Source organism: Homo sapiens, chromosome 12 (assembly GCF_000001405.40).
Source record: "Homo sapiens chromosome 12, GRCh38.p14 Primary Assembly".
Lineage (NCBI taxonomy): Eukaryota > Metazoa > Chordata > Mammalia > Primates > Hominidae > Homo > Homo sapiens.
Window position 1 is genome coordinate 4,053,850 of NC_000012.12, and position 284,784 is coordinate 4,338,633.

Below are 284,784 nucleotides of genomic sequence, written 5' to 3' on the forward strand. Positions count from 1 at the left end.
ACGTGCATTTCTTTACCCACAGGCAATCTGCAGACCTCCACTGAACCAGACAAGGTAGATTCTCATGGTATTAGGCATTATGGGAGACACGAAAATCTCAGAAATGGGAAGAGAAAACATCTCCAGAAAAAGAGATATGGCACTGGTGTCTGATGACACCATTAGCCTGGAAAGCTTCCTTTTTACCTGGCCTGATTGTTGGGGGCTGTAAGACCCCGAGGCCAGGACCCCTCTCTATCGAGGTGGCCATATCTTCCTATTCATTCTCAACTCATTTACTTACATGGCACTTATAATAATGTGCTATCCAATTCTATTTGGTTCTAGAGCTGTAGCAACAGGTTGGATGGTAACTTTGTGTAATTTGTGTAGAGGGGAGTCCCATTATTTTAATGTGTTTGGTTTCTACATTTCAGGTAGCAAATAGTGAGAATTCAGATAGCAAGGTATTATCCAAACATTTATCTGAATTTACTAAGTTCCTGAGTTTAGATAGCAAAGTTTACTTATTTCCATAAAACTGACAGTGGATTTCTTGAGGATAAGCCCCATGCTTCTCTTTGTTTCTGCCTGGTACATGATGCACTGCCTAAATGCTCAATGAATAAATCAAATTATATCAAAAGGATAGAAAACACAGGTTAGCCATTGGAGTGGATGGAACAGTTGGGATTGGGCTCTAGAATATGAAAAGCATATGAAAAATAATACAAATGAATATTAAAAAAAGTTCTCAACCTTGGCTCTCTCTAAGAATTGTCCAGAAAGCTTTTAAAACACACTGGTGTTCAGGCCTCATTCTGAGCCAATCAACTCAGAATGGAACTATTGAAAGCTCCTCAGATGACCCCAGTGGGAATCCAGGGTTGAGAACTACCAGGCTAACATAATTTACTGTTTCTATTGGAAAGCTATATGGTATGCATGTCCTACTGGTAGTAGGTTTGGCCTCTACCAGCTGACACATGTTAGAAAAACCGTATTTGCATGCAGCCAGATGGGCAACACCCAGGTTTGATTAACCATCTGGGCCATTGAGAACATCAATATAACTTTATTACTTTCTTCATTTCATGAAGATTTACTAAGCCCAGCAGCATGCTAGATGCTGGGAGGGTTATGAAAGGGCCTAAGGCAAGGCACCTTGTTTCCAGGTGAGAGACAAGGCGAAGGCCAGCACACTTGAGTCTCTGTGATGCAGTACCTCAGCAATTACATGCCAAAGTGCATAGTGGGATCAACGTGGTGGTAGGAGTGCAGAGGAGGTGGCATATTACACAGGGAAGTCAGTCTTGAGCTGGATTTCAAAGGATGAGTGGGACTTGAAGAGATGGAGGGGAAAGAAAAGGACAATTCCAATTCCAGACACAAGTAGTAGAGGGTCTGACAGTGGCAGATTTCTCTGACCCTCCGCTGGCCCTTTGATTGCAATCAGGTCTCCTGGTGCTAGGTGGAAGTCAGATGGGGACAGCAACATCTTTCTGGTGTATGCACAGACTCCCTTTCCCTTTCCTCTCACCAGCTTCCCCCTGCTCTCCCTTTCTGGCCTCCACATGTGGACTAGAAACTCAGGATTAGAAACCCAACTTCTACCACCTACTCCAGCTCTCTTGACTTGGTGATAGAGCTGGACTTCCTTCTTGATCTTACAGTCCCCTGAGTTCTGCCCACTCTTGATTTTAGCACCTCTGGGAACTTTCGGGGAAGGACAGTCTACTTCATGTGGCTCCTGGGCCTTTCTCCAGCTGGGCTAGCCCAACCTCCTCTCCTTCCCTCTGGCATGTACCCCAGAATTCTAATACATTGTCTCATCCAGGGCAACGAAGAAGATAGTCATGATGCCTGTTCCTACAAGAGTGCTTCTCTGCCTTTTTCTCATCATAGAATACATAAGAAAAATGAAAACATTCATATGGTAAATAGAACTAACTGTTCTCTGCCATGGTGCTGAAGTGACTGGCCCTGAGAGCTGAGGAGATCAAGATCTACCTACCTGTAACCAAGGTGTTACACCCCAGAGGAAAAGCTGTGTCCTGAACAATGCTGCCAGCAGATACCCTAAACTTGTGCCAACCTCTAGGTAAGCAGAACTGTTCCAGTTAGGGTACCCCCATCTTTAAAAAAGAGAAATATTTTAGTGGAGATACAGATGTTAAAGTCAAAATTGAGACATTTTGGTTTTAAAAACTAGGTTTTGATAGCTCGGTAAAACCTAGGGAACTGGTTCTGACTTGGGCAAGAATATGTCTCTTCTTCATAGTTCTTGGCAAGGGGGAAAATCCTAAAGGTGCTAAAGAGTTTTGCATCACCCAGTTGGGGCAGGGCCTTCGTTTGCCAATGGGACATGTTGTCCAGCCACAGCCAAAACTAGCCCCTATCAGCAGCCATGGAGGATCTCTGATCTGGAAGTAGAATCCCATGTCTTAGTTGCAGCAAGATCGGATGGGGGCAAGGCAGCACCACGGCTGTGAAGTTCAACCGAAGAGCAAATAAGTGTTCAAGGATATGTACAAAGATCTGCTGGGGTCCAGGCAGGCAGTTGGGAAGTTGTCTAGTACGAAACAGTAGAATGTTCCAATAGGTGGACACAATGCACCAATAGGTGATGGAGAAAGGCAACAAGCAACTCTTGAAACTTAATGTCTAGACAGGTGGATGTCTAGATACCTGAAACTCCAGGGCTGGAGCGAACAAGGCAGGTGGATACTGGAACTGCTGGGTCTTCTCTTCAGTATGACAACACCAGGGAGGGCCCAACAGGTCAGGGATCCCAGAGTCAAGCTGAGAAATCTGACTACTAGTCAAGTATTCTGTGTGAGCCAAGCAAGGGAGAAGGAGACAAGCCTGGAGTTAGGGAGGACAAGTGAAGCTAGGATGCCCCAAAGAGGGTCAGAGCTAAAGCAAATAAGCGGCCAAGAGTAATGTGTGCTCTTCAGAGTTATGGATTATGGCTTATGTATGTCTGTGTTCCTATACCTACCATAGAGCTGCCATGTGGTTGAATGAATTTTTTTTTGAATGAATGAGTGAACGAATATAGGAGCGAGGCCAAAGTCATAAGGATCAAGTGGTTCAAGCTACAGAGCCAAGGCCTGCAGAGGGTGAGAAATCAAATCCAGGTAACTTGACAAGTGTTAGCAGATGCGTCTGAAGTTCCCCTGGAAGTGTGCTGGGCTACTGGCATGGGGGGCATTACAGTCTAGACAGAACCAAGGCACAGGGCAAGTAACAGCAACAATGCCGTAGTGTTTTCAGGTTTACAAAGGGTGCTCACATACCTTATCTAGTGCATCTCAGCAACCTCCTGAGGATATGCAAGAGTGGATTAGATGTGCTCCCTGTCCTCAGACCGTGCTTTTCCTCCTTGAGTGCCAATCAGATGGAGTGGAAGCCAGTGGATTGTTTACCTATAGCACATGTGCAGTGGGAAGTCAGAAGGCCAAGAGGAGAAACTTTGGCTCCATTCAAAAGCCAGCTGTGCAAGGCTCCCTGGTGGATGAGGGACCGAGGAGCCAGAATAAATATTTAACTTTCATTTTGAAACACTGTCCTTGTGTGGCTGTCACCATTGTGTTGGACAAGATGTGGAGCTAAATATTTACACTTTCTAATTGTTCCCCAAACTGCTGGATGCCCCCAATCTACTGTAAGCTGTCTGTCTGTCTGTCTGTCTGTCTGTTTATTCATTCACTCATTTGTTCACTTACTTTCCTAATTTTAAAATGTATATGTTAGTTTGGGAAGGAGGTTGAGGGGGAGGAGAGGAGGTGCAGAGGTTGACTCAAGATTCTCTTCCATTTCAGAGAAAGGAAATAAAACCACGAGATGGAAAGTAGAGGCTGAGAAAATGCTGACTGGCTTCTGGATCTGTTACACACATTTGGTTTTTTTTTTTTTTTTTTACTTTTTATTTTGGAATAATTTTAGATTTACCAAAATGTTACAAAGATAGTAAAGAAAGTTCCCGTATATCTTTCACCCAGCTTCCCCTCATGTCAGCATCTTACGTAACGATGGTACCTTTGTCAAAACGTAGAAATTAACATTGGTACAATACGATTAACTAAGCTCCACAGTTACTGAGTGTCACCAGTGTTCTCACTACTGTCCCTTTTCTGTTCCAGGATCCAATCCTGGATACCACGTTTCATTTAGTCATCATGTCTCTTTGGTCTCATGGGATCTGTTAGCTTCTCAGTTTTTTATAACCTTAATAGTTTTAAAAGGTAGTGACTGGTTATTTTGTAGAATGTCTGTCAATTTGGGTTTTTCTGATGTTTTTCTCAGGATTAGACTAGGTGTTATGAGTTTTAGGAGAGAATACCACAGAGGTGAAGTCCTCTTAATAATCCTATCGGGATGCATGCTATCAGCATGACTTAAGCACTGGTAAGGTTGACCTTGTTTCTCTGCTGTAAAGTTACCATTTTCCTCTTTCTATATTCTATTCTTTGGATGTAAGTTACTAAGTCCAGCCCACACTCAAAGGGAGAGGAATCAAGCTCCGTGTTCTGGAGGAGAGATTATCTACAGATATTTGAAATTATTCTCTAAGGGAGATTCGTCCCTTTTCCCCTTCTCCTCCTTTTATTTATTCAATGATTTGTGTATATCTTCGTATCAGTTTCCTAGGGCCGTTGTAACAAATTGCCACAAACTGGGTGGCTTAAAACAACAGAATGTTACTCTTTCATAATTTAGGATCAAGGAAGTCTGAAATCAAGGTGTTGCCAGGGTGAATTCCTTCTGGGGGCTCTGAGGGAGAATCTGTCCCATGCCTCTCTCCTGGCTTCTGATGGTTGCTCTGGGGGCTCTGAGGGAGAATCTGTCCCATGCCTCTCTCCTGGCTTCTGATGGTTGCTGGCAACCTTGGTGGACCTTGGCTTGTAGACACATCATCTTGGTCTCTGCCTGAGGTTCACACCGGCTTCTTCTCTGTTTGTGTCTCTGGGTCCTTTCCTCTTCTTATGAGAACACCGGTCATCGGATTTAAGATCACCCCTAAATCCAGGATGATTTCATATCAAGATCCTTAACTAATTACATTGGTAAAGATGCTATTTCTAAGTAAGGTCCCACTGCAAGGTTCCAGTGAACATGAATTTTGAGGACACAATTCAACTCTTTATGGATGGTATGGACTCATGTATATTTATCTTTTGGATTAGAATCAAATTATTTATTTATTTCCTCAGATTGTTTCAGCTTTGGCCATTGGGAGTTCTTCCAGAATGGCTTCAGTATCCTCTGACGTGTCTCCGTCTTTTCTTCTCTCTCTCTCTCTCTCTCTCCTGTGTGTTTTAGTACTTCCTTACTTCTAGATGCTAAAAGATACTTGGGGCTGCTCTTGTATTTTCCTTGTCCCAGCCCTAGCATCAGCCATTTCTCCACAGAGCCCTGGTTGGTTTTCTTTTATTGGAGTATGGTATTCCCTAGCACCACTGGAGATCCAAGTGCTGGTTCTGTTTGTTGCTGCTGGGCTTTCTCTGCTTCTGGGTCCTCTGTGCAGACAGAACTAGGAAATCTGTGTATTGTAATCTAACCCATCCATAAAGACATATCCCTATTCATTTCTGTATCTACATAGCTGTTACATATTAAAATAAAGATGAGCTCTTACTGATCTCTCCTACTCTAATCCAGGACCCAGGGGGCACTTCCTGGCCCCTCCAGCTTCATTGTCACTTCTTTCTTTGACAGAGAGAAACCTGGCTCCCATTATTCACAATTTATTTACTTATTTCTTCTTCCCTGATATCATGTAAAGTAGTTTCAGAATCGTTAACCTGGACCTCTGTGAGAAACAGACTTACCAACTAGAGTACAGTGTCTTTGTATAGTTCTTTTTGTCATTAGCCTTATAGTTTCCAGTCAAAACACCATTTCCCAAAGTTACTTAGATCATCTTCTTTTTTCCACACTCCCCCTCAGTGGGGTTATGCCATACATTTTGCAATACAGTTAGATTCATTTGTCAAAGTGTGCACTCCATTCTGGGTCCCCCTAAACATCTTGGTTGATTTTTTTGCAATTTGCATACAGTGAAGTTCAGTTCTAGGGGTTTTGAAAAGTGCACAGAGTCGGGTAACTATACCACCCAATTCCATGCAGCACCATTCCATCACCGCCAAATTTCGCTGAGCACACTATATTGTTGTCGATGAGATACTGATCATTTCTTACAGGATCCTACTCTGAGTGGGTAACATCTACAAAGAGCAGTTTCCCATCCACTACAGAAGACACAGTCTGCTATGAGATGCACATTCATTTCGTTGCTTACAGCACATGTGGGGTGGCACTTCAAAAGGATGCAGAAAAGGAAGAAACTCTTAGGAGGCTGAATAGTATTTTGTGGCAAAATAGAGGTTTTTGAAAGCTATTTCAAACTAATAATTTGTTAATTTAATGTAACAATAAACAATATTATTTATTGACTTCCTATGTATTCATCTGGTGTTAGGCAATTTGGGAAAGACAGGAAACACATTAGCATGAGAAGGGTGGGGTTGGCAGGAGGCAATTCTAGTTAAATGTGGTGAATTGAGTGCACACATTGATATCCATGCCTTCAACCCCAGTAGCAAGATAGGACAGAATAAAAATATATCCTACGAGGACAAAAAGAGGAGCCCATACAGACAAAACACTTCAGCTAGATGAGGCTATCCCTACATATATCCGCATGGCTAACTGCCTGACTTCTCTCAGGCCTTTGCTCAAATGTCCTTTTTAATGAACCTACCTCATCCACCCCATTAAAATTACAACCCAACACACCCCTCCCACACTTCCGATTACCTTATCCTGCTCTAATACCACACATTATGTACTTATGTATTATGCTTACTGCCTGTTTTGTTCACTGATACATCCCAGCCCCCTAGAATAATATTCTTCACATTGTAGGCACTTAATAAGTTAAGAACAAATTATTATTGTGGTCAATGGAAAGTTGATAAATGAATGGGAACGGACTTGGCAGAGCAGAGAAATTCATAGATACTTAAGGTAGAGGGACTAATGTGAAACCAGTCCCCTAAGGCCCAGGAGTAGGAGGCACCGAGTGCCTTGAAAGGTGGCACTATAAACCTGGGATTGTTAACAGATTATGGGAGAACCCTTTCTCCCCACCCAGGCGACCAGGACACAGCTTTTTTCCTTACTCTAGCAGAGGATCAAAGAGGTTAAACCAGAGAGAAAGATTCCTCTTTTAGGAAATTGCCTGGCTCAAGATAAAGACTCATAGGCAGTGGCATTAGGGATCAATAAGCAATGTCTAAAAGTGAAAAATCAGGAAATAGCAGGATATTTTATTATAAGCTTTGCAATACTGTTTGACTGTCATGCACACATACTAACCTGAATAAAATAAAATTAGACTAGAAAAAGAAACAACCTAGGGACACCTATTTTGTTTGGCACCATCAAAGGAGTAAGTTGATTTCCCAGAAAATTGAAGGTTTTCTCCGAAAACCATACTTTTGTTAATAGAAATATTAAATTTTAAATGTACTTAAATATATTTTATTAAATTTATTTTATTATGGAAACATGTAAATGGACATAAAAGGAAAGAGAACAGTATACTCATCACCTAGTTTCAACAGTTATTTTTAAAATAGTTTCATCTATTTGTCTACCTATTTATGTATTTTACTAGAGATTTTTAAAACAAATTTCAGACATCACACAATTTTTCCACCAAATACTTCTGTATGTATCTTGGCAAATAAAAAAAATTAGATCACTTGTCTTATAAGATTTCTCTAACTTTGTATTTGTCAGATTATTTATTTTCTTGTGCACTTAAAGTCTTTTTCCTTTTATTTACTGTAAATTTGTAGAGCTAAGATCCAAATTAGTTTCAAGTCTATAGTGCATCATATCAGGGGACATATAATACCTGGTTGTCCCATTCTTTGTGATATGAAGTTTATTCAGTGAGTTAAGGGACTCATCCATTACTATGTTTCCATCAGCCTTTCAATTCGTGGTCTTACCATCCATTGACATCACGAGTTCATTAGACATTGCAAAATGCCATTCCTTTTGCATATATTAATTAGCGTTCTATAAAATAGAACTTTGAACTACAGCCGTGTGTCACTTAATGACAGAGATATGTTCTGAAAAATGTTGTCGTTAAGTGATTTCATCGTGTGAACATCACAGAGTGCGCAAATACTACATGCCTAGGCATATGGGCCAGCCTTTTAGGCTACAAAACTTATAGCATGTTACTATACTGAATACTGTAGGCAGTTACAAAACAATGGTAAGTATTTGTATATGTAAACATAGCTAAGCATAGAAATGATATAGTAAAAAATATGGCATAATTTTGAGGTGGGTGGATCACTTGAGGTCAGGAGCTCGGGAACAGCCTGGCCAACATGGTGGTGTTGCACACCTGTAGTCCCAGCAACTCGGGAGGCTGAGGCAGAAGGATTGCTAGGAGGCAGAGGTTGCAGTGAGCTGAGATCGTAACACTGCACTCCAGCCTGGGTGACAGAGAGAGGCTCTGTCTGAAACAAAAACAAAAACAAAAGAGCATAATCTATAACCTTATGGGACTACCATCATATTGTTATGTGGTGCATAACTGTATTGGATATCCTGGGAAAAGTAGGATAATTGCTTAATAGTGTTTCTTTATTCATTTTTGGAATAATGCATTGATGCCCTAGCAATTTTCAAAGGTGTCCAATGAGCATTGTTTGTTGCTCTGTTTTGAGGAATCATTAAGGATTCAGGATTTTTAAATCAAACTTATTGGGGCATAATTTACATAAAGTACAATGCACACATTTTGACAAATGTATAACCTACCATATAACTACTGCCACAATCAAGACAGAACATTTCCATGACCCCAAAGATTTTCTTTTACCCCTTTGCAGACAGTCATTCCCTCCATTTTCATCCCCAGGCAATCACACGTCTGCTTTCTTTCACTATTGATTAGTTTGCTTGTTCTAGACTTTCTTATAAGTAGACTTACACGGTAAATACTCTTTGTTTCTGACTTCTTTCACATGGCATAATGTTTTTGAGATTCCTTCATGTTACTTGTATTAATAGTTTTTATTACTGAGTAGTATTCCATTTTATGAATATACACCAACTTGTTTATATGTTCATCTGTTAATAGATATTTAGGGTGGTGTTAGTTTTTGGCTATTAAAAATAAAACTGCTATGAGCATTTGTATACTAGCCTTTATGGGAACAAATGCTTTCATTTCTCTTGGGTAAATACTTAGGAATAGAATTTTGAATTGTGTGGTAGATGGATATTTGTGAGTAATCACTAAACTTTTTCAAAGTGGTTGCACCCTTGTCTTCCTACCAGCAATATATGAGAGTTCCACTTGTTCTATACCTTTGCAACACTTGGTCTTGTTGGTCTTTTAAAGTTTATTAATCAGTTGCTCTAGAGGGTGTGAAATGGTATCTCATTGTGATTTTAGTTTGTTCTTCCTGATAATTAATAAACCTTTCAGCATCCTTTCATGGACTTATAGGCCGTTCATACATCTTCTTTTGTAAGTGCCTGTTCAAATCTTTTGCTCATTTTTAATACACTTTATTTTCTGGAGGAATTTTAGGTTCATGGCAAAATTGAGAGGAAGAAACAGAGATATCCCATAAACCCATTGCCCACACACACACATAGCCTCTTCCATTATCAATATTCTCCACCAAAGTGATAAATTTCTTACAACTGATAAACCTACATTGGCACATCATTATCCCCCAAAGACCATAGTTTATAGTAGGGTTCAATCTTGGTGGTGTACATTTTATGGGTTTGGACAAATATGTGACTTATATCTACCATATAGTTTTATACAGAGTAGTTTCCTAAGATCTTCTAAAAATTCTCTGTGGCCTGCCTTTTCATTCTTTTCTCCTCTACTACCCCTGGCGACCACTGGTCTTTTGCTACCTCCATAGTTCTGCCTTTTCCAGAATATCATATAGTTGGAATTAATTGTACAGTATGTAGCCTTTTCAGATTAGCTTCTTTCGTTTAGTAATATGCACTTAAGGCTCCTCCATGTCTTCTCACAGTTTGACAGTTCATTTCTTTTTAGCACTGAATAACATTTCATTGTCTGGATGTACTACGGTTTATTTATCCATTCACTGACAGAAAGACATCTTGGTTGCTTCCAAGTCTTGGCAGTTTTGAATAAAGCTGCTATAAACATCTGTATGCAGGTTTTTGTGTGGACGCAAATTTTCAGTTTCTTTGGGTAAATACTGAAGAGTTTTGACGTTGCTAATCAGTTGCCAATCATACTGCAAGAGTATGTTTCGTTTTACAATAAACTGCCAAACTATCTTACAAAGTGACTGTATCATTTTGCATTCCCACCAGCGGTGAATGAGAATTTCCATTGCTCTACATCATAACCAGAATTTGTTTTTTTCAGTGTTCTGGATTTTGGTCATTCTAATATGTGTGTAATGGTATCTCATTTTTTGTTTTAATTGCATTTCCCTGACGATATATGATACTGGACATCTTTTCATATGCTTATTTGCCATCTGTATGTATTTTTTTCACAGATGTCTGTTAAGGTCTTTTCCCCTTAATACTTTAATCATATTTTTCTCTTCTTATTGTTTAGTTTTAAAACTTTTGTATTTAAAAAAACAATTTTATTGTGTTTATTTGAAGTATACAGCGTGGTGTTATGAGTCTTTGTATGTTTTGGATAACAATCTTTTATCAGATATGTCTTTTGCAAATATTTTCTCCCAGTCTGTGGCTTGCCTTTTCATTCTCTTGACAGTGTCTTTTGCAGAGCAGAAATTTTTAATTTTAATGAGGTCCAGCTTATGAGTTCTTTCTTTCAAGGCTCATGCCGTCAACGTCCTATCTAAACAGTCATTGCCGAGCTGGTCATCTAAGTTTTCTCCTATGTTGTCTTCCATAAGTTTTATAGTTCTGCCTTGTGCATTTAAGTCTGTGATACATTTTGAGTTAATTTTTGTGAAGAGTGTAAGTTCTGTGTCCAGATTCATATTTTTAAATGTTCAATGTAGTGATTCCACATCATTTGTTGAAAAGACTCATTTCTTTACTGTATTGCCTTTTTCCCTTTGTCAAAGATCAGTTGACTCTATTGATGTGCCTATTTTGGGACTCTATTCTGTTCCATGGATCTACTTGTCTATTCCTTTGACAATATTACACTGTGTTGATTACTGTAGCTTTATATGAAGGAAGTCTTGAAGTTGGCTTAGTGTCAATCCTCTGACTCTCTTCTTCCCCTTTAACATTGTTAACTATTTTGTATCTTTTGCCTCACCATATAAATTTTAGAATCAGTTTTCTGCCATCCACAAAATAGCTTGCTCAGATTTTGACTGGGATGCATCAAATCAATAGATCAAATTGGGAAGAACTTGACAGTATTGAATCCTCCTATCCACAAACATGGAATATCTTTCTATTTTCCATTTATTTAATTCTTTGATTTGTTTCATTAGAGTTTTCCAGTTGTCTTCATATAGATCTTGTATACATATTATTAGATTTCTACCTACTTAATTTTTAGATGCTAATGTAAATGGTATTGTTTCTAATTTTAAATTCCACTTGTTCATTACTAATATATAGGAAAGTGGCTGACTTTTTTATATTACCCTTGTGTTCTACAACCTTGCTATAATACTTATTAGTCCCAGGAGTTTTCGTCAATTATTTTAGATTTCTACATAGACAATTATGTCAGATGCAAACAAAGACATTTTTATTTCTTCCTTCACAATCAGTAAATCTTTTATTTCCTTTCCTTCTCTTATTGCATTAACTAGGACTTTTGGTATAATGTTGAAAAAGACGATGAGAGGGGACATCCTTGCCTTCTTTTTGATCTGAGTAGGAATGCTTCTAGTTTCTCACCATTAAGTATAATGTTTGTTGTAGGGGTTTGATAGACATTCTTTATCAAGTTGGGCACATTCCCTTCTATGCCTTGTTTGCCAAGAGTTTTATTCTTTTTAATCATGAACGAGTGTTGGATTTTGTCAAATGCTCTTTCTATGTCTATTGATAAGATCATGTAATTTTTCTTATTTAGCCTGGTGATATTATGGATTATATAAATTGATATTCAAATGTTGAGCCAGCCTGGCATACCTGGAATAAATCTTACTTGGCCGTGATACAGAATTCTTTTTATACATTGTCGGATTCAATTTACTAATATTTTGGTTGTGTATGTGCGTGTATGTGTATGTCTGTGTGTGTTTGAGACAGGGTCTCACTCTGTCGCTCAGGCTGGAGTGCCGTGGTACAGTCTTAGCTCACTGCAGCCTCAACCTTCTGGACTCAAGCGATCCTCCCTCTTTAGCCTCCCAAGTAGCTGGGACTACAGGCATGCACCACTACGCTTTGCTAATTTTTGTATTTTTTTGTAGAGAGGGGTTTTCACCATGTTGCCTGGGCTAGTCTTGAACTCCTGAGCTTGAGCAATCCACCTGCCTCGGCTTCCCAAAGTGCTGACGTGACAGGTGTGAGCCACTGCACCTGTCCCTTTAATAATATTTTGTTGAGGGTCTTTGCATCTATGTTCACAAGAGATCATGATCTGTAGTTTTCTCTTGTAATGTCTTTGTCTGGTTTGGGTATCAGAGTAGTGCTGGTCTCAAAGAATACAAAGTATTTCCTCTTCTCCTGTCCTCTGAAAGAGATTGTAGAGAATTTGTATAATTTCTTCCCTAAATGTTTGCTATAATTCACCAATGAAACCATCTGGGCTGGCCTCATACTTTCTGTTTTGGAAGGTTACTCATTGATTCCATTTCTTTAATAGATACAGGTCTATTTCAATGGTCTATTTCTTCTTGGGTGAGTTTTGGCAGATTGTTTCTTTCAAGGATATGATCCATTCATCTAGGCTATCAAATTTGTTCATAATCTTCCTGCATTATCTTGTTAATTTCCATGGAGTCTTTAGTGATGCCCCCTCTTTCATTTCTGATGTTGGTAATTTGTGTCTTCCCTTTTATTTTTTCTTAATTAGCCTGACTGGAGGCTTATTCATTTTATTGATCTTTTCAAAGGACCAGTTTTTAGCTCCATTGATCTTGATTGATTTCCATTTTTATATTTTATCGATTTCTGCTCTAATTTTTTATTTCTTTTTTCTGTTTACTACAGATTTAATTTGCATTTCTTTTTCTACTTTACTGCATTGAAAACTTTGATTATGTTTAGTTTTTCTTTTTAAAATATGCATTCACTGCTATAAATTTCCCTTTAAGCATTGCTTTTGCTACATTCTACAGTTTTTCATAAGTTGTGTTTTCATTTTAATTCAGTTGAAAATATTGTTAAATTTCTTTTGATATTTTCTCTTTAACTCGTGCTATTTGGATATGTGTTCTTTAATCTCCAAGTATTTGGGAATTTTCATTTATCTTTCTGTCATTGATTTCTAGTTTATTACAGTCTGAAACAAGACATTGTGTGATTGTTATCTTATAAATGTGTCAAGGTGTTTTATGGCTCAGAATGTGATCTATTCTGATGAATATACCATATGAGCTTGAGAAGAATGTGCATTCTGCTACTGTTGAATGAAATAGTCTATAGCCTACAGAAACCTCACACATTTTGATATTCTGTTATTAGGCACATACATCTTAAGAATTGTTATGATTTCTTGAACTGATCCCTTTATCACTATGTAATGCCCCTCTTTAACCCTGTTAACTTTTCTTGCCCTGATGTCTGCTATGTCTGAAATATAGCTACCTCTGCTTTCCTTTGATTACTGTTAACATGATATATCTTTTTCCATCCATTTGCTTCTAATCTATATGTGTATCTGTATTTAAAGTTCTGTCTTTTACATGGTACATTTAGACCACTGATGTTCAAAGTGATTATTGATCTAGTTGGATTAAAATCTACCATATTTATCACTATTTTCTATTTGTTTTCCTGTTCTTTGTTCTTATTTTTGTCTCCCACTTGTTTTCTGCCTTTTGTGGTTTTAATAGAGCATTTTGTATGATTTCCTTCTCTCTTCTTTCTTAATGTATCAGTCATACTTCTTTTTTCCTTTTGTTTTTAGTGGTTTCCCTAGAGTTTGCAATATGCATTTATAAGTAATCCAAGTCCACTTTGAAATAACACTATACTGCTCCATAGGTATGTGAGTACCTTATAATAAGAAAACTTTCCCAATTCCTCCCTCTCCTCTTGTATTATTGCTGTTGTTCATTTCTTTTATACATAGTATATATACATATATTTTATATAATCGAATGCTATTGTGGCTGTTATCATGATGAAGTTATTTGTTAGATCAATTAAGAATAAGATAAATAAAAGTTTTTATTCTACCTTTACTTAATCCTTTTTAAGAGTGCTTCCTTTCTTCATGTAGATCCAAGTTTCTGACCTATATCATTTTCCTTTGCTTTTAGCATTTCTTGCAAGGCAGGTCTACTGGCAACATGTTATCTCAATTTTTGTTTGAGAGTCTTCATTTCTCCTTCACTTTTGAAGGATAATTTCACAGGGTACAGAATTTAAGATTGGTGGGTTTCTTTCTCTTGGCACTTTAAATATTTTACTCTACTCTCTTCTTTCTTGCATGGTTTCTGAGAAGTCAGATGCAATTTTTATCTTTGCTCTTCTATAGATAAGTCATTTTTCCCTCTTTTCTTTCAAGATTTTTTCTTTACCTTTGATTATCTTAAGTTTGAATATGACACACTTAGGTGTGATTGTTTTTTGTTTGCTTGTTTATTTTTGGCATTTACCTTGGTTGGTGTTTTCTGAGCTTCCTGGAGGCGTATTTTGGTATCTGATATTAATTTGAGAAATTTATTAGTCATTATTGTTTCAAATATTCTTTCTTCTAGAATCTCATTACATGTATGTTATACCTTTTATAGCTGTCTTGCAGTTCTTATATATTCTGTTCTGTTTTTTTCTTCCCAGTCTTTTTTTCTGTTTGCTTTTCAGTTTTATAGGTTTCTATTGAGACATTCTCAAGCTCAGAGATTCTTTCCTCAGCTATGTCCAGTCTCCAGTAAGCCTATCAAAGGCATTCTTCATTTCTGTTCTGATGTTTTTGATCTCTAGCATTTCTTTTTAGTTCTTTCTTAGAATTTCCATATCTCTGTTTCTATTGCCCATCTGTTCTTGCAGGCTGTCTACTTTACCCATGAGAGGCCTTAGCATATTAATCACAGCTGCTTTAAATTCCTGGTCTGATAAGTCCAATATCCCTGCCATATCTAAATCTAGTTGTGATGCTTGCTCTTCCTCTTCAAACGGTGTTATTTGCCTTTTAGTATGTTTTGTAATTTTTCTTGATAGCCAGACATGATGTGTCAGGCAAAAGGAACTGCTGTAAGTAGGCCGTTGGTATGTGATGGTGAGATGTGGAGGGAGGGGAAGCATTCTGTAGTCACATGATTAGGTCTCAGTCTTTTAGTGAGCCTGTGCCTCTGGGCTGTGAACTTCTTCACAAGTGCTTCTTAGTTCTTTTCTCCTCCTAGGTGGGACATGATGGCTACAGTGAGCTGAAGTTGGGTGTTTCCTTTCCCCCAAGTCAGTTAGACTCTGATAAAACCCCAGTGTGTTTGGCTCAGGTTAAACAGCTTCTCCTGAGGGCAGGCCTTGTGAAGAAGACTAAGGTGCTCTGGTGTATTTCAGAATGGTTCCTCCTCCCTCCCCCTGCCAAAAGCAGGAGGGTATTTCTCTCCACTATTCATTGTGAGAACCAAGTCCAGCTCCTGGAGATAAAATTTGGGAAAGTAGGGGGCTCCTCCTATAACTGAGTCCCCCTGGAGTTTTCAGCTCTCAGAGTTGTCCACATAGGGCCTCCAGCAATTGGTCAATTCCATTTCAGGTTTTCCTGCCCCAGCACTGGTTTCTGCAGAGGTTTTTGTTTGTGGGTTTCTATTCTGTGAAGTCACCTGTCTGTTTTCTCTATTTTGGTTCGCAACAGTTTGCCCTGTGGCCTTACTTCTCTTACTGACCTAAGAAGAGTTGCTGACTTTTCATTTTGTTTGGCTTTTTACTTGTTAGGATGAAGTGGTGACTTCTGGGCTTCTTACCTGCTGGATTGGAAGTCATAAGTCTTTCGTTCATCTTTTATTGGGCTGTTTGTGTTCTTAGCGTTGAGTTGTATATTCTAAATATAAGTCCTTTTTCAGATATGTGGATTGCAAATGTGTTCTCTCAACTCATGAGTTTTTATATATTGAATGGGTGTCAGCCAATTGCAGTTATTATTCTTTTTAATGCTCTAATTGTTCTATTTTTTAAGGCAAAGTTTTTTAAAGCACATATTTCAGCTGTTTTGTATGAAAAATGTCAGAAATGTATCTGTCAAAAGCAAAATCTATGGGACCCACAATTTAGATTACCTTAAGTAAATCATGAGTGTCATCATAAATACAATTCCTTTTGGGCCTGAGGAGAGAGAAGATGCTGACCACCTGTTTAATAAATGATTCCCTCCATCACATATGATGCTAAGGAAATAAAATCGGTTTTATAACAAACATGCCAGAACATTTTTTTTTTTTTTTTTTTTTTTGAGAGTGAGTCTCGCCCAGTCGCCCAGGCTGGAGTGCAGTGGTGAGATCTCAGCTCACTGCAAGCTCCGCCTCCCGGGTTCACGTCATTCTCTCGCCTCAGCCTCCCAAGTAGCTGGGACTACAGGCGCCCGCCACCATGTCCAGCTAGTTTTGTTTTTGTGCTTTTAGTAGAGACGGGGTTTCACCGTGTTAGCCAGTATGGTCTGGATCTCCTGACCTTGTGCTCCGCCTGCCTCTATCTCCCAAAGTGCTGGGATTACAGGCGTGAGCCTCCACACCCGGCCCAGAAGTAGAACTTCTTAAACAAAATGTGACTTGTTCTTCACACAGCTTAGGAGACTATCCGTGTATTCCAAAGTAGTTAATTGATGCAACTCAGCACATTTTTGAACTCTTCTTTGGGTGGCCTTCAGATTTCATTGAGGCGTCTTACAAGAAAATCAACTTGTGTCCTTCAACCATATTTAAAAGCAAGCGTTTAGTAAAACTTGACTCTGGGCCAGGCACCAAACTAGATGCCTTCATATCCATTATCACACTTAATCTTACACAAATCCTAAGAGATTGGCATAATTAGCTCTACTCTACAGATCGTGGCACCGACAGTGATAAAGATTAAGTTACATGCCTGGGGTCATGCAGTCACTAAGTAGCGAGACTGCACTTAAGCCTGGTTCTCACAGACCCCAAAGGCTGCGCTCATCACAGTATACCATAATGCCTCCCATCGTTTTTAGTGGTTTCAGAAAAATGAAATTCACTTCTGATGGCAGAAGGTTTGCAAGCTTTTTATACACTGTGGACTCCAAGGTTCATTTGGAAGAGCTTTCAAAACTGTTCTTAACAATGGCAGCTCCCAGAATAAGTGACCATTCTCCCAGAGTGATTGCTTCAGAGAAGACTTAGTGTTTCTCAGGGCAAATACCTTATTGTTTTTTTCACACCCTTTCTGCCTCTTTCGTTCTTTTTTGTTGCCTGTCCATTTTTACTCCTGTGAATATTTCCTGGTTTCTAATGTTCCTAATGTAATGTTTTTGTTTGCATTTGGTGGAGCGAGGGGAGCGGGAGTTGAGAGGGTTTGAGCCACTGCAGGTATTCAGATCTCAGTGATTTCTTTTGACTGCTAAGAGACCTTCCATGTAGTCTGTGGCCTAATTTTGAAAGTGTCTCAGTTTGGGACTTTTGACTTTTTTTGAAGTTAAACTTTTTATTTTGAGAATATTGTAGATTCACGTACCATGGTAAAAAATAATACAGAGAAATCCTAAGTACCCCTTACCTAGTATCCCCGAGTGGTGACATCTTTCAACGTTATAATACAATAGTACTACGGTAGAATATTACAACCAGGATATTGACATTGATACAGTAAAGATGCAAAACATCACCACTTTGCAGTCTGTCAATGAAACAAAATAACACTTGTACCCCATAAATTTATACAAATACAAATAAACAATTTTTAAAAACAAACAGAACATTTCTGTGACCATAAGGATCCTTTGTGTTGCCCTTTTATTTTATTTTTCTGAGACAGCGTCTCACTCTGTTGCCCGGGCTGAAGTACAGTAGCGCAGTCATAGCTCACTGCAGCCTTCACCTCCTAGGCTCAAGTGATCCTCCACCTCAGCTTCCCAAGTAGCTGGGTCTGTAAGTGCGTGCCACCATGCCCAGCTAATTTTTTTTTTTTTAAAAGAGTCTCGCTTTGTTGCCCAGGATGGAGTGCAGTGGTGCGATCTCAGCTCATGCAAACTCCGCCTCTCAGGTTCAAGTGATTCTCCTGCTTCAGCCTCCTGAGTAGCTGGGATTACAGGAGCACACCACCACGCCCAGTAATTTTTTGTATGTTTAGTAGAGATAGGGTTTCGCCATGTTGCCTGGGCTGGTCTTGACCTCCCGAGCTGAGGTGATCCGCCTGCCTCAGCCTCCCAAAGTGCTGGGATTATGGGCATGAGACACTGCACCCGACTCTAATTTTTAATTTCTTGTAGAAATGGGGTCTCGCTATGTTGCCCAGGCTGGTCTTGAAGTCCTGGGCTCAAGCGACCCTCCCACCTTGGCATCCCAAATTGCTGGGATTATAGGCATGAGCCACCATGCCCAACAGTGTCGTCTTTTTATAGCCACATCCACTTCCCTTCTTCAACTCTCCATCTTTAACCCCTGGCAACCACTGATCTCTTCTCTGCTTCTATAATTTTGTCACTTCAAAATGTTAGTACATGGAATTATACAATATGTAACACTTTGGGATTGGCTTTTTTCACTCAACATAATTCTCTGGAAGTTGATCTAGGTCATTTTAGAGACAATAGTTGATTTCTTTTTATTGCCACTGAATAGGATTCCATGGTATGGAAATTACCACAGTCTGTTTAACCATTCACTTGTTAAAGGACATCAGTCTTACTCTGAGAGCAAAACCAGACCAAGACAGTACCTACCAAACCAAACAAAAACTAGTTATTTCTAGCTTTGGACTGATATAAATAAAACTGCTATAAACATTAGTCTACAGATTTTCACATGAACATAAGTTTTCAATTCTCTGAGATAAATATCCAGGAGTTCAATTGCTGGGTCATATAATAGTTGCTTGTTTTGTTTTGTTTTAACTGCCAAACTGTTTTCTAGAGTGGTTGTACCATTTTACATTTCCACCAAAAATGTATGAGTGATCCAATTTCCCTGCATATTCACCACCAGCATTTGATGTTATTGTTTTGTTTATAAATTTTTTATTTTTTAATTTTTATTTTATTATTATTATCATTTTGAGATGGAGTCTCACTTTGTCATCCAGGCTGGAGTGCAGTGGCGCAATCTTGGCTCACTGCAAGCTCCCGGGTTCACACCATTCTCCTGCCTCAGCCTCCCGAGTAGCTGGGACTATAGGTGCCCGCCACCATGCCCTGCTAGTTTTTTTATTTTTTATTTTTAGTAGAGACAGCATTTCACTATGTTAGCCAGGATGGTCTCGATCTCCTGACCTCCTGATCCACCTGCCTCAGCCTCCCAGAGCACTGGGATTACAGGCATGAGCCACTGTGCCTGGCCTGTTTTATTTATAAATTATTTTTAATCAGACTTTAAATTTAAAATGGTTTTAGATATACAGAAAAGTTGCAAAGATAATACTGAGAGCTCCATATACCTTTTGCTATAGATTGAATTACGTCCCCCTCTACAAATTCATATGTTGAAGCTCTAGCCCTCAGTGTGATGGTATTTAGTGATGGGGTCTTTGGGTGATAATTAGGTTTAGATGAGATCATGAAGGTGGGGTCCTCTTGACGGGATTAGTCCTCAGATAAGACCAGAAGAATGATCTCTCTCTCTCTCTCTCTCTCTCTCTTTCTCTCCGTTTTCCTCTCCACCGTGTGAGCACTTAGCAAGGAGACAGCTGCTCTCTCTCTCTCTCTCTCTCTCTCTCTCTCTCTCTTTCTCTCCGTTTTCCTCTCCACCGTGTGAGCACTTAACAAGGAGACAGCTGTCTGCAAGGTGGGAAGAGAGCCCTCACCAGGAACACAACCATGCTGGCACCCTGATCTCAGACTTCCCAGCCTTGAGAAATAAATATCTGTTGTTTAGGCCACCCAGTCCATGATATTTTGTTATAACAGTCCAAACTAAGATGCCTTCACCCAGTTCCCCCTATTGTTGACATCTTAGATTTGTATGGTTCTTTCGTCACAATGATGGGACCAGCACTGGCACATTATTACTAACTAAACTTCACAGTTTATTCATATTTCACTATTTTGCTCCAATGTCCTTTTTCTGTTTGAGGATCCCATCCAGGATACCACGTTACTTTTACTTGTCATGTTTTCTTAGCCTTTTCTGGTCTGTGAGTGACTGTTTGTCATACTTTCCTTATTTTTGATGACCTCGACCGTTTTTGAGGAGCGTTGGCCAGATAGTTTATAGAATGTCCCTCAGTTGGGTTTGTTTGGTGTTTTTCTCATGACTAGAGTCAGGTAATGAATTTTGGAAGGATTACTACAAAGAGGAAGTGCCATGCCCACCACATTGTATTAAAGATACATACATGCAGTTGATATGACTGATGGTGTTGACCTGATCACCTGGGTAAGGATGTTTGCCAGGTCTCTCCAGTACCCAGTTACCTTTTGCTTGCCCTCTCTTTCAGACTCTACTCTTTGGAAGCAAGTCCCTAGCACAGCCCAAACTCACCGGTGTTAAGCTCCATCTCATTGAGAGGCAAGTAGCTATATAAATTATTTGGAACTCTTCTGTACTATTGTTTACTTTAGCCACTCTGATAGGTATATAATGATATTTCATCGTGGTCTCAATTTGTATTTCCCTAATGGCTAATGATGTTGAACATCTATTCATGTGCTTATTTGCCATCTGTACCTATGCTTCAATGAAATATCTCTTCATATTTTTTGTGCATTTTCTGCTTGGATTATTTGTTTTTACTATTGAGTTTAAAGAGTTTTTACATGTATTCCAGATATTAGATGATTTTCAGATCCATCATATGCAAATATTTCCTCCCAGTCTGTAACTTGTCTTTTCATCGTGTTAATAGGGTATTTCATGGATCAAAAATTTGTAATTTTTATGAAATCTAATTTATCAATTTTTCCTTTTGTGGATCACACTTTTGGTGTCAAGTCAAAGAATATTTTTCCTAGCCCCCTAGATTATGAAGATTTCCTCTGAGGCATTTATATAAAAGTTTGTGATTGATTTTGAGTTAATTTTGTATAAGGTATAAGACATAAGTCAAGGTTCATTTTTCTGTCTATAAATACCCACTTACTCCAGCGCCTTTGAAAATGCTGTCTTTCCTCCATTGCATTGCTTTTGCACCTTTGTCAAAAAGCAGTTGGAAAATCTTTTATTTCTTGGTTCTTCATTCTGCTTTATTGATCTCTATGTCTCTCTTTTTGCCAATAACATACAGTCTTAATTACCTTAGCTATATAAGTCTTGAAATTGGATAAACTGATTCCTTCCACTTCATTCTTCTTTTTCAAAATTGTTTTAGCTATTCTAGTTCCTTTGCCTTTCATATACATTTTAGAATAATCTTGTGTATATCTACCAAAAATTCTGCTGGGATTTTTGTAGGAATTTTGTTAAACCTGTATATCAATTTGGGAAGAATATCTTTACTGTATTGAATCCTCTAGCTCATGAACATGGTATGCCTCTCCATTTACTTAGGTCTTCCTTGATTTCTTTCATAAACATTTTGTAGTTTTTGGCACAGAAGTCTTCTACATATTTTGTTAGACTTATACCTAAGTACTTGGGTTTTTTAAAGCAAATGTAAATGGTATTTTTACCATTTTGCATTTTTAATTTCTGATGTCCACATGTTTGTTGCTATTATTTAGAAATATAATTGATTTAATATGTTTATCTTATAAACTCTACTATTAGTTTAGAATTTTTTGTAGATTACTTGTGGTTTTAGCTATAGACAGACAATTGTGTCATCAGGACAGTTTTATATCTTTCCTTCCAACATGTCTTTTATTTCCTTTTCTTGCCTCATTGCACTGGCTAGAACTTCTAGCACTATATTGAAAAAGGGCAGTGAGAGTGGACATCCTTGCCTTGTTTTTGATCTTAGGGAAGAAACATTCAGTTTTTCACCATTAAGTATAGTGTTAGCTGTAGGCTATTTGTAGATGCTCTTTATCAAATTGAGGAAGTTTCCTTTTCTTATTTTTTTCTGAGTTTTTAACATAAATGGCTATTGAGTTTTGTCAAATGCGTTTTCTACATTGATTGATTTGATCATGTGATTGTTCTTCATTTACTTGTTAATATTGTGGATTGACTGATTTTTAAGTATTGAGTCATTGCATCTCTAGAATATACCCCAGTTGGTAATGATATATAATTTTTTATATATATTGCTGAATTATTTTTGCTAATATTTTGTTTAAATTGTGTGTTTAAAAAATCATTAAGGATATTTGTCTAGTTTTTTATGGTTTTTTAAAATACTGTTTTTGCCACTCCTATTCAACATAGAATAGAAGTTCTGGCCAGGGCAATCAGGCAAGAAAAAGAAATAAAGGGTATTCACATAGGAAGAGAGAAAGTCAAATTTTCTCTGTTTGCAGATGATGCGATCCTATATCTAGAAAACCCCATCATCCCAACCCAAAACTCCTTAAGCTGATAAGCAACTTCAGCAAAGTCTCAGGATACAAAACCAATGTACAAAAATCATAAGCATTACTATACACCAACAACAGACAAGCAGAGAGCCAAATTATGAATGAACTCCCATTCACAATTGCCACAAAGAGAATAACATACTTAGGAATACAGCTAACAAGGGAAGTGAAGGACCTCTTCAAGGAGAACTACAAACCACTGCTCGAGGAAATAAGAGAGGACACAAACAAATGGAAAAACATTCCATGCTCATGGATAGGAAGAATAAATATTGTGAAAATGGCCATATTGCCCAAAGTAATTTATAGATTCAGTGCTATTCCCATTAAACTACCATTGACATTATTCACAGAATTAGAAAAAAAATGCTTAAGCCAAGTGCAGTAGTGGATGCCTGTAATTCCAGCGTTTTGGGAGGCTGAGGTGGGCGGATCACTTGAGGTCAGGAGTTTGAGACCAGCCTGGCCAACGTGGTGAAACCCTGTCTCTACAAAAAATACAAAAAAAAAAAAAAAATTAGCCAGGCATGGTGGGCGGCTGTAATCTCAGCTACTCAGGAGGCTAGGGCAGGAGAATCACTTGAACCTGGGAGGCAGAGGTTGTAGTGGCTGAGATCATGCCACTGCACTCCAGCCTGGGCAACAGAGCAAGACTCTGTCTCAAACACACACACACACACACACACACACACACACACACAAAACAAACAAACAAACAAAACCCTTAAAAATTCATATGGAACCAAAAAAGGGCCTGTATAGCCAAGACAATTCTAATCAGAAAGAACAAAGCTAGAGGCATCACGCTATCCAACTTCAAGCTATATTATAAGGCTACAGTAACCAAAATAGCATGGTATTGGTACAAAAACAGACACATAGACCAATGGAACAAAATAGAGATCTCAGAAATAAGACCACACATCTACAACCATCTGATCTTCAAAAAACCTGACAAAAGCAAGCAATGGGGAAAGGATTCCCTGTTTAATAAATGGTGCTGTGGGAACTGGCTAGCCATATGCAGAAAATTGAAACTGCACCCCTTCCTTACACCTTATACAAAAAATAACTCGAGATGGATTAAACTCTTACATGTAAAACACAGAACTATAAAAACCCTAGAAGAAAATCTAGGCAATACCTTTCAGGACATAGGCACAGTCAAAGATTTCATGACAGAAACATCAAAAGCAATTGGAACAAAACCAAAAATTGACAAATGGGATCTAATTAAATGGAGGAGCTTCTGCACAGTGAAAGAAACTATCATCAGAGTGAACAGACAACCTACAGAATGGGAGAAAATTTTTGCAATCTATCTACCTAACAAAGGTCTAATATCCAGAATCCACAAAGAACTTAAACAAATTTACAGGAAAAAAACAAACGACTCCAATGAAAAGTGGGCAAAGGACATGAACAGACACTTCTCAGAAGACATTTATGCTGCCAAAAAACATTTTAAAAAGGTCAACATTACTGATCATCAGAGATATGCAAATCAAAACCACAATGAGACACCATCTCATGCCAGTCAGAGTGGTGATTATTAAAAAGTCACAAAACAACAGACACTGGCGAGGCTGTGGAGAAACAGGAAACTTTTACACTGTTGGTGGGAATATAAATTAGTTCAACCATTGTGGAAGATAGTGTGGCGGTTCCTCAACAACCTAGAAGCAGAAACACCATTTGACCCAGCAATCCCATTATTGGGTATATACCCAAATGAATATAAATCATTCTGTTATAAAGATACATGCATGCATATGTTCATTGCAGCACTATTCACAATAGCAAAGACATAGAGTCAACCCAAATGCCCATCAATGATAGACTGATAAAGCAAATGTGGTACATATACACCATGAAGTACTATGCAGCCCATAAAAAGGAATGAAATCATGTTCTTTGCAGGGACATGGATGGAGCTGGAAGCCATTATCCTCAGCAAACTAACAGAGGAACAGAGAATCAAATACCACATGTTCTTACTTATAAGTGGAGCTGAACAATGAGAACACATGGACACAGGGAGGGGAACAAGACACACTGGGGCCTGTCGGGGAAGAGGTCATGGGGAAGGGGAGCATCAGGATAAATAGCTAATGCATGTGGGGCTTAATACCTAGGTGATGGGTTGATAGGTGCAGCAAATGACCATGGCACATGTTTACCTATGTAACAAACTTGCACATCCTGCACATGTATCCCAGAACATAAAATTAAATTAAATTAAAATACTGTCTTTGTTTTTGCTATCAGGTTATAATACTAGCTTCATAAAATGGATTGAAAAGTGTTTCTGCCTCTTTTATTTTCTAGAAGATATTGTATAGAATTTTAGTGTTCATTCTTTTGCAATTTTCTGTAGAACTCTCCAGTGAAATCATGTGGGCCTGATTATTCTTTTTGGGAATTCTAAATTTATGAATAAAATTCTTATAATAGTTACAGGGCTATCCAAATTTTGTATTTAATTTGGATGAGTTTGGTAGTTTATGCTTTTCAAGGAAGTAGTTCATTTCATTTAAGTTTTCAAATTGGTATGCGTAAAGTTGTTCATAGTGTTCTTTTTGATGTTTGTAGGGTCTGTGGTAGTATCTCTTGTTTCATTCCTAGCACCTTGTTACAGTCTTGCAAGAGTGCAAGTTTAGGTTTCCCGCTCAGCCTTTGCTAGTATGGGTGGAGATGGGGCCAGAGTTTTTTCTGTCGTTTTGGCTAGAGTAGAACAGTGGTTATCTAAAAGTTTTCTATATGTTAGAAAGTTACTATTCTGGTTCTTTAGCTTTAGAGAAGAGGCTTTTCTTGGGGCTTTGCTTATGTTTGCTGGCATTTCCGGGTTGTCAAGTTCTTCAGCTCCAAGTTTGGGATATATGAAGCAAATAATAATAATAATGACAACCCAGGGAACTCATCACTGTGTTTTTCCTGGGGTCTGAGGTCCCTAGTAGGTCTGTTTTCTTCTCTCCACCTGTCAGTCTTCTTATGTTTGTTTTATATATAATGTCCAGGTCTTTTCATTACACTTAGTGGTAGAAATAGAGAAACGTACATACGCTCCATCTTTCTGGAAGCAGAAGTCAAACTTTTCACTTGTAAGTAACTTAATGGATATTTCTTAGGATCCCTTACATTTAAGCAGTTTACAGTTAAATTGAGAGGGACACAAGTAACACACATAAACTAGAGATCAATATAAAGCATAATTTAATTTAGGGCTAAATTTTGCAGCATCAGAAGATCAGGACAGCAGGGATTAAGAGAAGAAAGACAGGGCAACACCTGCATGTCCATGTATATTTTAAGACGTTTTGATTTGGGCAGTCAGAAAAGTACTCTTGCTTCAACACTGAGCATTTTGAGTAAGACTGGTAGTTTGAAAAATTAACTGATAATTATATAAGCTATTTTGTTCTTTTTATCTGGCCATATTTCAATGATATCACCACTGTACTCAATTCTGTCAATTCATTTAGTGGGTTTGTTCAGAGACTAAAATCACAGTGAGCCATATTCCATAAATGATCCATTACAAGTCTAGTATTCCCATGTGGACTGAGGCTCTAAAGGTATAATGCCAAACTCTAGATATGTAAAGATACCTATTTTAAGAAAGAAAAATTCACCAGTCTTCTGGGTGTTTCCAGAGGAATATTTGATGTCCTCTGGACACCCAGAGGTCTAGGATTTTGCATTTTTATTCAAGTATCCTGGCATTGGGCTCAATGCAGCCTCAGTCTTACAGAGCTTTGAAGGATAAAGGTATGTGTGCACTGTTGGCGCAATGTGGGGTGTGGCTTTAATCAGGGTGTGTGAAAGTGTGTGTTTGGCTGAGTACTCCACAGGGCTCCTTGGCTTCTTGCTCACCTCTCTGCTGTCTCTCTTTCCACTCTTCCTCTCTCTGCTGCTTAATGAGAAGGGAAGACATTTGAGGGCTTTCAGATTATTAGGCCTTTCTCTGGGTGTGATCTTCTTCCTTGAGAAAGTGGCAAGATCTAATCTAGAAACCTAGTTGCTCTGATTTACTGTTTCAGACTGCAAAGTGGTAATTGTAGTGCCTCGTAGCCTTGCCCCACTCAAAAAATATTCCTAGGAGGATTTATAAAGGTGTTTGCTTTGGTTGAGAATGTAGAGTTGACCCAGAAATTAAAACACATGCTTTCTTTTGACTTTCTTCAGCTCACACTATTCCTTAGGCGTCAGCTTGCCTATTGGTAACTCTTGTGTTCTAGGAACTATCTTGCAGGATTAAGAGAGTCATTATTGGTAAAATGCACTTAGCCCCTAAGATAATAATCATGTGGACTTAACATATAAAGATGATAGTATAGAGTAAGATTGTATCCAGTTAGAAATTGCATTTCATTGTAATAGATATCTTGGGAAAAAATCAACTTGAATAAATAGGTTTATTTTTTCTTAGATAAAGGAGCCTAGCGATAGACAGTCTAAGGTCACATTGGCAATTCAATAACATCATTAATATAATCAGGCACCTTTGCCATTCTGCTTCACTAGCCTTGATATATTCTCTCATGGTCACAAAATGGGTATTGGAACTCCAGCCACCACTTTTGCATTCCCAACATTAAGAAGAGTAGAAGCCCTAGGCATCTGCCAGCTCAGTTAGTCCCTCCTCTGTAGGAACTTTCCTCAAGCCTAACCAAGAAATTCTACTCACATCTCACTGGTCCAAAGTTGGCCATGTCACCTGCCCTATTTGCAGATGAGGGTGGGAAATGGCATTTGTTTTGCTTGAGCCCACTGCCACTCCCATACTCAAATAGGATTCTGTTAGTAAGGAAGAAGGGAAAATGGATATTTGGTGGTCAATTAAGACTTTGCTACAAAAATACTATAAATTAACTTATACTTTTTTTTTGCTATAATTAGGGATTTCCAGTATTGACAAATCTGAGAGTAAGGGCTTATATCCATGATCAAATTATTTCATTCAAAGCAAAAAGGGAAAAATGCATATTTCGTGGGCAATTAAGACTTTGCTATAAAAATACTATAAATTAACTTATACTTGTTTCCCTATAATTAGGGATTTCCAATATTTACAAATTTGGGAGTAAGGGCTCATATCCATGATCAAATTATTTCATTCAAAGCAAGAAGGTTCTCAAGATGGCAAGCAACAGGGAAAGTCCTGGGATGCAAGTGGCTGAGTTGAAGGTCAGGAAATATTTCTTCACAAGTTCCCCTCTGTCTTCTGAGCTGGTTCAACTCTAAAAATAATTTATAGTAGTAATTAGCTTATATACATTGTATAGCAGCCTACCATACAAGCACTAACATAGTCATGGCTCTGTTTACTCCTCTTTGTACCCGAGTGAGGTGGGATGAACAGTATCATCCCCGTTTTTCAGGTGAAGAAGATGAGACTCAGTTAAAATGACTGGCCCATGGTCACCCTGTGGTATGGCTGGGACTTTAGATCAACTGACTCCAAGCCCAAAGTCCTTCCTTGACACTATCTGTCTAATAGTAGTGTATATCCGTGTATGTTTTCATTCTTATTTATTTATTTTGAGACAGGGTGTTGCTTTGTTTTCCAGGCTGGAATGCAGTGGCACTATCTCTGCTCACTGCAACTTCAACCTCCCGGGCTCAAGGGATCCTCTCACCTTAGCCCCCCACATAGCTGGGACTACAAGGGCATGCCACCGTGCCCCACTAATTTTTTGTCTTTTTGTAGAGATAGGGTTTCATTATGTTGCCCAGGCTGCTCTCATTTCTTTTTTAATAGACAGGGTCTCACTCTGTCACTCAGGCTGGAGTGCAGTGGTGCGGTCACAACTCACTGAAACCTCGACCTCCAGGGCTCAAGAGATCCTCCCTCCTCAGCCTCCCCAGTAGCTGGGACTACAGGCGTGAGCCACCAAGTCCAGCTAATTTTTAAATTTTTGTAGAGACTGTGTCTTGCGCCATTGCCCAGGCTGGTCAAGCTCCTGGGCTCAAGCAAGTCTCCCACCTCGGCCTCCCAAAGTTTTAGGATTACAGGCGCGAGCCACCATGCCTGGCCCCATATCCATTTTCTAATGTGATAAACACATTTATCTCTCCCACTTCATTTGATCCTCATAATAGCCATGTGAGGCAGGCAGAACTGTTCTCAACAATACCATTTTATAGCTGTGGAAACTATAGTGGTAGTTTTTAACAGTGATTAAGTAACAGGACCAGGACTTGAACCCAGCACTTTAAAACCATAACAAGGCCCTTTCTACCGAGATGAGCCCTTCAAAATAATGGGTGTAGCTCATGAGGAGGCCCTTCTCACATGTTCACATTCAGTGTGGCAGTGGGCCTCCTGGGGCCACTCCAGAGCAGACATGGGACAGAGGCTGGCTGGGCTCAGAGCGTCTGGGAGGGCCGGGTGGAGGTTGCCTCTCTCGCCTCCCCACCTCCCCTGCAAGGCCATGAACCACTGCACACTCCCCGGTGGGACCCCAGGGTTCCCCCAGCAGCCTCAACGTAAATCACATGAAGGAAGAAAAAAATGTTCCCCGGGGATTGCCCGGAGAAATGTTTTCTTTTCCCAGGAGATATATTTGACACAAGATAAAGGGGCTGTGTGGAAAACAAACTTTCCAATGTTATGCTTGGTATTACTGCTTGCTTTTCCCCTCGCTTCCCCCGTCACACACACACTCATGCATTTGAAGACACCACATGGTAAAATGAACTGCCTTCTACGGGGATTTGCTTTCTGCAAAGCGTTCCTCTCAGGGACCACTGTCTTGGTTACCGTCTTGATTTGGCATCCCCAGGCCCCACTGCCCCTCCAAATGGACAAGGGCCCCAAACCTTGCTCACAAGCATTTCCAGGAAAGGATAAATATTGAGGTAGGCTTGCTTTGAAGTTTGACCCAGATACCTGAGAACTCGGTGAAAATTCTTAACTTCTGGCCCAATTGTCAGCAGCACCATGGGCAGCAGATTTGGTTTCCTCAACCTCCTCTTAGCCTGGCTAGAGTGAGCTCACCTGGCTGGCTTCCCAGAGCCCCTGGATTCTAGCAGAGTTGAGCAAAGCCACCATCCATTCTGCTCCTTTTCACCCCAGAGAGGTGTGCAAGTGTCAGAAGATGAACAACCGGTTCCTGGAGGAGTCCAGCGCTACCTGCACTCAGCAGGGACGCTCTATAACCAACTTGAGGTTTCTGCAGCAGGCAGGACGAGAGAGTCCATTTCTGCCTCTTCGAAGGAGTCCTCCCTGATCTGCCCAGCCAGGAGTAGTGAACTCTCCTGTTTAAATTTGGAATACTCCTTGTCTGTTTCACTCCAGCTGCCTTGTTCTGTAGGTGAAGTCTCCTGATACATGGTGTTAGCCATCTCGCCCCAAGCACACCACCTGCCCACTACCCACTCCCCCTTTCCTTAATAACTCCAGTGCAGGGTCCTTGGAAGCACCAAATGTGTCTTATCACTTGGGGTGTCCCCCATAGTGCCCGAAACATTTGCCTCTTGATACTTATTTTCCTAACTCAGGAAGCTACCACCTGTCTGTCAATGTGCTGGGTGTTTTGTATATCTGCTTTCATTCTACCTTCCCAGGCTTTGGAGAGGTATTAATTATCACCGCTTAACAGATGAGCAAAATTGTTTCATGATAATTTAGTAACTTCCCAATGTCACACAGAACCAGAATCTGAACCCAGGTCTATCTGACGGAAGCTCGTGGGAAACAACCCATAGGCAGACAATCAACTGCCAGCCGGTGCCTTGTTCTAGAGCACAACTCCAGCTTGCCACATCTCAGTGAGTCTCCTCCTTCTGCTTCAGTTTCCCAAATCTGTGGAGGCCCTTCTGCCATACATAGGAATGACTCTTGGTCTATGAATCTTGCAACGAGAAGAATGTCCAATAGTAGAGGGAGCTGTAATGAGCCCCATTCTGGCTCTGTCACAGAGCTCTTCCTTCCCTGTGTCCCTCTTTCACCTCCTCTAGGCAGTCCCTTCCACCTCCAGGCTGGGACAGCTGGTGAAATGGGACTTCCTTCAATTGATTAAAAAGGGCCTCCACTGACTCCTAGCAGAGACCCAGAATGGTCATCCAAGAGGGCTTACAAAACACTCTCTGGATCCCTCACGCGCTGAGAAATCCAGACCAGCTGGATGACATTTTCCTCTGAATACTTGTAGGGCTACAACAATTAGGAGGAAAGGGCTTGGCACCACGGTGTTGGGGTGGAGTCCAGCGCAGAGCTCTGGAGGAGCTGTCCAAGGCCGGGGTTGACCTCCTTTCTCTGCCCCGCAGTGAGCCCCTGCCCCAGTGGTGCCTCCCGGGCTCTCCAGTGCAGTGCCAAAATGCTGTGGGTCACTGGTCAGGACTCTGGCTGGTTTTGGCGTCTCTTCCTGCAATTTTGCAAAGGAGGCAGTAGAATTAGATGGGGAAAATTGGAGATCCAGAGAAGCAGGCAGATTTAAGCTGGAGTGAGTGGATGGTTTCATTGATTTCAGAGTCTGTGGGCGTCTCAATTTCCATAGCTGTAAAACAGGAAGAAAAGCTCGGCTTCTCTAGCTTCTCAGGGCATGTTACAGGTGAAGGAAATGATAGGGTAATGGTAATACTTCCTTGAATTTCCTGAACCCGTGAGCGCCAACATGCAGAGCCTTCCTAAACAGCCCAACATCCCCTGCACTTCTCACTCCATCAGTGGAAGTGTGCTTAGGAAATGGAATTATAAAGTTACTCTGATTAAACCATAATCAGGAAGACAAATCTGCTGTGAAGACATACAGGATTTCAGTCCAGAAAGGAACCTTAGAGTTCATTTATTCTAAGGATATCAAAGCTAAATAGAAATCATATTTAGAGCATCTACTGTCTGAAGTTTTCCATTCCTGTAGCATGAGGAATCAGGAATTGATCAGGTAGTGGCACCATCCTCTCTCTGAAGACCACCATTTACTTCATAAGGATCATAATATTGTTCACTGAGACCCGTATGGAGTAAAAGGAAGGCAGGGACTGTTATCCTGATTCTTGCAGACTTGCAAATGGAAATATAAAGACGTTAATCAACTTTGCCAAAGTCACACAGTAAGCTGAGAGGGGAACCGAAACATAAGTCAGGCCTCTGCTCCTGACATAGGGCCTCATGCATAAGTCGCAGTAAACTTCAAATTATAACAGTCCCCATCTCTAAATAAAATACAAAAGCTCTTCATCACAAAGCATGGTAAGAAGAGGAAAAGGGCCACTAAAAATACTAAAAATACATTCTGCAATTTTATGGTAAACAGTGAAAAACATGAAAAATTATACTACAAATTATGAAAATATGTGCTTGAGAAAATAAAATGTGGGTTATAGTTTCTGCTATGTGCAAAATAAGTAATTAAGAACTGATGTGTTTGGGTGTAAATTTTCTCCTACAATTTTACGATGGCACCATAAGGCATCTTTCAATTAATTTTTGCCTTTCGAAGTGCAGTTATGGAAAGGATCACTTTATGCATTATGCTAAGGGCTCTTCCTTAATTCTTTGATGCTAAAATCTGTCTCTTTGAAGCCCAACACCCTCTTTGTTAATTTCCCCTTTGGCGTCCATTCCCTTGCTAACTCCAGTTCATGGCTCTGCATGTGATTTGAGGAATTCCCCAACATCTCTTTAATCAACCTGATAAGATTCGATGTCTTCTGCAAGATTGGCAGTTTTATTTTGCAAGGATACACCTGTGCTAAAAAGGGATAGTTGAAGGTGTACTAATTTTAGGTCAGTTCATTAATGAGTATTTTTGTGTTGGTATGACATTTCCTCCCCTGGTTTATTTCATAACTCAAAGTTTGGGACAATGAATTTTCAGATGACAAGTGTTGTTCCTCCACATGCCCCTTTATTCCTAGCCCACCTCAGGGAGGATCAAGTTATGTTGGATTATTTTTCAAGCAAGGCATCTGAGCTTGTCCCTCCAGTCCTTGTTCATACTTGATTCTCTTTGGGGTCTGAACAGTTGGGGAAGACTTCACACCAAGAGCAGTCTCTGAACTCCCACTGTTCTTTGCCTATGACATCGTTTCCAGACTGAAAGTCTGAAAAAAGCAATAGTGCAACTTCTGGTTTTCATAGTTATCCCTTTCAGGCCTCACTGCAAGGCTGGGCCTAGTGCTGCACAGCTGGGGAGAGGGAAGGCAGAGTCCTATAATTCCAGACCAGATGTTACTGCTTCCTTTCTACCACTCCAGTCATTCAATGAATACTGATTGAGTGACCTGGAAGAAGGCACTTTCCTCACAGGTCAGGTAACACTTCATTCATTCACTTTTTCAAGTAGTTATCTATCCAAGGGGCATGTATTGAATAACTAGTAAGTGACAGACATAATTCGAAGTGTCATGAAGGTAGAAACGGGTATGACATAGTCACTGCCTCCAAAGAACTTAAAACATAGTTGTAGAAAAAAGATATATACATGAGACATTTATTAATTGTTGTTAGTAGTTTCAAGTAGTTATATTTTAAAATATATTATTATTTATAATTACAACTCCTTTTATCTCTTAAACTTTCTTTGAGGTGAATTGGATTAGTATTATCACTGCCTACTTTATGGGCTAGAAAACTGAGGTTCTTCTAGGAGGCAGAGCTCGCAGTGAGCCGAGATCACGCCACTGCACTTCAAACTGGGCAACAGAGCGAGACTCCGTCTCAGAAAAAAAAAAAAAGAAAAAGAAAACTGAGGTTCAGAGTAACTGGCATTTGGTAGAGTCAGGTTTCTCCATATTAAATTCAGTGATCTTTCTAGAACATCCATTTGTTAACCTTTATAAAAATGTCAGAGATATTAGTCAGCCACAGAAAAGGAATGAAGTATTGGTCCATGCTACATGTATGATCCTTGAAAACGTTTTGCCAAGTGAAAGAAGCCAGACACACGAGGTCACATATTACATGATTCCATTTGTATGAAAAATCCAGAATGTGCAGTTCCGTAGGAACAGAAAGGAGACTGGTGTTTGGAAAGAGCTGAGAACAGGGAGGGATGGGGAGTAACTGCTTCATGGGTTTTATTTTGGGGTGATGAACATGTTTTGGAACTAGATAGAGGTGGAATTGTACAACATCGTGAACCTACTAAATGCCACTCAATTGTTCACTTTAAAATGGCTAATTTTATGTCATGTAAATTTCAGTTCAACTTAGAAAATGTTAAAGAGATACTAGTTAATTTTGCTGTGAACCTGCAACTGCTCTTAAAAAAAAATAACGTCTTAAAAGAAAATACCAGAGTCAAATAACTGTAGAAGAGATGATAGGAGCCCAGGTGTGATTAGGGCTAAGGACCACATGCAGGGCACCCACCGGAAAGGTTGCACTGACTTTGCTTTACTGACGGGCTTCCCCTGTGGACTGAGAAATAGAGAGGTTGGCTGGGCCATGCTTGCCTCTGACCTGCTGTCATGGTCCCCTGGCATTCTCCTTTGGAACCCTTCCTACAGTTGCTTCTGCATGTGTGACTAGCTGTTCGTTTTCTGACTTCACCATTAGCCTCTTAGCTTCCTGAGGGCTGGCCGTTCTTTTTCTTTTTTTCTTTTTTTTTGAGACAAAGTTTCGCTCCTGTTGCCCAGGCTGGAGTGCAATGGCGCAATCTTGGCTCACTGCAACCTCCACCTTCCGGGTTCAAGGGATTCTCCTGCCTCAGCCTCCTGAGTAGCTGGGATTACAGGCATGTGCCACTATGCCCGGCTAATTTTGTATTTTTAGTAAAGACAGGGTTTCTCCATGTTGATCAAGCTGGTCTCACACTCCTGACCTCAGGTGATCTGACCGCCTCAGCCTCCCGAAGTGCTGGGATTACAGGCGTGAGCCACCATGCCTGGCCGTTCTTTTTCATAACCATCTCCACTAACTGCTAAGCACAGAGCAGGAGCCCAGTAAATAAAAAGCGCACTAGTCCTAGTCCTCTTCCACCCCTTAATTGATGTGCTGCCTGGAGCAAGTGATTGAACCTCTCTGGGCCTCAATGCCTTGGCTTCAGATCTTCACTCAGTTGTCTTCCTTAGCTCTGCTGACATAACGCGAATGAAAAACCTGGCTCAAGCGCGTTGCTGCTGAGTTATTCTCTAACATGATGTTGTTACCTCTGTGTATTTCTTCATTGCTGTCAGAAGCCTCGATTTGTTCTGAGTGAATGATACCAACGCAATATTTTTGTGAAACCAGTGGGGATTTTCTGTTTCGCGATATATTGCCACTTCCCATTGTAGTCTATAAGGAAAGAAGGCACAGTGAGAATAGGCCGTTGTTTCAATGAGTAAAAGGTTTAAAAAATCTTAAACCTCTTCAACAACCTGATGGGAGAATGCTGTCCGGCCTTTTGTGCACGGCCCCTTCTTGGGCACACAGCTCTTTTCCGTTTTGTATTATGCCTTAACCTCAGAGCAGCAAGGCAGGTACCAATCTTCCGCATTCTATAGATTGGAAAACGGGCCAAGATAAATAACTTGTTCAATCCCCACGGTGGGTCAGTGGCCGGGCCGAAATTAGACCTAAAGTCCATGAGCACAGTCTCCTCTGGAATGAGCTGCTGAGTCAGGCTTCAAGGGTTTCTCCTAGAGATCTTCAGCAGACAGGAGGACAGTCACCATCTGGAAAGGGTTAGTTTCACTCCTGCCAGGAGGCCAGAGGATGGACTAAATGACCCCTGCAAGTCCCTTTCTGCCCTAGGCCTCTCCAATTACCTTCTCTAATTTCCAGCAAACATGCTTTCTCTAGGGAAAAATGAATCCGGGGCTCTTGGGTCCCTTGGGAGTCTGCAAAGATTTCACTTTCCAGTTTGGGGAATCTGAGCTCCATGAGAGAAAATGCTCAGCGCGCTGTCAGAAGGAAACATTGCAGCCACACACTATATATTTAGATTCTTCCTAGCAACAAAGCCTCCTGGCGGATGCAGACCAAGCTGGGAGGCAGGAAGCTTGACTCCTCCTCCTGGATCCCCTACCCTCCCACCCCCGCAAGGCCCTTGACTGGGTAACTTCTCTGCCCAAGGCCTGGGCCCACTCCCTGCCTGGCATGGTCCGTTGAGGTTAATGGGGCTGTCTCTGCACAGAGTCCCAGCTTTATCCTTGGGGACTTCAGAGTCTTATACACCTCTGAGAACGTGGGCCATTTGTTTCACATCTTGTCCTGAGTTTTACTTCTCTGAGTTTCTATTTTCTGAACCTAACTTAGGACACATGGCCTGACAAAGGATTTCTCTGATACTTTGGGGTTTAAGGTTAATGATGACAGTAGCCTCCATTTAAATGATTTGACAGATGTCTACTTTGCTGGGCATTTTACATGCATTATTTCATTTAATCCCATACCAACCACATAAAGAAGTGAGGTTCAGAGAGGTTTCATCCAAGACCGTCTAGCTAGTAAATAGCAAAGCAAGGATTGCAACCCCGTCCCGTCTGACTCCACAGCTCATACACTTTACCATAGCACTCAGCTCTGAGATGTAAGTCTGGGCTTTGTAAAGAGTCACATATCATTTTGACACCAAAACACTGGTATTTCCCAGACCTTCTTTTAAAAGCTTTTTATAATGAAAGTTTTCAAACATTCAGAAAAGTTATAGGAATAGGAAATGAACCCCCATCCCCCAGGTCTGGCAATTACCAGTGTGCATCTATCCATTTCTCCTTTTTCTTTTTTTCCTGCAGTACTTTAAAGAAAATTCCTGACATTGTGTGTCATTTTGCTCCTAAATACTTCCATATGTAGCTCTAAAAAGAGGGGAGAAGGGAGGTAGGAAGGAGGGGCTTCTTATATAACTACAAAACCAAATACCTAACAAAAATAATAATTTCTTATCACCTAATACCCAGTTCAATTCAAATTTCTCCTAGTGTCTTAAAAACTGCTGTTTTATATTTGCCTTGCTCAAATAAGCATCCAGCAAATTCATATATTGCATTTGGTTATGTCTCCTAAGCCTTTTAATTAAAATTTTATCTGTTTTTTCCCTTTTCTGTGTCATTGATTGCTAAAGAAACTGTGCCCATCATCCTGCAGAATATGCCACATTCTGGATTTGGTTGGATTGCTTCCCCATGGTGGTATTTAACTTGTTCTTCTATCGCCTGTATTTTCTGCAAAGGTATAGATCTAAAGGCTTGATGAGGTTCACTTTTCAGCAAGAATACCACATAGATGGTACAGGGTACTTCCTATTGTATCATTCAGGAAGCATATACTACCTGGTTGTCCCAATTTTAGTGCAGAGAAAGGTTAATGTGTTCAGATTGGTTTCCAGGTATTTTGATGGCTCATGGAGACCAAAGATAGAACATTTAAATTCCACATTATCTTAGATTACCTGGACTACCTACCATATTCCCTTGGATGCCAGGTTTGAAGGCTGCTCTGAGTTACATTTAAAAACCACAGTTTTGCAGCTTTAATGGGGCTGCGGCCTTTGCCTAAAGCCTTCTTTGCTTAGGAGAGAAGAGTCTCATCTAAAATGTGGTAGAAGAGCTGTCACCCATTTATAAGTGTAGGCAATTTTTCCTTTACATGGTATCCTGTGGGTGTGGTCCACATTCATGAGCTAGTAATCCAGAAATTAGAAAGTGCCTGGTGGACTCCCTCCAGAGGGGGTTCCCAGAGACAGGAAGCGTGAAGCAATCAAGGAAGAGCCTGGTGCAGGTCCTGCCTGCTGAGGGAGGTAGCTTGAGAAATCGTGGGGTAGAGAACCTGGAGAAATGCAGCTACTCTCAGAAGAAGGGAACTGGAGGAGGCAATAAGTTGGCAGAACCTGGACTGAGGAAGAGACTAGTTAGACAGGCTGTAGGCAAGGAACTTGATTCAGAGTGAGAAACCCTAGCAAAACACAGAAAGAGTGCTTGGGACTTGAGAATTATCTGTGGAACTCAGCCAGAGGGGACTTAGCAGCATACAGTCCTCAGCAGGAAGAGCTCTTATAAATAATCTATCCCACGCCTCTCTTTTGCAGATGAAGATACTGCAGCTCAGAAAAGGGAAGTCTCATTTAAAGTGACATAGGACTGGGCATGGTGGCTGACATCTGTAATCCCAGCTGCTCAGGAGGCTGAGAAAGTAGGGTGGCTTGAGCCCAGGTGGTCAAGGCTGCAGTGAGCTATGATCCTGCCACCGCACTCCAGCCTGGGTGACAGAGTGAGACCCTGTCTCAAAAAAATAAATAAAAAGTGACACAGGGCTGCAGCTAGTACAAGAGCCTAGTTCACCTGGTTCACACCAAGCCCTTCCCACTCTACCACACTGCACGTCTTTCTTCCTCAAGAACCAGTGGCTGCCGCAGGGAGAAGTCTGGCGGGCCTGAGGTGAAGAAGTTCCGAGCCGAGAAGCCAGACTTCTTCTGTGGTAAACCAGATCCAGCCGAACTTCTGTGCCAAAGCTGGTTGCCTATAATTTGCTTAAGTCAGTATAGCTTGTGCCCTGTTATTCCTGTTACTGTGTGAACAAATTCACACAGACAATGATGTGCTGTGGACTAGAGTAACTATAGAAGGTGAGGTGCAGGGTGGGGCCATACACACCTTGGTCTAGGTCTAAAGAATGTCACCTCCACACATCCTCAGGCACCGACCCATTACAGCCATCAAGGCCGCAGGGCAGGAATAGACCCAGGTACTCCACAGAATGGTGATGTTGCTCATGGCTTCTTGGCAAGAGATCCTCTCCTGGAGGGCTGGGACCTTCCATTAGTCACCTATATATTCCTAGCCCTTAACAAAGGAAGTGGCACATGATAAAAAATGTTACTTAATAAATACAGGTGGTTGAGTGGGTGAGTGAATGAATGAAGAAATACCCAAGGAGGTAGAGCATCTTGATCATGACTTCATAGTCTCCTTAATCTTCACCTCCTTTCTGATCTTGGCTTTGTATCCAGAACAGGGAGCTTCCCATGGTGGTGCTGACTTGACTCCCTCGCCCCAAAATGTGACAAATCATATATTCCCTCATTTATTTTTTTGTAAGTCAACATCCAAAAGCTTACATAAAAAGTTTTACTATGTAGTTAAAATAGAAACTTTTCAGATTATTATAAATATTAAAATTTTTAAATAAAATTATTCAGTCACATGTTTACATCCTATAGCCAATGGTAAATAGTTGCCATAAATATTTGATACGCAATATCTCACATTAAAAAAATTATAAACAAAACATATTCTTCTGTTTGTTCTTGTTGTTGTTGTTGTTTGAGACAGGGTCCTGCTCTATCACCCAGGCTGGAGTGCAGTGATGTGATTATGGCTCACTGCAGCCTCAACCTTTCTGGGCTTAGGTGATCCTCCCATCTCAGCCTCCCGAGTAGCTGAGACTACAGGTGTGCACCACCATGCCTGGCTAATTTTTGTACTTTTAGTAGAGATGAAGTTTCACCATTTGTCCAGCCTTGTTTTGAACTCCTGGGCTCAAGCCATCTGTCCACCTCAGCCTTCCAAAGTGTTGGGATTGCAGGCGTGAGCCACCATGCCCAGCCCAAATTCTTCTGTATAGTTAGAATTCCTATATTGTTTCCTTTTCATTTTAAAATTATACTTGTATTTCACTTCACCTGCCAAAATTTTCTTCAACAAAAATGTGTTCAAAAACATAGTATTTTCAAGTTCCTATAACTATTATGTTCTAGTTGTTGAGATTGTTCTGTATTAGGTTATAATGATGGTTATTTTTAGTATATAATTGATAAAAATATATTACACATTCTGATACCACTTAAAAAAAAAAAACCAAGTACCAACATAGACAGTATCTTGGTTCATAAAACAACCTAAATGAATTTAAAAGAATTGGAATAATACAGCGTGTTCTCCAACCACAGTGGAATCAAAGAGAAATAAATAACAGAAAGATAACAGAAAAATATAAAAACACTTCTAAATAATCCATGGGAAGAGAGGAAGTCTCAAGGGAAATCCAAAAATACATTGAACTGGAAAAAAAAAATGAAAGTACTGCATATCAAATGTTATGGAACAGAGCTGGGCAGTGCTGAAAGGAAAGTATGTAGCCACAAATACTTATATTAGAAAAGAGGAACAGTCTCAAATCAAAAACCAAATATCCCACCTCAAGAACCTGGAAAATAAAGGGCAAAATTAACCCAAGGGCAAACAGAGGAAAAAAATACTAAAGATAAGAACAGAAATCAATAAAATTTAAAAACAGAAAAGCAATAGATAAAAATCTGAAACAAAGAGCTGGTTATTTGAGAAGATCAATAAAATCGGCATATCTCCAGCAAGACTGACCAAGAGAAAAGACACAAATGACCAATATCCGGAATGAAACAGGAGATATCACTACAGACCCTGAAGGTGTCTAAATGATGATAAACGAATGCTACAAAAAACTCTACTCTCATACATTTAACAACTTAGATGAGATGGACCAATTTCTCAAAAAACACACACTATCACAGTTCACCCAAAATGAAATAGATCATCAGAATAACTCTATAACCATTTATAAAATTAAATCCACAATTTTAAAACTACCAAAACACAAATCTGCAGTCTAGATGAGTTTCACTGGAGAACTCTACCACCCTTTAGAGAGAAATTAATGCCAATTTTATACAATCTCCTGCAGAAAACTGAAGAAGAAGAGTTTGGCAGAGTTTATGAAGCTTCATGTTACCCTGATATTAAAACCAGAAAGAGACACTACAAAAAAGGAAGGAAGGAAGGGAGGGAGGGAGGGAAGGAAGGAGGGAGAAAGGGAGGGAGAAAGGGAAGAAAAGAAAGAAAAGGAAGCTGCAGACCAATAAATCTCATAAATGTAGACACAAAAATCATTGATAAAATATTAGCAAAAATGTAGACACAAAAATCATTGATAAAATATTAGCAAATAGAATTCAGCAATGTGTAAAAAGAATTATACACCATGCCAATGGGATTTATTTCAGGGAAGTAAGGCTGGCTCAATATTTTAAAACCTCTCAATGTAATCAATCATATTAACAACCTAAAAAAGAAAAATTACATGAGCATATCAACCAATGGGAAAAAAAAGCTTCTGACAAAATTCACCATCCATTTATGATAAAAAAAAAATCTCAGAAAAAAACAGGAATAGAGAGGAACTTCCTCAACCTGATGAATATCTACAAAAATCTGTAGCTAACGTTATACTTAAAGGTAAAAGACCAAATATTTTCCCTCTAAGTTTGGGAACCTGACAAGGATGTCTGTTCTCAATACTCTTAGTCAACATAGTGCTGAAAGTTCTAGCTAGGGCAAAAAGGCAAAAAAGGAAATAAAAAGCATACAGATTAGAAAAAAAAAAAAAGAAAACTATATTGCAGGTGCCATGATTCTTTATGAAGAAAATTCCAAGGAATCTTCAAAAAAACTTCTAGGTCTAATAAGTAAGTTTAGCAAGTTTGAAGGATATGAGGTAAACATACAAAAGTCAATCAATTGTATTCCTATATTCTGGCACCAAGTATGTGGACACTAAAATTAATTACAATACCATGTACAATTGTTCAAAAAAATACTTAAATCTAACAAAGCATGTATAGGATTTTTTTTTTTACACCAAAAACCACACAATGCTGATGAAAGAAATCAATCAGATCTGTATAAATGAAGAGATATGCTGTGTTTATGTATTGAAAGATTTAACTGATGAGTGTGGTAGCTCACTCCTGTAATCCTAGCACCTTGGGAGACTGAGGTTGCGGGATTGCTTGAAGTCAGGAGTTGGAGACCAGCTGGGGCAACAGTGAGACCCTCTCTTATGCACCTGTAGCACTAGCTACTTAGGAGCCTGAGGTGGGGGGATTGCTTAAGCCCAAGAGGTTGAAGTTGCAGTGAGCTATGATTGATGGCATCATTGCATTCCAGCCTGGGCAACAGAATGAAACCATGTCTCTAAATTTTAAAAATAAACAAAAAATATTTAACATAGGCTGGGCACGATGGCTCACGCCTGTAATCTCAGCACTTTGGGAGGCTGAGGCGGGCAGATCACGAGGTCAGGAGATCGAGACCATCCTGGCTAACACGGTGAAACCCCGTCTCTACTAAAAACACAAAAAATTAGCTGGGCGTGGTGGCGGGCGCCTGTAGTCCTAGCTGCTCAGGAGGCTGAGGCAGGAGAATGGCGAGAACCTGGGAGGCGGAGCTTGCAGTGAGCCGAGATTGCTTCACTGCGCTCCAGCCTGGGCGACAGAGGGAGAATCCGTCTCAAGAAAAAAAAAAAAAAAAAAAAAAAGATTTTACATAATAAATATGTCAGTTCTCCCTAAATTGATATACATATACAGCACAGTTCTTATTAAAAATCCCAGCAAGTTTTTTGGTAAATATACAGCAGAGTATTTTAAATTTTATATTTTAAAGCAGAGGAGCTAGAACTGCCACAACAATTTGAAAGATAAATTGGGAGAAATTAGTCTACATGATTTCAAGACTTATCTTACAGCTACAATAAAACCAAATCGTGTGGTGGAAGAAAAGACATACGGACCAATAAAACAGAATAGAGAACCTGGAAATAGCTCCACACAAATGACCCCAACTGCTTCTTGACAAAGGTGCCAAAGGAATTCAGTGGAGGAAAGATAGCCTTTTCCTTCCTTCCTTCCTTCCTTCCTTCCTTCCTTCCTTCTTTCTTTCGAGACAGAGTTTTGCTCTCGTTACCCAGGCTGGAGTGCAGTGACGCGATCTCATCTCACCTCAACCTCCGCCTCCCGGGTTCAAGCGATTCTCCTGCCTCACCCTCCCGAGTAGCTGGGATTATGGGTACATGCCACCACGCCCAGCTAATTTTGTATTTTTAGTAGAGATAGGGCTTCTTCATGTTGATCAGGCTGGTCTCGAACTCCCGACCTCAGGTGATCTGCCCGCCTCGGCCTTCCAAAGTGCTGGGATTACAGGCGTGAGCCACTGCGCCCGGCTGAAAGATAGCCTTTTCTATAAATGGTTTTGAAGCAATTAGACATCCACAGACAAAAAAATACAGAAGAATTTTTTTAAAAACCCTCAAGTCTCATACCTTATGCCAAAGTTAACTCAAAATGGGTCAAGATTTAAATGTAAAAGGTAAAGCTATAAAATTTTTAGAAGAAAATCATCAGGGCTGAGCACGGTGGCTCATGCCTGTAATTCCAGCACTTCAGGAGGACAGCGCGGGCAGATCTTGAGGTCAGGAGATTGAGACCATCCTGGCTAACACAGTGAAACCCCATCTCTACTAAAAATACAAAAATTAGCCGGACGTGGTGGCCCGCGCCTGTAGTCCCAGCTATGTGGGAGGCTGAGGCAGGAGAATCACTTGAACCCGGGAGGCGGAGGTTGCAGTGAGCCAAGATCGGGCCACTGCGCTCCAGCCAGGGCAATAGAGCAAGACTCCGTCTCAAAAAAAAAAAAAAAAAGAAAGAAAAGAAAAAAAAAATCATCAGGATTTAGGCATAAGCAAAGAGTTCTTAGCCTTGACACCAAAAGCTTTTACTCTGCAAAAGACTCTGTTAAGAGGATAAGAAGTCAAGCTACAGACAGAGAGAAAATATTTACAAGTCACATATCTGATAAAATACTCATATCTGGATTATATAAGGAACTCTCAAAACTCAGAAGGAAAAAAGTCAATCCAATTAGAAAATAAGCAAAAGACATGAAAAAATTCATTAAAGAGAATCTACAGATAGCAAATAAGTACATGAAAAAATATTCAATATCATTAGTCATTAGGGAAATGCAAAAAATCATAAGACAGAATTACATGCCTATCAGAATAGCTGAAATAAAAATATTGAATTAGCTCATTGAACTCACCTGCAGCTCTTGGGGTTCCTGTGTCTTTCTTCGTTGTTGGAGCCAGGCCTACGTGCCAGCCACCATGTCGAAGGGACCTGCAGTTGGTATTGATCCCTGCACCAGCTAGTCTTGTGTGGGTGTTTTCCAGCGTGGAAAAGTAGAGTTAATTGCCAGTGATCAGGGAAACTGAACCACTCTCAGCTATGTCGCCTCTACGGACACTGAACGAATGACTGGTGATGCCGCAAAGAATCAAGTTGCAATGAACCCCACCAACATGGTTTTTGATGCCAAACGTCTGATTGCACACAGATTTGATGATGCTGTTGTCCAGTCTGAGATGAAGCATTGGCCCTTCATGGTGGTGAATGATGCTGGCAGGCCCAAGGTCCAAGTGGAATACAAGGGAGAGAGCAAAAGCTTCTATCCAGAGAAGGTATCCTCTATGGTTCTGACAAATATGAAGGAAATTGCAGAAGCCTACCTTGGGAAGACTGTTACCCATGCTGTGGTCGCAGTGCCAGCTTACTTTAATGACTCTCAGCGTCAGGCTACCAAAGATGCTGGAACTATTGTTGGTCTCAATGTACTTAGAATTATTAATGAGCCAACTGCTGCTGCTTATGGCTTAGACAAAAGGTTGGAACAGAAAGAAATGTACTGATCTTTGACCTGGGAGGTGGCACTTTTGATGTGTCAATCCCTTGGTATTGAAACGGCTGGTGGAGTCATGACCGTCCTCATCAAGTATAATACTACCATTCTTACCAAGCAGACACAGATCCTCACTACCTATTCTGACAGCCAGCCTGGTGTGCTGGTTCAGGTTTATGAAGGTGAGCGTGCCGTTTTGAGGATGGAATCTCTGAGGTCAAATCTACAGCCAGAGACACCCACTCGGGTGGAGATTTTGACAACTGAATGGTCAACCATTTTATTGCTGAGTTCAAGCACAAGCATAAGGAGGACATCAGTGAGAATAAGAGAGCTGTAAGATGCCTCCGTACTGCTTGTGAACATGCTAAGCATACTCTCTCTTCCAGCACCCAGGCCATATTGAGATCGATTGTCTCTATGAAGGAATCAACTTCTGTACCTCCATTACCCATGCCCGATTTGAAGAACTGAATGCTGACCTGTTCCGTGGCACCCTGGACCCCGTAGAGAAAGCCCTTCGAGATGCCAAATTTGACAAGTCACAGATTCATGATATTGTCCTGGCTGGTGGTTCTACTCGTATCCCCAAGATTCAGAAGCTTCTCCAAGACTTCTTCAATGGGAAAGAACTGAATAAGGGCATCAACGCTGATGAAGCTGTTGCATATGGTATAGCTGTCCAGGCAGCCATTCTGTCTGGAGACAAGTCTGAAAATGTTCAAGATTTGCTGCTCTTTGATGTTACTCCTCTTTCCCTTGGTATTGAAACTGCTGGTGGAGTCACATGACCGTCCTCATCAAGTATAATACTACCATTCTTACCAAGCAGACACAGATCCTCACTACCTATTCTGACAGCCAGCCTGGTGTGCTTATTCAGGCTTATGAAGGTAAGCATGCCATGACCAAGGATAACAACCTGCTTGGCAAGTTTGAACTCATGGGCATACCTCCTGCACCCCGAGGTGTTCCTCAGACTGAAGTCACTTTTGACAGTGATGCCAATGGCATCCTCAATGTCTCTGCTGTGGACAAGAGTACAGGAAAAGAGAACAAGATTACTATCACTAATGACAAGGGCTGTTTGAGCAAGGAAGACATTGAACGTATGGTCCAGGAAGCTGAGAAGTACAAAGCTGAAGATGAAAAGCAGAGGGACAAAGTGTCATCCAAGAATTCACTTGAGTCCTATGCATTCAACATGAAAGCAACTGTCGAAGATGAGAAACTTCAAGGCAAGATTAACGATGAGGACAAAGAGAAGATTCTGGACAAGTGTAATGAAATTATCATCTGGCTCAATGAGAATGAGACTGCCAAGAAGGAAGAATTTGAACATCAGCAGAAAGAGCTGGAGAAAGTCTGCAACCCCATCATCACCAAGCTGTACCAGAGTGCAGGAGGCATGCCGGGACGAATGCCTGGGGGATTCCCTGGTGGTGGAGCTCCTCCCTCTGGTGGTGCTTCCTCAGGGCCCACCATTGAAGAGGTTGATTAAGCCGACCCAAGTATAGATGTAGCATTGTTCCACACATATAAAACATTGAAGGATCTAAATTTGTAGCAAATTCTGTGGCAGTTTAAAAAAGTTCAGCTGCTATAGTAAGTTATGGGGCATTCTCAATACTTGAATATGGAATATAAGCACAGGGGAAGGAAATAACATTGCGCTTCATAAACACTGTATTGTAAGTGGAAAATTCAATGTCTTAAATACAACTATTTAAAATTGGCACCATAAAAATATTCGAATTAATAGTGCAAGAATGTTTCTTCTCACCACTCCAATTTGTCATTATACTGTAAATCCTAGCTAGTACATTAAGAAAAGAAAAGGAAATAAAGGGTATAGAAATTGAGAAGAAAGAAAGAAAACTTTATTTGCAGATTACATGATTGTCTATGTAGAAAATTAAAAAAATTCACATACACAAAAACTTGATCTAATAAATGATTATACGAGGTTGCAGGATACAAGGTTAATATACAAGTCAGTTGCTTTCCTATATACCAGCAGTGAACAATTGGAATTTATAATTAAAAACGTATCACCATTTACATTAGCACCCCCAAAAATGAAATACTTAGGTATAAATCTAACAAAATGTGCGCAAGGAAACTACATGAGAAAAACTATAAAACTCTGATGAAAGAAATCAACAATCTAAGTAAGTGAAGAGAAAGTCTACCTTCACGAACAGGTAGACTCAATATGGTTAAGATGTCAGTTCTTTCCAAATAATCCGTCAGTTCAATGCAATCACAGTCAAAATCCCAGCAAGTTATTTTGTGGATATTAACAAACTGATTCTAAAGTATATATGGGAAGGCGAAAGACCCGGGATACCCAACAAATATTGAAGTAGATAAGCACAAAGTTGGAAAACTGACACTACCCAATGTCAAGACATGCTATAAAGCTACAGCAATCAAGACTGTGGTGCTAGCAAAAGAATAGACAAATAGATCCATGGAACAGAAGAGAGAGCCCAGAAATAGACCCATATAAATATAGTCAAATGATCTTTGACAAAGGACCAAAAGCAATCCAATGGAGAAAGGACAGTATTTCCAACAAACATTGCTGAGAACAATCGTACATACAAAAAAAAAAAAAAAAAAAAAAGATACAGACCTTACCCTTTTCACACACAAAAAAATTAATAGTGGATCCTAAACCTAAATGTAAAATACTAAACTGTAAAACTTTTAGAAGATAATATAGGAGAAAATCTAGATGATCTTGGGTTTGGTGACGACTTTTTAGATACAACACTAAAAATACAATCTATGAAAGAAAAATGTAATAACTTATATTTTATTAAAATGAAAACTTCTGTGAAAGATATTGTTAAGGGAAGGAAAAGACAAGCCACAGACTGGGAGAAAATCTTTGCAAAACACATATCCGATAAAGAATTTGTACACAAAATATACAAAGAACTCTTAACACTCAACAATAAGAAAACAAACAGTCCAATTAAAAAGTGGGCAAGCGGCCAGGCGCAGTGGCTCATGCCTGTAATCCCAGCACTTCGGGAGGCTGAGGCGGGTGGACCACGAGGTCAGGAGATCGAGACCATCCTGGCTAACACGGTGAAACTCTGTCTCTACAAAAATTCAAAAAATTAGCCGGGCGTGGTGGCGGGCCCCTCTGGTCCCGGGTACTCGGGAGGCTGAGGCAGGAGAATGGCGTGAACCCGGGAGGCGGAGTGAGCCAATATCACGCCACTGCACTCCAGCCTGGGCGACAGAGCAAGATTCCATCCCAAAAATAAATAAATAAATAAATAAAAGTGGGCAAAAGATCTGAACAGGCATCTCACCAAAGGAGATATACACATGACAAATAAGCATATGAAAATACGCTTAATATCACACATCATTAGGGAATGCACATTAAAATAGTAAGATACCACGGCATATTCATCAGAATAATAGCAAAAATTCATAATACTGACACACCAAATGGTGAGGAGGAGGTAGAATAATAGCAACTCTCATTCATTGATGGTGGGAATGCAAAATGATATCGCCACTTGGAAGAATGTCTGTTTTTTTTAATAGTTTTTGGGGGGAGCGAGTGGTGTTTAGTTACATGGATAAGTACTTGAGTGGTGATTTCTGAGATCCTGGTGCATCCATCACCCGAGTGGTGTACGCTGTACCCAATGTGTAGGATTTTGTCTGTTTCTTAACGTTGTCTTACCACATGACCCAGCAGCTGCACTCCTTGGTATTTACCCAAGTAGTTGGAAACATATCCACACAAAAATCTGCACATGAATGTTTATAGAGGATTTATTCTTAATTGCCACAACTGGGAAGCAACCAAGATATCCTTCAGTAGATGAACAGATAAACAAACTGTGATACGTGGATTCAATGAAGTATTATTCAGGCTGAAAAGAAGTGAGCTATCAAGCCATGAAAAGACATAGAGGAACCTTAAAAGCTTATGGCTATGTGAAAAATATCAATCTAAAAAAATCACATGCCGTATGATTCTAACTATATGAGATTCTAGAAAAGGTGAAATTATAGACACAGTAAAGATAGTAGTTGCCAAAGGTTGAGGGGGATGGAAGGATGAATAGGCAGAGCACAGAGGATTTTTAAGGCAGTGAAGGTATTTTGTAGAGTGTATTTGGGTACTGTGTACATATCTTGGGATTGTATGGGGGATGCATGACACATTATGCATTTGATAAAATCCAGAGAACTATATAACAGGAAGAGAACCCTAGTGTAAACTGTGGACTTCAGTTAATAATATATCAATATCTAGATTATAATTAAGTTAATAATGTATCAAATTAGTTAATGAAAACTGTAACTAATAATTTAGCGAATAATATATCAATATTGATTTGTTTATTGTAACAAATGTACTACATTAATGGGAGATGTTGCTAATGGAAACTGCTGAGGTGGCAGGGGAAGAGAGGGAGAGGAAGCCTGTGGAGACTCTGCACTCTGTTCAATTTGTCTGAAAAAATATAACTGCTCTAAAATACATCTATTAACTCTTAAAAATAGTTAAATCTTCCATAAAGGAGAATTTTTTTTTTGAGATGGAGTCTCACTCTGTCGCCCAGGCTGGAGTGCAGTGGCGCAATCTCGGCTCACTGCAAGCTCCGTGTCCTGGGTTCAAGCGATTCTCCTGCCTCAGCCTCCCGAGAAGCTGGGATTACAGGCACCTGTCACCATGCCTGGCTAATTTTTTGTATTTTTAGTAGAGACAGGGTTTCACTGTCTTGGCTAGGCTGGTCTTGAACTCCTAACCTCGTGATCCACCCTCCTCGGCCTCCCAAAGTGTTGGGATTACAGGCGTGAGCCCGGCCCAGAAAGGAGAATTCTAATAATTCTAAACAGTTTATGCAGATATTTCTCCCTCAAGGAGATGGGGCTTAACTCTTAACCATTTGAGTACTGGTTGGCACTCAGTAACTTGCCTTTGGACCGTAAAGTGTGGAAAAGGAGGAAAAGATTAACTTTATAGGAGAGAGACCTGGCAAAAGCCCTTACCCAGGTGATAAGGTCGACGTCATCTGTCATGTCAATTTCATGTATGTCCCTTTAATACCATGTGATGGGAATGGCCCTGCCCCTTTGTGGTAATCCTCCCAAAATCCATTACCCCAGTCTTGCCATGAGAAAAACATCAAACAAACCCAAATTGAGGGATATTCTACACAGTACCCGGCCAGCATTCCTCAAAACTGTCAAGGTCATCCAAAACAAGGAAAGTCTGAGAAACTCTCACAGACAAGAAAGGCTGGCAAAGAAAAGTAATGTGGTATCCAGAGCCAGAAGGACAGTGGGGCAAACTAGTAACATGCAAATCAACTGCAGAGTTTAGTTAGTACCAGTGCGCTGGTGCCGGCTCCTTAGTTGTGACAAAGGTTCCATAAAATGAAGAGATGTTAACAGTAGGGGAAACTGGGTGAGGGGTATATGAGAAGTCTGTACGATCTTCACAACTTTTCTGTAAATCTAGAACTATCTTAAAATTAAAGTTTGATTTAAAATAATGTGGGAAAAAATAGTGACAGACCAAATGCTGGTGAGGATGTAGAGAGGCTAGATCACTAATACAATGTGGAGGGAATGTAAAATGGTACCACCACTCTGGAAGAGTTTGGCAATTTCTTTTTTTTTGGCAATTTCTTTAAAATTTTAAACACACAATGACCACACCACTCAACAATTGCATTTCTGGATATTTATCCCAGAGAAATGAAAACCTATGCTCACAAAAAACTTGCACATGAATGTTTACAGAAGCTTTATGTGCAATAATCCCATGCTGGAAACAACCTAGGTGTGTTTTAATGGATGAATGGTTAAACAAACTGTGATATATTCACAGCAGGGAGTACTACTCAGCACGAAAAAGGAAGGAGCTATTCATATACTCCACAACATGGATGGCTCTCCAGAGACTTATGCCGAGAAGAAAAAGCCAATGTCAGAAAGTTATATATGTATGAGTCCATTTATTTAACATTCTTGAAATGACAAAATCATAGAAATGGAGATGAAATGAATGGTTGCCAGAGATTAAGTTTGAGAGACTGAGAGGAAAGTAGTTGTGATTATAAGAAGCCAACTTCAGGAATTCTGGTGGTGATAGAAATGTTTTGTATCTTGACTGTATCAATATCAATATCCTGGTTTGCCCAACAGTGCAAGACCCTGTCTCAAAAAAAAAAAAAAAAATAGTAATGTATCTCTTTTATTTTATTTGAGACGGAGTTTCACTCTTTGTTGCCCAGGCTGGAGTGCAATGGTGCGATCTCTGCTCACCGCAACACCCCCCTCCCGGGTTCAAGCGATTCTCCTGCCTCAGCCTCTGGAGTAGCTGGGATTACAGGCGTGCACCACCAAGCCTGGCTAATTTTGTATTTTTAGTAGAGACAGGGTTTCTCCATGTTGGTCAGGCTGGTCTTGAACTCTCGATCTCAGGTGATCCGCCCGCCTCATATCTTTTAATGAAATGAATAAGGCTTACTTATTTATTTATTTATTTATTGAGACGGAGTCTCGTTCTGTCGCCCAGGCTGGAGGGGAGTGGCGTGATCTCGACTCACTGCAATCTCCACCTCCCAGGTTCACGCCATTCTCCTGCCTCAGCCTCCCGAGTGGCTGGGACTACAGGCGCCCGCCACCACACCCGGCTAATTTTTTGTATTTTTAGTAGAGACAGGTTTTCACCGTGTTAGCCAGGATGGCCTCGAGCTCCTGACCTTGTGATCCGCCTGCCTCGGCCTCCCAAAGTGCTGGCATTACAGGCACGGGCCACCGCGCCCAGCCGAATAAGGCTTTTATCTTTAATTAATTCATGCACTCATGCATGACATTACTTGTTATTAGAGTTAGACAAGGAATAGCATCCATTCTATTCATACTTTTCATTTTTATAGAAGTAATGCTGGGAAACCTTGTTCACGTAAATAAGTTTGGATGGAGTTTTATTATAGCAATATGATTTGGCTCTCTGAACTCTTTCCAAGTTCTAAGCCAAAAATAACATACTGCTCTATCATCAAGAATTATTTTTAATAATCTATCAGCTGACAACTCCATTAGGTCCTCTTCTGATATTGTTGAAAGCAAAGAATTGGAAAACATCTGACTTGCAAATATTTATTACCTAGTCTTTGTGGTCATTAAGTCCTCTTTTTCTGGGAAATCACCTAAAATACTTTATCAAGACTTATTAAATGATTGTTAATTATGCTTGTTATTCTTTCTCATAAAGACACCTTCTAATTTGATATACTTAAAAAGGGTTGGAGAAATTGAAATATCTTTCATTTCAATATAAGTTTACCAAAACTTTTTTGTACATTGATTTTATATTATCATATACTTTATTTTTATTGTGGAAATTTTAAGAGCTGAAAATTTAGCACATTCAGTTTATGGCACTTTAAGGTAATTGTTGAAGTGGGTCATAAAATTAATCACCCAGAGTAGACTTATTCTTTGTCCCCCACCAAAACACTTAGTTTTCATTTTTTTTTTCTTTTCTTTTTTTTTGAGACGGAGTCTCTCTCTGTTGCCAGGCTGGAGTGCAATGGCACTATCTCGGCTCACTGCAACCTCTGCCTCCCAGGTTCAAGTGAGTCTTCTGCCTCAACCTCCTGAGTAGCTGGGACTACAGGCATAAGCAATCACATCCAGCTAATTTTTGTATTTTTAGTAGAGACAGGGTTTCACCATGTTGGCCAGGATGGTCTTCATCTCTTGACCTCATGATCTGCCCGCCTCGGCCCCCCAAAATGCTGGGATTACAGGCATAAGTCACCGTGCTCGTCCAGTTTTCATTTTTCAAGCCAAATCAATGAGTTAATATATGTCCCCAAGACAAACATTCTGCATTCTAATTCTAAGATAGTAGACATACTAGATTAGATAGATAGATAGATGATAGATAGATAGACAGACAGACAGATAGATAGATAGATATTGATAGAGCATGAAGCTGTACCATGAATTTATCACCGGGATGAAATAATGTGCCACCACCCTCAATACTTCCTACCTTCACTAACCTTATTTTATTTTCATGAGATTTGCATGATGGCAATATGTTCTTTGATAATCCTTGGGGGAAGGATGAGGGGACTCATTAGACAAATATTGGTATCATATTTTTGCCTTACCACACAACCTATCTTGCCCTGTGTCTAATTCCATGCTTTGCCCGTCACAGACGTATGTATAAGACAGAGAGAGACACAAAACCTTAGAGATTTATGTTGCCTTCATTAATATTTTCAGTTGTCCTTTTTTGGATGCCATGGAAGTTTGTACACTTGGCCTAATGCACCATAGTAAGTAAGATTTGGGATGAGAGAGAGTTAACAGAATTTTTTCCTTTTGTAAAGTGGGAAAAGCGCTATTGAGAAAGGGCAGGCAGGACCAGAGAACCAGCCCGACCCCCCAGCTGCAGGTGCACTGTCTGCTAGATCAGTTCAGGGAAGGGCAGATACGGCATTCAGCATCTGGAAATGGAGTGCCTTGAAACAATTCATGCCCAAATACCCCCTGGGAAGTCTTCCTGTCTCTTCAGGGACACTCACACTCCAGGTTGTAAACGGTGGTTCTAATACCCCCTCCTTGCAAACCACACCTATAAATAGGTGTGTAGAGACATAGAACATGTTATGAGCTTCACCAAGACCTTCCGAGCCACCATTTCCCCACTGCTCGAACCCTGACCACGGAACATCTCACAATGTGCAGGCAGCACATACCGTGATCAGTGCCACAACTTAGACTTAGTGCAATGGTGAAATACTGAGAAAGAAAAACCAAAGTGCCTCCAGGAAGTAAACAGCCCATGACAAGAGGCCAGACAGACCACACATGAAACAGACGCACCACACATGAAATGTGCATAAGAATACAGTGGAGATATTTACGCTTCTTGTTAAAAAAGATGGGGCAGACAGCTAGAGGGGTGAAGGAACTGGAAATACGGGATCTCAGAGACTAGGGAGACTTCCTGGAGTTGCATTTGTTTTAGAGACTCCGAGAAGGGCACACATGAGATTTGATGGAGTAAGGAAGGCCAGTGTGCTGATACCGTTTTAAAACTTCCACAGCTGTCTTCTGGTAAATGAAAATGTCCTGAAGTCCTTTCCTCTCCAGAGCTAAGATGTGTTTTTGAGCCTGACTTCTATATTCAGTGATAGGAGAAAGAGAGGAAGAAAGGGAGAAAAAAGGGGACAAACTGGAATTTCTCAACTTCTGGACTAGTGGTAGTCAATTGAGTTAATTTATACTAAAGTGTTAATGACACACAACAGTTATACCCTCCAAAGATCCCCTGTAGCATAAAGGCTCTGTGAAATACTGTATATGTTGAGGAATCAAAGTAACAAAGCAATAATGTAAAAGGGAAATTAGGCAAAAGGAATGGGGGAGAGGACTGGTTCTCAGCATTCAAGCAACCCAATCGGGAAACCCCCTGCAATGACAAAACTTATCTAGCGCACCAATGGGGCCAGTAGATATCATCTGCCAGTAGATGGCGGTCTTCATACTAATTGACTCTTCACTGGAACAGCCCTTCTTTCTACCAGATATTTGTAGGGTTGGTTGGCTTATTGCAGAGGTGGAAAAGGAAGCTACCTCCGCAGTGTAAATTGGAGAGCCCTGCGTGAGAGCTCCCCCTGCTCAAAATTTACTCCCTCACAGACTCGGTCACTTATGTCTAAAAGTCCTATTTATTCAACCCTTTATGGAGGAGGGCAGATTGCTGACAAGAAGTGAAACTGGGGTTAGTCATTAACACTTTAGCAGGAACTAATTTGGTATATTAATTCAGGAAAGAAAGGAACTTTCCAGGCACTGGACACTTAATAGCCTTCTTTAAAAGAAAAAAAAAAAAAAAAAGAAGGTGCCCAGACACAGTGGCTCACACCTGTAATCCCAACACTTTGGGAGGCCAAGGCAGGAGGATCGCTTGAGCCCAGGAGCTCCAGACCAGCCCGGGTAACATAGCAAGACCCTGTCTCTACAAAAAGAAAATAAATTAGCTGGGTGTGGTGGCATGTGCCTGTGGTCCCAAGCTACTCGGGAGGCTGAGGCAGGAGGATCACTTGAACCCAGGAGATTGAGGCTGCAGTGAGCTATAATTGTGCCACTGCACTCCAGCCTGGACAACAGAGCAAGACCTGGTCTCAACAACAACAGAAAAAGTAAATAGAAGAAGTAGGCAGAAAAGAAATGGTAGGTTGCAATAGATGGGTTTTGGCTTGGGCCAGACCTGAACACTGTTTCCTTCAACTCCCATCCCACAATGGAGGACCGGGTCCCCTCAGGTTTGCCGAACAGACCATAAAGCTTGTTAACCTTGGCTGGGCGCCGAGGCAGGATAATCCTAATTTCTTGGCACTCCCTACACGGATGCCCATGGATCTCTTTGGCCCAGTACTTTCTTCATCCCTAGGATGGCCTGAGCAGTAAGGGGACATCGCAAAAGAGGAGTTATTCAGAAAGAGGCCAAGATGGTGAGAAGACCTGAAACTGGTGCAGTAGCTATCTGTCCCATGGTAAACTAGAGAAGAGAAGACACATATTCATCAAGGCACTGGCCTCTGACACCAATGGTTGTCATGTGGAACCTGCAAACCCAAAGAGAGAATCAGAAGTTAGAGAGAAATTGATCACTATGCAATGTAAGAACAACTTCACCTTCTGTCATCACCATCTGAAGACAGGCTGATGATGGTTACGGTAAAATAATAATCATCATGACAATAAATCACATTTATTTAACCATCCCTTGTGGCTAGGCGCTGTGTTCCACATGCCTGATTTCATTTGACAATTGCAACATTGCTGTGGAGTGGGTATTACTATGACCACCTTTTTACAGATGAGGAAACAGGCTGAGAAGAATTAAATAACATATTCAGTATGACCCTGAGCATTTAACCATGCCGCGAGGCTGCCTCCTTAGACAGAACGGGCTGCCCTGGGAGTCTACAAGTTCACAGTACAGAGGCATTGGAGCAGAGGCTAGGGACATCTGGCTGGGGTGCTGCAAAGGAGACTCATGGGATTCAATCATCTTAAAGGTCCTCCCAACTCCTAGGGCATACAGATCCACACACTCATTCAGCAAATATGCACAGAGTGCCAGGCTGTGTCCTAGGAACTAAGAAGATGATGTTATCGAAAGAAGGAGGAGGAAGAGAAGGGCACAGAGGAGGAGAGAGGAAAGAAAGGGGGAAGAGAGAAAGGAGGAAGAGGAGGAGAATGGGAACAGCAACTAAAAATTTTTAAAAACAATTTTTTTAAAAAATTCACATCACTATTAATATAATAGGGGCTACTTTACAGAAGTGAAAAAAATGCTATGAAAAAAATATAGTGGGGCATATAACCTAATCTGAAGAACCCAGGAAACTTTCTTCAAACTAGAAGGGAAGTGACATTTTTCTTTTTTTTTCAGCATCCAATTTTTTTTTTTTTAATTTTTAGTAGAGACATAGAGACGAGGTCTTGCTATGTTGCCCAGGCTGATCTCAAACTTCTGACCTCAAGTGATACTCTCACCCCAGCATACCAAAGTGCTGAGATTACTGGAATGAACCATTGCCTCTGGTCCTAAAATATTTAAATAAGAGAGGATGACCCAGGGTTAGTTTTTTTTTAGCTGGGGCTGGCCCTTGGGGTGGACATAGGGTTTGGTGTGGCTGTGTGGGGTTCCCCAGGCCTGGCCGAAATGCCTGTACACCTTGGCCCTTGTAAGTATGGGAGAGCAGGCTGAAGCCACAGGCCTTGGGAAGGCCAGGGCCAGCTGGGCAAAGGTGAGGGTTTTGCCCAGGCTTGAGGATGCGGCTGTAGATCTGCTGCTCACATGCAATGCACACACCTTGAGTTTGGGCACCTCCAGCACGGGCACAACATCCATTATGATCCCCACAACCACAGCTGTTTTGTTCTTCCAGCCAGAAAGCTTCATCTTCCCCATCATATGGGAGAGAGACAGAGGTGGCCAGTTTCTGTGACTCATTAACAATGTCTTCAGCACAACCTGGTTGAAGGTGGAGTTGGTTCATCTGGCCGGAAACCTGAACAGCTTGACCAACAGCCTTTGGTGGATGTCCTGGCTCTTGGGCTCCTGATGCCGAACCTTTTGGTCCTTGTCATGGCAAACATCAACTCCCTCGATGGCACCTTCTGCCCTGCCAGGTCCAGAAGGGAAATGACATTTAAGCTGAGACCTGAAAGCTGAAGAAGAGATACCTAAGCAAATAAGTCTAGGAAACAGCCTTTATAAAAGCCCCATGGATGCTGGGAGCATGGCTCATGCCTATAATCCTAGCACTTTGGGAGGCCAAGGTGGGAGGGGAGCATTGCTTGAGGCCAGGAGTTTGAAACCAGCCTGAGCAAAATAGTGGGGCCCCCGTCTCTACAAAAATTTTTTCTAAAAAAAATTAGCCAGGCATGGTGGCATACGCCTGTAGCCCCAGCTTCTTGGGATGCTGAGATGGGAGCATCGCTTGAGCCCAGGAGTTCAAGGCTGCAGTGAGCTGTGATCGTGTCACTGCACTCCAGCCTGGGCAGCAGAGTGAAATCTTGACTCAAAAAAAAAAAAAAGCCTATGGCGGGAGACTTTGGCTCTTTGAGGATCAGAAGGAAGTGTGGGAGGAGTCAGGCAAGAGGAGCTGACCTGGGCTGCTGCTAGAGAATTAAGCAGGGGTTAGAAGCCATGTTGAGACTATCCTTAGAGTGAGGGTGGGACTTTGAAGTATTTTAAGCAGGGTAGAGACACGAGATCTATGTCTTCAACGACTGCTGTGATTGCTGTATGGTGCCTGCAAGGGAAGAGGGTGGAACCCAGGGGAGTCATGGCAAGGAGATCCCTGTGGAGGTTGGTACAGAATAGGAAATTGCCGTCTTTTGAATGGTTCGTGTGGCACTGCCCATCCACACTGGCCCTGCACATCTTCTTGAAGGGAAGAAAACCCAGGTGGAGAAAGTAGAAGCTAGACTTGGGAGCTGGGGTAGATCTCCACCAGCCTGACCCACCCAGCAACTGTCCTTTCTGGTCTTCACTCTTGCTGTGGTTTTCAAATCTGCATTCAGCAACTGAGGCAAAGCGCGTGTGCTTGGGGATCTTACACACCCTTCCATAATCAGTGACAGCTGCAACCCCGAGTGTTCGCCTCCCACCCTGCCCGTGCTTATGGTTCCTTCCCTGCCACCCAAGAAGAAGATGTAGGAAGCTGGAAGTGAAGAAAAAGAAGGCTAGGCAGTGGCTAGGGAGTCAAAGAGAAGGAAGGTTCAGACATTTTTTGAATAAAAATTCTAAGCCAGATATTTATTCTAATGCACAAAAGAGTTAAGGATGAATGCAGTTCTTGTAGATCTGGCAAATGATGCTACCAACCCTGAGTTAGGAGAGCTCTGTCCATTCCTGGTTTCTGCCCCAACTTCCTTTTTCTCTCAGTTTCCTCACTCTCGAACAGAGTTAATAGCCGGCATCACTTTTATTTTGCAAACTCAAGCTGGAAGGAAGAGTGTTTGGATAGTTAAAATCTTGATAGAGAAGTGAGGCCGTGGTGTTGCCAGGACTGTCATCAGATGGCAGAGGTGGGAAAGAGCCAACTTTTGCTTCCAACCGTCCGTCATATCATTCCATGCTTTTCATTGGAATTAAATCCTCTGTGTTCTAGAACTTCTTTAGAGTCTCATTCTGCAGGGCTCCTCCTCAAAGTGTTTTTTCCACCAGCAATCCCTACCTGTCCCTGTTCCATAAGCCCCCAATTCTTAAGATCTTTGTGAGGGAGACACTGCAGACACATCTTCAATCAAGTCAGAGAGCACCCTTACCCACCCTCTGCTAAATTCAGTCAAGAAATCCCTCAAATATACAAGTTCAGCATCCCTAATCCAAAAATCCAAAATCTGAAATGCTTCAGATCCAAATTTTTGAGTGTGGACATGATGCCACAAGTGAGAATTTTTATACATTAAGTACTTAACACAAACCCTGTTTCATGCACAAAATTACTTAAAATATTTTCTAAAATTACCTTCAGGCTATGTATATAAGGCGTATACGAAAAATAAATTAGTTTTGTGTTTAGACTTGGATCCCATCCCCAAGATATTCATTATGTGCAAAATATTCCAAAGTCTGAAAATATAAAAAATCCAGAGCACTGCTGTTCCCAAGCATTTTGGACGAGTGATACTCAACCTATAGTAGTTGGCTGGTATATTTGGGTTTCTGGAGCACTCAAACTGAGATACAGTTCCTGACCTCAAGGAGCTTACCCTCGTGCCATCCAAGAAAGCAGGCAAACCAGGGCTCCAGAAACATTTACACAGGAGACGCGTTTAACAACCTGCAACAGGAAAACCAGTGACATAACCATGCGGTCAATGGAAGTTTTCTTTGTGCTTAGTATTCTCTAGAAATGACTGAAGCCTGGCTCCCTCTGTCAAAGCAGCACATTCTCCCACTGTGCTTCACCCCTGCTACATTCATTTCCCTCAAACACCATCACGAAACTCTTTTACTCATTTGTTCATATGGTTACTGTCTGGTTCTCCACTAGAAGTAAAGCTTTTTAAGTTGAGAAACTACGTGTGTCTTGTTTAACGCTGTATCCCTAATACCTAAAACTGTGTCTGGCACTACTAGGTGCTCAGTAAATATTTGATCAACTGAATGCCTGTTGTCTTTTTTTTTTTAATTGTAATTGTCAATTGTCAGTCTCTACCCACCAGACTATAAAATTCAAGGGCAGGGATTTTGTCTGTGTTGTTCATTATGGTGTCTTCAATATCTGGAACGCACAGCACTGAAAAGTGTTTGCTGAGTGAGTGAATGAATGAATGAATGAATGAATGAATGACAGAGATTAATATAGGCTGAGGCATCCAGGAACTGACATTTACTGAGTACCTGTTCTATGTGAGACACTCTTTTAGGCACTTTATTACTGTGTTTTATGTTGCAGAGAACATGTTTGGACTAGTTTATAAGTCAACTTGAAATAATTTCCTGCATTAAGAAAAATTGGTTTTGACACATTCTTGTCATAGAAGTCAGCCTTTGTTCCCATGATGCTCTGAACAGCTGCAGTCCTGAGGAAGCCAGGGGAAGCTCCCCCTGCCTGCTGCTTAAACAGCTGGCCGGTGAACAGAGACCACCCCAGACCATTCAGCTCTCAGCACAGCTGTGTGAGCAGATGGAAACTCTGCCACCCAGAGAATCCAGCAGCTGAGAATAGAGTGGGTGGACTTGGCCACTGGTATGACCTGTGCATGTCAACCCTAATGTGGAGAAAGGTTTTTCATCTCTACAGGTCAACCCATTAGTATGGTTTGACCTAGAAGTCTTCAAAAGTTGTAGCAAGAGCCTTTCTGTATTGTCCCTGCAGCCAGGCACCATGAACACCACTCCAGCTGCTGGGGTGCAAGAGGTCTATGGGCTTGACTTTGCTGTAACCCTCAGTTTCCACACTTTTTTCAGCCCCTTGCCAGGTTACAAAGCCGAATTCCTAGACTTGTCGAATGTTAGAACTAGAAGGCGCCACAGAGATCCTTAGACTCTAGATACTTAGACTGAGGCCTCACTTGAGGGATGAGGACCCTGAAGCTCAGAGGGGCATCCTCTTGGCCCAAGCTGCATGGCTGGTGGATGGCAGCCAAAGGGCCAACCTCTTAGCTCTATGGCCGGTGGTCTTGTGTGAGTTTTGTGGTTTGGAGTATTGTCATCATTAGCAGTTCTATTGTTTTTACCCTTTGTCAAACAGCAGTAATTAGTGTGTTATTAATAATAGTATTGATTATTAATAACATTGATCAAGCAAGTCTGTGTCAGACAAGGTGCTAGAGGTTGTGTTTAATCCAATCAAAACCCCTAAGAGTGGGAAGGAAGCTGGTCCTAACCTGGAGGGACACAAGGAAGTTTTCAGGGCATGGAAAATGTCTCTACCTTGGCCTGGGTGGTGAGTACACTGATAAATACATATGTAAAATCCATCCAGCTGTATACTTGGTACTTATGCTCTTCAAGTAGGTGATGTCTCCATTTTAAACAATGAATGCAACTTATATATGCATAAATCTGCCACAATAAATTTCTAAGAAATAAGGGAAAAACCAGCTACTCGGGAGACTGAGGCAGGAGAATGGCGTGAACCTGGGAGGCGGAGCTTGCAGTGAGCCGAGATCGCGCCACTGCACTCCAGCCTGGGTGACAGAGCGAGACTCCGTCTCATAAAAAAAAAAAAAAAAAAGAAATAAGGGAAAAAAAGCCCAGGCCGGGCGTGGTGGCTCACGTCTGTAATCCCAGCACTTTGGGAGGCCGAGGCGGGCGGATCATGAAGTCAAGAGATCAAGACCATCCTGGCCAACATGGTGAAACCCCGTCTCTACTAAAAATACAACAAATTAGCTGGGCGAGGTGGCACGCGCCTATAGTCCCAGCTACTTGGGAAGCGGAGGCAGGAGAATCGCTTGAACCCGGGAGGTGGAGGTTGCAGTGAGCCGAGATTGTGCCGCTGAACTCCAGCCTGATGACAGAGCGAGACTCCGTCTCAAAAAAAAAAAAAAAAAAAAAAAAAAGCCCTGAGAGGTATCTTTATTATCCCCACTTTATAGATGAGGAAACTAAAAAAGTAATATTAACATAATTAATCATCGTATTAGCTCCTATGTGCCAGGCATGAAGATAAGGGTTTAGGTACAATACCTCATTTAACCCAATTTAAAATCCCATGAGGTTATTTTGTTCATTGTTTCTTTTTGCCATTTTAGCCACTTTTTATTATGGTAAAACATACATGACAAAATTTACCGTTTTCACCATTTTAAAGGATTCAGTGGCATTAAGTACATTCACATCGTTGTGCAACCATCACCACCGTTCATCTCCAGATTTTTTTTCATCTTCCCAGACTGATGTGTGTTCTGATCTGGATTCTATCACCTTCTAAATGTGTGACCTCAGGCAAGTTGCTTAATGTTTCTGAGCTTCAAGTGCCTGCTCTTTAAATTGGAGGACCTGAGGTGAGCCGCTGCTATCGGGGGGATCCTGGCCACACGCAGGAAATGAATGGTGGGCAAGTGAGTGAAGCTTCATCTGTATTTATAGCCACTCCCCATTGCTCACATCACCACCTGAGCTCCACCCCCTGTCAGATTGGCGACTGCATAAGATTCTCATAGGAGCACAAACCCTACTGTGAACTGCGCTTGCGAGGGATCTAGGCTGCGTGCTCCTTGTGAAACCCTAATGCCTGATGATCTCTCACTGTCTCCCATCACCCTCACATGGGACTGTCTAGTTGCAGGAAAACAAGCTCAGGGCTTCCACTGATTCTACATTATGGTGAGTTGTATAATGATTTCATAATATATTATAATGTAGTAATAATAGAAATAAAGTGCACAATAAATGTCATGTGCTTCAGTCATCCTGAAACCACCCTTTCCTCCCCTGCCCCATTCATGGAAAAATTGTCGCCCACGAAACCCATCTCTGGTGCCAAAAAGGTTGCAGACCACTGCCTTACAGAATGTGGGCAGCCTAAAAGCTAAGCTGGTGAGACTGGGACCAACAGGTATCTCCAGATTTGGGTTGTCACTAACCCATCAGGGACTCTCTCAGACACCCTCAGCAGGAATGGAGAGTGAGGTGGCCCAGGCGCTTAGAGACACAGAGAGCGAGCCAGAGGAGCCGTTAGGGAACAGGGACGTGGCACAGGGAAGAAGAGTAAAGGAACCTCAGTCATGCGGTAGCGGCTTGAAGACAGGGCGATGAGTAGGTGCAGGCATTTGCAGAGAGGGGGCAGTAATAGAGGTCACGAGGCTGGAAAAGCCTCCAGTGGGCAGAAACCAGGAGGCAGACGGGAGAAAAATACCACAGCCACGGGAGAAGCAGGGTGAGAGCAAACTGAAAGGTCTGTCTGCAGCATGGACAGTTCCAGGGTTGATTTTTGTCCCTTCAGCTGCAGTGGCCTCCATATCATCCATGGGCAGCCGCCGCCCACCATCTCAGCATGTTTTGGCAGGTGCATTTTAAAACGAGTTCCTGGCATCTTATAGAGATAAATAGGGTAGAAAATAAAAGAAAATAAAAAATAAGACATAGCCTTTACCCTCAGGGAGCTTAATCTCCGGTTCTCATAAAAGCCGAGCTACTACAGTACACACAAAAATCGGAGTCCAGTGACTAAACTCGCGTGTTTTGTAATTGAGCAGAAATGGACTTAATTCCCAGCTCTGCCATTTGCTAACTACGTGATCTTAAAAGCATTTCCTGACCTAAGGCTCCACTTCCTCATGTGTAAAAAGGTCACAAGGACAGCACCTGCACAACCAGGGTGCTGGAAGGATTGAGGGAGGCAGAGCCTGCAGGGCTGGGCACGCACCTGGCATGTGAGGCTTCGGCAGACGGCAACCTTTATTACCCAAGCTCCTTAGACCAACAGGCATTTCCTCTGTCCACCTGCATTACTATTGTGTGAATTCGGATTCCTCAGGTGCTGCTGTCCTGCAGGAATTTGGCTCTTGAAGCAGGAGAGGGAGAGGAGACCAGGGAAATGGGGACAGCTACTCCCGGAAGTTATCACAGGGGAGAAGGGCTCAGAGCCCAACTTAATAAAAAGAGCATTGCATCAGTGCTTCCTGGGGCCCACTGGCATCCCCTGTAAGCTGCACATTCCCTCCCCAGCCAGGCCTCTGCTAGCAGCCTCTCTGTGCTAGAGGAAACCTAGGGACAGGGACCGCTCCAGCTGCAGGCAAGTTCCTAGAAAGTCCAGTGGAATGGATATCATTCCTGTACTGTGAGTAATCGGCCCAAACAAAGCCCACTGGTATTTCCGAGTCCATTCCCAGTGCCCAGAGCTGGACCCAGTAGCTCAGCAGCTGCAAGGAGTGGAATGCAGTTCTCTAGCATGCTGCCCTAGATTCAGCCTTGGAGAAAGACTCCTTGCCCCAAGCGGGGAAGGTGCTCTGAAGGTCATCTCGTCTATGCTCCTGCCTCTGGGCCCAAACATTGTAAGACACAGGGCTTGGAAACCCCCTGTAGCCCAAGTGTGGGGACCAGGGAGCCTGCATGAGGATTCTAAGGATACAAGGTGGAGTCAGGAAAAGGATGTCCCTTTCTCCGTTGCCTCCTTGAGCTTCCATTAGAAGGACTTGCAGGAGAGGGGAAAGAAATCAGGAAAAGAAAAGCTGAGCCTCCGTGGTGTCTCTACCCCGACTTCTCTCCTGCTCCTCCTTTGGTCTTGGGGCAGGCCAGCCCTGTCTGCCTCCCATCGCTTTCCTCGCTTCTGGGCCACTAGTCTGTCACAGTCACCATTTCTGGAAGTTCAGAGATAAAGCTATCCTTATCCTTTCGGAACAGTGGCACCTGCTTTGTCAGCTCTAGGTGGTAGGGGTTTCCCTAACTGGGTTGCCGATGAGCCCGGGTCATTCACACTGGGGAGTCAGGTCTTTGGCCTTAGCTCACTGGGTCACCCCAGTGGTTGTCCCAGGGAGGTCTTATTGCCACCTCTTGACAAATGAGGAAGCTGGGGCACAGCAACATGAAGTGACTTTTGCTCAAGACCCTTCACCGGTCCTTCCACTGCCTGGACACACCCTGCCAGGCATCTCGAGGCTGATTTTCAAGGGAACAGAAACTTCCACCGCTGCCTGTGCCTCGCCTAGCTCCCACCCAATACGAAAGAATGGCACACTTATAGGTCACACGCCCCAGTTCATTGCTCCCTAGCTCCCATGGGAAAAGGCATAAAGTGTCCTTTCCAAAATGGTGACTGTCATTTCCCCCAGCCTAATTTAAGGCAGGCGTGAACGTTCCCCAGAGAGTTCACCTGGGCTGTCCTCCTGTGCAGTTGCTGTGCAGAAATGTTTCCTCCGTGTGCATTGCCTGCTGTCATTTCTTGGCTTTTCCAGAGTGTAAGCTGTGGTCCTGGGTGAATAGGGCAGTAGGTAGGGTTGGGGGTTCAAGGGTCAGTGGCCCTCAAACCTGGTACCCTGTGAACACCCTGGTCATTTTGAATTTACCGGCTCAGGAAAGAAGATTCCTTGCAAGCACACAGTTGCCTGTGGTCAGAGGGATGATCTCAAAGTGCTCTTAGTTCCTGGGCCAGCAGCCAGCTGCCTTGGATGGTCAGAAGGTGAAATTTGAATGCTGGTGAATGGGAGAGCGGAAGTTCAGCAAGGCTGAGTTAAGCCCATTCATGAAAAAGATCTAGTCTCACTTCCTTATTGCCAGGAGTTGTGTGTGAAGAGTGTGTGTGTGTGTGTGTGTGAGCACGCGCATGCACATGCACGTGAGCTTGATTACTTTCTGCCTCGCTTCTTCCTCCACCCCTACTCTTTTCTTTTTTTTCTCTCTCTCTCAAAATCTTAAGTTCATCTTCAGGAAACTGCCCAAGAATGTGTAGCCGGTCTGTGGTTTGCTGAAAAAAAGAAAGAAAAAGAAAGAGACAGATTCATACAAAAGCAATTCTCTCTCTTTCACCCTCTCTCTCTCTGTTTCTCTCTCTCTCACACACACACAGTCTCTCACACACACTCACACTCACACACACACACTTTCCAGGTTGTGCTGCATGCACCTCCCCAGCTGTTCTCCCATTCAGTCCTGTCTGGCTTAGGGAGGTGAAGTCATCTCTGGGTGGGAGATCATCCCGGTCAAAGGCGGGGTGGGGGAGCCGTCATGGCTGACCCACAGGGAAAAAATTCACTGTTACCCAGTTAGCTCCCACCTCAGTGGACCACATGGTGCTTCTGGCAGGTTGTGCCTATGGCTAGTGGCGTGATTCCCAAGTTAGTAGAAGGCTGCTGTGTGGCAGGTACCCTCCCCTGTTATCTGTGAGATGGAGGTGATCATGATATGGGCTCCTCATGGGTTGTTGCAGTGATGAAGGTGAGGCACACAAGGTCCTTAGCACAGCATGTAGTCACAGGTGATCTCACTGAACATCTCCGGGGCAGGGGGCTCACCACCTCCAGGGCAGCCTGTTCCATTTTCAGCAACACAGCAAAGAAGCCACCAACCCTGCTGGGCTTGTCAAGTCTTGGGAGGAATCGAGGCACTTCTTTTGACTTTAGAAATAGAAACCGAGATGCTGACCAAGAAAAAGTATGCACCCAATGCAGTTTGACCTACCCAGATACACAGGGGCCTCACGGACATGTGCCTGAGAAAGAAGACGTAACTCAGGGAAGGATATGACACCAAAGCCCTCAAAATGATTAACTGGAGCAGGTGATTTTGAGCCCTCAGTACTTTCAGTTGTTACTCTCAGACTCTGACCAAGAAGTGCTTACTGGGCACCCACAATGATTTCAGAGTATTCTGGAAGGAGTGCACCTGTCCTTCCAGCTGAGCCTCCTCCGTGGGTGCGGCAGGTAGAAGGGCATATAGGTGCTTTCCCCGCCTGTAGCCAACATCCCCTGAGCTGTTGATGCCCTGTGAAATCTCTGTGAAATCTCTTTCTCGCTGATCCTACACATTTGGAAAGTGCTGTCATGACAATTATTACTCACAAAGTTCTCTTGCTGAGGGAGGATGGTCACTTGGCATGTATTATTCTCCCCATTTTACAGACATGGAAACTGAGACCCACAGAGATCCTGGTGGTGTAGTTTGAAGCTGCTGGAATTCTCCAAGCTGCTCTCCCTGCCTTTTAGGCTGTTTCTCCTAGTGGTGCCGGTGACACAAAGAGCTGTTCTTATCCTCTCCTGTCCTGAGTTATTATGCAGTGAGTTGAGTGGAAGTTTCTAACCACCCCTCAAGTTCCCTACCAAGGAACTTAGGGAGGTGAAGTCATTTCTGGGTGGGAGATCATCCCTGTCAAGGGTGGGTGGGAGATCATCCCGGTCAAGGGTGCGTGGGAGATCATCCCGGTCAAGGGTGGGTTGGGAGATCATCCCGGTCAAGGGTGGGTTGGGAGATCATCCCGGTCAAGGGTGGGTTGGGAGATCATCCCGGTCAAGGGTGGGTTGGGAGATCATCCCGGTCAAGGGTGGGTGGGAGATCATCCCAGTCAAGGGAGGGTTGGGAGATCATCCAGGTCAAGGGTGGGTGGGAGATCATCCAGGTCAAGGCTGACCCACGGGGAAAAAATTCACTGTTACCCAGTTAGGTCCCACCTCAGTGGACCACATGGTGCCTCTGGCAGGCCGTGCCTATGGCTAGTGACGTAATTTCCAAGCTACCAGGAGGCTGCTGTGCAGCAGGTACCTCCAGGTAATGGGCCATCCCACATCCATGCCCTTGGTTTGCCTTGACCCTGGCTTTGGCAATGTGATTAACATCCATTGGGTGCCTACTAGAACTTCAGGGAGTGGACACGGAGGCTGCAGACCCCAGGTGGAGAAGGATGGGCTCCCAAATAAGGATTCTCTCTCACTGCCTTCATTTCCTTCCCCCTCCCTTCCCCTGTGTCCTCAAACCATCCATCGATAGTGAAAGAGAGGAAACATCTGGTCTGGGTTCCGCACCTCCACCCTGTGTTGGGGGGCTTGTAGGAAGAGATGGTTGGAGGTCTTGGAACCTTGAAATAAACCAACGGTTCAGCTGCCATCCTCCCCACCCACCATCCTGTCTTCCTCACCCCACCTTAATATCAGCCATCCTCCTAGCAACAGCCTGCACCATGCCACCACCCAGCAGACAGCTGCTGCTGCCAGTTCCAGAAACTAGAGAGATCCATGACCAAAGTGAGGCTCCAGAATGTCTCTGTCAAGACAATGGAGATACTGATGGTCACAGGGCCAGAGGGCAGTGACGGGGGATGGGACCTGGGGGACAGCTCTGCACATACTTCCAAAACTCCATAAAAGAAGTCTTCCTCCAAACATCCTCTTCTTCCTTCCCTCACTGATCATAATGAACTATTTTTTATGGAATATTCCCTCCATACCAGGCACTTAAACAAATTATCTTGTTTAATCATCATAATGGCCCTACAGGGTCGGTATTCATTCTCTTCTTACAGATGGAGTCGAAGCACAGAGAGGTTAGTAATTTGGCCAAGTTCATACAACTCAAGTGGCAGAGCTTGGATTCAAATCTTATCAAATTTCAAAGTTCAGGCTCTCAGCATCAACAACAAACTGTCTTTCTGATGCCTCCTCAATCCTTTGTCTCCCAGATAGGCATACCAGGATTTAAGCACCATCTCCTAACTACTGGTTTCATTCAGCTGTCCTCTTCTTCCTTCATTCATTCACTTCAATCACTCATTCATATACCAAGTAAAAGACTTACTATCTACCATGTGTGCTAAACATTGAGAAAGAACAAAATATTGTAAACTCCGTTCTTCTGCTAGAGATGTGATCATTTGGGAAGCATGATCAATGACACAGCGGAGAGAGTAAATATTCCCAGACCTGAGAGCAAGAGGGATCACCTCATCAGCTCTGACCTCTTCTCGCCTCCCTGCCTCCCAGTTCGCCCTGTGGCTTTGAAAGATGAATACCCAGTAAGCCTCAAGAGTGAGGGATGTGACGTGGTGGTTGTTCAGAGAAAGACAAGGTCTAGGGGCTGTCTAGCCTTGCTGTAGTGGTGGGACTCCCGCAGAACCTTGAGTGATGGCTGGTGACCCTCTTCAGCCAAAAGCATAGGAGCAAATGTTTGATGCCAGTTGAAGGAGCAGTAAATCCAAGAGACACTGAGAAAGACAGACCGTGTGCAGGAGAAGCTGTGGTTTATGGGCAGAGAGGAGATTATAAAGGAGTGTTGGGGTCTTGCTGGGTGGGGCCCCAAGTGGCTGTGAGTGGCTGGCTTTACTCCTGCATGCCATGGAGAGGTCACGCTTCCTATCGTGTGTCAGGAGGTCATCTCTGGAAGAGCAGAGGGAGGAGTGTGGGCTTAATGGCTGTCCTGTGGCTGCAGCCCCCCTGAGACTGCAGATGCCATTGTTTCTGGGTATGATAGAGAGTTGATGAGGAGCCTGGGGTTGGCAAAACGAGGTTTGAATCCAAGCCTCACTGTTACTAGTAGTGGTGAGCTTGAGCAGGTTTTTTAACACCTCCAAGCCTCGCTCTGTTACCTACGAAATGAGCCTACTATTACCTACTCTACAAGGTTGTTGTAAGAGTTCAATGAATATGGGTGTCAAGAATGTATTAATAACATAGTGCCTGGTATAGCAAACACTCCTGCATAGGCAACTATCAGCCCAGATTGTCTTCCTGTCCTGGTGTCTGGGTGATTGGCCGGTTTACTAATTGGTTAAAAAGTATGAAAATGTCCAGCAACTAGTGTGACTGAATTCTTATAGACTCTCCCTCCATTCTTTTTGTTTTGTTTTGTTTTTTGAGACAGAGTTTCGCTCTTGTTGCTCAGGCTGGAATGCAATGGCGTGATCTCGGCTCCCTGCAACCTCCGTCTCCCGGGTTCAAGCAATTCTCCTGCCTCAGCCTCCCGAGTAGCTGGGATTACAGGCTCCCGCCACCATGCCCAGCTGATTTTTGTATTTTCAGTAGAGACGGGGTTTCACCCTGTTGGCCAGGCTGGTCTCAAACTCCTGACCTCAGGTGATCCACTTGCCACGGCCTCCCAAAGTGCTGGGATTACAGGCGTGAGCCACCGTGCCCACTCTCCCTCCATTCTTTTTTTTTTTTTCTTTTTTGAGACGGAGTCTCACTCTGTCGCCCAGGCTGGAGTGCAGTGGCGCGATCGTGATCTCGGCTCACTGCAAGCTCTGCCTCCTGGATTCACGCCATTCTCCTGCCTCAGCCTCCTGAGTAGCTGGGACTACAGGCACCCACCACCACGCCCGGCTAATTTTTTTGTATTTTTTAGTAGAGACGGGGTTTCACCGTGTAAGCCAGGATGGTTCGATCTCCTGACCTCGTGATTCACCTGCCTCAGCCTCCTAAAGTGCTGGGATTACAGGCGTGAGCCACCGCGCCCAGCCCTCTCCCTCCATTCTTAAGAGATCACCCAGGAAAATGCCTCCATATTCTGTGATATTGTGTTTTGGCTGGGGGTGAAGTGGACTTCTCTCCACCAACAGAAAACCCTCAAGCAGCATAATGGACGGTCAACATCTTGCTAGAACCCTGCGCAATCGTATGCGCGTGCACACACACACACACACACACAGCCTCAAAAAATAGCTTGCATGATGAATGAAGCCTTAACATACGTAGAAAGAGAATATTTCTCAAAGACATACCATGGATGTACATACGGGTGGATGGTGCATACATTGTACACTGAAATACACCCTTTTCCCCTCTACTGTGCCCCAGATATTTGGAAATGAAGGAAAGGAAACTGCTCTTGGAAACCCTGAAATGAACACACAATGCATCAGAGCCAAGCCTGCAATCACTCAAGAAAGAATGATTCTCGAGGCATCGAGTCCCCCCTGGAAGTTAATTGAAAGGCTGTCTACAGAAAAGATGGTCAGTCCTAAGGGAGAGGTAGGTCAGTAACGAAAACACAGAAAAGGAGAGTCCTAGAGAAAACCCAGAGCCCTGACCTGGAGGAAGAGGACCTTGGTCCTAAAGGTGCCTGTGTATTTTTTGTGGAGATGGGCACTCAAATTATCATCACCTGATATGATTATGCATTTTAATTTTCCAACTAACCTCGGTGTTTTCACTCTGTACTCAGCGAGCAGCCATGTGACTGTAAGCTGGCTTCCCAAGTACTTGGTCCTCAAGGAGAGAATGGGTGTTATCCCCTCAGCAGTTCCATTCTGATGTCCACAGCTGGCTGGTAGGGTGAGTCAGCATCCCCCCCAGCAGTCCCATTCACCCTGGGCCACTGCTGGGACCCAGCATTTGAACAGTAGGACAGAGGGCTGCAGGCTGGCCTAAGTCACACCACAGTGAGCTGGTCTTCCCAGGAAGCTCCCAGCCTTCCCGTTCTATGGCACTGTCAGACTGTACCTCTTTATTTCAAAACACATCAGAATACATCAAAGCCCTGACTGTTAGGTAAGTATTACTATGCCCACTTTTATAAGCAAGGAAATAGAGATTGCAAAGGGGTAATTAACTTGCCCAAAGGCGCTTAACTTCATAAACCAGCCTGGATTCCGCACCTATTCTGACTCTAAAGCCTGTGTTCTTTCCCTTGACTTCATGCGGCCCCTGCCTTCAAGGACTTTCCTCTCCAGTGTATCTTTAAGTAAGAAAGCGTGTGTGGGAGGTGAGGTGCGGGAGAGGGACGAGAATGCTCCCCTGCCTGAAGCTCCCCTCTGTGACTAAGAACCCAGTTTGTAATCTCTTCTTCACTTTTTTTTTTCTTTTGAGACGGCGTCTCGCTCTGTCGCCCAGGCTGGAGTGCAGTGGCGCGATCTCGGCTCACTGCGACCTCCGCCTCCCGGGTTCAGGCAATTCTGCCTCAGCCTCCCGAGTAGCTGGGATTACAGGCATGCGCCACCACACCCGGCTCATTTTTGTATTTTTAGTAGAGACGGGGTTTCACCGTGTTGGTCAGGCTGGTCTCGGACTCCTGACCTCGTGATCCGCCCGCCTCAGCCTCCCAAAGTGCTGGGATTACAGGCGTGAGCCGCCGCGCCCGGCCTCTTTTCTTCTCATACAAGGGTAGGATGGGGAGAGCACTAAGGGCTACCTCTGTCTCCAGCTACATTCTCAAGTGCTCCACAAGGAGGAGTGGAGAATGATGTTCGGGGGACAGTGAACAGTGCCTGTCCCTCCTTTTGTTGCTCAAACTTCCACACCTGCGGTCACCCTCACTTCCCCCTAGGCGCTTCCAGGCGGGTGGATGACTGATGACCCTGACTCCAAGCCAGGAGGACGGGGCTAGGGCTTCATCCCTTCCTCCCGAATAATACCATCCTGTTTTAACAGCTGATTTCCATTCAGCTTCCACCTTAAAACACAGGACACCACCAAACCATTGAGGCCACCTGTGTCTCTCTTCAGAATCCTGCGGAACTCCCTCACTCTCAGATATTTCTGAAATACCTACTTATAAAAATAGTTTTGGCCGGGCACGGTGGCTCATGCCTGTAGTCCCAGCACTTTGGGAGGCCGAGGCGGGCAGATCGCCTGAGGTCAGGAGTCCGAGACCAGCCTGACCAACAAGCTGAAACCCCATCTCTACTAAAAATACAAAAATTAGCCGGGCGTGGTGGCAGGAGCCTGTAATCCCAACTACTCGGGAGTCTGAGGCATGAGAATCACTTGAACGTGGGAGGCAGAGGCTGCAGGGAGCCGAGATTGCACCATTGCACTCCAACCTGGGTGACAAGAACAAAATTCCATCTCAAAAAAAAAAATAAAATTAAATAAATAAATAAATCATAAATAGATGTTTTAATTTGCATATTCTAATGACTAATGATGTTGAACACCTTTTCATGCAGTTTTTTGTAATTTGTATCTCTTCTCTTGGGAAGTTTCTGTTGGAATCTTTGTGCCTCTTTTTTATTGGATTGTTTACTTTCTGATTATCGTGTTGTGCATGTTCTTTATATATTCTGGATACCAGTGCTTTATCAGATATATATATAGCAAATATTTTCTCTTATTCTGTGACTTGTCTTTCTAGTCACCTAACCTTAGCTTTCAAAGAGTAGAAGTTTTTAGTTTTGATGAAGCCCATTTTATTCCTTTTTTCTTTTACAGTTAATGCTTTCAGTGTCCTCTAAGACATCTTTGAATAGCCTAAAGTCACAAAGATTTTCCCCTGTTTATGTTAGCAGTTTTATAGTTTTAGGTTTTACATTTAGGTCTCTGATCCATTTTGAGTTACTCTTTATATATGGTGTGAGGTCTGAATCAAGGTTTATTCTTTTTCATTTGGGTGTCTAAATGCTCCAGCACCGTGTTTGTTGAAAAGTCTGTACTTTCTCACTAAATTGCCTTGATACTTTTGTCAAAAGTGAGTTGACCACATATGTGTGATTGATTTCTGGATTCCCTATTCTTTTCCATTTATCTGTGTCTCTATTACACCATAGACCAATACTACAATGTCTTGATTGTTGTAGCTTTCTAGTAAGCCTTGAAATTAGGATACTGTTCATTTTTTGACGTTTATATAAGTGGCATCATACTTTACATATCCTTCGTTTACTTTTTTCACAACATTAATTTTGAGATCTATCTGCATTGGTGATAAATCTATCCGTCTATCCAGTTGATGCATACCTCCAATCTCTTCATTTTCATAATTGTATAGTGTTCCTTTGTGTTTGTACACCATAATTTTGTATCATTCTACTGTTGGTTGACACGTAGATTGCTTATAGGTTTCAGCTGTCCCACACTATGCTGTGTGAACATTTGTGTACATGTTTAATAATAGCGTACACGTTTGGCCGGGCGCGGTGGCTCACACCTGTAATCCCAGCACTTTGGGAGGCCGAGGCGGGCAGATCACGAGGTCAGGAGATCAAGACCATCCTGGCTAATACGGTGAAACCCCATCTCTACTAAAAATACGAAAAAATTAGCCAGGCATGGTGGTGGGTGCCTGTAGTCCCAGCTACTCGGGAGGCTGAGGCAGGAGAATGGCGTGAACCCGGGAGGCAGAGCTTGCAGTGAGCCGAGATCGTGCCACTGCACTCCAGCCTGGGGGACAGAGCGAGACTCCATCTCAAAAAAAGAAAAAAATCGTGTACATGTTCAAAGTTTCTCCAGGGTTTGAACCTAGGTATGGAGTTACTGGGTCCCCAGGTAGCAAGATTCATATGCCAAGAACCTTCATCTGCGCTAGAGAAGACCAAACCATTTTCCAGAGTCTCATACCAATCTTCACACCCGGCAGCAGCGCACAAAAGTTTTCAGTGTTCCTCGTTATCTACGCTTGGTGCTGGTAGACTTTTTAACTTAAAAATCACACTTTGTGGTTTCAGTTTGCACATCCCTGGATATTAGAGAGGTTAAACATCCTTTCTCAGACTCTTTGGCCACTCAGCTTTCCTTTTATGTAAAACGCCTGTTTGTGTCTTTTGCTCACTTTTCTATTAAGTTGTGTTTTTCTTACTGATTAGATGAATTCTTTATACATGCTGAATACCAATACATTTCTCAGTCTGTACCTTTTTGTTCCTTTAATGGCGACTTGATGACCAGAAGTTCTTCATTTTAACATGATCAAAATTATCAATCCATTCTCTTCTGTTATTTTACATATTGTGCTCTGTTTATAAAATCCTGCCATATCTTAAATTCATAAAGATCCTTGCCAGCGTTTTCTGCTAAAAGGTCTAAAGTTTGGACTTTTATATTTAAATTTTAATTCATCTTAAGTTTTTAAAAATTACATATACTGTGTGAGGTATAGATGCAATTTCACATGGAAAACCAGCTGTCCCAGCACCATGTATCGAATAATCTATATTTTCCCCACTGATCTTCAGTGGCCATTCTGTATTATATTATATCAAGTTTCTAAATATGTATGAATTGGTTTCTGAACTGTATCTTGTCCCATTGATCTGTTTGTTCTTTTATCATTACCAACTGTCTTAACTACCATAGCTTTTGAATAAGTCTTGATGTTGAGTAGGATAATCTCCTCACCTTGACTTCTTTAGGAGTTTCTCAGCTATTCCTGGTCTTTTGTGCTTCAATTAAATTTTGAAATCAGACTGCCACATGGTACCAAAACCAAAAAACAACCCAACTGCTGGTATTTTTGTTACAATTTAACTGAACCTAAAAAAAAATCAAAATCAGAAGAATTTGCAGTTGTTCATGAGTGAGTCTTCCTACCCAAGCCATGGCTTATCTCTTCATTTTATGTAGTCATTCCAAATGAGGTTTGAGAACATTTTGTATTTTTCCTCATAAAAGACTGGCACATCTGTAAAATATTCCTTGGTATCTTACTTTTTGTTACCCTCATGTTATCCTTTTTTTAAAGTGAATTCCCTGGTGGTGCATAAAAATTAACTTTTGTATTGTGATCTTTTATCTGACAGCTTTGATAAACTTTCCTATTCATCTTAGTAATTTTTTTGTTTTTTGAGACAGGGTCTCACTCTGTTACCCAGGCTGGAGTGCAGTGGCAGGATCTCGGCTCACTGCAGCCTCAACATCCTGGGCTCAAGCAATCCTCCCACCTCAGCCCTGAAAGTAGCTGGGACTGCAGGTACACACCATTGCACCTGGCTAATTTTTGTATTATTTGTAGAGATGAGATATCGTTATGTTGCCCAGGCTGATCTCGAACTCCTGAGCTCAGGCAGTCCACCCACCCTGGCCTCCCAAAGTGCTGGGATTACAGGTAGGAACTACCATGCCCAGCCTCATCCTACTAATTTAACTTAAAATTTAACCTAAAAATACTTTAGGTTATCTCTTTCTTTCCTTTCCATTTCTTTCCGTTTCCTTTTCTTTCGTAGTGTACTGGCCAGAATTTCCAGCAACATTGAACGAACCAATGAAAATAATAGCCTTGGCCGGCTATTGATCCCAAAGAGAAATTTTAAAATATTTTACTGTTGAATATGTAGTTACTACAACCGCATGTGTGTGTGTATGTGTGTGTGTGTGTCTGTGAGCATGTGCACATGCATGCATGCATCCACACACGTAAAACTCATAACAGGTTAAATCACCTTTGATTCCTCGTTGGTCAAGAATGGTTATCATAAAGAAATATTGAATGTTATTAAACACTTTCTTCCTCTATTGAGATGATCATATGGCTTTTCTCCTTTTAAGGAATGATCAAGTGATGAACTACATTTAGAAATTTTCTGATGCTGACCTGCTTTGCATTTGTGGAATGAATTAAACTTGGTCTTCATTGATTATCTTTTAAATACATGGTTAGTGTTAATATGTTAATACCGTGTTAAGGAGTTTTGCATCTATGTTTGTTAGTGAAATGGTTCTGTGATTTTTTTTCCTACAACTATATCTAATTTTAGTATCAAGCATCTGCTGGCCTCATAAAAATGACTAGGGGAATGTTTCCTTTTCTTCTACTCTATAGAAGAATTTAAATAATATTGGAATTATCTTTTTCTTTAATGTCGGACCTATCTTGCCTATAAAATCATCTGGGATTGATATTTTCTTTTCTGTTTTTTGTTTGTTTGTTTGTTTGAGACGGAGTTTCACTCTTACTGCCCAGGCTGGAGTGCAAGGGCACGATCTTGGCTCACCACAACCTCCGCCTCCTGGATTCCAGTGATTCTCCTGCCTCAGCTTCCTGAGTAACTGGGATTACAGGCATGTGCCACCATGCCCGGCTAATTGTGTATTTTTAGTAGAGACGGAGTTTCTCCATGTTGGTCAGGCTGTTCTTGAACTCCCAACCTCAGGTGATCCACCCGCCTCGGCCTCCCAAAGTGCTGGGAGTACAGGCATGAGCCACCGTGCCCGGCCTCCGGCCCTGATATTTTCTTTGTAGTGAGGTTGTTAAGTGTTCATTACCTCAATTTAATGGTTTTAAATAGTTATATTCAGGATTTTTACTTCCTCTTGAACCTTTTGGCAATTAATATTTTACTAGCCATTTGTCCCTTTTTTAATTTTCAAATTTATTGGCAATAAATGTCATATTATTTTCTCATTGTATTTTAATTCCCATTGCATCTGTAGTGTATTAATTTCCTAGGATTGCTTTAACAAAGTACCAGAAACTGGGCAGCTTAATACAATAGAATGTGTTATCTCATAGTTCTGGAAGCTAGGAATTCAAGATGAAGGTGTTGAAAGAGTTGGTTCCCTCTGAGCGCTGTGCTCTGTTCCATGCCTCTCTCCCAGTTCTGCTGATGGCTGGGGTCTTTGGCATTCCTTGGCTTGTGAATCCATCACTCCAATATTCACTTTATCTTCACATGGTATTCTCCCTGTGTCTGCGTCAGCCTCTTCTCCTCTTCTTACAAGGACATCAGTTATAAGGGATTAGAGCTCACCTTATTGACCTCATCTTAGCTTGATGACAGCTGCAAAGACCCTGTTTTTTGTTTTGTTTTGTTTTGTTTTTTTGTTTTTTTAGATGGAGTCTCGCTCTGTTGCCCAGGCTGGAGTGCAGTGACGTGATCTCAGCTCACTGCAGCCTCTGCTTCCCAGGTTCAAGTGATTCTCCTGCCTCAGCCTCCTGAGTAGCTGGGACTACAGGTGTATGCCGCCACACTTGGCTAAATTTTTTTGTATTTTTAGTAGAGATGGGGTTTTACCATATTGTCCAGGCTGGTCTCGAACTCTGGACTTCAAGTGATCTGTCCGCCTCGGCCTCCCAAAGTGCTGGGATTACAGGCGTGAGCCTCCGCGCCCTGTTTTTTTAATAAGATGACATTCACAGGTATTGGGAGTTAGGAACTCTACATAGCTTTTGAGAGGATACAGTTCAGCCCATGATAAGTAGTGAAATCCTCTTTCTCATTACTAATCTTGCCATTTTTTTGCCGTTTCTCTTGATCTCTTAGTTACCTTTGCTGGCAGTTTTCAATTGCATGCATATTTTTAAAAAAGCATTTTTCAGCTTTGTTAATTCTATTTTATTTTTTGCTCCTATTTCAGTAAATCTCCTCTTTATTAATTCATCCCTTCTATTTTTAAAAAGATTATTCTTTTGCTTATTCTAATTTCTTAATTTGGATGTTTACCTTGCTGCTATTCAGACATTCTTCTTTCCTAATATATTAGCATACATGCTATATATTTTCCTCTAACCATGTCAAAACACTTTATTCCCTAAATTTAAAAGTGAAACATTATCTTTATCAATCAATATTAAGTATTTCCTCATTTCCATTATGATTTCTTTTTTGACCCTGAAGTTATTTAGAAGTGTGTCTTTAAATTTCCAAACACAGGATTTTTTTTTTTGTCCTCTTTTTGTTATTCATTTCTTAAATTCTTTGGAGTCAAAGTATGTAAACTGTAAGATACTGGCTGAAATTTGTTGAGACTTGCTTTATGGCATACTATATAGACGATTCTGAAATGTTCCAAATGTACTTGAAAAGAATGTGTCTTTTTTATTTCTTGGGTACAAAATTCAATATACATCCATTAGATCAAGCTTATTAACTGCATGTTCAGATCTTCTAAAATCTCTGATTTTTCTGTTGCTTGATCTATCAAATAATGAGAGAGGATATTAAAACCTCTCACTATGATGTAGATTTGTCAGTTTTTCCTCATGGTTCTTGCAATTTTGTTTTATATATTTTGAAGCTATGTTACTGATTACATACCAGTTTAATACTATTATATTCTTCTGGTGATATGAACTTTTTACTATTCGGTAGTATCTCTCTTTATGTCTAATAAGGCTATTTGCCTTACAGTGAAATTTGTCTGATATTAATATGATTATTTAGCTTCCTGTTTTATTACTCTTTATCAGATATCTCTTTTTCTGTATTTTACTTTCTTTCTTTTTCTTTTTTCTGAAACAAGTTCTCTCTCTGTTGCCCAGGCTGAGTGCCATGGTGTGGTCACAGCTTACTGCAGCTCGACCTACCTGTCTCAAGTGACCCTCCCACCTGAGCCTCCCGAGTAGCTGGGACTGTAGGTGCTGACCACCATGCCGACCTAATTTTTTATTTGTTGTAGAGACCAGGTTTTGCTATGTTGCCCAACTGGTCTTGAACTCCTGGATGCAAGCAATCCTCCTGCCTTGGCCTCCCAAAGTGCTGGGGTTATAGGCCACTGCACCTGGCCATTTTTGTTTTCAAAATTTCAGTGTCTTTATGTTTTAGTGTATGACTCTAGAGAACAGGAAAAATTAGATTTTCAGATCTAGTCTATCCATATTTGCCCTTTCACAGAAGACTTTTATCAATAATTACTACATTCTTATAAATAGAAGTTTTGTCCATTTACATTTATAGTGGTTACTGCCATAACAAGTTATTTCTACCATATTGTTCTTTGTTTCTTCCCCTTCCTTTTTGCTTTTGTTTGTTTGTTTAAAACATTTTTATTCTAGTTTTCCTTCTACTGTTTTGGAGGTTATACACTCTATTTCTATTATTTAAGTGAGTATTTAACTTAAAACCTAAAATTAGTATTTTTACTCATCTCACGAATGGAAGGACCTTAGCAAGTTTCATCCATATTTGTACCCCACTCCAAATTTTATGCTTCTTAAATCTATTTCAGTTCTGTTTCTTAACTCCCCTGAGTTATTCATTATTATTACCACTTTGTCTAGATTTACTCATGTGTTGGTCTTTTTCTCTGTCACCTCTCCTTCTTGCATCTCAATTCTTCCTTCTGGAATCATTTTTTCTTCCTGAAATATACCCATCTGGAAATTCCTTTACTGAGGATCCAGTAGTAAACTCAGCTAGCTTTTGTTTGTTGAAAATATCTTAACCTTATCCTCATTCTTGAAAGATTGCTTTGCTGGGTATATACATCTAAATTGAGGGATAATATTTTCTATTATCTAAGGCTGTTCACTATGTAAAAATCCTTAAAAAGTCCAGAATGAAAGGCTGTCTGTGCCTTTCTTCACAAGACACGCAGAAACATGAGAGACCCATGGAAAATTGTCTGCTAATCACTTCAAAATGAAAAGTTTAAAAAAAACGAATGAAAACAAATGGAAGTCCTACGAAAGATGCTTCTACGTCTGTGTTAAAAATGAGAAGCTGAATTACAGAAAAGGTAAGAGACTTGCCTACATCCTACTATTAGTGAGAAGAATCAAAATGAAAACATGTAAGTCGCCTAAAGCCCCAGCCTCATCCCTGGACTGTTTGCCCACAAAGGCCCATCACCAAATTGTCTGTGCCTCCACGTCATACAAACCCCTGGACCGGAGAGGGTCTCCCTGACGCGGGGTTCCCAGTTCTACTACTGAACTGATGATCTAACCCAAGTCTCTCCTGCTGTATTATCTGTTATCCTGTGTTCAGAGCATAGAAACTCTCTTCCTTGCGCTGTGTCTTCTAGGCTTGAAATTCTTCAAACCACATGTCTGAGAAAAACTCTGAAAACTTTTGCCAAAGGGGGAAAAAAAAGGAAATGCTGAAAATGATCAAGTGAAAGAAGGAACAGGGAGTAAAATGAGCCACGATTGATCACCCTTATTCTCAGAAGGCCAAGCAAAGGGTCATAAGGGCCCAGGTCACTCCCCCTGAAAAGGGGAGTTACACCCAGGCCTGCTGCGGGTAAATACTCCACTGCCTTCTGTGGTGACATCCTTGAAACAGGAACCTTGGAGCTGGAAAATGGAGCTCAAGCTTACGTGGCCCAGAGGACTGTCCTCCAGCAAGGAAGGCCCAGTGAGGTCACTTGTCTAGGGCCATGCTTTCAAACGTTAGTGAGCATGGGAATCACCTGTGGGCAGGGGTGGGAGGAATGCAGATCTCCGGGCACCACCACTCCCAGTGTCTCTGATTCAGCCGGCTGAGGTGGGGCCTGAGAGTCTGCATTTCTAAGAAGTTCCTAAATAATGTTACTGATGAGTAGGGGATCACACTGAGGGCATGAGTTCTGGAGGTAGCATAGATTAGGGACAGAGCACACTTACCTTCACAAGCTCTGATTCCAACACTTGCCAGATGCTTGGTGAATGTTTGGTGAGTGCTTGAGTTGGGAGCTACTTTATTTTACCTCCTGTAATCTCAGTTTCCTCATCTGGATAAGAGTCCACCATTTAAAGGAAGTATTAAGGGAAGAGTCTGAGTATATCCAGTACTCAGACCAAGGAGTATGCCCAGAGGACAGGGGACAGATGGCCTCTTTCCAGTGTGCTGTTCGATTTTCCCACTGCCTTTCAGGTCTGCCTAGCCCTGAACGAAAGGAGAACTAAGAAATGAAGGAGAAGTGAAGAAGAAACAGGAGGGCAACTGGAAGTGGCGAGTCACCAACATTAGAAACGTTAAAGAGAGAAACGAGAAGCAAGCCTGGAAGCTGAGCGGAGGCCATAGTGATAGAGCAGGCAGAGTGGCAGAGTCCAGTCAAGGCTAAGGAGGAGGGAAGGACAGGAGAGTTAAGGCCCAGGTTTCACAAGCAGGAGAGAAAGCTGAGGCTGGCCAGCTACAAGCTAGAGCCCCACAGCCCAGCCAGATGGTAGCACCCAGCCTGGCTCTCCTTGTCTATCCTACAGTCGGCAGCTCCCTTGCCATCAGGCTCTTCCCAGCTTGCAGCTGCTCCCAGACACTGTCTCCTGGGGAAACAGCTGCTGCTTCCCCTTCCTGAATGGAGCTGCTCATGCTTTCCACCAGCCTGCTACTGGTCCAGTCCTGTGGGGAGACACACGCACGCACACACACGTATATGCACACCCACGCGAGCATCCATAGCTGCATGTCATCCCGGAGTTCTCTCTCTTCCTTCTTTCTCCCTCCAACCACCCTCACCCCAAGCAATGGCCCCAGCTGGTCAGCCACCAGCCCCTGCCAGCCTCTCTCTCCCATCCCCAGCACCCTACTTTCAAAACCTAAGACTTTGTGTTTCACGGGGCTGTCCCTAGGAAGAGGACCCAGGTTGACCTAACTAACACGAACGCCCCGTCCCCATGATGGTGGGTGGGAGGTGGGGGAGGGGATGGTAACTCTGCAGACTGCAGTTGATTTGCTGCTCCTGAGAGGACCCAAAACTTTTTCTTAAAGGGAAAAATGCAGAAAGGCCCCAATTCCTGATTGGCTATCAGCTGGACTCTGGAATGCCTCCATTACCGTATATGCTCACATATGAGATGCTGCAGCAAAAGAAAAGTATCCTATTTTCCAAGCCAAGGTGGAGTAAAAATAGAAAAATAGCACATTTATTTCCCCATGAAGGTCCTGTCTCTCTTCCCAGTCTCCACCCCCACAAGCATGACGACTGCCCTAGGAATCGTGATTTTGCAGGGGCCCTATCTTGGCTGGAAAGGAAAACTGAAATATACAATTGACAAGAAGGAGGACTTCTCTGATGATTTTCCTTGAGGCTCATCATTTAAACACACTACTATTTTTCCCGGGGCTTCTCATAGGCAAGGATATACGGTATTTCGCGTGAGGAATGTGCTATTCACAATCTCCCACCTTTCTGGATAGCGGAAGGGATTAAAATGATCTTATAGCTAATCGATTCTCAGGTCCCTGGAGCACCCCTCCCCCACAACCTCCGTGCCCCCAACCAGAAACCTTCCTGCATCCTCTCGGCCTTTCCAGCCAACCTCACATTCTTCCACCCCCACCCCTGGCCAGGAGGGCCAAACAGAGGAGCAGGGAAAGGGGGCAGGGAAGGAAGGAAGTTTGTGAGTGTCTGAATGTGTGCTCTGGTTACATTCCAAAGGCAAACAAAGTAAAATAGAAAACATTAAAGTTAGCTCACCATTGTTTTGTATTATCCATGCCCCGCAAATCTTCATTCATGTAGATAGCAACCAGTGAACAACATTCTCATCACAGAAGGTCAGAAATGGAGGGCCTCGGAGACTGTCATTATCTGCCCTGTTCATTTTACAGCAGACAGCTCTAAGAATCAGAGAGGCTGGGTAACCTGACTAAGGTCACACAGCCAGTTCCTAGCGCCTCCAGGGCTAGAACTTAGTTCTCCTGAGGTTTAGGCCAGGGCTCTGCTCTTTCCACATTCCATACTTGTTTTATTTGTTTTGTTTTGTTTTGTTTTTGAGAGAGAGTCTTGCTCTGTCGCCCAGGCTGGAGTACAGTGGCGCGATCTCGGCTCACTGCAAGCTCCTCCTCCCAGGTTCACGCCATTCTCCTGCCTCAGCCTCCCGAGTAGCTGTGGCTACGGGTGCCCACCACCACGCCCTGCTAATTTTTTTGTATTTTTAGTAGAGATGGGGTTTCACCACGTTAGCCAGGATAGTCTCGATCTCCTGACCTCGTGATCTACCTGCCTCGGCCTCCCAAAGCGCTGGGATTACAGGCGTGAGCCACCTGCCCGGCCCACATTCCATACTTGTTTTTTATTCACATACAAAAGTGCTTCTTGGTTGCCTCTGCCTTCAGTCAGCCTCGTGGTCTAAACCAGTTGATAGGGTAACAACATGGGGACCTTTGATGTTTGGGCTGCCCTTCATGACAGGAAAAAGGAACTACTAATTGCCCCGGTCTAGGTGCAGACTGAGCCACGTGCTGGGCCCTTTGAGGACGTGGGCGGCAGAAGTCTCACAATGACACTTGGTTGCACAAACCCAGAGCAATTGAGGGGAACTGAAATTTGATCTTTTTCCTTCTTTCTTTCTTTTTTTCTCCAACAATGTATGAAAGAGCCAGTGAAAACCCCAGCCAGACACACTGAATCATTGAGAAACACAGAAGCGGGAGGCGCCCATCCCTTCTTGGTGATGGGGGAGCTGGAGGGCAATGACTTCATCAGCTGTTGTTGCTGTCACAGTCCCAGTGTCGTGAGGCGTTCCCTGTTCACCTCTGTGTATCCACAGTTATGTGAATGGTTGTGTGCATGAATTTGTGGACAGGGGGCTTGGGCCTGTTTCTGTGTATGCGTGTGTGTGTGTGTGTGCGTGGTGTGTGTGTGTGTTCTTTCAAACACACTCACTTCCTCTTCTGCCGCTCACTGCCATAATGCTCCAAGAACCCAGCACAAGGTTTCCATTAGTGAAGCACATTTTTGTGCTATGGATGTTGAACCAGCGGGGAAAGAAAGCAGACTGTTGTCTGTGATGGATGGGTTTTCTAGAGAACTTCCCAGGGTGGTCCTTAAGGGGGCTGGGACGGAGGCATGCCGGACGCACAGCCTCAAAACATTCCCTTGTTTGGGTTTGACATGTGTGCTGGGGGTCTGTCTGCTCTGCCGCTGGGCCCTGCAATTCCATTCATCCCTGGGCCCTCCTTTCTGCCTCGATCCTTCCCTTCCCCCCAACATCCCTCACTTCCAGTTTACCTGAGTTCAGAAATCCCTTTTTCTCTTTCTAGAATAAAAAGTAGTTTGTCCCGTGTGCTTGCTTTTGGTTGTGTATATGGCTGCCCCTAAGAGGAAGGGAAGGTTGGGGGACCGGAGCTGATGTGATGTCACCCGTTACTCCTTCATGTGAACAGTCTCTGTGTATCTCTTCAGAGTGCTGAGCTTCTCACAGACGTTATAAGAATGATTTTCCAGGATCATCACCCTATGGGCGAATAGAGACAAGGAGAGATGAGGTGGATGACCCAGAAGCAACATCTCCCACAATGCCTGGAATACAATTAGCATGTGTCGGATAAATGACTAATAAAAATAACTAGGATTCTATGGAAACTGAGTTTATAAATCACTTTCCCTCTGCTCAGTTAGCCCCACTGTTTTAAAGCAGAAGGAAATAAGCCTCCAGGAGCTTGAGTGATTTGTCACGTGACCATTAAGTGGCAGAGTGGGGAAGCAAATCCAGTTCCCAGACTTGAGGTTCCCCCAAGATGTTTACATCTTATCACCGTGTTAGGGGAGCCTGGAACCACTATCCGAAGAAGGGCCACTGCCCTCAAGGTGCTTTCAACCCAGCTGGGGAGACAGAAGCTGCAGAGGAAATAATACAGAACAATTCAGGGAAATATCATACAGAAACACTTTGGGGACTCCAAAGGCCCCGGGAAGACAGGACTGCATTGGGGACCATTATCCCAGTTCAATGAGGAGAAAATGGAAGGGCCATAAAGAAATGGAGCAGTTCACCCAAGGTCAAATCACTGAGAACAAAGGCAAGTTAATGAAAGCCTTAATCCAGTTGAAGGGTTTTCAAAGAGCTTTTAGGAACAGGTGGGTGGCAGACTAGAGGCTCAGACCTCCCAGGAAGGGCATATCGCCCAGTCCCCCACCCACAGTCTTTTCTTCACTTCAACATAGGAAAGTTCTTTCCATCACTGGAGCAGAATATCCCAGAGTAAGTTGCGCGATATACTGTTAACTCAAAAAGTTTGATGAGGCCAGGCGCAGGGGCTCACACCTGTAATCCCAGCACTTTTGGAGGCTGAGGCAGGAGGATTGCTTGAGTCCAGTTCAAGACCAGCTTGAGCAACGTAGTGGGACCCCATCTCTACCAAAAAAAATTAAAAAATTAGCCTGTGGTCCCAGCTACTCAGAAGGCTGAGGCAGGTGGATTGCTTGAGAACGGGAAGTCGAGGCTGCAGTGAGCTGTGATCACATCACTGTGCTCCAGCCTGGGTGACAGAGTGAGACCCTATCTCAAAAAAAAAAAAAAAAAAAGCTATAAGGTAAAGCAAGTTTCAGAGTTACCTCATACTATCCAAGTCTTAGGAATGGACATATTAACAGCTCTGAGAAATCCTGCAGACAAAACCAAAAGTAAACAAAAAAATACCCAAAATAGGAAACTCCTCCCACGACCAAAAAAATAATAATAATAAGGAAAAAAACTTTATTTAACCCAATGTTATTTTTCCAGGGCACTCTTTTTTCCCCATCCTAAGGAATGCCTATTAACAACACCAGGAACTAAATACCCTGAGGAACACACTTTGGGAAACAATATCCACAGCCTTTTTTTTTTTTTAATTATACTTTAAGTTCTAGGGTACATGTGCACAACGTGCAGGTTTGTTACATATGTATACATGTGCCATGTTGCTTTGCTACACCCATTAACTCGTCATTTACATTAGGTATATCTCCTAATGCTATCCCTCCCCCGTTCCCCCACCCCATGGCAGGCCCTGGTGTGTGATGTTCCCCACCCTGTGTCCAAGTGTTCTCATTATTGAATTCCCATCTATGAGTGAAAACACGTGGTGTTTGGTTTTCTGTCCTTGCGATAGTTTGCTCAGAATGATGGTTTCCAGCTTCTTCCATGTCCCTACAAAGGACATGAACTCATCCTTTTTCATGGCTGCATAGTATTCCATGGTGTATATGTGCCACATTTTCTTAATCCAGTCTATCATTGTTGGACATTTGGGTTGCTTCCAAGTCTTTGCTATTGTGAATAGTGCTGCAATAAACATATGTGTGCATGTGTCTTTATAGCAGCATGATTTATAATCCTTTGGGTATATATCCAGTAATGGGATGGCTGGGTCAAATGGTATTTCTAGTTCTAGATCCTTGAGGAATTGCCACACTGACTTCCACAATGGTTGAACTAGTTTACAGTCCCACCAACAGTGTAAAATTATTCCTATTTCTCCACATCCTCTCCAGCACCTGTTGTTTCCTGACTTTTTAATGATTGCCATTCTAACTGGTGTGAGATGGTATCTCACTGTGGTTTTGATTTGCATTTCTCTGATGGCCAGTGATGATGAGCATTTTTTCCTGTGTCTGTTGGCTGCATAAATGTCTTCTTTTGAAAAGTGTCTGTTCATATCCTTCACCCACTTTTTGATGGAGTTGTTTGATTTTTTCTTGTAAATTTGTTTAAGTTCTTTGTAGATTCTGGATATTAGCATTTACCATTGCAGCGAGGGGTTTTTGTAGGTAGCTAGCTTCCTTGCCCCGGGGGTGGCATGCAAATATTGCATGCCTTCAGCTGAGTAGGAGATTACTGCCTTGGAGAGAGGATGGAAGGAGATGGCCTCTTAAGCCTCCTCCTACTTGGGTTTCCTGATCTGACCAGTAGAGCCAATGTCTCGTCTCCTACCCTGTGCCTGGGATCAGCTGGAGTACTGCCCTCTCTGAGGCATCTGCTAGCATATAAGAAGGAATCTTTCATCTGGATGTTTTTTAGGGACCATCCTACAAGCTGGCTTTCTAAGGATCTTCCAGCTCTTAGATCCCCTAACTCATACATAAAAACGAATATGTATTTTCTTATCCTTCTGGAAGGAGTCTCAGTGCCCACAGCCCATCACACATATGCACACACACACAGCCTACTGAACACACTGCACATCCTCCCCAGAATGTTGCCAGAGATTTTATCTCATTCACCTGTGATGTGCCCAGCACCTACTATGGAGCTTGGCATATAAAAAGTAGGTGCATAAATAGTATAAGCTAGGCTGAGCATGGGGGCTCATGCCTGTAGTCCTAGAACTTTAGGAGGTCAAGGCGGGAGGATTGCTTGAGCCCAGGGGTTCAAGACCAACCTGGGCAAGATGGTGAGACCCTGTCGCTACAAAAAGAAAAAAAAATTTTTTAATTAGCTAGGCATGATGGCACATGCCTGTGGCCCCAGCTACTTGGAGGCTGAGCTGGGAGGATCTTCTGAGCTGAAGAAGTCAAGGAGGCAGTGAGCTATGATGGTACCACTGCACTACAGCTTGGGCCACAAAGGGAGACCCTGTCTATAAGAATAAATAAGTAACTTTTAAAAGGATGAACTAAATTGAATGCACAGTGCCTGTGGGTTGCTGTAACACTTTCTTTCTCTCTTTACCCAATGAACCCCCTCGCAGAGACTGTCTAGAGTCCCCCAAAGAGCTGGGTTTTGAGGGGTTGAGGTCCTACTGTAAGAGTCAACTGTGCTAAGCACAGTTCACTGTAACTTCCTCCCCACCCTCAACCCTGCCCCCACCCCTTGATCTCCTATAGGCCCATGATGAAACCCCTACCCTAAAATCTGTTTCCTTAAGTTGATGCTGGTGGATCTGGCAGCATCACTCTCCCCTTTCTCCTGTTCTCCCACTTTTCTCGTCTTCATCCTTTCCTTTCCACACTGTTTTCCTTTCCTCTCTCCTTTCACTCTGTTCCTTGTCCTCTCCTCGCTTCTCTCTTCTCTTTCTCCCCCTCTCTCTCCAACTAGAGGGGAAAAAGAAAAGTGTCAGTTTTGCTCCAGCCAAGCAGCTGGGCCCTCAGCCAGTGCCTTCCCTCCAGCTGCCTGATGTAGGATGATCTAAATAAGAAATGTGGGGGTGGGGGTAGTGTCTTCCAGGGACTCCCTTCACTAGCCTCCTGGGTTAAAAAGCACACTGGGGAATCTCTGCCTTTGGCTGGGGCAGCGCCTCTGGCCAGTTTGGGCAACACCCTCCGCCATCATGACTACCGTCTCTGCTGCCCTGAAGGGGACGCATGTTTCCAGGTGACAGGTTTGGAGGCTGCCTTAACTCTTTTTTAGGGAGAACGGGTTCTGCTCCAGGTCCCTAAAATGGTTTGGTTGCCGCAAAAGCCCCAGGCATGGCTGGGAAAGTCCAGATGTGTGTTAGAGGTGAAGTAGAGAGAAGACAAGGGCTTACTTTCTGCATCTACCCAAAACTCCTCAGGGGAGACCCCAGAAAAGAAAGAGCTCAGGGGCCTGTGGGTGGGTGGGAGTGAATGCTAAAGAGGAGACCTGGAGGCCCAGGGAAAAGGTCATGACCCACTAAATACACAGGCAAAAGGGGCCCCACAGCCTGGGTCCCCAGGTGAAAGAGCAGGAAACGGGAATGTCTCCCGGGTCTTGACATGTGGTTGTAATGATCACAGACCCCTTAGGCTCAAAGGGACCTCAGAGGTCATCTCCATCCTCCTGCTTCCTGGTGGGGCTGGATGTAAATTAGTCAAGATGTGCAGGCAGCTCTGTTCTTAAAGGTCCCTGGAGAAGGAAAACCGGGCTCCTTTTCACTGCATATTAGGCTCAGGATCCTGGTGTTGACTTTTTCCAGATCATCCAGAAAGGTCACAGTTTACAAAGGCTACATCCGAAATTGCCCTGTGACTTGGCTGGCTGTCTGGACTCCTGGGCCTTCGGTCAATAGTGCATTGTCATCACAAGTTTCCCACGCAAGAGTTCTTGCTGTCCAGCTCAATTCCTCTGGCTGCTGTTGAGGGTCTGTGCTCATCTCCATGACATATGCAAAGTGCTTAGAATGGTGCTTGGCACATAGTGAGCACTACGTAAGTGTTAGATATTATCATAATTGCTGCTATGGTTGCAGCTTTCAGTGGAGATGGAAATCAGTTACTCATCAGTGTCCTTCTTGAGAGTACCCATTGCCTATAATGCTGTCCTAAAGGCAGAGAGGGGATTTGAGAATCATACATAGCTAAGGTGTCTCCCCTGACCTACCTCCCCAGCCAGGTTATGCCCCCTTTATCCTGTGTGTTCCCAGAACCACATTAGCTGACCTTTTTGAAGGGGCAGTAGTATGGTATAGTCATGGCTAGGGGCTCTGAATAGGGAAGACATAAAATGTATTATCCAATCCAGGATGCTTTTGCAAGTGGGGAAAATGGCTACTGTTAATGAGGTATGCCAACAGGCATAAACCAGAATTTTCCCAGGCAAAGTGGGACACCCATCACCCTAGCTCTGGGTTTGAATCAAGTCTCTACGATTGGTTCTTTGGCAGATCCTGAGCAGTGTAGTTTGTGTCTTGAGCTCAGGTTTTTCTTTTCCTTTTGAGATGGGGTCTCACTCTGTCACCCAGGCTGTAGTACAGTGATGTGATCACAGCTCACTGCAGCCTCAACCTCCCTGGGCTCAGGTGATCCTCCCACCTCAGCCTCCTAAGTAGCTGGAACTATGGGCCCACATCACCACACTGGGCTAATTTTTTTGTATTTTCTAGAGACGAGGTTTTGCCATGCTGCTCAGGTTGGTCTCAAACTCCTGGGCTCAAGCAATCCTCCTGCCTCAGCCTCCCAAAGTGCTGGGATGAAGGTGGGAGCACCTGCTCCACCATTGAGCTCAGGTTGCTTATTAGTATAACATACCAAGGTAAAATTTCTACCCCCTAGGACAGAGGATCTCAGCCTTTGAAGTACGTGAGAGTTTATCAAAAAGCAAGATGCTCAACTCCACTCCTGGAAACTGGTCCAATGGGTCAGGGGGTGACCTAGGAGTCTGCATTTGGACAATCACCTCAAGGGATTCTGGGAGGGGATCTGCAGGTCAACATTTCAGAAACATTGCCTTTGGGTCACAGTAAAGACCATGAAAATAACTTGAGGGGACACCTGGAAGAGCGCGGACCACATTTCTGGAGTAGAGAGGTGCAATGTCTTGCCCATATTCACCCGAATCTAGCAGTAGAGCTGATCCCAGCCCAGGTGTGACAATTTGCAGATATGCGGATGACGGACAGCTCCCAGGTCCAGGCCAGGCACTGCAGAACGTTCTATTCCTGCTGCTCACCTTCCCCCGCCCGCCCGCAAGCTCCACCTGGAGGACCTGGGTGGGGTGGAGCACAGGTTTGCTGAGAAATCTGGCTGAGAGATCTGACCGTTAAATGGGTTTCATCCTGAAATGACTTTGAGTGAAAACTGAAAGTAAAACTTGAAACCACCCACTTCCCGCTGCTTCCTTCCCTCGAGCGCTGAGTGCAGCTAAGCCACTCCTGTCTTGTAGGGCTTGCTCCTGCCTCGCCCTTCCCAGACCAAGCCCTGAACCCCACTGACGGTCGTGCCTGAGCCCCACCCTTGGCACCACCTCAAGGACTCTGTTCCTCCCCTCCCACTGCCCAGGCGGAAGTCAAAACCGTGCGTACTGCAGAGGAGGCACATCCTTCGAGAACAGCGAACACCCCAGCCTTCTTATCAACCCTGACTCCTATTCATATCCTCACCCTATTTATTAAATAAGAACCAGTTCTTTCATTTAAAAAATGGATCAAAGACGGCTGGGCGCAGCGTCTCACATCTGTAATCTCAGCACTTTGGGAGGCCAAGGCGGGAGGATCACCTGAGGTCAGGAGTTCGAGACCAGCCTGGCCAACGTGGTGAAACCCCGTCTCTACTAAAAATACAAAAAATTAGTCAGGCGTGGTGGCAGGCACCTGTAATCCCAGCTATTCGGGAGGCTGAGGCAGGAGAATTGCTTGAACTGGCAGGTGGAGGTTGCAGTGAACCGAGATAGCGCCATTGCACTCCAGCCCGGGTGACAGAGCAAGACTCCATCTCAAATAATAATAATAAAATAAAATAAATAAAAAGTTATCAAAGACATGTGTAATGACCACAGCCTCCGAGCTGCATATTAAGCATAATGCAATACTGAGTGGGCATCATTTAAGTCAAAAACACAAAATCATAACATTTAAAATACACATTTTACTGTGAAAGCAAGGTACATGCTCACAGCAAAAACTCAAACAGCACAGAAATGGAAGACATAGTTTCAAGAATCTCATCCTCCAAAAGCCGCCTCTTTTAATAGTTCAGCATTTTTTAAAATCCTATATTGTAGTGAGTCTGTGCAGCAGAATTCCTATTGAATGCACACTGTTACCTGAAGCTCTGAGAGGTTAAGTTAACTTGCCCAACATCACTAGGCTAGGACGTGGTAGTGCCACTTGGTGATATCGTGAGACAGAGAGAAAAACAAAAAAACAAAAAAAACGACCTGCTACTAGGGAAAGAGACAGGTGGGATACAACACACTGAGAAGTGGGGGCATTGCCCAGTCTGTTCACACTTGCCTAGGAGACAGGAATGACCTCGGCAGATGCACACATTAGCCAGGAGCCCAGCCTAATGCGTGGAATTAAATATTGAAAGCTGAAATGCAGTTTAGGGATCATGGAGTGGCACCTCTTAATTTTATAGAAAGGAAAACTGAGACCCAGAAAACCAGTGCCAAATAGGCCAGTGATCTTCAAACACTTCCCAAGAAATATGCCAGCCCGGGCAGCTTCAAGGCATCCCTTTCCTGACTTCAGCTTCCACAGTGCTCATTTCTGTCTAGATCTGCCTACTGTCCCGCCTCACAATTGTTCTCCTCTCACTTTACAGAAAAAAATGCACCTCTCACCCATCCTGCATCTTACTACATCCCGGGTATAAATGGTCTGGGGCCTCAAACAAGGGAACAAACAAAACCTTGGCATCAGTAAAGAGCAGCCTTCTTTACTTAAGGCTCTTCTTGCCTTACACATATTTATTCTAAGGTCGAAGCTCCATGGTGGAAATGGGAGTGTTTTGTCTGCCATGGGATACACTGAATTCAGATACAGTGTAGAGCAGGGGCAAGAATGCTGATAATTTCTATTTAACCACCTTACTTCTTCTTTCCTCCTGCAAAAGTCAAAAGAGACCTTGCCTCAAGGAGAGACCTGTGAGAGCACAGCAAGCGGCTATCAGTGTGAACTATCAGGTTGTCACCTGATTTCTTCCAGGAGATAAGCACAGGGCAAGTCCATGCCTTTCCTATCAATCTATCTGAAAATCAGAATTCAGAAAAGAGACGGTTATCCCTAAGGCATATGTGAATTCTTCTTGGCCTGGCTCATGCTCCATCATTTCTCCATGATTTCAGCTCCTAGCCCACTGTCACTCTCTCCAGTCCTATCTTTTGTCTTGGAGATTTTAAAATACAGTAAGCACGCTTCTTGGGACACCTCTTTTCCCCTGCCACACTGTATCCACCTCCCCCATGGTCCACACACTAGACCTTGTTATTATCAATAATTTCAATCCCACTGTAACCTCAATTTCCGGCTCTTTTTTTTTTTTTAGACGGAGTTTTGCTCTGTCGCCAGGCTGGAGTGCAGTGGTGCGATCTCAGCTCACTGCAACCCCTGCCTCCTGGGTTCAAGCTATTCTCCTGCCTCAGCCTCCTGAGCAGCTGGGATTATAGGCGCCCGCCACCATGCCCAGCTAATTTTTTTGCATTTTTAGTAGAGACAGGGTTTCACCATGTTGGTCAGGCTCGTCTCGAACTCCTGACCTCGTGATCCACTAGCCTCCCAAAGTACTGGGATTACAGGCGTGAGCCACCTCACCTGGCCAGGCATGCCACTCTTTAATCCCACCTCCTGCCTTTCCAGCTGACCCCTCTAGAACCTCAATTCCACTCAGCCTTGGACCCCACCAGATCCTGCCATCCATTGATATTATCTCTTCTTCACTGGCCTCACTCCCTCTCCCCTTCTTACTACCCACCTTCAATTTCATGGCCAGTCATTGTGATCACCCCCTTGCACACCTCCTCAATTCCTTACCTTTTCTTGCTTTACCACAGCAAGATATGAGCTGAGGAGCATAAGGCAGCTGGCAGAGGTATCAAGACCACCATAATGTGTGAGCATTCCTGGGTGCTCCTTGGAAACGCTGGGGGTCCCTAGAGCTACAGGGGATAGGGAATGCCAGTTGATGTTACTAGGACACGAAAACAAAGCATGCTCCCTGAAGGCTGAAGAAATGGGGGAGTCTTGGGTTACATGAGGATTTATGAGGACCCTAAACTATCCCTGGAGGAGACCCAGCAACTGTGCTTAGTGGTTCCCCTGAAGTTAGTACTTTGCAGTTCAGCCTGCCTAGAAACCCACCACCATCGCTCATCCTTTCTCGGGGCACAGCTCCAAGCGATAGTGACTCACTTCTCAGTGTACATCTTGTACTCACACTTTCCAAGAGAAAGTGTCCGATGGAGTCACCGTGTCACTGTCTCATGGGGAAGACCCCTATGGAACAGAGTGTTTTGCCAAGCCACCTCGAAGGAGTCAGACTACTTTCTGGCTTGGGTGCCAATCCCTTGGTCAGCTTTCTGCAACCTGAGTGGCAGAACTCATAGCACAGGACATGACCACTGGCTGTGGAAGGTGCTGCCTGTGACAAGTGAGTTGTGGTCCTCAGAGCATCCTAGATCACACTGGCTCACGCTCAATTCTGAGAACCAGCTCTTAGTTTCATCTTTCATTAATCCAGGAACTCTGTACATTCACCTTCAAGGGGAATTTCGCTGGCAGTCCCCAGGCTCAGAGGCTGACTCGTGATGTCTCGATCAGACACAAAAAAAGGTACCTGTTCCACTCGCCTCCCCACACAGTGATTTCATGTGCAAAACCTGTGAGGAGAGTGTGATGGGAAACTTCATGTTCTGTTTCCAGTTCTGAGCTTTATTGTGAAGAAAGCAGATGGATGTGGGTTCAAATTCTGGTTTTATCTCGTCAGCTGTCAGACCCTGCGCAGTTTACTTAGGCTATCTGAACCTCCATCTCCTCATCTGTATGGGGAGAATGATGTTTACCTTTCTGAATCTTAGGGAGGTTTCAATGACTTGTATTTAGCACCCTGCCTGGCAAGTTAATACCAACACTTGTCTGTTGACCCCAACTCCCTCTGCATATGCGTATGCAGAGACACAAACGAATCCACAGAAAAGATTCTGTTGCTATTTGCCGAAGCTAAAAACCTTGAGAACCTCTATTGCTACTTGTCCTAGAGAGAAGCTCTGGGTTCAAGTGTCAGCCTTGTACTAAGCAGTGCTGACCCTTGATGGTATCACTCTCATTCTCCAGCCCTCCATGTTCCTCTCTGTAATATTGGACATGGAGTAACATTGAAGGGGAAGTTCCATATTTTTGCAGCCTAGCATCCCAGGATTCAAAGAATCTGATTAATCCAACACGCCTCTTTTAAAGTTGAGAAAACTGGTTATGTAACACCCAGAGTGGAAATAGGAAGTGAGAGGGGCAGCATGTAGGAAATGCAAATGATGATAGTGGACCGGGAGTAAGGGAGAGTGCCCCTGAATGGGGTTCAAGGAATGAAGCACTGACTGCTTCTCTACCCCTGCAGGGGGGCTGCTGTCTGTCAGCCTTCCTCAGTCCCATGCCTGCCACAAGCACCTGCCCATGCGAGAGGTTCCAGGCGTCTCTGCCAACCTGACCCCACAGCCAGTGCAGAATGGCCTTCACGCCAGGGAAGCATGACCACAAAGAGGTCAAGTCAGAAAATTATAAGACCCGAATTCTAGACACGTTCTGCCATCATAGGTGTGACCCTAAACAGGTCAGCTCCAGTTTCCTCATTTGCAAAACAAGGATGGCAAAGCATCCACTGCCCCGCACCAGGCTGTTGTGCAGAGGAAGTGGGCTAAGAAGGAAGATATCTCCTTGTAAACTTCCATGCCCTACACAAAGGTTATTGTTCCTTGCTGACATTGTCTTCCCAATTTGTTTCTGAGCTTCTTCAAGACAGGGAGCTGAAATCTTATATGTCTCATAACTAATTAGCTTCTACTCAGCGAATCTTTATTAAGCTCCAGGCATTGTGCTCAGCTTTTTATATATTATTTTCTCATTTAATTTTCACTTACAACATTATGGGACGATTATCTTCATTTTCTAGATGAGGAACTAAAATCAGAACTTCTATCACTGGCCCAAACACGAGTAGTTAGTAAATGGCTGAGCCAGGGCTTTTTGTAACTTGATTTTCATAATTTTATTGGTTCAAAATTCATGTACAAAAGTTTATACAATGAAAAACCTCTCTCCCATCCCTTTCCCCCAGCACGGCCACCTTACCTCAAGGCTACCAGGATACATCAGACGTATCACTCCAAAAATTATTCTTTACATATACATTCTTTCTTTTTCTTTTTGTACAGAAGGGGTCTCACTCTGTCATGATCATAGCTCACTGCAGCCTCAAGCTCCTGGACTCAAGCAATCCTCCCACCTCAGCCTCCCAAGCTGCTGGGACTAAGGCACACACCACCTTGCCCAGATCTGCATATACATACTAATATGTATAAATATTTTTTGTATACCCTTTTACCCCAAATGGTAACATATTATTGTTTTGCACTTTGCTTTTATACTTCATAAATCATTTGAAGTCTGTTTCCCTCTCTTTCTCTACATGTGCAAGACTTTGAAACTGGATTTTTAAAGTCCTGTGCTTTTATCAGAGCCCATCGCTGGATGACAGCCTTTAGTTAAGGTGGGTGAAGCTGGGGCCAGGGGATGTTAATGCTAGAAGAAGACTTAGAGATCATGGGATCAGCCTCTTCCACTGCAGGTGAACACACGGATGCCTACAGAAGGGAGGTGATCTCATTAAACTACTGCTGCCAGCACTACCCCCAAGAATAGTTGGGTGAGCCCACAGACGGTGGCAGATCTTGGCAGCCAGCCCAGAGTGCCTCAGCCCAGTGCCCTGGGCCACAGCCTATTAGGGAGAACCCCAGGCCTGGCTTCAGTTCCTCTTAACAGAGAGAAATCTGGGTGTGTGCCCTTGGCCCATAGAGACCAAGTTCATGTTGAGAGGCACCTGAGCCTCGGCTCCAGCTTCTCCCCTGGCCTCCCATTTGTGAAGGTAAAGTTCCCATAAAGCCAGTCCAGGGAGAGCAAAAGAGAGCCTCAGAGAACTGGGGGCTAGTGAGCGAGACTCCGCAGTAGACCCAGGGGTCCACTCCCTTCTCTGGGTCTTGATCCTCCAAATTTCCCCCATTTACATGGTAAAAAATTCATAGTTATACTTGAAAGGAGCTTCCATAGCATGAAATTCAAAGAAGATTTAAAGTAACCTTTCTTTCTGAAATAGAACTACATTTAGAGAGAACATCCTATATAGATTTAACCTTGAGGCTGGAAGATTGAAGGACAGGATTTCCCCTTGGGAAGCCCTGAAGGAGTTCAGGATCTGAGGGATAGATGAGACACCATTTTTCCAGGATGGTTTAGGGACCATTTTGCTTGAAGATCAGAGATGGCCCGAAACTCAGTGGTTTCGAGACTTTTGCCATTTGGTAGATCAGCAAAACTCGACACACACAACAAATTTAAGGACCAACAAAAGGCTGGCAACTTTGTATTTTGCCAAATAAGGATCTATGTATGGAGAGAGAGAGATAAAGAAATACTATTTGCTTTCACTGTTGTTTCACAAAGAAAGACGTTTTATTTATGTATGTATATATTTATTTATTTATTATTTTATTTTTTATTTTTGAGACGGAGTCTCGCTGTTGCCCAGGCTGGAGTGCAGTGGCACGGTCTCGGCTCACTGCAGGCTCCGCCCCCCTGGGGTTCACGCCATTCTCCTGTCTCAGCCTCCGGAGTAGCTGGGACTACAGGCGCCCGCCACCACGCCCGGCTAATTTTTTGTATTTTTAGTAGAGACGGAGTTTCACCGTGTTAGCCAGGATGGTCTCGATCTCCTGAACTCGTGATCCGCCCGCCTTGGCCTCCCAAAGTGCTGGGATTACAGGCGTGAGCCACCGCGCCTGGCCGTATATATTTATTTTTAACTTCTTTTTTAGGTTTGGGGGTACATGTGAAGGTCTGTTATATAGGTAAACTCATGTCACAGGGGTTTGTTGTAGAAATTATTTTATCACCCAGATATTAAACCTAGTATCCAATAATTATTTTTTCTGCTCCTCTCCCTTCTCCCACCCTCCACCCTCAAGTAGACCCCAGCATCTATGTCCTTCTTTGTATTCATGAGTTCTCATCATTTAGCTTCCACTTACAAGTGAGAACATGCGGTATTTGGTTTTCTGTTCCTGCATTAGTTTGCTAAGGATAATGGCCTCCAGCTCCTCCGTGTTCTTGCAAAGGACATGATCTCATTCTTTTTTATGGCTGCATAGTATTGCATGATGTATATGTACCACATTTTCTTTATTCAATCTGTCATTGACGGGCATTTAGGTTGATTCCATGTCTTTGCTATGGTGAATAGTGCTGCAGTGAACATACACATGCATGTGTCTTTATGGTGGAATGGTTTATATTCCTCTGGGCATATACCCAGTAATGAGATTACTGGGTCATTTGGTAGTTCTGTTTTTAGCTCTTCGAGGAACCTCCACAGTGCTTTTCACAATGGTTGAACTAATTTACAGTCCCACCAACAGTGTATAAGTGTTTCCTTTTCTCCACAACCTCACCAGCACCTGTTATTTTTTGACTTTTTTTTTTTTTAAACAGAGTTTCACTCTTGTTGCCCAGGCTGGAGAGCAATGGCGCGATCTCGGCTCACTACAACCTCCGCCTCCCGGGTTCAAACGATTCTCCTGCCTCAGCCTCCAAGTAGCTGGGATTACAGACATGTGCCACCACACCTGGCTAATCTTGTATTTTTAGTAGAGACAGGGTTTCTCCATGTTGGTAAGGCTGGTCTCGAACTCCCGACCTCAAGGGATCCACCCGCCTTGGCCTCCCAAAGTGCTGGGATGACAGGCATGAGCCACCGCGCCTGGCCTGACTTTTTAGTAATGGCCATTCTGACTGGTGTGAGATGGTATCTCATTGTGGTTTTTGATTTGCATTTCTCTAATGATCAGTGATGTTGAGATTTTTTTTCATATGTTTGTTGGCTGCATGTATGTCTTCTTTTGAAAAATGTCTGTTCATGTCCTTTGCCCATTTTTTGATGGGGTTGTTTTTCTCTTGTAAATTTGTTTAAGTTCTTATGGATGCTGGATATTAGACAAAAGGACATTTTCATAACAAAAAGCAAACTATAATCTCAGAATAAAGATATCCTTCAACAAACGTTTTCCACCCACATGCATAGTCTTTATTTTTTCTCAGACCAGCAAATATGTCATTGAGAGCCTTCAGCGATCTACCATGGCCTCTCATTTAGGAGTGACTGAACTTGAAGATGTCAAGTAGGCACTCTTAACCAATTGTCTATTTTCTTAAATTATTCTTACTCTTGGCTGGGCGCAATGGCTCACACCTGTAATCCCAGCATTTTGGGAGTCTGAGGCAGCTGGATCACCTGAGGTCAGGAGTTCAAGACCAGCCTGACCAACATGGTGAAACCCCGTCTCTACTAAAAATACAAAAAATTAGCTGGGCATGGTGGCGCACACCTATAATCCCAGCTACTCAGGAGGCTGAGGCAGGAGAATCACTTGAACCCGGGAGGCGGAGGTTGCAGTGAGCAGAGATCGTGCTACTGCACTCCAGCCTGGGCAACAAGAGTGAAACTCCATCCCAAAAAAAAGAAAATTATTCTTAGTCTTTCCCTCCTTTCCTCTTTCTTTCTTTCCTTTCTTCCTTCTCTTCTTCCTTCCTTCCTCCCTCCTTCCCTCTTTTCTTTCTCTTTCTCCTTTTTCCTTCCTTTCCTCTTTTCCTATACAAATATTTACTGAGCATATACTATGTTCTAGTCTACCATCTATTCTTCTACAACACATGTTCCTATAAGAACTCATCCACAGCTAATAAATAGGGAAATTAAGTGCTTATAAAGTGAAAGTTGGGTGGGTTCATATGGATTTTTTCCTAGCAAGAAGAGCTAAAGTAGCAGGAGTAGAATTCTAACCTTCAACAAGAAAGGGAAAAGCCCTCAACTTGGCTTTTGCTTAGGTAAGAGCCCTTTCAGCTCTATTTTAAGAAAATTGCAAATGCATGCCTGCACCTGGGTTTGCTTCCCAGAAAGGCTCATCCTAGGAAGCAGGTTGCACTTCCTCCTATGCCCACCTGGCCCAGAGTCCACTTCCATCTGCACCATCTCAGCACCTGCAACCAGCAGTACCACTCTATAGTTTTGTGCAAGTTTTAATATCCCCAGAGGCAACTTTCCAAAGTAGAATTGTTGCCTGGGCTGTCTAGGTTTTCTCTGAAGGCACCAATTACTGTTTTTATTAGTGCTCTATTACCGAGTTGCATAGATTTCTCAGGCCTGCCCAATCCTATTATTTTTAGCCTGTTATTTTTAGTGTGCAGTTTTACAGAATACAAAGTTTTTCAGGAATGTATGTATTATGTTACAGCACCTAACCTGTACTAAACCAATAGTGCTTATCTTTAACTGAACTAGAGTGTAATCACACCCACAGGATACTAAGCCATAGTTGAAAACAAAAACATAGAGCTACGTGGAAAAATCCCCACTGCAGAGTTAAGTGAACAAAAGCAAGCTGAAGCACAATACATACAGTATGATCTTATTCATGCAGTGAAGGGAAATAACCTTTGTAACAATGCTTTTCATTCTCTATGCATAAAGACACTGTATTCCATATGTCAGTAAATTAAAGGGAAACCTGGTAACAGCTTCGAGTTTAGTGAGAGAGGGGAGAAGGATCCCAGCAACATTGCCCTTAAATCCAGGTCAATGATGTCCTACTCTGGTCCCCTCTGGATCCTTCCCTTGGGACAAAAAGTTCTGCATTTAGTGGCACTTCCCTTTCCAGATCACAGTCCCTGGAAACTGGGACGCCAGAATTCTCTTGCGAGAGACTCCCGAGCCTGCTACATTTCTGGATCCATTTTCCTGACAATTGTTGCCTTTGTGCGCACCCTTAGGTCCAGGGAAGGGGCAGCGGGAAGAGAAGATGGGAAAGCAAGAGACCTCCACTGGTCCTGTTTTACAGGCAGGCCTGGTTACCAGGAGATAGAGTAGGTGCTGTCTGATCCTGCAGGAGGTTTTTTTTGTTTGTTTGTTTTTAGACAGGGTATTCCTCTGTCACCCAGACCGGAGTGCAGTGGCGCGATCTGAGCTCACTGCAACCTCCACCTACCGGGTTCAAGTGATTCTCCTGCCTCAGCCTCCCGAGTAGCTGGGATTAGAGGTGCCTGCCATCATGCCCGGCTAATTTTTGTACTTTTAGTAGAGACAGGGTTTCACCATGTTGGCCAGGCTGGTCTTGGACTCCTCACCTCAGGTGATGCACCCGCCTCAGCCTCCTAAAGTGCTGGGATTACAGGTGTGAGCCACTGCGCCCGGCCTGGTCCTATGGGACTTTATGTGTAAGGTCCAAGTTTTACAGGGAGAATCAGTTTTACGTTGTTTAGATACTTAACAATTAATTAAAACATAACAAAAAATTGCGATACTTTCTACTCATCTGGAAACTGGAACTAACAGGGTCTTTCATGATAATTCTTGATTATGGTTCCTGAGTTCGATGGGGAAAGAAATGGGGAAAATTAAGACATAGAGGGTGACAGGTGTCAGTGACTTCCTACTTTTAAAGAAAGCAGGCTTACTGTGATGGCTGCAGAGGGCTATGGGGTGAGAGTGGAATTCCCCAGAAGCAAAAGCCATAGCAATTAGTAGAATTTCCACCCCACTTCCACCCACTGTCTCACGTCCAGCCCATGGCCTGGCCCCAAGAAGCACCCAGGAAACAGTCCTGAGCAGGCCTTGTATCACACACTTCAGGGCAGTTGGTCAAATCTGTCATCAGAGGCGCCACAGACCAGGGGATTTCCTGTGGGTGGAGTCCTCAGCAAGGTCTTGGCACTATTCTGGGGTGTTCCCCAGCTCCCCCACACTGATTCCAGGAAGCCTGCCTGGGATTATCAGAACTTTGCTATCTTGTCCTCAGCTGCTTTCAACAAAACTGGGTGGGGGCTGGGGATAGGCCACCTGGTGAATGAGCCAAAGGAGAACAGAACCAGGAAGCAGCAGGCCAGCCATCTAGGTGTGTCTACTTATGAGCTTGGGCAAGCCATTTAACTCTGCGCCCCGCCGGTCCCCCTGCTACCTATAAAATTGGGATAATATTCCATCTCAGGGCAACTTCAGAAGGCTGTTGTGAAAATTAAATGAGATAAACAATCGATCTGATTTTTAAAAAAGACCAAAGACTTTGCATAGGCTGGGTGTGGTGATTCACCTGTAGTCCCAGCGCTTTGGGAGGCTGAGGCGGGAGGGTTGCTTGAGCCCAGGAGTTTGAGACCAGCCTGGGCAACATAGCAAGACACCGCCTCTAAAAAAAAAAAAAAAAAGACTGAATATATCTCACCAAAGAAGATACACAGATGGCAAATAAGCACATGAAAAGATGTTCAACATCATATGTCATCAGGGAAATGCAAATTAATACAATGATAAGACACCATTACACGCTATTAGAATGGCCAGCTCCAGAACATAGAAAACACCAAATGCTGGACAGAATGTGAAGCAACAGGAACTTTCATTCATTGCTAGCAGGGATGCAAAATGGTACAGTCACTTTGGAAGACAAGTTTGGCAGTTTTTCACAAAACTAAATGCACTTTTACCACACAAGCCAACAACTGATTGAACTCCTTGGTATTTATGTCCACACAAAAACCTGCACACAGATATTTATAGCAGCTTGTTGTTTTGTTTTCTTTTGTTTTGTTTTGAGATGGAGTCTTGCTCTATCGCCCAGGCTGGAGAGCAACGGCACGACCTTGGCTCACTACAACCTCTGCTTCCTGGGTTCAAGCGATTCTCCTGCCTCAGCTGCCCGAGTAGCTGGGATTACAGGTGCCCACCACCATGCCCGGCTAGTTTTTGCATTTTTAGCAGGGGTTTCGCCATGTTGGCCAGGCTGGTCTTGAACTCTTGACCTCAGGTGATGCACCTGCCTCGGCCTCCCAGAGTGCTGGGATTACAGGTGAGGGCCACCGTGCCCAGCCAGCAGCTTTATTCTTAATTGCCAAACCTTGGAAATAACCAAGATATCCTTCAGCAGGTGAATGGAGCAACCAACAATGGTGCATCCACATAATGGAGTATTATTCAACTCTGAAAAGAAATGAGCTGTCAAACCACGAAAAGACAGGAAGGAACCTCAAATGCATGCTGTGAAATGAAAGAAGCTAATCTGAAAGTTTACATACTGTATGGTTCCAGCTGTAGGACATTCAGGAAAAGGCAAAACTACAGTTAAAAGATTTTCTGGGGATTTGTGGGGAGGGGTGAGAGATGAATAGAGGGCATAGGGGATTTTGAAGGCAGTGAAACTATGCCGTTAGATACTGTAATGGTGTATATGTCACCATACATTTGTCAAAAATCATAAAATGAACAACAGGAGTGAACCCTGATGTAAACCACCGATTTTAGTTAACAATAATGCAGCAATATTAGCTCATCAATTATAAGAAATGTGCCAAACCAGTGCAAGATGTTAATAATAGGGGAAATTGGGAGGGATGGCATATGGGAACTCTCTGTACTTTCCACTCAATTTTTCTGTAAATCTAAAACTGATTAAAAATTTTGTCAATTAATTTTTTTAAATACTTCTACCTTCTTGGGTAATTACTTAACCTTTCTAGATCTTCATTTCAATTTCCTTAGCTATGAAATGAGGGGGTTTGACACGTGCTCATGTGGCTAGTGGCTACCATCTTGGATGGTGCAGATCTGGAAGATTTCCACAGTCTTTCTTTTCCTCTTATGACTTTTTTTTTTTTTTTTTTTTTTGAGACGGAGTCTTGCTCTGTCGCCCAGGCTGGAGTGTGGTGGCACGATCTTGGCTCACTGCAACCTCCACCTTCCACATTCAAGCTATTCTCCTGCCTCAGCTGGCCACGTATCTGGGACTACAGGCATGCGCTACCACGCCCAGCTAATTTTTTTGTATTTTTAGTAGAGACGGGGTTTCACCATGTTGTCCAGGATGGTCTTGATCTCTTAATCTTGTGATCTGCCTGCCTCAGCCTCCCAAAGTGCTGGGATTACAGGCGTGAGCCACCACACCCGGCCTGACTTTTTTTTGAGTACAGTCTTCCCTCCTTTTTTGTGAGTTGTTCCTTGTTTGGGTTTTCCGATGCCTTTTCACGATCAGGTCAGGGTGTTCTGAGTGTCTGGGTAGAGTTAGGTTCCTTCAGTGGCCGCAGTCTGGCCTTTCTCTGGTGGAAATGAGTGCGGTTTCTTTTGTACTTTGTAAGTGCTGGTGGCCAAGTCTCTCATAAACCTCACCTTAAAAGCATCCAAACAGCTAACGAGTTGAACCCAAGAGAGTAACGCTTTGTCAGCTCCACACTCAACAAATCCCTAGCTCTTGGAGCAGTTCTGACTATCAAAACTGTATTCCCAAACCCTTATAGGAGTACTGCCAACCATAGGAGAGACCCAGAGGATGTCAGAGAAAGACATTGATCAAGAAAATCATTTCCATTCTGCCAGGATGCCAGTTAGACTGGGTTCTGGAGTCTCCCTAAACCCAGTAAGGTCAGAGCTCCCCTTGAGATTACTTTGCCGTTATGCAAGTGCGTGTTGGGAGGTGTGGGGAGGTCTGCACATATGGTTTCCTCTCAGTGGCATTTAAGACTTCACCACCTTCAGGCTAACTTTAGCAAATTTCAACAAAGGCAGCTTCAGCCACCAGGACTTCTTGCTTGAGGTGCCTTTCTTTCTTTTGCAATTAGAATAGTCAAACCTCTTTATATCCATTTCCTTTTGAGCCCCAGGGCAGCATCTTTGGTATCATTCCATTGCCTTTTGCTGTGGAGGTGCTTAGGCCTGTGAAAACTGTCTCCATGAGAAAGATTTCCCCTTCATCCCCCATTTGCTCCAACTAGGGGATCCCTTTGGCAGAATCCTGAACTAAAGCTGTATGTGTGCTTCTGAAATCTGTGGCCCTAGGGGCCTGGTAAGGACCAATCTCTCTGCATTTACTTCTCAAGACACTGTCATAGATTTTGAAAAGTGCCAATCCCTTGAATACTATTTATTCTTGTGACATCTTTTTCTGCAATTGTGGAATATTGTTCTAGTGTTTTATTTCTCTTGACTTTCCCCTATTTCTTTCAGGAAGGCCCAGTTTTGTGTCAGTTTAACCTTTCGTTCAAGTCAGTCCATTTATTTCATATAAAACCAGTTTTATTTTCCAATAATTGTTTTTTCTTAACATAATCCTCTAGATTTTTTTCTGATGGGATTTCCCATAATGAGAGATATAAAATCATTAATTCTGTGTCTGTTCAAAGCAATCGCTGTTCAGCCAAGCCTTGCCCATCTTCACCTTGTTGAGCTGGAAACTCCCACCAGGAGGTCTTCCATCTGTCTAGCACTGATCCCAGGCCTGGACTTGTTCTGTTTTTGTCCTCTCTGGCTACACTTTAATATATCTCGTCTTTCCTGTGCTTGCCTTTAGAGACCAAATTCCATGAATTTCTCAGGTATTCCCTTAGGCACAGGCATTTCCTGGGTCACAAGAAAGTTCACACAATGATTTTTTTTTCTAGTATTTTACACTGATCTTTCTGGTCTTTCATTCTAAATCTGTCTACACTTTTGTAAGCACTTTAGTTATCATCCCATTGTGAGACTGAGCAGGATCCGAAGTTTGAATATATTCAAACTTCAGCTTAATTTTAAAACTTCAGATTTTGGACTTTGATTTTAGATTTTCATATCTTTGATCTCTCACCTCTGAAAGGATTTAAATTTGGGGATTTTGGACTTTAACTGATAAGGGCAAGAGAATTTCATTTTAGATTTTCATTTCTTTGAAATTTATCTTATAAAAGGTTTTATACGGCCGGGCGTGGTGGCTCACACCTGTAATCCCAGCACTTTGGGAGGCCGAGGTGTGGGGATCACCTGAGGTCGGGAGTTCGAGACCAGCCTGACCAACATGGAGAAACCCCGTCTCTACTAAAAATACAAAAATTCACTGAGCGTGGTGGCGCATGCCTGTAATCCCAGCTACTCAGGAGTCTGAGACAGGAGAATAGCTTGAACCCGGGAGGCGGAGGTTGCAGTGAGCCAAGATCGCACCATTACACTCCAGCTTGGGTAACGAGAGTGAAACTCCATCTCAAAAAAAAAAAAAAGGATTTACTCTTGGCCAGGTGAGGTGGCTCATGCCTGTAATCCCAGCACTTTGGGAGGCGGTGGACGGCAGATCACCGGAGGTCAGGAGTTTGAGACCAGCCTGACCAACATGGTGAAACCCCCTCTCTACTAAAAATACAAATATTAGCCAGGCGTGGTGGCAGGTGCCTATAATTCCAGCTACTGGGGCTGGAGAATCGCTTGAACCTGGGAGGCAGAGGTGAGCAGTGAGTGGAGATTGTGCCATTGCACTCCAGCCTGGGTGACAACAGTGAAACTCTGTCTCAAAAAAAAAAAAAAAAGGATTTATTCTTTGGAATATTCAGGTGCCATCCCATAGTTTTTACAATGTTCTTACTGAGCAGCCCTGCTCTAGGCAGATCTAGGAGGACTTCTCAAATTTTCCTGGATGCTGGCTACTCCTAAAAAAACTCATTCTGTTTTTTTTTTTTTTTTTTTTTTTGAAATCTAGCTTCTCTTCCTCTATTGGACCTCACTGGAATTCAGACACTGTTTCTGTTATAGACTTCTCTGAAATGTGTTCCTCATCTTTATTCCCCTCTGTAAGAACAATTAGTCTTGGGTTTTTGATAATATAGATCTCTCTACCACAAACTGAGAAGGTGCCATTCTCTCTGTGATGAGAAACGTCGTTCTTTTTTACTTGTTTTCTTCATAATAAAACCTACTATCCTTTTGTGGGTGAAGCCACAATGTGGGTCCTCAACATTTAGAAAAATAGTTAAGAGTTTATATCAGTAACAATTCCAGAACCATTTGAAGTCACATGGTGGGCGTTTCTTTTGAAACTGTGGGCAAGTTACAGGAATTAACTTAGTTCTTCTATAGTTCCCTCTCTCTGCCCTGAAGATAATTTATAGCAACACAAAAGAAGAGCAGAACTTGGGGATAGTTTATCTTATACCACTTAGAGACACCTGCCACTAACACTCACTGCTATTCTGAAAAATATGCAGAGCCTCGGTTTAAAGTCCTGACCTCCTGGCTTGAAAACAAGGAACACAGTAAAATTGTGCTGCTCCCTAATACTTAAGAAGCTTATACTGTATACTGAAATGTTCTCATTCATCTTTTTTTATTTGAGACAGGGTCTTGCTCTGTTGCCCAGGGCTGAGGTGCAATGTTGCAACCATAGCTCACTGCAGCCTAGAATTCCTGGGCTCAAGCCTCAGCCTCCTGAGTAGCTGGGACTATAGCTGCATGCCACCATACCCAGCAATATAAGATTGAGTGAAAGAATTCAGACACAGAGAAGTTTATACTGTATGATTACATTTATATAAATTATAAAAGCAAGCAAAAACAAATCCTATGCTATTAGAACTCAGGCTATTAGTTGGCAGGTTGTGACTGGCACGGAAGGCTTCTGGGATGCTGGTAACGTTCTATTTCTTGATTTGGGTGCTGGTTACATAAGTGTTCTGTTTGTAAAAATGCATCAAACTAGACTGGGCATGGTCGTTCACGCCTGTAATCCCAGCACATTGGGAGGCTGAGGCAGGCGGATCACGAGGTCACGAGATCGAGACCATCCTGGCCAACATGGTGAAACCCCGTCTCTACTAAAAATACAGAAATTAGCTGGGCATGGTGGCATGCGCCTGTAGTCCCAGCTACTCGGGAGGCTGAGGCAGGAGACTCGTTTAAACTGGGGAGGCGGAGGTTGCGGTGAGCCAAGATCATGCCACTGCACTCCAGCTTGGGCAATAGAGTGAGACTCTGTCTCAAAAAAAACAAAAAACAAACAAACAAAAAACAACTTATCAAACTATCCACCTATGATATGTGTAAGTCAATAAAAAGATAATTTTTTTCACTCCTGTAATCCCAGCACTTTGGGGGCCAAGGCAGGAAGACTGCTTGAGGCCAAGAGTTTGAGACCAGCCCGGGCAACATAGTGAGACCCCCATCTCCACAAAAACAAAAAAAGATAATTTTTTTTAAAAAGCACAGCAGTCAAAACAAGTTACACAGCATGATGCAAGCACTGCTACCAACTGCCAAGGTCAAAGCCCTGAGTGTCCCAATTGCAAATGCCTAGCAGCCTACATTCTGGACACATCCAAAGCCTCAATGTACACATGTCATGTGCTTCACAAATGACAGTCATTATGCATTTCTCAGTAGTCTCTGCTCATTAATGAGATGTTTGAGTCTAGGGAGTGTAATGGGCTGGATGGTGTCTCCCAGAAAAATATGTCCGAACCTCAACCCTGATCTTATTTGGAAATAGGTTCCTTGTAGATGTGATTAAGTTAAGGATCTCCAGATAAGATCTTCCTAGATTTGCAATGCACCCTAAAATCCAACAGCTGATGTCACAAGAAAAAGGAGAAGGAGATTTGAGACACACAGACACAGAGGAAGAGACACAAGGAAGAAGGCCATGGGAAGACTGAGGCAGAGATTGGAGTGATGCTGCCACAAACCGGAGAACAACAGAAGCCACCAAGAGAAACTGGAAGATGCAAGGAAGGAGCCCTCAGAGGGAGTGTGGCCCTGCTTACACTTCAGTTTCAGACTTCTGGCCTCCACATCTGTGAAAGAATACACTTCTGCTGTTAAAGTCAATCATTTTGTAGTAATTTGTTATGGTAACCCTAGAAAACTAATGTGGGGACTAAATATATAAAACCCCCTTTTCCTGCTCTAGCTCTTAATAGAGATCTAAATACCAGATTCAGACAGATGCATATCAAAATTCTACCTTGATAACTGATGCAGACATATTAGATGCCACAATTTAAATCATGCCACATAAGCTTACTAATAACTGACTGAGAACTGAATTGACTCATTCGGGCTACAGACCTTCCTAGCAGATGTTAGAATCTGCTCTGAAATGCTACTGCTTGGTAAGAATAGATAAGATCACATTTTCTCCAGAAGATGTTCAACATTTGTTTAGAGATGCTAGGTGCTTCCTGGGGGGCATGCAGTAAAGATGCTATTCATGGCCCTGAACAATTCAGCTCTGGCCCATGCTTGCATACCCCCATTCAACAAGAACTAAATAATTAATGAAGGCATTATTAGTTATTACCTGAGTACGTCCCTTGGTGTTTTACCTACACAAATACCCATCAAGTAGCTTATCAAAGTATTCTAATCATGTATACTGCTGTCTGTAAGAGGTGTTATTGTGTTTGTTTTGTTTTTGTTTTTTTGTTTTGTTTTGTTTTGTTTTTTTGTTTTTTTGAGACAGAGTCTCGCTCTGTCGCCCAGGCTGGAGTGCAGTGGTGTGATCTCGGCTCACTGCAACCTCCACCTCCTGGGTTCAAGTGATTCTCCTGCTTCAGCCTCCTGAGTAGTTGGGACTACAGGCATGTGCCACCGTGCCCAGCTAATTTTCGTATTTTCAGTAGAGATAGGGTTTCACCATGTTGGCCAGCTGGTCTCGAACTACTGACCTCAGGTGATCTGCCTGCCTCAGCCTCCCAAAGTGCTGGGATTACAGGCATAAGCCACCATGCCCAGCCACCTATTTGTTTTAAAGTTTTTATTTTGGTACATGACATTCATGTTTTAAAACCCCTACAGAATGTTGCCCCTCCCAATAGCTTGCCTGGCCTGCCATCTAATCCTGCTCTGCAGTGAAACCCAGTGGAGAGATATTCCAGGATCATACGGTCTGTCAACCCATAGGACAGAGAACAGGGTGGCCATAGTTTCCTGTCTGGAAGGCTTTCCTTCTGTCATCCTGATGCTCACTTATATTATCAAAGTAGCCAGACCCAGAAAACAGTTGAGACAAATAGCAGGTGAAGGTCACCTTTGGCCAAATCCCTTACTCCATTCTCCTTACTCCATTCCAAAGCCCCTTACTCCAAAGTCCCTTACTCCATTCTCCTTACTCCATTCCACTTTTTCTCTCAGCTAATTGTCAGGGCAACACATCATCCGTTAAACTTACCCCCTTTCGGGTACAGCGTTAGTGAGGTTGGGGCTTCCCTTTCTGGTTTATACATATTTCTGTTAAGGGCAAAGCTTGGCCTTAGAAATGGGGTAATTTGGCCTATGATGGGAGTTTTCAATTTAGTGATGCTGTAGAACAAAGGTGGAAGGATGACAATGTTTATGCAATGACCTCTTCCATCTCACTCTTGTGAAAGGTTGTGTAGCTTCTGGGAGACAGTCCCATGAGACCACAGCCCAGAGAGCTTCACTGGGAATATGGAAGGTGCTGCCTCCATATCCCCCCAGGTGACGAATGCATGGCAAGCCTCCTTGACAAGGTTGTCAAAAAGGTTCCTTCCTATGAACACATTTCTTTGAATTGAAAAAGGAAGGCAGGCTCTTTCTGACAGAAGTTAAGTCTAACTTGGCTGCTTGGCTATCCATTAAATATTTTTCACAAATTGAGTGAAACAAATTTGTACCACTAAGGATTTTATGAAATATATATTTAAAGCAATTGATAAAAGCATGTTAATACAAAGATATAATTAAAATTAATGAATATTTCTATTTTCCCTAAACCTTTCTGAGAACATCTGGTTAAACAAGCTGCCTTTAAGTGAAAGAGTGACAGGTATAATTAAAAGCCATTTAATATGCCTGGGTAAAGCCTTTTTTTTTTTTTGAGATGGGGTCTTGCTCTGTTGCCCAGGCTGGAGTGCAGTGGTGCGATCTCAGCTCACTGCAACCTCTGCCTCCCCGGTTCAAGGGATTCTCCTGTCTCAGCCTCCCAAGTAACTGGGATTACAGACACACACCACCATGCCCGGCTAATTTTTGTATTTTTAGTAGAGACAGGGTTTCACCATGTTGGCCGGGATGGTCTCGATCTCCTGACCTCATGATCCGCCTGCCTCAGCCTCCCAAAGTGCTGGGATTACAGCGTGAGCCACCGTGCCCTGCCTGGGTAAAGCCTTCTTAGTTGAATTGCCAGAAATGGGAAAGAATGACACTATTACCTGAGTAACAAATCATTTGTAAGTCAAATGACTTTTATTTCTTTGTTTTCAACATACTGAAAAAGGACTCAAGTTATCAGTTGATGTATTATCAACTGACAAAAAAATAGTTTTGATGATACATCACCATGTGATTTTTCAGCAAATAATTTGGAAGTAGTTCAAAGAATTGGATGACATTGCCATTGTAAAACTTCTCTTGCCATCTACTTTTAATGTGAACAAAGTATCCATAAAAATGAAAAATCAGGCCAGTCGCGGTGGCTCACGCCTGTAATCCCAGCACTTTGGGAGGCCAAAGCGGGTGGATCACGAGGTCAGGAGATCGAGACCATCCTGGCTAACACGGTGAAACCCCGTCTCTACTAAAAATACAAAAAATTAGCTGGGCGTGGTGGCTGGCGCCTGTAGTCCCAGCTACTCGGGAGGCTGAGGCAGGAGAAAGGTGTGAACCCAGGAGGCGGAGCTTGCAGTGAGCCGAGACCACCCACTGCACTCCAGCCTGGGCGACAGAGCGAGACTCTGTCTCAAAAAAAAAAAAAGAAAAATCAGAATGAAATTGATCTTGAATCATGTAAGTAATATTCATCCATGGACATATGGCCTAATTGAAAATACTTTTGTGGTAAAATTTTATCTTTTATTAAGTAATTATTTATAAAAGTATGAATATTATGTGAAGTCAAAGAAAAATTTATTCCAATATAAACACACATTTTTGTGGCAGAGAAACATAACAAAATGAATAAAATAAAATATTTTTTCTTTTTTTTTTTTTTGAGACAGGGTCTCACTCTGTCACCCAGGCTGAAGTGCAGTGACACAATCACAGTTCACTGCAGCCTTCACCTCCTGGGCACAAGCGATCCTCAGCATCCCGAGTAGCTAGGACTACAGGCATGCGCCACCACGCCTAGCTAATTTTTGGATTTTAAAAATAGAGACAGGGTCTCGCCATGTTGCCCAGGCTGGTCTCGAGCTCGTGTTCTCAGGCGATTGGAAAATAAAATATTTTCAATCCAAAAAAATATGATTAGATACAATTCTGTGGAGCTGAAGGAGACAAGGCAGCTATGTCAAACCTCCAGCTCTCAAGGGCTTTTACATGCATTTTTTTAAATGGATGGTGATCGAGATCAAGTCAGTAGATTCCACTTGAGATATTTCATAGTGAGATAACAGTATATTTTTAAATGTCAATAAAATGTCAATATGGCAAAAGTCACACCATTTGTAAGTATTTAAACTTATGATAAAGCATTTTAGATGCTTGACGGGTCATTTTCAAAATTATGTTCCAAATTGTCTTAGGGGCATGCGAAGGCCACCCTTCTGGTCTCCGCAGCTCCGCTCCCCAGGACAGCGGCTTCCTAGGGCTGTCTCTGTGCATCTTCAAGGAGGGCGACTTCTTGGTTCAAGTCCCAAGCTCACCTCCTTGCTTCCATTCTCAGGTTGGTCCCCAGGGCGTGAGACACACCAACGCTCCCATTCCCTCTAGTTTCTCTCTTTCCCCCACTTTCTCACTCGTTTCAAGAGAACGTTCCTATCCAGCGAATTTGTCATCATTTTCACTGCCTGGGTAACAACCATCGCAGCTGCCTTTTTTTTTTTTTTTTTTTTTTCTTGCAGGGAATGGGCCTGGAGCCGTGAGCCGTCCCCTTCGCTAACCCCCAACCCCGCCTTCTCCTGCTCCTCCTCTCTTCACTCTTCCTGCCTCTCGGCTCCGGGGTCTCCTCGCTTCCCCGCAGTCCCCGCCCCCCAGTTCCCAAAGCGGCACCCGGGCCTCGCCTCCTTCCAGCGGAGCCGCGCGCCCTGCGTCCTGGCCTCCCCGCCCCGAGTCCCCTTCCCTGGAGCCTGGGGGACCGACAGTCGCGGGCCACGCACGCGGTCCCAGCCTCGCCGTCCGCCCCGGGGAGAGCTGGAAGGTGGGCCCGGATCTCCCACATCACTATGAGCTCATTCCAGCCCCGGCCAAGCAAAGCCTGGCCCTACTCGCTCCACATGCATTTCAGTCTCCTCTCGCCTTTCATGCGCGGAGGAGCCGGGAGGGAGAGGATGTGACCTCATCTGCGCGGCATCTGAGCCCAGGGGTGCCCCAGCTCTTCCACCCAGGCCGCTCCCCGAGCCCAGCTCCCCGCGCCCCTCTCTCTATCCAGGAGAGACGCATTGGACAGCCAGGAGGGCTCGACGTGGAAGGAAAGGAAGCTGCAATTCTGGGACAGGGGCAGACGGGAGAGGAAGTGAACGTGGCTAAACGCTCACTTTATGTAAAACGTCCCCCAGACTAGAATCTCGTCCACAGAGCTGCACACATACACTCGCACGGGCCCGGCTTGTACTCAGGCAGGCACACTCGCCCCCCGCCGTCCCCACCGCATCCCCCATACCCGTCCTAACTCACTCCAGCCCCAATACAACCAAAAGGCATGAATTCAGGCGAAGGCGTTTTCTTCCCCATTTCCTCCTCATGGCAGCAACGGAAACCTGAATCTCAGAGCTGCCATGGGACCAGGGGGCCAACAGACCAGAGGCACCATCCTCAGAGCCCCCGGTCTGCCTGGGACTGGGAGCATGGCTGTGGCGCCCAATGAGAACATAGTGTCCATAGTGACCATGATTCTTCAAGTGGTGTCTGAATTTCCCACATTAGCTAAATTCCTTTGGGAGCTTCAGGGTTTCCAGTCTTCCAGGGTTTTTGGCTTAAATGCAAGTACCTCTTGGAAGAATGGCACATGCCCCCATACCCTCAGGGTAATGGGACAAGGAGAAGATGGAGTAGGGGGTGAGGCTCAGAAAGGCAAGGGAAAGTGGCTCTATCTCTCTCCAAGTCACTTCTCAAACTGTGCAGGGTTTGCAGGAAAGGTGGGTGGTCTACTCCTTCCCTGCTTTTCCTGAGACTCCAGCCAGAGGGTGGGCTCCTATCTGGGTTACTGGCGTAATGTCCCTGCCCTCTGGGATCCCTCCTCTAAAAAGTTTGCACATAGCTTCATTCTGTGCTGGGTCCACTTTGTTCAAGTTGGAGTCACCCAACTACCAATAGAAAATAGCGAATAGAAAATAGAAAATAATAGAAATATAGAAAATAGAAATATACTAATATAGCCAAACTGGTGGTTCCCCATCACAAATGCTCTCTTCCCCTCTTCCCTGCACACACACACACCCATCACCATCACCACTCACCTAGCTGACTCCTCACCTTTCAGGCCTCCATCAAAGAGGCCTTCACCAACTGTAGTATCTAAAATTGCCCTGCTCAGTGTCTGTTATATTACCCTGTCAGTTTCCTTCCAGGAATGTCATTATTTGATCTTGTTTACTTATTTTGTTTACTTATTTATTTACTTATTATCTGCAGTGCTACCATCACCTCCCCCTACCAAAACCCCTTCCGAACACACCCAGCTCACAAGTACATGAGTTCTACAGGCAAAGAGACTTGGCCAGTGTCACTCACCATTTGTAAAGTTGCAGGATGGGCCTGGCGCCCAGGAAGTTCACATCTGAATATGTCAACAAAGGAAGAAATGCTAGGTGTTTGTGATACCTGGTGCCCTCTGCTTCCTTCTGTGTTAAAGCTTTCCTAATAATCCAAAGTATTTTTTGTTTTTTGAGATGGAATCTCAGTCTGTCGCCCAGGCTTCAGTACAGTGGTGTGATCTTGACTTGCTGCATCCTCCGCCTCCCAGGTTCAAGTGATTATCTTGCCTCAGCCTCCCAAGTAGCTGGAATTACAGGTGCGCACCACCACGCCCAGCTAATTTTTCTATTTTTAGTAGAGATGGGGTTTCACCATGTTGGCCGGGTTGGTCTCGAACTCCTGACCTCAAGTGATCTGCCTACCTTGGCCTTTCAAAGTGCTGGGATTACAGGAGTGAGCCACCGCGCCTGGCCAAATTATTATTTATAGTATATAAACATATATTAACATATAATACCTATTATATGTAATATATAATTATATATACATATATACACACAATATGTAAGTATATAACATACAATTATCAGTGTCTGTCATCTGTATTAGACTGTGAGCCACTCCAGGCTGCTAACGTTTTCTGATACCTCTTGAGCTCAGCGTCTAGCCTAGTGGCTGGCAGAAAGTAAATGTTCAAGAGTTTATCAACCTATTTGTTTGCTGTACAATGATGAGAAAAGTATTGATTTTGAATAGTAGGAAAGTGATAAATCTTACATTTGTACAGCTCTTAAAAGACTGCTAAGTTCCTCCATGCCATTTCATTCCCATGACTGTAAAACGTAAGCATAACATAGCATTCTCCCTCCTCTAGAGATGAGCAGACTAAGTCTGCAGAAGGCTGAGTGATTTCTCCAGGGCATGAATTAGTAGGAGAAGAGCACTGAAATGTTCAATAGTAACTGTAGAACTGACTTATTTCTTCTTTCAGTTCTATCACATTTTGCTTTGTGTATTTTGAAACTCTGTTAGCATAAGTTCGTTTAACACTGTAGAATTAGGATGGACTCATGCTACTTCTCATGGCTTTCCTTCCAGCTTTGTTTTGTGGTGGGTTTTCCAATCCCATAACATTTAGTTCATGCATTTCCTCTTAATAGCTTTCCCTGATTTCCTCAGCAGAGATAATCTCCCTGCAATCATATTCTGGTTATGCCTTGTATACACACCTTTATTATCTTCACAATTTTACTCCGATTATTTGTATTTGTGCATGTTTTCTCCACTGGATCATGTACTCTTCTCAAGATAAGACTGTGAATTATTTATGTATACCTGTCCTATTCCTAGTACAACACAGAGTACCTTTTAGGTACTTAAATCAACTCTTAATTGACTTTGTTCTCCATATCATAAGAAGCATAAGAATAGCACCCAGAAGAAATACATGACAGACCAATGCACTGGAAGCCACTTTCAACACGACCTAGGAAAGCATGTCATGTTGTGAGGGTTGCCTGCCTCAGCCTTCTGCTCAGGGACATGGGTGTGGTCCCCAAAATCAATGGCTCGTCCTGTGCTCTACTTACAGTCTCCCTTTACCACCTCAGAGCCTACCTCCCTTCTTTACCTGGCCAATACTAAGTCCCTAGTGTGGGAGAGGTTCTTCGCTTTTGTGTTATAGGACCATGTATATAAGACCCTAGGGCTTAAGGGAGGTCTCCCTGGGAAGTGATGATCAAAATGAGATCCAAGGAAAAGTAGGAGCTAGCCAGGCAAGGAGAAATGAATGAGTGTATTGCAGACAGCGAAAACAGAATCACCGTGACAGCAACGTTCACTGAATGTTCAGCCTCAGCGTCACAGAGGCCCTAGGGAGCCGGGGACTGTGAGCGCTAGAGAGCTAAAGTACTCAGCTCCAACCAACTGTGGCCATGCAAGAAGGGTGGGAGGAGGGGTGCTAATGCCTGTTCCAACTTTTCAAAAGAAACTGAAAACCTGGATTTTTATGAGAAATTCCCTGATTTTAAATGTTGGCTCAACTTTAAAAATATACTGCATGTGCCAAATAAAACACACCTGTGGGTTTTAATGGGCCAATGGGTAGCCAATTTGAGAACACTGGGTTAGAATGGATATAAAACATGAGGTAGGAAGCAGCTAGCAGTGAGCAAAGGTAGAGGCCAGAGAATGAGAAAAGTTCCAAGGTTTGTTAAGGAGATTCACTGGCAATGAAAAGACATTGGAGGATTTAAAAAAAAAGATCAGATTTATATTCAGGAGGACTATTCTGGTTGCAGTTTGGAGAATCAATGGGAAGGGATCAGCAGTGTAAGTAGGAAGACCAGTTTTAAAAAATGATTGTGATAACACAGGTGAGATATGTAGGGGCCTGGTCTCAGGTGGTAGCAGCGGGGGAGGGGTAGAAATGGCTTCACTCAAGAGAGACTCCAGATATAGAATCACAGGACTTGGTGTTTGGTTAAATGCAAAAATGTGAGGAATAACAGAACAATCAAGAATGATGTCCAGGTTTCTGGCTTAGATAATGGAGTGTGTTTTAGCATGATTTAACAAGATAGAAAAAAAAAGAAAAAGCAGCTTTGGGAAAAGTTGAGTTCCATTTTGACCATGTTGAAGTTAAGGGGCTGGAGACACATCCAGATGGAAATTTCTAGTGGGCAATTGGATTTCAATAAAAGAAATATGTGTTAAAAAATAGATTTTGGTCGGGCATGGTGACTCATGCCTGTAATCCCAGCACTTTGGGAGGCTGAGGCGGGCGGATCACTTGAGGTCAGGCGTTCAAGACCAGCCTGGCAAACATGGTTAAATCCCGTCTCTACTAAAAATAAAAAAAATTAGCCAGGCATGGTGGCACGTGCCTGTAATCCCAGCTATTCAGGAGGCTGAGGCATGAGAGCCACTTAAGCCCAGGAGGCAGAGGTTGCAGTGAGTCAAGATCACACTATTGCACTCTAGTCTGGGCAACAGAGTGAGATTGTGTCTCAAAAAAAAAAACCAAAAAACTAGATTTTGGAGTCATCAGCGGTTTATAATAAAGCCATGAAGGAGGTTGTGATACCAAGGAAGAGAGTGCAAGGTGAGGCTAGAAAACAGCCCAGCACAGAGCTTACTTTAGGAGTGAATAGAGGTGAAGAAGTTGCAAGCAGATCAAAGAAAAGTCAGAAAAGAAGGAGGAAAACCAGTAGAGTGTGGTCTCATGGAACCCCAGGAAAGCTTTTGTTTCTAGGAGCAAATGGACTGCTGTGTCAAATATTGCAGAGATACCAAGTAAGCTAAGGACTGAAATGTACTCATGAAGTCAGTGATACGGAGATCCTTGGTGATCCTCGTGGGCACCGTCTCACGGAAGTGGTTAGGATGAAATCTAGCTTGCTGAGGATTGAGGAGAAAATGAAACTTGAGAAGAAAGAGACGCATTTGGACAGCTCTTTGGAAGTTTGGCTGTGAAGGGAAGAGAAAGAAAAGACCAGAAGATGGTGCAAGATGAAGGGAAGGTTTTGAACATGTTTTTTCTTTATGAGAAGTCTTTAGAAAGGGAGAAGGAAGTGGAAGAAATAAGAGAGGAGAAAAAGCATCAGTAGCCCTAAGGTTAAGAAGGCAGGAGAGGATAGACTCTGAAACATGTGGGGAGAGATCACCTTAGACTGGAGAGACCTGTGGACGGAAGAGGGAGGAGGAATGCAAGTAGGTTGTGAGCTCCATTTGAGGGCTTCTATGTTTTCCCTCTGAAGTCAGAGTTGACATCACCAGCGGAGAGTCATCGTGGAAGTGGAAACATCCTGAGAGTTGAGGGGAAGTGAATAATCTTTGTGAGAGAAAGTGACTGTCTTGCTCTAGTTCTCACAACTGGTAAGTTTGGGTCCTTCTGTGTGTTCTAGTAATCCCTCTTCTCTCCTTCAAAGGGCAATTGGATTTCTAAGCGACAGACCACTGAGTATGTAGCACTTCCTACACCTTGCAGAAAAAGCCTTGAATTGGAGTCAGGAAGCCTGAGTAGAATCCCAGCCCTACCACTTCCTAACCTGGATTGAAGATAAACACCAGGGCATGAGGGGCCAGGAGGACAATGCCAAATACATTGGGAGGCCAAGGAGAGCGGATCACTTGAGTCCAGGAGTTCAAGACCAGCCTGAGCAACATGACAAAACCACATCTCTGCAAAAAATACAAAAGTTAGCCAGGGGCATTGTGGCGCACGCCTGTAGTCCCAGCTACTCGGGAGGCTGAGGTGGGAGAATCACTTGAGCCAGGGAGGTGGAGGTTGCAGTGAGCTGAGATAGTGCCACTGCACTCCAGCCTGGGCGACAGAGTGAGACCCTGTCTCAAAAACGAAAAAAGAAAAAGAAAGGAGAGGTGTACATGTGGATGTCTGTGTGCCAGAACACACTGTTACCCACGGCCTCTATACCATCTTCAGTGCTGAGTACTTGGCCCTTATCTCTGCCTCTCAATTCCAGTCGCCAACAGTTTTCTCTGAAAGTGTTCAATCTCCAGGACGTTACCACTCCCATATACTGAGTATCAGTAATTCTCTATTGTTCATGCCCAAAGCTTTCATTTCAAGGACTTGGCTTCGTTCTGATACTCATCCTCTCTCACCAATGTTAGACAGAAAATAAGGAGTTGTTTTCCTCTGGCCTCTACCTTTTAAACCCAGTCAGGTGGCAAGGTCTAGGGGACATCACAAGAGTCAGGCAGCAAATTCAGGCGAAGGCAGTGCTATCTGCTGAGTGAGCCCAGAGAAGGTATTCTCTCTGATCTTTCCCATTTGGACTGAGAATAATACCGTGCTCTTCAGACGGCTGATGAGAATCTGTTGGCCTCCAGATTGACATCATTCTTTGGCCTCCAGAAGGGGTGACATCTAAAGATTCCAGACAAATGAATAACTGAACATGCAGCCCACTGCCTTGCAGGAAAGATCTTAGCTCCTCTATCTCTTGCTAAAGTGAAAATGCATCTTCTTTTTTTCGTCTTTTCTCTGTGCACACGGGAGTTTCTTCTTCTCTTTTCAGAATCACACCATGTCTGTCTCAGACTTCTACTTCTATTCTCCTATTTGCCCATTGTTCCTTTCAATTTAGTTTTGGTCCACGAACGGCAATACTAATGCTATGTAACGAGATAGAAAAACTTGGATTCTCCAGAATTTCTCTTAGGAGGGAAATTGTACTTTAATAAATAGATATAGGTGGTACAAGTGCACTTGTGTTACATGGATATATTGCATAGTGGAAAGTCTGGGCTTTTAGTGTAGCCATCACCCAAATTGCGTACGTTGTACCCAATGGGTAATTTTTCCTCCGTCACCCCCTCCCACCCTCCCACCTTTTGCAGCCTCCAGTGTCTGTTATGCTACTCTGTACGTCCGTGTGTACCCAGTGTTAGCGCTAACTTGTGAGTGAGAATATGCAGTATTTGACTTTCTGTTTCTGAGTTATTTCATTTAGGAGAGTATCCTCCAGTTTCATCCATGTTGCTGCAAAAGGCATGATTTCATTCTGTTTTGTGGCTGAATAGTATTCCAAGGTGTGTGTGTGTGTGTGTGTGTGTGTGTGTAGTATTTATACCATATCTAGTATTGATATATTAATTATTAATAAATAAATAATTAATAATTGATACATTAATATATACTATCTATTTATATGGTATTAATAGTATTATAACATATAAATATAGTATATTCATATATTACAGTATACTAATATATGGTAATATATAAATACAGTATATGTTAATGAGTATCAAGTATTAATTATTAATATATTACTATATTAATACTATATAGAGTTAATGCTACACTTTAGTACTAATATTAATTCTAATTATTTAGTATACTAAAGTATTAGTATTAATTCTACTATATACATATAGTATATATATACATATATACATATATATACACATATTATATATATGTATATAGTACATATATACATATAGTATATATAACATTCTATATACTATATGTACTATATATTATATACCAATTAGTATTACTATACTAATTAATATTAATACTAACATTAATATTGGTACTAATTAGTATTAGCAATATACTATTAATTAGTATCGTAATCCTAATTAATACTAAGTACTATATTGGTACCTATATTAATATTAATATTATATATATACACACCATGGAATACTAACTGTGGTATATACATATATATACACACACATATATAAATAAATACATATATATATATATATATATACACACACACACCACATTTTTTGTATCCACATTTTCTGTACCTTCTGAATCTGTTGCTGGACACTTACATTGATTCCATGACTTTGCTATTGTGAATAGTGCTGCAATAAACATATGAATGCAGGTGTCTTTTTTACTATAATCATTAGTTTTCCTTTAGGGAAACTGTAGTTTTTGACAGGTGCTTGGGCCTGAATATGGGTAGAACTGTTTGTCACAGGTCAAGGTAAATAATATGCTATTGTCCATTGCTCAGGGGAAAGGAAAAGAGAGGAGAGAGGATGAAGTCTCTGCTTGCCCTAAATTCTCATGAAAAATACCTCACTCGCAAAATAGTTGGGTCTCTCTGGATATTTTTGTGGAAAACAGGGTAGGGGCACAGACACAAGATTGTTAAGGCAAAGAGAAATATGATCAATATCAAGATTCTATGGAAGTTTATTATCTACTGTGTGACAAATTACTCAAAACTTAGTGGCTTAAAACAGTTTGTTTTTATAATCTCACTGTTTCTGTGAGTCAGGAGTCTGGCACGGCTGAGCTGAGTCCTCTGTCTCAAGGTCCCTTTACAAGGAGACAGTCAAGATGTTGCCAAGGCTGGGGCCTCATCAGAAAACTCTACGGAAGAACAATCCTCTTCCAAACGCAGACGTTGTTGGAGATCTTTATCTTCTCTGGTTGCTGGCCAGAGGCTACCCTTGGTTCCTTGCCATGTGGACCCATCCAGTAGAGTCCACTAGCAAGAGAGAAGTCAAAATATCTTGTAACCTAATCACAGAAGTGATGTCCCTTCAACTTTGCCATATTGTATTGATTAAAATTAAGTCAATAGGTCCAGCTCCTACTCAAGCAGAGGGAGTTCTATACAAGGACAGGAATACCAAGAGGCAGGAGTCACTGGGGCCACCTTGGAAGTCTTCCTATCACAGGTAAGGTCTAGATTTTCACAGGTTGTGGAATAGGGGTTCAAGCCAAATATAATCATGTCTTAGAAAGGTACAGTGGCCCCAGCTTACCCGTGGCTTTTAAAAAGCTACCATTAGTTGGCACAATTATGTGCCAGCCGCTGTGTTATACACATGCATTTCTCTTTTAATGTACAAAATAGTGTTAAAAATACTGTTTTCATCATGCAGATGTAAGATGAGGAAAGGAAGTCGTGGATTAAGTAATTTGACCAGGGTACAAAGCCAGTTAGTGGCAGGGCCAGGACACAAGCACAGGTTTGTCTACCTCCAGACCTGTGCCATGAAAGATTAATCTGTGCTCTCCTTTCAGCCAGTTCTATGCACTAGACTCTGCTGCTTACCGTGCCTCACCTATGGGTACCAAACTCTGGATCAGTTAAAAAAGAGTTTGGCTTTAATAATCAATAACTTGTTAAATAAGAAGGCTTAAATAAAAGCTTACGAGATAGGCAGTCCAGGGCTTGTGTCAGTAGCTTCACAATTTCATCAGCATCCCAGGCTCCTTCCGTCTTTTAGTTCTACGAACTTCAGTGTGAGCAGATGACTGCTGCAGCTCCTGGGGTCTTGTCTACATCTAGGCAGAAAGAACAGAGCCATTTTCTTCTTTTGTAGCTTTGTCTTTTTATTCAAAAAAGAGACCCTCTCCAAGCAGATCTGCACATATATCGCATGGGGTAGAAATGGTGCTGTCTTACTCTCCCTAGTTGCAAAGGATGTTGAGATGGCTACAATTTTAGCTCTCCAACTTCTATTAAAGAAAGAGAAGGATTACAGATAAATGGGGGCTGATATAGTCTCTATGTTAGTCCCTCCAAATCTCATATTGAAATGTGATCCCCAGTTTTGGAGTTGGGGTCTGCTGGGAGATATTTCAGTCGTGGGAGCAGATCCCTCTTGAAAGGCTTGGTGCCATCCTCAGAGCAATGAGTGACTTCCCTCTCTATCAGTCCCCACAACATCTGATTGTTAAAAAGAGCCTGGCACCCCCTCCCCTCTCTGTTTTTTCCTCTATTGCCATTGGATGCTTGCTCTCCTTCCCCTTTCACCAAGAGTAAAGCAATCTGAGGCCCTCACCGGAAGCACATGCTGGCACCATGCTTCTTACAGTCTGCAGAGCTGTGAGTCAAATGAACTTCTTTTCTTCATAAATTACCCAGCCTTAGGTATTCCTTTATAGCAACACAAAATGGTCTAAGACAGGGGCTCGCCAATTCATACTGGTGTTAAACAGATTCTGTTGATTACGGACCTCCCTGCTCCCCATATTAATGATGAAGAAATAGGTATAATTAAACTTCTTCTAACCTCTTCTTCCTCCATCTCAACATTTCTTATTACTTTTATTACTATTTATTTTTCTGGGATGGAATTTTGCTCTTGTTGCCCAGGCTGGAGTGCAATGGCGCAATCTCGGCTCACTGCAACCTCCGCCTCCTGGGTTCAAGCGATTCTTCTGCCTCGGCCTCCCGAGTAGCTGGGGTTACAGGCATGCACTACCATGCCCAGCTAATTTTTTTGTATTTTTAGTAGAGACGGGGTTTCTCCATGTTGGTCGGGCTGGTCTCGAACTCCTGACCTCAGGTGATCCACCTGCCTTGGCCTCCCAAAGTGCTGGGATTACAGGTGTGAGCCACCATGCCCGGCCCTTTATTATTTCCACCTTGTCAAATTGATAGCACTTACATTCTGTTCTGAAACCACAAGTCATACACTTTTAAAATTGTATTCTATATTTAAATTTTTTCAACATAGCTTTTTCATTTATCTTTTTGTGAATAAATATTATGTGAAACCATATAAAATTGCTGATATTTGACCACTGTTGCTCAGAAAAATGCCTATTTCATATGCTTAATCTAATAGATATTCAAGAAGGTTTGTTAAGCAGTATTTTTTTGTATTTTGTATATATTTTGTATATTTACAAAATTGCATATGATTAAAAATATCTGTCAGTGCTTTTATATGAAATGACAGCTCTTTGTTTATACTGTTCTTGTGTGACACCATTTCCTTGAGGTTTTATAGACCTTGCTTCACTTTCCTCTAATGTAAGAATTTTTTTTGTTGAAGTCTCAGCCAGCCTGATAGTATTTTTCCTCATAGGTAACTTGAATTTTTGTTTGGATGCCCATAACATTATTTATTATTTTTATCATTTTTCTGATTTAAAAAATCCTTAATCCTAGAATTCCAGTAAATTTGCTGAGATACATATCAATTTAGATAGTTCATTATCAAATATTTTCCTGGAACATAATTTGTCCAGGAAATTGTGGGAAACACGCCTGTAATCCTAGCACGTTGGGAGGCCAAAGTGGGTGGATCACGATGTCAGGAGTTCAAGCCCAGCCTGACCAAGATGGTGAAACCCCGTCTCTACTAAAAATACAAAAATTAGCCAGGCGTGGTGGCGGGTGCCTGTAATCCCAGCTACTCAGGAGGCTGAGGCAGGGAATTGCTTGAACCCGGGAGTCGGAGGTTGCAGTGAGCTGAGATCATGCCACTGCACTCCAGCCTGGGTGACAGAGCGAGACTCCGTCTCAAAATAAAATAAAATAACATAAAATAAACAGGTTTAGAGAGTTTGAGAAAGTGGAATAGCTGAAATTCAGCCCTAGTTCCTTCTGACTCAATAATAAACTTCCATTACTTACTGCTTTCAAAAGTTTCCATCAAAGTACCCCTAAACAGCAGAAGAGAATGGATAGCAGCTATCTCTGGAAGATATGTCTCAAGAGAACAACAAAAAGATCAATAATTCTTAGGTGATTGGTAGATGATAGATAGATAGATAAATAGATAGATAGATGATAGATAAGATAGATAAATAATGGATTAGATAGTATTTCAAAAACCTATCAAATGATGATAATTATAATCATTTTGTGTATTGATTATCCTGCAATATTGCAAAATTCTCATTAATTTTAAAAAATATCCATCAATAAGAGACTGCTGAAACAAATTATGAAGTAGCATTAATATGAATTATAATCAGCTGTGATGAAACAAACCATAAGGAAAGTTTTGATGTACTTCTATAGAAACAACGCCAAGATACATTGTTACACACAAAAAATTGCTGTGCAGAAGAGTGTGTATTCTATCTTCCTGTTTTCACATTAAAATTTCATCTGGAAAGATATAAAAGACTAATAACAGTGGTTTTCTATTTGGAGTAGAAGGGAATTTGTGAGAATAAATGGGAGGGGAACCTTTCACATTATACATTTTAATGCTTTCTGATATTTGTGTTCATTAGCTCTAGTTCTTTTTTTTTTTTTTTTGAGATGTAGTGGTGTGATCTCAGTTCACTGCAACCTCTGCCTCCCAGGTTCAAGTGATTCTCGTGCCTCAACCGCCAGAGTAGCTGGGACGACAGCTGTATGCCACCATGCCTGATCAATTTTTTTGTATTTTTAGTGGAGATGGGGTTTTGCCATGTTTGCCAGGCTGATCTCGAACTCCTGAGCTCAGGTGATCTGCCCGCTTTGGCCTCCCAAAGTGCTAGGATTACAGGCATGAGCCACCACGCTTGGCTTTATGCATTAGCTCTTAAATAAACAACACTAAAGAAATACCAAGTGTGTGGACAGACAGAAAATATCTTTGGGATGGAAGATTTGATATGCATATTTAGTATGATTCCAATAAAATCTCCAGAGATTTCCACCTTCTGGCCATGATGGAATGCATGGAAGCAAATTTGCCCCATCTCTATAAGCAACTAGAAAGCTAGATTAAATGTATGGAACAAGTTTTCACATATTAAACAACAGGTAGTGCAAGACTTTCATCCTTGAGAGAAAGAAAATAATGAGGTAAGCCCTGCAATTTCCCTGGTTTCTATCTGAACCACAGCACAAAGAAGAGGAACAGGGTTTGGGGAGGTTGAGGTGGCTGGAGTTTGTGGGGCAGAATATTGATAAGAGGAAGTTCTGTAGAGAAAGAACTCCAATATCTACATAGCGATTCCTTTGAGTCTTTGGTTGAATACTAAGCTGTACATGTATAGAATAAAACTTCATGAGACCAGATAAAGAAAACCACCAGGAAAGAATGACTACTGGACACTGGGAGCCGATAAGTCTCAGTGCCCATTCAGAGCTGGGAGACATTAAGCCTCCACCAATAAGGGTAAAGAAATCTCATTTAGGGCCAGGCGTAGTGGCTCACACGTGTAATCCCAGCCCTTTGGGAGGCTGAGGCGGGTGGATCACCTGAGGCCAGGAGTTCGAGACCAGCCTGACGAATATGGCGAAATCCCATCTCTACTAGAAATACAAAAATTAGCTGGGTGTGGTGGCGTGTGCCTGGAGTCCCAAGTCCCAGCTACTCGGGAGGCTGAAACAGGAGAATTGCTTGAACCTGGGAGGCGCAGGTTGCAGTGAGCCGAGATCATGCCACCACACTCCAGCCCAGGCAACAGAGTGAGACTCTGTCTCAAAAAAATAAAAAGTATAAAAATATAAAAAAAAGAAACCTCATTTAAGGCCAGGCATGGTGGCCCACGCCTGTAATCTCAGCACTTTGGAAGGTCGAGGCGGGCAGATCACCTGAGGTCAGGAGTTCGAGACCAGCCTGGCCAACATGGTGAATCCCCATCTCTACTAACAATAGGAAAATTAGCTGGGTGGGGTGGTGCATGCCTGTAATCCCAGCTACTCGGGAGGCTGAGGCAGGAGAATCACTTGAACCCTGGAGGCAGAGGTTGCAGTGAGCCAAGATTATGCCACTGCACTCTAGCCTGGGCAACAGAGCCAGACTCAGTCTCAAAAAAAAGAAAAAAAAAGAAAGAAACCTCATTTAATACCCGAGATTTTAATCCCCAGCAGGGTCATGTTTTAGTAGTAGGGTTAAATTCATCCTAGTGAAAAGCTTACTTCAGATTTACCTTAACAAAGCTTAAAAACAAGTCCAGAAAGGATCAAGCTGATCCACAAATAACTAAACTGTCTGACAAAACTAACTGAAACACTCTTAAAGGAGGACTACACAATCCAGCACTCAACGACTTTGTCATCACGACGTACCCATTCAATCCAATTCTACTAGACATGTCAAGAAGCAAGAAAATATGACTCATAGCCAGGAAAAAAATTAGTCAGTAGAAGGAGATCCAGGAACAGCAGATACGATGAGATTAGCCATTGAGGCCATCACAGCATCTGTTTTAAATATCAAATTTAAAGGAAAAGATAAATAGAATGAATAAAGAAATGGAAGATGTAAAAATGAACTAAGTAACTTGTATAGCTTAGAGCTTAGAAATACAATATCTGAAAATAAAAATTCACTGGAGAGACTAAATGCAGATTAAGCACAGCAAAAACAAAACCAAAAACCAAAAACCAAAAACAACCCTCAGTGAAGATCAGTGTAAAGATTTTAAAACACTGGCAAAAAAGGAGCAGATCCTCAGTGACCACCACCATCACCATATCAAAAAGCCCAACACTACAGTTTCAGAAAGGGGATGAGAGGCTGAAAGTATGTGAAGAAATAATAGTCAAAAATGTTCCAAATTTGATGGAAAGTATGAACTCACAGATCCATGAATCTCAGCAAACTCCAAGCTAAACAAAAACAAACACACACACACACAACAACAACAACAACAAATAAAACCACGCAGGGCACATTATAATTAAATTGCTAAAAATCAGTGAAGAGGAGAAAATATTCAAAACAACTAGAGAGTGGGGTTGGGGTGAAAGGAGAGGGATCACTTATTGTCAGAAATAGTACAGGTCGGAAGACAACAGAACTACATATTAATATTTAGAGTGCAATTTAGATGAAGAAGAAGGAGGGGAGGGGGAGGAGAAAAATTAGTAAAATCCACATTGTATTTAGAAATTTCAAAACTACTTCAGTAATCAATACAACAAACAGGAAATCAGCAAGACAATATAAGAACTGAGCAACCTATGAACTCACTTACCCTAATTGATATTTATAGAACACTCTACTAAATCTAAAATAAACATTCTTTTCAAATGCACATGGAACATTCACCAAGACAGATCATATTCTAGGCCATAAAGAAACACTATTAAGCTTTAAAAAAAAATGTAGATCTTGTATACTCCTGAGCTCAGGTGATCTGCCCACCTTGGATATTCTCTGTTCACAACAGAATTAAAATAGAAATCGATAACAGAAAGATATCTGAAAAAAAATTTTCTTTTTTTTATTTTTATTTTTTTCTTTTATTATTATACTTCAAGTTTTAGGGTACATGTGCACATTGTGCAGGTTAGTTACATATGTATACATGTGCCACACTGGTGCGCTGCACCCACTAACTTGTCATCTAGCATTAGGTATATCTCCCAATGCTATCCCTCCCCCCTCCCCCCACCCCACAACAGTCCCCAGAGTGTGATGTTCCCCTTCCTGTGTCCATGTGATCTCATTGTTCAATTCCCACCTATGAGTGAGAATATGTGGTGTTTGGTTTTTTGTTCTTGTGATAGTTTACTGAGAATGATGATTTCCAATTTCATCCATGTCCCTACAAAGGACATGAACTCATCCTTTTTTATGGCTGCATAGTATTCCATGGTGTATATGTGCCACATTTTCTTAATCCAGTCTATCATTGTTGGACATTTGGGTTGGTTCCAAGTCTTTGCTATTGTGAATAGTGCCGCAATAAACATACATGTGCATGTGTCTTTATAGCAGCATGATTTATAGTCCTTTGGGTATATACCCAGTAATGGGATGGCTGGGTCAAATGGTATTTCTAGTTCTAGATCCCTGAGGAATCGCCACATTGACTTCCACAATGGTTGAACTAGTTTACAGTCCCACCAACAGTGTAAAAGTGTTCCTATTTCTTCACATCCTCTCCAGCACTTGTTGTTTCCTGACTTTTTAATGATTGCCATTCTAACTGGTGTGAGATGGTATCTCATTGTGGTTTTGATTTGCATTTCTCTGATGGCCAGTGATGGTGAGCATTTTTTCATGTGTTTTTTGGCTGCATAAATGTCTTCTTTTGAGAAGTGTCTGTTCATGTCCTTTGCCCACTTTTTGATGGGGTTGTTTGTTTTTTTCTTGTAAATTTGTTGGAGTTCATTGTAGATTCTGGATATTAGCCCTTTGTCAGATGAGTAGGTTGCACAAATTTTCTCCCATTTTGTAGGTTGCCTGTTCACTCTGATGGTAGTTTCTTTTGCTGTGCAGAAGATCTTTAGTTTAATTAGATCCCATTTGTCAATTTTGTCTTTTGTTGAAAAATTTTAAATAGTTGGAAATTAAGCAATATATTTCTAAATAATATATGGATCAAAGGAGATCTCAAGGAAAACTAGAAAATAGTTTGGACTAAATAAAATAAAATACGACATATCCAAATTTGTAGGATGTAGTTAAAGCAGTGCTCAGAAGGAAATGTATAGCATTTAAATGCTTGTGTTAACAAGAAGAAGATAATAAACTCAACGAAAATCAGTATAATTAAAAACAAAAAAGAAAGCCAATAAAACCAAAAATGCATACTTTGAAGGGATCAATAAAATGGATAAACCTCAAGTCATACTGAAAAAGAAATATGAGAGAAGACATAAATTACCAGTATTGGGGAGGAAAAAGGAATTATGTCACCACAACTCTGAAGATACTAAAAGAATAATAAAGGAATGCTTCAAACAAACCTATGCCCATAGATTCTACAGTTTAAAAGAAATGACATACTTCTTGAAAGCCACAAACTACCAAAACTCACCCAAAAGAAACAGATTCCTTGAATAGCCCTGTACTTATTTATTTATCTATTTAAGACGGAGTCTAGCGCTGTTGCCCAGGCTGGAGTGTAGTGGCACGATCTTGGCTAAATGCAATCTCTACCTCCCAGGTTCAAGTGATTCTCCTGCCTCAGCCTCCCGAGTAGCTAAGATTACAGGCTCCCGCCCCCACGCCTGGCTAATTTTTTTGTATTTTTAGTACAGACGGGGTTTCACTATGCTGGTCAGGCTGGTCTCGAACTCCTGACCTCGTAATCTGCCCGCCTTGGCCTCCCAAAGTGCTGGGATTACAGGCATGAGCCACCGTGCCCGGCCTGAATAGCCCTATATTTATTAAAGAAAGTGAATTTGTTTTTTTGTTTTTGTTTTGAGACGGAGTCTCGCTCTGTCGCCCAGGCTGGAGTGCAATGGCGCGATCTTGGCTCACTGCAAGCTCCACCTCCCGGGTTCACGCCATTCTCCTGCCTCAGCCTCCAGAGTAGCTGGGACAGGCGCTCGCCACCATGCCCGGCTAATTTTTTGTATTTTTAGTAGAGACGGGGTTTCACCGTGGTCTCCATCTCCTGACCTCGTGATCCGCCCGCCTCAGCCTCCCAAAGCGCTGGGATTACAGGCGTGAGCCACCCGCACCCGGCCAGAAATTGAATTTGTACTTAAAAACCTTCCCAGAAATAAAACTTTAGGCCCAAATGATTTTTCTGCTGAATTATATCAAATGTTTAGAGAATACCAATTATACACAATTTCTCCAGAAAATAGAAGGAAACATTTCCCAACTCATTTTGTGAGCCAAACATTATTCTGATACCAAAATCAGACAAATGAATTTCAAGAAAACTACAGACCCATATCCCTCATGAACATAGATGAGAAAATCCTGATCAAATTCAGCAATATATAAAAGGGATAACAATACAACATTTTACAATAGAAGTGAGGATTATACTAGGAATGCAATGCTGGTTCAGCATTGATAGTCACTGAATATAATTTACCATATTAAAAGACAGAAACATATTAACAGAAGAAAAAAAATGATTATCTCGATCGATGCAGAAAATTTAACTCCTAAGCACAGCAAAGAAAACCTCAAACCCAACCTTACCAATGAATATCATGAACACCAAAGCAAACATTCTAAATAAAACATTAACAAATAGAAACCAGAAGCACATTAAAAATATACTATACCGTGACTAAATATATTATACTACGACTGGAGTCAATTTAGGAAATGTAAGGATGGTCCAAAATTAGGATATCTGCTAATGCAGTTTACCATATTAATAGAGCAAAGACTAAATATTGTCTTTCTTATAGATACTAAACAGGCATTTGAAGAAATTTATCTGTCAATAAAACAGAAAAAAATGGAAGTACATTTAACATGAGAAGTCATTACGTATATAACTACTTATTCAAGAAATACTTGAGTACCTGCTATGTGAGAGACACGATTCTGGGTGTTGCAGTATAGTGCTAAACAAACAGACAAGAAATTCTTATCCTCATTGTCCTTGCCTTTTAAAGGCAGTAATAAACACACAAATAGTGTGTGCCTGGTGGTTATAAGTGTTAATAAAGCAGGTAAAAACATAAAATGTGCTACAGGTGATTGGAGGAAGGCTATTTTTTTATATGCTGTTTAGGGATTACTGCTAAAGTGACATTTGAGAAGAAACGGAAGGAAATGACAGTGATAGCTTGATAGACAGTTAAATCTATCATATCAACTGACTAGCAGGATGCTTAACAGAAAATTTCTAGAAACATTCCCCAAAAGGGTAAGAACAGAATCAATATTCCACTATTTTCACTGTTATTTAACTTTATTCTGGAGGAAGTAGCCAATGCCATTGTAAAAGAGTGAAATATGAGAGCAAACATGAAACGTTAGTAGACAAATTAAAAGATAAGGTTGAAAAAGTCTTCCAAAGTGCAGCAATAAAGCAAAGAAATGAAAAATAAGAAAGAAAAACAGCCAAATTAGAAGATACATCAAAGCAATCCTACACCCAAATTATAAGAGTTCCAGAAAAGAGAACAGAAAAGAAATGTAGGTGCAGACATTATCGAAGAAATAATTCTAGAAAAACTTATCTAGAATTGAAAGGCATGGGTTTCCATATTGAAAAGTCTTGTTGAGTGACTAGCACATAGACAAAAATAAATTTACACCAAGTTATATTATTGTATTTCAGAGCTCCTGAGAATTAGAGAATATCCTTAGTTTCTAGAAAGTAAAAACACAGATTACTACAAACCAAGGCTCATTAAAAAGACTAACATCAGACTTCTCAAGAGCAACACTGAAATTTAGGAAAACATTGAAAAATGCCTTCATAATTTTGAAGAACAACAATTCTCAACCAAGAATTCTATATCTATCCAGACTATCAACTAAGTGAAGATAATAATTAAGATATTTCTCACATGAAAGATCTCAAAACCTTTACCTCCCCTGGGTTCTTTCTCAGGAAATACTAGGAGGTGCTCTAAAAAGGGAAAGTAAACTAAGGAAAGCATACCATGGAAATACTGTTACTTTTCTCTCAATACCTTTCTTTCTTTCATTGTAATGATAGACTTCACTATGTCTAAACAGAGCATCTGGCCATGCTAATAAAGATGACACTTCCCAGGCTTCCTTGCAGCTAGAGGCAGCATGTAACTAGGTTCTTTGTCAATGAGATATGATCATGGAAATGAAGTGAGCTATGTTCTAAGTATTGAGCTTAAAGGGATATGCCCTCCATGTCCTCTCTTTCTCTCCCCCTACTAAGCTAAAGTAAAAACAAGTCAGTGAGACATTTTGAATTATACGTGTCAGAGCAACAGCCTTGAGAAGGAACAGTAAAATAGACCACCTACCAGTCCTGAGCTGCTTATGCCCAGACCACTACGTAAGACAGAAATAAACTTCTATCTTATCTATTTGACTGTTATTTTAGTTATCAATTATAGAAGTCAAACTGTATTCTAACAAATACTCACTGGATCAAGGAAATAGAGAATCCAACAAAAGAGAAAGTCAAAGGAAATTCCCAGGATGTTTCTGCAGGCATATACTAGGATTATACCTGTGCACCAAGCCTAGAAAGTAACCAGTAAATTGTGGAGCCAGTTAGAAGGCTCCAAGAGAGCAATGTCTTCAAGAAGATGAAACTGATGAAATACTTGATATATCTGAACAGGCTGAGAAGCACAGGGGTAAATTAGCTATAGGTACATAGAAAACTAAACAAAGAAAAAAACTGAAAGGCAATTAATAACTATTGAAAAAAACAAAACAAAAATTATGTATAAAAGTAAACTAGGTCATAATGTGTTATATGGTTAAACTATGAATGCATAATATATAATGATGTTAATTTTGAATATTGATCTAAGGAAAATTGTAATTGTATTGGAAGGGTAGTGAAGCCAAAAGTGTATTTGTGTGATGTGGTAGAGTTGGAGTAAAAAGAAAGCTAATTTCTCACTTTCCATTATAAGAATTTAATAAGTAATTCCTAAGTAGAAATTCAAGATGGAAGTATAAACTATTATTTAAATATGTGAAAGTAAATACCAAAAGAAATGGCTTTACCAAAAGAATCAAAAGTTGTTGCTTCTAGAGACTAGGAGATGAGATAAGAAGTGGACCAGGGGAGTTCTCCTTCTTATAATAAATCTTGTAGTTAATTGCTTCTTTAAATTGTTGGTACCTGTATCTTTGACTTTTAGAAAGAAAAGCCTTCAAATTATATTTGTGGATGAAGTAAACCTGACAACCTTTAAATAAAAATAAGCAAACGATTTTCACTTATGAATACCCAAAGAAAGTGTTGATCCCAGAATTTGTAAGGGTAATTCAATATTTTTAAATCTTTGATATAATTCTTCATTTTAATAGATTAAAAGATAAAATTCTACATAGATGCTGAAAAATAAAATTAAACATCTTTTCTTCTGTAAAACGCTTAAGAAAATAAGAATAAATGAGTATTTTCTTTACATGAGAGCATACATCTATCACACCTAAAAGTCAAGTATCCTCCTAAGTACAAAAATATGAAAAGGAATCCTATTAATCTCAGAACAGGACAAGGATGTTCACTATCCAGGAACCAGAAAATGTAATTAAAGAAGAAACAGAAATCAGACATAAAATTAGAAAGACAGAGATCAGTTATCATTACCTGTAAATGACATTATTGTATATATCAAGGGTTGGCAGACATTTACTTTAAATGTCCAAATAGTAAAGATTGTAGACTTGGTGGGCTGCCCATGGTTGCTGTCACATATTTTTCTTCTTCTTCTTCTTTTTTTTAACCATCGTTTTAAAATGTAAAAACTAGTCTTAGTTCTTGGATGTGTAGAAACATGCCATCACTGGATTTGACCCATAGGCTATAGTTTACAGTTCCCTGGTATATCCGGAAAAAAAATCAAATAAAAACATTACAAAACTCAAACAGAATTCAATAAATTCCATTTATACATGTGGAAATCAAACAGCACTCACATCTACAAAAATAGCTGGTTAGAAGATATAAAGAAAGAAAAGATCCCACTTAAAATGGCAACAAAAAATAAAATTCCTAAGAATAAACTTAAGAAATATGCAGGACCTATAATTTAAAATGTTAATGGTACGGAAGGACACAAAAGAAGGCTTAACAATGCAAAGAAACATCATGTTCTTAGATTCTCCACATCATAAAGCTGTCAAAGATAGTTAATCTATAAATTTAATGTGAGCCCAATAAAAATACCAAAAGGGTATTTTTTGGGAACCAAACTAGCTGGTTCTAAATTTCATGTGGAAAAATTACCAAGAATAGTCAGGAAAATTTTGGAAAAATTAAAGGAACAAGGAAAGTTAAAACTACCATGTATCAAAACCTATTATATGTCCTCAATAAGAAAAACAATGTGAGTAGAAAGACCACTAAAATCAAATAGAAAATTCACAAATAGATTTAAGTATATGTGAGAATTTTGCACATTCAATAAATAATGTTGGTTCAACTGGATATCCATATGAAGAAACAATAAAGGTGATCCCTACTTTACAACTAGTGCTGAAGTAGATTGTGATAGACAAAAGATTTAAATGAAATCATAAAATTACGAGAAAACATGAGAAGAGTTTATAACTCATGTGAGAGAAAGTATGGCACAAAACTCCAACACATTAAAAAAAGACTAATGAATTTCAAACTATTAAAACCTTTTACAACTTATGGAAAGCAAAAATATAAAATAATAATAATCCCTCAATAAGACTTCATTGATAAAGAACTGGGAAAAATATTTATAATTCATATGACAGGAAAATGCTACATTCATTAACATATAGAGAACTAAAAATAAATAAGAGAAAAGCCACAATCCAATAGAAAAATGAACAAAGAACAGGAATAGTTCACAAAAAAGAAACCCAAATAACTCCTGAACATTTGAAAAGATGTCAGCCTCATTAAAACAAAAGCAAATTAAAGCTACAATGAAACGTCATTTTTTTCACCTATAAAGTTGGTAAGGATTTCCTTTAAAGTTCGATAACCTACTCTACTAATAATAATGTGGGCTGGGCATGGTGGCTCACGCCTGTAATCCCAGCACTTTGAGAGGCCGAGGCGGGTGGATCACCTAAGGTCAGGAGTTCGAGACCAGCTTGGTCAACATGGGGAAACCCCGTCTCTACTAAAAATACAAAAAATTAGCTGGACATGGTGGTGGGCACCTGTAATACCAGCTACTCAGGAGGCTGAGGCAGGAGAATCGCTTGAGACCCAGGAGGCAGAGGTTGCAGTGAGCCGAGATCACGCCATTACACTCCAGTCTGAACAACAAGAGTTAACCCTGTCTCAAAAAAAAAAAAAAAAAGTGTGAAAGCATTCACATACTGTTGATGGGAGTATAAATTGATGCATCTTCTATGCAGGGACATTTGCCAAACTATCAAAATTACAAATTCACATATCCTTTGAGTCAACAGTTTCATTTCTAGGCATCTATCCTGCAAATATGCTTGCACATATGAAAAATTACTATTTACAGAAACATTAATTAATGTTTTATTTTGAGACAGGGTCTCACTTTGTCACCCAGGCTGGAGTGCAGTGGTGTGACCTTGGCTCACTGCAGCCTCAACCTCCTAGGCTCAAGCCATCCTCCCACCTCAGCCCCCAAGTAGCTGGTACTGCAGGCACCCACAACCACATCCAGCTAAGTTTTGTATTTTTTGTAGAGATGGGGTTTTGCCATGTTTCCCACGCTGTTCTCATACTTCTGAGCTCAAACGATCTGCCTGCCTCAGCTTCCCAAAGTGCTGGGCTTACAGGTGTGAGCTGCCGTGCTCCACTTAATTAAATTTTGATATAGCCATACAATGGAATAGTATGCTTGGTCTATTAAAAACTGTATAGCAGCTTTTTGTCCTGATTCAGAAAAATTGCTAAGATAAATAAAAAAGACAAGGTACAGAACAATGTATATAATATGCTACCACTTGTATAAAATATATTGTGTATAAATGCATGGGGGGGTGTGTGTGTGTATTAAGCAGCTGGTAACTGTGGTTGCCTCTGAAGAAAGTAGCCAGGTAGATGGGGAAGAGGGATGGAAGGGGGACTTTCTTTTCACGAAATATCTAATTTTTGTACGATAGACATGTAGAACATATTTTTTAAAGTAATAGAAAATATCAAAACAGTGAGGAAGAAAAACACATAATCTCGCCACCAAAGATAACATTTTGGTGTGATTATTTTCCAGTAATTATTATTTATTTTTAATTATTTTTATTATTTTATTATTATTATTTTATGTTCGCTTTGCAGGAGTTGTAAAAAGCTTTTTTTCTATGCATGTAATTTTTTAGCAGGTGTGTTAAGATCATACCATGGGCTGGGTGCTATGGTTCATGCCTGTAATCCCAGCACTTTGGGAGGACAGGGTGGGTGGATTGCTTGAGTCCAGGAGTTTGAGAGCAGCCTGGGCAAGGTGGCAAAACCCTGTCCCTACTAAAAATACAAAAATTACCCAGGTGTGGTGGTGTGCGCCTGTAGTCCCAGCTACCGTGGGGCAGGGGTTGGGGGTGGGTGGGGATGCTGAGGTAGGAGGATCACCTAAGCCTTGGGTGGTCGAGGCTGCAGTGAGCTGTGATCGTGTGACTGTACTCCAGCCTGGGTGACAGAGTGAGACCCTGTCAAAAAAAAAAAAAGATCAAACCATGTATGCATGTGTGGTTTTGTATGTTCATCATTTCCTTTAATATTATATCATGAACAACTGGAATTATGTTGATACTTGTATTTCATTTTACATTATGTAGGCAGCACCTTCTTGGGAAGAAATGCTTTCATAGGCAACACAAGCCATTACAAGTTTCTGACTCAAGCTCATGGAAGAAAGGAGCTGGAGACTCTCAGGAGCCCTTCTTGTGAAGTGTAGTACCTGATAGGAAGAGAGAAATAGAGGTGACTAGATATTCTGCAGTAGAAGTTGCCAAGTGGTGGAGTAGAAGGAAGACATTAACAATCACCCTGAGGTTGGGTGTAGGAAGCTCCCAAGACCCTGAGGGCAGGGGTTGGGGGAGGGGAGGGGACAGGCAAGGGGCCTTAGGAGGCCTCAGGGGGCTTCAACCAGAGCCAAGGCTACTGAGCACACACCCCAAGTTTTCTACTTATAACCCAAGGAATACATTTAACAGACTCTTTGAGCACCTGCCATGACACTGCTGGACGAGGCACTAGGCATCAACAATGAATAAGATACAGGCTCTTCTTCCAATGGGCTCTGCTGGTAGAACTCACTAGTTGCAGTTAAAAAGGCGTGTGGTGAGGGCTCCACGAAAGAGTGCACAGGGTGCAAGGTGGAGCTGCAAGGCCTGGGTGCCTGAGCATCCAAGAGGCTGGAGCCTCCTGAGACCTGGAGACTAAGCTTGTCTCTGCAGTGTTCTGTACCGTGTGCTGTGGAAATGGCAATGGGGTGGGGTGATGGCTTCCATTTCTGGATATTTGATCTACACCTTGGGATTTCCTGAAAGCAGAGTTTGAGACAAACATTTGTTTGAAAACATGATTCTAGGGAGCAGAGAAGAAGGGAACATTTATACAAGAATGCTTTATTTAGTCGGCCACTAGTAAGGGCAAAGGGTGCTAGATCCCGTGGGATTCCTCTGAGGAGCTTATGAAATGCATGTTGACCCACGGTCCTGAGAACACAGGATGAAGAACCCAAGATGAAGCTAAGGGATACAATCTCTTGTATCCCTTAGCTCAAGGGTGGCCCCGCCAGTTGTGCTTGTGTGAATAGATTCCCCAGGAAGCCCAGGCCCCAGAATGGGAAACAGAGGCACAGGTCAGCTGCCTGAGGTGCTGTAATGGGAACCTGAACAAGGATGCGCGAAGCCTGTGCGGATGGTCGCCATACAGAGGCTGGATGAAGAGGGAGGGCCGGGGGGATTGGAAATGGCACACGAGTGTTCCGCCGACTGTAGAAAGGCAGCAGGGGCAAAGGCCCTGAGATGGGAAGGGCATCTCAACACTGGGTTTGCCCAAGCATTGTTGGAGAGTCGTGGTGCCTCTAGAGGCTGGGGTAGACTTGAGCTGGGAACACACGGCAATGAGTCCTGAATCCAGGTTAGACTGTAGTAGAAATTATGTATGTCCTTGTGGTGGAAATGAGAATAAAATAGTCCCCACCTCAGGGCTGCCATGTAAGTTGTCTGGCATAACAGAGTTCGTGTTGGTTTCCTCTCTTGATACACCGTGTGGAGGATTTCACCACCCCTAACAGACATATAGACGGGAAATGTCAGGGAGAGACAAAAAAATTCAATTTATTTGGCTTTTCTCCAAGTCTAATTCTTTCTAGGGTGCAAATGGTGCTCTTTTAAACTCTGCAACCCATATTTAACTCAGGGCTTGGACTATAGTAAATGTTTAAAGGGGAACTAACATTTTACTCGGTGTCTCGTATGTACCAAGGACTGTGCTGAGTACTGTCTGCATGTTATTTCATTCAATAGTCCTGATGATTCTGTGACATATGGGCAGGGTTCTTTTCTCCATCCATATAGGTAAGGAAAGCAGGATTCAGACACATTAAATAATGTATCCGGGATCACACAACTAGTATGACAGACACAGAATTTAAACCCAGATGTCTCTGATTCCAAAGCCCACATATGCTCTTTCCCCTCCCCATGTTGCTTGCTACATTAGTTTCCGAGGGCTGATGCAACACATTGCCACAAACTGGGTAGCTTAAGAAAACAGAAATTTATTATTTCACTGTTCTGGAGGCAAGAAGAGCAAAATCCAGGTGTCCTCAGGGCTGTGCTCTCTTTGAAACATGTAGGGGTGAGTCCTTCATTGCCTCTTCCTAGCTCTGGGGGTGGCCAGTAATCTTTGGCATTTGTTGCCTTGCAATTGCAGAAACTTCACTCTGTCTCCATCATCACATGGCGTTCTCCCCTTGTTTATCAATGCCTCTGTGTCTCTTTTCCTCTTCTTGCAAGGATACCAGTCATATAGGATTAAGGGCCCATCCTACTGCAGTATGGCCTTATCTTAAGTAATCACATTTGCAACAACCCTCATTTCCAAATAAGGTAACATTATGAGGTACCGGGGGTTAGGACTTCAACATAACTTTTTGGGAGACGCAATTCAACCTGTAACACTTGCTTCATATACATTTGATGAATGGATTAATAGGTGAATGAATAAATGAATAGGAATAGAGGAGCTTGGTGAGAAATAGGAAGTGAGGTTAATAATTCCCCTCTCTGGCATAGAGCTCTAATGTACATGCTTTTCATATCAATCATTTTCACTCATTCTCAGTGGGAATTGCTGAAAAGTGAATTCTTTCCACATTTATCTGGTGGAATAAGTTAACCTTCTCCACGCTCTCTAGTTACACATTTTTAACCATACCCAAGATCATGTATCTCCATTCACCTCAACTTTACTGCAACCATGTGAAGTATGAAACAGTGTTATCCCCATTTCATGGATGGGAAAACTGAGCTATAGAAGACTCTGTGCAAGCCGTGTTAATAAGTGACAAAACCCAGACTGCAGCCTGGAACTTTGGCCCCCACAGGCATTTTTCTTCTCGTAAAAAAATTATTCATTTTTTCATTGCACTTACAATATATAAACATGTGTTCACCATTAAAAAAGTTTTTAATAATACAGAATTAAATAAAGCAAAATGTTACAGAGCCTTTTTGCCCCCTCCAACCCACTCCCAGAACTAATTCCCAGCCGAGAGGTCATCATACTTGCATCCTTCTCCTTCCTGGATTGTTTTTCTCTACATTTACTGTCAAATATGTATATGGACACCTATTTTTAGGGCTTGTTTTTTATTTACCTAAAGGGGATCACACTCCTTGTGCTGTTCTGGTACTGACATTTTCCACTTAACAACACCCTGGAGATTTTTTTCATGTGTCAGCAAAGCTGATCTTCACTCTGTGTGCACCAGTACGTCAGCGGGGCCAGGTTCTGCTCTGCTGCTCAGGTGTCTGTTCTGACTGGTCATGCTGAAGCAGGAGCTGCAGGCTTTGGGTTGTTTTTGTTTTTGACACAGGGTCTTACTGTGTCACCCAGGTTAGAGTGCAGTGGCACAATCATGGCTTACTGCAGCCTTGACCTCCTGTGCTCAGATGATACTCCCACCTCAGCCTCCTGAGTAGCTGCAACTACAGGCATGCACCACCATACCTGGCTAATTTTTTATAGAGATGGAGTCTTGCTTCGTTGCCCAGGCTGGTCTTGAACCCCTGGGTTCAAGCGATCCTCCTTGCCTTGGCCTCCCAAGTACTGGAATTAAAGGTGTGAGCCACCGCACCTGGTTGGTTGCAGACTTTGAATATCACCCTGCATGCCAATACCTACAGGCGTGTCTCACTTCATTTATATCGCTGTGTCGTGTTCTTGAGCATGGAGCTATCATTTTTATGTAATCATCTACTATTAGTGCAGATTCAGGTTTTTCTGGTTTTTCAGTATTTTTTAGTAAGGTAGCCCTCAACATGCTATACCTGCCTCTCTGTGAATCTGTGTGAGAATGCAAAATACTCTCTCTGTCACTGCTTATACAATAGAGACACCTGTGAGCTCTTCTTGCCCTACAGTAGGACCCTTGAAGAAGGCCCAGGTGTCTGGGCCTCAACACCTCCAAGAATCCAAGTCACTGCAGGAACATTAGCTAGGACAGTGGCTTACCACACTAGCTGCCATTAGGGTCATCTGGGAAGATTCTGAAGAAGCATCTATGCCTGGGTCTCATCTCCAGAAGATCTGATTTAACTCAACCAAGGTTAGTTCCAGGCATCAGGATGATTTTTTTTTTTTTTTTTGAAGAGATAGGGTCTCACTCCATCATCCAAGCTGGAATGCAGTGGTGCAATTATAGCTCACTGCAGCCTCGAACTCCTGGGCTCAAGCGATCCTCCCGCCTCAGCCTTCTTAGTAGCTGGGACTGCAGGTGTGTACCACCACGCTCAGCTAATTTTTTTAAAATTTTTTTGTAGAGGCAGGGTCTTACTATGTTATCCAGGCTGGTCTTGAACTCCTGGCTTCAAGCAATCTTCCCACCTTGGCCTCCCGAGTAGCTGGGACTAGAGGTGGGCGGCACTACACCCATGATTTTTTTAAACTGCTATATATACTTCAAATGCACACTTAAGGTTAAGAACCAATGCCAAAGGACCTCTAAGACTTTTATAAAGGGCCTATCAAAAGATTTGAAACCTGAAGAGGAAAAAGTATTAACAAAAGAGAGACAGGGGAAAGGAAAAATAAAAGAGGACAGAACTATTTCTTTCACCCCACAAATGCTGAGACCAGCCCAGGCTCCAGCCCTGTAAGTACCCACAAGTTGGGCTGTGTCTTTCTCCAGGAGCTGCATCCCCACCTGTGGCTCTCTTGCAAATCCATTCCCCCAAACAAGGCCCCAGCTCTAACCCAGTGGTTTCCAGCCTCTGAGGATAAGGACCCCTAACATCATGGTGACTTTCAGGGCGGTGAAACTCTTCTGAATGAGACTGTAATGGTGGGTACATAACATTATGCATTAGGCAAAGCCTGTAGGACTGTACAACACAAAGAGTGAACTCTAATGCAAACTGTGGACCTGTGGACTTTAGTTGATAATAATGCATGGATATTGGTTCATCATTTGTAACAAATGCATCACACCAATGCCAGATGTTAATAATAGGGGAAACTGAGGCAAGTGACTGGTAGTATATGGGAACTCTTTGTATTCTGTGCTCAATTTTTCTGCAAGTGTAACATTGCTCTAAAAAATAAAATCTATTAATTTAAAAAAAGACCTTCTTACACAGATATAAGTCTTTCCTCTCTATCTCCCCTCCCCCTTCCCAGGAGAGAAGCTAACATTTTAAGATCTTTTGATTGAGAAATTACAGGATGAGCAAGACCCTGTAAATGCCTAAAAGCTTTTTAAAATAAAAAAGTAAATAAATCAATAGTTTATTCATCCCCACGGCATCAGCACCCATCGAAGACAACGTTGCTCCATCTATATTCAAGTCCTCTTTCTTCTTCAAACCACACGCAGTGCCTGCCATGCTTACAGCTTCTCCAGGTCCTCCACGGCCATCTAAGGGTTAAGGACCATGTGCATCCCTACCGCTACCATTCTCCGTCACTTCACATTTCCGGGCCCAAGACTCCTTTTGCAGCAGAGGTTAATCTGATTAGAGTTGAGGTGCTAATAACTTAAATGAATGCCATTAAACACCACCTGATAAAATCTGCCTTTAAACCTGAGCTCCCAAAGGGCCAGAGGCTGTAATGTCAAGCTTCTGGGTAGGGCAGGAGGAGTGAGACTAGTGGGGAGGGTGTCCTTTCCCAGTCCGTGGGTAGCCTCCTGCTGTCTATATAATAAACCCTTTCATTGGCACAGAATTTTATAGTTTGTAACGCAATTTAGTAAGGACTTTTTGAGTGCAGCTAAGCCCCAGATACAGTGCTCTGTTCTTTATACAAATCATCTCATTTGATTTTCATAACAACTCAATAAAGGTATTGCTGTCTCCATTTTGCAGAGGAGGCACTGGAGGTTGGGTGAGCCAAGAAACTTTCCTTATGCAGTACAAGGGAAATCCAAACCCAGTTTGAATCCCGCTTCAATCCCTTACCTTTCTCATCTACTTCTCCCTAACTATGTATTAGTGGGGGTTACATGTGGTAGAATTTCTGTCACTCCTGGGTGACAACAATGGACAGGACCCTGGGATGCATGCAGCCTTCCCCCTGGCGGACCCCGCTTTCCTCCCCTCCGCACCTCCCTGCTAGTCCTCCCTCTCCTCCTGGCCCTGCATAGCTGAAGTTATCAACCCAGCCTGGAGAGCACTCCGTCTTTCCTGACCTGACTGTGCCTTTAAGCCAGCTTTGATATAAGCAGGTTTGGTCCTCATGGGTCGGTACCTGGAGCCACAGTTGGCCCAGGTGTTGGAGCATCATGCTAAAGACACCAGGACCATGGGTGTCATTCACTATTTCCTGTGCACTCATCGAGTGCGGCTGGGACACCAACTATGACCGAGATGCGCTCCCTGCCCTTGGAAAGCCCCCCAGTCCCATGGAGGAGTAAGAAACCCATGGGGGAGGAAGAAAGAGAGGTGAGGGCTGGCGCGGTGGCTCACGCCTGTAATCCCAGCACTGTGGGAGGCCAAGGCGGGCAGATCACCTGAGGTCGGGAGTTGGAGACCAGTCTGACCAACATGGAGAAACCCCATCTCTACTAAAAATACAAAATTAGCCGGGTATGGTGGCTCATGCCTGTAATCCCAGCTACTCAGGAGGCTGAGGCAGGAGAATCGCTTGAACCCAGGAGGCGAGGTTGTGGTGAGCTGAGATCGCACCATTGCACTCCAGCCTGGGTGACAGAGCAAAACTCTGTCCCAAAAAAGAAAAAAGAAAGAGAGGTGAGAAAGAGAGGGGAGAATTGGGGTTAGGGCTTGGGCAGGCCATTTATTCTGGAAAAACCACACAAAGAATTCTGGTGTTCCCTCCCCTTTACGAAAAGCACTTTCACAGAGCATATTCCAGTCTGAGGGGTCCCTCTCACCCCTCCCTTTCCACAGATGTGGCCATTAGGCTTAAGAAGACAGATAAAAGCATGCGCGTGAATGATTTCAAACCCATGTCCTCCTTGTCTGTTCCTCCATTTGACCCGTGTATACTGTGTGCCCACCTTGTGCCTGGCACTAGTGTGCTCTCTGGAGAGCACAGGAGGGAAACAAGAAGGAGGAGACGACTGCCTTGAAGGAGCCCACCTTCCAGTTGGGTCATCCAGCCACAAACTGATAAATAAGTAGACATAGTATAATCACAGTGACATTTAGTGCTGGGAAGGAAAGAAAAGCAGTGGTAGGGAAAGGTGAAAAAGTATCACGTGAGAAAAACAATTTCACATAGAGCCAGGGCCTCACAGGTGCACCAGCAATGTCAGTTCCACCTGAAAAGCACAGCCCTGCTATTGAAAAATAAGTTAACTTGTGCATGCAGATCACAGAAGGCATGACAGTGTCACACGCAGCGTGACCAGGTGGCGATCTGGGACTCAGGTGCCTGTGTGGCACATTGCTTAAGAATTTGAAATCCGGCCGGGTGCAGTGGCTCACACTTGTAATCCCAGCACTTTGGGAGGCTGAGGCGGGTGGATCCACGAGGTCAAGAGATCAAGACCATCCTGGCCAACATGGTGAAACCCCGTCTCTATTAAAAATACAAAAATTAGCTGGGTGTGGTGGCAGGCGCCTGTAATCTCAGCTACTCGGGAGGCTGAGGCAGGAGAATTGCTTGAACCCGGGAGGAAGAGGTTGCAGTGAGCCGAGAGCACGCCACTGCAGTCCAGCCTGGTGACAGAGCGAGACTCCATCTTGGAAAAAAGAAAAAAAAAAAAACTGAAATCAGCCCAGGTCCAAATCCAGCTTTTATCATTTGCTAGCTGTGTGACTAGGGGACAGTTACATGTTCTTTTCAATTCTCAGTTTCTTCACTTGAAAAATGGGGAGAGTAATACCTATCTTAAAGATTGCTGTGACGTTTAAAAATAGATCATATTTGTGTAGCACAGTATCTGGTACTCAGTATTCAATAAGTAATAAATACAATTTTTAATTTTTGTTACTAAAAGCTGAGATGGTCCAAAAAGTTTTCTTATTTTGTTATTAATAGAAAGCATAATGACTTGAATTTGTAATGCTTTCCTTTTTAAAGTAGTTTTACATATGTTATCTTAATCCTCATGGCAGATCTGAGAGTTGAGTATTATTTAGGGACATTTTCCTAGAAGCAATATTATTCATTTCTCACATAGGAAAATGGACACTAAGTGATGTTTTGATCATGCTCCCCTTTGCTTTTGACTCATTAGTGTCTTCTTGTTGCTCCCAAGAAAATGCCCAGAGTCCCTAACATGACTGCCCAGTCCTGCATGGTGGGGGCCCAGCCCTTCCCAGCCCCATCCCACACCACCCTTCCCCTCCAATCTGCATCCTCCCTGCACTGGGCTTCCAGTGTCTGTTCTGCGCTGTGCTTGCTGTCCCCATGGGGCCTCTACCCAGGCTGACCCCTTGTCCAAACCCTGCAGCCCTCTGCCCGAGCACCTGGCTACTTACCCCCACTCCTCCTTGGTACTCGCCACCCTACCCTCACACCTCCATGTAGGTCAGGTTTCCATGTAAACACTGTATCAATTGGGAGTTACATTTATCTCTAAGCAATTAAGATTCCTTTCCCAATGGTGGCTTAACCAGAATGGGTAGGGGCACCAGGCGGCAGTGGGGGAGTTCCTTTCTCTCATGAGGCTAGCAGCCCAGAGGTAGGCAGCGGGGGCAGGCCCACCCCGGGCCCTGTGCAGAGGTCTCCTCCTCAGGCTCACCTTCCTGGGGCCCTGGCCAGCATTGCACTCACTCCCTATTAGAGAGCTTCCCCAGAAGTCCCGCTCCAGAAATTTTACTCTTAAAAAAAAAAAATTAGCCAGGCATGGTAGCACAGGCCTGTAGTCCCAGCTACTAGGGAGGCTGAGGCGGGAGGATTGCTTGAGCCTGGGGAGTCTGAGGCTGCAGTGAGCCGTGATCATGTCACTGCACTCCAGCCCGAGTGACAGAGTGAGACCCTGTCTCAAAGAAAAAGAAAAAGAAAAGAATTTTACTATAGCTTATTCACCTCAAATGAGCTAAACAGCTGCTCCAGGGGATGCTTAGAAATGTAGCATTCTAGCTGGACCCATTTTTCTCCCTAACCAAATAGGGATCCAATGAGGAAAGAAGAGAGGAGACTGGATATTGAGGAAGAAACTGGCAGCCTCTGCCACATAGACTTTCACGGAGCTGTTCCCTCTCCTTCATAACACTTCCCCCAGTTCGCAGTTACACATTCCTTAGATTCAGTGTTTGTGTGTTTTATTAATATCTGCCTTCCCGCTGGACTGTAAACTCCGTAACAGCAGAGGCTGTGTCTGGTTTTGCTCACTATTGAATTGCCGATGCCTAGCACACACCTGACACGTAGTCACACACGTAGTCAGGTGTGTGCTAGGAATCAATGAATAGTTAAAGAGCAAGCATGAAGCTATATGGAGGCACAGCTATGGAGCTAGCTTCCTACTAGCTTATCCCATCTAGTCACTGTAGTGATAAGGATAAGGTGATAACTGAATTCCTACATCTTCAGGGATCTGCAGACAAGTGGAGAGAAGCAACAGGTGAATTATGGCTTCCCTAGGAGCTGCCTACAGAGACAGATCACCGGGTGGTGCAGACCGTCATATGTTTAAGCAGGAAATCGACTCCTCCCCGCTCAGGCCTGACAGGTTCAGTAGCTGTAGGTCCACTGTGTGGCACTGAGTCCCTAAGCTAAGAGGCCATGACTTCCTGACCTTGTTTACATGATTAACACCCAAGGCGTGACCTGAAAGCGACAGGTTCACTTCCCTGCGAAGAACTCATTATCTAGAAGCCTCTGGCATCCTGGAATCCATAGTAGAAAAAGTCCAACTAGTAAGTGTCCAAAACCATACCTTTCGTGAACATCAACTATGGAAAGTGAGTCACAGAATGTTTGTTGCATGAGAACCCATAGCAATGACCTTGCCAACCCCTTCATCTTCCATCCCAGGACACTGAGGCTCAGAAGATGAGGGGCTTCCCCCGAGGAACATGGTAAGTCAGGGGCAGAGGGAGGCCTGGAAGCCAGGACCCCACTCCTTGTACTAAACTACTCGAATCAGAGCGAATCTGAGAGCAGAAAGCAGAGGGCCCACAGTGAGAGCTGGGAGTCCTTTCCCACTTCTCTCCCCTCCCCTCTCTGTTCAGCAACAGAGCAGATTTTCCAAGCAGTCAGTACCCATTGAATTGTAAGCAGTGGCTTCATGAGAGCTCCTGCTCTCAGGACATTTAGACTATTCGAGGGCACTGGATGCGTAGCTGAAACAAATGACCCCTAAATGGAGGTGCTAACCGGAGCTTTGCCCCAAGAGGATGACCAGGTGCCGCCTCCATCCTGCAACTTGCCCTTGCCATCGCCGGATGCAGTGGAGGCCTGTATAGTATGAATCAAAGGATTGCTGTTTAGTCTACATCTAGGTCAGTGTTTTCATCCAAAATTACAAGTTTGGGTTCCTGGCATAACTCTTTACTTACTCATAATATTGTTGTTGTTCAATATATGTTTCTTATACATCAATATTTGCTGATTGGCTGCCTAAATGAATTAATTAACAACACATACATAGTAAAAACCGGTTGAGGAATGTGTTGCAAACAACTTCAATCAAGATCGCCTTAATTATTATTTATTTAGTATGTATTATGTTCCAGGTCCATTACATACATTATTTTTAATCTTTACAACAAATATGCGAAGAAGATATTTAAAAAGAAGATCATTTGCCCAAAGGCATACAGCTTTATAAGTAATGGAGACAGGATCAGAACTCAGTTCTGGCTGATGCCAAAGACTGTTCTTCCACCACCGTGCTTCCTTCTAGCTTTTCAGGATATGCTTGTCCACACAAACGTGGGTCAGCTCTGTTCTTTCTACCATGGGTGTCAAATGAAATTAATTTTTGCCATCACCCTAGCTTACAGTTTTCCATTTTCTGCACCAGTAGGCACGCAATTATTTGCAAGAATATAGAACACTCAGTAGGGGTGAGGTGAGAAGAAGCCTCCCTTTTGCAGATAGACAGGAAGCAGGCAGTGGGCATTCAGTATACTTTTTACCAGGTAAGTAGACTTACAGTGGAAGAACTGCTTAAAAGAAACAGGCCAAGATAAAAGGGGTTTCTCATCCCCTTTGCAAATGATGTTCTCTTAGCACTTCCTAACACACTGAGCAGAGGCCAGTCTTTCCATCTTTCATATAACAGATTGTTCAGGCTTTGCCTCTCTGGTGAAAGGGGTCCCGTGAGGTTGAATCTCCTATAAGGGCTCTCACACCATCTTATGCTCCCTGAATCACTGGACGGGACACAGATTGGGCTAGCGTGGAACAAAGGATGCACAGAGGAGGAGAAGGTGAGGAAAGCGGGGAGGAAAAGGGAGGGGTGCAAGATTCCACTCGGAACCTAACGCGTGGTTATCCATCAGCCTCTGTCCTTCCTGACTCTGGGTTGTTTACAAAATCCTCGCCCTGGTGTGCACTGGGCTGCCTCAAATAGCCCTTGCTCCTTCCTTTAAGGAGGCACTGCTTTTGTTATAGCAAAATCCAAAAGCCTTAACTTACCACCAGGCAGGACACGGCCAAAAGCTGGCCTGGGGAAGACGGGACGAACTCGCAGGTAAATTAAACACCCGCCCAGTGTGGAAGCTTTCTCTGAATACTCCCAAAGACATTCTCCCCTCCCCTATGCCTGCCCCACACTCTTCATGTGAGTGAATCTATCATAAGCATGGGGTGGGGGAAATGTGAGTGCTGGGAGCCTCGTGAGGTGAGTGCCAGCAATTCTAAACAGGAACGGGGAAGGACTGCGGTAGACAAGCCATGAAGCCTTTAAGTCACTTCACGGTGATCTGTATATCCCAGCAAAGCCTAGGCCCCATTAGGGAGTCTTTTAGGGAAAAGGGTACTCCTGTCATCCCACGTGCTCATTCATGAGTGAGGGCAGATGCGGGGAGCCGCACTGGACAGCAACCAAGATGGAGAGCCGTGCGGTGCAGCGTGGTGCCCTCCCGTAAATTCCACCCGCGCACTCCAAGGTTCCACGGCACACGTAAACCATCTGCCCAGCCCTGAGACACCATCTCACCTGTTCTGTGTATATGCAAGTTCCGCTCCCCCCTGTCCTCAGCACTGGCCTCTAGTCCATTCTCCATCCCCATTCTACCTCTCACAAAATAAGTGTGTGCTCAGGGAATGGAAATGCATTGAAGAAACCTTGAAGGAAGGAGCTGAAGGTAGGTCCGCTGCCTACCTGCACCAAGAAAAACAAACAACTCTTAAATATTACTAAGGCCATGACCCCTGATTAGGGATGCAAATGCATCTCTATTGACCAAGGTTATAAATCAATGTTTAAGAAATTAGATCATTTGGCAGATGTATATTTAGATGAACCGTGTTGTAGACCCTTTTGCACAGTGGGACCCCATCTCCCCTAGTACATCTTGACGCTGGGTAGTCATGGGTGTGGGGCACCGGGAGCTCCTGGTGAAGGCAGTCCTGCCTTTCCCCTGCATGTCCACAGGCCAACTGAGCTGCAGTGGATGGGGTTTGGTCCAGCATCTCTCGTAGATTTACTTTTTGCAGGAGCTTGAGCTGGTAGATCCCAAAAAGTATTTGCCTCCAGCATATTCTCCCTTGATTTTCACAGCTTTCTGCATTTCAAGAGTAATGTAACTCATGGGAGGCTGATTCACTGAAAAGAGCTCAGCAAAGTCTGGTTTGTGAGAGCCATTTGATATCTAAGAGGCCTTTCTTTCCTCGTCTTCTGAGCCCATCTACTCCAAACCCCAACTCTGGCTGGAAGTTGGAGAGGCAGAACCCAAAGCAATAGCAGGGAGGGGAGCCCAGGCACCATGCAGAGGTGGATTTAATCCTCCGAAATCACCCATGATTCTTTCCCCATTCAGCAGATGAGAGCATCAACACTCAGACAGGGGCAGCACCTGCCTTACAGTTTGTAAGTGAGAGATCTGCCACCGCACTGCCACACACCCTGGGGAGCAAACCGCTCAGCCCCAAGATGCCAGCCCAGGCTATGCTTCACTTAGTGGCTCTTTTGAGCTTCCTCCTTCTGAAGCCCTGCACTAGCAGGAATCCAGAGGGGTCCACTCACAGTTACCCTGCAAATCAGTTCCGGTTCAGACCCTACTGTTGGCATTGAAAGCTTGCCGTGTTCTTAAACACTGGTCCTGGTGGCTTGGGGAGTAAGCGGTGAAGTTGAGAGGGACGCAGTATATAATACCGCCATGAGCCTTCGAAGGAGCCTCAGTGGTCTCTCACCCTGGGGCCACATCCTGCTAGGCTTCAGGTTCCCTGGTCACCAAGTCTCCTTCCCCCCCACCGACAACCTGCAAGGTAAGTTGATACAGATATGTTGCTGCCAGGGGCGACGCTGTTCCAGATTGCATCTGAAGGCAGAACCAGGGGTCAGGGGCTGCAATTACAGCCAGAGGTTTTAGATTAGAGAGAAGGGCTTCCTGACAAGTTGCTAAACTCAGCGGGTAATTAGGGAGAGTTTACAGAAACTCTTTCCCAGGAAATATAATCCCATCACCCTACTTAGGAATAGTCTCCCTAGGAGGACAAACCAGAAAGTTTCAGGCTTTTCAACCTAGAAAGACTATGGACGTGAGTCTCGTGAAATGAAGCGGGGTTGATGGGGAGTTCTAGCGGGCGAAATCAAACCTGACCTGCCTCCTTTACAGACTTGCCAGGATAAAAGGAGATAACATCTCTGCAAGCATTTGTCTACTGTTTGGTGCCAAGGCGAGGATGAGGGATTTTTATTGTGCGCAGGAGCTGGGGTCTCTCCCATGAGGCTTTAAGGAGTAAATAAATGCAGCATCGCTTTACACAGAGGGCAGCAAACTACCCAACTGAGAGCAGTGTGGACTGAGGAGTGCAACAGGCTCCAAACAAAACTTTAAGACAATTCACCAATATCAGGGGCTTCCAGGTTAAAATCAAGGGACTCCACTGTGGCTTAACGCCACCAAAAAAGTTGTCACGATCATCTCCATTGTCATCCGTTACTCTTCGTATATGCATTTTGCACATTTTCTCATTTGATCCTCATCACACTTCTGGAGAGCAGCTCGGGGAGGTATAACCCCATCCTACCAATGAGGAAGTTGAGGTTCAAAACTGGGTTGTGTGAATTGCCCAAGGTCACATAACCAGCAAGCGGTACCACTGCTTTGTGTAACTTCAGGTGGAGGTCAATGCCTTTTCCACTCTGACTTTGCCCACTCTTGCGATCAATTCCTTCATTCATCCATGTGTTCATTAACTCAACAGATATTTACTAAACATCTTTAAAACAAAGGAAACAGCAAACTGGAACATATTTTCTTTCCAAACTCATTGTGAAATTGGGACATACTCCAGGAAATAGTAACATCATTTTGTTCCCTGGCTCTAAAAACACTTAATCTCATCTCGTTGTCTGTGACACTTCTTACTAATAGCTGACAAGGTCTTAACAATTTGCCCCATCCGTTTGACCCCATCTTCTGCCACTTCCCACCTCCTTCTCTAGATCCTGAGTACACTGACCTTTCAAGTCCTCAGTGACACCAACTAGGCTGCTTCCTGCCTCAGGGCCTTTGTGCATGCTATTTCCCCCGTGCATACATGTCTGCACCATTCGCATAATTCAGGTCTGAGTGCCGCCAATGTCATATTCCCAGAAAGGATTTTCCTGACCTGCTTCATCACACACAGGCCCTCCCCATCACAGTACTTTTTATTTTCTTCATGGAATTTATTACTTTCTAAAATGTTCATATTTATATTTAGTTGTTTGCTATCTGTATCCCCTTGCCCCAGCCTCAAATTCCAGGAAAGCAGGGGTCTTGTCTGTCTTGCTTGCTGAAGCAGGCACCTGCCCCATGTTTAACATATAATAAATAAATATATTAATTAATTAAATAAAATCATGAATTATTGGTCAAAAGTATTTATTACATTACACTTGATTGCACAGTACAATTATTGTTATAAGCTATAGATTAAAAACTTTTTTTTTCTTAATTTGCACTGAAATCTAATTGCAAGGAAACTGCGACTGCAGCAGTAGGTTAAGTTCACACAGAGTACATACCCTGGATGGGAATACTGCTCCCTTCAATCTGTGTTTTGTTTGTTTGGCTTCAATTTATGGACGCAGTTTCTTCTGCTTCCAGACTTACCTTGGAACCTCCAGTCCTTAATAAATGCTGAATATGGAGAAAGTTTCAGTAAGTTGTGGCCAGTGGACAGCAGTCCACTTAGGAGTCATCGTGAAGTTAAAAATACTGACAGGTCACAGAGGGCTATGGGTGTCCAGCCAAAGCTAAAACTTCTGTCCCTAGACTCAGAACTAGACCTGCAAGAAATGAAGCTAGCTTTAGCCCCTTTCATCAGCTGTTTTCTTCATGGCTGGCAGCTTTTCCTCAGTTACTTCTTCTTTTCTCTTTCTTATTTCCCTCTTTCCTCATTTCACTTGCTCTTGCAAAAGGAGCTTTAAAAAAAACCTTATTCACATTAAGATGTAAATGACTGTTGACTTCCCAGGTGTCCCTGCAGACTAAAAGAGAACCCACACTGAGGAATAAAGCCACAGAGGGATTCCAGGCATGCAGAAGCACCTGCTTAGAAGGCTCTGCCCTGCTCCTTCCTGCTCTAACTCTTAAGTGTCTTGAAAAAAGAAAGACCTTACAGGCCATCTAGCCATGTTGACGAGCATGGAGACCCTGAATCTAAGGAGCTGATAACAATAAAGTGTTGCATGGCCTGAAGATAAACCTGGAGGGACCTTCAAGGTACGTGGCTGGGTCTTCCTTGCAGCCACCACTCTGCATAAAATTTCCATTGGCAGGTGTATCTCACAGGCATTTGGCTGCAGCACTCTTAACTCTTCTCTTGTCCCAGTGATATGGGCTGTAATCACAGACAATGAGTGTGGGTTTAAGGAACTTTCAGGAAGATAATCACTCATTTACAAGGCACCCTCTTTATAGTTGCAGTTACAGGGGGAGGACCAGCACCTGCTTCCTTGCTGTGCTTTGAGCTGTGTGATATGACTCCAAGAACACTGTAATAAATACATTTCTATTTATCGAAGCGTGCTTTATGTAATGCCCACAACTATCCTCTGAAATAGATATTGCTATGACCATTTTCAGCTGAGAAGAAAACTAAAGCTCATGGAGGTAAACTAATTTGCCCAAGTTCACATAGCTGGAAATAGTGAGGCTGGGATTCCTTCTGACTCCGAAGGTCTTGATTTTTCCTTTAGTTTCTGTCTTCACGTTTGCAGGTCATAGTAACCTACTGTAGAATGAGCTCATAATTCCCAATAAAAGGTATGCAATTACATTTTTAATTTCCTGAATGAGAAGTAAGTGTTAAAACTATGTTTTGAGTCATTTACTTGAGTTGATCAAGTCAGTCTACGTGGTATTCACTTCTTAAACAAATATTGACTGATCTGATACTAAGTGCCAGATGCTATCGTTTGAGGACACAGGGAAAACTGTTTGTGACCAGAAGAGCCCAACAGCTCTGTCTTCAAGGAGCTTACATTCTACTTGGGGAAGATGGAGAATAAACAAATAAGGAAAACCTAGACTATGTCAGGAAGTGCAGAGGATTGTGGTATCAAACAAAGTAGACAGCAGAATTGGGAATGCCAGGAGTGGGGTTTGCAATTTTAAATAGTCTGTTCAGGGGAGGCCTTGCTGGAAAGAAGGGATTTGAACAAGGAGCTGACAGAGGTGGGGAATACAGCATGGGGCTCTCTGGGGAAGCCTCATTCCAACAGTGGGAGAGCAAGGACAAAGGCTCTGAGCTGGAGTGGCCCACTTTGCTCAGTTACTTACAAAGATAGATTAATATGAAAAATGTCAGTCCGATAAGTTGTTTGGTATTTTAAATGCCAAAAAAAGACGGGGAAAATCTTAAGATTAATCTCTGAGATAGAATCAGGGGGAGTGGTTGCTGTGGGAGAGGGTGGGTTATGGCTGAGGGGTGAGGGAGCTGGGGCGGTTCCACATCTTGATCGAGGTGGAGGTTAGAGGCTTACTGTCACCTGCTGCATATTGAGGACTGTGCACTTTACTCTGTGAAGTTATATCTCAGGGTTTTGTTTTGTTTTGTTTTGAGATGGAGTCTGGCTTTGTCTCCCAGGCTGGAGTGCAGTGGCGCCATCTCAGCTCACTGCAACCTCCCCGCCCCGGGTTCAAGCGATTATCCTACCTCAGCGTCCCGAGTAGCTGGGGTTACAGGCATGCACCACCACACCTGGCTAATTTTTGTATTTTTAGTAGAGATGGGGTTTCTCCATGTTGGTCAGGCTGGTCTCGAACTCCCGACCTCAGGTGATCCATCGCCTCAGCCTCCCAAAGTGCTGGGATTACAGGTGTGAGCCACTGCACCCAGCCCACTATCTCAGTTTTTTAAAATGAATTTAAAAAGAGGCCTTAGTTCTCCACTTCCGGGTTTCTGAAGTTACATATTCACATGCCGCGTAATACCAGAATTTTTAGTGCACGTTTCATGGTTTCTTCTTTGCTGCTCAAGCTTATGAGATTCACTGAGAAAAATGCAAGCTTAGAAAGAACAGGGTTCAAGGGTTTGCTCTGGGATCTTCAGAGAGTTGACCATCCTTCCTGGATCTGAGTTTCTAAACCATAAAGTAGGACTGGTAATGACGGTATCCACCTTGCAGAACTATTGGGAGGCGGAAACAAGATCATGTCTGGGAAAGTTCTCATTTAGTTGCAAGACCACAGAAATCTTACTTCACGGTATAATTACAGGTGCATCCAGTGTTTTACTGGAGTGCCTGCGGGATCACCACCACGTCAGCTCCTACTTGGGCTATGTCCCTTGCCTTTTGTCTCCTGCCAGTCACCCTCTGCTAGGCACTGGGCACTGCCACACACGGCAGGTCACTCCGCCAAATGGTGTTCTATGGTGGGGGGCAAAATGACTCCTGTTCCTTTTGGGCAATGGTCTGAACTTCAAGCAGATTATTATACTCTAAACATCTCAGAGGGTGACTCAACAGCCCTTTCTGTCACCACCCCCTCAACCCTGCAAGACTCAGACCTGAGTGCAGGGGAAGCTGGACCGGGACAGCCATGTGACTGGTGGGAGAGGCGAGGCTGTGCAGCGCTAAGACCTTCACCTCTCCCACTGGTGACTAAGCCTTGTCACTAGATCACGCTTGTCCTCCTGTTCCTTTAGGAGGAGGTTTCCCAGGTATCAGCCACTCGCATGGAGAAAATTAAGTTTGTGGGTGGGGGGTGGGCGGAGGGGTGCATCGTCAACAGGGGATTTGGAACTTAGGGAAACTCAAGTGGGTCTGACTTTTATTATCACCATCTGTTTGAAGTTCTAAAGAAAGTCAGTGACACAATACTGCCCCCCTCAAGACAAACCTTATCTTGGTCTAAGTCCCAAATAGTTGCTGTGATTACTATTTATTGACTTTAATTACATATAGATATATAATTACATCTGTATAATATTGTTATATGATGTAGATGATTACCTTTTCATTGCTTACTTTTAATAATCATTGTGTTCTCTATGGCAGTTAATTTTGAGAACTCCCAATCGTATAGTGCTCTCCCCAGCGACTAACCCCAGCCCCAAAAGATTAGCTAAATGCGTCTGTTTCCAGAGCTATTCCTAATGGCATAATGGTTTGGAATGGTTAGAACTTTCTTTCAGGTATAGTCTGCCCCTATGGTATCACATATTCTTGCACTTAAACAGTTTGCTTGAAAAAAATAAGCACATTGATTATATTAATAAAGGCAAAGAAACAGAGTGTGAGTGACTTCAATTCTGCCATCCTATGTGAGAACTTAGAGTTTTTATCTGCACTTAAAATTGAAAACAGTGAAATAAAGTGTGAACTGCAAGGTATAATGTTTTGTTTGGTAATAGTTCATATGGGTTCAAGCATAAAATGTTCTACAAACTGTGGATAATATCTTTAATATTGCTGTTTATTTTTTAGTTGTTATTTTTAAAGTAAAGAACAAATCAAGAAAATAATGATGATTACATGAAGAACTAATTAAGAAAATAATTATTACTATGTGGCTATTATGGAAAATAGTTTTGAGGTTCAGAGGGAGGAGGTATCAAATATTAACAACTCCAGGTTCAGATGCACTAGGCACAGCAAAGACTGTGTGTACCACTCAACCAAACACACTGAATTCCAGTGATGGACATATTTGACTCTCAAGAGCCATGCCCTGTGATCTTGTTATTGCTACCCTCCTAGGATGGTTTCAGATACAGCCCCATCAAGAAGCAAGGGGGTGATGCAGATGGCCCAGGAGCTCTCTGCTCTTACCACTCATACATTCAAAAAGCACTTATTGGGCAGCCTTAGTGCACATTGGCCTGGCAGAGCTCTGCACTTGACCTGGAGGTTACAGGGTTAAGGAGGCTAAGGTCTCCCTGCATCTACCCAAACTGAGAAAACCAGCACCAGATGAAGGCTAAATATCTTGCTGTTTGGTTGGTTGGACACAGTGGCTCACACCTGTAATTCCAGCACTTTGGGAGGCCAAGGTGGGCAGATCACCTGAGGTCAGGAGTTTGACACCAGCCTGGCCAACATGGTGAAACCCTGTCTCTACTAAAAATACAAAAATTAGCTGGGCGTGGTGGTGTGCACCTGTAATCCCAGCTATTTGGGAGGCTGAGGCAGGAGAATCGCTTGAACCCAGAAGGTGGAGGTTGCAGTGAGCCGAGATCACGCCACTGCACTCCAGGCTGGGCAACAGAGTGAGACTCCATCTCAGAAAAGAAAAGAAAGAAAAGAAAGAAAGAAAGAAAAAAATTTGTGCTGTTTAAAAGGCTACACTCCAGGCTGGGCAACAGAGTGAGACTCCATCTCAGCAAAAAAAAAAAAAAAAAAAAAAAAAAAGAAAGAAAGAAAGAAAGAAAAAATCTTGCTGTTTAAAAAAGCTACAATTACAGTATCATTTCCAAAGCACACCTATTAAAAAGAAGGCTTTATAGGGAGGAAATGCACACTTATAATGTAATAGTTGATAAACAGAAAACCCATTTATGTTATTATACAGTTAGAAGATGCATCCTAACCTGCTGTGGAGAGACTAGTAATTGTGGAGAAACTCGTCCATAACAGATGACAACACATGCTCCAACATCACCCGAGCATTTAGAGGCCTCTTGAGGTGTCTCTGGAACTAGCTGTAAAGTGCATCTTCCTGATTTATTTAATAAAAGCAATTCCTGCTTGTTATTGCTCTTATTATCATTGGTAATAATAGTGACAGGGTGTTTGAACATGTTCGTTTAGCTCTGGGATTGGCCAGGAGGAGAGGCTTATATTCTACTGTTTATTACTCATCTAATAGTGAAGACCTGTGAACCGACTGGTATAAGCATGGGAGCCTGGGGGCAGTAAAGACACCGCCAGGAAGGCCAGGGAGAGGGTGATCAGTGTGACATGTCATTGGTGGCAAAAACCACTGGACACTGGTAACTGACTCCCTCTCCGTAAGAGCAGAGATGCAGACCTTCTTCCTGGTATGAAAACAATAACTAGCAATTTCACAACTTGCTGGGTTCTCCAAACTTTCTCACCCAGAAAAGTTCTTCTGGCTCATTTGTAAACACTGGTACAGTCCTTTTTGTTCTAGACTCAGAGGAGCAGGAAATCACCCAGGAATACCAGGAAAAGCAAGCTCTAGCATTGACCTGAGTTTGAAGCTCTTTTACTGGCTGTAGGTGAGACTTTCAAGAAGTTTCTCAAGGGTCAGGAGCCCTGTTTTCCTCAGCTGTATAGGGTACACCATAATACCAAGCATTTGGCACGTTATGAGAATTGGATGCAAAGCTCTATGTTAAAACAGCTAGCAGGCACTGTGGATCGGCCGTGGTACACAAATACACGGTTGTACTACTGCGCCCAACTACAGCTTCTGTCATCCTCATTTTCATTACAGTCCCGTCCAAGTGGGGACTGTTGCTGTCGCTGCTCCTTCTTCTTACTCAAAGTCTTGAGAAATTCTTCTTTCCACATGCTAGTAATGGTCAGAATAAGAAGAATGAATTAGAAATGTCTATTTCCTCCCACGGCACTGAAAGATCAGTCTGATTAAAAAATTACTTCACTGGTGTTTAATAACTGCACTAAAGGCAAAATGTAATTATTCTCATGCTTTAGATGGAGAAACCGAGGCTGGAGAAGTTAAGGAAGTTGCTCAAAGTCATGTAATAAGCCCGAATTTTTATTCAGGGAGTTCTAGATGTTTTTCCCCCTTAGGGATGCTTCCCACTATTATCAGGTTGGTGAATAAGAAAATCCTTTCTTGAGTATGAGTAAAATAAATTGGAACCAATATTAAACAGAGTTTTTTACAGTTTTACAAAGCACTTTTACAAAAAGTCTCTAACTTCATGCAAGATTACTTGTATTACTAAATAGTACTACTAGATATTATCATTTTACAAAAGAGGAAACTGAAATTCTGAAACATTACTTGGCCTGTCCAAAGTCACGATATTCAAATACGTAGAGCTCAGACCACTGTGGTTCCAAACACCCATCCTACCATTATATTTCCTAGACGTGTAAGGTAAAAATGGTATCTCCCCATCCCTGTATTCCTCACCACCTGCCTCCTGCATCTTTTCTCTCAGTCCATGTAGCTTCCAGTCTTCAAATTGCTTGCTCCACTATTAAGAATTCCTTGATTAATACCTTTCTTTCTGACCTCAAGGCAGCTTTTAACCTTATCTGTATAGTCCCGACATTCCAAGAACATTGGATGTGAGTCATGTATTTGCAGAATTCTATTTTATCATCTGATTTTGAAACCCAATCCCTCATGAAGGATAATCTAATGTTTCTGGGTCATGAAGCTTATGCAATTTGGGGAGCCCTTGGCAGGAATAAAGAAAGAAAAACAAAATTAGATACAGAGCTTTGAAAGAAGCCCATCTGTGTGAGGCGTCGGTACTAACGCTTAAGCTTCAGAGCTTCAAAGTAGAAGCCATGAATTCACCTCCATCCCCAAGTAAGATTCAACTCCAGTCTGGTTCTCCTTCAGTGAATCTACTCTGGGCCAATACTGAGCTGTCCACCTTGCAGGTTTAGCTCACCTAACTCTCACGGCAACACAGACAAGAAGGTATGATTGTCTTTTTTTTTTTTTTTTTTGAGACAGAGTTTCATTCTTATCGCCCACGCTGGAGTGCAATGGCACTATCTCAGCTCACTGCAACCTCCGCCTCCTGGGTTCAAGCGATTCTCCTGCCTCAGCCTCCCAAGTAGCTGGGATTATAGGCACCTGCCACCAAGCCCAGCTAATTTTGTATTTTTAGTGTAGCATGTTGGTCAGGCTGGTCTCAAACTCCTGACCTCAGGTGATCCGCCCGCCTCAACCTCCCTAAAGTGCTGGGATGACAGGCGTGAGCCATCAGGCCCAGCTGTTTGTGTTTATGTTATAATTTGACTACTCTCGTTTTCAACTCAAGTTTCAGTTTGTTGAGCCAAGGAATCTTGCTTCTAATTTCTTGGTAGGACCTCCCTTGATCCCAGCACAATCTTGAGTTCATAAACATTTTATGAATGAATGGATATTTGAACAAATGAATGAATAAAGGAACATGTTCAATGGCTACTTGTTGAATTTATAGCAGAAAATGTAATTGTTATAATAATTGCTACTTTTTGAGTGCCTATTACGATCCAGTCACTCCTCATATATTATCTCTAATTCTCACAGCCTCCCTGCAGAATGGGTATTATTATCTCTAATTTATAGCCAAGGAAACTGAGGCTCTTTGCAGTTAAATTATTTGCCCAAGGTCAAACAGTTAGTAAGTGGCAGAGCCAGATCCGATTTTCTCCAAAGCTTAAGTTATGTCCATCTCAGAAGCGACACTCCGGTTGCTGTGGTCAGGGGCTGTGTCCTGCCTCGTGCTGTGCCTGCTCACAATTATGACTCGCCTGTACATGGAGGTGGGTGAGGCTCCTTCCTGCTTCACCACGCTCTTTCTTCTCCTGCCTCATGTGCTCCCACAGTACCTTGGACATGCTCTGCACACGTAACATGTTTGTCACATGGAAATGAACAGCGGGCAGATTCCCTTAGTGGGTCTACAGGAGGAAGTACAATGAAATAAGAGTTGCCTTGGCAAACAGAGAACGCGTGCCAAGGAGACCAAGGTGTTGAGAGAAGCAACTGCCTGGGCCCAAGCAGAGGGGAGGAGGCAAACAAGATCCTCTGGGGCTTTTTACTTTCTGCCCCAGACGGACCAGACGAAAGATGCCCTTTGTGGTCTCTTTGGACCAACAAGACTCTGTGATCATAGAGGAATGTGAGCATGAATGCCAGGTTCCCACCAAGTGCTGGTAATGATGAAGTGTCTCTTGGGCAATTTTTATATGATGAAAATGTGGTGGTGCTTTTAAGAGGTTTCAAGAGCCGTAGGCAAAAAGATGCTCTGATGACAGTGGAATGAGATGCTCAAGGCTCTCACCTCCATTATCTCATTGAAGTCTCTCCAGTCCTTTAGGGATCAGAGGGAAGCAGTCAAGGTAATTCCCATCTTACAGAGGGGAAATTAAAAACCCGAGATCTTAGAGCCCAGAAGTTCACCATGTTTATTCTGTATTTGGCTTAGTAAGTGATTACCCTTAATACAAGAAGTTTCTAGTAGACAGGACAACTTGGAATATTTCCTTCCTTTACATTAAAATTCAATCTAGCATCACTGAGAATTTGGTATTTAAAAAATGCTGTTTGCTGCTGGGAAAGAAGGTTATGGGGAAGATGGTGATGATGCTGACAACGATGACTATGACCAGTACCAGAGACCTGAATTCATTCAGGAATAACAGTACAAAGAACACCTGTCCCCAGGTCCTTGAGCGCTGAGGCCCAAACACCTTACAGAATCCCCCCAGTTTGGTGACAAACCACTCCTATCGTGAACTACCAAAAAAGGGGAGCAGGGAGATTGGAATAACCAGCTCTTTGGTAGATAATCCAGGTCCGTAGTCTATGGTTCTGGACTCTGGATGATTCCCTGAGCCAGCCTGTCAATAACTGATTCCAGCAGGGATGTCTGGCTTGGGCTGGGGGCACTGGCAGATAAGGACATGCAGTGCTCAGATGTCGCTTCAGAAAAGGACTTGCAGAGTGTGATTAGCTGATGGGCTCCAGCTTTTAGCTCCCTGGGGTCCGCCATGACTTCCTACCTGAGGTCACACATTCCTTGCAAGAGGATGGATGGGAATCAGCCAATGATCGAGCAAGGTGCTAGCAAAAATGCATACCAATTTCCTTGCTATGTGGGACTCCTTCATTGGGCAGTCTTTGCTCTGGAGCTGCCCATTGGGCTGGCATGGACTTTGTTGGATGTACATGGTAATCTTGTGGCTCCTTCTGCCTTGTTCTACTTTCTCCCCTTTTCTCTCACAGGTCTTCTTCCTGCAAACTTTCTGCACTCCTAACTCCACCGCAGCATCTGCCTTCTGGAGAACACAGCTGTCACACCTGTGTTAAGCTCCAAAGCGCTGGAGGTACCTAGTGCCTGGATGAAACTAGAGACATGGAGATATTGCACCCAATAGGACAAGGATGAATCCAGCCCACAGGCCACCAGAGAGGAGGAATACAGCTAAGTGGCTGAGGGCATGGATGCTAGCAGCTGGCACCAGCGCTAACCAAGGGCTTATCAGGACAAGGGAGGCAGCTCCCCTCCATGCCAGCCAACTGCACTTAGGTGACGATGCTGAGGATTTCTGCAGTCTAAGTTACTCTGAAGCTTGGGCAAATTGTTTTACTGCCTTCAGCCTTAGTTACCCCATATATAAAATGGGATAAGTGACACGTGTTGTTAAAGTTCACCTTTCATCGGACCCCAAAATGATTCTAGAGATAGAGAGCAGATTAGGGGTCGCTTAGGGCTGAGGAAGATGGGGCTATAGGAGGCTGATAGCTAAAGGGCACAGGGTTTCTTTCTGATGTGATGAAAAAGCTCTAAAATTGACTGCGGTGATGATTGCATAACTCTGTGAATATACTCAAAAATCACTGAATTGTACACTCTGAATGAGCGAGTTGTATAACACGTGAATTGTATTTCAACCAAGCTGCTATTTTAAAACACTTAGCTCAATGAATCATTGCAAGATGAATAACCCATGTAACCATCACCCAAGTCAGGAAATGGAATATTCTAGAATCCCAAAGTCCACCTACCGCCTGCGAGGACATGTATTTTTTGTTTGTTTGTTTAGTCTCCTGTCCCCAGAAATCTTATGGCACATCTCTGAAATAGGTCATTTGGTGTGACTGGTATTAACTTCCACTGGGTCTGCAAGGAAACATGGTGGCCTCCCTGGTGATCCTTCTCATGAAACACAGAGTTCATTCCTAGCGTCCTATTTTAAAAGGGATACTGGCAAATCTGAGCCCATCCCAAAGGTGTGTGAACAGATGAGGAGATCTAGTGTTCACATGAACAAAAGCTGAGGATCCAGGTCCACATAGCCTGGAGAAAAGATTTCTGGGGGACCGAATTGTTGTCTTTCCATAGTAAAGGGTTACCACATGGAAGTGAAGGCACCTGTGCTTTGTCACCCACAGGGCAGATCTAGGAAACAGGAGATGGGGCAGTGCCAACATGTATAGTGTCCAGCATTACATATGGCACGTGACACACAAATACCACCAGAGTCATTTATCAAGGGCCTAGTACATGTCGGGCTTTGCGTGTTCTCTCGAATCCTCACAAAGACCTTGTCAGATGGGTATAATAATCCATGTTTTGCAAAAGAGGAATGAACTGGGAGAAGAAGATTTGCCAATGGGGACAGATGAGACAGTGTGGCCCTCTTAGGCGCCAACATCTTTATCCTGCATTAAATGAACATGCAAGCTTGTCCAACAGACAGGCATCAAAGGCTGTTTAGAAGAGAAGGGAAAAGAAATGGAGAGGGAGCAGGGGACCTCCCAAGCTCATTGCAGGTGTGTCCCTAAGAACTCCAGAGGCCCGGCCAGGTACAGTGGCTCACGCCTGTAATCCCAGCACTTTGGGAGGTGGGCGGATCACGAGGTCAGGAGATGGAGACCACCCTGGCTAACACGGTGAAACCCCGTCTCTACTAAAAAAATACAAAAAAATTAGCCGGGCGTGGTGGTGGGCGGCTGTAGTCCCAGCTACTCGGGAGGCTGAGGCAGGAGAATGGCGTGAACCCGGGAGGCGGAGCTTGCAGTGAGCCGAGATTGAGCCACTGCACTCCAGCCTGGGCGACAGAGCAAGACTCTGTCTAAAAAAAAAAAAAAAAAAAAAAAGAAGATGATGATGAAACTGAGGATTAGGAAGGTTAAGCGACTTGCCTGGACCAAGATCATCAGCTGCATGAACCTCTTAACAAAATGTTGGTCTAAAAAGCTATGTCAGGCTTATTCCTGGTTCCTCGTCTAAGCTGCTGTGACATTCTTCACACACGTCACCCTTTCCCTGGCCTTAGTTTCCCAATCTTTGGGCATGGGGCCTGAGCAGAGGGCTGTATAGCGGCTTGAGCAAGTGGTCTGGCGAGAAGAAAGTGCCTTCTGAAATTGAGTCTGTTCTGTGGCAGCGTTTGGGTGGAGCCCCCGATTTTGGCCCAAATTGCGCAAATAGTTGATCATAAAGAAGATTAAACAGACAAGTGAGATTTGCGCCGGTGGTCTCAAGATGGGACAAGTTTGTTCTAGATTTGAAAGTCATGCTTCAGTGCTCCAATGTAGCAAATTTTCTGTCCCTGGGGCTCTGGGGAAACCCTTGTGTAGTATATTTGCTTTCAGTTTCCTTTGACAGAGGTAGGGAGCTGGTGAGTGGGGGAAACATGCCCTTTTTCTAGGATCCCTCAACGCTTAATAGACGTGCAATCACCATCATCCAGCAAGGGCGTTGACAGCTTCTCAACTTCTGAACATTCACCCAGCAACCCGCGCCATGCCCCTGCGGTCTGGCCCTTGTCCAGCCTGCTGAGCCTTCTCTGTCAGAACCTTCATAAAAACAGGAACAGGATCTCTGACGGCCCAGAGGCTAACTCTGTCTCCTTTCTTGCCCGTTTTACTCTGGGCCCTCCCACGTGCCCACCAAACGCTGAAGGGAAGATTTTCTTAACTCAGTAAATGGCCACACATGTGTCTCGCTTCTGCAGTTCTGGCTTGGAGAAGTTTAATGTCTCGGGGCTGGAATAGCCTTGGAAGTCCTCAGGTTTATCCCACTGCCTCTGGGTTGACCACGTCGAGAGCTCCCCAGGACTCTCTGCCTCCCCATGTTTCTTAAGCCCACATCTGTGCAGAGCTTGTGGATCCTCAGTCAGATCAACCAGTCAATCTCCAAAGCTGCTCACCATCTAGTGCCACTGAGAGCCTTAATGCAGATATAGATGATGACCTGGTAGCTCACATGTACTACCCAGGGCTTTAGAGAATATTCAAAAAGTGCAAGTCCTTGTATGACTCAGGATGTGTCAGGTAGGTAGCTCCCGGGAGACAGAGAGAAGGCGGGTAGCCCCTCCATTGTGTGTTTAGCTCTTTCAACAATCCCTTGTAAGGTCTGTTAAATTATCTTGAGCACACAGCTCATTTTCTCAAATAAAATCTGTTCACTTTAAGGAAGAGAGATGCTTTATCTTCCCTCCTATTATTCCTGGCATCAAACCTAGCAAATAGTAATAATAATAATAGCTATGAGTTATGACTGCCTACTCTGTTCCAGACACTGCAAAAGGAACTGTAAATACATTAGCTTACCTTACCTTGACGAGAATTCTATGAGTCAGATATTGTTACCATTTGAAAGACGAAGAATGAAGGATCAGATTCATTCAGTGACTTGTTCCATCCTGACCTTTCAGCCTATAGCTGATGGAATCAGCATTCTAACCCAGGATAATCTGAGAAAAGGCTGGATAAGTCAGGATAAGCCAAGCTATGCTGCAGGTACAAGTAAACTCTAAAGTTTCCGTGGCTTTGTATAATAAAAGTGTATTTTTCACCCACGCAAAAGTGGTTGCAGATCTGAGTGCATCTCCAGGGTAGTTTTCCTCCTTGTGGCAGCTCAGCTACCCTTCCCTTTTCCCACCCCAACATGGGGCCTCTATTGTCAATCTACCTGAAGACAAAGGGCTGGAGCTTCACGCAGGGGCTTCCATGCTTAGGGCTGAAGATGACCTGACTGTATCACCACCAAACACATTCCATTAGCTAGTCATTCACAGGGCCCCACCTAACTTCAAGGAACCTGGGAAAGTAGACTTCTCTGTGCCCAGGAAAGAGGAAAACCAGGTATGGAGAAGCCCTAGTAATCTCTGCTACAAAAGCCAACATGCTTTCTACCATGCTAAACTGCCTCTAAAACTGAAAATAAAAAATAAAGTATGTTCTAATGACATTGCCACTGAGGTTGTCACGTGCACACAAAAGACTGGAGTGGGTGAGTTGGGGAAGATAGAGGAGCCGTTCATGCTGTAGACAAAACGCAAGACTTTTTGGTACATCAAATCAGCCCCCAAATCCCCGACCTAATTAGTGCCCAGACAGAGGAGCTGGACTGCCCCCATCTTTCCTCTCAGATGGATTTCCAGTCTTCTGTGACTTCTTCTTATCAAGGTGCCCCTAATATTCACTGTAACAGAACCTCCCACATATACACCACTCGCTGCTGGGGTGCACAGCAGAGAGAGAGGAAGTTAGGAGGCAGGGCTGGCATATGTGACACTTCGCATACATTTTCTCATTTCATCCTTGCAGCAAACCCACTTGGTGTAGCTCTTGGTAGTTTCACCCATTGAATAGTACAGGAAATTGAGACTCAGAATAATTAAATCGCTTTTGAAAGGCCACTTACGGGGACCTTCTCACTCCAAATGGACTTTTCTCACTACGACCATGTCAAATTTGCCCCCGGTCTGTTTTATTTACTTAAGTGGATCTCAGTCGCATGGAAATGGATTAATCATAATACTTATTTCATTCTGCACTCCTATAGTTGCCCCATGCATAACCCTACTTGATTGTTTGGCTATTGTTTTGAAAAATGTAACACGCTCCTAGAAACATACCACCCAACACATGGTTCTTCTTCATCCCACTCTGCCTGCCTCTTCCATGCACTGTAATTAACATACTACATTTTAGATGCATCTTTATCTTGCTTTCCTTTTATATAATTTCATTTTATTTATTTATTTATTTATTTATTTTAGAGACAGAGTCTTGCTCTGTCACCTAGGCTGGAGTGCAGTGGTGCAATCATAGCTAACTGCAGCCTCAAACTCCTGGGCTCAAGCGATCCTCCTGCCTCAGCCTCCCAAAATGCTGGGACCGCTGGCAGGCACCATCATGCCCAGCTACTTCTAATTTTTTTGTAGAGATTAGGGTCTCACTATGTTGCCTAGGCTGGTCTGGAACTCCTGGCCTCAAGCAACCCTCCCATCTCAGCCTCCCAAAGAGCTGGGATTACAGGCATGAGCTACTTTGCCTGGCTGTTTTATTAATTTTGAACACTGTAATATTTCGTTGTGTGAAATACTACAAATAATGTTTTCAGCTACTCTCTTATTTTTGCTATTGTGAGCAATTGCTATGAATGTCTTTTGCTGTGTGTGAAAAGGTTGTTTATGTAACCAGGAGTGAAATTGCTGTGCAATAAGTATGTGAACATTTTTCAAAATGGTTGTAATCATTTATACACCCTTAAGGAATGAGAGATTTGTGGATTTATTCATACATCTTCTGCAACATTTGGTTTGGTTAGACTTTGTAACTTGCCAGTAGAATTAACACATTTCCCTGATCACAATGAGGTTGAGTATCTCTTTGTTTATTAACTATGTGTGTTTCCTCTTCCGCAGAAGACCTGTCCAGGTCTCTTAATGATTTTTCTATCAGCTTGCTTATGTTTTTCTTATTGATTTCTAGGAGTTCTTTATAATATTCTTCAAACTAATCTGTTTACAAGTTGTCTTTTCTGTATATTCAAGGCATTACATGATGTTCTTTGCTTTAATACCTCTAAGGTTAGCACTTTCTGTTTTGAGAAACTCTTCTCTGCTCCAAGGTTTAAAAGATATTTGCCTATATTTTCAACTAAATTTAGAATTTACAGCCTGAAGTTTAAAAATTTTAGGTTTTTTTTTTGACAATTAAGTCAATCTGGAGTTGTTTGTTTTTATATGGTGTGAGGCAGGGAATAATTTTCATATTTTCCTTATAGATAACCTTTTTTTTTCAGCTTTATTTATCAGATAGTACACAGGTCTGTTTCTGCATTCTCTATCCTATTCCATCAGTCAATGTGCCCATCCTGTGGCGCTGCCACAATGTCTTCATTACTCAGGCAGTGTGTGATTAGCCTCTTGTGGCTCTGTTTCCCCCAAAATTGGCAATGATGTTATCTCTCTCTTTAGAACTTTATGGTTCAGATGAATTTCCTTTTCTCTCTGACCTACTCAATTGTAATCTGACACTTGTTACACTCAAAAGGTCTTTACACATAGAGGGAGTGGGCAAAGTAAGCTCTTGCTCCCATCAGGCACCTTCCTCTAGGGACTCTCGCCATCAGTGGCCAGGGCCCAGAATCTCAAACTTGCTTGCCTCTAGCACCAGGCACCTCTGTCCATCCCAAACAACTTCCATCACCTCTGGAAGGTCTCACAGTATCCCAGTCAGGCAGAGTCCCCATCTCCAGTTTTTTGTTTCGTTTTTGTTGTTGTTATTGTTTTCTTTTTTTGAGACAGGGTCTGGCTCTGTTGCCCAGGCTGGAATGCAATGGTGAGATCTTTGCTCACTGCAACCTCTGCCTCCTGGGTTCAAGTGATCCTTCTGCCTCAGCCTCCTGGGTAACTGGGATTACAAGCATACGCCACCATGCCAGCCTAATTTTTGTATTTTCAGTAGAAATGGGGTTTCACCATATTGGCCAGGCTGGTCTGGAACTCCTGGCCTCAAGTGATCCACCCACCTCAGTCTCCCAAAGTGCTGGGATTACAGGTGTGAGCCACCATGCCCAGCCCCTACCTCCAGTTTTACTAAATCCCAGGGAAGCATTTGTGATGGGAAAAGAAAAACTTTACAACTTATGCGGCTAGCTCTGTTTGGTGGATGAGTGAGTCCTGCTTATCTAAGATTTGATCCAGTTCAAATTAAGAAAACTGTAATTTCAGAGTTTCTCTTGGTTCTTTGTGTACTTAATGACAAAACACCTGGGGTTTAGGAAATCTCAAAGGGATGCAAAGGGAGATAGATCTCAGAGCTCAGTGTGATATTGAAGTTAAAAGCTAAATCGCTTAGTGATCTGGTAAAGAGCTATCTTGACATTATACAGGTGTTGGAATTCTGAAAGAGAGGAGATGGGTGCAAGGATCTGGAAAGGAGGGTCTTCAGTAGGAGCATGTCTAATAAAAGCATTCCAGATCAGAGAAGGGCCAGCGAGTTTCCAGAAACAGTAGTGTCTGACCTTCAGTGTGTAGTTTTTCCTCTTCTGTGCCACCCAGCCAGGGATTCTCAATCCTTGGAAAAGTCTCTTCAGTACAATAGCCTTGTGTTAGTGATGCTTTGCAGGGAAAAGAAGCGGCTCTGCCTTCTGGACAAGAGAGAAATGAGGAAGAACAGCTACCCCCACGGTGGGGGTGGGGAGTGGGGAGCGAAATGTAAGTGAGAATCAAAAACTTCATGAGGGAAAGAATTAAGAGGAAAATATGAACATGAGACTATAACCCCCCAGCAGAATTCTGGGAAATACTTGAGAGGGTTCTAGGGAAGGCTCTGGGCTTCCCATGGTACTGCGATGAATGTGCAAATTGTATTATTTGGATATTAAAGCAAAGGTAACAACAGAAGGGCAGAGGATATGAATTCATTTAGTGATGCAGGAACAGAGGGGCTGCCAGGGAAGTGATGGTCATGAAAACATATGGGGCCTCTTTAAGTCTGGTCTGAGCCCTTCATTTCACAGTTGCTTTGTGGAAGGAGCAGAGACAGCTAAGTGGGCAACTCCAAGAGCTGAAGGATCAACTTACCAGAACGGAAAGACAAAAATCCATCCCCTAGGAGCCCCTGCGTTCTAACAACAGGCCCTTCTCTGAGGCAAGAGGCTGGCCAGAGTCAAATGTTGGCGGAGATCTTTCTTTCTTCCTCCCTCCAGTCTCCTCTGTTGCCCATGGATATGATCACCCCAGAGAGCATTCGTCAGGCCTATCTGAGCTTAGGCTGCACCAGGCAAGCTTGCATGAAGGAAAAGGAATCAGCCCTTAATGTGGCACTGGGTCAGGGGCCCCCAGCCACTCACCACTGATGACTGAATCTTCTCTCTCTCTCTCATACATATTTTTATTCTGATAAAATATACATTTTAACCATTCACCATTTTAAACATTTTAAAGTATACAGTTTAGAGCCATTAATTATATTCACAATGTTGTGCAACCATCACCACTATCTATTTCCAACATCCCTCATCATCTCTAACGGAAACTCTGTACCCATTCCCCCGTTCCCCACTTCTCCCAGCCCCTGGTAACCAACCTCTAATCTACTTCTTGTCCCTGTGAGTTTGATTACTCTAGATACCTCATGTAAGTGGAATCATGCAATATTTGTCCTTTTGTGTCTAGCTTACTTAGCATAATGCCTTCAAGTTTCATCCACGTTGTAGCATGTATCAGAACTTCATTCATTTTTATGGCTAAATCATAGTCTATTGTATGTAAATACCACACTTTGTTTATACATTCTCTGTTGATGGAATTTGGATTGTTTCCAACTTTTGGCTATCATGAGTAATGCTGCTATGAACATTGATGAACAAGCATCTGTTCAAGTCCCTGCTTTCAATTCTTTTGGGTGTATACCTAGGATTGGAATTGCCAGATCATATGGTTTAGCTTTTTGAGAACTCATCAAACTATTTTTCCATAGCAGCTGTTCCATCTTACATTCCACCAGCACAATATTTGAGTGTCCCAATTTCTCCACAATATTTGCATCATTTGTTATGTTCTGTTTTGTTTTTTAATTTGTTTTTAATAATAGCTATCCTAAAGGGTATGAAATGGTTTCTCATTGTGGTTTTGCTTTGCATTTCTCTAATGACTAGTGATGTCGAGCATGTTTTCTGTGCTTATTGGCCATTCATAGACCCTCTTTGGAGAAATGTCTATCCAAGTTCCTTGCCCATTTTTTAATTTGGTTGTTTAGTTTTTTTATTGTTGAGTTGTAGGCATTCTTTATATATTCTTGATATTAATCCCTTATCAGATACATAATTTGCAAATATTCTCTCCCATCCTGTGTGTTGTCTTTTCACTTTTTTTTTTTTCAAGATGGAGTCTCACTCTGTTGCCCAGGCTGGAGTGCAGTGGCATGATCTCAGTTCACTGAAACCTCTGCCTCCCGGGTTCAAGGGATTCTCCTGCCTCAGCCTCCAGAGCAGCCAGGATTACACACCACCATGTCTGGCTAATTTTTGTATTTTCAGTAGAGACAGGGTTTTACCATGTTGGCCAGGATGGTCTCGATCTCCTGACCTTGTGATCCACTCACCTTGACCTCCCAAAGTGCTGGGATTATAGGCATGAGCCACTGCGCCCGGCCTACACTTTCTTAATAGTGTTCTTTGAGGCACAACAGTTTTAAATTTTGATGTAGTCTAATTTATTTATTTATTTTTCATTGCCTGTTCTTTTGGTGTCATATCCAAGAATTAATTGCCAAATCCAATATTATGAGAATTTTCTCCTTTTTCTCCTAAGAGCTTTATAGTTTTAGCTCTTACATTTAGGTCTTTGATCCATTTTGAGCTATTTTTTGCACATAGCATAAGGTAGGAGTCCAACTTTATTCTTTTGCTTGTAAAATTCAGTTTTCCTAGCACAATTTATTGTGCAAACTGTCTTTTACCTATTGAATAGTCTTGTCTCCCTTGTTGAAAATCATTTTACCATGTACTTGAAGGTTTATTTCTGGACTCTCTATGCTATTCTGCTGGTCCACATGTCTGTCTTTATGTCAGTACCACACAGTTTTGATTACTATAGCTTTGTAATAAGCTTTGAAATGAAGAAGTATGAGTCCTCCAACTTTGTTTTCCCTTTTCAAGATTGTTTTGGCTATCTGGGTTCCTTGAGATTCCATGTGAATGTTAGGATGACTTTTTCTATTCCTACAAAATAATCAAATTTTAATAGGAAATGCAATCAGTCTCTAGAAATAGAACCTCAAGAAATGAAATTATTTTACTCTGCTGTCAGAAATAAAGTTTAAAATGTATCTGGAAAAGCACTTTGGGTATAAATTTATGATAACAAATGACTAGCATTAGATCCTCCCTTTGGAACAATTCTTAGATGATTAGAACTTGTAGGAACTTTAGAGATCACTATAGCTGAAGGCCCAGAAAGGTTAAGTTTTTCTGACTCTTCTCAAGTGCTATTTATGTTATAATACACAGCGAAAACACAAAACAGGCCCCTGCAACTTTATAGATGAGAAAAGGATCTCGAAAAGCAGAAAAGGGACAGAACGGGGTGAAGTATTGGAGAGTTGGATTGGTTCTGAGGACAAGTCCTCGCTACTTCACGATTTGGCTCACAGTCACCCAGAAACAAATTAAGTTGCACAGCCCTATTTCTGAAAAAGGCGTGGCATGGATCTGAATGCAAGAAAATCAGGTCCAGTTGTAGAGTTCAATTCTACAAACTATGGAGAAAGCAACCACGGGAATCTTTGGCTGGCAGAAGTCTGGCCTGATCGTCAGCATTCTTAGGGTTGTTCCTTTCTCACAGCTACGTCTCTCTACTCTGCCTGCCCCTGTCTTGCTATCCTACTCTCTACCCTAGCCTCAGCCCTAGAGGGCAAAATGGAAGAGCAGGCAGCAAATAATGAGAAAGCCTTCAGAGAACATGGCTGAGTCTCCACCCTGAAGTTCAAGGAAGGTCAGAAGCAAGAGTCAGAAGAGTTGGATTTGAGCTTCATTTCTTTCTTTAGCTTGTTTGTGTTCCTGAAAAAAAAAAAAAAAAGAAATCACTTTACTGTTCTTGACCTCAGCTTCCTCATCTGAAAAATGGGGAACTGCATTAGTTAAGATAACACTAGCTAATAATATAGCAGTGAAAGTCCCAAATCTCAGTGCCTTAAGACAAAGCAAATTTCGTATTCACTTAAAGTCCACCTGGTACCAAAGATGGGGAGCCACTTCACAATATCATTCAGGAACCCAGGCTGGCACTGGCTCTGCCATCTTCAACCTGGCTTCCAGGGACACCTAGATGGTGACATCCAGCTGCCAGATAGGGTAGAGAAAGTGGAGTGAGGATTCTGTGAGAGGCGTCTATTCTAGGGACCAGGCCTGTAAACTGCATACATCATTTTTTGCTCATTCAATGGCAGCATTGCACTCCAAAGAAGACTGGGAAACATACCTGAGCCACGTACCTGGGGGGGAAAACGGGAACAGGTTTCATGAGTAGCAAGTCAGCCTCTGTCATAGGAGCCCAGCATCTGCTTTGTAGGGGTCATGGGATTGTTTTGACTTTTAATTAGATGGCAGGTATCAAAATGCTCTGAAATATCAACATTGCCACACAGTGTGTGGAAGTGATGATAATTATGATAATAATGATTCATCATTGGTCCAATAAATAATTGTATAGCACCTAACATATGCTCTGAGCACTGGAAATTGAGCATTTACAGACCTTGCACTTCTAAACCTTGCTGCTCTCAGTGTGGTTCGTGGACCAGCAGCATCATCATTTCCTGGGGAAGTATTAGAAAGGCAGAAGCTCAGACCCCACCCCAGATGCACTCGGTCAGAATCTGCATTTTAACGAGAGCCTCCAGCAGCCTGTATGCACGTTGCAGGTGTGAGAGGCATGTTCTAGTAAAGGAAAATGAGGACGTGGGTCCAGCAGCCCAGGTTACCCGCTGACAATGCGGAAGGACTGTGGAGTCCAATGATCCAGACGGAATCCTGGCTCTCCCACTCGTTGGCTGCATCATCTTGGGCAAGATACTCAACAAAGTCTCAGTTACCCAGCAGGAGTAATTAATCACCGTGTTTCCTTCTCAGGGTTGTCAAATGAGACAAATTACCAAATAAGGCCATCCACGTGACGTCCTGTTCACAGTGCCTGGTGTGCCGTTTGTGTTCAATACATGTTAACTAGCATTAATCATCTTATCTCTGTTAACGTTGCCACAAGTTGATCCCGTTACTTTCCATAAACCAACCCCAGCACAAGCACAGCAAATATATGGCATGTGTCTCACTACTTTAGTCTCCCATATCCACAATAGGTGTTGCTGATCAATCAAGACGTACTTGTCTTCTAGAGCCCAGACTTGCCTTAGAATCTGTCTCACACAAGTCTCCAGATAGTTATTATTAATTAATGGAAGCAGGTATGCAAGATAAAAGCTGTTGGCCATCCCTGGTTGACTTGGGCATTCCCAAAGACCAGATTTTCCCTTTACTGTCTGCAACTCTGATATTCTTGTTAGTGGCTGAAATGGAGACAAAGAAAGGCAGGAGGACAAAGACCTGCAGAAAGTTTCCCATCTGGGAGCCTATGAGAATGGTAGAGTCATCAACAACTCAGGGGACTCAAGAGAGAGAGAAAGCTGTCCTGAGGAATGTGCTCAGCCAGGAGTATGTTAAATGTGAGGCGTCTTTAAGACCTCCAAGCAGACATGTCCAGAAGGTAGTTGAAAATACAGGTCTGGATTTAGGAGAAACATCTGAGTTGGAGACAAAGACCTGGCCACCATATGTGGCAGAAACGGTTGATTATCAAACAACTCTCTCCCTTTTCTCAGCTAACTGTGTCCCACGTTTGTTCACATATCGAGCGGCCACGTTTTCAGAGGAGGCTGGATCCTAGTCCAGCGTTAGACCCTAGCAAAATCTTGATTAGCCCAATACAATCACAGAGAATTCCATTCCCTCGGCCAGTGTTTAAGATTGGAAACATAATACAGGTCTGGACAATGAAATGGTAGAGGAAGTGTGCAAGGAGGATTTGAGAAAAGTCATCTTTATTTTTAAAGAGATTAAAAAGAGACAAAAAGAGCATCTGCCCTGCAGTTACGGCTCTGTGAGGAGGCATTGCCAGAAGCTGCTGCAGCCATCCGGTGACCATGAGAGGATATGGCTGAGGCCAAAACCAACATGCTAAGGATGGCAGAGCAGAAGGATGCAAAGAAACTGGGTCTCTGATGATATCATCAGCCCACCAAGTTATCCAACCCTAGAAACAACCTCAGGACTCCTGTCCTTCTTGTTTAAGCCAGTTGAGCCAAGGTCTCCATTACGTGCTGCTAAAAGTATTCCAAGCAATCCACAATCTCTGCAGATAAATATCCACCTAACAGAGGTGCCTGCTAAAGCCATGGGTGTGTTTGTAAAACTCAGTGGAGTGTGCACAAGGAGGAAAAAGGCAGTCGGAAGGGCCCATAGAGGGAGAGAAGAAAAGGAAAGAGCACAGGAGACAGAGAAAGAGCACCACCAGGGCGGGAAGAGAATCAGAACACACTCCGCCACGCCAGCTCATGGAATGAAGATGTTCAAGAAAACATACATGATAAGCAGAATGAAATCGTGTATGGAACTAAAGCTGGACTAGTTCTGCAACAATAGAGTGGTGCAGATGCCAGTGGCAAAAGAGGGAGGGAAGAGTTATATGTTGGCTGACTGACACTACCTGTCTGATGAATTGCCTGTTTGACAGCTTTGGTCACCCTCACTGGCCACTTCATGGTGGTCACGATAACTCTGGTGTCTAGGACTTGGGAAACATTGACCTTTAGGGTGAGAAAGAAGCATCCCTCTGTGGACATGAAAATCATATGCCCAGGGTCTCCTGGGACCATGGAGTTTACAGAATGCTGCCCATTGTCAGAGCAACAGTCCTGACACCTGGTCCTGACCCTATCTTCTGCAGACAGAATATGAAACACAGAGCTGTGTTTATCAGCTGTGTGAGTTTTGTTTATCATTTGATGGAAGCCACTTTGTTGCATTCCTGTTACCAGTACAGGGAGCAGCCCCAGCTTCCCGGTCCTCTCCTCCCTCCCTCTTCCTTCCTCTTTGCTCCCTTGGTGTTGCTATACCCTGGGCTTCCTGGCCTTCGATCACAGGATTCCCACTGTTGTGAATGCCCTTCCTCCTCATCCCATCTCTACTTGGCAAAATCCCTTTCTTGTCCTTCAAGACTGATACCTCCTCCATGAAGCCCTCCCCAGTCTTCACAGGTGAACATCACCCCTAGCGTTCGGCACTCCTATTCCACTTGGGTGGAAACTCTGTTTCCCTAAACACCAGGGAGGAAGTGTTTGGGGCATGTGTCGTCTCCTGGGAGACAAGAACATAGACCAAGAAATAAACCCACCTATACAAATAAACACAAAGCCTGCGCAAAGTCTGTCCCATGTAAGTGCAGAGGGGGACACAGTGGGGAGAGAAAAGTGACCAGACCCTCTCCTCCCACCTACAAAACAGCCCTGCCCCTCTTCCCTTCTGAGATCATCTTTAGGGTAGAACAACCTTGGCAAAGTGGACTGCGTAGCCCCCCAGACATTGGCTACGAGCAGCCCTCCCAGGCCCCACTATGCACTGTCTGCCTTCCCCACCTTCTGAGAGCAAGTGACCTGACAGGCCTCCAGACAAATGCCCACTGCCTTTGGGCCAGCCGCGCTCTGAGCCTTCCCTCCTCTTGGCCTCTCTCCACCTCAGCAGCCCCTCTCCTGGGCTCCAGTCCCAATGTCTGACCACTCTCTCCTTATCCCTTTCTCATTCTTTATCTGTTACTGTTTCTTTCTCTGACTGCCCATCTCTCTCAGACGCTGTCCTTGTCCTTCCTCACCTCTCTTCCTCACTCCCTAGTCTCACTGACTGAAATGAAAATCTTCCAGAGAAAACAGATAGTTTTCCTTGCACACAAGAAGTGAGAGGTTGCTAACAGATCCTGGGAAACTAGGGAACAGACCCGAAGGAGACAAGATTTTAGGATATACTGAGCCTCACAGAAACTTACACACGTTCTAACTGTTCTAACTGCAGATCCAGTTAGAACTTGGGGTGAAAGCACCCATCATCAGGATCCGAGAATCCTGAGTCAGAAATACAAACTGTGCCCTGGCTGGTATCTGAAACTGGTGGCGTATATTATTGTTACTGTGCACCTCTATCAGTTAAAAAATGCACAGTCCTTTCAATATATGTATATCTACTTATTTACAAATCATAAAATAAATAAATAGAAATATCATCAACTATGGCAAAGAATGCTCGCTGTCTCTCAACATCCTGTTTACCTTCTTCTACAGTATTAAGCCCCCGACATGTCGGCTGGGCCTGTAGCTACTCAAAATTCAGACTCTGTTTTCCATGCCCTAGCAGCTGGGCAGAGCCGTTTGGGTCACGTTGTGGAGACTTCAGCGGAAGTGATATGTACATTTTTTTAACCTGCCCTGCTATAGTTTGGATGTTTGTTCCCACAAACCTCATGTTAAAATTGGATCCCCAATGTTAGAGGTGTTTGGGTCATAGAGGTGGATCCCTGAGAAATCGCTTGGTTCTGTTCTCGCGATACTGAGTGAGTTCTCACTCACTAGCTCCCGCCCGAGCTGGTTGTTTAAAACAGCCGGGCAATCCCCACCGCCCCTCACTCATTGTTGCCTCTCTCACCACGTGATGTCTGCACACGCCAACACCCCGTCCCCTTCCGCCATGAGTGGAAGCAGCCTGAAGCTCTCACCAGAAGCGGTGTTGGTGCCAAACTTCTTGCACGGCCTGCAGAACGGTGAGCCAAATAAATCCTTTTTTCTTTATAAATTATCCAGCCTCAGGTATTCCTTTCCTGCAACACAAATGGACGAAGACGATCCCCTATACTTCACTTTCTTCATGCCGCCCCCTGGAGCATGGACTGGGGAGCAAGCTCTCTCGGCCTCTATGGATAAGGACAAATCAAAAACTGTTGAAGCAACAGGAAAGGGAAGACACAAGTCTTTGGATAGTCTGATGGAGCAGAGACGTTTTAGCGGCCTGGGTCATCTGCCTGTGGACACTTCTACCTCATTTGGGTGCGGCTGTCGTGAAACAGAATCTATATTTTAACCATGTTGTGCTTTTAGAATAACATTGCGCATATCACGAAACACCTGTAAAATATAGACTCTGAAAATATTAGTATTTTTAAATCAGCTTTTAATTTTAGAATAAGTGTAGATTTAGAGAGAAGTTGTGGTTCTTATATACCCACACCCAGTTTCTCCTATTATTACTGTAATATCTTATATTACTATAGTACATTTGTCACGATTAATGAACCAATATCAATATTGTTAACACATTATTAATAATAATTATATTGATACATCGTTAACATTATGTTATCGTTAACATATTATTATTGGTACATTATTATTGAAGCCCCTGCTTTACAATGGTATTTTCTTTTTTTGAGACAGAGTCTCACTCTGTTGCCCAGGCTGGAGTGCAGTGGCACCATCAGGCTCACTGCAGCCTCAATCACCCAGGTGCAAGTAATCCTCCCGCCTCAGCCTCCCGAGTAGCTGAGGCCACAGGTGTATGCCACTTTGCCTAGTGAAATTAAAAAAAAATTTTTTTTAGAGAAGGGATCTCCCTATGTTGCCCAGGCTGGTCTTGAATGATGGTGTTTCTGAAATCAATAGAAGTTTACCGTGCTCTTTCTAACCCCATGCATCTCATGCAGTCCCCATGGTGTATATACACCCCATGGGAGACTATTGTGGGAAATAGAGGACCGGAGAGACCGACATGGGGAACAGTAGGATTGTTTATTTAAGTTGCTAACTGGCTCAGCTTTTTGGATATGAATCCACTGAGCTGGTGCGTACCTTAAATAAACAATCGTCCTGTTCCCCATATCGGTCTCTCTGGTCCTCTATTTCCCACAACAAGACCATTGCCTTTAATGCTTAAGCCCCTATATCAAGGGCTGTCAGTCTTCTTCCTCGTCACGCAGCATAGGAATGAGGCACTGAAAGGGAGCATCAGTGAAAGGAGGCCAAGCGTTCCATATTAGAGTCCAAAGAGTTTAAATACTGTGCAGGTACTAAGAAATAGAGTGGCTGGTGTCACTAGGGATGAGTTCAGAAAGCTTCTTGGAAGTGGTACCAGGGAAGCCAGGCATTGCTAGGAGACACAAGGACTGATGAAGAGAAGGGTGTGGCATTTCCAAGGTGGAGATTAGCCCATGTGCAGACCCCAGGAGTGGGAAGGAGCAAAGGTGAGGTGTGGGTGGCAATGAGGTGGAATCTGGGTTGCCTGAGGAACGTGGGCTGGGAAGCAGCACAAAGCAAGGCTAAAAGTCAGAGTGATGGGTGGGAGACTTCTGCCCCGAGTCTTGGGTACTTTCCTTGTTGCAGAGCCTGTCTGCATTGCTCGAAGCCCAAGGCACTGTCTGTTCTGCCAGGCTCTGTGTGTCCTGGCTCCTCATTAAAGCAGTGGGATTTTTCCTTGACCCTTGGGGGCCCATGTGTCTGGAGGGCAGCCATAATTTTGGAGAAAATTTATAGCAAGACTCCCTTTTCCTGGACAGGCCATGAGATAAGAGCTATCAGGAGAATTAAGGCTTTTCTTCTGAAATATAGACTGAATGTATCCAGAGCCTACATGACATGTCCCTTACTGACAGCTTCTGTTTAAATTCTGATTCCCAGAAAAGAGGAGGAAGAACAAGGTTTTATGTGGCTGTGCAGGCAAGGTGCCTGTGGATTGGAGGAGTTCGGGAAGCAGTGCCTCTGAGATCAGCTGCATTGTTTTCTCATTTGAGGACAAATTAACCCAGGGAGTTGTGCCTGATGGCCTGGCATCCTCACTATCACCTAGGTCTGGTCTGTAGAAACAGAGGCATAGAACAAGGAGGTCACAGATAGTCTTGAAGGAAGGAACATAAGGCCTCATAAATACCTGGGGTTTTGAAACCACCTGCTTATTTGTGTAGACTGTGAGCACCCCTGAGGATGGAGGCTGGGTCTTACTCATTTTGGATCTCCAGCCCGGTGCCTGGCATGTAATATGTGCTCAGTAAATGTGTTGAATGAATTGTCTTTCCAACCACCACTTACCTCACTCATGGCAGAATCAGTGGGAGCCCGGGTATCCTGAGCCTGGGGTCTCGGCATCCTGTTCACTACACCGAATTGCTTCTGGGACCTCAGTCTCACTTAGCAGAAGTTCCAGCTACTGTCTGGTTCTGCCAGCCATCTTGCTCCTCCTCCCCGAGAATATCCACATCAGCCTCCTCCTCTGGTGCCTCACCCGGGCTGTTCAAGGTATGTGCTAACCAAGGCAGTTGCGTCCGCAGGGTTGTTGCTCATCTGGGCTGGTTAGCATCTGTCAGGCTGGGCTCTGGCCCCAGGCAGTCCTCTTGTAAATGGGAAGGTACAAATGAGTACAGATGGCGTTGCTCAAATCCATAACTTTCCATGGATCCGTAGAGGGCAATGGTCTCCCCATGGGTACATATACCACAGGGGTGCACAAGACACAGGGGGTTAAGAAGAACAAGGTAAACGTCTACTGATTTTAAGAATACCACCATAAAGCAGGGGCTTAGTTAATAATAATGTATCAGTATTGGTTCATTAATTTTGACAAATGTACCACAGTAGTGTAAGATATTAATAGTAAGAGGCCGGGCATGGTGGCTCACGCCTGTAATCCCAGGACTTTGGGAGGCCGAGGCAGGCGGATCACGAGGTCAGGAGATCGAGACCATCCTGGCTAACACAGTGAAACCCCATCTCTACCAAAAATACAAAAAAATTAGCCAGGCATGGTGGCACGCGCCTGTGGTCTCAGTTACTCGGGAGGCTGAGGCAGGAGAATCACTTGAACCCGAGAGGCAGAGGTTGCAGTGAGCTGAGGTCGTGTCGTTGCACTTCAGCCTGGGCAACAGAGTGAGACTCTGTCTCAAAAAAAAAAAGATATTAATAGTAAGGAATATGGGTGTGGAGTACAAGGGAACCGTCCACCTGGAGGATGAACTACAAAATCTTTAGGGTAGAATTAAAGTCCTCCATAATCCGGCTGGAGCCTCCTGTATCTCCAGCAACATCTTTTACACTCTCACTTAAATCCTTACTCTGATCACCTACTTCCCCCTCAAACATCCATGGCTCAGTCAAATTTAACACTGGCCATTTTTTAGACACAGCATTTCCCTCGCCTCTGCTCTAATCTCCCCATGCCTGGGAGTGCCATCCATCCATCTCTCCCTATGAAAATCCTAAATTCAGAGTAAAATTCCATCTCCTTTAAGCTTTCCTGACTCCTACATGCTGGGTGGTGATGAGAATCTCTCCATCCTCTGCATTTCCATAGCCGCATTTACTCCCCAGTAATACAGTTAGTTTTATATACACCTGTGTCCAGCAAGAGACAGTGAGCTTTGAGGGCCATGGATGTGGCCTCCTTGTTTTCTGCCTCCCTCACCCAGGATGGCCCTGGCACAGTCTACACTGAGGAAGGGTGAGGGCAAGGGCGAGTGGTCAGTAGCATTTTCTCTGTGTTGAAAGAGCAGCACTTTCTCATTAGTTCACACTATGCGTGAGAACATCACAAATGGACCATCCTTCCCTTAAGCTTGGTGAGACCATTACTGTGCAAGGAGGTGAGGATCTTGCTTGGGAATCATGAGATTGAGCAGGGGTCATTTGAATTAGTCTGTCTGTCAGCAGAAGCATCTAGACATGGGAGGAGGAGGCTGTTTAGGGCCCAGGCTGGGAGAAACTGGCTGGCCCAGTCCCTGGGAAAATCACCCAGATACCCAAGTGGGCAGGAGAGCTGAGTTATGAATTCACAGGAGGTTCAATGGATCCTGAAGAGGAGAGGAAGCAAGTCCCTGTGAAGGGCCCCAGCCCCTCTTCTATCTCTCTCCTTCTCCCCATATCCCATTGCTGGGTTTTCCCTGCTATGTGGAAGCTGTGCATGCCCATGCTCCCTCCACTTGCTACCTCTTCCCTCCTGGAAGGATCTCCAGATATGCTCCCTGAGAAGATATATGAGTGGGTCGTAGCAGAATCGAGGGTATGCTGTTTGAAATCATAGGCCCTAAAGAAACCCAGTGGCCCCCAGAAAGTCACTGAGCCCAGAGCTTTAACAGAACTAGTTCCCGTCAGTGGCCTTCTCCTAAAATCCTCCATGCCTCCCTCCCCGCATTCCCTTTGTGCCTTTTCCCTCTAAATGCTGCTGGGATCATTGGATGGAAGGCGCTTGGCAGCGCTATGGCTTTCCCAGGCCCTACTAGGCCCCTAGACTCTGGGTACTGGTAACCTCTGCTATGACACAACCATGACCCTTGGGCTTAGAACCAGAATCATTAAATCCATCTTTCTCTTCCTCTCCAAAGCGGGTGGAATGGATTGGCTTCTAGGAAGCAGCCGGATTTCCCCACAGTGTTTGACTTCAGACTGGGCAGGAAAAATAGAACAGCCTGGGAAGAGCTGTTCATGCTTCCCTCAAAAAGGCTCGTCTCAAAAACATGACTAGCTTTTTCTCCATTAGATGTCAGATCCCGCACAGTCTCAGAAGAAAGTATTGGATCATGCACACTATCATAAGGAAGAATTGGCCAGGATAGTATAAAATCATGAAGAACCCCAAACCAATCCTGGATGGAGTTGGAGAACGTTATGATTTTCTTTTCTTTTCCTGAAGCTGACTTTCCTGACACTAATGAATATTAAAATCCATGCATTCCCTGGTCGGGGATAGGGGAAGCTGGTTCCTGATGAGAATTGGCTGAGACAAGTCTCAGAATAGACATTCTACGTGGCAGTGTCCAGGAAGCCATTCTCTGGAAAGTTTTTTAAAAGTTGCAGGAATAGAGGAGAGTCTAAGAGCTGTATGTGTTCCATATTTTCTCTGATTTGAAAACAAAACCAGTCATAAAGTACCAACGCTGGAAGACTATTGAATCTTAACCCTTCCTTAAGTAGATGAGGAAACTGGGACCCACATGGTGGGTAGACTAGGTCGGCTGCAGCTGAAATATGACGGCACATTTCCTCTCATCAAAACTTTGAGTCGTATACTCTTATACCACCTGGAAACCCACCTACCCAGTGCCCCTCACCAATGGCTCTGCAACTCCCCATAGATTTCTGCCCAATTGCTATTTTTTGCACCTGCTGAGTTTGTCTTTTTTGTATGTGTCATAATGTACACTTTAACGACTTATTTCTCCTGTTAATCTAGAAGCTGGAAAAAACTGGGACCTTTGGGCTTCTTCTTGTAAACTCCATGTTAATGACTTATTAGCGTCTTGGCAAAAATACCTAATGACTTCTAACTAACCTCCTACTGACAACTATCTCAGGGTTTAAGTTCTGACTCTGCTAGTTTCTAGCTATGCAATCTTTGGCAATTGACTTAACTTCCCTGTAGAAGTGGTACCTTTGCTTGGCAAAGGAGGGTTTTAGTCCCCATGACTGCCATAGCCACCCCCAAACATGCAATGTGTAGAGTAAAATCAACACAGAGCAAAAATCAGCTTCGGGACAAAACTTCCTGGTATCCCTGCAACCAAATTATAATCCATAAATCCCTGTCATAGGTTAACATTCTACAGCTGCCACTGCTCCCTTCCTCTAAATTTCCTCATCTGGAAAAGGGGGGAAATAATATATTGTAGGGTTTTTAAATTGATATCTAATATTTTACATATTTATAGGGTACATGTGATATTCTGTTGCATGCAGAGAATGTGTAATGATCAAGTTAGGATATTTGTGGTATACATCACCTTGAGTATTTTTCATTTCTATATGTTGGGAACATTTAAATTCTCTCTTCTAGCTACTTCGAAATAGACAATACATTGTTGCTAACTATGGTGACCCTACTCTGTTGTCAAACATTAAAACTTATTCCTTTTATCTAACTGTTAAGTTTGTACCCATTCACCAACCTCTCTTCTTTCCCCAACTCTTGCCATCCACACACCCTTCCCAGCCCCTGGTAAACATCATTCTACTTTCTACTTCCATGAGATTAACTATTTTAGCTCTCCCACTTATGAGTGAGAACACACTAAACTTGTCTTTCTATGTCTGGCTTACTTCACTAAACACAACGACCTCCAGTTGCATCCATGTTTTTGGAAATGACATGATTTCATTCTTTTTTTATGACCAAATAGTATTCCGTTGTGTATTTATACCACATTTCCTTTATCTATTCCAAGTGTCCGTCCCTTGGTGGACACTTAGGTTGATTCCATGTAATTGCTATTGTGAATAGTGCTGCAAAAAACATGTGAGTGCGGGTATCCCTTTAATATATTGATTTCCTTTCCTTTGGATAAATGTCTAGAAGTGGGATTGCTGGATTGTATGGTAGTTCTGTATTTAGTTTTGTGAATAATCTCCACACTGTTCTCCATAATGGCTGTACTAATTTACATTCCCACCAAAGTGTTTAAGAGTTCCCTTTTCTCCACATCCTCACCTGCATCTGTTATTTTTTGTCTTTTTAATCACAGCCATTCTAACTGGGTTAAGATGATACCTCACTGTGGTATTGATTTGCATTTTTCTGATGATTAGCGATGTTAAGTATTGTTTATATAACTATTGACCGTTTGTCTTCTTTTGAGAAACGTCTTTGTATGTCCTTTGCCAAATTTTTAATGGGATTATATGTTTGTTTGTTTACTGTTGAATTGTTTGAGTTCCTTGTATATTCTGAATGCTAGTCCATTATTGGATAAATAGATTTCTCCCATTCTGCAGGTTTTCTCTTTACTCTGCTGATTGTTTCCTTTGGTGTGAAGAAGTTTTCTGGTTTAATATAGTCCCATCTGTCTATTTTTGGTTTTGTTGCCTATGCTTTTGAGGTCTCAGCCATAAAATATTTGCCTAGACCAATATTCTAAAGTGTTTTCCCTATGTTTTCTTCCAGTATTTTTATAGTTTCAAGTCTTATGCTTAAGTCTTTAATCCATCTTGAATTGATTTTTGTATATGGTGAGATAAGGGCTCAATTTCACTTTTCTGCATGTGCATGTCCAATTTTCTCAATACTATTTATTGAGCCCATCCATGAGCATGGGATGTCTTTTCAATTTGTGTCCTCTTCAATTTCTTTCATCAGTGCTTTGTAGTTTTCCTTGTAGAGCTCTTTTACATCCTTAGTTAAATTTATTCCTAGATATCTTAATAACTGTTGTAAATGAAATTGCCTTCTTGATTTCTTTCTTAATTATTGGTTTATAGAAATGCTACTGATTTTTGTATGTTAATTTTGTTTCCTGAAACTTTACTGAATTTATCAGATCTAAGAGTTTTTTGGTAGAATCTTTAGATTTTTTATATATAAGATAGAGCCATCATAAAAGAGGGACAATTTGACTTCTTTTTCAATTTAGATGCCTTTTATTTCTTTCTCTTGCCTAATTGCTCTGGCTAGGACTGCCAGTACTATGTTGAATAGGAGTGTTGAAAGTGGGCATCTTTATCTTTTTTCAGTTCTTAGAGGAAAGGCTTTCAGCTTTTCCCCATTCAGTATGATGTTAGTTGTGGGTTTGTCACACATGGCCTTTATTATGTTGAGGTATGTCCCTTCTATACATAGTTTGTTGAAGAGTTTTTAATCATGAAGTACTGCTGAATTTTATCAAATGCCTTTTCTGCATCTATTGATATCATCATATGGTTTTTATTTTTCATTCTGTTTATGTGATGTATCACATTTATTTGTGCATGTTGAGCATCCTTGCATCACTGGGATAAATACCACTTGATCATGGTGTGTTTTTTTTTTTTTTTTTTTGGATGTGCTGTTGGATTTGGTTTGCTATCATTTTGTTAAGAATTTTTGCATCTGTATTCATCAGGGATATTGGCCTGTAGTTTTCTTTTTTGGGTTGGGTCCTTGCCTAGTTTTGGGATCAGGGTAATGCTGTCCTTAGAGAATGATTTAGGAAGAATTTCTTTTGCTTCACTTTTTTCTTTTCTTCTTCTTTTTTTCTTTTTTTGAGACGGAATCTCATTCTGTTGCCAAGGCAAGAGTGCAATGGCACAACCCCTGCCTCCCAGGTTCAAGTGATTCTCCTGCCTCAGCCTCTGGAGTAGCTGGAATTACAGGCACCTGCCACCATGCCTGGTAAATTTTTGTATTTTTAGTAGATACAGGGTTTCACCATGTTGGCCAGGCTGGTCTCAAACTCTTGACCTCAAGTGATCTGCCCACCTTGGCCTCCCTAAGTGCTGGGATTACAGGCGTGAGCCACTGTGCCTGGCCTTGCTTCAATTTTTTTGAATAGTTTGAGGAGAATTAGTGTTGGCTCTTCTTTGAATGTTTGGCTAAATTTGGCGGTGACGTGATCCTGTTCTGGACTTTCCTTTTTTGGGGAGATGTTTTGTTGTTTATTAAATCTCATGATTTTGTTATTGATCTATTCAGGTTTTCTCTATCTTCCTGATTCAATCTCCATAGGTTGCATGTGTTCTGGAATGTATCCATTTCCTCTAGGTTTTCCAGTTTGTTAGCATATAGTTAGTAGTCCTGATGATCTTTTGTATTTCTGTGATATCAGTTGTAAATTATTTTTCATTTCTGATTTTGCTTATTTGGGTCTTCTTTCTTGGGTCTTCTTTCTTTCTTCTGTTAGACTAGAAAGTGGTTTATATATTTGGTTTATCATCTCCAAAAACTAACTTTTCATTTGTTTATCCTTTTTTGTTTGTTTGTTTGCTTGTTTTTTGTTTTTAGTTTCTATTTCATTTAGTTCTACTCTGATCTTTAGTCTCTCTTTCCAACTACTAATTTGGGGTTTGGTTTATTCTTGCTTTTCTAGTTCCTTGAGGTGATTGTTATATTGTTTACTTGAAATGTTTCTACTTTTTTGACGTAGGTATTTATTGCTATAAGATTCCCTCTTAGCACTGCTTTAGCTGTATCTCAAAGGTTTTGGTATATTGTATTTTGATTTTCATTTGTTTCAAGGTATAAAATATAATTTTGCTGGGTATAGTATCTTTGACAGACAGGTTTTTTCTTCTTTCAGCACTGAATGTATTATTCCATTCTCTCCTGGTCTGTAAGGTTTCTGCTGAGAAATCTGCTGTTTTTTATTTCCTGCTTAATTTCTTCCTTGAGCCAATGGTCATTCTGAAACTTGTTGCTTAATTTCCACATATTTGTACAATTTCCAAAGTTCCTCTTGATATTGATTTCTGGTTTTCTTCTGTTGTGGTCTGAGAAAATACTTGATATGATTCTAATTTTTAAAAATTGTTTGAGAATTGTTTTGTGTCCTAACATATGATCTATACTGAAAACTGTTCTGTGTGCTGATGAGAAGAATGAGTACTCTGCAGCTGTTTGATGACATGTTCTGTAAATGTCTGTTATGCGTATTTGGTGTAATATGAAGTTTGAATAAAATGTTTTTTAAATTTTCTGTCTAGATGATCTGTCCAATGCTGAGAGTGGGGTGTTGAAATCTACAACTATTAATGTATTAAAGTCTATCTCTCCCTTTATATCTAATATTATTTGCTTTATATATCTGGGTGCTCCAGTGTTGGGTGCATGTGTGTTTAGAATTGTTATATCCTCTTGCTGAATTGATCCTTTATCATTATATAATGGCCTTCTTTGTCTGTTTTTACTATTTTTGATTTAAAGCCTGTTTTACTTAAGTTCATCTGATATACTCCTGCTTGCTTTTGGTTTCCATTTGCATGGGATATCTTTTCCACTTCTTTACTTGCAGTCTATATGTGTCTTTACAGATGAGATGTTTCTTGCAGGCAGCATATAGTTGGTCATGGTTTTTTTTTTTTTTCATCCATTCAGGTAGTCTATATCTTTTAAATGGAAAGTTTAATCTATTTACCTTCAAGGTTATTATTGATATGTGAGGACTATTTCTGTCATTTTCATTGATTTCTGATTATTTTGTATATCCTTTGCTCCTTTATTTCTCTCTTGTTTATCATTGTGATTTGGTGGTATTCTATAGTGGTAACATTTGAGTTTTTCCTCTTCCTTATTTGTATGTTTGCTCGACCAGTGGTTTTATATTTTCATGTGTTTTCATGATAGTAGCTATTGTTCTTTCACTTCCAGGTGTAGGACTCTCTCAAGCATTTCTTTCAGGGCCAGTCTAGTGGTGATGAATTACCTCAGCATTTACTTGTCTGAGAAAGACTAATTATCCTTCAGGTATAAAAGATAATTTTGCTGGGTATAGTATCTTTGACAGACAGGTGTTTTTTTTTTTTTTTTCTTTCAGCACTGAATATATTATCCCATTCTCTCCTGGCCTGTAAGATTTCTGCCGAGCAATCTGCTGTTAGTCTGATGAGGGTTCCTTTATAGGTGACTAGATGCTTTTTTCTTGTTGTTTTCAGAATTTTCCCTTGTCTTGACTTTTGACAGTTTGACTATAATATACCATGGAAAAGGCCTTTTTGAATTGTGCTTATTTGGGGATTTTTAGGCCTCCTGTATCTGGACGTCTAAATCTCTTGCTAGTCTTAGGAACTTTTTATCTATTGTTTTGTTAAGTAGGTTTTCTAACTCTTCTGTTTTCTTTTCATCTTTTGGGACATTGAAAATTTGAATATTTGGTCACTTCTAAAGTCTTATATGTCACAAAGCTTTTGCTCATTATTTTATTACTTTTCTCTTTATTTTTGTCTGAGTAGGTTATTTCAAAAGACCTGTCTTTAAGTTCTGAGATTCTTCCTTCTGTTTGATCTAGTGTGTTGTTGAAGCTTCAGAAAGTATTTTGTATTTCATTCAATTAATTCTATCATTCCAGAATTTGTTTGGTTCTTTTTCATGATATCTATCCCTTTGGTAAATTTCTCATTCATATACTGAATTATTTTTCTGATTTATTTGTATTGTTTTTCAGAATTCTCTTGTATCTCACTGTGATTCTTTAGTATCAATATTTTAAATTCTTTTTCCAGGATTTCATGAATTTCTTTTTGATTGATATCTGTTGTTGCACAATTATTGCGTTCCCTTGGAGGTGTCATATTTCCTTGCTTTTTCATGTTTTCTGTGTCTTACGTCTGCTCATCTAATGTAACAGTAGCTTCTTCTAATTTTTTGAATTTGCTTTTTTGGGGAAGGACATTTTCCTGAAGAGGAATCTATGGTGGTGGTTGGGTAGCGCACTTTGGCTTTGATTCTGGGTACACGCAGTAGTGCAGTTTCTGTATAATTTTTTTTGGCTGTAAGCAGCATCAATGGTGCCTGTCATTTCTTCAGTGGCTTAGGGTGCAGTTGGTAGAGGAAGCTGTGGTGAAGTTTTGTTGGGGACTAGGATGCCAGGTGGGCCAATCTTTGGGCCCCAGTGGTGGCAGCAGTGGTGTGAGTGTGTCTATCTTGAGCGCCAGAGTGGCACTGGTGTTAATGAGTCCAGACAGGCCATTTCTTGGGCTTCTAAGTGGCTTGCTTGCATTCTAGCAATGGCAGCGGTGGATCAGGCATAAGGGCAGGTTCCCAAGTTCCTGGGTGGTGGGCATGGAAGGGGTGATGGCAGTAGCAGTGGCAGGACAACCCTCTGGGACCTAAGTGCTTCACCCTGATATGGGCAGTGGCTGCAATGAGTTGGGAGGACCAGTCCCCAGACTCACAGGTGGCATGTGCAGGTGGGTGCCAGCTGCAGTGATAGTGGCAGGTTGGGTAAGCCTGACTTTAGGCCCCCAGGAGAAGTGCTCAGGTATCAATGGTGGTGGACTGGGCTGATTGCTCCCCAGGTCCCTAGACAGTGTGCATGGGTACTGGGGGTGGAAGGGAGGTGGTGCAGGGCTGTGTGGACCTGACCTTAGTCTCCCCGGTGGTGCATGCAGGTGCTGACTGTGGTAGCAGAAGCAGGGTAATCTCTTGGCTGCCACAGAATGCTCAGGTAGGGACAGCTGATGAGAGCCATCCTTCAGGCCGTTGCGACATTCTCCTAGCTGCACTTCCTGCTACTGGGAAGGGTGGGGTTGCTTTCCTGGGGAGCAGTAGTAGGCAGGCAGCTGGAGAATACAGGCTTTGCTCTCACCTCAGCCCTACAGAGCCTACAGGGCAGTGGTTGTGGGCAGTGAAATTTGTCCTCGGGGTGCATGAAAATGCATAGCTGCCCATCTGCTGGTGGAGATAGTGCGATAGTTGCCCATGGCCCCTGTCTTGGCCCCAGAAGCAGAGCAGGATGCAGTCCGTGAGGGCTGAGCTCTCAAAATGCCACCATGCTGTGGCTGCTTAGGACTTGGGGGTTTATGGGACCCAGCATGAGCTCCTTCTCTGGAGCAATGCCTCTGTGTGGTCTCCAGAGAGCTCCTTATGTTAGACTGGGGGCCTGTAACGGTCAAGATGCTCTCCCATGGCTAGGACTGTAGGAGTCCACAGCAGGAATGTGGACCACTAAGGGCCTCTCGCTTACCCTTTCCCCACAAGTAGGGAGCCTCTCCAGACTCACAACCGATCCCGGCCAAGCAGACTGCCTTGCTTCTCTCTCCTTCCCAGCCAAGCAGGCTGCCTTGCTTCTCTCTCCTTCCCAGCCAAGCAGGCTGCCTTGCTTCTGTCTCTCCTTCCCAGCCAAGCAGGCTGCCTTGCTTCTGTCTCCTTCCCAGCCAAGCAGGCTGCCTTGCTTCTCTCTCTCCTTCCTTGCTTTTGGTGCGTCCTGTCACTTCACTGTTGAATTCCAATGTTCTCTCTTAGATGATCTATTTGAAGTTGTATTATCTACTCGCTATATTGGTTTCTCTCCATGGAAAAGGTGAGTACCAGATGCATCTTGAAGCCCTCCATCTCTTACAGGGTTATTAAGGAACTTAAATAAGATAATCCATGTAAAGCACATGGTACTTTGAAAAACTTTTCAGTACACATTAGTGTCAGGTACTGTAACTGTCTTTAGGGAATTGATGACAAATAAAACCTGGTCCCTACCCTCAAGCTACTCACAGATCCACAGAACAGACAGAGATATGATTGACGGAGTAACAGAAGGATAGAGACGGCAGTGTACCTGAATAGGTGTTTCATAAGCAGGCATATGAGTATCATACTGGCCAGAAGGACTGCTCTGTAACAATAGCCAGAGGCTTTACACTGGTGGCACCTTCAAGGTGTGTGAATAATAAAGTAAGGGAAGTGAGAAGCAGCAGACAGTGAGGCTGGGGAATGAGACATTGTGGCGTGCAGTAAAGGGCGTGAACTTTGGAGTCAACAAGTCTTTGGTTCCAATGATGGCTCAATCACAGACCAGATACATGAACACATCCCTTTAACTCTCGAAGAACCATTTGGATGGAAGTTGCATCCAGGGAGAGTGACATGCTTCAGGCCATTGCAACATTCCAGGAAAATGCTGACAAGGGGCTCAGCCACTCATGGAAACAGTAGGGATGCCAGTGGAAGGAGGGGGTTAAGAGACTCAGTGGGCATGGAGGCAAAATCAACATCTTGGAGAAACTTCAGATGGGGTGAGTGACATTAAGAGGAATTGACAGTGAAGCCCTTTTATAAAAGCTTTTTGGGCATGAATTAAAAGAAAAAAAAAGGAGCGTACATAGACAGCACACAAAAGTCAGCATTATACTATTGTGCTTTTATTGCTGAGTTTTCCTTTTGGAAAGAAATCTTGCCCCTCTCCCCTCCTTTCAGGTTGAGAAAGCTGAGGCCCAGAGTTGCCAAATCACTCTTGCAAGGCCCCGTGGAGGTAGAGGGTGGGGGTGGGGATGCCCAGTGATGGGGGTTGAAACAAGGATCAAGGTCTCCTTGAGCCAAAGTCATTGGTTCCATGGCCATGTGTAGAAATAGCTATACACTTTCATTTTTAAAACCATGTTGTGTGCTATTTAAGTTGGTCTTAAAATGCTGTGTACTGCAGAAAGGGATATGGGCCCTTTTACGAGAGGCCAGTCGATGTCAGGGGCCAGACTATAAAAATTGCTACCCGGTGCCTAGGAGGATAAAACCATATCTGGAGAGCTGACCTTGAAACACCAGAGTCCTGAGGTGGTGGCAGTCACACCTCGGGTAGACCTTTCTGTCAACTCCATTTCCCTGCCTCCTGCACTGCGAGGCTACCTTCTTGCCTAGGGGGCCGGGCAGAAGAGAGAACTGAGAGCGTTTCAGCACATACCTGTGCCTGCAGGAGCAGACTGGCGAGTCCTCTCCATTTGAGTGCCTTTCTGAGGGTGGAGCTCATGTGTATGAGTGAGGATGGTTGGGGGGAAGAGCCACAGGGGGTCTCTGCACTCCAGGAGCCGCAAGGGAGGCCGTGAACTTTGCACATGATTCTAGCCAAGCAAGGCGCTTCCTCCGTTGGAAGAGCCAGCCAGAGCCAGCCAGGCTCAACCCTGTTTTCCTCTGGTTTCAATGGGCAGTGCGCACCTTATGCCCTGCCTGCTGGCCCTGGACTTCTCCAGCATCCCACACACAGGTTCTCTGAGCCTCGTCCTGCCCCCACCCAGAGTCCCTCATGCATTGTCTAAGCTGAGAGCAGGCGGCAGCCCCCAGGCCCAGCACAGGCTGGCAGGAGAAGGCTCTGACCCTGCTACCGCTCCACCCCCCAGCTGTCACTCCCCCTCCATTCCCACTGGCACCATTTGGCAGAGAGCGGCCCCCCACCCCCAACCCAGCCTGGTCCAGCAGGCACAGCTTAAGTATCCACAGAGACTCTGCCTTTCCTGGGGTTTGGAGCAAGCCAGGCAGGGAGGGAAGGAGGTGGTTTCTGCTGACCACAGGCTCAGCAACCACACTTCCCTCTGGGTTCCAACTGCCGCTGGTTGCCGGAGCCCCTCTCCTCCCATGGCTTCTGGTGGGGGATGGCCACGGCCACTGCAGAGGCTTTGACAAATTCTGGCTGCTAGGGCTGGGGGAGCCTCGTGTAGGTTCCTATTCCTCCACTCCCTGAGATCCAGCATGACAACAACCACACTTGTGTGTCTCTTTTAACCTTTCTAAGAACTGTCCAAACTTTCTCTCCCTAGATCCTGTTTTCCCTACGAGGCAAGCAGGATGCTTAAGATGAACCCTTTTTGACCAAAGGAGAAATGGAGACTAGAGAGGATGAGATGACTCACGACTGTTTACTGGGTGTGGAACCCACGGGACCTTCCCTGTGCCATACCGTCACCAGCATCACACACTCACACCGTCACCGGCGTCACACACACACACCGTCACCGGCGTCACACATACACACCGTCACCGGCGTCACACACACACACCGTCACCGGCGTCACACACTCACACCGTCACCGGCGTCACACACACACACCGTCACCGGCGTCACACACACACACCGTCACCGGCGTCACACACACCGTCACCGGCGTCACACACACACACCGTCACCGGCGTCACACACTCACACCGTCACCGGCGTCACACACTCACACCGTCACCGGTGTCACACACACACACCGTCACCGGCGACACACACACACACCGTCACCGGCGTCACACACATTCCATACCCGCCTGGAGGTGCCACAGCATACTCCCAAAAGCCACTGCAGAAACATCTTTGCACTTTTCAGTTTCCCCTAACATTGAAGAACCTGGAGGTGCCCCACTTAGCGAGTGCACAGGGCAGCCGAGGGGATGCAGTTCCCTTCTGGGCAGCCTCTCCAGGTCTGGGCACAGAACCTGCCCCTGCTTCTCTTCCAAAGAATGAAGCCCCTCCCAAGCCTGCTGGACTCATATGCTTTGTGATCAATTCCGTGTCCTGCAAGTGTTTTTCTTTATTGACATGAAAACCTCATGAAAACATGCTTTGTCTGCATTTTCCCGTAGAGGTGATAGGAAGCTTCAAAGGGTAAAGGAAGTTAGAAAAGACTGGGAAGGGTGAGGACAGATGAGAAAAAGGTGTGCAGCCTGATGTGTGGGCAAGGACAGGTGTGTCTGGAGTTTGCTCCATATATGCCCACCTCTCGGTCCCTTATGTGGACTTACTGCCTTGGCCCTATCTGGCTTGAGATGAGAATGCCCCCAAGGCCAACACTACTCCTCTCTCCTGAATCCACAGGGCTGACATCATTGAGTCCATGCCTCTGCCTCCATGCAGGCCCTTCCCTAAACTCCCCAAATGATAAGCCTGAACCCTGGCCTTCAAGATCTCCAGAGAAGGACATGTTTGGGTCTCTGTATTTGGATGGTTTCTATCGTCTTCCTTGGATCTAGCCAAAGTCTTTCTTCTGGATTTGTAAAAGATCTCTTCTTCAGAAGAGAAGGAGATCTCTGTGGAAGAGAGCAGGCATGGTGCCAACAGACAGGAAACGAAGTCACGATGCCGGTCATTTTCCTCTTCTCTTCCCTTTCTTCTCCCCCTCCTCCTTCCCCATCACCCCGCTGCACCACCCTTGCGACTACTCGTCAGATGTTTCCACTGTGCTGAGCAATGCCTGCCTGTACAGTGCCTTTATGTGTTGTTGATTTTTGCCATGAGCCTTCAGGCTTCTCCTTGTAGCCCTGACAAGGGAAATCCCATAATGAAGGATTTCACGGAGCTCCACGGGCTGGTGGAGGCTTTTCTTTCCATCTGTCATTTTACTTTAAGCCTTGACCTTTCTGTTCCCATGTGAGGCAGTACCAGGAAGGGGCTTGGGCTGGAGAGCAAACGTCTGGGTTTGGACCCCAGATTGGGCTGTCAGTGAAGCAGAGAAGATAACCTAGGGTTTCGACAACCTTAAAATAAGTCAAGGAAGACAGCGCACATCCCAGGGGGTACGATGGGGGGGCAAAGATGGGTGGTGAAGAGTTTAAATAAAGGAGAGCCCCTTGGTTTAGAAGGAGGTCCTACATGGAAGTAGGAAGGCAGAGTAGTCTAGGCGCCCCCCTCTCTGGCCACCCCTGGCCACTCAGGGATCCCATTTTTACTGAAGAAAGCAGAGGCTTCAGAGTCCAAAATATCTGGGTTTGAATATTGGCCCTACTACTTGCTGGAAAGTTGGAGCCACGTGGCAAACAACCTTGCTAAGCAACCTTGGGCAAGCTGCTTATTTTCTCTGACTCTCAGTTTCCTCATGTGAAAGTTAGAGGTCTCAACGCAGACATCACAGGCTGCTCTGCAGCTGGAACAGGATAATGGCAGGTGCTTGGCAGAGCACCTGCACACAGGTAGCGCTTAATCAAGAGTGGCCACAAGTTTGTTTCAGATGAGGATAGAACCCCAACATAAACTGGAAGATAACAGAGACCAAAATGCCCAGCCTCGGCCTCTCTTTGCTGAGAGAACCCCCCGAAACTCTCCAGAGGGGCCTCAAAGCAGGACAAACAGCCAATAGGAAAGCAGGCTCAGGGCTTTGATGGCAGTAAAGGGCCATCTTCTGACCAACTTTCCCATGTCAGGTCGATAGGGAGACTGAAAAAAAAATTATAGTCTCCAAGGCTCCAAGACAAAATACCCACCCGGCACTGCTTTGAAAGGGCAAACCCTTCGAGATGCACAAGGATTTTGATTGTTTGAAATGTTGGTAACATTTCATCTTCCCAGAGACCTTGTTCATTTATCAGGGTTCTTAAAACCCTTTTGTTCATAAGCTTGTGGTGAGGACAGAAAACATTCTATCTAATATCAGAGCACAGCTGTTCAGCGACAGAAAGACTTAGGGGAAAAGCCCTTCAAAAAAAAAAAGGAAGGGGGGAAAACACCAGGGCTATAAACATGGGAAAAGCGACCGTGGCTGAAAGAAGGCCTTGCAAGCAACAGCTGCCTAACAAGAATATGCTGTTTGGGGAAGTGTGAGAAAGAGAATGAGCACACTGACAGCAGGGCCTCTGCAAGGGCTCGGTAAACACTGGGACCAAGGCGAGGCCCCCAGAGCTGGGCTCCTCCTCTCTGTAGGGTTCCTGGCAGTTCTGCACAAGGCCCCAGCCAGGGCCCCTAAAAATGTTTGAAGTAGGTGTGGAACCTTGAGTAACATCTTCTTAAGGGCCAGTGTGGCTGGGAAAAAAAAAAAAAGGCCTAGCGGAAAACTCTGTCCATCCAATGCCACAGAAGATCAAGAAATATTTTCTAAAAAGGGCTTTGACTGCTCCTGAAAGCACAAGACAGAGCGAGCAGGGTCAGACCAAGGCAGGGACCGTGTGGCACTAGCCACCGGCTGAGTGAGGCCAGGATGGACAGTTCCGGGGTCTTGGATTCATTTTCAGCTCTGCATTTTTCAGTCGAGGCTCATGTTGATTTTCACGAATTCCAACAAAGGAAAATCACATCCACATTTATGAAATGTCTGAATAGTAGCATTTTAAAAAATGTGGTTTCACATTTTAAGCCAAATTCTAAAAGGGAATAAGGATAAAGTTGATAGAAGAAAATTTTCACTACTGTGAATTACAGTCACCTTGTTACGTGATGTTAGCATGTGATAGTTATTGCAAGCAGGAGCTCTAGAATCAGAAAGACCTGGGCTTAAATGCTGGTGCTGGGTGACCTTGAAAAATGTTTCTGCGCCTCTGTGCCTGAGATTCCCCGTCAGTGCAATGAGAATCCGAGCATCTCCTCTACAGGGTTGTCGTGACGGTTCCATGAGCTTCTACGTAGGAAGTATCTAGAAGAGGCTTGATCCTAGTGAGCTGCACAAAATTGAAGCTATAATTTTAATGAGATGGGAGTTATAATGATTTTGTTGCAGTGAAAAGAGCCAAGTCAGGAAGCGTGGGAGATCTGAGCTCGACCACTAATTAGATTCCATGCCACCTCCGGGCCTCACTTTCCTCTGTTGGAGGCAAATGATACCTGTCTCCTTATCTGACATGAAAGTTATGGTTGGCCGAGTGCAGTGGCTCACACCTGTAATCCAAGCACTTTGGGAGGCTGAGGCAGGCGGATCACTTGAGGTCATGAGTTCGAGACCAGCCTGGCCAACATGGTGAAACCCTGTCTCTACTAAAAATACAAAAAAAAAAAAAAAAAATAGTTGGTGTGGTGGCAGGCACCTATAATCCCAGCGACTGGGGAGGCCAAGTCAGGAAAACTGCTTGAACTCAGGAGACGGAGGTTGCAGTGAGCTGAGATTGTGCCACCGCACTCTAGCCTGGGCGACAGAGTGAGACTCCATCTCAAAAAAAAAAAAAAAAAAAAGTTATGGTTAAAGAGACTTAGGAAGTATAAAGGCATGTATGAATGTGATCTATGGTTATTATAAAATCTCCTTATTATGCAATTTATTGTCCCTCATTCAGCAAAATTCTAATGCAAGGACTTTGAATGATCAGCTCATAATTCTACCCGATAATCTTGATTCTAATAAATCAATTGCAAAGAGAGAGAAAGAGACATAGTAAGAAGGACAATCGGAGAAATTTGATGATATTAAGGAATTATCGTTCACTCTTTTTAGTTGTGACAGTTGTACTGTGGACATATGTGTATGTAGGAGAGGGGTCACACCCTGTCACACACGGAGCACTCACAGATGAAATGACACGATGTTTGGATTTGCCTTAAGGTCATCTGGGTGGAGGGGAACGGGGGTCAGGTATAGAGAAAAACACATTGGCCACGTGCTAATAATTGCAGAGGCTGGGTGAGGGGGCGTGGCAGTTATTTATATGATCTACTTTTATGTTTGAAACGTTTCCATAATAAAAGGAAAACGCAATAACAATGAAATCCAAAAGAGGGATCAATGATTAAACATCTGTGACGGCAGCTGAGGACCAGGTGGAGAGGCCTGACTGGGAGGGTCAGCTTCCCTGTATACTTTGGATGCAAGGAAGATGCACAGTAACGGGACAAAGCTGGACACTGGGCAGCCTGCTACGCACAAGACTGTGTGATGAAGACAAGTCACTTCACCTCTCCAAGCCACAGTTTCTTCATCTTTCAAGTGAGAATGTGAGACTCAAATGCCCCTTTCAATGTTAATGTAATACGATTTTTAGGGATCTCAAGCAATCAGGTATATCCTGCCAGATTTTCTGAAAGTAATAGATAAATCTCACTTTCAAGGAAATGAAACAATTTAAAATATACCAGGAAAAGAGCCAGGCACGGTGGCTCATGCTTGTAATCCCAATGAATTGTGAGGCTGAGGCAGGCAGATTACTTGAGCCCAGGAGTTCAAGGCTGTAATAAGCTCTGATCATATCACTGCATTCTAGCCTGAGCAACAGAGCAAGACCCCAACTCTAAAAAATAAAAATAAATAAATAAAATATACCAGAAATGTGCTTTATTTAAAGAAGCATGGCAACAGAGTATCTGGCTAAGTGACGGATCTTTTGTGAAGGGTATACCTTCCTCCCCAATGTATTTGTGGCTTCAGATTTGCTTAGTACAGTAAAAGGTCAATTGACCAAAACACTCAGAGTTTGCAGAAGTTCTTCCAAACTTCATTTTTACGAGTGGAATGTTAAGGGAAAAAAAGTCCTTTATGTTTCTCTTGAAATCAGGTAATTTCTCTCAAAAACAGGAGTCTACTTTCCCTTAGGAAGGCTAGAGCGAGGCATGCAGTCTTCTTGGTGATCTTGCAGGGTTCCAGCTTGAGGTGGCCACAGGGCACCAGCTCTCAGTGTCCGGAACTAGAGAGGCAGACAGCACAGGTAGAGATCAGGAGGAGTCTGTTGGTTTTATGGTAGATTCTTCTGGAAGTGGGGGACAAAAGAAAGAGGGCCGTTAATGAAAGCTTCTGATTGGCTGCCTCAGTTACAGGGCTTTCCTGCATCCTTCATTCCCAAATGGGCTTCTCACATTTCTCCTTGTTACCTTAAGGACTCGGAACATGGCCGGGCATGGTGGATCACACCTGTAATCCCAGCACTTTGGGAGGCTGAGGCAGGCAGATCACTTGGGGTCAGGAGTTCCAGACCAGCCTGGCCAACATGGTGAAACCCCGTCTCTACAAAAATACAAAAATTAGGCAGGCGTCGTGGTGCACGCCTGTAATCCCAGCTACTCGGGAAGCTGAGGCAGGAGAATTGCTTGAACCACGGAGGCAGAGGTTACTGTGAGCCGAGATCATGCTGCTGCACTCCAGCCTGGGCAACAGAGTGAGACTCTGTCTCAAAAAAAAAAAAAAAAAGACTTGGAACAAAGTTTTCTAATACATGGCCTGCAAATCTCTCTCTCATTTCTTCCAAAAAGCACCTGATTTTGTCTACCAAGGATTCAACACTATTTTGTCCTGTTAAGGGCACCCTGTCTCACTGATCATTAAAAAACCAACCTAGAAATGTCTTTGAACAGTCAGTAAAAGCCCACATCTTTTGAACAACTACTGTATACAGACACTGGCCGGGAGCTACGGGAGATATAAGGGAGTAAAAAAGACTCTGACTTCTTTTGGTTGAGACACAAACCAGGGACAAATCACAGATTTTGATGGCTGGGGTTCCAATATTGTGTTTGAGTCCCAGCTCATCCTGTAGCCACTGAGCACTTAGGCCCCCATTTCCTTCTCTGTAATATGGTGATAAAAACAACATCAACTCATGGGGTTCTTGGGAGAATTAAATGGATAACCCCATAAAGCAGTTACAGCGGTAGGTGGCACATGGTAAGTGTTCAATAAATGTTGTCTGATCATCTGAGAAATGTACTCATGCAAGAAGCCGCTAACACCAGGAGATGCCACACCAGCGAGGTCACATGATACCTAATAGCCAAGGCCAAACGAATAGTAGAGAGGGTATATTTGCTGCAGGAGAATAGGGTATGAGTGTTCTTGGGGGCACCAGGACCAACTGGGCCAGCTTCCAGAGTGTCTGAGACTTCTGTCACCCAAATGACTGGTTTGAGCCACAGCCCACCCAGGGATGAATGTGGAGCAGCCTGGACCTCAGCACACTTGGGGTTTCTGTCCCCCAAAAAGAACTTGGAGTCTTACGGGTGTGGGGGATGGCTGGTCAGGAAGGGATTCGCAGAGTGGAGTCACTGGCGCCAGGGACTCAAAGATGGACAGGATTCCCAAAGGTCAGGGGCAGAGATAATAAAGAGGCCAGCCTAAGGGCAGCCCGTCTACTCTTTCTAGAGGCCCCCTTGATGGTCACCTCTTCCAGGGTTGAACATTATGCACTGTTGGGAACGGATTCCTCTCTCTCCCTGAAATTCCCCAGCTGCTGCTCAAACAGAAACCTACTTTTGCTTGCCTGGCTCTTGGTGGAGCTGTTACCTACATCCCCTCTCCTAAAGAGCAGCCCTTCTCAGAGCTGAGGGCTGAGGTCCCATCAGCCCTTCCCTCGGGCTTTCTCCTCTCCCGAGGACCATGTTCTGCTGGCCTCCTGGAAGCCATGACTCGCCTTTGTGCACGGCCCAGCACAGAGAAGCCAACCCTCGAGGGGACTTTGAGGTCTCCCCTGGCAGGGACCCAGGCTTGTGGCTGCTGTGTAGTTGCTGTCTCCACCGCCTCCACCTTCCAGAGCTGTAGGGGACACAGCTGCCACTGGCACCCCTTCCCAGTTCAGCTCAGAGACTTTATTCTCAGGACCCTGGCATTCCACTCTGGGCCATCGCGGGGGATTTCAAGTGAAAAACAAAACAGAACAAAAACTGAGGAATGTCTTCCTCGGTGAAACAGAAGCCCAGCTCTGTCACTTACTAGCTGGGTGACCTGGGGAAAATTACATGACTTTTCTGTGCTTTGGTTTCCCAATGTATTAAACAAGGATAATAGTAATTTCTATTGCGCCTGTTTGGAGGAGTGAGTGAGTTGATATAAAGGATGCGTTTAAAACAGTGCCTTTTACAGCATTAGGGAACTATTGGCATGTTGTTCTTTTATAGTGGTTAAGGGTGCAGGGTACTGAATCAGGCAGACGGTGGAGACATCAATTCACCTCTCTGAGCTTCAGTTTCTTCATTTTCTTAAAATGAGGGTAATGACAGTACCTACCCGTTAGACTGTGGGAGGACCAAATGAGGTGATGCACGCTGGTGGTTTTATGTGAATGATTTAGCGCAGTCCTTGGCATGTAGTGAACCAGAAAAAGGCTTACACCTTTAAAAGAAAGAAAGAAAGAAAGAAAAATCTTGAAAGAACAAAGGAAGGAAGGGAGAGAGAGAGAGACCAAGAGAGGGAGGAGAGGAGGGAGGGAGAAAGAAAGAAGGAGAGAAAGGGAGGGAGGGAGGAAGAAAGAGAGAAAGAGAGAGACAGAGAAAGAGAGAAAATAAAAGATAGAAGGAAAGAGAGAAAGGAAGGGAGGGAGGGAGGGAGGGAGGGAGGAAAGAAGGAAGGAAGAAAGGAAGGAAGGAATGAAGGAAGGAAGGAGAAAGGGAAGGAAGACAGGGAGGGAGGAAGAAAACCCTGGCTGAAAAAATAATGACCAAACTCATTAGAGATCTAAGACAGGCAACCCAGCCTCCAAAATGCAGCTGGCTACAACAGCGCCTCCAGTCTGCAGCCTCCTCCAGAGTGGTCTCCACGCTGGGTTATCCTCATGCCCTCTTACTGTTCCTGGTCTGGGGTCTTGCACATCATAGCCACTGAAGTAAACAAGTGTCAGATGAACAGCATGTTTAAACATGTCTACTCAGCCCCCAGGAAAACAGGGGAGGAAAAAGAATCCTTTTAGAATGTTACTCTACTTGTTCAACACACAGGGTTCTACCATCCAAGAGGTGGCTGTGTGAGGGTGGCAGAGATGGCATGAACCAGCCACCGGGCTGTTGAGGGTAGTAGTGAGTGCCCAGGCTTTGGCTTTTGAGAGACTGTGGTTCATGTCTTGATTCTGCCCATTTCTGGCTGCAGGATTTGGGCAAGTTTCTTAATCTTTCTAAGCCTCAGTTTCCCTCATCATAAAATGGAAATTGTAAAACTTACCTCATTAAGGAGTTGTGAGAATTAAACGAATTATTTGTAAGATACAGACAGTGCCTGGTAGAGGTAAGTGCTTCATATATTTGGGCTGTTGTTGTCAACCCTGGATTTCCCAAAAACCTGAAGACAGCAGGGCATTCTGTACATTAAGTTTTAGGGAAAATCTTGTACCTTCTTAGTTTTTCTGGTTGTGGGGCAGGAGAAAAGGGGTGTGGTCATGACCTGAGCCCCTGGAGTGCTTCTGCCCAGCATCAATGACATGTGCCCACCCTGCTTTGGGGTCATTTTGCTCCTTTGGCTGCAACTGTCATTCCCCTCACCATCAACACCCCCTCCTTCTGCAGAGACGGTGAACACGCTGGCATTGTTCCTTCCAGCCAATGGCTTCTCTCTGGCCTGTGATTGGTACCCCCCAGATTCCAGTGCAATCCAGGCATCCCAGCTATGTCAGCGTGACTCAAATTGTGTGTGCCTGACATCCACATGGCCCCGTAGAAGGCTGGCTCCAGCAAGAGGGCATTTGGAACGCTGCTGAATGCTTGATGGCTGCCAAGTTATCTTTTTGGGGTTAGGCCATTAAAGTTGCATCTGATGTTTTATGGAACAAACCAAGATAAACTGCATGTTGAAATCCATGAGACATGAAGAAGATTTTTACAGATGAAGACACAACGGCAGCTAAAGTTAGGTGGGTTTTTTCCCCCTCAAAACTTTGTAGTTTTTCTTCCACACGGCTATTTCAAAGCAGAAGCAATCCTCAAAAGTGAAGCATAGACGCTGCCATAGTAACAGGTTCAGCGAGACCTGGAGCTGCTGGGGCACCTGGAAAGAACATGGATCTGTCTCTCCGCTCTCATCATCCCAACCAGAGTCGTCTGCTCCATTCCTAAATTCTCTACTCAACTTTCCTCACGTACCCTGACGAAACGTCCTTTTCTGTGCAAACCTAAATTTGTCCTGGTGCTTTTTAATGCATCTCCCAGCCCTCTCTATTCTCATGCTACTTGCAAGCGACCAAGGAGCCAGTCACTCCACCCAATTCCTGGCCCTCTGGGCACACTGTGCACCTTCCGACTTTTGTTCCTGGGCTTTGTCACCTTTGTCCAGAGCACCCTTCCTTTCCACTTCTGCCCACTGTTCATCCAAGCAAATGGTCCAAGAAGAGTCCACTCAAATAACAGGCATACTGCCAGGCAACGATACGATAAGAAAGATTAGCAGACCAAGTATCAGAGCCTTTTAACCCTTGAACCCAGGACTCAAGCACACCTCCTCCAGGCAGCCTTCTCAGTCATCCCCTCGACTGAACCCCTCAGTCTCCCTCTTTTTGCACTCCCTTAACCTTCAATTGACCCCCGTCTCCCTAAGTAAAAGCTGTGTGTGTGTCTGCTTCCCTCCAGACTGTAAGGCTGTTGAAGATGGAGACCTCAAGATGCTCATTCTCTTTCTTGGACCACTTAATTGATAGAATCAGGACTTCAAGCTCTTTCTCCTTCCACTGGCACTTGAATGCATAAAGAAGCAAGTGCGACGATGCTGATGGCACATTATGTATACAAGCAAACAACTGGTGAAGGAGGGCCCCCAAATGCCATTAATTATGGGAAGTCGTAAAATTCTGGCATATCCTTGCTATTGAAAAGCATTCTGCACTTAAAATGAATGAAGTAGATGTATATGTACTGGCATAGCAAGACTCCAAGAGATGATTATTCACTGAAAAAAATCAAGTCACAGAACAATATGTTTGGCATGATCCTATTTAGGTTTTTAAACTGTTAAGTTCCAAAAAGAAAACCATCAGGATCTCTCTGATGTGACTGAGGAAACGATGAGTTATCTGAAAATGTTGGGAAAGTGAGAAATCATAAAAAATGAATCATACATACCATACACATTTTATTTAAAGTTAATGTACATTTATTTACCAATCTCTTGGTAGCAGTCCAAAGCTTTTTGAGTCTGGGTCTGTTGATTAGAGCTGTATACCATTTTACTGAGTATGTAAGCCATACTCAGAATGCATTGTCTAAGACTTCTAATTTCATTTTCTTTAAAGTGGGATGACAAAAAGTTATGGATACAGTAATTTGAGCACAGGATCCTAAATTATGCTATGTAGAGGCTGTGTGATCTACATAAGTTAAATATCATTGTTGAGCATAAATTTCCAATCTGCAACACAGGGCATTAATAATATACCCACAGGTAACTGATAGGAAGAATGATGATCCGGTGTGTACAATCCCTGGTGCTCAATAAGGATGAACTAGTCTATTAACTATTTTACTTTCCGCTCATTATAGGACAGTAAAAAGACAAAGCAGCAGCAGGCCATCATCCTACCTGGGACTCTGGCCACCTCCTCTTTCTGCCTTAAAGATGCTCAAAGTCTGGGCCGGGCACGGTGATTCACCGCTGTAATCCCAGCACTTTGGGAGGCTGAGGTGGGCGGATCACCCGAAGTGAGAACTTTGAGACCAGCCTGGCCAACATGGTGAAACCCCAGTCTCTACTAAAAATACAAAAATTAGCTGGCGTGGTGGTGCATGCCTGTAGTCTCAGGTACTTGGGAGGCTGAGGCAGGAGAACACTTGAACGCAGGAGGTGGAGGTTGCAATGAGCCAAGATTGCACCATTGCAACCTAGCCTGGGCGACAGAGCGAGACTCCTCCATCTCAAAAAAAAAAATGCTGAAAATCCATAGATACCAGGGTGAAATTAGTATCCAATATGAAGTGTGAATGGACGAGAACCTGCTATATGCCAGATCTGTACTAGGTGGAATGGCAGCATACTGCTCAGTAAGTTCATTTTAGTTCATTTTTGTTCCAAAGGACATTATGATCTAATGACAAAGGTTTGATATACATGGGAAGATGATAGTAATAATAATATACAGTATCAATGAGGATATCGAGGATATTTTCAGTTACAGATGATTTAAAAAACTAACAAATTAGCTTAAGTACCAATTTATTTTTTGAAACAGGGCTTCGTATGTTGCCTAGGCTGGAGTGCAGTGGCTACTCATAGGTATGATCATAGTGCACTATATCTTCAAACTCCTGGCCTTAAGCAATCCTTCTGCCTCAGCCTCCTGAGTAGTTGGGACTACAGGTGCGTGCCACCCCACCTGACTTAAAAGTATGCATTTTTTTTGGCCGGCCGCGGTGGCTCACGCCTATGATCCCAGCACTTTGGGAGGCCGAGGCGGGCGGATCACAAGGTCAGGAAATCAAGACCATCCTGCTAACATGGTGAAACCCCGTCTCTACTAAAAAATACAAAAAATTAGCCGGGCGTCGTGACGGGCGCCTGTAGTCCCAGCTACTCGGGAGGCTGAGGCAGGAGAATGGCATGAACCCAGGAGGTGGAGCTTGCAGTGAGCCGAGATCACGCCACCGCACTCCAGCCTGGCCACAGAGCGAGACTCCGTCTCAAAAAAAAAAAAAAAAGTATGCATTTTTATTTATTTTTTTAGAGACAAGATCTCACTATGTTGCTCAGGCTGGACTCAAACTCCTGAGCTCAAGTGATCCTCCCACCTCAGCCTCTTCAGTAGCTGGGACTACAGGCAACTATATGCATGCACAACCGTGCTTGGCTCCCCAAATTTTTAATTGGCTCAAGCAACGAAAATTCCAAAGGTCAATGGGACTTCAGGAGATAGCCGATCAAGCCTCTGGTTCTAGTTCCTTTGCTCTTCTCAGTTCTTTCTTACTACATGTGTCAGCTTTGTCCTCAAGTTGACTTCCCTCTAGTTAAAAAAAAAAAAAAAAAAAAAAACCTTGGCAATTCCAATTCCAAGCTTCATACCTGAGGCCACGTCATCTGCATCCTGCAAGCCACTCTAAACTAGTCAAGTGCATGTACCCAACTCTGACTCAATCACTCTGCAAGATGGATGGGATTATGTTGATCATCCTGGGCCAATCAGGGATTACCCCAAGATCTGGTGAAGGAGTCAATTTAATGTGTGCTTCTTTCATGTGTCAGGCATTGTGCTACTTGCCTTTACATGGATTATCACATTTATCCTCGTAACAACCCTATGAAGTAAGTGCTACTAGCAGTTCCTGATTATAGTTGAAGAAACTGAGGCCCAGAGAGGTTAAGTAACTTTTCTGTGGTTGCACAGCCAATAAGTGGTAGAGCCAGGATTCATACTTTGGCCCTCTGTCTCCAGACCCCACATTCATAACCACTAGACCACAAAGTCTGCCAAGGGGCAAGTCCCAAGGTGATGGCTGATGTGCAGTGCAAACATCACTCTCTGGGTAAATTGGGAGGGAGGAGCACTTGGCCTGGTGTGATGATGACAGGTTAGGGCTTGAGCTAGGTCTTAAGCAAGGGTGGGAAAGTAAGATCAAGTGAACTTTCAGAGATGGGAATCATGTAGCAGAAATAACAAACACAGTGGGATCAGACAGACTGTCAAGTTTGCTGCTAATAGCTGAGTGAACTTCATCAAATTATTCACTTCTCTGAGCTCATAAGTGAAATAAGAAGCCATGAGAGTGAATCAAAGGCCCACGGGAAAATCTAAAGTGAGAAGTAGGCTGAGAATAGGATCCTGGAAACCCTGAACAGGACCAGTAAAAGTCAAGCCAAGTCCTATGGGAAAATAGAAAGTCCCTTGGAAGGGTACACATACAAAGGATTCGCTATAGTGACAAATCTAGAGAAAGTATTCTAATCTTCCTTACAATTTCCTGCCAGCCCAGGAAACAAGAAAGAGGAAGATAAAGATGAAGCCTCAGGCATTATAAGACTATACTAATAAAGATAGCTTTTTACAATCATCCAATTCCGGAGCTGGATAGGACAACAGACAACCTGCTTATTGTATAGATAAGAAAGGAGACACATTTTGAACACTTATATGAAGAGGCATATAGGCAAAGTGCCTGGCACAGTGCCTCATAAACAGTAGGTACTCAATAGTGTAAAATATTATTGGTGAATAATAGTTATTATTTTCATAAGGGACTTATCCAAGGCCTCGAAAGTTGATTAGTGACCAAAAAAGATAAGAATCCATGTCTTTTAATGTCTAGTGCAGTTTCTTCATCACTCTGAGCTTTTTTCTCTGATGAAAGGTGCCAGATGCCACTGAAAGAAGGGAGAAGAAATAGCAACCTAAAGTAGGAAAAACTATCAAAGAAGGAAAATGTTGGAATAAACACTGAACAAGTAGTTTGAAAACCAAGATTATGAATCTTGGTCTGCCATTAACTGGCTCAATGACTTAACCAGCTCAGGCCCCAGTTTACTCATCTATAAAAGTAGAGATTTGAATAAGATCATCTTGGTTTCCTTCCAACTCTGAAATTCTATGAAAGTAGGTTCCTCTCTTAACATTGCAGTAGCCTTCTTTATAAAAGATATAAATACATTCTAGGAAAAAAATGTATAGGGACAAGGCCACATAAAAAACTGAAAGTAAGAAAAGGCATGAGAGTTGGCTTCAAATATCTGGAAAAGCTTCTAGTCATATATGTGTCAGGTATATGTTGTGTGAGGCTCCAGATAACAGGAATAAGATCCAGGAGTAAAAGCAACACAGAGGCAAGTTTCTGTCCAATACAGAACAGATTTTTTTCCGTGTATTTTGGAGCTCTGCTATTAGGTGCATATATGTTCATAATTGTTAGGTCTTCAGATGGACTGACCCTTTTATCATTATAAAACATTCTTTTTATCTCTAGTAACAATTTGTGTCTTAAAGTCTATTTTGTCTGGTATTTGCGTGGCAACTCCAGCTCTCTTTTGGTTATTATTTTCATAGTATGTATTTTTTCCATCTTTAAACTTATTTGCTTTTTAAAGTATGTCTCTTACAGACAGCATATAGTTGGATCATATTTTCTTTTATCTATTTTCTCCCTTTTGATTAGAGTGTTTAGTCCATTTACATTTAATGTAAGTATCTATCAGGTAGAATTTATGTTTGCCATTCTGCTATTTGTTTTCTATATACATTATGTCTTTTTTGTTGTTCTGTTCCTCTGTTACTGTCTTCTTTTGTGTTAAATGTCTATTATCTAGTGTGACATGTAGATTCTTTTTCATTTCCTATATTTTCAAAATTATTTTCTTACTGGGTGCTCTGGGGATGACAATTAACACTTAAATTTTAAACAATCTAGTTTGGATTAACACCAACTTAATTTCAGCACTATATAAAAACTTGACTCCAAGCTTAGCTCCCTCCCCTCTCCTGTGTTATTATTGTCATAAAATTACACCTGTATATAAGTCCATCAACACATTTAAAATTATTGCTTTATGTAGTTAGTTGTCTTTTAATCAGATAGAGAAAAACAATTACAAAAAAAAGAAAACTTACATTCATATTGCCTTATATATTTACCTGTGTTGTTGCATTTAGCAGTGCTTTTTATGTATTTATATGGATTTGAGTCACTGTCTAGCATCCTTTCATTTAAGCCATAAGAACACCCTTTAGTATTTCTTGTAGGAAGGGTCTACCAGCAATGCAATCTCTGTTGTTTTTAAAAAAAATCTGGAAATGTCTTAATTGTGCCTTCATTTTTGAAGAATAATTTTGCCAGATATAGAATTATTGGTTGACTGTATTTTTCTTTCAGTGCTTTGAACATGATAGCCCACTACCTTCTGGCTTCCATGGTTTCTGATGAGAAGTCAACTGTTTAACTCATTGAAGATTCCTTGTATGTGATGAGTTGCTTTTTGTCTTGCTGTTTTCAAGTTTCTCTCTTTCTTTTGAAAGTTTGACTATGTTGTGTCTAGGCGTGACTCTCTTTGAGTTTAATCTACTTAGAGTTTGATGAGCTTTTTGTATGTGTAATGTTTTAAATAAATTTGGGATTTTTCAGCCATCATTTCTTTAAATATTCTTTCTGCACTTTTTTTCTCTCCTCCTTCTGACACTCCAATTATGTGTATGTTGGTAGGCTTGATGGTGCCCCACAGGTCTCTAAGACTCTGTTCATTTTTCTTCATTATTCTTTTTTCTCTGTTTCTCAGACTGGATGATCTCAATTAACACAGCTTCAAGTTAGGTGATTCTTTCTTCTGCTAGTTCAAATCTGCTATTGAGCCCCTGCCTAGTGATTTTTTTTCTTTTCTTTTCTTTTTTTTTTTGAGACAGAGTCTCACTCTGTAGCCCAGGCTGGAGTACAGTGGTGCAATCTCGGCTCACTGCAACCTCCATCTCCTAGGTTCATGCCATTCTCCTGCCCCAGCCTCCCGAGTATCTGGGACTACAAGTGCATGCTGCCATGCCCAGCTAATTTTCTGTATTTTTAGTAAAGACGTGTTTTCACTGTATTAGCCAGGATGGTCTCGATCTCCTGACCTCGTGATCACCTGCCTCTTCCTCCCAAAGTGCTGGGATTACAGGTGTGAGCCATCGCACCCGGCCGTGAATTTTTTATTTTAGTTATTTTACTATTTGATTTCAGAATTTCTATTTGGTTCTTTTAAAGAATTTCTTCCTCTTTACTGACATTCTCTATTTCTTATATTTTAATTCTTTAGAGATTGTTTCATTTAGTGCCTTGAACATATTTATATTTGTAATAGCTAAAGTCTTTGTCTAGTAAGTGCAACATTTGGGCTGCCTCAGGTACAGTTTCAATTAATTGCTTTTTTCCCCTATGCATAGGCCATATTTTCCTCTTTCTTTGTGTGCCTCATAATTTTTTATTGAAAACCAAACATTTAAAATAATACAAGGTAGCAACTCTGGAAATCAGAATCCCCCAACATCCTGCTGAATTTATTGTTGTTGTTTACTTAGTGATTTTCCTGGACTAATTCTATAAAGTCTGTATATTTGGTCGTGTGCAACCACTAAATTCTCTGTTTGATTTGCTTCCTGGTCAGCTAATGATTAGACAGAGATTTCCTTAAATGCTTTAAACCAATACATTTCCCAGCCTTTGCTGGAGGACTCTGTATCTGTTGGAGCATGCCTTCAACAATCTGGTGGGAAGCTTAAAGTTCTGTCCACTGTCACTTTCTACCTGCACAGAGCCTCCAGGTCAGCTGGTTTGGTGAAAGAGTAGCACCTTCTCAGGTCTTTCTTGGGCATGCACAGAGCCATAGACACACATGTGATTTTCTAGATTGTCAAGAATATGTTAGAGCTTTTCAAAGTCCCTGATGGACAGCACATTCACCTGTTCTTCTTTTTCCTTTTTCTAGTCAGCCTCTTGGTAGCACCAACTGGTATCACCACTTCAGGTAGTTGAAAGATAAGTTCAAAAGTGACTTTGAAAAGGCAGAGAAATTTGAGAAGGTGAGAAAACAGATGCAAACCCACCTAGGGACGCAAAAGTCACAGGTCTGGTGAAAAGCAAGGTACCCGATCCAAAAACCCAAAGTAGGGAGCATCATTAAAGCAAAAGTAAGCAATAAGAAGTATCTAATGTCATTCATAGGGCAGAATTCATTTGTGAAACAATAAGTGAATGAAATATTGTCAGAAAACAGAAAGAATGAAAAAATTGTAACAATACTGCTTAAATGAGAAGAATCCCTGCAAAGTCTTAACTTCCGTAGTTTTAGTAGTGAGGCACGCTAATTTAGTCCCAGCTCTGTCACTAAAAGGCTGTGTGATCCTGGGTGCATGTGAGCTGCTGTCCCTCTCTGATCTGGAGTTTTTTAAGGAAGCAATGTTTCCTAAATCTTAGTTATTTGCATACAACCTTCCTGATTTAAAAAACCTGTATCTACGTATCACTTATTCAAATTAATTTTTTAAAAATCAATTCCCTTTATAAAGTTAAATACCATCATAATATCTGTGAAATTATGAGTTTAAATGTTACTTTTTTCCTAATACTCATTAGAATAAACCTCAAATTACTAAAATGCAAAATGCATGCTCCTCCATATACCTCCTCTGATATGATTTGGCGGTGTCTCCACTCAAATCTTATCTTGAATTCTAATACCCATAATCCCTACGTGTCAAGGGAGGGACCCAGTGGGAGGTGATTGGATCATGGAGGCAGTTTCCTCAATGCTGTTCTCATGATAGTGAGTGAGTTCTCGTGAGATCTGATGGTTTTATAAGTGTCTGGCATTTCCCTTGCTTGCACTTCTCTCTCCTGCTGCCATGGGAAGAAGGTCCTTGATTCCTCTTTGCCTTCCACCATGATTCTAAGTTTCCTGAGGCCCCCTCAGCCACATGGAACTGAGTCAATTAAACCTCTTTTCTTTATAAATTACCTAGTCTCGGATATGTCTTTATAGCAGTGCAAAAATGAACTAATATATCCTTCCTCATTTTGGGAAACATTGGATTGGATGCCTAAGGTTCTTTGCACTTCTGGGATTCTGTGGATGAGTTTTTCCTGTGCCTTCTACTCAAGTTGGAAGGTTACCTCTTAGTACATGTCAGTGAGCATGTAGTAATCTGGAGTTCAGAATAGACTGGTTTGAGATTACAGCATGTTGGCCACAGTCATTGAGTGACTGATCCATGGTGAAGTGAAAAAGTAAAAACCCCCCAGAGCTGAGATCTGGTACAGAAAGTCCCATAGCTTCACACAGTATATGACATACATTAATAATTCCACACACTCCTAGAGGTAAATTGGTTCTGAAAGAACACAACACAATAGACTTTAATTACTTTAAAGTTTAAAAAACCCACTTAGCTTTGTTTCAGTGCTTACTATGCCAGGGCACTGTATTAAACATACTATAAACATTTACTCATTACAATCACCCTGCTTGGTAGGTATTATTATTCCAGTTTTACAGATGAGGAAACCAAGGCTAAGAGCAAATAAATGACTATTCGGTCCCCTCATAACATCCTAATGAGTTGCCATAGGCACTTTACCTGATTCCTGAAGTCAACCCCACTGTGCAGGGATGACTTGCAGAGGAAGCTCATTATACAAACAGAAATCTGTCTTTTCTTTTGAGACGCAGTCTCGCTCTGTTGCCCAGGCTGGAGTGCAGTGGCGTGTTCTCAGCTCACTGCAACCTTCACCTCCCAGTTCAAGTGATTCTCCTGCCTCAGCCTCCCACGCAGCTGGGACTACAGGCTGCGCCGCCACACCCAACTAATTTTTGTTTTTTTAGTAGAGACGGGGTTTCACCATGTTGGCCAGGCTAGTCTCAAACTCCTGACCTCAAGTGATTTGTTCCCCTCGGCCTCCCAAAGTGCTGGGATTGCAGGTGTGAGCCCCCACGCTGGGCCCAGAAATTTGTCTTCTAATGTTTAATCAGTGACACTAGTTTTATTCTTTGGGGCCACAGAATACAGATGAGGTAAAATGATCCCTCATTTAGTTCACCTGATTTACAGATGAGAAAATGGAGTGCAACCTGGGGTTTCATTAATGAGATCAGCTTCCAGAAGAAGAGATAACTATTTTATCTTTCCTCTCTAGACCAGTATCCCCAGTGGTACTGGAGGAGGCTTGTTCCAGGAGCCTGGGGTGGAGAATGCAAAGATGGCAGTCACGCCCTATTGTATTCTTCTGTAACTGCCTTGATGGTCCGAGGTTTCTGAAGTTGCTCCAAATTGCTCTCTCTCATTAGCCACACATTAAGAAGGACACAACACTTTAAGATGGATACCAGTGAACTAGTCAGGATCCAGAGGAGGGCAGCCTGCTGGTGGTCTAATGTCCAGCTGAACAGCTAAAGAGAAAGGGTAATTCAGTCTAAGGGACAGAAGATGAAGAGATGGCGCTTTCAAATATCTGAGCAGCTGTCAGTATAAATGAGGGAGATGGCTTGTTCTGCCTCGTTTCAGTGGCTGGAGACAGCACTTAAGGGTAAAAATTGCCAGGAGGTAGGATGTTTGGGCCCCTAACTAGCTGTGTGACCTTTAGTAAATCATTTAACTGAATAGGTACTGCCATGATAGATGGGAGTATGACCTCGGAGACCTATGAAGTTTCCTTATAATCATAAGTTGCTGTGATCTTGTTTAAGTCTTGCCCCAAGTTACACAGCTTGTGGCAGAATGAGGACTAGAATACATCTCTCCTAACCCCAAATCCAGCACTCTCTCCATGCCATATACCATACATTTTACAAATTATCTAGCACTCTCTCCATGCCATATACCATACATTTTACAAATTATCTAGCACATTGTTTAAAAACCATCTCAGATATAATTATTCATTAATTACTATGAATTTCTCTTTTGTAGGAGCCACACCTTAAAAAGGAAACGTGTCTACAAACATATCATTCTGTAAAGCAAATAATTTGCATGTAAGTGGACTTTACTGGAGTGCATGTAATCTCAATAGATGATGTTTCTCCCATGTTCAAAGCAATGAAAAGTGAGGGAGAAAAGTGGGATACAGCAGAAATCTTTCCTTGCTTGTTTCTGGTTATCAAGACTTGCCAGGAAACAAAAGGGGATGTCTTGTCCAAAGATTGCAACTCCGCAAAATTTGCTTAATTCCCTTTTCACTAAAGGAGCAAGCTGATGCTCCATGGTTCTGGGTAGCTCAGAACGAGCTTTGTTTAAAGAGGCTCACCAGGTCCATGGACTGTCACCTAAAGAAGGATCTGCAAGTTAGGGTCCATTCCAAACCGTGTCTATATGCGCTCTGATGGGGGCTCTGTTTGAATTGTAGGAATAAGCTTTAGGTTAGTTTAAGCTTTAGGTTAAACTAACCTGCTAAGATTTCCTTAAGCACCCTGGAGCAGTGTTATAGTCCATATATTCTTATGCTCTCTATATTTTTGAAGACCGCTATTCTATTAACTTAGGCAGTTCTGTTCCTTAGGACAAGGAAAACAGCATTTTTCCTCAGCCGACATGTACCAAGTGCCCATCTATATGAGGAACTAAATGTTAAAAGTTCCAACTCTTGATAGATTAATTCTCCCAGATACCTGGGAAGTGAGAGCATACCTAAACCCACAATTTAAGAATCCTTGTTTAAAACATAAAGTATATAATAAATTGATTCCGATTTTGATGATGATAATAAAGTCACTGGAATTTTATAGATTTTGAGCTGAAAGGGAACTTAACGATCATTTACTACAGCCAGTTAATTTTGTAGCTGAGGAAACTCAATCTTGGAAACACATAATCTATCCCCAAGGTCACAGTGCTGGTTAGTGCAGAGTAGAAGCAAGAAAGAGGGTACAGTCGGCCCTCTCTATGCATGGGTTCCGTATCCACAGATACACCCAACCACGGATCAAAAATATTCAGAGAAAAAAACACAGTAAAAAAATAACAAATGCAACAATGAGAAGTAATACAAATAAAAACACAGCATAACCGCTTCCAAAGCATTTACTTTATATTAGGTACTGTAAGTAATCTAGCGATAATTTAAAGTGTATGGGAGAAGTGTATAGGCTATATGCAAATATTACACCATTTTATATCGGATTTTTACATCCTGGATTTTGGTGGTGGGGTGGGAGTCTTTGAACCAATATCCCCACAGACACTGAGGGATGGCTGTATTCTGACTTCTAGGCTAGAGCTGTTTCACCAACATGATGCTAATAAAAAGGACAGGATTTTCTGCATCAATTCTAGGAGACAGTCAAGCTAATAATCAGAGGTCTATATTCTGCTCTTAATGTCTGGGTGTCCCAGGACAAGAAAATGAGCTATTGTGACCTCAAATTCCCTAGCCAAAGGAGTGAAACACTAATCAATGCCCTGTCAGATACAGGGAGGGCTCGTTCAGACGAGAAACAGATGCTGTGGGAAATACAGCTACTCAAAGAAAGGAACGCTCTCAGTATGATGGACCAAGGAAACGGCTCTATCTTTGGCTACTTTAAAGGGACTGAGTCCCATATATGTGATATGTGAATCAGACATCCAACCAACTCGTTCCCATAGAATATAAACAAATTAAGAACATAATTTAGGAACATAATTCTTAAAATCACTATGCAATCCAAGTAACAGTTACTTGACTAGACTGAGTTTTAAAGAAAAGATAAATTTCCACCTCCCTGGTTTAAGGTATGTTGTGGAAGGTGGATAAAATAGCATATCTTCCTATGCCTTTTGTTCTATGATTTTATTATTTTTTAAGAACATGTACTTATCCGGGGTATTATTTCCTATGCTTCATCACTAGACAATGTGCTTCCCAGGGACGCGGACTGTGTGATTCAACTCTCCTTCCTGTCTACCTTCCAAAACATTGTCTATGTCCACGATATCCCCAATGCCTAGCATAGTGTTTGGTATGTGGTAAGGACTCAATTTTAATCAAATAAATGAATGGATAAATTGCAAAACCCAAAGGCATTCTCCAAAGCACAAAAATCTCAGCATATTTAACTCTTCCATTAAAACCACTTAAATTCTACCTTACAGATTGGAATCATACCCCTGACATGTTCTGATGTATCTCTGCACAGACCTGTGATGTTATCAGTTTAACACATATGTGATCTCTCAGCATGAATAACCTTAATGAATACTATATAGAGTTTCAGTCGCAAACTTCCAGACACAGAAGGCGTATTCTGTGACTGGCCAAAATGGCATGAGGTCCTGCAGTCCATTCCCCTGGCTCCAAGCAAGACTGCATCTAATCTATGGTTGAGAATGATGCTTTCCTGAATGGGAAAGGTTTCCACTAAATGAAACATACAGTCTGCCTTGGTAAAGTCTTAAGTGTCTGAATGGAAGGTCAGACTTTGATTTCTTGAGGTAAGTATGGTTTTCATCCCAAGTGTAGCAAATTTCACTGGCGTTCCATTACCGACTTACTTAAATCATTTGCTAGATGACATAAAATTGCTGGTAATTACACTACAAAGAGTGATTATATGAAGTTTTCTTGTACAAAAGCAAGTAAATTTGAGCCTTATTCAATATTTTGTTAGGGAAATTTTAAATTAAATATGCCATTTTATTTAAAAAGAGAAACATTAGAAGAATATATATTCAGAAGAAAGTAGGGGGGTAGAAAAGGTTGCAAGTCACTAGTTTACTGGAACTACACAATGGGGATGATGTGCTGCTACTTGATACAACTAAATTTCCTGAGTTTAAATGATTTCAGTGAGACCCCCACACAAAACGGCCTGCACAGCCCTAATCCATGATCTAGGCTCGCCTCTCTCAAAATATTTTTTTAAAATAATGGTTCACGATCCTGAAATAATTGGTGGCCATGGGATGCCAGATGTGAGACATTTCATCTGAAACCTTATGTAAACTAACCCAAACCATTTGCTTCAGAATATCTTCCTTGACACCAGGAAAGAGTTTGGGTCCTGGGTTTGCATTTGCCTGATGGACTGACTGGCTGCTCTCAAAAATGGAAACATATGTGGGCACGATGAAGGAAAGGCTTTGGAAATTATGCAAAGAAATTTTCTTTTCCTTTTTAATCCTGTCTTTTTTTTTTTGCTTCCCCTAGGCAATAGGTATATTAAATGTTGGTGACTTTTTATTTTCAAAAGCACAAAATTAAATGTTTTTTGTGTTATTTCTCAGAACAATAACCTAACTTTGGCATCCATACTTTTTTTTTTTACAATTTGATGACAATGTTTAAAGAAATAAAGTGAACATCCCCCCACACACACTCACCGAAAGAATAAGGAAGATAATTTTTATTATTATCATCATCATAATTACTATTATTACCAATGAAGCTTGAAGGAACTCACCTTTATACATCACAAAGAAATAATTATTTGGTTTACAACTGATGAGACCACAACGAAAGTATGATTTGAGATAGCTAAGAGCAGAAATAAATTTGGATTTTTTTTGCTCTAATTGCACCTTCCACATAAACCCCCTTTGCTCTGGATTTGTGCTTTTTGAGTTGTTTGCATCATGCATAGGTGCAGACTTTGTTTCAAGTTCTTGTAAGAGCAGATGCCCTTATTTAAGGCTGAGTAAAGAGGAAATGCATTCCTTATAGGCATCTACATCCAACTGGCTTGGATTGTCTAGCACACTTACACGAACTACCTATTTTCAGGTCAATTCTAAAATAGAACATATCTCTCCAGAGGTACACATTTTGAAGATTATAAAACTTTACAGTCAACCTGTTTCACATTTCAGAACTCATTCCTTTTAATGCCAACAAAAGAACAACAAGAAAATGATTTTAGAAAAATTTTAAATCTGCCTCCTGAAATTTGCCACAAGGAAAACAAACCAAAAAAAGCCTCAAGAAGAGAACTATTTCTCTGTTTTTTTTATTAATTTGTTTTTTTAAGTTTGGTAAATATGAATTTAGCATGTTATGGAATTATGTTATAAACTGTACTAATAGATGCTAGTAATTCTTAAGTTTAAAGATTGAAAATTAAAATATGAAATATTTATTAGAAATACTTTATATTGCTTCAATTGGCTGCAACTGATACACAGCTGAATAAAACCATGAAATCGAAAGAATATTTAATCACATTGGGAAAGTGGACATTTTTAAGGGGAATGAATGTTTGAATTTGGACAAAATTAAAGTGCTTAGAAAACAAATAAAATTGACTATTGTTCAAAAAAAAATTCTGGTGAGGATAGTCTTGACATTTTACAAAGAATTTACATCTCTAAAGTGCTTAACTTAACCTCCACTACTTAACTGTCTGAAATGAAGGTGAAGCTAAATTTAAAGGACATTTTGCTTTTTTAGTTTTTTAAACACTTCCTTTGGCTCCTTCCTTTTCTTTTAATAATTTATCCTATTTTTTCTACCTTTATGCAGACAAACCAAGTGTCCATCAAATCAGGCACCAAAAAGCAAGCACTCTTAAATACAGTTCACTCAGGCTAATCATGACAGTAATTACTGACATTTTTATTAATTATAGCTCATTTTTTCCCCCAGAAGAAACAAAACCAAGTCTCTTGGGTCAGACCAGCAATCATAAAACGAAAAAGAAATAAATAATAAGTTAAAAATAGAGGGAATGTGTTAAAAAGAAGGAAAAAGTACTGTTCATAACCAAACTGTGTCACCTTAAAAAAGAAACATTTCCACACTTAATATCTGATTCAGACAGAAAGCTTCTCTCCTACTTTTGAAACAAATAATTCCACTTCAAATCCACATTTTCAGACACCCCTAGCTTTCTGCATCTGATTCCTACAACAGCCCCTTTACCTCAAAGAGGTAAAAGTCAGTTCACAGTATTTCTCTCCCAAACATCCCCACTGAAGCTCCTTGTAAATTTCAGCATAAACTCAGAACTGTCACCGTGGGTTTAGAAAATAATGACACATTTCAGCTATAACCCCCCAGATTGAAAGATTAAAAGGACTTTGCCCAAATTTAGGGGAAATGAAGGTGCGTGGGCTCACTCTGCAGCTGCAGTTTTCAGCCCTTGCAGTTTAGAAGATTCTGCATGAGCACGGATGCCACGAGGGTATCCAGCGAGTGGGAAGGGAGTCGCCCTACATGTTTTCACATCGATTTGTAAAACTGTTTTGAAAGGGTATTTCTAGATCCATTTGTTCCAAATGCAGCAAAATTCATCCGATATCGCTCACAATGCATGCACGGGTTATCTTACATGTAATAGCCATCGTATTAACCAACCCAGCTGATACTGAGATGGTGAATGGGGCGGGGGAGCAGGGAGGAATATGTCGCGCATGAAAAACTCCGGGTGTAAAAGTCAATGCAGAACTCACTCCCCGAGGAACCGAAAAAGACATTCACGACTCTCAAGTGGAGAGAGGATAGAAAGTCAAGTGGCGGGGGTCGCGACCAGTGATCGGGATTTCAGTCTGATCTCAGTACCCAGCGGAACAGGACCATAACCTAAAGAAATGAGCTTTTTCCGGAGCAAAGAGCGGCCCCGATTTCAAAGTAGAAAAAATAAACTGCTTGGGGGTGGAAGATGGCGAGGGGCGGGGGGCGGGGAGGGAGGCGGGTCGCGGCGCTGGCTCCGGGGTCCGCGGCACGGCCTCCTCTGCCGCGCTGCCCAGGGCCCGGACCCTGCCCGGCGCTGCGCCCACCGCGAGGGTGCCAGACCCGCCGCGCCGCCGCCGCGCTCTCCCAGCCGCGGCCCCCTCCCCCGCCGCTTCCTCTTGCTCTCCCAGCCCCTTCCCCCACGTGTGGATGACGTCAAAATTCCGCGAAAAAGCCGCGTGGTGGCTCCCCGAGCGGAGGCGCGATTCCGCCGCCCAGCGGCCCCCTCCCGGGGGCGCCTGGAGGGGGAGAAGGGCGGAGGCGGCCGGTTCCTTCTCCTCCCGGGAGGCAGGACCCCCCGACGCCGACCGCCGGACGCCCCCCGCCCCAAAGCTTATTGGAAAATTCACTTTTGTAAAGCAAATGTATTTCCAGAGCTATTTTCGGCCGCGTGAGGCGTGTCCTAAGCTGAATCAGACAGGAAGAGGGGGAAGTTCGGGTCTTTTAATTTTTTTTTTTTCCGAAGGGAGGGGAGTGAGATGCTAGGTGGGTGACAGACGGCAGGCGCTCGCCTTCTTAACTCACGCCTGTCGCATCTGCCGCCTCAGTAATCCAGCCCCGTCCAAGCCGAAATTCGCCGAAGGGAGTGCGGATGCACAGGCCTGGCGGACTCTGCCCCCCTCCAGAACGCAGCGGCCCAGCGCCCCGGCGGGCGCGGCTGCGACCAGAGGGTCCCGGAAGCGAGTGAACACCTGCAATCGCACTGCCCGTCCCCACCCACCCTGCTCCCCCGTGCTCTCCGCTTCCCGACGTTTTCCTCTTCTCCTTGTCCGCATTTTTCTACTTTGCCTGCACTCCCTCCTTCCTCTTGATGTGCCTCCTATGTGTCCCCTCGGATTTATGTGTCCCCTCGCATTTTGCCAGTCGGGTTTTCGGTTTTGATTGACCGTCCATCCCTCCACGGAGAAACACAAACACAGCTCCACTCTTTGGGGGAGCCGAGGGGAAGGCAGTGGCTCCCATTTCTGAGCCTGAACTCAGTCACTACCCGCTCCCCACCTGGCCTAGGCGCCCCTGCGCGGAGAAGGCGGGACTCGAACTCGCGCTGCTCCCGGGCCTTGAGCCGACCGCGGAATCACCTGGCTGGGAGGCATCCTCCAGGTAAGCTTGGGAGTATGTGTGCTTAGTGCTGCAGGCTCCTGCAGAAAAGTGCCTATAAACACCCAACACCCTGCTGCACCCTCCACCTCCAGGCTTTGTACACTTTCCAACCGAAACTCCAAAACGCTAGCGTAGAGGGTGGGGAGCCGGCCGGAAAAAGAATAAAAGTCCAATAAAACTGGCGTTCGCTAAAGTTTATCACCAGTCCTACATGGGATATATATATATGTATTTTTTTTTCCGTGAAGGGTGAAAAGGAGATAAGGAAGAACCAACAATCTACCCCCTCCCGCCGCCCCCCACCCCCGCGCCACGGTGATCAGTTTGGACTTCAAAGCCAGAGCACAGGCTCTTGCGCTTTTTCTTGAAACCGAAGTCTACACTGAAAGAAAGTGTGCACTTTTGCCTAGAAGGCAACATGCGTTTTCCCGCGTGCTAGGTGGAGTGCATTTTAACAAGACATTAGGGTTTTAACACATGGCTGGAGTGGCGACCAAAAGGGAAAACTCAGTTTCCAGTCCAAGCCTCCTAGAGACATTCCTGCCAACCTCCGCACCCTCTCACGCCCCACCCCACGTGTGAGAGTCTGCAAAACCACCGGGGATTGGATTCGATGGCGAGCTTCACGCTCGGGAACAGTCAGTAATCGGAAGGGGAAGTGGACAGGGGAACTTCAAGAGGCGAGCCTGCCACGCGGGAAGCGCCCGAACTTGCGGGTCTCCATGAATGCAGAGGGCGCCGGGAAGGGGGGGCATCCGGCCGCGACCCTCTCTGCCCCTCCCATTCGCTGCCCCCCTCCCCGCTGGAATTTCTCTGTAAAGCAAGACGGAGTAGGGGGAGGGGGAGAGGGAAGGGGCGAGAGGGCCCTCGGCTCACTCCCGAGACGTGAGGACTCGCCACCCAGGCATTCTCCTCGGGGTGGGCTGGGCCCCGGGACGACCACCCGCTTCTTCCTCGCCCCCGCTGCCCCCACTTCGGGAGACCCAGAGCTCTGGATGCCTTTCCCCGGAGAAGGGGGGGTGTGCGGAGTCGGGGTGGAAGAGACCTTGCTCGCAGAGCTATATCAAGTGATGTCCAGAGGCTGGGAGCCCCGGCGGCCTCTGTCCCTTGCCTGTCGGGTTAGATTTATACTTTAAAAATACCTCCCGCCCTCCCTCCTTCTCTCGCCTCTCCCCGCTGCAACTTTCTTTGATCCGCTCAAAGGTGGCTTAGGTGAAATTGGAGTAATTCCCTTATGGGGGTCTTAAAATGTAAGTGAATGTCCTTATCCGGGGTGACTCAAAAGCTTAAGTCGGGAAGCCCAACGTGACTAAAACCAATAGGTGATTGTTCGGGGCCGACTGTGTGCGGGTGTACACGGTATTCGGCCCGGGTGTCATCCGCGGCGCTGGACTGTTTCATTTTGAGTTTGCAACTTGGGTTTTTCAGCGAGCTTTTTTTCTTCCTGAAAGCTAATGGCTTCCACAGCAATTAGACATTTTCCTCGCCCGCCCCTTCCCTCCCCTTTCTTTACATATAGGAGATGGGATACTCATTCCCGCTGCTATTGATAAGGTCGGAGGCGGCCGGGCCTCTCCCCAGCTTTCGCCCGCCCCAGCGCCCGCTCTCCCTCCGCCCTCCCTTGGCTTCCTTTTGATGTAGTGGGGAACGCGTCCTACTAAAAAAAAAAAAAAAAAAAAAAAAAAAAAGTAATCTGCCCGGTAACAATCAGCGCGCAGTAGCAGGAGCCCCAGAGCTATTGGCTATGCAAATAGAGGGAGGGGAGACGGCGCCCCAAACTCTTCCTCACCCTTTTAAAGCGATATCCCCTCCTTTCCCCCCCACCACCCCTTCCGCCCCACCCTCGTTTAAAGAGGCTGGCTCCGGGGCCTGAGTTAATCGCTTGCACCTCTAGTTTATTCGCTCCCCTCCTCCGCCTTGCAGGGAACCTAGTGTACGGCTCACCCAGCCCGCGCCCCACCCCGCCTTGCTGGCTCTCCGCGCCCCTGCCCGGGCCCCCTCTCTCGGTGAGGGAGGCACTCAGTCGGCCTCGGTGTGCCCAGAGAGCTCGAGCCACGCCATGCCCGCTGCACGTGCCAGCTTGGCCAGCACATCAGGGCGCTGGTCTCTCCCCTTCCTCCTGGAGTGAAATACACCAAAGGGCGCGGTGGGGGTGGGGGGTGACGGGAGGAAGGAGGTGAAGAAACGCCACCAGATCGTATCTCCTGTAAAGACAGCCTTGACTCAAGCATGCGTTAGAGCACGTGTCAGGGCCGACCGTGCTGGCGGCGACTTCACCGCAGTCGGCTCCCAGGGAGAAAGCCTGGCGAGTGAGGCGCGAAACCGGAGGGGTCGGCGAGGATGCGGGCGAAGGACCGAGCGTGGAGGCCTCATGCCTCCGGGGAAAGGAAGGGGTGGTGGTGTTTGCGCAGGGGGAGCGAGGGGGAGCCGGACCTAATCCCTCACTCGCCCCCTCCCCCTCCCGGGCCATTTCCTAGAAAGCTGCATCGGTGTGGCCACGCTCAGCGCAGACACCTCGGGCGGCTTGTCAGCAGATGCAGGGGCGAGGAAGCGGGTTTTTCCTGCGTGGCCGCTGGCCGCGGGGGAACCGCTGGGAGCCCTGCCCCCGGCCTGCGGCGGCCCTAGACGCTGCACCGCGTCGCCCCACGGCGCCCGAAGAGCCCCCAGAAACACGATGGTTTCTGCTCGAGGATCACATTCTATCCCTCCAGAGAAGCACCCCCCTTCCTTCCTAATACCCACCTCTCCCTCCCTCTTCTTCCTCTGCACACACTCTGCAGGGGGGGGCAGAAGGGACGTTGTTCTGGTCCCTTTAATCGGGGCTTTCGAAACAGCTTCGAAGTTATCAGGAACACAGACTTCAGGGACATGACCTTTATCTCTGGGTATGCGAGGTTGCTATTTTCTAAAATCACCCCCTCCCTTATTTTTCACTTAAGGGACCTATTTCTAAATTGTCTGAGGTCACCCCATCTTCAGATAATCTACCCTACATTCCTGGATCTTAAATACAAGGGCAGGAGGATTAGGATCCGTTTTGAAGAAGCCAAAGTTGGAGGGTCGTATTTTGGCGTGCTACACCTACAGAATGAGTGAAATTAGAGGGCAGAAATAGGAGTCGGTAGTTTTTTGTGGGTTGCCCTGTCCGGGGCCCCTGGCATGCAGGGCTGGATGGAGGGAGAGGGGTGGGGGGTGGCGGGGGACCGCGTTTGAAGTTGGGTCGGGCCAGCTGCTGTTCTCCTTAATAACGAGAGGGGAAAAGGAGGGAGGGAGGGAGAGATTGAAAGGAGGAGGGGAGGACCGGGAGGGGAGGAAAGGGGAGGAGGAACCAGAGCGGGGAGCGCGGGGAGAGGGAGGAGAGCTAACTGCCCAGCCAGCTTGCGTCACCGCTTCAGAGCGGAGAAGAGCGAGCAGGGGAGAGCGAGACCAGTTTTAAGGGGAGGACCGGTGCGAGTGAGGCAGCCCCGAGGCTCTGCTCGCCCACCACCCAATCCTCGCCTCCCTTCTGCTCCACCTTCTCTCTCTGCCCTCACCTCTCCCCCGAAAACCCCCTATTTAGCCAAAGGAAGGAGGTCAGGGGAACGCTCTCCCCTCCCCTTCCAAAAAACAAAAACAGAAAAACCTTTTTCCAGGCCGGGGAAAGCAGGAGGGAGAGGGGCCGCCGGGCTGGCCATGGAGCTGCTGTGCCACGAGGTGGACCCGGTCCGCAGGGCCGTGCGGGACCGCAACCTGCTCCGAGACGACCGCGTCCTGCAGAACCTGCTCACCATCGAGGAGCGCTACCTTCCGCAGTGCTCCTACTTCAAGTGCGTGCAGAAGGACATCCAACCCTACATGCGCAGAATGGTGGCCACCTGGATGCTGGAGGTAGGTCGGGGGGTGGCGCTCGCCAGGAGCCAGGACCCCTCCGGATGCTCGGGTCCCCGGCCGGAGCCCTAAACCTGGGAGAGGGCAATCCCCGCGCCGGCCTCCCGGCTCCTGTGCGGGAGTTTACCGCGCGCCTTCTGGCGAGACGCGTGGCTTTATTTCTGTTCCTCTCCAGATAAACTGGGGAGGCAGAGGGGGGAGGAAAATCTGGGAGAAGCGAGGCTGTCCTGGGCGGGGGTAGGGGAGCATCCCGCGCGCGTGTTCCTGCATGTGGCTGCCTCTTCTTCCCACCCCCCTCGCGACCTGTCTTTTGCGAAGCCGCCGCGGCTGCTTGCGCTGCGGCCAGGAAGAGAGTCGGGGCCTGAAATCGGGACCCCGAGTAGAAAGGCAACCCCCCCCAAAAGGCCAGAGCAAATTCGTCTTGGCCTCAGGTCCCCGCCTGTGGTCGCGACTCCGCGCTGGCACTTCACCGGGGAGGTGGAGGGAGGAGGGAGAAGGAGAGAAACGGGGAATTCGGGAGCCCCGGAAGTCCCATTGAAGAAACGCGTGTTTCAGGGGAACCCAAAAGAACCGCTTCTTGCCCCTCACTCCAAGTCTTTGCCCAGCGAGCCGTGTGCCCACGTATGCACAGCTCTGGACCTGCCGTGGTTTCGCCATGTTGCTTTGCAAACTCCCTTTGGAAAGGCTGGGAAACGTCGCCCGCTTACCCTCGCACCCCATTATCCCGGCCACCCCACTTCTAATCGTGCCCTCTCCCCCACCCCCCACCTCACGAAGATTACTTACAGTTTGGTTTTCCAGCTTCCTCGGTGCGGAGATTTGGGTGGGGTAGGAAGGGGGGGAGGGGGTGTGTGTAGGGGGGATACCGGGTCACCCCTGAAGGAGAGGTGGGAGCCCCCCGTGCCTCTTTCCAGGGCTCTCTGCTCCCGTCTTTCCCCTCGCTCGTCACCGCGTTCCCTAGTTTCTGTCCTTGTGGGCCGCAGCCGGACACTCCCGCCGCGGCGCTCACCCCTTCAAGTTTCCTCCCGGGATCCAAAGCCCCAGGGGTCGGAATACAGACCTTTCTGGCACCCGAAACCTCTGTTTCGGGAAGCCTGGCTCTTCTTTGGGGTTTTCACGCCAAAAGGGCTTTTCTAGGATATTTCCTCGATTTTTAATTATTTTTTGAAACCATCCCCCCCTGCTCCGACTCCAGCTGCCGAGGCTGCGGCGCTCTTCCTCCTCTCCTCCCTCCCCCTCTCTTCCCCACCTCTCCTCACCCGCCCCCCCAAAAGCGGCCCCTGGGCCGCAGGGACCCCCCCAGACATTTTTTCCAATTGTCGGGAATGATAGAGGAGGATCTGGGGATCCGGATGAGACCAAGAAGTGGACCCCCGGAGCCTCCAGAATATTTTTATTGATTTTTTGAAAAGATGACGAAATCCAAAAAAGAGTGAGTGAGTTAGAGTGCGCGAAGGAGTAGCCAAAGGGAGCGTCGCGGAGCTGCCGCGGCTGCTGCGCACTTCTCCGACTCCCCGTTTTGGAGCTGTAGTTCACCCCCTTTTATAGGATCCCTGGGAATACCAAAGCACTGATGGGCTATTCTGATTCACTCCAGTTTCCTCATCTTTGTTCTTTATTCTTATCACGCATTCTGGTCCCCTCCCCCTCCCACAAAAAAAAATTAATTTTTTTTGTTTCGATAGATTACGCTTTTTTATTCTTTTTCTCTTTTGCTGATGCTATGCTCTCCACCCCCGCCCCCCAACCCTTTCCCACTCCCATTATAGGTCTGTGAGGAACAGAAGTGCGAAGAAGAGGTCTTCCCTCTGGCCATGAATTACCTGGACCGTTTCTTGGCTGGGGTCCCGACTCCGAAGTCCCATCTGCAACTCCTGGGTGCTGTCTGCATGTTCCTGGCCTCCAAACTCAAAGAGACCAGCCCGCTGACCGCGGAGAAGCTGTGCATTTACACCGACAACTCCATCAAGCCTCAGGAGCTGCTGGTAATGACCGGCCCCTTCCTCCCTTCCTTTCTGCGATTCCCGCTTTCCCCTGGCCAACAATATGCCTTCTATCACCACTGCCAGAGCAAATTCTTGGGATCCAGAATGACCCCACCAATAGAATTTACCCACTTATGGGCGATAGCTCATTTAATAGGAAACCACTGTTTATTTTTTGTGTGTTCCTACTATGTGCCCAGGCTCCGTGCCCAGCACTGAGGCTACATCTGTGAATAAGATCCTCATGGAGATTTGGGTTGGTGAGACTCATTTGCAATTGTGTATGCATGTGTGTAGGGGACGCATGGAATATTTTAATTAACAGTGATAATATTTTAATTAAATTCCAAATTTCCAAAAATAGTCTGAGAACGTGTTCACATGATAGGTATGTGGCTGTGGTGTCTCCTAAAAACTTGGAGTTCAAAGGTAATGCCCTCTATATCTACAAAGTCTCAAGATACCAACACATAATAGCTGTTCACTAAATATCAGTTCATTGACTTTTGAGCAAAGTCAAAATGTGGCCTTTCACTGAAGGAGTCCGAGGCCTGGGTTCCTACCTCCAGTGGGACTGTGACCTCTGTACAACCCCAGGGATCCTGTCTTATCTCTGCTTTTCTACCAGGGAACCTTTTTCCCACCTGATCTAACTCCTTTTCCCTGCAGCTTGACATATAAGACGACCATATTGCAGCTGTACCGCATGGAATAGCGGCTCCAAGGCCCACCTTCGGTGGTTTGCACACCCCTCTTTGCACTGTTCAGAAAAGCACCCCCTCCTTCCCGCCCCTCCCCCTCCTCACTGGTAGGGCCCGCACAAAGTCCACAGGGCTGAGGCTGGCTTCTTGAACTGAGCTCTTTGTGAGGAGCCTTCCTTTCTGGGGCTCTGCTGCCATCTAGTGGAAGACATGCACAAGGTTGGGGGAGGAATTGCCGAGAATGTGGAGAGGGGCCTGAATGACTTCACCTTTGAACCGCTGCCAGGTTTTAGCTGCTTCTGGTTTGGTCCGAGAGGCCTAGAAAGGTGCTTTCTTCTGGGAGATCTGCTTCCTTTAATAACGGTGCAAGACCAGTGGTTCGTACTCGCATTACCCTGTGAAGAGGAAGGGCTGGCATTTCAAGCCATCTTTGAAGATGATGGTGGTTTAGTAGTTTATTGGGGTGCTTTACCCCGGCTGTACACAGAAAGCCAAGGCAGATTTTAAAGCTTATGAAGAAAACATTGTTAGAATTGGGAACCAATTTGTTTTTCTCATGAGAGAGCAGGAAAAATCATCTTCATATGGTTCATTTGTTTCGAGAGGATGGTGAATTGAGATGTTCTTCAGGACACCCAAATCTTTCCAGGACTAGCCAAGCAATATATTGCTACAAACAAACTTGGCTTTTTCCTATTCCCTTTATCCCAGAAGTTGGGATTTGGAAGAGTCCTATTTTACAAATGAGAAGGCTGAGGCCTGGGAGGGAAAGGGAATCACCCCCAGCCCCACAGCTGTGGGACTGGTGCTCTGGTTGCTGGTTTAGCAAATGAAAGAGATTCCAGGTTCTCCAGGTGAATGGGAGAGAGGGTGCATTGGCAAACAGGCCCTGCCTCTCATTCTTCTGATGACAGCTCAGTGGATAGGCATATTTTCTGGTAGCACATACGATATTTTTAATGTTTTATTTTGGACCGTTTCCCTTTGAGCACAGTTTCCCGTAAGTATCTCAGTGAAAGAGGGAAACAAGGTTCTTTTTCAGGTGGGTTGCTGGTGAGAGACCCAAGAGACAGGGTTGTGTGGTCCCCACACTTGCACTGAGGGATGCTGTGACACTGAGCAGGCACCCTCACCTTGCCCCAGATCACCTCCATCTGCAAAATGAGGTTGCTAATGACCATGTGGTCCTTTAGTCATGATGACAATGGCCTGTGAAACATTTAGGGGAAAGGGCTGAGTGTCACATCCCCAGAATTTCTGCCTGATATGTAAAAGGGGAGTTTGAGCAGCAGAGAGATAAAGGCACTTTTTGGCACTAAGTAAAAGCAAGCTAATTGGTTGCCAAGGAGTTGGGCCAAGGAACCTTATTTTGAGCTTTATCTGTGTGCATCATTTTTCCATGAAGATTAAAAAGACTATTAATTCGGTGATAGAGACATATACAATAAATTACCATGAAAGGGCCACAATGACCTTGGCCGTATCTCATTGTAGGTTCAGCTTTCTGGGTGGGCGGGAAGCAGTATTGCCTGCAAGTCAGGGTTGGGAGGGGGTAAGGGGAGCTGGAGTGGAAACGAAGTAGAAGAAAATAGAATCTTGGCAACAGCTACCTGGGCTCTCATTATTTTCAGTGGAGCCTGACATTTGAAGCATAAGAAGAGCTGTCAACAACTTCAAAGCTTCAGGGGCACATTGACAAATGGGCCCGCCTTACAATCTAGCAGCCACGTCCTAATGAGCGGCCTTAAAACTGGTCTGGAGCCCAACCCCCAGCCCCCTACACCAGGTCAGCCTGTGGAATTTAGATTCTCCTCTTCTCTTCCTGCCTTCCCCTCCAGGAGTGGGAACTGGTGGTGCTGGGGAAGTTGAAGTGGAACCTGGCAGCTGTCACTCCTCATGACTTCATTGAGCACATCTTGCGCAAGCTGCCCCAGCAGCGGGAGAAGCTGTCTCTGATCCGCAAGCATGCTCAGACCTTCATTGCTCTGTGTGCCACCGGTAAGATGAGGCTTGAGCCGGGGAGGGAGATGGGGGAGCTCTTTTGGGAGATGTCCGGGGAGAGGCAAAAGGCCGTAGGAACTTTCATTTTAGTTCAGGAGTTTGGAGGAGGGGTGGTCTTGAGTAGTCTAAAGTCTGAAGTTTCATTCCTGGGTTGCTTTTTCTTTATCTGAGCTTTATATATTCGCTTTCTCTGCTAAACTCATAAATGGTTTATGAGGACAGGTGTGGTTAAGGCAAAAAAAATTAGTGCCTGTTAAAATATTCTTTATGATGGCTAAAGTGCTCTTTGAAGATTACATATACTGCTCACTGGTTGTGTTCAAATCTTTAATCTTTTAAGGAAAAGGATGGCTTGGAGATAAGCCCAAGAGGAAATCTCGAGGGGGATGGGGGCAAATACAGGTTAAAGGAACAACGTCAAGATAAATATGCTGCCTGCCTTGATTAGTGGTAAGGGAGACCAAAGAAATTCTTTTTTTTTTTTTTTTACTGTAGGGCATTTATGGCCTTCTAGCTGTTTGCTTCTCTAGCTGTTTGCCCCACTGGGCGCGGGAGGGAACCTGGTTGGCTTTCGGTGAGGCTTTACTTTCTGAGCGCTGGGTTCTGATGCCCTCAGTTCATGTGGAGGTGTTTTGATTTTGGCCGCAGCCTTTAACGTTGCAATTCCGCCTACCACGTGGATCCCACAATTGATACATCATTCCTACTGGCCCATTTGTTTTGTAGTTTCCTAATAAACCAAAGGCAGTGGTTTGCTGTTGTCTTATTAAACAGCCTTGGCCAGTGTCTACTGGTTTTTTGTTTTTTTTTTTCTTGGTAGTGGCCATGGCAGAGACCCTGGAACCTTACTCATCCAAGGGAGAGATGTCAGGAGTTCATGTTTTGACAATCAGAAACCTTAGGTAAAAAGCTGATCACTTGGGAAGACCTTTCGGTGTGCTTCACCTCAAATTTGCCAAGAGTAGTTAAATCGCTAGGTGGACTCACGTGGTAACTTTTTTCAGGATGTTGTTACATGTTACTGGTGAGTTCTACGGAACGGATGATTATATAACGTACGATGTAGTGCATATGCCCTGTGCTCACAGTCAAAAAGTCAGGCTTTGCTGCATATCAGTGAGTGACCTTTAATTGGCTGCTTAACCTCTCTGAACCCGAGCTTCTTCATCTCCAAAACAAGCCTATTGATACATCATCCTACAGCCTTTTCAGAGCAGCTAGGAAAATTAAAATCAGAAAGAGGTGATGCACGTGGACGTGCTTTGTAAACCGAAGTGTAGGTTGGACCTTCACTAATTGTGAAAATGCTACCATCTCCGATTTTCACCCTGATTTTAACTGTTCCGACTAAAGTGGATATGATGGCTTTCCTTTTCTGGCTGCCCTTACGTGTTTCTAGCAGGACCTGTGTGTTCTGCACTTGCAGGCTTGAGTGTGGAGTCCTCCCGGCCCCCTGCCTGTTCATCTAGGGCACAGGTTTCCCCTTGCTGGTTTTCTGTAGTCCTGTTCTCCTGGATGCAGGCCAGGCCTCATGGCGTGCACATGCGCCCTGTGCCCCTTGGTGGGAGAGTCCGTTATCCTTCCTGCAGCCCTGGGGGCGGTTCTTAGGACCCCTGTGGACCCCTGCTGCCTTTTGGATAGTGGTCACTCTGGCTTCCTTCCCTTCTGCTGTCTGGCCCGGGCCCGAGAGGTCAGTCCTCCAGTGACCTGTCATTTTGTCTCCCAGGCTCGGCTGTCTCCTTCCTCTCTCATCATGATTCACTGTGGGGGAGGGGTCAGCCAGTTCTTTCTCTCTGGCCCAAGGACAGCTGACCCCCGACCCTAAACTCCCCCACTGCCCAGCTGTTGATAGCCAGAGCTCTGCTCAACACTGTCTCTTGACTAACAGATCTTTTGGGGTCTAACTGCCCCTTCCTCCTCTCTGATCTCTGATTGGGGTAGGGGTGCTGGGTGGAGTTACCGGGGTGTGGGCAGATCCCCAGATTCCGTCTAGACCCATTCTCGAAAACCGGGGATCCCATCCCCCACCCGTGGCCTTCTTGCCCAGATCTTTGGGCTGGCTGCCAGCTCCGGGGCCAGAGTAGGGAGCCTGGGATTCAGAGACTGAGGACAGAGGCCCAGAGGGATACAGAGGCAGTTATAAAGACTGTGTTTTGGGGGCCTTGAACTAGCTTTGGTCAGGGACTAGGAAAGGACACCCCCAAACCACATGAAAATGGTGTGCTAGGCACTAAGCCTCAGGCGTTGACAGGGCAGAGCACAGGTAGGTCCTCGGCAGTTTCCTGGGTCTGGAAAGGAGGGGCCTGTATCGAAAGAAGTTGCTTTCCCTCATCTGCACTTGGGTTTGTGCAACTGACTGAGTCACATAGAATCCTGGCTGCGTGGAGTTTTACAACAGTCGGCCTCACAGTACAAACACCGAAGGCCGCTTTTCTTGAAGGAAACACCTTCCATGGAGAGGCGATTGTGCATTGTGGGGCCAGGGTGTGATGAATGGGCAAGGACCCAGGACTCTGGCCAGTAGCGGGCACAGAGTGACTGAGAGGCAGAGGTAGGAGATGCAGATTCCCCAACCCGAGCTGTTGCCCTCACCTGCTCCTCAAATCGCACACTTCCCTCCTTTTCTCGCAGTCCTGGATGTTCCGTCCTGGAGCTGATGAAACACCTGCGGCCAGGGTCTCGGAGGTCCACAGTGGGTGGAGGGTGGGGGTCCCGAGAGATGGCCGCCAACCCTCAGGCCGTGCAGCTATTTGATGGGAAAAGCTGGTTGTGAAAGAGCTGGCAGTGGTTCTGCAGTGTGTGGGGAGCGTATTTGTGTGTGAAAGGGGAAGGGAGAGCAGGAGAACATAGAGGGGCCGCGTAAGTGTGGCGAAGTGGCGGTCTTGCTTTATGGGGCTCTGGATTAAGATGGTGGCAAGGCGGAGAGGAGCCCTCCTTCCTTCCCTGCTCAGCCTAAAATGGCTTCTGGAAGAGCAAGGGCCGCAAGCTGCTGGTATCCCTCTGCAGCAGGTCCTGGGCAGTGCAGGCATGGGTGGGTTGGGCGGGGGATCTTCCTGACTACAGCTCCTAGCATTCCTGTTCCTGGAGTTTCCAAAACTGGGGAAGCAGAACTGAGCCATAGCTTCCCTGGTTGCCGCTCTGCTGATAGAACACCCAGGTCTGCAAGCGAGGAAAGAAGGCCATTGGAGATGACCTGGGTTCGCACTCTGGCACTGGGAGATTGTTGAGATGTGATACCATGCTCGGTGGATGATTCCAGTTAGTCTAGCAGAGCCAATGGCATTGAGTTTACACCTGGCACCGGGTAGGGGGAGGTGCTCACCCTCCCTCTCCAGGCACCCACATCCCCTCTTTCTTCACTAGAAGCCCACCCTAAGATGCTGCACCTTGGTATTTGTGCCACACACGGTAGCCACCCCCAGGCCTCCCCACGCCAAGGCCAGAGCCCCATTGTTGACTAGAACCCATTGTGCTGTCCTAGCCCCTTCCCTGGCTTTACCTACAGGTGTTCCCTCAGATTCCATCGCCAAGTGAGAGGGAGACAGTGGTGGCCCAGAGAAGTTCGATGACTTGGCCCTTGATCTAGAGTGGGAGATTTCGCCTTGATGGGTGCTGGGAAGGAAGAATGGAAACCCGTCTTTCCATCTGCAAGTCTCTGAGCTACCCCTGAAGCCGCGAGGTCATGGGACTGAGGGGGAGTCGTTAGCATGCCCTGTGGGGACAAGCAGCCAGGCAGTGTGGTGCTTGCCATCGCTCTTCCCTCTGGCTGTAAGATGAATGGGTAGCAGGCTGCTCATCGCCCTCCAACCAGCCCCCTCCCCAGCTCCTCCCAGCAGGCCTTGCAGTTGCATGGGCATTCCCTTGCCATGGCAGCCCTGCCCCACAAGGACAGGGTATGCTGGTCCTCTTATGGGGGTGGCAGATGAGGTGCGTGCCCAGTGACGTCCCTGGCCTGTGAACACTCTGGTTCTGGCCCTTTGAACTTCCACCTGACTGCAGGTTGGAGAAGAGAGATGGGGAAAGCCTGACCTGGCCTTCCCTTTCTTCTTCAGCGTCAGAGTGCGTATCTCTCTCCCCCTATTGGTGAACAGAAGCAAAGCCATCACCCCTGCACCCCAAGACCTCGGCCACCATAGCCAAAATGATGGGTGCTAAATGTACTGGGCAGGACCATGTATTCCGTGGTTTTAAACTTACTTAGCTCTGAACTCTTTATTTGGTAAAATCCTACCAAGAAGTGCAGATACCAAGTTGATGAAATGGAGCACTTCTCAGGGCCCATGCCCAGGTGAGGGAGCCCAGCGGGACCCCCAGAGGCTCCCAGGGCATCCTTGGGAGGATAAGCCTTTTGTGCTTGCTGGTGCCGGGGCTGCGGCTGGGACCCAATTCCTTTGATTCCTGAGCCAGAGCGCCACCTTTGGGGCTCTTCTCCCACTTCCGACGTGAAAGGCTGCCCTGTCCTCCTGAGTGGTATATGGGAGGTGACTTTGAGGAGCTGGTCAGCTTCCAGTAAGTTACGAAGAGCTCTGCATCCAGAGTCTCAAAGTCTCATCCGGATCCCAGGCCCAACACTCACAGTGAGTGACATCAGCCAGATCACTTCATCTCCCAAGACTTCATTGATTCACCTGTAAAAGGAGATGTTTGAAACAGATGAATTTCAAGCTCCTTTTTATTAATACCTCACCATCATCACCGCCGTCATAAGCAAGCATGCAGCCCACAGCAGAGCTGCCCCTGGCGCCTGTGGGTCCAGCTGGGATTCCCCTAAGGTGTGTCCTTTGCCTCCACCATTTTGCCAGGAGGGAGGCGGGAATGTCGGGTGTTCCTGGTTATCTGGGCATCGTTCCTTGGCTCGGGTGAACTGCATCTCAATGAATTGTGGAATGTGCTGGGTTAGAGTTGCCAACTTCTCTCTTCCATTCGCTGAGTGTTCATGGGGTTCTTTTCATTCCCCTGTGGGGCTGCACTTTCTCCCAGTTCTGCAAAGCAGCAGGAGGCTTTGGGGACTCGATGATGTCATTTCTGGGACACATACACAACTGGATAGTGACAGATTCTCCAGGAAGCACAGAGCCCTCATTCTTCCTGGCCTGCTTGGCCTGCTCCCTGCATCTGCCTGCAATCCAGGGATGCTGGGCGCCTTTCTCCTCATCCCTCCAGACGCTGGAGAGCATCTCCAGTCGGAACTCCCCACCACAGTCCTGCAGGAAGTACTAGGAGTGAGAGCAGAGGAGGGGCAGGTTGGGGAGGATGCTGGCTGACATTCATTGCTTACCTTGAACCAGGCACTGTGCTTTTACAAGGATTATTTTAAGTGAATCCTCAGAACAGCACTACAACGTGGGTATTGCTGTTGTCATTATTTGCAGATCAGAAAATGAAAACTCAGAGAGGTCAGGTAACTTGCTCATCTTCACACACTTGGTAGGTGGTGGGATGGAGATTCCACCTCCTTCTGATTCCAGAGCTAATACTCTGAACCAGTGAGCTGTGTTCTCCAGAGGTCTGCTTTGGTTGGAGGGGAGCTGGAGCCCTAGGCCCTGGGACGGCCTCTGTTGCCCATGGCAAGGCGTGTGGCTGCTCCTGCTCTCTTCAGATCTCCAGATGCAGCAACCTGGAGAAAGGCCCTCCTGGGTCTGGTGGGGACTGGGGCAGGAGTGGAGGCTGCCCAAGCTCCGTGCACTCCACGTTCCAGCTTGGAGCTTTTTGAGTCTACTCTCCAAATCCTTCCCATCTCCCTGAAGAGTCTTCTGAGAAGTGTCTCAAATGCTCCTCTTCACTCAAGAGCCTCCTTTCTTTTTTTTTTTCTTTTCTTTTTCTTTTTTTTTTTTGAGACAGTCTTGCTCTGTCACCCAGGCTGGAGTGCATGGCACAATCTCTGCTCACTGCAACCTCCAACTCCCGGGTTCAAGTGATTCTCTTGCCCAAGCCTCCAGAATAGCTGGGATTACAGGCGCGTGCCACCATGCCTGGCTAATTTTTGTATTTTTAGTACAGACAGGGTTTCACCGTGTTGGCCAGACTGGTCTCGAACTTCGGACCTCAGGTCATCTGCCCACCTCGGCCTCCCAAAGTGCTAGGATTACACTGTGAGCCACTGCGCCCAGCCTTCAAGAGCCCCCTTTCTTTGAGAAGTTTCTTCAGAAGTTATCCATATAGTAGTACAGACCTAGCCATTATAGCACACCATCCTCTACTATCTAATGCATTGATGCCCAGCCTTAAGAAGTCTGAATATTGTACGTTTTGGGGGGAGTCCTCCATGCTGCCTGGAACAGGGAGGAGCACATTGTCATGAGTCGATCAGAATGGATCGCTGATCGGTTCATTGCCTCTCTCTCTGCTGCAGGAGGAAGGATCTCAGGAAGTCACCAGCATCTCACCTCTCCAGGTGGGCAATTAACGATGGCGAGGGCACACCCTCACCCCTGAGCGTGCCTTCTGCACCAGCATATTGCTTGTTGGCATTTTTGATCAAGAGACTTAACAGACTGCTGAGAAATTTGTACCTGGTTTTTATTTGTTAAAATAATATTACGTACAAATTTTACAAACTCATCTGTGTTTCTCCCACCTAACAGAACAGCTTTTATTTTCCGTGCATCCTTCCAGTTCATCCATAGGCATATATGTATGTATTTACCCATGGTTGTAATCTTCATCGTCGCATGCATGCATGCAATTTGGTTTTCCGCTTCCTTCTTCTGAGTGGATATTGTGACCATTTCTCCATCCTGTCATAGCGACAAAGCTGATGGTTTCCAGGAATGGCTGCATTGGGTAGGTGGAGCTTTCCACAGTTGAGGGTGGGGGTTGGCTAATTACAGCTAGGAAGCTAGTGCACAGATGAAATGATGTTTGATTTTTTTGTTTTTCTCTCTGTTCAGTATCCCCTACCAGTAGAGAGGGGGATGTCCTTGAGAGTGGTCCTGGGGCAGCCCTGGTGCCACGGGGAAGTAGCGCCGCTCTGTGGAGAGGGCTGCTTTGTGAATTTGCCGGCTGGTAGACACCGTGATCCATTCTATTGTCTCCTCATTGTTCTTCTCCTTGGGAGTCATTCCCATTCCAGATCCTCAAGTAAGAGCAAAGTAGACCTGTAAGGCACCTGGGAGGTTATCCTGCTTACTATCTTTAAACTCTTGACCTAAGCCATGTAGGAAGAAACACATTTTATAACACAACTCAGGATACTTGTACAAGTATATCAAACTGATACAAAAGTTTCTCCGAACAATATTTACTCTTAACGACATACGGTGAGCCTGATACTTTCTATCCTACTCTATTTGGTTAAAGGAGAACAACAACAGAAAGTGCTGGTCACGACCCACAAATGCATTTCATGACCCATTAATGAGTTGCAGCTAGAAGTTAGAAAAACACTTATCTCACCCAACCCGTTATTAGACAAATGGGAAACCAAGCCCTTGGAAAGAGGAAGTGACTTGCCCACAGTCCCACGTCTGGACCTAGCTGGAGGGCTGATGTTGCCTCAGTATTTGACTAACCTGGAGGAGAGGTGGGGCATGCTCAGGGATCCCGAGGAAGATGCTCGTCTTCTGTGTAGCGGGCAACAGAGGGCAGCACGGCCGCCGTCCTCGTCTCCAGCGGCGTCTCTCCTCTGGCTGTGGGAACACACTGCTCCTTTGGTGCCACTCTGAGCTGCTGAGAGGCAGTCAAGTTCATGCACATAGTGCTCCCCAATTCTGTGGGATTGGACAGTGTCCCCAAGAGGACTCCCCTGAAAATCTTCTTAGTAAAACAAAAAGGGAGGTAGAGTCTCCCTGTGCAACCGGTGCACCTGTTCCCCCTATGCCTGCTGGCTTCCAGAAGTTCATTCGTATGCCAATAATAAGAGTTGGTTTTGCTAGCAGTGGGACAGCAGAGATGGGCATGTGTGAGGTGTGCTTCCCGGTCTGAGGCCTATGGCAGAGGGAAGGGAGGGCCGGGGATACTTGCCTGCCTCTTCCCTGGCAGATGCTCCCACCCGGGCCTTTGTGGGCCCAGGGCCATGGGCCGGCTGCCCCGCTTGTGTTATGAATGTCACAGGGGGGAGCTAACGAGGTTATTGGGCAGAGAAACACTCTCCTGTGACCCATGTGGAAGAGACCTACAGCAGAGCAAGAGGCAGGGAGGCTGGCTTTGTCACACTGTTCATGGCGACAGAGAAGGCGTAGGAGGGGCGGGTGGACAGCAGGCGTGGGCGCAGCACCATTATATACGTCCCTCAAGAGGTGGAGATGGTGAGAGGGCAATGGAGAAAAAGCCAAGGAGACAGGCAGATGGCCAGGTTTGCTCTGCGTTCATGATGGGAGGGGAGGGCTGTGCTTGGCTCAGGGATCCACGGTGTCTAACAATGCTGCTAACTTGATGCTGGGGCAATGGGCTGACCATTAAAAGAGCTGCTGTAGAAAGTGTGTTTGTAATAGAGTGTGTACAGGAGGAAGGGGAAATAGGAGAGGGGCTGGTTTTTGTAGATTTAACCTGATTGTTTTTGCTGTAAGTTGAAGGGTGACCCACGGTTCCCTGTATGCTGTGTCTCCTGCCCCCACGTGCCCCTTCCATGTCTACACACAGTAAGCTCACTAGAGCAATGCTAAAACGAGAAAGAGTACGCTTTGGAAGACTTGCTGCACTCCAGGACCGTCACTAGCGTGATGGCTGCAACTATACCCACCCTAATATCTGTCAACACGAGCAGGGGCAACTTAAACTCTCAAAAGTCTCAGGGTTCTCACCCATACCATTAGGGTGACGCTCGTGTGCATCTTCTGTGGCTGATGGGTAAATTAAACAGGACGTAATGTGTAGCGTACTGCATGTGGTGGTCATTGGTAGCTGTCAGCAGCTGTAACAGGAGAAGTTGGCTGTCTTTATTTCCCCTCGATGGACCAAGCAGCTGCTGGATCATGGCCACCCAGCCCCTCTGAAGGAGTGCTCGGAGGAACACAAGGGGGCTGGTCTTCCAAGAGGAGCCCTCTAGCATGGCAGTGGACGGGGTTCAAGCCCCTCTGATTTATTATCCTCATTCTGCACTTCCCTGTAGCAAGTCACATTTTTTTCTCTTAGCAATAAAATGGGGCCTTCAGTCTCATGAGTCATAACATCGAAACCGAGTCACCCATCTGATTCGGATGCAATGATTAATCTTCAGTGCTTAGTTAGAGCCCTATGTTAGGGTTAGAATCCTCTGCCCTAATGTTCTGAGGGTTCTTGCTGTTGGGCCAGAGGTTGGGAACTGGGTGGAACTCAGCCCCCACTCGCCCACTCCCTGCATTGCTGCTTCTCTCATTTCCTTTTTTAGATCAAACCTTTTTTTTTTTTTTTTGGGTGGGGGTCATATTAATCCTCAATGCCTGTCCAGAGACTATAACAAGATCCCATCTGAATTAGCATTATGCATAGATTTTGCCCGTTTCTCCCATCTCCTTGTACTTTCCCTCCTTCTCACATCTGGAGCCCCTGGTCTGTCCTGCTTGCATGGCCCATGGGGTACCTTGTCTGCACTGGTCTCAGGCATTCTCTGCTCTGTTCCCACCATCACCTCTAGAGGAGACTATGACTCGCTCACCTTGCTCCCCCCACCAGGGTCAAGAATGTTAACTCAGACATGCTTAATATGACTGGGATCTGGGGATTGGGGACCTTGAATCCTCTGTGCATTCATTGTGTGCGCTTAGATAAGCTGTCTTCCTTCCCTGCCTCAGTCTCCTTCGTTTAATCTGGAACAGCCATGGTGATGGCAAATAAACACAGGCTCCTTGTGAAAGAACTCGAGGGAGGACATGCCTGTAGGGCACGGGGTCACTCGCGCCGCTGACCTGCTGCCGTCCTGTTTCTGAGTCTCTGCAGTCTCGGGAGCTCCAGGATCCAAATTCGTTCTGTGCCCTGACCTTCTGCCTCTCATTCCTTGCAGACTTTAAGTTTGCCATGTACCCACCGTCGATGATCGCAACTGGAAGTGTGGGAGCAGCCATCTGTGGGCTCCAGCAGGATGAGGAAGTGAGCTCGCTCACTTGTGATGCCCTGACTGAGCTGCTGGCTAAGATCACCAACACAGACGTGGTAGGTGGCCACCACCTTCTTGGCTAAGTCCAGATGTCTCTTCTCAGCTCAGGGAAGGAGACGACGGATTTGATTATGTTGTGTCAGAGGTATTTTTCTGGTTTGTTTCCTAAGATCGACATCCAAGGGAGTGCAAAGTTCAGCAGGTGACACCCCCTCTTAAGGTTCTGAAAAGCTGTGCACGGGAAAATACGGAAGAAAACTCAGCAAGCAGATGAAGGGGGTGGGGGTGGGAGGGCTGTTTACCGATGTTCCTTTATGGCGTGGGCTTCTCAGTGGGTCTGAATTGTTGCTTCATTGCCATATTTGTACACGCTGCCAGGCTGCCTCTGCCCGGCAGCGAAGAGCTGCCGTGTCTGCTTTCACACGCTGAGGCTGTAAGGCGCACAGAGGAGAAAGGAGAGCCAGGACTCAGCTGCAGTGGATGGAGCAGACACACAAGAGGTGCCCCACTGTGAGAACGGTGTCCGTCCCTGGCAAACCTCTCGACCCCTCCCCGCTCTCTCTTCCCTTTTGTTCAATGCAGTAATGGATTACAAAGTGCTTTCAAAAGACAAAGTGCCATACAAACTCAAGAAACTATTATTAGCTACGGAGCTTCCCCATTCTGTGTGCCCTGTGGACGGCCCAGAGGCTGTTAACTTCCTGTTGCCAGAATTTGGAGCTCCTGAGAAGAAAGGTTTTGAGAGAGACCAGGGTCAAGTGAGCCTCTGAATTCAATCAGCAGGAAGCTGCAGTCCTAGCCCGTCCGAGACAGGATGGTGCCAAGAGGTCAGAGAGGCCATTCCTTCGTTTTCCACGGGCAGGACAGGGACTGAAGTAACCAGCCAGGAGCGGGGTGGGCAGTGGCTGAGCTGGGGCTAGAACCCCCAGGCTCCGACTGCCCCCTGGAAACTTCCCACTCCACCCTTGTTGCCGCTCCTGGGATCTTTTGGTTTGAAAAAAAACCCTGGGGTTTAAAGTCAACCTGAGAGAGGGGTGTTGGCCCTGAGCCCTCATGCATCACCATGGAGAGGCTGAAGAATGCTGGGCACTTCACGATGACACCCTCTGGATGGTCCGGGGGGATTCAGATGCCCTCTGCGGGCTTTTATTGAGTTAAGGGATCATGTGGTTTATAGGCCTATGGCTGAGGCCTGCACGAGGGATACGGGACAGGTTAAACCTCAGAGAGCCCACGGCTGCAGCTCGCCGGCCTCCTCGCCCGCCCACCTGGATTTTCCCTGGCATTTGTTCCCAGCTCAGAGAAATGGCGCAGGGAGATGCTGACGGAGCAAATCCGGGGTCCTCCTCTGAGATAGTTCGTAGATATGGTTTTAAAATGCGGGCTCCAAACATACGCTTTTTAAACGAGGACTCCAGAACACAGACTGAAAACCTCCCTCCAGTGCAGCATGAAGAATGCTTTTCTAATCCTCCAGAGGAAAATCGTGGACGGGACTTAACGTTTATAGAAATGGTACGCTTTCCTCCTTTTCTGAATGTCTCCAATTAAGGCTGCCTTACAAATAGGACTCTCAGCCAGTTTAAGACAAGCCCTTCCTCAATGCCTGGAGACAAAAATGTCAGTGACAGGAGTTGGAAGCGGCCACCCCCCTCCTCCTGCCCCCAGGCATTGTAACCTTTTCCCCCGATGTTGATAGACCTGCTCTGATGGGCTGACCACCCTACCGGCTCCAGCCTTTTCCCACCTCCCTTTGTCCCCCGTTACTGATCTCACATGGACAGTGGTGGAAATTTCCCTCCTGGGAGTTGCTGCTGAGTCTCTTGGCTTTTCGAGACCGCAGGCAAGTCAGTCCGTCATCTCATCTGGGGAAACTGTTTGCCTTTTTCTGATACTACGTAGCCAGTCCATTTAAGTCAGCTGGCCAACTCTGTTAAATGGATATGAAGTGGGTACGAAGCTGGTTTAGGGGTGTCCTCCTATAAATCCTAACTGTTGGTCAAGTTGATACCTCATTTCTATAATGGGCACACGCCGTGTTTCCTAACTGGGGCTGCCTGTGTGTGCCTCATTCACACCGGTGGACCTGGGTTGAACATGTTCATATTTAAAAACCAAGAGTGAACGCGGTGAAATGTACAATTCATAACACTTTTTCAAAGAAAAATCTGAGCCCTCAGGAAGTTCCAGGCTTACCTCTGGCACCCCGGAGGCTGGTTCGCTCTCCCTGAAAATGTTTTTAGTGGAAAGGTTCAAGCAGCTCTGGGCTAGGCTGTGTGTGTGTGTGTGTGTGTGTGTGTTTATGCACCTTTCCAAGTGCTAAATCTCCTCCCATCCATCAGCCTGTGTTCTCTGAAAAGCTGACGCTCAGAGGGAAGAAAAATAAAAGGACTAGAATTTAGAACACATTAGTGTTTGGAGGGAGGTGAGTTGTGCTTCCTGAGCTCTGTTTACCATTTCACGAGTCACGAAGTGGTGTATTTCCTTCATTCGTTTCTGGAAGTCTTTACTGAAGGCCCAGTTGTTGCTAGAAGTTGGGGTGGATGGTGGCATCTGGGAAATAGAGGATGAGATTCCTGCCTTCAAGGAACTTAGCAGTTGTATGATGAAGCAAGAGTAAAGCGTGCAAAACCCTAGCAAATTAAGAACGTAAACAAAGGTGTGCTACGTAACGTGTTACGAACCCTAAATGCAGTAGGAAATCAACCCAAAAGAAGGAGCTCATCAGGCCTAACGTAGAATGCCGGCCTCCCAGCAGAGAAAACTTGGTGATAGAAACTGTTCTTAGAGTAGAGAAACAAAATGTATGGGCACGCAATGGAATATTATTCAACCTTAAAAAGAAATGAAATTCCGATCCATGTTATAACATGGGCGAACCTTGAAAATACTATGTTAAGTGAAACGAGCCAGACACAAAAAGACAAATACTGTATGATTCCACTTATACCAGGTACCTGGAATAGTCAAATTCGTAGAGACAGAAAGTAGAATAGAGGTTCCCAGGAGTCTGGGGAGAGGAGAGGATGGGGAGTTAGTGTTTAATGCGTACGGAGTTTCAGTTTGGGATGATGAAAACAATTCTGTAGATGGAGAGTTCTGATGGCCACACAGCAGTGTGAATGTACTTAATGCCACTGTACATTTAAAAGTGGCTGAAAAGGGAAATTTGACATTATGTGTATTTATGATAGTAAAATGTGTGTGTGTATATATGTATATACACACACATACATAAATGGATATATATATATGTATGTATGTATGTCTGAAACATTCTCGGGCCACGCTATGAAATGCCCATAGGTTGATGTTGAGCTCTTCCCTGGAAAAGTGAAATACACAGGACCACATTTTGCCCCCTGGCCCTAGTGCATTGACAAACGGGAATCAGGAAGAGCTGACAGTTTCCCCCAGAGCCCCTGAAGTTATATGTCAGCTCCTACACACCTTGCTGTTTCTGATTTCTTCAAGCTTGCAATGCTCTCTGTTACTTTGGGGGTTAGGTCGTGGGTTGTCGGGGATCGAGCTGTGGAAAGAGGGTCCCCCTGATTCTTGTGAGATGGCCAGGCGAGTCTCTGTGGTTCATTGGCCAGGAGCAGATAGCTTTGATATGAGGGACGCATGCGGCTCTGAGAAAGTCGGCCTTTGTTGCTCCGTCTGGTTGCCAAAATAAACCAGAACGCTTCATTCCAAAGAGAAAGCTGAGTGAGGGGCCTGACAGTTTTATAGGGAATAAACGTCTCAGAGAGTGGTATATTTTAAATACTTTTTCCTTCCAATCGTAAGAGTTGCTAAAAACAGCCAGAGAGGCAGTTTGGCTGTAGGGGGGACGTCTATTGGGGGTGTCCAGTGCCTGGGTAGGTTTGAGAGGGGAGGGTGCCACTGGCCTGGGTCCCCGGTGACCATGGCCCTGCTTCCTTGGGCTGAATCGGGGTCCTCTTCCATCCCCTCTGCACACTAGTCGGGCTGCGTGCCAGCATTGATCTCACTGCTTCCTTGTCTATAGAACCTCTTGAATAAGGCCCAGCTTTTCCTCAGCTCTTTATCCAGAGCCCCTGGCAGAGTCATTGGGAGTGATGCTTAAGAGAGGAAGGGAAGAGGAAGGAAGGAGCAAAGGACAAAGGCAGGCAGATGGGTTTCCAGTGGGTTTCCGATTCACTGGTCTGTCCATGTCCTTTGAAAAGCTGTGTCTTTTCTTTAACTTCAATTCTGTGTCAGGGCCTTCCGAGCCTTCTGAGTTTTCCCCAACCTTATCTTAGAGTAGGTTAAATGAAGTGGCTTCATTTTCATATGACACAGTTGCACAAATTCACTAACTAAAAAATGGAATGGAGGCTCACAGGCCATAAAGGTGTTGTGAAGTTATTGCAAGATACTTAACAGAAGAAAGACTCTAGTCATCTGTTCCTTATATTTATCCTTTTTTGTCTAAGTCACATCAAAACTCTTTGTCACATTCTTTAAAAACAAAAAGCAAAAAACAAAACTTTAGATTCAGGGGATCCATGTGCGGTTTGTTACGTGGATATATCGTGTGATGCTGAGGTTTGGGCTTCAGTCGAACCCGTCACCCAGACAGTGTACACAGTACCCAATAGGGAGTGTTTCAACTCTCGTCCCTGTCCCTAGACACATTCTTAAATATTGCCCAGAGAAGATTCCAGGATATCCCTTCCTTAGGGTCATCCTGGCATTTTACGGTCCTGGTTATCAATGAGCTATTAAAAAGCAGGGAGGTGGAGGCGCCGTGGAAGAAGTCTCAGTTTCGACCACATGTGTGTGATTCATGGGGTTTAGCATTGTGTGTTTCTGCTCCGTAGCTGGAAGTGCCGCCACCCTCGCCCCACATGTCATTTTCAAGCCTCCACTGTTACAGATTCTGTCTTCTGTGGACTCTTCAGGGCCTGTGGTCAGGAACCTTGTGAAGTGTTGCTGGAAGCTGGGGGTGGGGAGGTGGAATAGAATCGGGGGCTGATGCCTCCCTCTCCTGCCTCATTTTTCTGTGGGCCTCATTTGGTATGCAAGGAAATAAGCCAAACAGCCTGTGAAGAAAGGAAGAATGAGATAGTTTCCTAAGTTGTCTCTGCCTGAGTTGGCCGCGGGTCTGGGGCTCATTCAGCCCTTTGTCCCCCTGTTGAGTGCAGTGCGTGTGTGGTGACAATGAGGTGGTGCAGTTACACTGAGGGCTAATGGTAGGAGTTCCGTCAGCCCATTCATGGAGGCAGAGGAGGGTGCAGGGCGCGGAGCTCGAGCCAGCAAGCAGAGGAAGTCAGAGGCCCTTGTAACGAGCTGAAGATCACAAACACTGCTGTGAGGGCTCCAGGCTTGGGGGCGGGGGCAGCCAGGAGGGAAGGGGGCAAGGGAGGGGGCCTATCATCATAGAAGTTGGAGGTCTGCCCGACCGCCAGCGCGGTAGGGTACCACCTGTCCAGGCTGACAGACGAGCATTATGGCTTCCCTTTTAATCAGCTTAATTTGGGGCATCTTAACACAATGGCTGGTGCTTTGGAGGCTGCAGGAAAGCTGATGTCCTAGAGCCGCCACACTTGACATGCGTGTAACACCTTTTGATTAGAGGCGCTTTCGTGTTTTTCCAGCCACTTGGGCTCTGTCTCTTTTTCTTGGAGATTCTCTGGTCTGTATGTCTTTACTTAGAGCTTAGAAGTCAAGGTATATAGGAAAAAGGAGTTCTGAAATTGGAGGCTTGCCCTTTCTAAAGCCAGTCTGAGCTTTCAGCCAGATGTCACTGGGACAAGCCACGTCAACTCTCCACGCTCCATTCCCTAGCTGGGAAACGAGGGCATTTGGCTATTTGATTTCCAGAGGCCCTTTGGACCTCCAAATTCTCCAAGTCTGTGATTATTTGTGTATGTCTTCTTATAATCCAGCCCCTTTGGAAGCACTAACTCCACTCTTCTCTCAGCTTGATCCTCTAATAGAAGCAACCTGGTTGGATTTAAGGTGGAGGTCTTCCTCTCTCCAGGTGGCTGCCCTCATCTCTACCCCCACCCCAATCCCATGCATTCTCCTGCCCTCCTGCTTTGGGCAAGACCCGGGCGATGTGGAGTTGGCATGTCCAGTTGCAGGTATCAGCACCACTGCACCATCTCCTCTGCCTTCACTTCCCACCAGCACACAGAATTTATATGCCCTTCCCAAGTCCAAAAAGGGCCCCTGCCATGCTAAACAAAGGTATTCATATGCAAGGCATGAGCTCTGTCTCATGGAAGGGAGAGGCCAAGTTCTCTTTCCACCATCAGAGAGTAGCGTTCAACATCATTTATACAAGACAGGCTTTTGCCCTTTTAGTCTTGCTGAACTAGAATGAGGGATTTGTGTAGTCGAAAGTCAAGCTGATCATTGTCAAGTTTCGTGGAAGTGGAACCTGAAGGAAGGTTAGGTGGAGACTGCAGAGAGGGTTAGCGTCCTGCCTTACCACAAGGTAAGTCTAGAAGAGGGTGGGGAAGGGAGTTCAGAATTCTTCATTCATGGAGTGTACCTGCCTTGGTCATCCTTTTATCTTCCAGTCAGAGGGGTCATCAGTCAAGAGCTGGCCAGGCTGGGTGTGGTGGCTCATGTCTGTAATCCTAGCACTTTGGGAGGCCAAGGCGGGTGGATCATCTGAGGTCAGGAGTTCGAGACCAGCCTGACCAATCTGGTGAAACCCTGTCTCTATTAAAAATACAAAAATCAGCTGGGGGTGATGGCGTGCACCTGTAATCCCAGCTACTTGGGATGCTGAGACAGGAGAATTGCTTGAACCCAGGAGGTGGAGGTTGCAGTGAGCCGAGATCGCACCATTGCACTCCAGCCTGAGTGACAGTGAGACTCCGTCTCAAAAAACAAAACAAAAGCTGGCCGTAGTCAAGTCAGTGATGATTTGGATTGAAATTAAAATGTGACTAAAGAGAGAGTATGCAGTTTTGTCTATCTATGAAACCTTCCTCTGTTTTATGTGGGACACCTGGGCACCCACTCTTGGCTGGAACTTACATAAAACACTACTGTGCACGCACATGTCACCTCAAGTCCCGTGGCTCTGAAAGTCCAGTAGAAGTGACAGCCAGACATCCCAGTCCTCCCTGTAGGGTTTTCTCAGAACTGTTCCTTTAAGGTCTCAGGCTGCTGGAAGGGAGGGCTGATAGCAGAAAAAGTGGGGACACTGGGAACTCCAAAGGGAAGACGCGCATGGCCTGAAACCGAGTTCTTTCGCTTTCTGGAGCCTGGTCTCCCTATGTGGAGGGTCATGCTGGCATGGCTGGCAATGGTTAATTCACCGATGGCCATGGAGTCCCAAGTTGGCCATATTATTGCGGTAAAAGATACATTAACCCAGATGACCTTGCCGGGGGCCAGAATAGAGCCCGTGAGGAAGGAGAGCAAGGCAGGATCGGCCGGGAGGCGAGAGGGATTTTGTTGAGGAGCAAGGTCTTCCACAGGAACTGCGACTTGGAAAGTATTCACCAAGGGCTGTGCCATGCGAAACCCTCTTTAAAGGAACCGCATCGCTACGCCTAACGGGCATTTCTTTTTTAATGTAATGGTTCAGAGCTATTGTCTACCACGCCTCGTGTGCACACGCACACACACGCAAGTTCCCTCAGTCAGCCGAGAATCCTGCCATCTCTTTTAGATAACAAAAGCTCTTAGGCCTTATGCTTTGGGTAGGATTTGTCTTCCATGGACAGGTATTCAGTTGGGAACAAGTATATAGTCACTGCCTCTATGGTATGGAGATACTCCGATTTAGTCCCTCTGCCTCTTGGGGAAAAAAAAAAAAAAATTGTAAACATCCCCTTCAGCAGCTTCTCAAGTCCCTGTACAGTGGAGGAACATTACACGTGAACTTCCTGGATTCAATGGATTCTTCTTTGCAAGAAAAAAAACAAAACAAAAAAACAGAGAAAGAAGAAAATATCAATTTAGACTGTTAGGTCCAACGTTTCACTCAGTGAGTGAGCACAGGGGGTGACGGAGGATGGCTGGAATGTGGGGTTGAAGCTGCTGTTCTGGGTCTCAGCTCCTGCCCATGTACCGTGGAGTGAGCATCTCACACCACGATGATTCTGGCATTTAAGTGAACTCCTTCACACGGTGCTCAAGTGGAGAAAGGGCTGTCCATGTCTATCCCAGCTTAGAAGAAAAACTGATGGTATGAGACTTGCCATTCCTCTCTGATGTAGAACCTGCCTAAGGGACATTCCACAGCAGTTCTGACCGTTGTCACTTTGTGCCTTAACCCCCACATTCATTTTGATTCTATATTTAGTATTAAATTTTTTAGATTATTAGGATTTAAGGTTTTCAAACATCTACTGAAATGCAAGTGCCCCTAGAAACATTATACTTTCAGGCCGGGCTCAGTGGCTTATGCCTGTAATCCCAGTACTTCGGGAGGCCAAGGCGGGCAGATACCTGAGGTCAGGAGTTCAAGACCAGCCTGGCCAATCTGGTGAAATCCCATCTCAACTATAAATACAAAAATCAGCTGGGCGTGGTGGCACGTGCCTATAATCCCAGCTGCTCGGGAGGCTGAGGAAGGAGAATTGCTTGAACCCGAGAGGTGGAGGTTGCAGTGAGCCAAGATTGTGCCATTGCACTCCAGCCTGGGCGACAGAGCAACACTCTGTCTCAAAAAAAAAAAAAAAAAAAAAAAAAAACAGAAAAGAAAAGAAACATTATACCTTAACTTTTCGCACCTAGTGAGTGATAACCTATGAGGATAATGCTGCCACATGGTCCTTGAGGGAAGAACTTGGGGAAGAGCCGAACAGGGATGAGGCAGGTGAGCCCCATGTGATTTATCGTCATTCATTCAGCTCAACAGGTCGGACAGGGTAAGGGTAAGGGATGTAACCAGGAGATGCCACAGGAACGTCTGAGAGGTGTTAGCAAGTCCCAGAGGCCAGCGCCCGACTCCATTTCAGCCTCGTTCAGGGTGGCACGGAGACTCCTGCTGCTGCGTCACGTCTGTCATGTTCAGCACTCTTCCCAGACACACAGTCTTGACTAAAGATTGTCAGGATCTTGACACACGCTTCATTAGTCTTGACTAAATGCGAATCTATACCTCATTTCAAAGAAATCTGAATTCTTTAGGTTCCAGGACCAGTTTATTGTTATACATAATCACGATCATTTATTGAGCTCCACTTAGCACTGCACATATATCAGTATCATCTCAGTTGCCCTTTACTCTGATTATTTTGTGGGGAAACTGAGATCAGAAAAGTTAAATAACTTAGGTGCCACCTGCAAGTATAGTGGGTGGGCAGCAGATACCACCCTTCCTCATTTCATTGTTCCAGGTGATATTTCGTCTCTGCCTTTGGCCTTTAGTCTGTGGTTGTTCCTAATCTTAGTTTTCATTGAAAGCTGTAGTTTGAAATGTGGGATAGATGAGAGATAGGAAAGGAAAATTTAGGGGTATGGAAATTTTGTTCCTTAGTGGTTAGTTCCAGCTTTATTTTGTTTATTTATATGTTTGTTTTTAAAGATCGGGAGCTTGCTGTGTTGTCCAGGCTGGTATCGAACTCCTGGTTTCAGCTTCCCGCCTCAGCCTCCCAGAGTGCTGGGATTACAGGCATGAGCCAATATGCCTGGCCAGCTGTGTTTTAGATCTTTGGGAAATAAAGAGAATGCTTTTGGGCTTGGCAAAATAGAAACCTCTGGGTGGGGAGAATTGCACAGTAAAAGAAACAAAAGGGAAGTTTATATTAAACTATGAAAAGACACAGGGAGGTTCAATTTAACATATTTGCCTTATGTATGTGCTTCTTAAGAGAGTGCACAAAGGCACCTTTGCAGAGGAGAGAGGCTAGAAAATGCCCGTTAGAAGCAAGTCTACGGTTTGCACCCTCTTACTAGCACCAGCAACGGTCCCTGTCTAGTGATACCCATGACTTGTCATTGCATTGCATGTCATCTGCCTAAGAGAAGCTCCTGCCTGGGGCAGACACACTGTCAATTACCCCTACAATATAGACTGATACTAAAGCAAGGCTGCATATTCTTGCTTATTCCCAAATTGGATGGCTCAAGGTTCCAGAATGTTGTAGACATTCTGCATTATATCTTTATGAGAGTTAAGGAAATGGTAAAGAAGCAGAAAAAGTTGGGGATTTTTTTTTTTAAGTATTTACAGTGAGGCGCGGTGGCTCATGCCTGTAATCCCAGCACTTTGGGAGGCCGATGCGGGCGGATCACAAGGTCAGGAGTTCGAGGCCAGCCTGGCCAATATGGTGAAACCCTGTCTGTACTAAAAATACAAAAATTAGCCAGGCGCGGTGGCGGGTGCCTGTAGTCCCAGCTACTTGGGAGGCTGAGGCAGGAGAATCGCTTGAACCCGGAAGGTGGAGGTTGCAGTGAGCCGAGATTGTGCCAGTGCACTCCAGCCTGGGGGACAGAGTGAGAAAAAGTATTTACAGTTTATGTGAGGGTCAGTACGTTGGTTCATTGGCTTCCTTCTTATCTAGTTCTCGGGCTGAGTTTGCTAATGTCATAGCACTTCTAGTAGCCTTCCCCTTTTCTCTGCCACTTCCCAGCTTCCCCAGGCAGAAAGCATCTGGTCGGCCCCTTGATTACCAGGCATCCATAAGTGACCATCATTTAGGCCAGTGCTTCTCAGAATGCCAATCACCTGGGCTCCACTAAAAGGCAGGTTCTGAATAGCTCGGCCTGGGTTGACTGAGATTCTGCGGTTCCAACAAGCTCGCAGGTGATGCTGATGCTGCCAGCCCATGGACCCCACCTGGAGTAGTGAGGTTCCTTGGCACTTTAAGAACATCCCTCCTTTACTTCACATTTATTTCTACTGGAAACTAGCACAGACTTATGCAAGCTAAATTACGCATGTTTTCTCCGTAGGATGCTCTATGTCCTGTTCCTCTTACTAACAACTCTGGTCTGGACCATTGTTCTAGGATTGTCTCAAAGCTTGCCAGGAGCAGATTGAGGCGGTGCTCCTCAATAGCCTGCAGCAGTACCGTCAGGACCAACGTGACGGATCCAAGTCGGAGGATGAACTGGACCAAGCCAGCACCCCTACAGACGTGCGGGATATCGACCTGTGAGGATGCCAGTTGGGCCGAAAGAGAGAGACGCGTCCATAATCTGGTCTCTTCTTCTTTCTGGTTGTTTTTGTTCTTTGTGTTTTAGGGTGAAACTTAAAAAAAAAATTCTGCCCCCACCTAGATCATATTTAAAGATCTTTTAGAAGTGAGAGAAAAAGGTCCTACGAAAACGGAATAATAAAAAGCATTTGGTGCCTATTTGAAGTACAGCATAAGGGAATCCCTTGTATATGCGAACAGTTATTGTTTGATTATGTAAAAGTAATAGTAAAATGCTTACAGGAAAACCTGCAGAGTAGTTAGAGAATATGTATGCCTGCAATATGGGAACAAATTAGAGGAGACTTTTTTTTTTCATGTTATGAGCTAGCACATACACCCCCTTGTAGTATAATTTCAAGGAACTGTGTACGCCATTTATGGCATGATTAGATTGCAAAGCAATGAACTCAAGAAGGAATTGAAATAAGGAGGGACATGATGGGGAAGGAGTACAAAACAATCTCTCAACATGATTGAACCATTTGGGATGGAGAAGCACCTTTGCTCTCAGCCACCTGTTACTAAGTCAGGAGTGTAGTTGGATCTCTACATTAATGTCCTCTTGCTGTCTACAGTAGCTGCTACCTAAAAAAAGATGTTTTATTTTGCCAGTTGGACACAGGTGATTGGCTCCTGGGTTTCATGTTCTGTGACATCCTGCTTCTTCTTCCAAATGCAGTTCATTGCAGACACCACCATATTGCTATCTAATGGGGAAATGTAGCTATGGGCCATAACCAAAACTCACATGAAACGGAGGCAGATGGAGACCAAGGGTGGGATCCAGAATGGAGTCTTTTCTGTTATTGTATTTAAAAGGGTAATGTGGCCTTGGCATTTCTTCTTAGAAAAAAACTAATTTTTGGTGCTGATTGGCATGTCTGGTTCACAGTTTAGCATTGTTATAAACCATTCCATTCGAAAAGCACTTTGAAAAATTGTTCCCGAGCGATAGATGGGATGGTTTATGCAAGTCATGCTGAATACTCCTCCCCTCTTCTCTTTTGCCCCCTCCCTTCCTGCCCCCAGTCTGGGTTACTCTTCGCTTCTGGTATCTGGCGTTCTTTGGTACACAGTTCTGGTGTTCCTACCAGGACTCAAGAGACACCCCTTCCTGCTGACATTCCCATCACAACATTCCTCAGACAAGCCTGTAAACTAAAATCTGTTACCATTCTGATGGCACAGAAGGATCTTAATTCCCATCTCTATACTTCTCCTTTGGACATGGAAAGAAAAGTTATTGCTGGTGCAAAGATAGATGGCTGAACATCAGGGTGTGGCATTTTGTTCCCTTTTCCGTTTTTTTTTTTTTATTGTTGTTGTTAATTTTATTGCAAAGTTGTATTCAGCGTACTTGAATTTTTCTTCCTCTCCACTTCTTAGAGGCATTCAGTTAGCAAAGAGGTTGGAGCAACAACTTTTTTTTTTTTTTTTGCACAATTGTAATTGACAGGTAATGAAGCTATTTGTTAAAATATTTGCCTTTTTAAGTAAAAAAGAAAAATCAGAACAGGGCTATTTGAAGAATTATTTTATACACAGATTCTGCCTTGTTTCATAGTATGAGGGTTGAAGACGGAAAACAATCTAAGGGTCTCTCATTTTTTTAATTTTGTTTTGTTCAGTTTGGTTTTTTTTTTTTTTTGCGCTGCTAAGAAGCTAAAGTCATCCATCCTTATTCACGTTGACAGTACCTAGCTGTAATGTTTCACAGAGTGTGCTGCTATTTTATAAACATTTTTATAATATATTATTTTACTGCTTAAATTCCAAGTCCTGAAGTAGATGGTTGAGATATGAGTTCTTCGTACTGGAAAAGCCCTTCCGTAGTTTGTTTTCTTCTGGTAGCATATTCATGGTTGTTTTTTTTTTTCTTTTTTGGTTTTTTGGTTTTTTTTTTTTCCTCTGATCACATTCTTCAAAGACGGAGTATTCTTTACCTCAGGTTTACTGGACAAAATCAATAACTACAAAAGGCAATGATTCACGCTTTTGTTTTCATAATACCTCACAACCGTACAGTTTCTGCTTGGGAGCCCATTCGCATGAGGAATACAGAAGCAGTGTGAGCAGGGCTGACTCCCTCTCAGGTGGAAGGCAGGGCGGTCTCACTCCCAGGGACCTTTTTGGTCATGGAGGCCATCGGGCTCCCAGTTAGACCCTGGTATCCTCATCATGATGGAAAAAATACATTGAACCAAGGGATCCTCCCTCCCCTTCAAGGCAGACGTTCAGTACAAACATTTATGCGGTAGGCTCAGATGTCGTAATTTGCACTTAGGTACCAGGTGTCAGGAAACAGACTAAAAAGAATTCCACCAGGCTGTTTGGAGATCCTCATCTTGGAGCTTTTTCAAAAGCGGGGCTTCATCTGCAAAGGGCCCTTTCATCTTGAAGTTTTTCCCCTCCGTCTTTCCCCTCCCCTGGCATGGACACCTTGTGTTTAGGATCATCTCTGCAGGTTTCCTAGGTCTGAATCTGCGAGTAGATGAACCTGCAGCAAGCAGCGTTTATGGTGCTTCCTTCTCCCTCCTCTGTCTCAAACTGCGCAGGCAAGCACTATGCAAGCCCAGGCCCTCTGCTGAGCGGTACTAAACGGTCGGGTTTTCAATCACACTGAATTGGCAGGATAAGAAAAATAGGTCAGATAAGTATGGGATGATAGTTGAAGGGAGGTGAAGAGGCTGCTTCTCTACAGAGGTGAAATTCCAGATGAGTCAGTCTCTTGGGAAGTGTGTTTAGAAGGGTTCAGGACTTTGTGAGTTAGCATGACCCTAAAATTCTAGGGGATTTCTGGTGGGACAATGGGTGGTGAATTCTGAAGTTTTGGAGAGGGAAGTGGAGCAGCCAGCAAGTAAGCTAGCCAGAGTTTTCTCAAGAGCCAGCTTTGCTCAGCACACTCTCCTGGGCCCCAAGGAGTCCCACGGAATGGGGAAAGCGGGAACCCTGGAGTTCTTGGGAATCTTGGAGCCTAAAGAGAAACCGAGGTGCAAATTCATTTCATGGTGACTGACCCTTGAGCTTAAACAGAAGCAGCAAATGAAAGAACCGGACAAATAAGGAAGGGCACAAGCCTACCCGACTCTATTTACAGTCTGTAACTTTCCACTCTTCCTGTAGTCCCGAGGCCCCTGGGTCCTTCTAGCTTTTCTCTTTCCCATCCTTGGGGCCTTGTGTGATGATGGGTGTGGGGCTGCCGATGGGAAAGTCGGGGGTTGTTAGGCTTTTCTGCCTGCTCCTGCTTAAACACAAGAAGGAATCCTGGATTTTGCCCTCTCCTTAGCTCTTAGTCTCTTTGGTAGGAGTTTTGTTCCAGAGGAGCTCTCCCCCTTGGATTTGAACTTGCTCTTTTTGTTGTTGTTGTTCTTTCTCTTCTTTTTCTTACCTCCCACTAAAGGGGTTCCAAATTATCCTGGTCTTTTTCTACCTTGTTGTGTTTCTATCTCGTCTTTACTTCCATCTGTTTGTTTTTTTCTCCATCAGTGGGGGCCGAGTTGTTCCCCCAGCCTGCCAAATTTTGATCCTTCCCCTCTTTTGGCCAAATCCTAGGGGGAAGAAATCCTAGTATGCCAAAAATATATGCTAAGCATAATTAAACTCCATGCGGGTCCATAACAGCCAAGAAGCCTGCAGGAGAAAGCCAAGGGCAGTTCCCTCCGCAGAACACCCCATGCGTGCTGAGAGGCGAGCTCCTTGAAGAAGGGGCTGTTCTTCCAGGAGGCCTTATTTTGAACTGCCTCAGGACCCCACTGGAGAGCACAGCATGCCTTACTACTGGGTCATCCTTGGTCTATGTGCTCTGTACTGGAGGCTCTGTTCTGCCTCTTATCAGCCAGGTCAGGGGCACACATGGCTTAAGTGACAAAGCCAGAGGAGAAGACAACCCTGACAGCATCACGCTGCATCCCATTGCTAGCAGGATTGGCAACTCTTCAGACGGAGCTGCGCTTCCCTGCAGTCTAGCACCTCTAGGGCCTCTCCAGACTGTGCCCTGGGAGCTCTGGGACTGAAAGGTTAAGAACATAAGGCAGGATCAGATGACTCTCTCCAAGAGGGCAGGGGAATTTTCTCTCCATGGGCCACAGGGGACAGGGCTGGGAGAAGAAATAGACTTGCACCTTATGTCATGTAAATAATTGATTTTCTAGTTCAAGAAGATAATATTGGTAGTGTGGGAATTGGAGGTAGGAAGGGGAGGAAGTCTGAGTAAGCCAGTTGGCTTCTAAGCCAAAAGGATTCCTCTTTGTTTATCTCTGAGACAGTCCAACCTTGAGAATAGCTTTAAAAGGGAAATTAATGCTGAGATGATAAAGTCCCCTTAAGCCAACAAACCCTCTGTAGCTATAGAATGAGTGCAGGTTTCTATTGGTGTGGACTCAGAGCAATTTACAAGAGCTGTTCATGCAGCCATCCATTTGTGCAAAATAGGGTAAGAAGATTCAAGAGGATATTTATTACTTCCTCATACCACATGGCTTTTGATGATTCTGGATTCTAAACAACCCAGAATGGTCATTTCAGGCACAACGATACTACATTCGTGTGTGTCTGCTTTTAAACTTGGCTGGGCTATCAGACCCTATTCTCGGCTCAGGTTTTGAGAAGCCATCAGCAAATGTGTACGTGCATGCTGTAGCTGCAGCCTGCATCCCTTCGCCTGCAGCCTACTTTGGGGAAATAAAGTGCCTTACTGACTGTAGCCATTACAGTATCCAATGTCTTTTGACAGGTGCCTGTCCTTGAAAAACAAAGTTTCTATTTTTATTTTTAATTGGTTTAGTTCTTAACTGCTGGCCAACTCTTACATCCCCAGCAAATCATCGGGCCATTGGATTTTTTCCATTATGTTCATCACCCTTATATCATGTACCTCAGATCTCTCTCTCTCTCCTCTCTCTCAGTTATGTAGTTTCTTGTCTTGGACTTTTTTTTTTCTTTTCTTTTTCTTTTTTTTTTTGCTTTAAAACAAGTGTGATGCCATATCAAGTCCATGTTATTCTCTCACAGTGTACTCTATAAGAGGTGTGGGTGTCTGTTTGGTCAGGATGTTAGAAAGTGCTGATAAGTAGCATGATCAGTGTATGCGAAAAGGTTTTTAGGAAGTATGGCAAAAATGTTGTATTGGCTATGATGGTGACATGATATAGTCAGCTGCCTTTTAAGAGGTCTTATCTGTTCAGTGTTAAGTGATTTAAAAAAATAATAACCTGTTTTCTGACTAGTTTAAAGATGGATTTGAAAATGGTTTTGAATGCAATTAGGTTATGCTATTTGGACAATAAACTCACCTTGACCTAAATTATCTGGCCGTTTTTGACTTATTTATAAACCAGCAGTCCTCAGAATGGAATACACTTGTCTCATGTCAGAACTGTTTCATGCCGCTGCAACATTTGGCAGTGGCATAAAAGACACATTCTAACCTGGAATGGAATCTACATGTGCCTCTGTGTTATGGCGGTACAAGTCATTGTTGACATTGCTAGGGGACGAGGGGTGCCTATGCAGCCAGCTTATAAGCTAGAAGCCTCAGTCCACCTTCAGAAGGTGGGTACATCACAGACACTATGACTGGTCCTCAGAGGATCGTCCCTGATTGTTGCCAGCTACTCATTCTGGGCTGTGAGGAAGCATCTCCTGGCATGAGAGGTACCAGAAGCCTGCGGTGCCATCTCCAGAGTCTAGGGAGTCTCTGGGAACCCTGCCCCTGCAGCTTTCCTGGCTCCTGCCTGCTGTTCTTCGTGGCTCCCACCTGATTTCTGATCCTTCCTGCACCCCTCTTCTGAGACACAGGCCACAACTACCTTTGCTGGAGTCTGGAGAAGCAGAGCCTGGGAATGGGATGTGACAGTCTCCGTACTGCTGAAATGAATTGCCAGGCCCTAGGCCCAGCTGCTCTTGGACCTTAGCTCAGACCAGCTTCTTTCCCGAGAGTGATGGGTGTGCAGAAGACAAGGGCCTAATGAACACTTTTTTGTGTGTTTTGTTTAGAAACAGGGTCTTGCTGTGTCCCCCAGGTTGGAGTGCAGTGGCACAATCCCAGCTTGCTGCAGCCTCACACTCCTGGGCTCAAGCAATCCTCCTGCCTCAGCCTCCCAAGTAGCTGGGATTACAGGCGCCCACCACCACGCCCAGTTAATTTTTTTATTTTTTGTACAGATTTTTTGTATAGCTTTGTTGCACAAGCTATAACAGACATTTTGATGTTACTGTAAAATTAATTTTTTCCAAAGTTCCTTGTCTGGAAGTCATCGAAGGCTGTTTTCCATTTTAATTCTGACCTGAGTTGTAAACAAGATTTAAAACTGGCCGTTGGGGAAGTCCAGATTAAGATATTCCAGGCTGATCTCAAGTAACTTCACTTAATAGGACTTTTAAGCTTACAAGGACCCTAGAAATTCCCCTTTGTTCCCATTCCCCTTGACATCCGCCATTCTTAGCGACAAATGGGGGTAACTTTTTTCTTGGGTTTCTGCCTAGTGAAGTCTGCTGGCCTCCTGGGAGTTTCAAGGGCCTCTGGTTGCCATTCTTAACCATCCTTGGAATTCTCTTTGGCATGACATAATGTCCAACTGGGTTCCTCTCCCTCCCTTTCCCTATCTTTTTGCTCTGTAGGATCAATGCTATATCTGTTTATAGCATGACAACTCCACTCCCTCTCTCAAATGCCACCCAGCAACACTGCTGGGCTTCCCCCATTCTGAACAATGGATGTTTTAAGGGCGGGAAGAGCAGATGAAGCACACAGCCGAGCAGTGAGAAATCTGACTGTCCCATCTACGCTCTTTCAGACCCAGATCATCTTATAACTGGAAAATCTCAAACTTGGAAGTGCCTTTCCTGAAAGTGGCCATTAAAAATGCAATGAAGACCTGGAAATCCCCGATCTTTTGTGCGTGTTCAAGGGAGTGCTTTTGTATCTCTAATGACTTTCTAAGATTTGGAGCTTTTATTTAGTATGCAGAGGTATCCCCAAAATTCACCTTCCCAGTTGGCTTAGCAGTAATACTGTCAAAATACTGACACGAAGCAAGTACTCAAAAGCTGAATATTACACCAGATTACTTCCCTGCTCTCCTGGCAATTACAGCAACAGCAAAAATGCTGTGGACAGAGTAGGGAGATTCAGAGTATCAAGGTAAGCCTAGTACTCACAGCCGATGTGTTATGTGGGGCCTGTACTGAGCCTTTAAGGAAAAGCACAGAAAAAAACAGGACACACAGGCCTATGAAATAGCAGAGAGAAACAACAGCAAATGCAAATGAGTCTGGGGGGAAATCGATGCTAAGGTGTGGGAGGGGGCCCTTGCAGAGGAACAGGTTTCCTCAAGCAAGTGAGTTTTAGGAAAACACTTTTGTTAGGAAGATCATGTGGGTCAGCATAGTTTGGAAACGGAAACAGAGTGTGACCTTTTCCAAAAATAAAAGGGATGGGAAGTAATTTTTTTTTAAATGAAGGGAAAATATTCCACACAATTTAATAGATTTTAAACAATATAAACACAGATGTTAGGCTTGTGAAACAGGATAAGCACAGCCACAAACATTGATTTGGGATTACCACCCACCTAATTTCTCATGAGGCTTAAAGAAAGAAGGCTGGACGCTTCAATATGACTGGTGGCTTTCCTTGTCTTTGGGCTCTGGGGGCCTCCCCGTGCTGGAGGGGCGGATTCCATCCGCTCGGACCACAGGCTCAGTCAAACAGAACTGGGCGGCCTGAGAAAGCAAGACCAGCGCCCCTGCCTCTGTCTCATTGTCCCCCTGAAGCTTTGAGTTTATGCTTCAAGCTTTGAGTTTACTCATTATTATGGTTTCTTTCATGCTGATTCGCTCGGAGGACCCTGGCCCTTCTGCTGCGCTCACCGCCGCCGCTCTGGTAAATGACTGTCCGCATGGTTTCAACATGCAGTTCTTCCTGCGAAGTCCACTAGGTGGTACTAATGCCACGGACAGGATCACTCACAAGGAAACCCAGAGCCAGCCGGGTGTAGGTTGCCTCTGCCCTGCACGGAAGGGAACACCTCCCTCCAGCAGACAGCACTGGAGCAGCACCCCCGCCTCCGCCATCTCCCCAGGGCAGCCTGGGGAAGGAACGTCAGGCCTTTCCCGTCCACACCTGGCGCAGTTCCCTCACCTGCTTCTCTCACTACCGCCACATCGTGACTCCATCTGGGGTGGCTGGTGCTGGTTCATCACCTTCCCTGACTCTTCAGTGACTAATCCAGAGATGGCACACTGGCAGCTTACAGACCAAATCCAGCCTGCAGACATAATTAGCTTGACTCCCACAGTGATTGAAACTGTCTTGGATTTACTTGCCAATACAAGATGAGAGCTTTCACATAAAAGTCAGGATTGTAACGACTCTTGGGAGATTTAAGTCCTGGCAACCACAGGCCCGCGAGGCCGCGAGGGCTGCAGCTGAGTGTGACTGGCCCCTTTCTCTACCCTCTGCCCACCCCACAACCGACTGAACCCGCTGCTCTCTTTTACGGCGCCTGCCAGTCGGCTTAGGGCTTACAGCTCTGCAGCCTAACCTGTGTCTGTTTTACCTCCCTGGCCAGGAAGGAGGGCCCAGTAAGTCCCAAGTGGAGTCATCCTCCTCCAACCCTCTCCACCACAAACAGACCTGGAATACTTCTTTCAGTTTGTGGACCATAACCTCTCCTTCTCAGACGAAGAAAGACCGTACTGCCTCAGTAAGCATTAAGATCTCTTTATGTCTTTATGAGTTTTTAGTTATCAGATTACCCCGGGGCTGGGCCAGATTTTTGAAATTCCTTTGAGATCCCAACATTCAGCCCCACGCCCAGGTCTGCAGGTAGGCCCAAATAAGGTGGGGTGGTAAAGATCTGCTTTTTGTTTTTTGGTTTTCTTTTCTTTTGTTTCTGGAGATAGGGTCTTCCTTTGTCTCTGAGGCTAGAGGGCAGTGGCGTGATCACAACTCACTGCAGCCTCAACTTCCCAGGCTCAAGTGATCCTCCCACCTCAGCCTCCCAAGTAGCTGGGACAACAGGCATGCACCACTACATCTAGATTGTTTTAAAAAATGTGTTATAGAAACAGTGTCTCACTATGTTGCCCTGGCTGCTCTCAAACTTTGGGCCTCAAAAGATCCTTCCCACCTCAGCCTCCCAAAGTGCTGGGTTACAGGTGTGAGCCACTGTGTCCAGACAGCTTTTCCTGCTTTTGTTTGTCTGGAGAGTCATTTTTAGTGCTCCTGGCACCATGGAGATTCCATGAGAAGACAAACCTGTGAGATTTCTATATTTGTTGAAAAAGTGCAAATCTCTGTGGCTATGTTTCGGTCAACCCATTCACTGAAAATCGCTACTCTTCATCATCCCCTTCCCACACAGGGCTCCTGGGCACTGCTCGTTTATTCAACAAATGAGGGCTGGGTACGTGCCTGGTGCTCCGTATGGGACCCCTCATTCAACAAATGTGTCTCAGTACTTGCTTTTCCAGGGATGAGATCTCTGCTCTCCTTGATCTCAAAGGCTAAAGACAGAGACAGATAAAAAGACAACTGCTACTTGGTGGTTGGCCCAGAATACAAGTGCTCTATGCTCTGCTCTGGAATGCCCCCCCGGCCACCCACTCGCTTTGTAACCTTGGGCTCATTACTTAGCCACCCAGCAACTCACAGTAAACTCAGTGACTTAGTTTTTTCATCTGTGAAATGGGGTTTTGTAGTTTTGAAAGAGCTTTCCACAAGCCTCTCCTATAATCCTTTTATAACTCTGGTGAATTTGGTACCTTGTTTTGTAGCTAAGTGAATGGAGGGTCACACGGCTCACTTGGCTTATCACAAAGAGTTAGGCTAGGACTGGATCCCAGATGTGTCTGAATTCAAATATCATGCATCTTCTGCTACACTGGGCTACTTTATTGATCCATATTTTGCTTACTGAGCATTGAGCTGAAAGAGTGAGACTTTTAGCCCAGTGTGGGCAGGAAGGTTGCAGGGGGTGGGGGGGGTTGGATGATGACATCACTTAGTGAAATCATCAGGGGATAGTTTTTTAATGAAGACAAAGTCAATGAAGAAAGTAAAGGGCCTTGTCATCTAAGGAGGAGTTTGTCAGTGAATGTACACCAAGGAAGTAGCCTTTTCTTTCCAGCGTCTTTGCCTTGCCCCTTGGCTGTTCTTCATGCTCATTCCATTCAGGTTATAAATGCGTTGCTCATAAACTCCTGGGAAGGAGCCATGGGTTCTGCTTTCCTCCCAAATCCCCAAACCTATGTCAATTAAAACAAGAATCACAGCCAGGCGCGGTGGCTCACACCTGTAATCCCAGCACTCTGGGAGGCCGAGGTGGGCGGATCATGAGGTCAGGAGAACAAGACCATCCTGGCTAACATGGTGAAACCCCATCTCTACTAAAAATACAAAAAATTAGCTGGGCGTGGTGGCATGTGCCTGTAGTCCCAGCTACTCGGGAGGCTGAAGCAGGAGAATCACCCGAACCCAGGAGGCGGAGGTTGCATTCAGCCGAGATTGCGCCACTGCCCTCCAGCCCGGGTGACACAGCAAGATTCCATCTAAAAAAAAAAAACAAAAACAAACAAACAAACAAACAAACAAAATCACATATCTAGTTTGTCCCTATTCTTCAGGGACCCACGAATATCTGTGTTATTATTATTTCTCCCCCAACGCTCCCTCCTTCCCCCACCAAGCCCAGAGAATCTCAGTCCAGAGGCAGGGAAGCCTTGCTTGTATCATCAGCCTCCCAAGCCTTTGCTATTTAAAGATTCCTTTTGTTATCCTATAGGAAGAGATATTCTTTTTCTTGGTTTTTCGTGGCCACCTTCCTTGCCCCGAAAAAAGGGACACAGGAGGAAGGGCCCAAAAACGTAGAGGAAAAATACTGTAGGAAAAAATGCTGATTAATATTTCCAAAAATATTATTTTACCATGGATGCAATGGCCTGAGGCCCTGCAAGGGTGAATGCCACACTGAGGGTCACCCAGCAATGTACAAATGAACAATGAAGGACAACTGCTGGCCTCTGCAGGCTTCCATTCATTGCTCAGCTCTGTGAGCCTCTGGACATCTTGGTGAATACCCTCAGAAAATCTTGAAGCACCACAGGTTTTAAAAGCAGTCACTCACTTATGTTTTTCATATGTCACTGTAAGCTCATCATGAAGGGACTATGGAAGATTTGCTTCCATATGGCACTGCCTAGGTATTAGGGCCAGGACACCTAGGATTTTAGGGCCTAGCGGTCTTCTCTTTTCCTTAGCATTCTGTCAGGGCTCTGGCAAGAACAAGAGGATTGGCCTTTCTAGCCAATGTCCCCCCCAGTGCTTGCTACTTGCCTGGAATATTATGGACTGTATCATACATTTCTGTATTACATACAATCATTGTGACAGAGTCAGGATGCTGTGGTGGAAAAAGGCTTAGGTAATAAGATGATCTGACTTTGAATCCCAGGGCTGCCACTTAGCTTTACAAGCTCTGAGTCTCTGCTATTCTTTTATAAAATCTCTCTGGATTATTAGAAGGATTAAATGAGGTAGTCTATGTAAAGTGCCTAATACATAGAAAGCTTTAACAAGAATCAGCTAGTCTGAACATATGCAAACACACCAAGGACCGTGTTCATTGCTTTTGAAGGCATTGTAGATGCAATGTTATTTTCCCAAAAAGTCAGGGGTGGAGGTGGATATGGGTTTTCTGTGGATCCTGATGAGACTACTATCAAGAGCACAGCAGTGAAACAAAAGCATTTACAACTCTCATAATATCCCCTTGGTGCTGCCGCCCTTCTTCCAGACAGCAATGAACTTGGGCTTGGGGAGCGTTCTCTTCCCCACTAAGTAACAGGCTAACAGGCAAGGCATGAAAAGGGATTAGAGGATGCATGTATTCAAATAAAGGGGAGTTCCCCAGAAGCACGGCAGGCTGAGAAGGCATCTTTCGACTGTCCATCAGTAGGAAAGCTGTTTGACTGGCAGATATAATTTTTTTGGAACCAGCAATAATGGGGAGCTATTGGTGACAGATGTCAGATGTTGGCAGAGCAGCTGCCAAAACAAGTCTCCCTCCACCTTCAGACATCAAGCTGATGGGGACTGGGAGTCCCTTCGCACTTGGGTCATTGGTCACATTATTATTTCTCAGTCGCTGGACAAAGCAGATGGTTTACCATGTATTTGTGATTTTCTGTTGGCCTAGAAATTCTGTTCTTCCATCAGGGTACAGCATGTAATCAATTATGACAGTGGGTGGTGCAAGAAAATCCCTGCCAGTAAAAGCCCAAGACTTTCTCTTTTATTAAGTCTGCATAAACCACTACAATTTCCAACTTCAAAGCAATAGAAGAAAAAAGCAAAGTAGTGGTGTTATAAATAACTTGGGTAATCACAAAAACCACAGTTCTCAGTTGGTCCCAAACACTCTCAGTCTGTACTATCTGATGTCAGTTTTGTCTGTCCATTTTTATTCTGAAACTTAAAATCCTCTTGTCTCTATTCTAGTAAGTCTTAATAATATACGTATATTTTTAGACAGAGTCTTGCTCTGTCACCCAGTCTGGAGTGCAGTGGCACGATCTTGGCTCACTGTAACCTCCACCTTCCAGGTTCAAACAATTCTCCTGCCTCGGCCTCCGAAGTAGCTGGGACTATCATGCACAGCTAATTTTGTATTTTTAGTAGAGACAGGGGTTCGCCATGTTGGCCAGGTTGGTCTTAAACTCCTGACCTCAAGTGATCTGCCCGCCTTGGCCTCCCAAAGTGTGCCGGGATTACAGGCATGAGCCACTGCACCCTGCCTCTATTCTGGTAAGTCTTAAAGAGCTTTATCTTAGAATCATAAAGTGACCTAATTAAAAATAAACAGAACAAATACCAGGAACATACTACCCCTCAACTAAGGTTTTTTTTAAAAAAAAAATTCTCAGCTGTATTCTATTACATAGTAAAAATAGTAAGTTGCCTTGCTTTAGTATGTGTGAGTAGCCACATAGAACAGTTTATATGTTCTCCATCACCCACCCTCTGGATAATTTTCTTTGTGAAAGACACCTTGCTTATTTGTATGCATGTGTCTCAGGAAATAAATTCTTTAGTAATAGAGCAGAACAAGCATTTTTAACATGATAACTACCAACTAGAGAAACTCTTGACATAAATTACACATTTTTTCTTGTCTTTTAAAAATATGTATGTATTTTTTCTTAAAAATCAGGCTCATAAACGAATGGCTTTCTACTCTTTTTTCATGTAATCTCCTATCAGGGGAATGTTATCATACCATTAAATATTCTGTAAGAACATGATTTCTAGGGCTGGATACGGTGGCTCACATCTGTAATCCCAGCATTTTGGGAGGCCCAGGCAGGAGGATCACCTTAGGTCAGGAGTTTGAGACCAGCCTGGCCAACATGGTGAAACCCGATCTCTACTAAAAATACAAAAATCAGCTGGGCGTGGTGGCACATGCCTGTAATCCCAGCTATGTGGGAGCTGAGGCAGGAGAGTTGCTTGAACCCTGGAGGCGGAGGTTGCAGTAAGCTGAGATGGCGCCACTGCACCCCAGCCTGGGTGACAGAGAAGACTCCGTCTCAAAAAAAAAAAAAAAAAAAAAAAAGAAACAAACCAAAAAAAAAAAAAGAAAAAAAACCATAGATTCTAATGAATTGTTTGGGCTCCTACAATATATCTAGTACTACTTGAGGTGCTGAAGACACAGAAGGGAACAAGCCAGTCCCCACGGTCAAGGAATATATATCCTGCTGAAGAAAGACAAGCAATGAACCTACAAAAATGTTCATAAATGATATAATTTCAGAATAAAATCGGATGATGGATAGTGACTGGGCAGCCTACTTTGCTTGAGGGAAGACCTCTTGAGAGTGGGACTTCTGAGTTGATACCTGAAGGCTGAGAAGGAGGCAGCCATGCAAATATCTTGGGAAAGAGCTCTGTGAGCAGAAGGAACAGAGAATGCAAAGATCCGGAGGTAGGAATGAGCATGACGTGGTCTACGAACAGAGAGAAGCCCTGACGGCTGGAGCTGGATGAGGAGGGGCAGCGAAGAGAGAATTGTAACTGGAGGGCCAAGAGGGGCCATGCCACATAGGCCTTGCAGGAGTTGGGACTTCATTCTAACTGCAATGAGAATTCAATAGAGAATTCTCCAGCAAGGGAGTGACACAATAGGGACATCTCTTCAATGGCTGAGTACCAGAGTAGAGGCAGCAGAGCTATGCCAACAGGCTATCACAGTAATCCAGACGAGAGGTGATGAAGGCTCAGCCTGGGACACAGTGAGACTCCAGAAGTGGTGGATTCAGGACATAATTTGGTGATAGACCCCATAAACTTTTTTTAAAGGTTTTGGATAGATAGCTTTTATCATTTATTTATTATTGAAGATATGTACGACACAATAAATAAGCTTGCTTCAGACGTATATATAGAACTCTGTATCCAATAATGAGTGAATCCACATTCTTCACAAGGACACACGAAACATTTCTGTGAAATGCCTGTGGACTAGTCCACAAAGCAAGTCTCTGTAAATTTCAAAAATGTATACCCTTGAAAATCTCTGAAGTCCTGGAGATTTAAGTCTGCAACTATCTTAGTCTTACTACCAAGAATAGCCCCTAAGGAAAAAAAAAAACCCTTTCAATAAAAAAAAGATAAACAAGAATAATATAAATTTCACAGACTCCAGCTAACCAGCTTTTGGTCACAATGTAATTAATTTCACTCTTAATGCATTGCTGAAAATATTTAAATGCCTGGGGAACTGGCTCCAACCCACAATCTCCTCCCCTACCCTACATTCCAAATAGATCAGGCATTTTACACTTGGCTCATCTTCGGTGAAGACAGTAATTAATCTTTATTTGAAAACAAGATTTGGGAGGCAGACGCAGGCAGATCACCTGAGGTCAGGCGTTTGAGACCAGCCTGGCCAACATGGTGAAACCCCATTTCTACTAAAAATATAGAAAAATTAGCTGGGCGTGGTGGCGGGTACCTGTAATCCCAGCTACTCAGGAGCCTGGGGCAGAAGAATCGCTTGAACCTGGGAGGTGGAGGTTTCAGTGAGCTGAGATCACGCCACTGCACTCCAGCCTGGGTGACGGAGCAAGACTCTGTCTTAAAAAAAAAAAAAAAAAAAAAAAAAAAAAGCAAGAAAACGAGTAAAATCCAGCACTCACTGCATTATTGAGCCTACAGAAATCTATGATGAATTTGACAGGGAATATTAGGATAGGTAAAGAATCAAGGGTTTCATGAGCAGTCAAGTGGAGGGTGTTACCATTTACTGAGATGAGAAAGACTTGAAGACCAGCTGTTTTTAGGGGTAAAAATGGAAGGTTCTGTGTGGACAAAGTTAGCCTGAGATGTCAACTATAGACCCAAGCGTAGATGTTGAGTAGGCAACTATAACAGATAAACGAATGAGGAGCTCAAGGGAAAGGCCAGGCTGGGGATATAACTAAGATCTATACACTGGATTAGATCATCTAGCTGACTGCACAGTTGAGTAGAGAAGAGAGCCAAGGGCAGAATCCTCAATACTCCAACATGCACAGGGTTTATGGGATTGTCTACCCCCCAACAATTCATGTGTACCTCACGTTTCCCATCACCTCTGCAATTTGGTAGGGCCACGTGAGTGGCTCTGGACAATGAATGAAGGAAGCATCTAAGGACTGGTTCAAGACCCTCAACTATTCTCATCTCCTGCCTCAAAAATCGTGAATTCTTATGTTTCTGAAGTTAACATGTCTGTCAACCCTAGGTCCTGAATGAGTATGTGGCTTTAAGACCCTTTCTGATCCACGTCAGACATATAGCATGAAAGAAAAACAAACACTTGTGTGTGAAGCCATGGAAATTCCAGAGTTAATTTGTTACCTCGGCATAACGTGGCCTAATCCAGAATGCCATCATATGATGCGCTTCAACAAAGCACCATTTTTCATTTTTTTAAAAAGGCGTTATGTGATTTGAGAGGCTGTCAACAAAATATATTGGTGGATGGCTGGGTGTGGTCGTTCATGCCTGTAATCCCAGCACTTTGGGAGGCCGAGGCAAGCAGATCACTTGAGGTTAGGAGTTCGAGAACAGCCTTACCAACATGGTGAAACCCTATCTCTACTAAAAATACAAAAATTAGCCAGACATGGTGGTGCAGGCCTGTAGTCCCAGTTACTCGGGAGGCTGAGGCAGGGGAATTGCTATTCAGGAGGCTGAGGTAGGGGAATTGCTTGAACCCGGGAGGCGGGAGGCGGGAGGCAGGAGGATCACTTTAGCCTGGGAGGCAGAGGTTGTAGTGAGCTGAGAGCACACCACTGCACTCCAGCCTGGGGCAATGGGAGTGAAACCCTGTCTCAAAAAAAAAAAACAAACATATATACACATATTTTTTATATATGTATTTATATACGTATACACACACATACACACAAATACATGTATATACATATATACATATATGTACACACATCCTGCTTATAAAATGAACAAGGAGTTCACGTAAACTAATTCAGATAGAACCTGGAAATATATATATAGGGGTATTTCTGGCTTCTCTCTGAATATATATGGATACACACACACACACACACACACATATATACACATACATACATATATGGGTGTTTCTAGCTTCTATCTGAAATACAGTTTAAGTGAACTCCCTGTTCATTTTATAAGTGGAAGGGCAATCCCTGAACCACTGAGTGAATAATGCAGGACAATGTCCACTATTTTGAAGACACCTCATTTTTCAACCTGGTTTTTGCCCCTGATTAGTTTTTCGTTGCTGTTTTTTTTTTTGTTTTTTTGTTTTGTAGCCGTGGTCTCGCTCTGTCGCCAGGCTGAAGTGCAGTGGCACGATCTCGGCTCACTGCAACCTCTGCCTCCCGGGTTCAAGCGATTCTTCTGCCTCAGCCTCCTGAGTAGCTGGGACTACAGGTGCACACCACCACTCCCAGCTAATTTTTGTATTTTTGGTAGAGACGGGGTTTGCCCATATTGGCCAGGATGGTCTTGATCTCTTGACCTAGTGATCTGCCTGCCTTAGCCTCCCAAAGTGCTGGGATTACAGGCATGAGCCACCGCGCCTGGCCCCTGATTCTTAAAATTTATGAAGAATTGTTTTTTAATTTATTCCTTAGATAATTAAAAGAAATAACATTGGTGGATGCCTTGCAACTTTCTAAATTTCTCCTAAAACAATAATCCTCTCCAATATGTCAGCTTTTTTAAATATGTATGCTTCATTAGACAAACTGATCATAACAGGTATTCTTCATTCATTTGACAGATTTTAATGGAATCTCCACTGTGTTCCAAACATTTTCTTAGGAACCAAGGAAGTAATGAAATAGAGCCAGTAGTTACCCTCATGATTTATAGTTTTGAAACCTGGAGTATACTTATCTGGTCTCAAACTCAGTTCTGAGATCTTGAGAGATGGGAAATTAGTTTTTGTTTGTTTGTTTGTTTTTGGAGATGAAGTCTCACTCTGTCGCCCAGGCTGGAGTGCAGTGGCATGATCTTGGCTCTGCAACCTCTGCCTCCCGGGTTCAAGCAATTCCCCTGCCTCAGCCTCCCGAATAGCTGGGATTACAGGCACCTACCACCACGCCCGGCTACTTTTTGTGTTTTAGTGGAGGAGGGGTTTCACCATGTTGGCCAGGCTGGTCTCCAACTCCTGAGCTCAAGTGATCCGCCCGCCTCGGCCTCCCAAAGTGCTGGGATTACAGGCGTGAGCCACTGTGCCTGGCCCAAGAAATGGGAAATTAGTTAACCTGTATGTGCCTTAATTCTTCATCTGTGAAATGGAAATAACTCCTACCTTGCAGAGTTACTGTGTGTATTAAATAAGACAAAATGGGAAGCTGTTTTTATTTAGGCGTTAGAAATGCACTTGGACCACCTTAAAGTGAAAGAGGTTTTACTATACAAACCGGAACTTTCAAGGTATCTGGGACTATGGCAGTTTGAGCGACCAGTGACTGGGTACTCCTTGCATTACTCACTTGTGTCTGTGTCTCTCTGTGTGTCTCTTTGCTTCTTCCATTGACTTTGCTTCTTCGTACCCTCTCCTCTGTTCTCTCACTTGTATTATTTATGGCTTCTGTTTCTTCACAGCTTCAATCACCATGCCCCTTCATAGCCCTAACTCTATCCTATGATTTCTTTCTGTGCTTTCTTTCTGCTTCACCCCTCACAGATAACTACTTAATTTCATTTTTTCAGCTCAAACTTCCAGGAGAATCTGCTGGGATGATTCATTCATTTGGGCATTCAGAACACGGACACGGACACACACACACACACACACACACACACACACACACACACACACACACACACACGATATCTGGGCCCCACTGTTAGGGCCCTCTGAATTATCCCTCCACTCTCATCCTGAAAATGCCTCCTGTTGACCTGCAAGCTGTTAGAGATGCTGAATTTGGTCCCCACTCCAATCTACTAACTCCAGAATCTACATTTTAACACTATGCCCAACTGCTTTGTGTGCACGTTCGAGTTTGTGAAGCATTGCTTTAAACTGCTAGCTCTCAGAACAGCCACTTGTATGTTGGAAACAGCTGGGGATTAAAAGCATACAGATACTGCTGCCTGAGTCTTTCCCCCAGAAGTTCAGATTTGATTTTTCTGGGGTGTAGCCTGGCAAAGGTCTCCAGACGATTCTAATGTAAAGATAGGTTTGAGGACCTCTAAACTAGTTCTGTGTCACCGCTGACCAGTTGTGTGAGCCTAGACAAATCGCTGTCTCTCTCTCGGCCATATTTCTTTTTTTTTTTTTTTGAGATGGGGTCTTGCTCTGTCACCCAGGCTGGAGTGCAGTGTTGGAATCTCGGCTCACTGCAACCTCTGCCTCCCGGGTTCAAACGATTCTCCTGCCTCAGCCTCCCTAGTAGCTGCGACTACAGGCACGTGCCACCATGCCCGGCTAATTTTTTGTATTTTTAGTAGAGATGGGGTTTCACCGTGTTAGCCAAAATGGTCTCTATCTCCTGACCTGCAGATTCTCCTGACCTGCCTTGGCCTCCCAAAGTGCTGGGATTACAGGCGTGAGCCACCATGCCCGGCCATATTTCTCATCTCTAAAGTGAAGATAATGTAGCCTATCCTGTCTACCTTAGAATTGTTCAGAAGGCCAAATGTGATATTACATGTAAGACTGTTTTGAAATGTGTGCCTATGAATCTAAGTATCTCATTCATCTCTTCTCTAAACACATCTTTTCATATATAAGTGGGGATTCAAGGAAATAAATGCATTATGAAATACAAGAATTTAGGTAACAGTGCATGGAAGACAATGTCACCTAGCTAACATTATTGTTACTTGTGTCACATTGCTAGGTACTGCTATCCCAGTTTACCTGTCACAAAACCCAGGGTTAGAGAAGCTCATGTTATAAATAAACTTTCAGTGCCACAAAAGAAATAGCACTCGAATATAAAATTTTCTTTTTAATTCTCAGCAAGGCAAGGTACTTCTATAGAAGGGTGCGTCCTTACAGATGGAGCAATGGTGAGCGCACACTTGGACAAGGGAGGGGAAGGGGTTCTTATCCCTGACGCACGTGGCCCCTGCTGCTGTGTAGTGCCCCACCGCACAGGCTAAACTAATTCCGATTGGCTAATCTAAAGAGAGTGATGGGGGTGAGTGGTTTGGCGGGAAAAACAGTTATGACAGAGCAGGTAATCTGAGTCAGGGTGGCGTAGGTAATGGGAAGGAGTCAGGGTGGAGTAGGTAATGGGAAGGAGTCAGGGTGGAGTAGGTAATGGGAAGGAGTCAGAGTGCAGCAGGTAATCGAAAAAGGTTGTGGCCGGGCGCGGTGGCTCACGCCTGTAATCCCACCACTTTGGGAGGTCGAGGCGGGCGGATCACGAGGTCAGGAGATCGAGACCATCCTGGCTAACACGGTGAAACCCTGTCTCTACTAAAAATACAAAAAATTAGCCGGGCGTGGTGGCAGGCGCCTGTAGTCCCAGCTACTCGGGAGGCTGAGCCAGAATGGCGTGAACCCGGGAGGCGGAGCTTGCAGTGAGCCGAGATCACACCACTGCACTCCAGCCTGGGTGACAGAGCCAGACTCCATCTCAAAAAAATAAATAAATAAATAAAAAAGAGAAGGTTGCTTTAGGAGGAAGTTAAGTTTAAAAGTAAAAAGCAAAGAATTGAACATACTGACATATTGATTCTTTGAAAAGAAATTTAGAACTCATATCTAACATGAAGCAACTCCCTCAACGTTCTGAAGGCTATTAAAGAGAAATTATTCATCTGAGGCTTGTTAAAAACGGCAAGACTTTACTCAAGACTACTGCAATAGGTGAGAGAGACTGAATTCGACTCTAGAATACAACCGGGACCAGTGGAGATTTATAGCCAGGGGGCGGGATGGAAGGGATGAAAGAGAAGATGGGAAATTACCAGAACGTGGTAAGCTATCTGGGGGAGGGGGAGGAGGAACTTTACTAGATATCAAGGGCCTTAGAAGAGAGCATCAACAGTGAGGTCTCTCTTGATAAACAGGCTTAGCAGGATTCTTTGGTAAAACCAGGCTCAGCAGGCCGAGGATGCCGTCTAGTATAGAAAAGGCCTCAAAGGAGCCCGACTAAAGTTTGGTCACGGAGGGCGTCTGTCCCGGCGGAGTTGGGGTGGGTGGGTCTAAGTCTACAGACCTGGCCGACGCTACGTCCCTAAGGTTAGGGACTAACAGACCTCATAGAACACAGTCTGTTGGTCGCTGTACACCCGTGAGGGGTTCATCACAGTGGCCAGCTATAAGACGAACGGTTGCATTCCAGCCTCAATCGCAACAACCACAAATCAGTGCGCCGGCTTCCTTATCTGCCCCGAACGCAGGCTGCCGGCTATCGAGGGAAGGAATCCTACCGCGGACTCCGCGGGCGGGGCCTCCCGCACCTGCCGCGCGCCAATCACAGGCCGGCGCGCAGGGGCGCAAGCGCCGCAGCCCTGGGCGGGGCCCCCGTGGCTCCCTCGTCTCCCCCGCCCCGTCGGCCTCGCCCGGCCCTGAGTGGCCTTCGGGGATGACGTGCGAGGCCGCCTCGGCCTATGGCGGCGGAGCCGGCCGGCTGCTTGGCGGAAGTGGTGTGGGGGAGGTAGCCCGCAGTGCAGGGGCAGCGCGGCGCGGGGCCACCGACGGGACGCGGCTCCGGGAACATGGCTCGCTTCGCTCTGACTGTTGTCCGGCAGTGAGTATGGCTGTGGCAGGATGTCTTTCTCTCTCTCTTCCTTGAGTGTGTTGGAGCGGGTGAAGGGAAAACGGGTCCACCACCCTCTCCCCTCCCTGCTCGCTCCAGCCCGGGAGGGCTGGCTTGGAAGCGCTTTTTCCGGGGCGCTTGCCCTGGGGCCGTCCCGTGTCGCCCCTCCTCTCACCCCAGCAGCCCCGAGGGACGACGGCAGGTCTTAGATAGCTTCGTTCCGTGTTTCAGATAAAGTGAGGCCCGGAGGAGCAAGGGATCGGGGTTCGTAGGCACTTGGTGGCTGCACCAAAAACGGTGCCAGACATGTCCACAGACTTGTCTGGGTACCGATTTTGCTCCCCAGCAGATTGCAAAGAGTTTGCAGAATTGCTCGTCCATGGCTGATGTTTTTGATGCCGGCTGCCTTCCGCTATCCTCTCAGTTTCTGAGGTTCCCCCTCGTTTCCCCAGGCAGTCAGCCCCCCAGGCACATATATGAGACTTCTTTCTTTTCCCCAGAGGTTACAGTTCTGGGAGAGAAAAGAGGATCACAGCTCTGATCTCAGCAGACCGTATCATCCCAAATAAATGTTTTTATTATCATAACGTTACACGGAGCTGCATGCTGATAGGTCTTTATGTATTTGCCAAGTGTTAACGGGAGGTGAAAATCAGGGTAGTTAAGAGCACAGATTTTTATTTTTATTTTTTTTTTTTTGTGAGATGGAGCCTCGCTCTGTCACCCAGGCTGGAGTGCAGTGGCGCTATCTCTGCTCACTGCAACCTCCCGCCTCCGGGGTTCAAGCGATTCTCCTGCTTCAGCCTCCCGAGTAGCTGGGATTACAGGCATGCGCCACCACGCCCGGCTAATTTTTGTATTTTTAGTAGAGACAGGGTTTCGCCATGTTGGTCAGGCAGGTCTGGAACTCCTGACCTTAAGTGATCCGACTACCTCGGCCTCGCAAAGTGTTGGGATTACAGGCATGAGCCACCGCGCCCTGCTAAGAGCACAGATTTTTCAGGCAAGGTAGACCTCGGTTGGAGTCTGTTCTCCAGCTAAGAGCCAGGTAGCCTGGACTTAAGTTTCCTGATATGCAAATGATAGTGCGTATCTCACTACTTTAATGCGAGAATTAAATGGGGGACAGGTAAAGTGTATGATGCAACAGGGAAAGAAATATATCTGAGAAATAACTTCTATAAAGAAAGCTCCAATAAAAGTGCAGTTGATTCCCAAATACGAACGTATAGTTCAGCACACCAGCATTTTGAGTAGGTAATGTGTGCCAGTAGACTGGATCATACAGATAAATAACATACCATTTCTGCATTCATGGAGCTCACAAAGGACATTAATATGATTTAACTTTGTCAATTGACTTTAACAGCTATCTTTTCTGGCCTGTCCTTCCTTTATAAGAAAGATAATCTTAAGAATCCTCTAAAATTGTCTGTTTAGGATTAGCAGGATTTTAATGGCTACCTTAGAAATCTAGTTCCTCACTATCTCTTCTCCCACCCCTCTCGGTTGTATAGAATGCCTTGGGAGAATTCTTAACTTACTAAAGGTCACACAGCTAATCGGTAGCAGAACAGGAACTAGAGGCCTGATCACCCTTTCTTCCAATGTTAGTGCACTTTCTAGACGCCTGACCCAGCCAGCCCAGTGTCATATTTATAATTGAAACTCAGACCATCAAGGTGGTTCACCCCTGTAATCCTAGCACGTTGGGGGGCGGAAGTGGGTGGATCCCTTGAGCACAGGAGTTCAAGACCAGCCTGGGCAACATGGTGAAACCTCCTCTCTACAAAAAAAAAAAAAAAAAGCTGGCTGTGGTGGTGCATGCCTGTGAACCTAGCTAATAGGGAGGCTGAGGCAGGAAGATCACTTGGATCATGTGAGCCTGGGAAGTGAGGGCTGTAGTGAGCTGTGATTGGGCCACTGCACCCCAGCCTAAGCGACACAGTGGGACCCTGTCTCAAAAAGAAAAAAAAGAAAACTCAGAAGTTGTAGAATATTTGGGGTAAGGCAACCCCTAAAAAGTAAGATGATTCCTATTTAGATTCCTAATAGACAATAGTCATATAAATATGGATTTTATTCCCTTTCTGCTGCTTAAAAAGGGTTTGATTCCGGAGGCCCTCATAGGAATCATTTAAAAAATAAGTCTTAATAAATGATTATTTGCCAGGCACTGTTGTAATTAAAATCTGACAGTTTAGTGAGTTAAGGACTGATATCCTCATTTTTCACATGAGGCAGCTGAGACAGAGACGCCTTGTAACTTGCTTAAAGTCACATGGCAAGTTGAGGAAGTAGGAGTTTAACCAAAGCAACTTTACCACTCACCGTCTTTTGTTTCCTACTTAATTTGTTAAAACCCGGTATTTGTAGATTACTTGAACATCACCAGCCATTTTTGAGGCTACTTTTTAGTCTCTTAATATAATTGTGTGGAGTTATGACAATAGTTTATTTTGTTCTGTTTTATGTGTAGGAAGATGGAGTGAGAGGGCTGGTTCAATGCTTTCCGGTCTGGATCCTCCTGCTTCTTGCCTTCAGAGTTCTCAAAACCAAAACCTGGTGATTCTTTCAGGAAAAGAAGTGATTTTTAAATTTGACTCATTATCACCATAGTTAAATGTAATGACTTTTTGAAGAGTTAGATAATTTTATTGGACTTACCTCTTCAGATAATGCAAAAAAATCTTTAAAGCAATTTAAGTTCAACAGAACCTGTTAGGAATCTTGTGCTGTTCCTGTATGTGGTTTATCTTTCTTCATACTTTGAAATGAAAGTACCAGTGTGTATCATTTCTGGAACAGACTGCCCAAGATTCCAGAATTCAAGTCTATCATCATTGTCAGACTATAACTTCTCATGAGCTTATGGCACAGCATTGTTGAAAACTCCAACACGTGTAGGTTGGCATTACCATCACCTATCCAGCACTACTGAAGGGTCTGGTTCCTTGGAATGTTGTAGGTGTTTGCAGTGAGTCCCCGGCAAAACCATCCATTTAACTTCCTTTTTTTTTTTTTTTTTGGAAATATGTGTGCCTTTATTAGCTGAGCCACTACTTGAGGGGGATGAAGCGGGAGGAGTGGGTGGCCCCGATGCCGGGCCGGCAGTGCTTCACCAGCTTATAGGTGATGGAGAACTCGCCCAGGTAGTGACTGATCATCTCCGGCTTGATCTCCACCTGGTTGAAGGTCTTGCCGTTGTAGACGCCCACCATGCTGCCCACCATCTTGGGCAGGATGATCATGTCCCGCAGGTGCGTCTTCACCACTTCCGGCTTCTCCATGGGCGGTGCCTCCTTCTTGGCCTTGCGCAGGCGCTTCAGCAGCGAGTTCTGTTTCCGCCGCAGGCCCGGGTTCACTTGCGGCCGCTGGCACGCACTGTACAGCTGCGTCAGCTGCTCGCAGGACACGTCCCGTCCCGCAGCTGGTCCAAGTCTGTGCCGCGGTAGGTGAGTTTGCGGAAGGTCCGCTTCTTCTGCTCTACCTCGGCCATCTTGTCGGATCCTCAGAAAAGTTCACTTCCATTTTTAGGCAGCTCGTAAAGCTTTAAAATTTTTTGGCAAACTAAATTTAATATACTTTTAATGATTTAAAAATGAATTAGTAAAGTTTTTTTGTTTTTGCTTTTTTTTTTTTTTGACGAAACGGAGTTTCACTCTTGTCACCCAGGTTGGAGTGCAATGGCATGATCTCCGCTCGCCACAACCTCCGCCTCCCGGGTTCAAGCGATTCTCCTGCTTCAGCCTCCGGAGTAGCTGGGATTACAGGCATGTGCCACCATGCCTGGCTACTTTTGTACTTTTAGTAGAGATGGGGTTTCTCCATTTTGGTCAGGCTGGTCTCGAACTCCCGACCTCTGGTGATCCGCCTGCCTCGGCCTCCCAAAGTGTTGGGATTACAGGCGTGAGCCACCCCACCTGGCCGAATTAGTAAAGTTACTGATAGCAAAACTGATTTTTCTTACTGTACTTTTATTGGCAGTTACTTTTTGTGTAATGCTAATAATTGTTCTGTATATTAATAAAGCAAGCAAAATACTATTAGCTCATCTGTAATTTAGTATTTTTATAAAGCTAATACTTTTATAAAATTTTAATGCTCTATAAAAGTATAAAGATACCTTGTACAGATACTTTATAAAGATCAAAGACAGCCGAAAGTCCTGCAATCCCAGCACTTTGGGAGGCCGAGGCGGGTGGATCACCTGAGGCCGGGAGTTCAAGACCAGCCTGGTCAACATGGTGAAACCCCGTCTCTACTAAAAATACAAAAAATTAGCTGGGCGTAGTGGCACTCGCCTGTAATCCCAGCTACTCGGGAGGCTGAGGCAGGAGAATCTCTTGAACCCGGGAGGTAGAGGTTGCAGTGAGCCCAGATTGCGCCGTTGCACTCCAGCCTGGGCAACAAGAGTAAAACTCGTCTCAAAAAAAAAAAAAAAAAAGAAAGACCACCAAAAGTCTTGTGTTACTAGCTCTTGAAATCTTCTATATTTGCAAATGAATGTATTAGTGTAAAGGAATTAGGACTAAGCTGTATTCGTGATATCAGGTGAGGGTTTACATTTTCATTTACACTAAAGAACAGCTTTCCCATGATTTGTTCCTCCTTTGTAGCACGCTGAGTATTGTGTGTTGAATTTGAATTCCTTAAATGGAATTAAGGGAAATTGAGGTTTCTGTATGATTTTTGAAGAAATGCTGCAGCGTATAAATCCAGGCTAACAAGATATAATGTCTTTTAAGAACTGTGAGATAACCTACAAAATGAATGATGTATATTTGTAGGGCCTATAAATGGCTGATCCTAAGACTTAACATCTTGGCAGAAGCACTCGGATTCCTGCAGAGTCAGGTTTCTGTTTTGGAAATGGACCACACTGCAGATTTTGAAAATGAGTGGTGTTATTCCTGACTCCTTCAAAATATATCCCTCTGACCTTTCAGCTCCGTTCACCTTCTCTGCTGCTATCACAAGTCAGACTTGGTTAAGGGAAATAGATTAATAGTAAAACTGTTTTAGCCATCAAGTTTCCTTTCCCATTCCCCAAACGTACTAATTAAACAGTTACTTCAAGGATTTATATAAACCTCTTAATAAAGCTGATAAAAGCTGTACAACTAAATATTTATGAAAGCTTTTGGAAAAAAATCTATTTTTGGATTCCTACTCTTTAATATTTATAAAGTGATTTGAACGCAAAAATGCCAAATAGAACTAAACTGAATGCTGTGATTGTTAATAATACTATTGAGTCTACAGCAGCCTCTGTTGATATATGGCTAAATGAGTCCTTCATTATATCACAGTGGTTATGCTGCTTTCACTGAAAATCGTTAGATGGTGGGGCAGTACTTTTATGAAACTATCAAATTTCTGGGATTCCATTTTTTATAAAATGACATTTTGACAGTGTAAACCTTTATTTTAATTTGAATCTTTCATTATCTACTTTGATTAAATAAAAATGCTGAGTTACTCTTCAGCAAGTATACAAAAAGTAATCATCTCTGCCAAATTTCTGTGATTTGTAAATTCTGAGTTTTTTTGGTGGCTCTTGCATGATTTCTTGGTTGGCAAATTATTAAATTTCTTCTCACCCCTCATTTCAAAATGAGGGTGCTTCTTTGGCTTTGGCTGGAAATTGTGTTAGCAACCTATAAAAAGAAAAACTTTAGACAAATTAGACTTAGTTTATTTGAGCAAAGAAATGAATCATAAATCAGGCAGCACCTGAACCAGTAAAGCTTCAGAGTGCTCACCCAGTGACATAGGCAGGCAGTATTTATAGACAGAGAAAGGAAGTGACATGGCCAGGCGCAGTAGCTCGCACCTATAATCCCAGCACTTTGGGAGGCCGAGGCAGGAGGATCACCTTAGGTCAGGAGTTAGAGACCAGCCTGGCCAACATGGTGAAACCATGTCTCTACTAAACATACAAAAATTAGCTGAGCGTGGTGGCGCTTGCCTGTAATCCCAGCTATTTGAGAGGCTGAAGCAGGAGAATCGCTTGAATCCTGGAGTTGGAGATTGCAGTGAGCCGAGATCACACCACTGCACTCCAGCCTGGGCTGCAGAGTGAGACCCCATCTCAGAAAAAAAAAAAAAAAAAGAAAGAAAGGATGTGACATATAGAGATAGCCTGATTGGATACAGCTCTGCTTTGCCTTATTAGGACATGTCTGAGCAGTTTGCAGCCCATAATTGGCTGAAAGCTCAGCTGCCATGCATGGTTGGCTGAGACTTGGTTTTTATTACAGGAATATACTCTCAAATTATGTTGTAGTTTGTGTGCATATTAAGTTAGGTGACAGCTCCCTAGGCATGGAGGCAGTTTTAGGCCAGGTTTAAATTAAGGGCTACAAGCCACTGTCTAGCGAGGATGTTACTTGTTTTGTTTTGTTTTTGAGGGCGCAATCTCGGCTCACTGCAGCCTCCGCCTCCTGGGTTCAAGCGATTCTTCTGCCTCAGCCTCCCGAGTCGCTGGGACTACAGGCACACACCACCACGCCCAGCTAATTTTTGTATTTTTGGTAGAGACGGGGTTTCACCATATTGGCCAGGCTGGTCTCAAACTCCTGACCTCATGATCCGCCTGCTTCGGCCTCCCAAAGTGCTGGGATTACAGGCATGAGCCACCGCGCCCAGCCGAGGATGTTACTTATATTGAAATAACAGATATTTTATTCTTGGTCTCAGCAAGATTTTGAGGCTGAGACAGGAAGTGAATCCAATACATGGTAACTATTTTCTAGATTAAAAATGACAGGTTCCCCATGTTTGCCCTGAATGCTTCTGCTTTATCCATCTGAATGGTAGAGGCTAATATCCTCTTTCATGCCCATTTTATAAGATTCTGAATGAATTTTGGAGTGTAGGAAATCTTTTTTTTTGAGATGAGGTCTTGCTTTTGTCGCCCAGGCTGGAGTGCAATGGCATGATCTTGGCTCACTGCAACCTCCACCTCCTGGGTTCAAGTCATTCTCCTGCCTCAGCCTCCCGAATAGCTGGGATTACAGGTGCCTGCCACCACGCCTGGCTAATTTTTGTATTTTTAGTAGACACAGGATTCTACCATGTTGGCCAGGATGGTCTCGGACTCCTGACCTCAGGTGATCTGCCCTCCTTGGCCTCCCAAAGTGCTGGGATTACAGGCATGAGCCACTGCATGTGGCCTAGGTAATCTTTTATTAATATTAACAACAATGATAATGGCAAATCAGTGCTGTTGGTTTTTTACCAAGGTATAAATAGTTCCATGTATTTTTTTTTTTTTTTGGAGACAGAGTCTTGCTCTGTTGCCCAGGCTGAAGTGCAGTGGCATGATCTTGGCTCACTGCAACCTCCACCTCCCAGGTTCAAGCGATTCTTCTGCCTCAGCCTCCCGAGTAGCTGGGACTACAGGCACTCACCACCATGCCTGGCTGATTTTTGTATTTTTATCAGAGACGGAGTTTCACCTTGTTGGCCAGGCTGGTCCCGAACTCCTGACCTCGTGATCTGCCCACCTCGGCCTCCCAAAGTGCTGGGATTACAGGCGTGAGCCACCGTGCCTGGCCAGTTCTGTGTAATTTTATTTCTTTATCATACGTTTATTTTTTAAGCTAATACATCTACATATTTAGAAATCAAAACAATTCTCCGTAGTCTTCCTATTCTTCCCCCAACCAATAGGTGGCCACATTTATTAGTTTCATGTTTATCCTTCCATTGTTTCTTTGTGCAGATCCAGATGTTTATTTCCCTCCTTTCTAAAAGGGTAGCTTTCTTTTTATATTACTCTATACCCTGCTTTTTCTACTTAATCATATATCTTGGTGAGCATTCCATATCTTTACATATAATCTCTCTCTTTAAAGGACACATTTACATAGGATTCCATTAGGTAGATATGTCACTGTTTATTTGTTAATATAAATAATGGTTATTCTGGCCATAGTTAAGGAATGAGTTATGGACATTTGGGTTGTTTATAATCTGTTGCTATTAGAAATAATACTGTAGCTAATGATCTTTTTTTTTTTTTTTTTTTTTTTTTTGTGAGACAGGGTCTTGCTCTCTCACCCATACTGGAGTGCAGTGGTGTGATTGCAGCTCACTGCAACCTCTGCCTCCCGGGTTTAAACAATTCTTGTGCCTCAGTCTCCCGAGTAGCTGGGATTACAGACGCCCGCCACCACGCATGGCTAAATTTTGTATTTTTAGTAGAGATGGGGTTTCATCATCTTGGCCATGCTGGGCTTGAACTCCTGACATCGTGATCTACCCACCTCGGACTCCCAATGTGCTGGAATTACGGGCATGAGCCACCACGTCTGGCCACAAATAATCTTTTAAATATGAGTGAATTCAGTTATTCCCAGTAATTGGGTTATTGGATAAAAGGGTAAACAGATTTGTCATTTTGATAGGTATTTCCAGATGACCCTCCCTAGGTAAAAGCACATTCACTGAAGTTCTGTCATTTCCCAGCATTTTCTCCAGGCCCTGGGCATGTTGAGGGTATGCAATCCCTGCTTGTGCCTTTAAGGAACTGGAGCCAGGATAGACACAGAGCTAAAAAGTCAATTAGCACACAGATGAAAACTTATGTTGGTAGTGCCAGGGGACCATGGGAGTATAGAGTGTGGGTATTAAATAGAGTAGGTAGATGGGGAATGGTACTGGGGAGGGAGACTACCTAAAAGAACCAGTCTTGTGTTGGGTCTTAAAGAACATTCATATTGGCCAAATCCAGCAATCTGTATCTTGGCAGAGGTTGGCATACAGCTGTTTTTGTAAACAAGCGGCAAGATTCCAGGATGAGGCCTGAGTTTGTGATTCTGACTTCCAGGTCTGGTAGATTTTTTTTTCTAGATCTGAGTAAATCAGTCCTATGTGACATTTTAATTATTATAAACTAGTGCTTCACTTAAAAACAATGGAGCGATCATTTTCCATCGAAATCAAGGAAATGCAAATTAAAATTAAAGTGAGATGAATTGTTCAGGTACCAGATTGGTACAAATTGAAGAAACCTTCCATCACTGAATCTTGTTGAGGGTGGTACACCACACTACAGGGTGGTGTAACCTGCTATGACACTGGCATTACCTAATAAAGCTGGTATTTGCATACCTTATGGCCCAGCAATTCTAGTGGTAGGTTGGGTCAGCAAACATTTAATTAGTGCTCAAAGAAATTTCAGCTGAATTCTCTTTGATTCTACTTTTCATGTATTTGAAAGTTGCATTATTGTTAACCTATCCTGCTGTCTGTCCAGTCTTGCCCATGCACTTCCCGCCCTTTTCCCCCTCCAGCCTCAGTAACCCCAGTTATTTTCTGACAAAGTTTCCAGTTCTTTTACCCTTCCGGTTGGTTCAGATTGCTTTGATTTGTTTTGGTATTTTAGTTTTTAAAAGTGTAGTACTCAAACCTCAGTTCAGTGTGCAGTTAGTTGGTCTGCGAGATAGCTGTCAGTACTACAAAAAATAACTGCTGAAGACCTAGGAACTAAGAGAAGGCAGGGGGTTCTGAAGGTTTGTGCACGTCTCTCCCATTCCATTCAGATTCTCTTTCACTTGCTCATTCAGTCCAGCAATGAATAGACTGACTCTCACGTTTTTGTTCCTGCTGCCAGTAAGAGTAGTTTTGATCAATATATTTCTTTTAACAAAATTATTTGGCTGAAATGTTATTTGCATTATATTTTTTAGTAGGATTTTCCACCTGCAATTCACTTAAGATTGGTTCCTGATCTACACGTTTTAGTTTGGAGTAGTTTGAAATTCTTAGCTCTTCATTAAAGAAGACAATTGCAAATATTAGTTTAGAATAAATTGTTTTTACAGGTTGGATTATGAAGTGTGTTACAAGTTTCACATGATATTTTTAGAGTATCACCACACTTGATTGCTCATTTTTTTCCTCCTCTCAAAAACAGTATAATTTGGCTAATAAGGTTGTCCTTCTCTTTCTATTTTAGTGGAGAAACAAGATTTAACAAGGAGAAAATAATCCAAGGTTGGTATAATCCGATTGTTATTTTAGCTCTCACCCTTGTGTTAATAAGATGTGTGAGTTAAGCAGATTTGGTGGGGTGGGGTAGACTGGGGGCAGCACTCCATTGTGAATTGGGATTACAGAATCAAAGCATCATAACCACAGAAATATGATCAGGGCTGTTAGTAACCAGGAGGAATAAATCTCTCAAGTGAACTGGGTGTGAAGTACAGGTCTCCAAGTTATTCTTTATGTATGGCTTCAAAGTGGCTCTGTCAGCTGATTAATTATATTGGGTCTGGGTGTCTTAAAATATAAATGTCTGGATTTGAAATTATTTTATATTTGGAAACATGAAGTTTACTGACTGGTGTTAATGGTATTTTTTTCTGCTAAGATGGTTATTTTAATTTTAGTAGTAATAAAGGTTTAAAAAAAGAACTATTTTCACATGTGGTCGTTACTTTATTCTGAAGAGATTCTTTCTCCCTTTTTCTGTTAATTTGGACTCAGATCTTTTATTTGCCCTGTGATCCAGCTAGTCTGGCTTTTTAAGAATATCTTGAACTTTTGGCTAGACATGCTATTTCTGTGCTGTGATTATAAAAGCATTTAGTTTTATTTTTTTGGTTAGGGACTTCCGGGGTTTACAAAAACTGATTTTCATATTCCGTGTGCCTGACTCCCTTTTATGGACAATAACTGGTCTGATTCTCAAAGGAACCTTTGTTTTCAGACGAAATATGCCCCACCCAGGTTATCCTCTGGACTGAAGCCTCTTACCACCTGGCCTTTGGTATTGCTCATTTCTCTTTTTCCTAAGACATTGACAATGGAACGTCAAGAAAGTTTTTGTGTTCTTTTCCTGACCTTGTCAGTTGGATGCTTTAGTTCTTTAAGTTACAGCCTTTTGTGTATAAGCATTCAAGGCTCATGTATTTCTTTTTTTTTTTTTTTTTTTTTTGAGTCAGGGTCTCACTGTGCCGCCCAACCTGGAGTGCAGTGGTGCGAACTCGGCTCACTGCAACCTCCGCCTCCCAGGTTCAAGCGATTTCTCATGTCTCAGCCTCCTGAGTAGCTGGGATTACAGGCACGTGCCCCCATGCCCAGCTAATTTTTGTATTTTTGGTAGAGGTGGTGTTTTGCCATGTTGGCCAGGCTGGTCTTGAACTCCTGACCTCAGTTGATATGCCTGCCTTAGCATCCCAAAGTGCTGGAATTACAGGCCTGAGCCGCCGCACGCGGCCTCAAGGCTTATATATTCCTAAGTACTGTTTTTGTTTGCATGCCCGTAGTTTTGACACGTGGTAATGTGGTAAGCATTCAGCACCAAGTATTTTCAATTCCCATTGAGTGACTTCCATTATAAATGCTTTTGTGTTCTGTCAGTATGGTTTATTTGATGATACTTCTTTGAAATGTGTTAATTATGGTCAGTTTTTATAATTCTTCCATTGTATGCTTCAGAAAAATGTATAATCCGTCATTGTTGGGACTGGAATTATATATAAAATAATCAGCCTTCTTGATTTTGTTTTTCAAATCTTACACACTTTATTAGCTTTATAAATGCACTAGTTTGCCTGCATGTCCTAAATATCAATTTATGAGTGCAGTATTTTTAATTTCCTGCTGCAGTGGCCAGTTTGCCCTTTAATACTTGGAATTCTATCCATTTTTGGTTTCTATGTTCTGCTTTTGTATCGACTGAGGTTACTTTATTAGGCTTATACAAGTTTAAATGATTACATCTTCTGAGTAAATTGGATCACTGATTTTCTTATAGTGGTCCCCAAATCCTTAGTGAGACTTTTGTCATAAAGTCTTATTTTTCTGACAGTAATATAGCTACTTGAGCTGTTTTGGGGATGGAATTTCACTGGTATGTATTTTTCCATCTCATTCCTTTCACTCTTTGTGTATACTCATGTTTAAGTGTTATCTCATAAATAGTATGTAGCTAAATTTTGGCTCTTTTGAAAATATATATAAGTTGTCTTTTTTTTTTTTTGAGACAGAGTCTTGCTCTGTCACCCAGGGTGGAGTGCAATGGCGCGATCTCAGCTCACTGCAACCTCTGCCTCCCGGGTTCAAGCAATTCTCCTGCCCGAGACTCCCGAGTAGCTGGGATTACAGGTTCCCGGCACCACACCTGGCTCATTTTTTAAATTTTTATTTATTTATTTATTTTGAGACGGAGTCTCACTCTGTTGCCCAGGCTGGAGTGCAATGGCGTGATCTCGGCTCCTGCAACCTCCACCTCCCGGGTTCAAGCGATTCTCCTGTCTCAGCCTCCTGAGTAGCTGGGATTACAGGTGCACACTACCAGGCTCGGCTAGTTTTTGTATTTTTAGTAGAGACGGGGTTTTACCACATTGGTCAGGCTGGTCTCGAACTAACCTGGTGATCCACCCACCTCGGCCTCCCAAAGTGCTGGGATTGCAGGCGTTAGCCACCGCGCCTGGCCTAATTTTTGTATTTTTAGTAGAGACGGGGTTTCACCATGTTGGCCAGGCAGGTCTCAAACTCCTGACCTCAGGTGACCCATCTGCCTTGGCCTCCCAAAGTGTTGGGATTACAGGCGTGAGCCACCACGCTTGGCCTAGAATCTGTCTTTTAACTGGCAGTAGTGACTGTTTGCCTTTATTCTGGTCACTGATGTGTTTCGATTTTTTTTCTTTGTTTTTTTTTTCCCCTTCTTTTTATAGTCTTTCTTTTTTTAATCTTACCTGCTTTTACTTCTTAAGTTCTTGGTTTTTTTCCTGTTCCACACTTTCTTACTTTCCCCACTACCTTTCAAATGATGTACCATTTCCATTCTTTTCAAGGTTATCTTAAAATTCTTACCCTCATACCTGTCTTAGCCAAGGCTGCTGTAACAGAGTATCATGGACCCAGTGGCTTAAACAATACACAGTTCTAGAGACTGTGAATTCCAAGATCAGGGTGCCAGCAGATCCAGTGTCTGTGGAGGACCTGATTCCTGGTTTGCGGACTGCTGTCTTCTGGTTAATATCCTCACATGGCAGAGAGATAGATTGAGAACACTTATAAGGACACTAATCCTGTTCATGAGGGCTCCACCCTAGGATCTAATCACCTCCCAAAGGCCTGCCTCCTAATACGATCACATTGAGGGTTAGGATGTCAACATTTGAATTTTGGGGGGACACATTTACTCTGACAATACCTAATAAAGTATAATATTAATATCCCCTCTTCCAAAAAATACAAAGAACTTGTCTAGTCGCTTAGTCCTGTCTTTTTTTAATTGCTTGAGGTAGACATTATTATCTTCATTTGTTTAGATGGCATTTAAATTTATGAATATATTTGCAAGTTTCTCTGCTCCTCATTTGTTTTCGTCTCAGACCATTCCTGAAGTACGTTCTTTGAAAAGTCCTCTAGTGTGTGTAGAGCAGCTGGTGGTAAACATAGTGGCTTCAGTCGGTACACACTTGTAACTGATGATTCTCTCAGCACTTGGAAGATAGCATTCTGCAGTTTTGGTTCCATTTTTCCTGTTAAGAGATTTCTATCAGCTAAATGGTGTTCCATGGTAGGAAATATGTCTTTCTCTGTAACTTCCTTTAAACTCTTCAATTTTGATATTCTTTAGTTTCTCATAATATATCTAGGAGGAATTTTTTTTTTAATGTATCCTGCTTGATGTACATGTGTTTTCTTATTCTGTGAAATTCTTAGCTATTTTCTTTTCATATTCCTCTCCTTCATTTTTTCTGTTCTTTTATTTTTTTGAGACGGAGTTTCACTCTTGTTGCCCAGGCTGGAGTGCAGTGGTGTGATCTTGACTCACTGCAACCTCCGCCTCCTGGGCTCAAGTGATTCTCCTGCCTCAGCCTTCCAAGTAGCTGGGATTACAGGCGTGCTCCACCATGCCCAGCTAATTTTGTATTTTTAGTAGAGACAGGATTTCGCCATGTTGGCCAGTCTGACTTTGAACTCCTGACCTCGAGTGATCCACCCCCTTCAGCCTCCCAAAGTGCTGGGATTGCAGGCGTGAGCCACCATGCCCGGCCATTTTTTTTTTTTTATTCCTTTAGAGTTCCAATTAGATGCATGTTATAGACTGAATGTTTTTCTTCCCAAAAGTTACATGTTGAAATCATAACTCCCAATATGATGACATTAGGAGGTGGGGTCTTTGGGTGGTTATTAGGTCACAAGGGTGCAGCCCTCATGAATGGAATTTATTCAAGAGACACCAGAGAGCTCTTTCCTCTTTGTGCCATGGGAGCACTGAAGGAGAAGTCAGTAGCGTGTAATGTGGAGAGGCCCTCACCAGAACCCAACCATGATGGTACCCTCATCTCAAACTTCCAGCCTCCAGAACTGTGAGAAATAAATATCTGTTGTTAACAAGTCACCCAGTCTGTAGTACTTTGTTACAGCAACTAAGACAAGGCATCGTTAGGAGTTCTCATTCTTTCCTTTAGAACTCTAATATATCTGAGCTATGCTCTATCTCCTTGTATCTGTGCCGTGTACTGGGTAATATCTTCTGCTCTGTCTTTGAGTTCATTAAACCTCCTTTCATCTGAATCTCTGTTTATCCATTGAGGGGCCCTCCAGCCCCCAGCAATCCTGATTTTTATTATTAAAAGATCTATTTGGTTATTTTAGAAAATTGTCTACTTATTTTTGATGCTTACTGTTACTTGCTTATTTTTGTGACTCTGTCTTTATGTTTTATTCATAGTTATTGTAAATTCCCTATTTGCTGATTTCAATGTCTGAAGTCTTGATGGGTGGCTTTGGTTTATGGTAGATTATTTTCTTGTGTGTTGAATCTTTGGCTAAACAATTATTTGTTCTAAATTAGTGGAAAACCTGTTAGCCTCTTTTGAGAATGCTTTGCTCTGAAAAGGATTTGCATTTTATTTTACCACAGGCCTGAGGCTGCATTAAGTCTCCTTACAGGAGCCCTCGCTCCCAAGAATGTTGTGTTTAGTCCTCCCGCTTGCCGTCCCCTCCAGCAGGCCTCCTCTCCCAGCCCCACCAGCGTGTCCTCATAGTCCACCACCTTCATTTTTTTCATGTCGGTATTCACAGTTCAGCTCAGGGCTTTGGGGTTGCTTTACTTTGTCCCTTGGAGATTTTTTGTATGTTCTGTGGGCCCAGCAATGCAGCACACACACACACACACACACACACACACACACACACACACACACACACTCACACACATACACCATTTAGATCTTTAGTAGGAGGTCCCTTCAGAGTGTCCAGCCAACCGTTATCCTGGAAATAGAGGTTTCAAAGCATTTTTAAAATGAAAAAGACAAAGAAATGGAGGGAGGAAGGAAAGAGGAAAAGTAATACCATTATAATACTGAGCATTTGGATGATGGGAATAAAGAAGGAAAAAACTTTTAGATGATGGTCCTACCGCCCCAACACAGTACCTGTAAGATCAGAGCCAATTAATGAAGAGAGGGGCAAACATAAAAGAGGGAAAAGCTAAGACATTTCTATCTCATCATCACCTAATTCCCATTAGGCAAGCATTCTTTTGGAAAATAATTGAATACCTGAGCCTTTAAAGACTTAAAACTTATTTTTACTTGCTAATAACTCCCTGAAAAGTTACGTGGAAGAGTACTTAAAAAATCTTTCATTAAAATTTAGATAAATGCAGCTTATATTTTCTACATGTGATTTATACATCTCTGATATGTAGTTTTGAATGTTATTGTTCCTCTTCTTAATATATCACAGGACAAGGAGTAGATGAACCTCTTTCAGAAACTGGATTTAAACAAGCAGCAGCTGCTGGTATATTTCTGAATAATGTGAAGTTTACTCATGCTTTCTCCAGTGATCTCATGAGGACAAAGCAGGTACATTTATTTATTTATTTATTTTGAGACAGAGCGTCACTCTATGCCCAGGCTGGAGTGCAGTGGTGCAGTCTCTGTTCACTGCAACCTCCATCTCCCGGGTTCAAGTGATTCTGATGCCTCAGCCTCCCAATAGCTGGGATTACAGGTGTGTGCCACCACACCTAGCTAATTTTTGTATTTTTAGTAGAGATGGGGTTTTGCCATGTTGCTGGTCTCAAACCCCTAACCTCAGGTGATCCACTTGCCTCAGCCTCCCAAAGTGCTGGGATTACAGGCGTGAGCCACCACGCCCAGCAACAGGTGAGTTTAGAGTCAAGGTCTAGGCTGATGTGCCAAAAGTCTCAACAATTGTATAATCTTGAAAAATCTGCTACCAGAGTCTGTAGGGAATTAAATCCCAAACAGACATGACCTTCCTCAACAGAACTTATTTATTTTAATTTTATTTTGTACTTTTTAAAAAAAATAATTTTTAAATTAGAGTAGCCTAGAAAAAAAAGTCCAGCAAGAATATAAATAAGCTATTATGAGAGAGAGCAGGGAAAATGACAGGAGAAATTAATCCACTGTGACATCAGGTATTAGGATTACCAGATAGAGTAAGAAACCACTATGTCACTGTAAAGAAATAAAAGACTTGTTAGAAATATCTTCAGGGAACAGATTACTATAAAAATGAAAAACCAGTTGGGCATGGTGGCTCATGCCTGTGATCCCTGCACTTTGGGAGGCCGAGGCAGGTGGATCACTTGAGGTCAGGAGTTCAAGACCAGCCTGGCCAACATGGTGAAACCCTATCTCCACTACAAATACAAAAATTAGCCAGGTGTGGTGGCGTGCACCTTAATCCCAGCTACTTGGGAGGCTGAGGCAGGAGAATCGCTTGAACACAGGAGGCAGAGGTTGCAGTGAGCCAAGATCGTGCCGTTGCATGGTTGGGCTACAGAGCAAGACTCTTGTCTCGAAAATAAAAAAAAAGTAAAATTAAAAACGAACCCAGTCTACTTCTAAAAACTCCATGGAAGGAGAGTTTTGTGACCAACTGTGAGTGAGGTATTGTTGGAATTTCATCTCCCCTATAAACAATTAGAAAATGTGGCAAAATATGTGAAACCACTGTTTTCAGATATTAGACTTTGGGCACTGTGGGCCTATGATGCCTGAATGAAGTAGAACAAAGAAGGTGAGCCCTAGGGAGTGTCCTGGTTTTCTGGCTGAAGCAATTTCCAGACTCTGGTAGGGGAAGCCAAGTAGTGCTTAGAGGTCTCCGTGAGTTAAGGAGACAAAACTTGGAATTTGGGGAGGTTAATTTTTACATAACTTAAATTTGTGGGGCAGAGTAATGGAAGAAAGACGTGGATAGACAAAGAACTCTAGAAATATGTACAAGAATTTCTTTAAATTGAAACATTTCTTGAAACAAATGATAATGGAAACACAATATACCAAAACCTGTGGGATACAGCAAAA

General features: G+C 44.0%; 2 protein-coding genes, 3 long non-coding RNA genes and 3 pseudogenes across 10 annotated transcripts in view, besides 30 other annotated features; 3 read left to right on the forward strand and 5 right to left on the reverse strand.

The window, feature by feature from the left end:
* On the forward strand, positions 43,524-45,871 carry HSPA8P5 (heat shock protein family A (Hsp70) member 8 pseudogene 5; annotated as a pseudogene).
* A 4,287-nt stretch (positions 45,872-50,158) lies between these two features.
* On the reverse strand, positions 50,159-64,370 carry LOC124900317 (uncharacterized). 2 transcript variants are annotated; one of them, XR_007063172.1, is made up of 5 exons: positions 64,039-64,370; positions 58,484-58,554; positions 57,594-57,711; positions 56,073-56,431; positions 50,159-54,816 (listed from the first exon to the last, which is right to left on the reverse strand). It is a non-coding gene; the product is annotated as an uncharacterized LOC124900317 (long non-coding RNA). The 2 variants fall into 2 exon arrangements; XR_007063173.1 differs by lacking the exon at positions 58,484-58,554.
* Positions 53,534-53,828: an enhancer, noted in NCBI's record as "tiled region #7545; HepG2 Activating non-DNase unmatched - State 13:Ctcf, and K562 Activating DNase unmatched - State 12:CtcfO". NCBI's record gives its function as "activates a minimal TATA promoter and a strong SV40 promoter by Sharpr-MPRA in HepG2 and K562 cells {active_cell/tissue: HepG2 | K562}" and the evidence as "EXISTENCE:reporter gene assay evidence [ECO:0000049][PMID:27701403]".
* Positions 53,916-53,975: an enhancer, noted in NCBI's record as "active region_5818". NCBI's record gives its function as "activates an Ori minimal core promoter by ATAC-STARR-seq in GM12878 lymphoblastoid cells {active_cell/tissue: GM12878}" and the evidence as "EXISTENCE:reporter gene assay evidence [ECO:0000049][PMID:35858748]".
* RPL18P9 (ribosomal protein L18 pseudogene 9) lies at positions 55,647-66,106 on the reverse strand (annotated as a pseudogene).
* Positions 63,133-64,127: an enhancer, noted in NCBI's record as "H3K27ac-H3K4me1 hESC enhancer chr12:4226148-4227142 (GRCh37/hg19 assembly coordinates)". NCBI's record gives its function as "activates a minimal SCP1, AML or CMV promoter by ChIP-STARR-seq in primed H9 embryonic stem cells {active_cell/tissue: H9 hESC(primed)}" and the evidence as "EXISTENCE:reporter gene assay evidence [ECO:0000049][PMID:30033119]".
* Positions 63,999-64,048: a silencer, noted in NCBI's record as "silent region_4145". NCBI's record gives its function as "represses an Ori minimal core promoter by ATAC-STARR-seq in GM12878 lymphoblastoid cells {active_cell/tissue: GM12878}" and the evidence as "EXISTENCE:reporter gene assay evidence [ECO:0000049][PMID:35858748]".
* Positions 64,529-64,658: an enhancer, noted in NCBI's record as "active region_5819". NCBI's record gives its function as "activates an Ori minimal core promoter by ATAC-STARR-seq in GM12878 lymphoblastoid cells {active_cell/tissue: GM12878}" and the evidence as "EXISTENCE:reporter gene assay evidence [ECO:0000049][PMID:35858748]".
* Positions 80,882-81,487: an enhancer, noted in NCBI's record as "NANOG-H3K27ac-H3K4me1 hESC enhancer chr12:4243897-4244502 (GRCh37/hg19 assembly coordinates)". NCBI's record gives its function as "activates a minimal SCP1, AML or CMV promoter by ChIP-STARR-seq in primed H9 embryonic stem cells {active_cell/tissue: H9 hESC(primed)}" and the evidence as "EXISTENCE:reporter gene assay evidence [ECO:0000049][PMID:30033119]".
* Positions 92,496-92,595: an enhancer, noted in NCBI's record as "active region_5820". NCBI's record gives its function as "activates an Ori minimal core promoter by ATAC-STARR-seq in GM12878 lymphoblastoid cells {active_cell/tissue: GM12878}" and the evidence as "EXISTENCE:reporter gene assay evidence [ECO:0000049][PMID:35858748]".
* Positions 93,011-93,511: an enhancer, noted in NCBI's record as "H3K4me1 hESC enhancer chr12:4256026-4256526 (GRCh37/hg19 assembly coordinates)". NCBI's record gives its function as "activates a minimal SCP1, AML or CMV promoter by ChIP-STARR-seq in primed H9 embryonic stem cells {active_cell/tissue: H9 hESC(primed)}" and the evidence as "EXISTENCE:reporter gene assay evidence [ECO:0000049][PMID:30033119]".
* Positions 99,573-100,166: a transcriptional cis regulatory region, noted in NCBI's record as "candidate enhancer chr12.200 targeted for multiplex CRISPR interference". NCBI's record gives its function as "positively regulates CCND2 gene expression with high confidence in K562 cells {active_cell/tissue: K562}" and the evidence as "EXISTENCE:mutant phenotype evidence [ECO:0000015][PMID:30612741]".
* Positions 99,694-100,063: an enhancer, noted in NCBI's record as "active region_5821". NCBI's record gives its function as "activates an Ori minimal core promoter by ATAC-STARR-seq in GM12878 lymphoblastoid cells {active_cell/tissue: GM12878}" and the evidence as "EXISTENCE:reporter gene assay evidence [ECO:0000049][PMID:35858748]".
* Positions 110,857-111,026: a silencer, noted in NCBI's record as "silent region_4146". NCBI's record gives its function as "represses an Ori minimal core promoter by ATAC-STARR-seq in GM12878 lymphoblastoid cells {active_cell/tissue: GM12878}" and the evidence as "EXISTENCE:reporter gene assay evidence [ECO:0000049][PMID:35858748]".
* On the reverse strand, positions 119,178-150,117 carry LOC105369612 (uncharacterized). 3 transcript variants are annotated; one of them, XR_931569.3, is made up of 3 exons: positions 149,888-150,117; positions 120,168-120,299; positions 119,178-119,493 (listed from the first exon to the last, which is right to left on the reverse strand). It is a non-coding gene; the product is annotated as an uncharacterized LOC105369612 (long non-coding RNA). The 3 variants fall into 3 exon arrangements; XR_931570.3 differs by lacking the exon at positions 149,888-150,117 and adding an exon at positions 120,421-120,746 and having other exon boundaries at positions 119,344-119,493; XR_007063174.1 differs by lacking the exon at positions 149,888-150,117 and having other exon boundaries at positions 120,168-120,746.
* Positions 138,061-138,150: an enhancer, noted in NCBI's record as "active region_5822". NCBI's record gives its function as "activates an Ori minimal core promoter by ATAC-STARR-seq in GM12878 lymphoblastoid cells {active_cell/tissue: GM12878}" and the evidence as "EXISTENCE:reporter gene assay evidence [ECO:0000049][PMID:35858748]".
* Positions 148,284-149,185: an enhancer, noted in NCBI's record as "H3K4me1 hESC enhancer chr12:4311299-4312200 (GRCh37/hg19 assembly coordinates)". NCBI's record gives its function as "activates a minimal SCP1, AML or CMV promoter by ChIP-STARR-seq in primed H9 embryonic stem cells {active_cell/tissue: H9 hESC(primed)}" and the evidence as "EXISTENCE:reporter gene assay evidence [ECO:0000049][PMID:30033119]".
* Positions 150,174-150,468: a silencer, noted in NCBI's record as "tiled region #8601; HepG2 Repressive non-DNase unmatched - State 22:ReprW, and K562 Repressive non-DNase unmatched - State 21:Repr". NCBI's record gives its function as "represses a minimal TATA promoter and a strong SV40 promoter by Sharpr-MPRA in HepG2 and K562 cells {active_cell/tissue: HepG2 | K562}" and the evidence as "EXISTENCE:reporter gene assay evidence [ECO:0000049][PMID:27701403]".
* Positions 151,411-152,321: an enhancer, noted in NCBI's record as "H3K27ac hESC enhancer chr12:4314426-4315336 (GRCh37/hg19 assembly coordinates)". NCBI's record gives its function as "activates a minimal SCP1, AML or CMV promoter by ChIP-STARR-seq in primed H9 embryonic stem cells {active_cell/tissue: H9 hESC(primed)}" and the evidence as "EXISTENCE:reporter gene assay evidence [ECO:0000049][PMID:30033119]".
* Positions 161,240-161,459: an enhancer, noted in NCBI's record as "active region_5823". NCBI's record gives its function as "activates an Ori minimal core promoter by ATAC-STARR-seq in GM12878 lymphoblastoid cells {active_cell/tissue: GM12878}" and the evidence as "EXISTENCE:reporter gene assay evidence [ECO:0000049][PMID:35858748]".
* On the reverse strand, positions 194,918-222,335 carry CCND2-AS1 (CCND2 antisense RNA 1). 3 transcript variants are annotated; one of them, NR_149145.1, is made up of 4 exons: positions 221,447-221,628; positions 198,518-199,336; positions 197,591-197,695; positions 194,918-195,344 (listed from the first exon to the last, which is right to left on the reverse strand). It is a non-coding gene; the product is annotated as a CCND2 antisense RNA 1 (long non-coding RNA). The 3 variants fall into 3 exon arrangements; NR_125790.1 differs by lacking the exons at positions 197,591-197,695; positions 198,518-199,336; positions 221,447-221,628 and adding an exon at positions 222,210-222,335; NR_149146.1 differs by lacking the exons at positions 197,591-197,695; positions 198,518-199,336.
* Positions 215,530-215,739: a silencer, noted in NCBI's record as "silent region_4147". NCBI's record gives its function as "represses an Ori minimal core promoter by ATAC-STARR-seq in GM12878 lymphoblastoid cells {active_cell/tissue: GM12878}" and the evidence as "EXISTENCE:reporter gene assay evidence [ECO:0000049][PMID:35858748]".
* Positions 215,750-215,819: a silencer, noted in NCBI's record as "silent region_4148". NCBI's record gives its function as "represses an Ori minimal core promoter by ATAC-STARR-seq in GM12878 lymphoblastoid cells {active_cell/tissue: GM12878}" and the evidence as "EXISTENCE:reporter gene assay evidence [ECO:0000049][PMID:35858748]".
* Positions 217,334-217,403: a silencer, noted in NCBI's record as "silent region_4149". NCBI's record gives its function as "represses an Ori minimal core promoter by ATAC-STARR-seq in GM12878 lymphoblastoid cells {active_cell/tissue: GM12878}" and the evidence as "EXISTENCE:reporter gene assay evidence [ECO:0000049][PMID:35858748]".
* Positions 218,028-218,219: a silencer, noted in NCBI's record as "fragment chr12:4381043-4381234 (GRCh37/hg19 assembly coordinates)". NCBI's record gives its function as "represses an EF-1alpha promoter that drives an FKBP-Casp9 reporter gene in an ReSE screen in K562 erythroleukemia cells {active_cell/tissue: K562}" and the evidence as "EXISTENCE:reporter gene assay evidence [ECO:0000049][PMID:32094911]".
* Positions 218,204-218,323: a silencer, noted in NCBI's record as "silent region_4150". NCBI's record gives its function as "represses an Ori minimal core promoter by ATAC-STARR-seq in GM12878 lymphoblastoid cells {active_cell/tissue: GM12878}" and the evidence as "EXISTENCE:reporter gene assay evidence [ECO:0000049][PMID:35858748]".
* Positions 219,104-219,223: a silencer, noted in NCBI's record as "silent region_4151". NCBI's record gives its function as "represses an Ori minimal core promoter by ATAC-STARR-seq in GM12878 lymphoblastoid cells {active_cell/tissue: GM12878}" and the evidence as "EXISTENCE:reporter gene assay evidence [ECO:0000049][PMID:35858748]".
* Positions 219,754-219,843: a silencer, noted in NCBI's record as "silent region_4152". NCBI's record gives its function as "represses an Ori minimal core promoter by ATAC-STARR-seq in GM12878 lymphoblastoid cells {active_cell/tissue: GM12878}" and the evidence as "EXISTENCE:reporter gene assay evidence [ECO:0000049][PMID:35858748]".
* On the forward strand, positions 219,913-251,504 carry CCND2 (cyclin D2). The gene is made up of 5 exons (NM_001759.4): positions 219,913-220,386; positions 222,156-222,371; positions 224,911-225,070; positions 234,993-235,141; positions 246,011-251,504. Exons 1-5 carry the CDS (start codon positions 220,192-220,194, stop codon positions 246,158-246,160), a joined length of 870 nt encoding a protein of 289 aa, NP_001750.1. The 5' UTR covers positions 219,913-220,191; the 3' UTR covers positions 246,161-251,504.
* Positions 224,982-225,174: a silencer, noted in NCBI's record as "fragment chr12:4387997-4388189 (GRCh37/hg19 assembly coordinates)". NCBI's record gives its function as "represses an EF-1alpha promoter that drives an FKBP-Casp9 reporter gene in an ReSE screen in phorbol 12-myristate 13-acetate-treated (for megakaryocytic differentiation) K562 erythroleukemia cells {active_cell/tissue: K562(+PMA)}" and the evidence as "EXISTENCE:reporter gene assay evidence [ECO:0000049][PMID:32094911]".
* Positions 226,356-227,313: an enhancer, noted in NCBI's record as "H3K4me1 hESC enhancer chr12:4389371-4390328 (GRCh37/hg19 assembly coordinates)". NCBI's record gives its function as "activates a minimal SCP1, AML or CMV promoter by ChIP-STARR-seq in naive H9 embryonic stem cells {active_cell/tissue: H9 hESC(naive)}" and the evidence as "EXISTENCE:reporter gene assay evidence [ECO:0000049][PMID:30033119]".
* Positions 232,602-232,651: an enhancer, noted in NCBI's record as "active region_5824". NCBI's record gives its function as "activates an Ori minimal core promoter by ATAC-STARR-seq in GM12878 lymphoblastoid cells {active_cell/tissue: GM12878}" and the evidence as "EXISTENCE:reporter gene assay evidence [ECO:0000049][PMID:35858748]".
* Positions 239,766-240,267: an enhancer, noted in NCBI's record as "H3K4me1 hESC enhancer chr12:4402781-4403282 (GRCh37/hg19 assembly coordinates)". NCBI's record gives its function as "activates a minimal SCP1, AML or CMV promoter by ChIP-STARR-seq in primed H9 embryonic stem cells {active_cell/tissue: H9 hESC(primed)}" and the evidence as "EXISTENCE:reporter gene assay evidence [ECO:0000049][PMID:30033119]".
* Positions 240,268-240,767: an enhancer, noted in NCBI's record as "H3K4me1 hESC enhancer chr12:4403283-4403782 (GRCh37/hg19 assembly coordinates)". NCBI's record gives its function as "activates a minimal SCP1, AML or CMV promoter by ChIP-STARR-seq in primed H9 embryonic stem cells {active_cell/tissue: H9 hESC(primed)}" and the evidence as "EXISTENCE:reporter gene assay evidence [ECO:0000049][PMID:30033119]".
* Positions 266,956-267,609: an enhancer, noted in NCBI's record as "H3K27ac hESC enhancer chr12:4429971-4430624 (GRCh37/hg19 assembly coordinates)". NCBI's record gives its function as "activates a minimal SCP1, AML or CMV promoter by ChIP-STARR-seq in naive H9 embryonic stem cells {active_cell/tissue: H9 hESC(naive)}" and the evidence as "EXISTENCE:reporter gene assay evidence [ECO:0000049][PMID:30033119]".
* Positions 267,075-267,454: a silencer, noted in NCBI's record as "silent region_4153". NCBI's record gives its function as "represses an Ori minimal core promoter by ATAC-STARR-seq in GM12878 lymphoblastoid cells {active_cell/tissue: GM12878}" and the evidence as "EXISTENCE:reporter gene assay evidence [ECO:0000049][PMID:35858748]".
* Positions 267,364-284,784, forward strand: part of TIGAR (TP53 induced glycolysis regulatory phosphatase) — a 38,816-nt gene continuing 21,395 nt past the window's right edge. The window contains exons 1-3 of the mRNA NM_020375.3: positions 267,364-267,454; positions 277,431-277,468; positions 283,190-283,311. Coding sequence (NP_065108.1) covers positions 267,423-267,454; positions 277,431-277,468; positions 283,190-283,311 — 192 coding nt within the window. The 5' untranslated portion in view covers positions 267,364-267,422. The remainder of the gene's footprint in view (positions 267,455-277,430; positions 277,469-283,189; positions 283,312-284,784) is intronic.
* On the reverse strand, positions 270,491-270,990 carry RPS15P7 (ribosomal protein S15 pseudogene 7; annotated as a pseudogene).

What these genes read in the sequence shown, in the direction of transcription:
- CCND2 (NM_001759.4), top strand. Translation starts at nt 220,192, where the DNA reads ATGGAGCTGCTGTGCCACGAGGTGGACCCGGTCCGCAGGGCCGTGCGG. An exon ending in TGGCCACCTGGATGCTGGAG is followed by an intron (nt 220,387 to 222,155) that starts GTAGGTCGGGGG and finishes CTCCCATTATAG; the next exon opens with GTCTGTGAGGAACAGAAGTG. An exon ending in AGATCACCAACACAGACGTG is followed by an intron (nt 235,142 to 246,010) that starts GTAGGTGGCCAC and finishes CCATTGTTCTAG; the next exon opens with GATTGTCTCAAAGCTTGCCA.